Source organism: Arvicanthis niloticus, chromosome 1, assembly GCF_011762505.2.
Source record: "Arvicanthis niloticus isolate mArvNil1 chromosome 1, mArvNil1.pat.X, whole genome shotgun sequence".
NCBI classification, from domain to species: domain Eukaryota; kingdom Metazoa; phylum Chordata; class Mammalia; order Rodentia; family Muridae; genus Arvicanthis; species Arvicanthis niloticus.
Window position 1 is genome coordinate 157,598,874 of NC_047658.1, and position 288,358 is coordinate 157,887,231.

Genomic DNA, 288,358 nt, shown 5'->3' on the forward strand with positions numbered 1-288,358 from the left:
AAATCAACTCATTGCAGACTGCTTTAAAGCCTAGCCAGGGTGAGAAGCAAAACGAAGCTGGAAGTTCCATCCCAGAAGAGTATTTTCCTGGGTTCTGAAGGTAAAATCTTACCAGAATATATGTAGTATTAAATTTCTCCATTAGTCTATTCTATTCTATCTAAGATACCTCACCAGTCAATGGGGTGACAGTCCATTTGCTTACTGGGTTTAGAGAAATTAAAGTGTCAGTCTTCATTTCTCCTGATGGTTATACTGGCCTGTTCTAATTTTATCTGAAGTATTATTTGAATTTAAAATTATTCTAGTGACTTCAGGGTACTAAATCTTAGCTTGATTACTCTGATATGAGACCCAGCATGTTAGAGGACTATCCGTCAACAGAAATGAAGGATGACCCAGCAGAAACTGGGTGAAAGCGCCCTTGAGGATGATGGCAAGCAGCTGCTTAAGATGGTTCACTCAGCCAAGTGATTCCCCTAAGCAGTACTCTGAGGTCATCCACAGAGGTGCGTTGGTTATCCTTCTGATCATCTTAAAAAGCTGAATTACTCATCAAGTTGGACATTTATGGAATCATGACCTCATGCATATACCTACGTATGAAATTCACAAAAAAAGTAACACCAGTAACATCTCCACTCTTCTGTTTCATTTAGATTAAACCGGCAGGGAGTGGTATTGTAAGGAGAGCTATCTTGGCCCAGGTCTAGAATATATAATGTCTTTCATTGTCCATTTGCATATTATTTAGCATTCGCACATTGCTTTCCAGTGCTTCCGACCTCCTGAATAATTGGGCTCTTTTGTGATGTTCTTATTCTGTTATCTTCTCTCCACTTCAATGCTAGTGAAAATGCTGTGTATTTTCTGTGCTCAGAAAACAAACTAGATAAAACACACCTACTCTCCATTCATCAGCACAAGGCAAAAGGTTCACTCAGTAAACATTTAAGCCACCAGTGTACAATTATGATCTGAATCAGTACATTAGCAAAATTGGTGAATTAGTGAGAGATTCAAATCATCAGTGAACATCCTCTATGTTGGGGGCCGACTTTTAGCAGAAAGCGGCTATCAGCTTTGCAGCCATCTTGAGCCATATACCCTGACATGAGACTTGGATTACAATAGCCTACAACAGCTGAGCACACTCCCATAATCTTGGTTTAGATACCTTGGGTGTGTGAGATTAAAGGTGTGTAACTTAAGAGTGTGTCTTAGAAGTGTAGAGATAAGATTTAGAGACAAGACCTAAGGGCATGATTAAAGGTGTGACCAAAAGGCATGGCTTAGAAGTGAGACATATAAAAGGCAGAGGCAGACAATGAGAGAATCAGACACTTAGAGGAAATATACTCTTTAGGGAGACTCTTTAGAGAGTACAGCTAGACTTGGGACTTGGACTATGAAGAGAGACTGAAGAATAAATGGAATTGAGGTCTCCATTCCTCGAGTCGGTCCTCACTCTCTCTTGCTGAACCCTGACCCATGAACCGGAGCGGCAGCTTGGGCAGGGATACAGTGGCCGCCAAGCGTGGAGTGGAGAGGGCCGCAACACCTATATGTACTGATGTTGACATCCAAAGGGGGACATATAGCATTTCAGTGTGTTGACAAACCTTCTGGGTGGCTACATGCATAAAGCACTGAACCTTGGAGAAGGATTCTGTATAGCTAGTCCTTAAATGAACTACTATTTTAAAAAGATAGGTTTTTAGGCTTCTAAAATCTCTCTGGTTACATAGCTCATATTTGTAATTCTGTGTTCCAATACTTGAAGATCTTGTCATACAGATCTTTCAGTTGCTTGGTTAGAGTTACACCAAGATATTTTATATTATTTGTGGCTATAGTGAATGATGTTGTTTCCCTAATTTCTTTCTCAACCTGTGTATCATTTGTATAAAGGAAGGCTACTGATTTGTTTGAGTTAATTTTACGTTCTGCTACTTTGCTGAAGTTATTCATCAGTTGTAGGTTTTTCTGGTGGAATTTTGGGGGTCGCTTATGTATACTATAATATCATGTGCAAATAGTGATACTTTGACTTCTTCCTTTCCAATTTGTATCTACTTGATCTCCATTTGCTGTCTAATTGCACTAGATGCGTCATTCCCACTTAGAAGGGGGAACAAAATAATCCTGAAGGCCAGAAGGAGGGTGGGACCTGGGTGGGAAAGGGAAGTGGGAGGAAAAAGGGTGTGAGGATCAGATAGGAAGGAAACAGGAGAGAAGCCCAGAGAGCCAGGAGAATGAACAGAGATATGCAGTTTCTAGGGGTTAGTGATGGGAAGAATGCTCTAGAAACTCCTAGAGACCTAGGATGTGAAAGACTCACAGGACTCAGTGGGGGTGACTTTAGCCAAAATGCCCAAGAGTGGGGATAGAGAACCTGAAGAGACCACTCCCAGCAGATAGATAGGGTCCTAAGTAGAGGGATGGGGTTACCAACCCACTGTCAAAATTTCTGACCCAGAATTATTCCTGTGTATATAAAAAACAACAACAACAAAAACAAACAAAACAAACAAACAAAAAAAAATGCAGGAACAAAAATTGAGCAGACTGACGAAAAGGCTGTTCAGTGACAAGCCCAACTTGGGATCTATCTTATGGGAGGCACCAAAGCCTGACACTATTACTGATGTTATGCTGTTCTCACAGAAAAGAGCCTATCATGGCTGTCCTCTGAGAGACCCTACCAGCAACTGAGACAGATGCAGAAACTTATAGCCAGCCATAAGAGTGATGTCAGAGACTTCTTTGGATGAGTTAAAAGAAGTATTGAAGGAGCTGAAGGGGTTATTACCCCTATAGGAATTGCAACAGTCTGGACTAACCTGGACTCCTGGGAGCTCCCAGGTACTAAGCCACCCACAAAAGAACATACATGAGCTAGTTGCTGGCACATATATAGCAGAAGACTGTCTTGTCTGGCCTCAGTGGGAACAGATGTGCCTAATCCTGTAGAGACTTGATGCCCCAGGGAGTCACCTTGGCAATAATCTGGGTTGTTTGGGGGTTCCCATGGTAACCTTTTGTTAAAGAACTTGCTCAGATCAAACCCATTTTGATACTGAATGTTTCATTTGGTGATGAAAAATGTAATTTAGGGCTCCGACTACCCTTTTGTTTGGCAATTTTATTCAGATAGCCTTTTTATTTGTGTAAACTATAGGAAGCTTCAAAGGTTATTACCTCCTGAGGTTTCCTCATGGTCTTTTAAATGTTCCTTAGTTTTAGCTGTCCCCTCTAGTATTCCCTCCCCTATTACTCTCCCCCACCCCTTTCCTGTTTGACTCCCCATATTCCAGCCTCACTTCATCCATAAAAAGTTTTCTATTCTATTTCCACTTTCTAGTGAGATCCATCCCTACACCTCAGTCCATACTCTCTACCTAGCGTTTGTGTTTATACAGACTGTAGCTGTAGTTGCCTTACTCAAGATGATTTCATTCAAGTGCCATTTATTTTTTTCCAAATTTCAGAATTTAATTTTTAGCAGCTAAATAATACTCCATTGTGTAAATGTACCACATTTCATTTATCCATGTTTTTGTTGACACACATCTAAGATTTTTTTTCTAATTCCTGGCTATTATGAATAAAGCATCTATTATGGATAAAAAAGTGTCTCTGTAGCAGGATAAAGCATCCTTTGTGTATCTGCCCAAGAGTGGTGTATCTGGATCTTAAGGTAAATCAATTCTGATCTTCCTGAGGTAATGCCACACTGGTTTCCACAGTACGTGTTTGAGTTTACATTCCCATTAAGAGTGGATCAATGTTGCCCTTACTTCACATCCTTGCCATCATAACCTGTCATTTATTTTATTGATCTTGGATATTCTGGTTGGTGTAAGATAAAATTTCAAAGTAGATTCATCTGCATTTACCCAATGACTATGGAGTTTGAACATTTCTTTAAGTGATTCTCAGCCAGTTGTATTTGATCTTTTGAAAATTCTGTTTAGACTTGTATCCCATTTTTAATCCAGTTGTTTGTTTTCTTAATGCCCATGTCTTATTTTTTTAGAAATTTTGGATATTAGTCCTCTATAAGGTGTGTAGCTACTAAAAGCCTTCTCATGCTGTAGGTTGTCTCCTGATCCACGTGGTGTGTCTATTGCCATACAGACGATTTTCAGTTTTATAAGACCACGTTTATTACTTACTGTTCTTTGTGCCTATGCTATCAATTTTCTTTCCAAAATGATTTCTGTGCCAGTGAATTCAAGACTATTCCTCACGTTCTCTTCTATCAGACTAAGTGTTTCTGCTCTTATATTGTGGACTTCAACCCAACTGAAGATGAATTTTGTGCAGAGTGATAAGTATGGATGCATTGGCATTCATCCACACTCAACCATCTAATTTCAGAATCAAAACTGGCTGAAGACTTTGTTTTTATTCCAATGTGTATTTTTGTCTTCTTTATAGAAAATTAGGTATATATATATAATTTTTTTCTGGGTCTTCTACTTCATTGATCCATGTATTATTTAAATGAATCCATAACCCCTACTGAAAGAGAAGTAGTCATTAAATGTCTTCCAAACAAAAGATGTCTAAGGCCAGATAGTTTTAACACACAATTGTACTAGACTTTCAAAGAAGAGCTAATAGCAATATGCCTTCACAAAATAAAACCGAAAGGACATTGACTAATTTTATGAAGCCACAGGTATCATGATAATCAAATCGTATAGATACTCAACAATGAAAGAGAATTATAAATCAATTTCCCTTTTGAGGATAGCTGTAAAATTTCTCAATATAGTATGTGTAAACCAAATCCAAGAACACATCAAAATGATAACCCATATGATGGTTTGTATTTGCTCAGCTCAGGAAGTGGCACTATTAGAAGATATGGCCCTGTTGGAGTAGGTGTGTCACTTTGGGTGTGGGCTTAAGACCTTCACCCTAGCTTCCTGGATGTCAGTCTTCCACTAGCAGCCTTCAGATGAAGATGTAGAACTCTCAGGTTCTCCTGCACCATGCCTGCCTGTTTTCTTCTGTGTTCCTTCCTTGATGATACTAGACTGAACCTCTGAACATTTAAGCCAGCCCCAATTAAATGTTGTCTTTTATAAGACTTGCTTTGGTCATAGTGTCTATTCACAGCAGTAAAACCATAATTAAGACACCCACCATGATCAAGTAGGTTTCATCCCAGAGATAGATTCAATATACCTAAATCTTATGTAATATTAGGTATATACTTTAATATACTTAAAATGCTATGCAACCTATAAACCGGCTAAAAGATAAAACCACATGTTCTTCTAATTAGATGAAGAAAAGGAGTTTGATAAAATTCAACACCTCTTCATGATAGGTCCTGGAGAGATTAGGTAGACAAGGGGCATACTCAACATAGTAAAAACAGTTTAGAGTAAGCCTGTGGCCAACATCAAGTTAAAGGTTTAAAAACTCAAAGGAATTCTACTAAAAATATAAATAGAAAAAAGGTTTCCTACTGTGTCTGTACCTATTCAAGATAGTACCAGAAGTTTTAACTAGAGCAATATTATGACTGAAGGAGATCAAAAGGTTACAGATTGGAAAGAGAGAAATCAAAATATCTATCTTTAGATTGTTCAGAAAAGACCCTAAAACTTCTACCATTAAACTCCTACAGCTGATTACCACTTTAAACACAGTAACAGGACAAAACATTAACATGCAAAAATTGGCAGCCATCCTATCTACAAGTGACAAATGGACTGAGAAAGCCATCAGGGAAACACCTTTCACAATAGCCTCAACTGATTTAAAATATCTCGGTGTAACTCTAGCCAAGCAAGTAAAAAACTTGGAGGACAAAAACTTTAAGGCATTAAAGAAATACATTAAATAAATCAAAAGATGGAAAGATATCTCATGATCATAGATCAGAAGAATTGATATAATAAAAATGGCCATCCAACTGAAAGTAATATGATTCCCTGCAATTCCTAGCAATGTTCCACCACAGTTCTTCACAGAACTTGAAAACATGATCTTTCATTTCACAGAAAAACATGAAAAACACAGGATTGCTAAAGTAATTCTGAATAAGAAAATATTTGATGAAGGTATCACAATAACTTGGTTGAATACTGTACTACAGATCTAGTATAATAAAAACAGCATGTATGGAAATCTTTGTTTTGCATACTTGCTATGAATCTAAAATTAAGTATTTAAAAAAAGAAAGATGAGTTTAAAAATTAATAGTACCTTAATGTGCTCAGTAAAATTGTGGGCCACTTTGAAGTACATTGACAATAATAATAACAACAACATCTATTTTTAGTTTTGATCTCTCTCTTTTTTTTGGTTGTGACAGGAAGTCATTTGACAAATTTTCCAAATATTTAACACCCAAGTGTCCATTTCATTTTTCTCAATTTAATGAATGTCATTTGTTCAATGTTAATTAGAATAAGAACATAAAATTCTCACAGAGTCTATGTCTTAGTGGAATAATTTAATATATACATATCTTAACAGGAGTATTTGAAGAGAAATTCTCCTAGACAGAGTGTCAGCTCATACAACATGATATAGTATTGGTTGGGAAGCTTATGGTTTTTAAAGTACTGTAATCCAATCTGTGTAAGTCATGTGTATAAGGTAACTCAATAAATTCAAAGGACTTGATAGTTTTTTGACTTGTTGATATACTAGTCTCAGGTCTCCTTGCTGGGAAAATGGTTTATTATGACATCAATCAACATTGCTGTATGTCACAACTAGAACTGAATGTGTTTTTTCTCCACAGAAAAAATAGAAATGCAAAGCCATGCTAGAGACACTGGATCTGAACTTTGGGTGCAAACCTTATGGAATCTAAGCATTGTTCCTTCCTACATTCTTTTTACCTTCTATATGTAGTTGTTCTCTTACTGGAGTTATTTCCAATCCAGTAAGCTACTGCACTTGCTTTATAAGAAAAGGAATTCTGTGAAGTTAGTACATGTGAGTAACTTGTTATAAATATACTTGTGTACTCTCATTAATGGTCCTTCTCTTTCAAGTAAACACAAAACTTTTAGAAATAAGCAATTTATATACAAAAATAAGCCTCATTAGTTTTCATTAAGAACAAAAACAAAGCAATAGTTCCAGGCACTCACAGCTTTAATCAACTGTGCGCCCACTCACAAGTGCCACGGTTGGTGTCCTTTATCAATACTTAAGCAGTTTTCAAAATAACTGTTGCAGGACTGAAGAAAAAAAATAGCAGGAAAGAGACCATTGGAATGATTTGCTTCAGAAAGAGTTTTAAAAGACCAACTAATTGGGTTTCTTGTTTTGTACAACTTATTCATATTACTCTACCATAGTCCAATTTTTGGCCCAAATATAATATTTTAAGTGACTATTACTTACATAGCAGCTGTGCACTGCGAATAGGGTCTAATGGAGTGTGTGCTTAGTGACCATCCAGGAAGGAACTTTGCTTGTCAAAATTGATCAAGTGATGATCATATTAAAGTACTATACCTGCTATAGCTGATGTTGGTAATGTGCATAACAGCCACGTCATGTTTAGAAGTAAGGATTTCATAGCATTCATTCCTATCTACCTATTGTTACATTCTGTCTTAATTTGCTGTTGACTGCTGTGATAAAAAGCTATGAGTATAAGAAACTTTCAGAGAAAAGGCTTTATTTCAGTTTATACATTCTAACCATAGTTCATTCTATCACGAAGGGAAGTCAGGGCAGGAGCTCAAGCCAGGAACCTGAAGGCATGAACTGAAGCAAAAGCTATGGAGGAGAGCTAGCTACTGCCCTTTTCTATATGGCTTTCTCAGCCTGCTTTCTTATAGTACCCAGGACCATGTGTCCATGAGTGTCCCATCCCAGTGGACTAGACCTGCATACATCAATCTTTACTTAAGAAAATACTCCACAGTTTTGACTGCCTAGTGACCAGTCTTATGAGATGTCCTCTTCCCAGATGTGTGTCTAGGTTTGTGTGAAATCCACCAAAACCAAAACCACATTTCTTACTGTCTTTGTCTTCCATGTGGTTCCCTGAGACTTGACATAAACGACTCTCTTACAGTGAGCACTCACACTTATTTATACTCAGTACATTAAGTAGTTCTGAGTCTCCGAATCAATCATCAATCACTATAAAATAAAGCTTCTTGACCATGGTTGAAAGCAACACAAATCTCCCTCTGGACCTCAAGCCCCTAGTTGTATTCTTAAGATAAGTATTTGATATTCCCAATATAGCCTAAGATTAAAGGACAATTAATGGGCACTTATTTATAACTAATTTCTAAAACTTTATTAAGAATTTGTGGTATACATATTTATGGTTATGGGTCAACACCTTCTAAGGGAGGAGAAATCTTGAAAGTGTAGATAGTTTTAACCTTCAGTTTCTGGAAGATATGAGAATGTCACCTCATACATTCACATTAGACTTGCAGAGGCAAGCATATGAATACCGATTTTGGCTTCATACCCAATGTTTCATTGGGTAGTTTTATAACCATGCTCAAGTGTGGTTTTGGGTAGAATCATTGAATCACAAAACAAAATGTAAAAACAAATAAAAATATATGAAGTTGGGGTGTGGACTTGTGGGAGGAATAGGCGGGTTTGTTTATTTTCAGTGAATGTAATGGTATTTACATCTGTAGGTGTGAAAACTTTTAGTGTACATTATGTTGGTGAGATTCAGCTCTGTATTTATTTCTGGATTGTGTGATTCAGCACTGGTTTCCCACTAAATATTTTTTCACATTTTATCTATTTTATTATATATAGATTTTGAGTACTTTGCTCAGGTTAACTTGAAGTGGTAATGAGACATTTTTTTTAACTATTTTGTTATATATTAATTATTTAAAAGTCAAAGTGACATATTATTTGCTACCATAAACCTTGAAGAAAGACAAGTGCTACTTATAAAACTAAATTATTCCCATTCATTTAAAAGTATCGTTATCTTATTTAATAATTTAAATTCATTTCTTAAATACTATACCTTAGTTCACTGTTTAATGGAAAATAGATATGAAATGTTTTATCAAAATAATAACTGAAACCTATCAAGTAAAATCTGAGGCCCTGGATGTATTTCCTACAAGGTAATCACTATGTAAAAATTGTAATTAGCTCACTTGATAGCTTAGAATATATAAAGTTGGCATCAAGCATAAGGATTCTACTGAGTGTTTCATAATACCTCAAGTGAGTCCTTATCACATTCTCTTGACACTTTCTCTCTCAGGCCCTAAAGAAATTCCTTATCTAAGTTTCTACTTACCTGTCTTCCTTGGCATTTTCCTTCTCTTAGTTTTAAGTTCTGAGTCTCTCTTCTTATTACTCTCTAATAACGTTTGAAACAGAAAATGACTTCTTAATTACTCTATGTCTAGTTAATACAGTGAGAGTCAGAATTCAGGAACTGTTTTTAAGGTATTTGGATGTGTGGGAATCTGTTAAGTTGTGATTGAAGTGAGGTCCAACCACTGAGCAGATTTAATGTATTGACTTATTTAGGAGCCAATGTTTCTTTCTGCAGGAATGCTCTTTCATTTATGTTGCAGTAGGTTGCTTGAATGCAGCGATGGGCTGTCAAATACTTTGGGGTCTTACATCATGAACCATTTTCTGCTGAACTTGCTGCTTGGTAAATGTTAGACAAAGGAAATATATGTGATCGTGAAGAGAACTCTATTATCTGTCTAAATCATATCTAAGTTGATACATTATTTATTGTCTGCATTTTTACCAAAGAAATGAAAATACCCTTGTGTGTGTGTGTGTGTGTGTGTGACTTAAATAGTGCTAAATAATTCTTTCTGTGTCTTTCAAAGGAAGAAGTTGATAGTCAAGTAACTCAGACAATTATTCTGCCTTTATTGTTCTCCTGAAGTTGATTGCACCATGGCTTCTTCATCTCAGCATATTCACTTTATAGGATATTTTACTGACCTCTGGGCAAGATGTTAGATACGTTGAAAACCTGCAGTGTTTTAGACATAAGAGTTACTCAAACACACTTTGAGTTATAAAAAATTAGCTAAAAAATACAATGATAAAGTAAATTAGTCCAATTCATTCATTTTACTAAGGAGAGAAAATGGAATAAGAAAAAATAGCCCTATCTGTCTAACAATTTGTCTTTATTGGTTTGACTAGATGGAGACAGCAAATGTACCTCTCAATGGTCCATTGTCTAGAGTGAAAACTGTAAATCTGAGGCATGTATAGAACAGCTAGATATGTGACATGAAGCCTTCAAAGAAAAGGTGAAAGCACAGCAGAGATCTTGAAGGAAGAATCTCACTGCATTTGATCCTATCACTTGTTTCCTATAGTCTGTTCATTTATTAGGGTCCAGGCTCACGCATAGGGTATATGGTAACTATGAGAAATCTATTCTCAACATAAGCCAAGATTAATGAGACCTACTAAAAGAGGCTCAGGTGACTTTCTTTGCCGAAATAGTGGTCAAAAGCCTGAGTTTTGCAACTGAGCAGAATAAATATCAAATAATGACTGCAAAATCTCATAGCAGAGGTACTAACATGTACCTTTTAACTTCTATAAATGCATATTTATGTTAAAATAAAGGGTTCTATCAGATGTGTGCTAACACAGCATGTGTCTGCATGGTTGCAAAATGGAAAGTCACTAAGCAATATTTGAGAAATGGCAATCCTTGTTATAAACATAAATTATAAAATCAGTAAACTAATAATTGTCAAGATACAGTATTTATCACGCTGCATCTATATTCTAAGTTCCATCATCTTAAGTATACACCTTCCAACAATAATTTTATGGCAGGCTTTAAAAGTCATTCACTGTTTATGCATAGTGAACGGGAAACTCATCTAATAGTTTTCAGTTGTTTTATGTCCTACGTACTTGAATAGAAAAGTCATGAGAGACAGCTGTTTATTCAGTTTAAATTCCAATAACAATTCCTTTAAGGAACTGAGTACTTAACTGATCTTGCACTTTTTTAATATATTGAAAGAAAAAACATGATAGCATCGTGTATATGCAGTATAATTCAAGACTTATGCCCCATTCTTCACACTTATTATCTCATGTAACCCTCCCAGTATCCTTAGTAACAGATAAATGTATGCAGAAATGGAATAATAGAGAAGTTAAAGCACATGAAAGCCTCGCTTAATATGGCCTATATTTGATTGGTGGTTTTCTGATGAGTAGAGATTTGATTTCCTGTTTGTCAGGTTACTGAGGCTTGATGACTTTTTGCACACAAGAAAATTGATGGCACGTTAAAAGTCATTAACAAGGATGTTAAGTAGCTGTCATGTCAAAATTGTAGTAACACCAAAATAACAAGAACACATTCATGAATAATTCAGGTGCATTTGATGTGTGAAGCTCCATGAGCAAAACTTATATGAAAAACAAATCAAGTTTATTGATAGTTATGCAATTATGAAGCCACATATTTTTAACATAGAAAATATGTTTTATATTTTTTATTCCATATTTTTATTTTATCTGAATAAATTTCTTTATTCTCTCATTTAATCCCCACTCTCCTCTCCTACCAATTTACTCTTTCCAACATGGGACTTCTCATCCATCTATAATTATCTACTCTATTTCCCTTTCCTAATAAGATCTTTATATTTTAGGACAATGGTTCTCAACCTTCCTGATATGTGATCCTTCAATACAGTTTCTTGTGTTGTGGTAACACCCAACCATAACATTTTTATCATTGCTACTTTACAACTGTAATTTTGCTGTTAAGAATATTAATGTAAATATCTGTGGTTTTCTATGGTCTTAAGTGCCCCCTGTGAAAGGTCCATGACCCACAGATTTAGAACTACGGTGACTCCATTAGTCTATACACAACCTCCATGTTTCTCTGGACTGTAGATTGGTTTGAGGGGTTGTATAGAAGCCTAAAAAAATAGACTTCCTAAAATATATACATATATAAAGATGAACTAAATGAAATCACCCGGAGACAGAATCTTAGTTGGCTATTTCTTGTCATCAAACAAAGCTGCCAGTATTAGGATTGGGTTAAGTCTAACTGAATTGTTGGCTCAAGGCGTTACAATAGGAATCCCCAAATAACCAAGGTTATTTATACAACAAGAAGTTGCTTTCCAAAACCTGACAGCAAGACCCCATTTTAAGAGGTAATGCCTACACATCTCATTGAACATGGAGAAGTCAAGCTGGTGCTTACATAGAGCACTCACTCCTGCATCCCAGCATCATTGGTACAAGAAAGTATTCTTCACGCTATCACGGGAGAAATATAAACAACAAGCCATCCACAAACCATTTGATCTACAATGATGTTATGCCTGCAAGACATGCTTGTAGAAAAATAGTGCAAAGCTTGTAGGAGTAATGAACCAATAACTGATTTCCATTTAGCTCCACCCCATGAAATGGTGCCAATAGTCAATACTGCTTCAGTGACAAAGAACAAGAAACTAGATAGCTCAGGAATCTAGGATAAAACCAAATAGTACTAGGGTCAAAACCCCAAACCAACAAAAATCATAGTGATAAAATGACTCGTAATGAGATACTCTGCTGGATTCATACATTAGTGTCTTGCTCAGTCATCAGATAAGCTTCCTCCTGTAGCAGAATACATAAAGAGAACCCAGAGAACTCCAAGAAAGAGAAGGCATAAATGAGTGTAAAAGCTTTAGGGTATGGAGAACCCCAAGAAAAGAAAGCACTCTAAATCAACTTGGGAAAGCTCATATAAAATCACAGAGACTAAAGCAGCATGCTCCAGGATTGTGCATGTTTACACTAGGTCTGTTGTTTATGTTTTATGTCTTCCAGTTTAGTGTTTTTTATGGGATTCCAGTGTGTGACTGAATGAGTGGGTCTCTAATTCTTGTGACTGCTCTTGGATGGTTTTCTTTCTGTTGGTTTGTTTTGACCAACTTCGATTTGATAGTTTTGTTTTTAATCTTATTTTATTATATTATATTTTATTATTGTTCCTTAGAAGCTTGTTCTTTTCTAATGAGAATCAGAAAGGGGGTGGGTTAGATGGAAGGTGAGGTAGGGAAGGACTGAGAGAAATAGAGGAACGAGAAAATGTAATTAAGTTATATTATGTGAGGAACAAAGTTGGCTTTCAATAAAATAAAAAATGAAAATAATTTTTCATACAATACATTCTGAATGCAATTTTCCTTTTTCTTATAGACCCAGTTACTCCACATGTCCCTGCTATCCAGATCCACACCATTTCTTTCCCTTATTAGGAAACAAACAGAAATCAAAGGAAAACTAGTACAATAAAATAATATAAATTAAAACAACCAAATAAGAACCATTTTACATATAGAGAAAAAGGGAACTTTATGCTCAATATCATAAAGCAAAACCATCAGAATTCCTCATTTATAGTCACAGTTTCCTTACCATAGTTTAGTAATTATTCTATCAACAATTATGTATAACAATCTAAAGACAAGGAGAAGATATGAATTAAAAATTTGTTTCTTTAAAGACATTTTGTGTGTGGTTTTTATTTTTTAAACTTTTAGTCAAATTTATTTTTCATTTACCAATTTATAAGTGAAAGAATAGTTCACTGATATACTAGGAATATTCTAAAATTTTATGCAGATGTCACTATTTTGTCATTAAGACTTTTTTCTTCAAAAAAAAAACTTAACTTTTATTATCATTTGGGTCTACTTCTACTTGTATTTTTTTAACTTTTACTTTTCTTTCTTAAATTATACTCTTTCACCTTTTAAAATTATTTTATTTAAGTTAATTTTAAAAACATGTTATATGAGTAAAGGAATGTATTTGTTAGGGCATGTGGAGAGCGTTTCCAGGACAGCTTGCAGGAGTTAGTCTTCTCACTGTGGTTCTAAGATTAAATTCAGGTTATCAGGCTCCTTTGACAAGTGCTCTGTGTTGTTTCTTTGAGATAACCTTTCTAATGTTGCCATTGCTGACACTGAACTTTATATGCAGCTATGAATGACTGGCAACTCTCTACTTTCCTGCCCCCATAATCTAAGCGCTGAGATTGTCTCTTTCTTATCCAGCTTCTTCCTGTCTCTTTAAACAACATCCCTAGGCACTGTCTTAGAATCTGTATTTGCTAATGACTCACACTCTTACGTCACTAGCCAATACATTTTCCTGGTGAATTGTTTCAATGTATTTGTTTACACATTTCAAAGTAAATATAGAAGGATGACGTCAAACTCATCGTTAAACTTGATGAGTGATTAGCTCATCCCGAATGAACTCAGATGACATCATCTCAAGTTTCTTTCAAATAAACATCAAATTTTCTGTTTCTTTAGAATTTTTCATTTAATCTAATAGTCATTGTCATCTGTCATCATCTCTCACTTTGTCTATATAAATGACCTCTGAAGTATCCTTCTAACTGATGCTACAGATTTACAAGTGGGGTTTCTATTGGACAAAGCCAGTAACTTTTCTGACCAAAATATATTGTTGTTTTATATTTATATATTTTATAATATTTCTTTTTTAAAAAACAATTATTTATTTTATGTATATGAGTACACTTTAGCTGTTTTCAGATGCACCAGAAGAAGGCATCAGATCCCATTGCAGATGGTTGTGAACCACCATGTGGTTGCTGGGAATTAAATTCAGGACCTCTGAAAAGCAGTCAGTGCTCTTATCCACTGAGCCATCTCTCCAGACCTTTACAGTGTTTCTTAACACAAATCAGGCAGCATTTCATTTTTCATATTTTTTTCTAAATATATTTTATTTTTTTAAATGTGCTGGAAAGTGAAAAATCCTAGATATAAAGATCCTGTCTTAATTTCTTATCCTCCTGCTTTGAAAGCAAACTGATTGAAGTATCTCAGAGAAAAGACATTCATTTAGCACATAGCACCTTGTTATATTCCATTGGAACAGAAAGTCTTGGTGGCAGAGCTTGAGGGAGGCTATTGCATCTATATTCAATATGATGAATGAGGAGAGAACATTCAATAAATATGTGGATGTTCATGATGAGTTCATTGTTTCCACTCTTATATAGATCAGTTAATATAATCAGGGTAATCACCCCAGACATTCTCAGATGCCCAGTTCACAGGTGATAACAGATTTGTCAAACTTATGATTCTCAGACTGCCAACCCCATGAACAATTTCACTCACATTGTGTAGAAGTGTACACCAAAGAAGAGACCAGCTCCCTCTGCAATGTCTTCTAGGATCTTTAGCCAGCTAGTGTTCTCTCAGACATATCCTTTGACTTAAGTAATTTTAAATTAATTTTGTGTGTTCTTAAAGATAACTCTTATGTCTTCTTTCTTCTCTTATTAAGCACACAATGTCACAATGGTTGTGACATTTAGTTACTCTGCATAGAGGAACACATCGGACTATTGAGACAAGTTTATCTTTTTATTTATATAGATAAAAATACAAAGTTCACTAGTTTCTTTTATAATTTTTCATTCTTAAAACCACAATTTAATGCCATTGACATTTTTCTCCACTAATATTGAGTTCTAGTCAGAGCTATATTTCTATCTTAGAGGAGCTATAGATTAATTTTTCTACTTATGGAAACTGTACCCAATTTCAGTCCTTTCCTTATTCCCAGACTCTTTTCTTATATGGCAAAGAGAAATATGTGGTCTCTGATCTGGTAGGTGGGTAAAACTCTTTAAAGGATAAAAGATTTAAAAAAATAAAGTCCAGAAGATTGAGTAGCAGATAGAATAGAATATTTAAAAGTAATCTAAATTACTTTATCCAAGAATGCACAGTCCGAAGTTCCTTATATAAGGACTTCCCTGTAGATGAAATAATGTTTGACAAATGAATGAATATTTGCTCTTTCTTTTAAAGTTACTAATTAAAATTTTCAAGTCCTACATGGCTTAAGTCACAGATCCCTGGCTAGGTCCAGTGAGGGAATGAAAGGACAGATAAATATACAGAAAAACTAAGGTCTGATGGCCTGTGCTCACTCTGATAATGTAACACTTTCTGTGCAACATTGTGTTATTATCTATAGAACAGTGTGCTTATTATCTATAGAACAGGGTAGAAGAGTTAGCTAGTCTCAGCAGTCTCAGGCTTTAAACATCTTGGAGGAGGAAATTGCAGTTGCCAGTTTTTGTCCATACTGCCAGCATTGCATTGGGGCAAAAGGAGCCTTAACCATTGCTATGATCCTCTCCCAGGTGGAAGGCTGTCCATATTTGCCTGTGACATGGCTGTGTCCATATCAAACAACATTCACTCACTATTTCAGGACTTCATTCAATCTTCACACATCAACTTGGGTCTTTCTCAGCCCCCACAGAAGGCAATGTATGTTCAAGTTTGTTTTAGAAATAAGTATATAGAAGAGATAGTAGATCAATATAGAAGGTAACCACACATTGAAATTAGTCTTTGTAATATTTTCTAAGAGTGGGTCTCAGTAAATGCTTGGGAAATATGAGAAGAAAATAATTGAGAATGGAAACAGTTTGCCATTCTGGAATTGCAGCTGACTTAGTACTTGGTCTTAAGAACTGAACAATTCATTTATCTTCTTAGTTTCTTTTTCAAATGTCAAATAAACTTTATAATAATATACAGTGAACTGAGTTTTTCTGAGGTTTAAATTCCTCTAAAAACTGTAGGTTCTGTTTTATGCTGCTACTATGTAATGAAATAATAGCATTCTAGCAAACATTCAGGGTATTCTAAATCTGCATTTGATTTTTGATAATATCAAAAGTGAAAGGCCATGATACTATTGTGGTAGGAACATAATAGAACAAACATGTCAATAATGTAATTACCAATGTAAATACCTTAGATGTTTTGAGTGCAGGGGTTGTACTGTGCATTAAAATCATGATCATCATAATTCTGGCTATGTATTAACACCAAACAATATCAGAAAAATAAAATTAATATTTGTATTGCTAAACAAATTAGCTAGGTAAGGTTTGCTAGTATTTTCTTATTTGAATTTTGTTTGTTTATTTTATCATTATTTTGGTTAACAGAGTAGCAGCATAATTATAGCAGGAAGTGATATATAATTAGGAAGCTTATTTTTATGATGGTGGGAGTACTTAGTATTTCTTTTGAGGAAACTGCTCTTTCATCATGAAATAGTAAAATGAGGAATTGGTAACCAATTCTTAAATGTCAAGTTTGGGTTTAGGTCAGGAGACCAGATTGCTGATTCCTAGTTACAGAATTTCCTAAGTACCTTAGCATTTTTTTTGTTTCAACTCTTAATCAATAGGACATCAGACAAGCAGGGAGTCCTGGTATTGATTTAATATAGCTGGTTTCAGCAAAAACAGTAGATCCCAGTTCAGAGCAAAACTGAGCTAAAAGGAAAAAACATATCCTTTTATGACCTTTTTTAAATTTTTGTGTGCCTGAAGCTAGGGAATTCCTGCCAGTGTGTCCACCATGAGTGTCCAATTGAGTTTCAAATAACTCGAGTGATTGGCCTTTTACTTTTGCTCCTGGGAACTTGTTCTGTCATGAATTAGAACTGAGTTTTAAGCAATTCTTCTTGATACATTCTCCCTAGACTCCATTCATGAGAAAAATCTCTTCTGTAAAATTTTGTGTCCATAAAGAAATCATTTAGGACCAGGGAGAGTACTGTGGCATAAAAAAAACAAAACACTTGAAGTGAGGCAGGTTCAACAGTGGATTCAACAGTGTGTAGGCGTTGGTGTTACCACAGTGACTGCCATGAGAGGAACGTAGTAGGCAAAGAAGATGGGTTAAAACAACAACAACAACAAAATATCCATAAGAACACAGCTGCTGAAACAAGGTCTAAACAAAAGTTGGCATCCAAAAACAGACTGGACATATCTCAAGGAGCTTCAGCCCAAGATGAATGAATAAAGGTGAGAAAGGGAGGTTTAAGCTTTCCCAGAGAAGGTCCAGAGAGTTAGTTATACAATACCACGTAGTCTTAGGAACATACCTCAGACAGCATCCAGCAGACTCTGTAGGCTGTGTTTACGTGCTTATCTATCTGCATACCTAAATATCAGTGATGGCAAAGGAAGAAGAATGGACTTTTGGATTTGGAAGTGATCGGAGAGAAAAAAAGAAGTCAATTATGTAATTATATTTTATTCATTCTTAAAACAAAAAACAAAACTAGGTAGAAAGACAAAGGACTCTGCTGATAAACCTTCAGAAATAGTACTTTATGAAACCAGCTGGAAAAAATGTGGCCAATTCTCAAACATTATGAGCAGAAATTAAATTTATGATGCAAATTTCTGTAACATTTGAGGCTTTTTAAATCTATGATTGTTTATGTTGAGTCAATTAAAAGATCTATTTCTATCTGGTTTAAAGGGAATAATGTGTTATTTAATATTGGCTGGAATTGCATTTGGGTATGGATAAGCAACTTTCCTTCCAAACAGAATGAAAGTATTTCTCTTCCAGAGTTAGTCACTTGTTCCAACATCATTTCTGACGATTTTTTTTTTTTTGGTCTCTTGTGCTGGGTATTTAAAGTTGTGAATCTTGTAAAGTAAAAAGGCACAAGTAGAAATGCAGGACAGAAACAGTAAACCTAGGGTTTCTTCCACTCAGGCAGTTGCCATAGTCCTAGACAGAGCTTGGGTTTTGACATTGTAAAGGGAATGTGTCAGATCAATTTATAGTGTGCTCCTAGGAAAGTTATTCATAAAGGAGAGATGGTAACAACTTATCTATGCAAGCCAGAATAACCATGTTGAAATTAAAATTAAAATTTTCATATATATATATATATATATATATATATATATATGTGTGTGTGTGTGTGTGTGTGTGTGTGTGTGTATCCCCAGTGGCTACAGAAAGACCGTTGCTGCTATTAATACATAAGATACTACTATTATTGTGATCTTTATGCAAATATTAAATGACTATATATATATATATATATATATATATATATATATATTGAATTTCTGAAAATATAAGCTGCATTGTCAAATTTGGAAAGATATCGCAGGTTACTGTATTGAGTTGTCATTGTACAGAAATTAATAGACACATTTGTCTAGAATGTCTAGAAATTTTTAACCTAATTTTGTTTCCATTTGTACAGGGGTAATCCACCACATTAAATATGTAGAGTCCTATCTACATGGGTTTGATTACAGAAACTAACGAAATATTCTCTAAGTTAATGAAGTAGATACATCACACAGATGACATACAGATCACCTAGATGTGTGAATAGATGATAGAAACATAATAGATGGGTAAGTGGATGATCAATAGATGATAAATATGTAGGAATGTAGATTGTATGAGGTGGGGAGTGAGTATAACTCACATTAATGACATGCATGGCCAAACACAGACAGGACTCAGACACATGGGAGTTACAAGGCTTTTTCTGGGTCAAGACTGGTAGCAGGATAGGCCATTCCCCTAGTCCAAGTATGAATGTTACCTGTGTGTAGAACATATAAGTCTGATGTTATCCTCCCTTTCAGTGACAGAAGCCTCAAAATGGTCCTTTCCCAGAGAACTGTCACCAAGATTAGCTAACACATCTTTAAAATAAAGATGCCTCTATATTTATCTTTATACAACGAATATGTTGAATGTTCATGGCTGCTGCTGCTTCTCTATTAAAGTGCTAGGCTCACTCAACCCTTGATTTTCTGTCCCTCTCTCTCTCATTTCTTTATTCCCCATCACCCCAGTCCAACTAATCCAAAAGCTGTGCTGGTTGGAGTGGATGGATAGATAGATTAAATAGACTAGAACACTGATTGATGACTCGGAGAGCCACGTTATTTGGAGGAATAAAACTCTTTTCAGTGTAATTTCCAGAAATTATATCATCTGCTCCTGTATACTTCTCTCGTGTTACCACTTCTGACTTGCCCTTTTAATCTCCTAATCCATTAGGCAGAATGAACTTTATGAACTATGCTGTGTGTCCTCGGGACTCATAGACCTCGGCATACAACTATATGGTGGATGTGTTGAGTCCCCCTCTGTCCTACTTCCTAACCCCTCACTTTGGGTAGCCTTGCTCCATTGTCATAGCACCCAGGAAACGTTTTTGTTGTTGTTGTTGTTTTTGTTGTTCTAACTGGGTCATGTAATTTGTTATGTTTTTATAAAAATCCAGCATTTTCCCTCTAAGATAGGCATAATGAAATATAAATAGATACTAGAACAGCATCAAGGGTATAAATATCCCCCTTAAATTGAAATGAACGTTCTGGGAGAAGCCCTGTCTCTTTTATTCATTATCTCCTTGTGCCTTCACAGGGCTTTTTGCATTATGGATGCCTTGTACACAAGTACTAAATAAATCACTAAGCTTTTTGCAGGTTACAATAAAAATAGCATTTATAATAAAATTGATATATCTTAGAAAAAGAAACAAACCTTTTTTTTTCTACATGTAAACTTGTCTTCTGGCTGTTCAGGTTATAAAAGCAGTGCTTCATAGGACATGAACACACTCCTTTCCACACATCCCTCTATAGAGATTTTACGTATCTTCTACATGCTTCCAAATTACATTCTCTGCTCTCTCCACCTCTTATGATCTTTGAAGCTTCAACTGTAAATGTATTGGGAATGGACAAGGCTTTGTATTTCTTAGCAGTCAGAGTAGTATTCAATAATGATTGCAGCATAGCTTCAGAATAACAACTGCAACATACATTTAAGAGGCCCTTAGAATGCTTTTATCTTGGGTAGTGAGGAAAAAACTGTGATATTTAAATCCAAGTTAACAACAGCATTACAAGAAGGAAGAAAATCTCAGATATTTTGTAGAAATAAAAAAAAACAAGAAGTATGTTACATTTAAATGCTTTTTGGTTGATATTTATGAGACAAGAACAATGGTAACTAGAAATTCTAGCACTACCTGTAGAAATAAACACTAGTACAACTTCAGAATCATTGTTTAGGTTAATAAATTAGAATGCAGTAACTCAGAAACTGGGTGGTGGGTAAGTAATTTCCTAGAATAAGACCAAAATGACTTAGAATTCACATAGGTAGAATAAGAAAGATAAAATTTATCATGCTAATGTTTCTTTAGAAAACAGGCTCTGTAGTGTATACTTTGTTACTCAGGAACTGAGTTCCAAGAAGAGCCTGATCACAACCATGCTAGATATCCTAAGTTGGAATTTTGTAATACATATACCGCAGGCAGAAATGCTGAGTCCAATAGACAAAGTAGAAAGCATTTCTAAACAGGGATCACAAAAGCTGAAGTATAAATGGCCCAAGAAGGCTTCCCCCAACTGACAATAGTTTCCTTTCACCTGGATACCTCCTGAATACATGGCATTCATATGCTTTAGTGAAATATAATAACTACACAAACTACTACCCAACTTGATGGGATTGGGAAATAGCAAAATCCACTGTACCATCAACAGAATCATGGTAACAGGGATACCAACGCCATAGCCCAAAGTCTTTTGTCACTGCTTGATTTGATTTAATTTTGTTTGCAGTAGGAATGCCCAAACTGAGATAGATCCTCTTGATCAGCATGACAGAGCAACATTTCATACTGTGTGTCATAAGTCCTATGACCTTTTGATGCTTCAGATAATTATTTTTGGAATATCGTCTCCCTTGTGTACTCATTATGGTCTCAGAGATGTTATGGCTTTACTATTTTGTTGGACAACACAACTTTTTTTCTATAGAAAGTTTGTGGTCTCTATATTCTTATTACTGATACCAATTATGGTAAGTTGATACTGATAATAGTAACTCTTCAGAACTGGCTCTAGATATTGAATTTATTATGTATTCTTTAGAAAGAGTGACTGATGGTGATACCTTTTGGTGAAATATTATAACAAACATAATGTACTACTTTTGGAACTACTTTTCTCTTATGCTTGTCAAAGATTGTTCACTTTGGTTAATTATGTCTGTAAATCATGGCATTGATATATGATAATGGTACCAGCCACTTTCAGACTGTTTAGAATATATGAAGTAATATAAAATCAACTGCTTGTCAATGATTGTTTACTTTGATTAGTTTTGTTTCTGAATCATGGCATTGATACCTGATAACTGTACCAGCCATTTCCAGACTGTCTAGAATATATAAAGTAATATAAAATCATAAATCTTGACTGACTTTTTAGTATAGAATATACAGTCTGTCTCAAGTCACAATGGATAACCTTTCATTTGCACAGATTGCGTTTATTTTATTGCTTTGTTCAAAGCAAGATATAGCTAAGTCTAGATTCATAGTGAAAACAGAATAAACAAGAGCTAGAAAAACCAAGAAATTCGGAGCCATTATTGTAGTAGTTTATCAAAGATTCTACTTGTAATAGCCATGACTCTACAAAATTTACCTAAAAAAAAATCACAAAATTCACAATATCTTTGCTTCAATTTGTTTATACAAAATGAAAATGTTAGCTTAAATTAACCTATGTTTGAACGCCATCTCTCTTCAAATTATATATATGATTCTAAGTGTTTAAAATCAGGAAAATAGAACATTGCCAGTTTATAAATTTGTGTAAAAATGTATAAAGAGAAACACTAAGTAGAATGTTACTTTGTAGTGTCCTCCATTTTACTGATAAATGTTAGATTTCACTCAGGAAACATTCATGTGTAATAGTATTTTATAACTGATGTAAAAGATAGTACAGCAGTCACCATTTTAACAGAATTATTTGTTGGTAGCTGGGGTTTGTGCAAAATATCCCAATAGCATCCTCACATGGTCCTTATAATATAAAAAAAATAAACTCAATTATCTTCACTTTTCAGATAAGAAATCAAGCCTTAGAGTCAGAGTCAGATTGAAAGCCTATTGAGTTCAGGTTTTTTATTCAAATTCAAGTCTTTTTCTTTGAAAGTCATTGTTCCTTCACTATATCTAACACAAATTAAACCAAAAACTTGAATGCCCTGTAAACCTAACTCACAAGATCAGTGAGGAATGTAAGTAAGTAGAATGATGAAAGGAACAGGGAACACTCTACCTATGATTTGTACATTTCATATTTTATGACATTTAAACTCTGAATCAGTATACCATCATCCTAGACAGAACTGCCCATTTAATGGTCACTTGGGTCTAAGTATCAAACTTCCTGCATCTGCTGCTTCAAAAGAGATTAAAACTTATTTTCTATAATTCAGAGGTAGAAGATGGAAATTTTGTAAAGAGCGAAGTTTCAGTCATAGGCATAAAGGGCATATTCTAAATTCTCTCTGCTGGAACTGCATAAACAATAATGAGTGTATCTTTCCATACCAGGTAAACACAAAGTAGACCTGATTCTCTGGAACAGGAAGTAGTGAAGTGTCGTTACCTAGCACTAGTTCAGTGCTCTCATCAATAATCTTGAGGTCAGAGTCTAGAACTTAACCCAAGAAAAAAGCACTCAGTGACCACTTACCTAATATTCATATACTCTCTGTATGTCACACACTTGAAGTTGAAGTATGAGATTATTTCTACAGCAATAGATTTGATGTGCCTTAACAAAGCAGATACCCATGGGTCTTCCTAATTTGGTATTTGGTAAAGAACTTGGATTCCTCATTACAGTGGTGTTGCTCAGAGGCTTCCCCCGCCCCCATGTAGTTTTGCAATTGAAGGAGCTCTGAGGTATGGATTTTGTTGCCTGGTTTGTACAGCTGTTCTATAAAACGCAAATCAAAACTTGTCCTAGGGAATGGCCTACTGTTCAATATCAGTTGGCCATATTCCATTCAAAGTTGTAATGGGTTATCTGAGTTACTTTAAAATTTTACAGGTGTGGTCAATGCATAGATGTTTTTTGTAGGGACCATCAAAACCATCTGATACACTGTATCTTGATTTGCTTTCTTTTGGGACATTATTGCTGGGATATTATCATAACAAAGGCAAGATTTTGTCTGCCTTCATCTAAAAGAACATGTTTTTAGTGACCCAGGCTAGGTCAAAAACAGTATGAACACTCAATCTTTTAGTGTTAGTTTTAGTATCAGTAACAGAATTACTTTCTGTATCCTTTTTATGGCAACATGGTTATCAAAATATACATTCTCATTCCCTACTTGAGTTCAGAACTAGCCATATGACTGAATTTCAGTAATGAAATACTGACAATCATGACAAGAGTAGAGAATCGATTTGTTTTGTTGTTTATTTTTATTTTAATATGTATTCTTTTCTTGTGTTCTCATGTTTTCTTATGAGATTAATATACTTCAAGTATTATAATTTCAGGATGTGAGGAAACCAAATATCCCTGGAGTAAATATTATAAGAAGTGATTATAAACTGATGTCATCAAACTGTAGTAAAGTAAGAATACATTGAGTAGAAACACACACACACATGCACCCACACATGCATGCACATACACACACACACACACACACACACATGCAACAACATGAATGCACACACACACATGTACCCACACACACACGCACACACACACACACACACACACACACACACACACACACACACTGATGTGAATTTAACTTTTGCTGTTGTAATATGTGTAATATGTTGTCATAGTAATTGACTCACAGAGAACTCAGTACTGAAGGTACAGTGCTGCCAGGGCAAAATAAAATTCATGATTTGACATTGAGAACTAAAAATCAAAGGTATATAAGGTGCTATCATATGGTATAAGAAAGTCAATACATATGCAAAAATGAGAAAGAACAAAGTATACATTTGTAAGTATAAAGACTTGTATATGGAAATTTCAAAGTAGAATGTTGAAAAGAAATATAGGGAGCTTAGGACATAGAGTATTATTGCCTTTTTTCTCATCTAATTACTTTGCTAAAAATACTGCAATACTATGAATGTTTTATATGTAGACGTGAGGTGAAAGGCTTTCAGGCACCTCAACTTCCCTCACATAGCTTTATGTTATTCAATTGTTCTCTTACTGATCCTTACTTATGAGTTTGCCATGTTACAATGTACTTTAGCAAATCATCTTCTGCATCTCTCAGAAGGTGATGATCTTGTATTGAGCTTCCATTTGGTTAGTATTGACGAAACACACTTGGTGGTTTTCTTATGGTAAATCACCATTGTATCTAGAGACAAATCCCATCAGGTCATGGCAAAGGTTCTTTTAAGTTGATGGCTAATTTAAATGCTCCTCTTAAGGTATTGGCTATTTTCCTGTTTTGTGTTTCAGTACTTGTTTCCTTTGAGAAGTATAAAGATAATTTTGATAATATAAAGATTTATCTTTTTGGTTACTAAGAGGCTTACATAGAATATCTTATACAAAGCATCATTGCACATAGGTAACAACTAGACCTTGAATGCAGTCAACACTTTACTTTTATTACTCACACATTATACATTTTGGATGTTAAGATACAAAATTTAATAGGTATACCCCTTGTAGATTGATTTTAGCCATAGTGTTATTACAAGTTTGATATTTAAACTTTCATATTGACAATAAAATTTCCTGGTACCTCATTATACCATGACTAGAATATTCTGAATGTGACTACCTTTTAGGCTCTATTTGAATTTCTATCTTTAATGTGTTTCATATGGTTAATTCAGAGGTTTTTATTGACTATCTTTAATGTATTTTATATTATTAATTCAGGGATTTTTAAAATTGAAAACATTTTTTTTAAAATACTAATCACAGTTTTCTCTCCATGAGCTTCTTTCTATTTCCCCTTTCAACTGTGTCTTCTTTTTCTTTCTTTGCAAAACAAACAGACAAATAAACTAAGCAGAATAAACCAAGATTTAAATATCAAAAAGAAAAGGCATACACACAAACACACACACATAGACACACACATGAGAGAGAGAACCCATAAAAGCTCAACATCCAAACAAAATGTATAAGCTAAAGATAAGTACAGCAAGAAACGAAAATCACCAAACCAAGCATTATAAGACAAAAAGTCCCCCCAAATACCATTGAGTTAATCTTGCGATGGGCATTTTACTGGGAATGGGCTTGCCTGTAGGAGTGGTTTATATACACAGTGGGACTCTACTGGAAAAAACATACTTTCCTTTGTAAACAGTTGTCAATTTTAGATAACTTCTTGGTATTGATAGGAGATCATACTTCTATTCAGTGACGAGACCTCATCTCTCTTGGACCATGTGTAAGCTCTGTGTATGCTGTAACCATCTCTGTAAGTTGATTTGAATGTCAGCATTATGGTGCCTGGAAAGGATTATTTTGTTTGTGTTGTAACTTCTGGCTCTTATAGTCTTTTCATCCAATATTCCACAGAACCAACTGAGACATGAATGGATGGATTTCATGGAGCCAGTCCATTTAAGACTTACTGTTTCAAGGTTTCTCATTCTCTGCACATTTTCCACTTGCATGTACATATGTGTTTCCAGTTACTGCAGCTGTAAGTTTCTCCAATGATGGCTGTACAAGACATTGATCCATGGGTATAAAAGAATACCAATGGGAGTCATTATATTACCAAAGTTCTGTAGCTGAACAATAGTATTTTGTTTTCTTCTAAGTCCATAGCTTTTCTGATCCCAGATTTTTGGCCACTCAAGTACTGTTATATATGAACTCTGTCTCATGGTATAGACCTTAAATCTAATCCTATCATCATTGTTTAATCCCATAACTGTTGTGCCATTATTGTTCCAGTGCACCATATAGACAGGTCAGCATTTTAGACTGAAGTGTTTATCAATGGATTGGTATTTTCCTTTCTTCTCTGGTAGCACTAAGAGTATCCGTTTATATAGTTTACAGTATTCAGTAGGAGTAAAGGCTCTGGGTAAACACCAGCTCAACTTCTTTATGGTCAATGTAGGTATTTTCTTTAGTAATAGGATTTATCATCAGTCTGTGGAGAGCAACCAAGAACTTGCCAATAGCAAGTTATTTTACGGTTTCTATGGGAATCCTTTTAGCCAACAACTCAATTATATTCAACTTGCATTAACTCATTTCTAGCTCTAGAGATTTTACTAGGTGTCAAGAGATATCCAGTTGGTGCTCTGTCTCCCAGTTGTTTGGTTATTCCATTTAGATTTCTTTCATTAATGTATATGACACTTCTGCTACAGTAGGTTTCTATATGAACCCCCATATGTTTTAGTCACTCCTCCTAGTAGTTTCTTTCTTATCCCTCTCTTCTTTCCCACCCTGTGTAATCTGATGTTCCAGTTCCTTGTCACTCCTGTTTCACCATAAATATATATTCTACTTGCATTTATTGAGAAATTTTTCTTCTTCCTTGTCCCTTATTCTATATATAATTTTCAATATATGTATTGGAGCAAGTCTATTAAAGACTTAAAATCTCATATCCACATGTGACTGAATAAAAGGTGTATTTGTATTTTGAGGTCTTGGTTACCTCACTAAGGATAATTTTGACTTTTCTAATTTGATCCATTTTCCTACAAATGTTATGATTCCATTTTTGACAACTGAGTAATATTCCGTTATGTAAATGTAACACATTTTGATTATCCAATCATTTGTTGATAAATACATCGAGGCTGTTTTCAATGATTGGTTATTATGAATAGAGAAACAATGAACACAAATCAGCAAATGTCTCTGTAGTATGGTTTAGTGTCCTTTGTCCAAGATTTACATAGCTGGATCGTGAGGTAGATTTAGTCTCTGCTTTGTACAGAGACATCACATTGTTCTCCATAGTGGCTGTACAAATTTATACTCTCACAAGCAATGGGTGAGTATTCACCTTTCTCACCTTTTCCTCAACGCAAACTATCATTTAATTTATTAATAATTAATTTAAATTAATTGGCCAGAATTCACAGGATATTTTGTGTGTTTGTTTAAAGAATTTCTTTTAGGTATTACTATAAGACAACCTTAACTGTGATATGTTTCCATAGTTTCAACTTTTTAATGAAAGATTTACATCTCTTTTCTGAACAACGGGTCTGCTGAGTAACATGCTGTTGGCTGACAGTTGTCTTTCTTTTCTTCTTGGTTTATTTTGTTTATTTATATTTCAATTGTTGTCTTTCTTAAATTCCTTAAATATTCCATCTTATCCTCTTCTGAATTGTAATGTTTCTACTGAGAAAATGTTTGGTAGTTTGACTGACTTTTCTTTTCATATAATGCTTGTTGCCTTTTATTGTACTCAGAAGCAATTAGCTTTGAGCTTGGTACTATTGTATTTTATGGATCTTGGTGCTTTGGAGTTAAATTTTATATAAAAACTACTGTATTTTTTAAAATTTTGTATTGACATCTATTCTAGATCTCTGGACAATATTTAGTTCTTTAAATATGTTATTTACCACCTATTTCTCCTTTCTCTTCAGCTTCAAATATATGGATGTTTATTCTTGTGAAGATTTCCCATAATTAAAAAATGTTTCATTTTTAATTCATTTATGGTTTGAATTTTGCTTTTTGGATGAATCATTCAAACATTCTGCCTTCCAACTCACTGGGTTTCTCTTCTGCTTGATCGAGTAAGATGTCAAAGCTTTCTACAGATTAATTATTACATAGACTTCATCTCTATGATATCCAGTTGGATCCCTTTTAGTCTGTCAACTTCCTGTCAAAACTTTTAGATTTGTCAAATTTTATTCAAATTTCTTCCTTTATTATTTTATAGTTGACTTTTTCTGAATATTGTTCATAATTCATTGTTAGATATTCATCGATCTTCATTTTATAGATTCTATTATTAGAGCTCTATAAATTTCTTTATCGTGTGTTTATACTAACCAAATTTTTCATAATTTTCAAATCCTGTGCTCTTCTCTACACATTGAGGAAGTCAGCAAGTCTCTTTTAGACTATACATTTTGGGTGTCTAGTGGCAGGGACAAATCTTCAGTATTTAATTTAAGCTGTATTTCTGGAAGATTAAAGTTAGGACAATTAAAGAGAGACATGGTGTGTTTGCAGCAGGATGTGAGTGCCCGAGAGAGAGAGAGAGAGAGAGAGAGAGAGAGAGAGAGAGAGAGAGAGAGAGCCTGCATGTGTGCATGTGTGTGTATGTATGTGTGCGTGTAGACACACATTTGATATCGACTACTAATATTTCCTGATGTTAGGTGTAGCTGGTGACTAGACTCTATGGCATATTGGGAATATTATCTAGGTTCTGGTATCAGGTTTGTCTTTTGGTTTGCAGTGCTGTCACTTTTAGAGTACTCATGTAAAATATTCATCAGTTGTTAAATACTATTTTGTAATTATTAGTTAGATTATAAGTTATTCATTTCATTGCTCTACAAACATAGACAAAAGTAACTTTAAAAAGACTAAAGGTTCATTTTTAGTTACAGTTCAGGTTTATAATTCATTATGGCTGGGGAGAAATAGTGGCAAGAACTTGAGGCTGTTGGTCATATTGCCTTTGCAGAAGGGAAGCAGAAAATGTTCATTTTATTTTCTGGTTTTTATACACACCAAGACCCTAGGTCATAGAACAATGACACCCACAATTAGTGTGGGTCTTCTTTCCTCGAGTAAACTTGCTTTAAATTGTCCTTCATAAGCTTGCCTCATGAATGACCTCTTCTTGATAGTGCCTTCCAGGCATGCTGAGAGCCTCTTGTCTTAGGTGATTCTAGATCCTGTGACTATATAAGCCATTATGGCTGAGCTCTGACATTTCATGGAGTTAAAGCTTATGACATACAGAAGCGGAATCTTTATTACTTAGAAATTTATGATTGAAGTTTGCCTCGGTGTCAAGGTGGAGGTATAAAGTGAGGTCTCAGCTGCATTAGCTGTTTGCTTTCTTTGTGGATTTCATATTCACTTCCCAGCCCCAACTCTTCAAAAATGTACTCCCTCATTGAGCACTCACTAAAATTTTTGTCCTCATTCTGTCAAATCTCATCTAGGTCAATTAATGCTGTCAACTAGACCCTCCTGAGAGTATGGTCATCTGCTGGAGCATATTCCACAACCTTTAGGGACCACAAGTTCAAGGAAAATTAATCCATCCCTCTTGTAGAGACTATCAATTACAAATAGCTCCCTAGGAGGAGGGAGACTTCATATTCATCTTCACAGCCCCTTCTGCATGCTGGAGTTTTGTTTGGGTTGAATTTGCCCATATCTCGTGAATACTGCCACAAGCACTCTGAATTCCTATGTTTAAATGTCCTGTTATTTTTGGAGAATACTGTGTCTTCGGAATCGTTTATCATTTTTTGGTTCTTAAAGTATTTCAATCTCATCTTCCACAATGATCTCTGAGTCTTGGAAGGGATTTGTGTATATGTGACATAGATGTCCTGTTTAGAGGTGAGCAAGCCTTAGTATCATAGTCTCTGTAACTTGACCAGTTTCAAAGTCTATATTATTTGCCATCTGCTGAATAATGAATTTTCTCTGATGAAGTTTGTGAGATGTAGTAGTCTGCCACTATATAGCAGTAAATCATGCATGTTATCAGAAGAGAAATGCAATTATTAAGTCTTACCTAGCTGTAAAGCTTGTGAGCTACACTTATGGCTAGCCTGAAAAAATATATCCACTAATTTAAGAGTTGCATACATGTTATAGGAGTAACTATACCACTCTCTGATTAAATTGAAGGCCCTCTCCACAACATAGAACCCTACTTGAAATCTTACCAGTGGCAAGAACCTGTGGCTAGACAGATCATAGGTTCTAGAAAACAACATATTACTCTGGTATATGAATATACTATTAAACCACTTTCTAATGCCATATTTTATGACATGTTCCTATCTTCTTTAATTATATTTTGTTCTGTTCTTCAGATCTTGTGTGTGTTTGTAACCCTTAGTAAACCTTATTTCTAAATATCAAGATTTTTCAAATGATATTGTGACCTTTTGAGAGTTGCTGGTTAAAAACATTGTTGAGTGTCTGTGTGTTTGTGTGTCTGTGTGTTTGTGTGTCTGTGTGTAGATTATGCTATGGCTATACTTACATGAATTTTATTTGTTTTCTTATCTACAAAGGTTGCTTGCTTTTACATTATTATATCTTTGTAAGGATGCATTTATTTAGACCTAATTCTCATGTTATATAAGATTACATTTTAATCCCTTTTTGTCTTCTTTTAATGCCTTTTACCTCTTCTGAAAATCTCAAAGGAGGATTTACCTCAGCAGGTATTTTTTTTCTAGTTAGTCCTTATTATGTGTATCTTATGATCATTTATTCCTCTTATTCATCAAAAGTCAAGCTGAGGGCTGGAGAGACGGCTCAGCAGTTAAGAACATTGAATGTTATTCCAGAGGTCATGAGTTCAAATCCCAGCAACCACTTGATGGCTCACAACCATCTGTAATGAGGTCTGATGCCCTCTTCTGGTGTTTCTGAAGACAGCTACAGTGTACCTATATATAACAAATAAATCTTTATTTAAAAAAAGTCAAGCTGAGACAAATATTTCCACTGTGTAATTATTATGGAGCTTTATAACACTTCTGAGGATAGTATACATGGTTCCTACATTGCCTTTGTTGTGTATGTCATATCCACAGTAGATTTTTCTATAATTTCATTGCCGATGTATTTAGAGTAGTCTCAAATTCAGACATGTAAAAATACACAGGATTTCATTTATTTATGTATTACTTATTATTAAAAATAGATTATTTTCTCATATAATAGATTTTGGTTACATTTTCTCTTTCTTCATTTCTCCAAGACCCTTCCTTTAACAGCTACACTCTGAATCCATGACCTTTCTGTCTCTTATTAGAAAACAACAGGTTACTAAATGATAGCAACAAAACATAAAGAATTGTAATAAAGTAAAAATAATTAAGAACACATTGAGGCTGGACAAAGTAACCCACAACAAAGAAAACTTCCCCAACAACAGGTAAAAGAATAAGAGATTCACTTTTTCACAGAATCAGAAATCTCATGAAAATACTTTGCTGAAAGATAGAATATTTATGTCAAAGTCGTGGAGCAGATCTGGTGTCAGCCTGTGCTTGCTCTTTCAGTCTCGGTGAGTTCACATGAGCTTTGCTCACTTGATTTAGAGAGCCTTGTTCTCCTGGTGTCCCCCATTAGATCTGGCTCTTACATTCTTTCTGCCTCCTTTCTGCGGGGTTCCCTAAGCTCTGGGGTGAGGGATTTGATAGAGACATGGAATTTAGAGCTACATGTTCCAAGGATTCACTTTCTGTTTCTCAACATAATGTCTGAGTGTGAGTCTCTACATCTTTCCCCATGTCCTACATGATGAAGCTCCTCTAATAACTGAACAAGGCACTGACCTATGAGTACAGAAGAATATCCTTCGGTGTTATTTTATTGATACCTTATTTTTTGGATCAGTAGAGTTTTGTTTTACTCAAGGTCTCTGGGTTGTCTAGTGTCTGGTTCTTATTCACCCAGCAGTGCAGGGTATGAGTTTTGTCTTGTGGAATGTGCCTTGAAACAAACCAGACATAACTTGGTTACTTCCACAAGCTCTGTGCCATCGTTTGCCTAGCATTTCTTGCAGGTAAGACAAATTGTTCATCGAAAGTTTCGTGGGTAGGTTTATGTTTACATTTCTCTTTTGGTAGTCGCCAGTGTACCTTCTCTCACCAAAGACACTAGAATGTAGGGAGGAAAGGCACCATGTGGGCACCAAATTAGATTATTTCCATGTACAATATGTTGTATGGGTGTTCTCCTCTACAACTGCTAACCCTTCGCACTGAGGTAACCCCACATGAGAATTTTTTAATATAGTCTATCCTATAGATAATAAAATACTTATATTTAATGACTTTTTATCACTATATCTTTGCAGATTTTTTATTATTTTTTGTTAATAGGTCCCTTTTCATGCTTTTAAATGAAGCACTTACAGTAATGAGTTACTCACGCCATTAAAGCAATAAGTACATAATTATTAGAAAAAAATAGACTCTAGGACAACCCAGTTACTGCAATTCTCAGTCCCTCATTGATTATATAATCTTTCCTTGGAGTGTAAGCTGTCTCCCAATTGAGTTTTGCAAAGATGATGAATTAGCACTTTTATGATTATAGTAGCTGTGATTAAAGAATTTGCTAACTGTGAGACTGTCATTACTACTCTCTGTTAGGTTTATATACTTTGATAATCAAGCTTTCATACTAAAGCCATCAACAGTGTAAGGAAATAGGCATCATTTTGAGCTAAGATCCAGTAGTTAATGAAGCCCCCGGTCCAACAGATTTAAAAATACTGAATTCTAAGAATAGTCACAAGCATTATGATGGGATATACTTGTATTTTTTGACTGACCTTAAAGCAGAAGATCCAGTAAAGTCATGTCCAGAGTCCTGAAAAAGAAAAATTAGAGTACACAAAATATTTTTTTTTAACCTGCTAAGTAGTTAGGTGCACTAGCTGCTATACCAGAGGTCTTAAGTTTAATTTTCAACAACTACATTGTGGATTATAACTATCTAACTGTCTATGATGAACTCTCCTGTCATGCAGACATACATGCAAATAGAATACTCATATGATGAGGGAGCGGAGATGGCTCAGTGGTTAAGAGGATTGTTTTATCTACCAGAGGTCCTGAGTTTGATTCCCAGCAACCATATAGTGGCTCACAACTATCTGTAATGGATTCTTGTGCCCTCTTTAGGAATTCAGGCATATATTCAGAGAGAGTACTCCAATGTATAAAATAAAAACAATTAAAATCTTTAAAAATAATAAAATAAATTTAAAAAAATAATATACATTTTCAATAATACAGAACACTTTGTCAAGAGCAAATATCAATGCAAAGAGTAATCAATGAACAGACTGTCAAACACTAATATCATTTGAAATGTTGAGATATCTTATACAGTGGTATCTTTAAACAAATAAAGTAGCTCTTTCCAAGTTTGGATAATTAGAGATGTCAAATATTCATCTCACCTAGGAAGTGTCATTGCTAAAAAGTTGTGTTTGAGAATTAAGTCCCAAATTATAAACTTAATTTTAACTATGAATATAAAAAATTCCAGGTAAATTAAGAATGTAAGTGATGAACTGATTTTTTTTTATTCAAGTAGGTAAAGGGTAGCTAGCAGCATGAAAAGCAAGATGATGCACATAGATCAAGACATGTGTACTTTCTTTTTTGACACAGAAGCAAAATGTACACACTGGCTATTTTCAATTCTTCCCATAAAATGGAAGGAATGGAAGGAATAACAGGAAATCTTTTTCTTTAGTAATAGTCACAAAATTTTTTTCCAACTCATTCAATGTCTTGCACGTTTTTATAGTCATAAAACCTATAGCATACTACTTTCTAAAATATAGTAACTGGTAAATTCAGGCCAAAAAAAAAAAAAAAAGAAGAAGAAAAAAAGAAAAGAAATAAACAGCATTATGAGATAGTAAGAAGTTTAGAAAAAAGGGCATTTGTCTGTACTGACTGAGGTTAATGTAGATTACAAATTGATTAAAATAACTACAAAGGCCGGGCAGTGGTGGCACACGTCTTTAATCCCAGCACTTGGGAGGCAGAGGCAGGTGGATTTCTGAGTTCAAGGCCAGCCTGGTCTACAGAGTGAGTTCCAGGACAGCCAGGGCTACACAGAAAAACCCTGTCTTGAAAAACCAAAATAATAATAATAATAATAATAATAATAATAATAATAATAATAATAATAATAAACAACTACAAAAAAATTATAAAGGAAATCAACCTAGTATTCATGAAGAGAATTCCAATGTCTTTCCACAAGGCAGCCCAATATTCCAACTTAATATTTTAATCTGTTCTCTCCTTAAAGTTTTTACCCATTCATACTTTTTTATTCTAACTCTTAGAGTATGCAAGTTTTTGTCTGTCACAGTAGAAATTCTTAGGTTATAGCATGTTACAGCTCATGATTTATACAGACATCATGTCTCATTCACCATCTGTTGAGCTTCATTAGTACCAATAGCCAATTATTTTATTTGCAGTTAATAAAATTACCATCATTTCAACTCTCAGCAAACTTCTCTTCTTTAGTTTCAGAAGATAACATGCTGATTCTCCTTCAGATGTCACATGTTAACATTCCCATCCTGTGAAAAATTTCAGTGAATTATGCATCCAACATATGATGTCCAAGACCTGTTCAGAAGAGCTCCTTTTCAACTAAAGACATATTTTTTTTTCACTTTCCCAACTTCCAAACTCTAATTTTATATCACTTTCCACAAAGACCTCCATCAAACTGATAACGTGAGGTGTATGTTGTTATTGCCTTTAATAGCACAGGAACTTTTCTCCTGTGGCAACTCTACAAAAAAAAAAAAAAAAAAAAAAAGAAAAAAGAAAAAAAACCTACTTCTGAAAAAAATTCTTTCAGAAAGTTATTGCAAAAGAAATAAAAACAATTATTTATTCAAGTTTTGAGATTTGCTTATCCAGAGGATGAGGAGCAGAATTTACTTGTGGAAGGTGAAGAGTTACTCATGAGAGAAGGTGGGGAATGCAGATCAAAGTTAAATGTTTAGCAGTGTGCCAAAGCCTGCCATAGGCATCAGACCTTAGTCCTTTGCTAGTAGATACACTTTGGATTTAGAGAAATATTATTAAAGCAAAGAAATTACTTTACCACTCAAAAGTATTAGAAAAAATTAAATTAAGTAAAACAAGCCTCATTGTTTGTACTATCAAATATCTCTTTACCTTAGCTGCCACTAGAAACTTTATTTACACTCTTATTCCCTATATAAAATACAATTCATAATAAATAGTGGACACATAGTCAAACTCAAGATGTTATCTAATTGTAGATTAGTTACTATTTTTAAGTAAGGAGAAGAGATTTTCCTGATGCTGTGCTGCTTATGACAAGGTGTGCTTATTAAGGATAGAAACAGAATCATCTGAAAATATTCTCATATGATTTTAAGATAAATCCATTACAAGTGGATATTCACTGCAGATCAGAATTTGCTCCTATCTGTGCTTGAAATCCCAACACACAATGGAATAATTAACATTTTACTAAGAAGTCCAGTGTCTATAGATGCATTGTGCCACCACACAGAATTTTAGATAGATATCAGCCAGAGATCTTTCCAACTGCATTTCCATGTTACCAGTTTTCCTAATAAATATTCTATATTTTGTAGAAGGATTTTTGTTTGCTACATTTCATGCCTATTTAGACAATCCATAAGAAAATGAAGTAGGATTGTGTTTCCATGTCATCTTAATAATTCCATTCCCTTCAAACCAATAAAACTTTGTTGAGCATGAATTATCTTACCTCTTTCCACTGTTATATTAAAATTTTATGTAACTCTTGTAATGTTTAACTTTTTCAACGATTTATTCTGTGACTTCTCAGTAAGATGATTCATTTAATGACAGCTATTATAAAATACTTGTGCATGTTAGATAAGACCAGGATATAAAAATTTAGAGTCAAACATATCTAGCATGCGTATTCATATATTCATACATATGTATATATTCATAATGCTTTCTGTGTATCTAAATAGAATGCTGCAATACGGTGTCTGAGATTGAAAGAATAGCTTAATAGAAACTGTCATCATTAATCCTGTAAAACAACATTGATGCATTTAAATATCTTATTCAAGGTAATAAAAATAAATAATACATAAAAATATCAGAAGGTAGGTATGTTTCCTTACTTACTCTCTCTGATTTGTTTTCTATAGTTTGAATAATGAGGATCAAAGTACTGAATATTGCATTGTAGAATAGAAATATTATAAGGACAGCTCACAAATCCATAAGGGATAAAAAATTAAAGATGGCATATATCAATAAGTAGACTGGAATTTGTGCCATTCCTGACCAAAATACTTTGAAAGTAATATGTGCCTAATTAAAATGAATGCAGTGTTTTCTTTCATTCCAAACCATGAAGCTGAATGGCCTGACCACCCTGCTGCTTTTCAGAATAAAGGCAAGGCCACTCTTCCTGAAATCATGTAGTTTCAGAACGTTTAGTAAAACTATATTAACATGGGTGAAATGTATAATATAATCACTCTTGGAATCACCCAAGAATAGAGATAGGCAATATTTGAATTTTGTTAACTGGCTAATGTTTAATAAGATAGATAGATGTAAGTGAAATGAGATAAAAATAAGCAAAGACTGTAGAAAAATAAAATAAAAAAGGAGGTAAAATTTTATAATAATATAGGAAACATAAAATTTGGGATTACTGAATTTAAAAAGATTGTGTATTCCTGGCCTGTAGTTTAAAAAATAAAGAAATTAAGTAAAATACTTTTCAGTATTTATAGTAAATGTTACACCCAATATTCATCTGATAAATAATGGTAATAAAATGTTTATTAACACTACACTACTATATTATACATAAAATCCTTCCCTAGATTTAACATACTTATTGAGTATATACCTATACTGGAATTATAAATAGTATCAATATATAAATTGCACATTATTTTGGGATGAAAAATATAAATAAAAATGATAAATCTGTCATTACCTGATGTTTCTACCAGGATCATAAACCAAAATTATACAATATAATTTAAAAACAGTTATATGACATAATTACAAAACATAATTTTTCTTTGATATGATATTAACAGACAAAAGTATTTAGTTTCTTTATAACTTTAAAATAAATGGAATCTGTGATTTTTAGAAATGTCTCTAGTGATAGCATTTGAAATATAGTTTGTAACAAATAAGAAGTATACATACAATACAAGTTAACTGAAGAGAACAGAATTTAATGACAATTATATATTCAGTTCTCACATCTGGTTAGACTATGTTCATGAACTTGAACAAATAATGGTAAAACAGTAAGTTCTCTTACAGTGTGATCTAGGGAAGTAAAAACACTTTTATTTGATCAATGATTCTAATAAAATCATAGCATATACACTTTCAATTCAGATTCTATTGTTTAGAATCACAAATACAGATGATATAAAAGTGACAAATTTAAGAGATATCCTTACCGGGACTATAGCAAATTCATGACTTGGAGTTTATTATAAGGGTGTTCTCTATGTTTTATTTAGAAATAGCTGAGTGGAGTTAACAGGCAACAGTCCAGATTACCTTACATGGATAGCTGGTTTTCAAAACATCAGAAATCTTTAGAATTGACATGACAAAAATTTCAGTATTAATGTTCATTTTCATTAGAGACCTGTCTGCTCCTGACAGTTTCCTATATTGAATTCTAAGAAGAAATTGAGCATCCTTGGAGTTACTCCAGTTATGGTGAGACAGCCACTAGGCAAGAATTGCCACTTCCCTTCTACAGACAAATTACTGTCCAGAAAAGGACACAGTTGCAGAATAGTCAACTGATTATATCTGCCTAGACAGAGTAATCAGCCCTTAATAATTCTGCAGCACTAAGGTCTGTCAGATGATCCTGGGCCAGAAGGCAGAAGAACAGATGCTCCAACGTTTTGAAGTAGAGCGAGTGTCCAGGTGGTCAGAGGTCTCTATAAATTGGCTAAGTTTTAGAAACTATGATTTGTGCTTCCCACAATTATAGTTAACTCAGTCATTCTGGATTTCTGATGGGGTTGAAAACATATAGCTATTGACCTTAAAAGAAAAGATTTGAGTGGATGGTCGTCATTCATCCTAAAACCAGGTTCAGAACTAAATGTTTTAGTTAGAATAGATGACAGAGGAGCTGGTTAGTCAACAAAAGGATGGACTGGGTACTAGGACTATCCTGTACCTCACTGGTACAAATTGGCATAATTATGCTCTAATTGTATTTTGAGAGAAAAGTTTCATTTTAACAGGAAGGGTGATGTGTAGGAGGGGCTAAGGTAGGAGGAGTACTGAGAGGAAGAAAAAGAATAAGAAGAGGAGAAGAAGAAAGAGAGGAGAAGCTAGGTGATGAAAGAGAGAAAGAGGGGGGAGACAGGAAGCCAGATGTTCAAGTATCTCCACCAGTCAAAGATAGTTGTTATATCTAGGTTGGTCAGTGGGTTACACCTCTGATTGAACAATTCCAAACTTATAAAGCCTATGATTAACATTATTTTTAAAAAATGTATAAATGCAAAAAGGAAAAGGGGGCATGGGATAGGGGTTTCCTAAGGGGGATGGGGGAGGGGGGGAAATAGGGAAAGGGGATGCCATCTGAAGTGTAAATAAAATATCTAATAAAAAAAAACAAAAAAAATTCCATAGAAAATGAGGAAAATATAATTATATTTAGGTATCCCCCCCCCCAAAAAAAAAGAGTAAGGACATCCTGAGTTTTGCAGGCAAATGGATGGAACTAGAAAATATCCTGAGTGAGGTAACTCAGACCCAAAAGCATGTGCATGGTATATACTCACTAATAAGTGGATATTAGCCAAAACAAAAAAGTGCCATATACTCAAGATACAGCCCACAAAACTCAAAAATGCCAACTAGCTAAAGTGCCAAAGTGAGGGTACTTCAGTTCCACTTGGGAGGGGGAAGAAAGCAACCACAATGGAGGAGAGAGCAACCTAGGAGGAAAAGCTGATGGAGGGACAGAGAGGGGAACATGATCTGGGTGAGTGAAAAGAACTGAAATCCCTGAGGGCCAGCAGAAAAAAATGGAAACAGGCAACTACCCTAGGTAGGAGGTTTGGGGAACCCTTCAGAATGCACCAGAGACCTGGGAGGTGAGAGACTCTCAGGATTCAAAGAGAGAAACCTTATATGAAATGCCCTACAGTGGAGAGAGAGAACTTGTAGAGCCCACCTCCAGCAGAAAGACAGGGTATCAAGTGAAGGAGGGGATGCTATTTCACGGTCAAAACTCTGTCCCATACTTGCTCCTGTCTAAAAGAACTGCAGGGTTGGAAATAGATGGAGAGGGGCCCGAAGAAAAGAAGGTCCAGCCACAGGCCCAAGGTGGGATCCAGGTCAAGGGGAGGCCCCAAGACCTGATACTATTACTGAGTCTATGGAGCACTCACAAAAAGGCAACTGACTTTGACTGCTGGCAACCAATGGACAGAACCTGCTGATCCCTGTGGTTGAATTAGGGAAAAGCTGGAAGAAGTTGAGGAGGAGGGCAATCCTGTAGCAGAAGCAGCAATCTCAATTAACCTGGACCCCTGAGATCTTTCAGACACTGGACCATTAACCAGGCAGCAAACACCAGCTGATATGAGGCCCTCAACACATATACAGCAGAAGACTGTAGAGTCTGGATTTAGTCAGAGAAGATGTACCTAACCCTCAAGATAGTGGAGGCCCCAGAGAGTTTAGGGGTCTGGTGGGGTGGGAGTAGGGGATGGGGACATCCTCGTCGAGACAGGGGATGAGGAGAGGTATGGGATGTAGAACAGTTGGTGGGTAGACTCGGATGAGTACAAAATTTGGAGTTATAAATAAATAAATAGTTAAAAAAAAGAGATATCCTTACCTATAGAAGAATGGTTAGGAATGGAACCTTGTAGCTATATAAAGCTATAATTTATGACGTCCCAACTGAGAAAAGAGCTCAATATTGCTAGGAACATTACATAACTCATTAGAAGATACATTTGAATTCTATCTGCTAATTCACATACTCTCTCACACACTCTATTGCATTCACATACATACAGCCAGATCAACAGAGAGAAAGAGAAAACAGACTAACAACAAGCAAACGAACAAAAACAGCAAAATCTTTTAACGAGGAATAAAACTGTAGAAATATAAATGTAAATGACTCACAAAATGTGAAAATACATGAGTAAATCATATATAAAAATGATCATAATCTATAGTCTATCCTCTACAAGAATTCCAAAATCAAACAAAAACTCTTAATGAAAATGGCAACAACACCATGCACTGGTCTCCTGCAGTTCTAATGTCTCCTATGACATTAGAAGACATAAGAGCTGGATACTGCTTTGTTCACACTGTGTGTGGTATGATCCCTACTGAGTCCGCCTTCTACTCACAGAAATGAGTGCTTATGTTCATCAAAATACCTGCACCAGAATTTCACAGAAGCATTTTTAATACCCTTGAAATAGACATTTCTCAAGATTTTATTAGCGACAAAGTAGATAAATATACTGTAATAATTTTGCCAATTAAAAAACAAACATCAGTCTGAATCTCTGAATTCTTGATCTTAGGATTTAACCAACAAAACTATTTCTAGAAAAGCCTCTGTGATGGTAAACATACATAGTTTTTCTTTTCATTACACTCTAAATAATGCAGAATAGTTACTATTTCTTCACGTTTGCAATGTGCATTACCAGTGCTTAATATATAGACATAGATGTTGTTTGTAAATAGCTTGCCATTTTCCAAAACTTATTCATCATTTTTGGTATATTGAAGGGTTTTTGTCCCTCACTGGTGTGAAAAGACTGATTTATAACTTTTAAAGGGGGGATTATTTATGACATGAAACAGTAAAGCTGAAATTTGTAAGTGAGAGTGAGAGATAAAGTTCAAAAATGGGGATCAATGTATGTTTTTAATGATCAAGATATTAGTACCTCCTGAAATGTTCAGGATGTACAGGTTATGTGAAAGATATATAGTTTTTGTGCAAGATGTATGGGTTATGTGCAGGATATATGGGCTTTAGAGTAGCGTATCCTGATGTACAGGTATGTGCAGGATGTATGTGCTTCTGACCAGTGCATCCAAATATATGCAAGATGTACATGTTATGTGTAAAATATATGAAGAATGAAAGGGCTTTCTGAACCAAATGATGGTATTCCAGGTTATGCATGCACTTCTGTTATCAAATAATTTTTAGTTTGTGAATCTGTGATATGTTTCCTCTTCCATGGGTATTTTATAACATCACGAGCTTTACAAAGCAGATGCCTAATGCTTGAGGAGTCTATCTTCACATTCCAGTGCTGTGGTTCAGGCCATGCCATTCTTCTCCTGCTTAGCACCTGTTAGCTTTTGTTCTATGGGCCACCTCCTGATCTCCCTAGGAGATACAGTGTGTCCTTTGTTTTTTCTTTTAAGCATTGAGTTTTCAATGGCTCTTCTCTTTCTTTTTTATTAGTTAGTTTATTTATTCACTTTAAATCCCTATATCAGACCAATCTTTCCTCCCAGTCCCCACCTCACATGGCTTCTCTCTCTATTCTCCCTTACTCTTCTATAAGAAGATGAAGCATTCCCAAGGGTATCACCCTGCCCTGGCACATAACTGCCAGGACTAGGGACATCCTCTCCCACTGAGGCAAAACATACTGCCAAGTAAGGGGAACAGGATTTACAGACAGGCAACAGATTCAGGGACAGCCCTTGCTGCAGTTGTTAGAAGACCTTTTCTTAAATGTTCTGTTACTTTCCTGCCTACATTTTAGTAAATCCCAGAAATGATCTTGTAATACTGTACTTCAAACACTATGTTTTCACGTACTCTGTAATTTTTTTCATCAATTTCTATGCAGAAACCATTTGAAATTTACTCAGATTATACAAATGTTTATAAAGAAATAAGTAAGAGAAAACGATTTCAGCAGACTCATCAATTTAAATTATGAACACGAATCTTTGAGAGTAGACCCTGTCAGCCACCAGTAGAGGTAGAAACGTAACACTTTGATACTGTTCTGTAATGTGGACCAAGACTCACAGTTTTTGCCAGTCCCTTAAAGAAAGCCATGCATATTTACAAAAGATAATGAGATGGTTGTCAGGGAGTCACTTTCCTCCAATTCTCCCTGCCCTGCATGTCCTTTGGGTCAGTGTCTTCTGAAGAATTGAATCTGTGTTTTCCTAATTGTGTCAGTTTTTTTTTTCCATACACATTGAGAGATTTATCCAACTTGAAATTTTCTCTGCTTGCTCACTTCACCTCAGCCAGAATATTTATTAATAATACAATGTGTGATCTCCAAACACACTGGCTCACACTGCTCTGATGGTGTGTTATTTCAAGTCTTTAGGAGATACCAATACTGTGAGTTTTGCCTCCATAGCCATTTTAATTTTCTTCTTGTACCTAGAAGGGAATTTATAACCATACATAGAATAACACAGTCATCACTCACATGCATTAATTACAGCAAGTTAAACTCTTTGTCTCTCCTCTGAGATGGTAGAGATATGTAGCATCATTTTAAAAGTAGCACTCATAACTTCTTTCTTTCAGAATTTTGGTTACAAGTGTAAATGTATGACAAACATATATAGCCTTTATTCTAGGGGTGTGGGTGCTCTTTATGAGGTGGGAGACTAGTGCCTTTCTGCCAGCAAATGATTAAATTTAAAGTCATAATGTTCAGAAGACTTTATCATCATGTACTACTTACATCTCTAATTTAGTCCTTAAAAGAAACCTTTAGGTTCTGGCCAGAAAGCAAAGGCACCTTGCAGCCTTTTCAGTTCACCTTTGTCACTTATATTGCTTCTGCCTTCTGTATCTGCAGACTGACTTTTTGCTTAGCTTAAAAATTAGTCACTACCTACCAGAACACCTGGTTACTCTCTCAGGTACCTCCTTCTCAACACCTCAACCTCCTTCAGGTTTCTTTCTTTCTTTCTTTCTTTCTTTCTTTCTTTCTTTCTTTCTTTCTTTCTTTCTTTCTTGCCTTCTCTTTTCTTTCTTTCTTTCTTTCTTTCTTTCTTTCTTTCTTTCTTTCCTTCCTTCCTTCTCTAACTTTCTTTCTCTAACTTTTTCTTTAACTTTCCCTTTCTCTAATTTCCCTTTATTTAACTTTGTCTGTGTCTCTGCCTCTCTTTGTCTCTCTCTATCTCTCTCTCTGTCTCTCTCCTTTTCCCATTTTCCCATTTATGTCTTTATTCTTTTTCTTTTCTTTTTTCCTCTCATTTTTCCTGTTTGTGGTTGTGGCATGGGTGACTGACCACATAGCTCACCAACACCTACAAATACACTTTCACATCTATATCTCCTGCCTTTCTTAATAGCTAGCCTTAGTTGTCGGCTTGACACAGTGGGGAAGGAAGGACCTCACTGAAGAATATCCTCTAACAGTTTGCACTGTAGACATGTCTAAGGACATTTCTATGAATGCTACTTAACATAAGAGGATCTGTCCCATCTATAGGTAATGGGATATGGTCTGTATAAGATAGGAAGCTGTAAGTTTAGTTGGTGCTATGTCAATAAGCAGTGTCCTTTAATGCTCTTTGCTTTAGTTCCAGCCTCAATTTTTATGCCCTTTGAATTTTTGCCTGGGGTTTGCTCTATGATGACCTGTAAACTGAAAACTGAAATAAACCTTATGTTCCCCAAGGTGCTTTAGGTAATAATGTTTGCTTCATGCCTATATGGTATATGCCCTAAGTTTTATGTGTTCAATAGTATCCCATTCCTAGTGCTGGACCTACTGATGGTTGTAAGCCACCAACTAAGAGCTGGTAATCATATCCAGATAATTTGGAAGAGAAGGTGGTGCTTTGCAGAACTGTCTTTCCACCTCTTTCTGCATTTTCTTTAATTTTGAATTTATGTTATTCTTACTTCAATCATCTATTCAGGATACACTAAGGGAAGGGAACATACAGTGAAGTCATTAAATGGTGGACATTTATCAATATGCCAATCTCTGTGTCCAGATTCACAGGTAAGAAGCTGTATAGGTTACTTTTATTGCTATGGCTATCAAGTATCTTGAGAAAATCAAATAACAGAAATATATTGGTTTAGAGTTCTTGTGTAAAAAGGAAGCTAGGGAGTCATAGTCCAATGGTCATGCAGTTAACATTTTACAATACAAGCAGAATTATGAATGTATCTAGTATTGATGGTAACATGATTGTAGTAGAATTTTAATCCAGTAATATGGCTGTTCTTGCAAGGAATCACGTCTAAAGACCTTCTAGGTCCGTGTGATCCAGCTGAAATGCAGACACACCACACACTATTAATCTCTCTGGCTGGAATACAAGCAGACTCTTAGTATACAGCTTTCTTAGTATACACCTCTAATTCCAATCAGTGAAGGTAAATTTAGTTTGTAGAAGGAAGGCACCATGTTTCAAAGTAAGTCTAATTGAGGGCCACACAAAGTGATGAATCGGAGAAAGTTTGAACAGAATAATCAGACATAGGATATACCCAACCCTCATGAGAACAGGCAGAAAAGAGAGATGATTTAAGAGAGGATCACATAAAGAAAGTTGAGCTGAATCTGTGCATATCAAACAGAGCAACTGAGTTCAGTTGAGTTTGTGAGTTCTGTTAAATGTATGTAGTTCATGTAGTGTAGGTCAGCAGAGGGAGTTGAAGCCAGGTAATATGAAAAAGCCAGAATATTACACATATTAAAAAATCAATATGAGGCCAAGCAAAGCAATTCAGTCAGAAAATGAAAGATGCCAGTTTGAACCAGTCATCTTGGCGAGGAGTTTTAAACAAGAAAAGTTGAGTTGAAGGTTAGTTGAGTTCAGAAAGAACTAGAAAGGGAGAGCTTATACAACAATAAGCCTCCAAAGGGATGTTTTCTGCTAAGGAAACACATGTCACATTTACATATGATATTATGGATGTAAATAACTCAAATTTACACTTAGTACTTAAGGAGCTTTATTTCATTTTGTTTATATTGCCAGTGAAGAAAATTATTCTCTGAATTAAAAGATACCCTTTCTTTTAACTGTATATTGGTCACTATTTTGTTTCAAGATTCACTTTTTTTTTTTCTATAACTTTTTCAAAATGACTCTTGTAGCATTTTGAATTCATAATAATAATTATTTAGATAAAGTTACTTGTAGTTCTCTGGGTCACTATAGGATGGTTACTTAGCTAGAAGCTCTTACTAAGTATTCCTAGAAGATTTTTAATTACTATGTTACATAAAGGAATGGTTGCATGTTCAGAGGTTATTTTGAAAAATATCTTAAGTTGCGTTTATGGTAAAAGTCTCTACTACCTTTAAGAGACTTTCAGAAGTAGATAACAGGAGAGAGGTTTCTAGTTTTCCTCAGCAGAGTTAAGCCAAGCATTAGGAAGGGCAAGTATCACCTAGGCCAAGCATCACCGAGCCTGACATTTTTTATTTATTTATTTATTTATTTATTTATTTATCGATCAATGTAGGAAGAAAGTAAATAATTGGCAGAAGTGATCTCTTGTGAATCACAGAAGAAGGATGGTTCTTTTATCAGGCGCATATTCATTGCAGTCATAGATTACAAAGCAGGTGACCTTTGAATCACTTTGTGAATGGAATGTGATGGTTAATGTATGCATCTCTCTCTCTCTCTCTCTCTCTCTCTCTCTCTCTCTCTCTCTTTCTTTCCAAGTAATCATTACAAGTTATACTGTAACTCATCTCCTTTCTCTTTCGCACGTACACAATTGAAGCAACTTTTAAACCAAAGATACAATCTCAAGGATAATTTCCTTTAAGTAGCTTAGACTTGTGAGTGAATGAATCATAACTCTGTAGAATCCAGTTTTTCCTGATAAGTTTTACCTGCTAGACATTCAATATATCACAGGATGAAATAAAAATCAACAACTTTCTTCACTTTGAGGTTAGACAGCTATGAAGATATTGGGACTCCCTACCTTTGAGGAATGTCTGTCTCCATGCAGCTTTAGAATCTATAAATTCATTTCCTTCGGGAGGGAATACAGTGAGGTAAGTGGTTTTCAAGAGTCCTCAGAAAACTATACCCCCTTTCTACTTAGTATTCTAAGCTTTCCATAGCAAAGTTTCACATATTTTGTAACTTAACGTTCCAAAATTATCCCATGGTTCCAAAGGCTGAAAAAACAAAACTGATATTAAGATGTTGGTCAAACTGGTTTTTCCTGACTATTCATTGGAATAATCAGCTCCATGCTTCTTCTCTAGTTTTCACAGGCCATGGACTATTACTTTGCTTATAGAAACATCCTTCTTGACTACATACAAAAGTTTCCCTTTGTGTTTGTCTGTGTTTAGTTTTTCCCTTTACAAAGATTCCAGACATATGCAATATAGGACACATCACATACCACTATAACTTCATCTTGACTGTGTTTAGCAAAAGCAATGCATTTTATGTATAATACCATTTTTTTTGCTGCTTGGAGCTGCATCTTAAAAGGATAGTTAAAGAAATAAAAATTGTCATTCTTGTTAGTTGTCATTTTATAACACACAAACACACACACACACACTTATGAGACAATTCACAATGGTATTGACGAAATCCAGGTTTGGAAAAAATGAGAATTTCTGCTTGTTTAATGGCACAAAATTTCCCATGACCATTGCTGGAATAATAATGCCCGTTTTTATGTGGTTTTAAAACACAAGGGAAACAATGCTGAAAAACATTGTAAACCTATTTATGTGATGGCTATCTCTATTTGTATGACTATGCAATACCAACACAAGCTTTAAAAACTAATATCCTAACCCAAAAGTTTATGTTCACAATGTAAGCCACATACTTTTGAATGTGTTGATAGCATATCATAATATTATTAATATTATATAACTTATAAAGCTAATGAACATTTATTTAAAGCTTCTGGTACTCATGCACCATGCTAAATAATCCACTGTATATGTTAAGCCTCACTGGCTTAATAGACTTCATTATTCTCATTTTATAAATGATATATTTAAGGATTATATAAATTATAAGCTCATACAAATCCACAGTTAATGAAGAAAATAATAAAATCCATGAATGCTTAAAAATTGGGAACAGTAATTGTGTCTATACTACTTTTGGTTGCCACACTGATGGTTGATCTTAAATTCTGTTGGACCATGAACCATCTCTACAAACAACTCTCTGTATCTGTATTTCAGGTGACTTTGTACTGACAGGTTTAGGGGTTGTGCCTCTAATGCTGGTTGCGTGTAAAATGAAGAAAGTTGGATTCACTACCCAGTGCTCTGAAAGCTGAATGACTTGTGATGATGCTAATCTTGGGGAAACAGTTAAGTGGGTCCTCATGTTCTGGTTCTTCCTCTTTTAATGTACTAGTAAAAAATTTAGTTAGTAATTAGGCAATCATATGAAAACATCAAATATAACACACACGCATACACATACACACACACACACACAAACAAATATGCACGAGTGGGGAAAAAAGAGACAGAAAGACACAGAAGCAGAGATAGGCATGCACACACAAACACATACATAGGCATACATACATGCACACTCTAATGTTTTGAGAAATGTCATGTGCAGTATGTCAGACTTGAGTCTATGATGTGCCTTGGATTTCCATCTTGCCAGCACACATTTCTTAAAGAAGAATCATTGTATATTAACAAGACAAATATCATGCATTATTATAAGATTTAGTGGACTTCTAGACTCTACTTCTGAACTGTCTGGGTTCAAATTAGTCTTGGTCTACATTTCTCTAAATAGCCCACATTCTAGGTAGCGTACTTTCTGATATTGGCCGAATTCCTGTTCTGTGTCTCTAAGGACTAAATAAATGTATTCTCCTTCTCAGTAGTATTTTTCCAGTTTCTACATCAGATTACCACTGCACTATGTGCATTTTTGGATATAGAGCTCAAGAGCTACATGTACTGTGTCAATTGAAAATCAGGGCACTAGATCTTTCATCTGCTTTGAGTCTGTAAAGAGAAAATACAAATCTAGCTTTTCTTATATTATACCTAATTAATGAGTAACTCACATGAGCTGTGGGATGGTCTATCAGTTAAATTCCTGGCACAAAAAAAAAATCTTTTCTTCTTTGTTTTATGTTAGTATAAATATTAATGGGGCTCCTTGTAGTATCTCCCTACATATTGTTATACTCCAACCCATTGTGTCTCGCCCACACTGTCTTTGCCTGGAGCACATAGGTTTTTAAAATTTGACAGCATGTTTCAAGAAAGACAGCTAAGCTACTATGTGCCTTGCCAGTTTCCCACTTTACAATTAACTTCATGTTACATGAGGACATCTATTAATTAAAACATTGCATGTTTAACCCTAAAACTTAAATTCATAGGAGACTAGTGGGAGATGGTTGCTTCAGCAAACTTTTCTCCATTTTTTTTTCCATTAAACTGGGTTTATGTTGAGCAGATGGCTGAAAAATTATTCAGGATCTCACTGTATGAATTGTCTTGGATTTCCACCTGCTAATAGGTGCAATTCATCAACAAGTCAGCTCTCAAATGAAGATGCGCTACTCCCAAAAGATGCACTCATGGTACAAACAATAATTTCCTTCTTTCATAGGTAATTGAGAGTTTAAAATACAATCTACATATCCATGGACAGGTGTGACCAATATGAATCACAAAAAAAATTACTCATATCTGAAGAGTCTGTGATGCCTGACCCAGAGTGTGGAGCCATATAGGACAGCTTTCTGTTAGAGTTGTAATGGTAGTCACAGTTACAAGTATCAGCCCTTCCATTCATCCACATACTACAAAATTAAAAAAATCATAGAGGGGTGTTACTTTCATTTTCCATAAGCTCATATTACATTTAAGTTTATAATGGACAAAAACAACCTAACAATAAAATAGAAATTAAGAAATGATCCAGTTGTAATTGACCTATGGCACATATCATAACTTCAGACACTGGTAGAAAATAAAATGATTATTAAAAAGATAGATAATGTAAAAATTTGTATAAAACCTAATACATTTCTGATATCACCATAGTTCTGACACTCAACTGATACCAATATGCCTCCAGAAGCCATTTGTATGTCTCTTCCACTTTGGGGGAAATAGAAAAATTACCAATTAAAAAAGAATTTCATAAATATTGGCAGGTTTGTTCATGGAAAAATTTGGTGTTGGCAAGATGAATAATCTTAGTAAAAATGTTACCTTTGTCATTATCTTTGTTAGATGTTAACATACCTCTGTTGTAGAATAATTTTTTATATCATCTGAAATGACTTAAAACTTCTGAATAGAATCCCTTCATCAAAAATTACAGTCTTAATGAAATAAAGTTAGATATGGGAACATGACAAAGAGTTAGAGTTAGAGTGCTCTGGTTAACAGGTTGCAAACTTCTAAAGATACAAAATACCCAAGATTTCCATGGATTGTAGCAACATAGCATCATTTAAGTAAGAATGGAGAATGGACATTTATCTTAACAAGGGAGGTTGTATAGCTTAGACTTCTAGGGACAATAATCCAACAACCAGAGCAGCCTTCCTGGTCTGCTGCCTTCTAGGAAATGAAATTCTGACCAGGCAAAATGTGGTGCTCATGGAATACTCACGTCTTTAAGTACCAGCTGCTGATACAATCCTAAAACAGACCTTGTTTATAAACTTTTGACTGTCTAGATCCTTGGATGAATTTTACTAAGCATTGGAACAAGACATAACTGCCAAGTCTTAGAAAGAACATCAAAAAGAATTTGATATTAGATGTTCAGGTGTTTGGCATATCTATTACTGATTGGGAGGTTTTCCTCCATTTTTTTTTTCCTTCAAGAATTGAGAATCCATAGCAACCAGTCAGTCATATAAGCTTTTCCTGAACTTGGAAGCAGAAAACCAGAACTTCTGCTCGGACAATGAACCTAACTAGAGACAAAAACACACACATGACAACTAGAACAACAAAACCTATTCTTCCTGTAAAGTATTTCAGGGCAAGTTTTTAATTTGTTTTGATTGAGAGATAATCATACTTTTTAATATTACTTGCTTGTATATGCTCTGTAGTACACCTGACATTTACAGACAAGTAATAAAGACAATTTTCCTTGAAACCAGTGCACATTTTTTTAAATATGGCAGGTAGACACTAAGGAGTGAATTCTGCATGAAATGGGTAGTGATCCCCATCCTCCATTTTTATTAGAGGAGAAAATGGTTCCTATTTTGTCTTAACTGAACAACAGGATTTTCATCCAGATAAAATAGATTATCTTGTTTGAGAGGTATGTTTTAGTCTAGAAGAGAAATGGAATTGTAAGAAAGCATGAAATCAGGTGCTTTGTTAACCACATTTAAAAAGTTGGCACACAGCTTTATAGGAGACTGAAGTACTGCACCGTGGGAAACTTCAGATGTAGCTGTGCAAATTTAGTCTAGATCCCAGTTTAATTAAAAAGAGAAGGCTGATATAAAATCCCCTAAAATATTCTAGTGTCCTTGGAAGTCTGTGGGCCCATGAAACTGTACGTTGGCACAGGGTAGCATATTATAATAAAAGTACTTATGTAGAAAGATTAGAAATCTTAAGGTCTTATTCATATTACAAATGTCTATCAGGTCTTTTAGTGTGAGTAGCAGTATTTCTGAGAAAATAAAATGGCTTAATAATGACGAATATCTCTCAACAAGTAAAAGCAATCATATATATTGCTTTCTCAGCTTATCTCCGGCTTATCTACGGAACCCTCCCCTTCTACCTTAGGGTTTTCCCAGCCTTACAATTACAAAGACCTCTGGACATACATGGAGAGAACTTGAAAGTTTATAAGATTTCTTCAATTTTTTTTCATGTGAATTTAAAACACAGTGTGACTGAAATTATGAGTCTCTAATTTTGCAGTTGGGTATGCGAATATTTGTTATTAATTACTTATATACATATATGCATATATAATGTCACAATTAAATATAAATATGTTATACCATTGTTAAGTCTATATGGATTTAAAATAGCATCTTGTGGTATTCCCTCATTTAGGAGCAAGAGAATTACTTTCCATTGCTCTGATTTGATTTCTTTTATTGATCTGGCTATCTTTGGTTCATCATTTTTTCTGTTTAGAGTTTCATTTCTCCATTAGTAAAATAGCCAAGATTGCACGAAAATCTGTCATGCAAGTTCACATCCTGTGCTTAAACACTGGACAGTTATTCCTTTATTATCTGTTTAACAAAAATCAGGTACTGGGTTCTGGAAGCCTTTCTTTGTGTTCCTTAGACTCTTAGCCAAATCAAAGGAGGTAATGACAAGGGACCTCTGCCTGAAGATTCATGGTGGGGCTCTGGGACCTGAGCCCAGCTAGGAGAGACACTGCCTCCTGCCTTCTTGAAATACTGTATCATATAAATACAAATCAAGCCAAGCTAATGATACCACTGTTCATTTAGTCTAACCTTTGAAACCCTTTCCCTCTCCTGAGGAGTCACTACCTAAATGGAGGTAAAGGAGAATGGAAGAGGCCCGGCCTGTTTCCTCTGCAGCTTCAAAGTAAGACTGCAAAGACACCAAAAAGACAAAAGAACAACTTGCCCAGTCCATCATGACTGGCTTTAACCACAGTATGGAAAGAACTATGCTGAACTTACCCCTGCAGGCTCCTTGCTAGCATTCAGTAAATGCTGTATTCTACACACTGCCTTCAAGTGCTTTCACCTGTTTTTTGCTAATCTCTCCCACCCTGAGAAACTCTCTACCCTATACCTGCTGAGGTAGCATAGCTGAGTTTTCCCCCAGGACAGCTGCATTGCATGCGACCTCTTATAAATCACATTTTTGCATTAAATCCTAAATCTTCTGAGGCATAACTTGATAGAAAATTAATCAGCATTAATTTCCTGAGCTTATCACAAGCTTATCTATAGAATATTTTCTTTCTAACTTGTGGTTTTCCAAGCCTCACAACTACAAAGACCTCTGGACACACATGGGAGAACTTGAAAGTATATAATTTTTCAAGATTTAGACTTTTCATATGAATTAAAACACAGTATGACTGAAATTATGACTCTCTAATTTTGCAGTTGTGTATGTAAGTCCTTGTTATAAATTACTGCTTCCTGGACCTATCTTTCCCTGCATTAAGAAAATCAAACTAAATAATAATAATCTCAGAATTTATTTGCTTTCATTCCTTCTAAGGTAATGTGGGCATTTATGTGTCTGTCTCTATGTCTCTATGTGTTTCTATAGAATTTTCTTATGTTCTAAGTTATTTTAACAAAAAGACAGGGTAGGACATGAACTCCTGCAGAGTTATGTTATGTCATAAGATACTCCAAATCATGTCATCCCTTTCTACTTCTTTAAATAGAATATATATTCAATAATGCATGTCTTGGAATATCTATGAGAAGATTAAAAGTAAAATATGTAAAGCTGAATTCAACAGTAAGTAGCTAAGGCTAGGAGTGGTTACTCATCCAATATTCAAGAGACTGGGTGTTGAGAATTGCTGTGAAATAAAATTCTAGCCTTGGCTAAACATTAAATTCTATTTCTAACCAGTCTAGCACAAAACTCCCTCACAAAATGACAACAGAAATACAAAAAAAAAAATGCTAAATAGTTTTTAGCAACAGATAACTTGAGACAGAATTTAGATTTTTAGCAATAAATGTATGTAAAATCAACCATTTAAGAATTTAGTTTTTTAGGAAATTTTCCCCTGTGCTGATGTATTTAACGTTCTTTCCCACTTTTTCTTCTATTAGGTTCAGCTTATCTGGTTTTATGTGGCAGTCCTTGATCCACTTGGACTTGAGTTTTGTACAAGGAGATAAAAATGTATCAATTTCCATTATGGTAATGCAGACCACCAGTTAGACCAAGTCAATTTATTGAATATGCTGTCTTTTTTTTTTTCTTACTGGATGGTTTAGGCTTCTTTGTCACATATCAGGTGACCATATGTGTGTGGGTTTAATTCTGGGTCTTCAACTCTATTCCATTGATCGGTCTGTCCTTGTATGAATACCATGCTGTTTTTAATCAGTATTGCTCTATTGTACAGCTTGAGGTCAGGGTTGATGATTCCCTTAGAAGTTCTTTTACTGTTGAGAATAGTTTTCACAATCCTGGATTTTTTTGTTGTTCTAGATAAATATGAGAATTGTTCTATCTCTGTGAAGAATTGAGTTGGAATTTTGATAGGTATTGCATTGAATCTGCAGATAGTTTTTGGTAGGGTGGCCATTTTTACCATGTTAATACTGCCAATCCATGAGCATGCAAGATCTTTTCGTCTTCTGAGGTCTTCTTCAATTTCTTTTTTCAGAGACTTGAAGTTGTTGTCATACAAATGTTTCACTTGCTTGGTTAGAGTCACACCAAGATATTTTATATTATTTGTGACTGTGGTGAAGGATGTCATTTCCCTAATTTCTTTATCAGCCCATTTATTCCTTTGAGTAGAGTAAGGATACTTATTTGTTAAAGATAATTTTATATCCAATCCCTTTGTGGGGCCACCCACCCAATCTAAAAAATATTAACCCAGAATTGTTCATCTCTTGATGAAATGCATGGAAAATAAGTGGAGCAGAGACTGAAGAAAAGGACATCCAAAGACTGGCTCACCTAGGTATCCATCCCATCTGCAGACACAAAATCCAGACACTATTGCTGATGCCAAGAAGCACTTGCTAAGAGGAGCCTGGTATGGCTGTCTCCTGAGAGGCTCTGCCAGAGCCTGACCAATACAAATGTGGATGCTTGTAGCCAATCATTGTTCTGAGTAGTGTGACCACAATGGAGGAGTTAGGGGATCGACTGAAGGAGCTGAAGGGGATTACAACCCAATGGAAAGAACAATATTAACCAACCAGACACCCCCAAACTCCCACGGGACTTAAACCACCAATCAAAGAGTACACATGGAGGGACCCATGGCTTCAAACAAAGTCCACAGATTAGAAGCCAACATCTGTGAAGAGTTCTGGAATGTCGTATGGAGTGTTGCTGTTGTTTTACTTTTTTCTAGAATTTCATTAGACATCTTCTGTTATGCTATTAAATCTGATGGCATCTGGGATCTATGCAGTGAGAGGAGAAATATTTCTTCTCCCAAATACCTGTTGCCCCATTCATTACACCTAATCTGTTACTATAGACCCAGTTTTACCCACTCTGTCATTTCCCCATTTGCAGCCATGTGGTGGGAGGTATTTGTGTATATATATTTCTTTCCAACTGTATCTTCAGGTCAGGCAGCATCCTCTATCATTTAAATAGCCAAATATAATTTATAGCAGTGTTTCTCAATGGTCTTACTTCTGGGACCCTATAATACAGTTCCATTTATTATAGTAACCACCAACCATAAAATTATCTTTGTTGCTACTTGATGCTTATAGTTTTGCCACTTCCATAAATCATAATGTCAATATCCTATATGCAGATGGTCTTAGGCAACCCCTATGAAAGTATCTTATCCCTTAGCAGAAGACCCATCACTCTGAAGCAAATTCATTGATTTACTGAGGACAGGAGGAAATGTACATGAACAGAATAGAACATGGTTTCACATTTTAACTAAGTACTTACAATATTATGCTTTTTCTTCCATCTCTATCTTTTTTTTTTTTAATATAGGATTTCAAACTGTACTAAAACATGTTTTAACTTCCCATCTAGCCCAGGCTGGCCTCAAACTCATAGCAACCTCCCTACTTTAACCTCCCAAGTTTGTAGGGATGAGCCATAATAGCTAGCATTTTAGATGCATCATATATAACCTCACATTCATGTATGTCCCATGTTTTAAACACATATGGATCACTTACATACAGTACTGGGGTACTGGATAATTTTATGTCAACATGACACACTATAGAGTCATCTGAGAGGACAGAACCCAATTGAGAAAATGCTTCCATGAGACAGGGATGCTGGCAAAACTTTACAAATTCCCGACAGTAGGGAGGCAATGTGTAGAATCCACCTCCAGAAAGAAGACAGGGCATCAAATGAGGGAGGGTGGCTGCCATCCCACAGTCAAAACACTGACCCATAATTGTTTCTGTTTGAAAGAACTACAGGGATGGAAATGGAGAAGAGCCTGAGGAAAAAAAGGTCCAGCGACAGGCCCAAAGTGGGATCCAGCTCAAGGGGAGATCCCAAGGCCTATTACTGAGGCTATGGAATGCTCACCAAAAGAGACCTATCATGACTGCCCTCCAAAAGACCCAACAAGAAGCTGAAAGAGTCAGATGCAGATATTTGCACCCAACCAATGGACAGAAGCTGCTGATCCCTGTGGTTGACCTAGGGAAAGGCTGAAAGAATCTTAGGAGGTGACCCTGTAGGAGGACCAGCGGTCTCAATTAATCTGGACCCCAACACATATCCAAACACTGGACCACCAAAAAAGGGCAGCATACACCAGATGATATGAGGCCCCCAACACATATACAGCCAAGGATTGCTGGGACTGTGTTCAATCAGAGAAGATGAACCTAATTCTCAAGAGATTGGAGGCCTCAGTGAGTTTAGAGGTTAGGTGGGGAGTTGGGCAGCCTTGTGGAGACAGAGGTGTAGGTTGGAGGTATGGGATGTATGGAATGTGGAACAGTCAGAGGGTGGATTGGGGAGGGGAATAAAATCTGGAGTGAAATAAATAAACAAACAAACAAATAAATAAATAAAAATAGCATTTTTAAAATAAGTGATCGATGAGGAAGGAAGGTATTTTCTGTGAATAGTTCCATCCCTGGGCTGGTTGTCCTGCGTTCTATAAAAAATCAGGCTGAATAAGTCATGCAGAGCAAGCCAGTAAGGAGTACCCATGCATGGCCTCTGCAGCAGCTCCAGCCTCCAGGTTCCTGCCCTGCATGAGTTCCTGTCCTGATTTCCTTCAGTGATGACTACAGTGTAGAGATATAAGCCACATAATGCTTTCATGCCCAAGTTGCTTTTGGATATAGTGTTTTATCACAGCAATAGAAACTCAAACTAAAGACATATACATGTAATGTCCACTATTATTATTTTTTTTTGGTCGTAAATACTTTTGTTACTCTTTTCTCTTACTCACTCAGACATTTGAGTTTATATATTTTCATGGGTTTGCAGTACTGCACTGTAAACATAATCTTTACTAGTGCCACCCTGTTCTTCAGTTTTTCTCTCCACAGGTTCCATTAACTGCCATCAATTGTGGGTTAAACCATTAAAGAAAATGTGAGAGTAAGGAACTCCATGCTTTAAATCTGCTGTGTTCCTTGTAATGTGAGGAAGTTTTGCAAGACGGATGCTTCATTTGTTTCGTTTTCTGTTGAAGTGATAGATCATCAAGGCAACATGTAGATAAATTTCTTTGTGTTTCTGGATCCAGGCAAATAAATCCATCAGTGCAGGTAGGCTGGCATGGCAGCAAGCATAAGAAGCTCAGGAGTCACATCTATAATTCAAGTGCAAATCAGACAGAGGGAGCTAAAGAGAGTAAGAGTTTCTGAACTCCCTGTAGGAGGACCAGCAGTCTCAATTAACATTAACGTCAACCCCGAGATCTCACAGATCCTGGAACACTACCAGGTATCATATACCAGCTGATATGAGGCCCCCAACACATATACAGCAGAGGACTGCTGTGACTGGGTTTAGTCAGTGAAGATACACATAACCCTCAAGAGATTGGAGGCCCCAGGGAGTGGGGTGATCTGGTAGGATGGGGATGGGAGGTGGAGACAACCTTGTGAACACAGGGGGACAGGAAGAAGGTATGGGATGTGGAACAGTTGGAGATGGACCAGTAGGGAATAAACTCTGGAGTTTAAATAAATAAATAAATAAATAAATAAATAAATAAATAGCCTATGTCAAGTGACTTACTTCCTTCATCAGAGCCACAGCTCCTAGCCCTCCAAATAGTACCTACCATTACCTATAGGCCAAGTGCAAAAATGTTGAAGACTCTAGGGGACATTATACAATAAATCTACAGGATATCACACTTATCTGAATGTATCTCTTAAAGCTAGGCTACTCACTCATTAGTCAGTTGGCTATCATTGATATTATGTTCTGAAATGTCATGGTATTAAAGTACATTTGTCTAGTCAACCCATATTTTGCCAAATAACATCCTTAAAGCACAACCATACTGAGCCTGGCAAAGTTTATGTAGTCTATTGTAATTACATTATCCTTTCTAATTTCTTTTTTTTTAATTTCTAGGAACTTATAATTTATTATGATTTTAATTATTAATTATTTTAAGTCAAATGAAAATTCAGAAATATATCATCCAATCTCTTACATCAATTTTTGTATACCAATAGCAAACTTAGTTTATTATATTTATTTTACAAATAAGTAGCATATATATGCTATCTGTGAAATATGAGCCAATAAATATAGTTTTTCACATATGTGATTTTTTTATTATTATTGTTCTTTAATCTTTTTTTTTTTACAGTCCAGTTGTTATCACCCTCCCATTCCACTCTTCCACAATTTCTACAAGGACACATGTTCCACTATTCATAGCAGCCTTATTTGTGATAGCCAAAAGCTAGAAACAACCCAGATGTCCCACAAAGAATGGATACAGAAAATGTGGTTCACTTACACAATAGAATACTTACTATTCAGCTATTAATAATGAGCACATCAGGAGTTTTGCAGGTAGATGGATGGAACTTGACAATATCAACCTGAATGAGGTAACTCGGACCCAAAATGGCATGAAAGGTATGTATTCACTAGTAAGTAGATATAGCCAAAAAAAAAAAAAAAAAAAAAGTATAGAATACCCAGGATACAATTCGCAGAACTCAAGATGGTTAACTAAGTGAAAGGTTCAAGGGAGGATGCCTCAACCCAACTTGGGAAGGAGAAGAAAGGAGTCACTTTGGGGGGGGGGCGTGTCAGAGAGAGGGAGATGTCTGAGTGAGAAAAAGGACATGAAGGAGAGGAGGGGAACATGATCAGGTATTGGGGGTGGGGGGACTAAAGCCCTGAATGGTCAGCAGAAAGAATGAAAACAAGCAGCCTCAGGAGATGGGAGTTGAGGAGTACCTCTAGAATGTACCAGAGACCTGGAGGTAAGAAATGCTCAGGACTCAGAGAGAGGGACCTAAAATGAAATGCCCTACAGTGGGGAGAAGGAACTTGTAGAGTCTACCTCCAGTATAAGGAGAGGTCATCAAGTGGAGGGATGGGGTTGACATCCAACATTCAAAAAGTTCCTGTCTAAAAGAACTGCAGAGACAAAATTAAAGAAGTGACAGAGGGAAAGGACAGCCCTAGTGACAGCCCCAAATTGGGATCCTGCTCAAGGAGAGGCTCCAAGGCCTGACACTATTACTGATGCTATAGTGTGCTTACAGACAGGAGCCTAGCATGGTGCCATCTGAGAGGTCCAACAAATGGCTGAATCCGATGCAGATACTTACCCCCAGCCAATAGAAAGAAACTGAGGACCCTTGTGGTTGAATTAGGGAAAAGCTGGAAGAAGCTGAGGAGGAGGGAGACCCCATAGGAAGAGCAGGAGTCTCAACTAACCTGGACTCCAGAAATCTCTCAGACACTGAACCACCAACCAGGCAGCATAGACTAGCTGATATGAAGCCCCAGACACTTATACAGTAGAGGACTGCCTGGTCTGGCCCCATTGAGAGAAGATGTACCTAACACTTGAGAGACTTGAGACCCTAGGTAGTGGGGAGGTGTGGTGGGATAGGGGGTAGGGACATCCTCTTGAAGACAGGGTGGGTGAGGAATGGAATGAAGAACCTTTCTAATATCTTACTGTGCCTATGTTACCTACTCAACTTGGTCATGTCTGACTATATTGGAGGAAACACAATTCTGAATTTGTTACTGTGCATGGTTTCATATGATCAAAATAGAAGTGCTAGGGGGAGTTGTCTTGAGACTACAGTCTCTATGCTGGTGAAGAGTATATTCTTCTAAAATGGATATCTAGATTTTTGTCCTGTAGTTGTTGTTTGCAATTTTCAAAATGGTGCTATACAATAACAAGATTTCTCTTGAAAGCTGCTTTAATGGTAAGATTATGCATTATTGGACCAGTGTGTGTGTGTGTGTGTGTGTGTGTGTGTGTGTGTGTGTGTGTGTTTATTAAAGCTTTTGTTTTCCACACAAAATTCAAAATTTAAAAAATGGTCATTCAATTTATATTGCATCAATTCTTACTTTATGATAATTTAGCTTTCTATAACTTAGCCTTTTGGGAGATACACAAGAGGGTTTCTACCCAAGATTTGTGTCTCACACAGAAGAAAGACTTCATGGTATTTAAATCAACAGGATCTCAGTCACTATGGACACAACAGATTCCAATCATAGTTCACACCTTGACATCACTGGGGTAGTTTGTCAATTGTTTAAAATTGTTTTTTTTTTTTCCTATGCCTCACAGTATTGATCTAATCTCTACATGCATAAGTCCGTCTAACAAAGGTGATCATAAATGAAATAGGAATTTACCTAAACACGGTTTGTGATAGCAGACAGATCATATGCCTATTCATTAATCACTGCCCTGCCTGTGTCTTAATAGCATTAATATCTGTCAGATCATGCTGTGGGTTCATGGTGCAATAAAGTAACAATGTGGCTGGCAAGGTTCCAAGATGTTCATAACAGCAGATTTTAATTTGCTGGCTCTATATGCAGTTTATTAAATTCTAAAGTAGTACAGAGTAAAGTTTAACAAAAATAAAACTGCAGCAATCAAGACATGTTTCCAAGAAAACCTTCCATTAGCTGATCTCTTAATTAAACACTTGCTTCCCAAAATAGCTCACACTGGGTAGATTTGTGATTTTTCCTGTCATGTATTTCTCTGTAAAGAGTTATTTTTCCCTTAAACATTCCCTTGAAAATAGCAATTCAGATAGGACAGTTATGTAAAATTTGATTTATTTTGCATTCTGTCCACTTTCCTACTTCTTACTTCTTTCAGTATAAATACTGTCTTCTTGTTTAAACAGATGAGGTTTTTTAGATGTAACTGTTTGTGGCTGTTGTTTCTTGAAGAAAATATTTCCATTGAGGTGAAACATTTATATACAAAAGTGGGTAATTTAATTGTATAGCTCAAGGAATATTATCAACTGATAAACTTTTTGACTTGAGCATATATTAATAAAGGGAATACTGGCCTACACCTTTGGAACAGTCCTGGTTTCCTTGTGAGGCTCTTCCTAACTCCTAATTACCATCTGTAACAGTGAAATAGTAAAATTGCCTGAGTTTTAAATAAACACAATGTGATGAATATGTGTTTTGAATATAGGATTAACAAACCTCAGTATCAGCTATAATACCATATTCAAAGTCACAGATAAATTCTAAATTTAGCAGCATAAGTGTTTTGTGATATGTAACAGCAAGAAAGCAATAGAGAATTTATACTACAGTGAGGAAAGACAGAAAATCATAAAGAGTTTCTTCATCTCTGCAAAAACTACAGGGACACAGCTCATTTAAGATAATTCATAAAATGCTCCAAAGTCTGTTCTAAGAATGAAACTTCCAGAGAAAGGCTTTGCGATAAATCGTTATTCATTTTATTCCATCTGTGTTCCTATGACAGTGCTGTGCTGTACCCTACAGTTAATAGAAGACAGGCTTTGGGAAAAAAGAACCATGCCCTCCAAATATCTAGAATAGGTGGTCTGATCACTGACTGCTGCTTCTGACCATAAACTAAAAGAAAAGAGCAGATGACTGCTGTTTTATGTGTCGCCTTTGTTGTAACCCGTTCTTCTAGATAAAATAACTTTTAAAGGATTGAAAGCATTGGGGCCTTGTACTTCTCTTCATTTTTACTCTTTTACCCCATGGAAATGAGGTTTGATATCAAGGATTAAAGAATAACCTCACATATGAGTGAAATTCAAAAGTCACTATAAAAGAGGAAAGCCCTGGCTTGGAGAGAGCTTGAAAGAATTTAAGTTTCAACATCAAGTTAATGCTTGACAAAAGTCCTTGTCTATGTAGAGGAAGGGCTCTGGAAGTCTTAGACCCACCAGAATAGCAGTTGGCAGATGCTAGGTTATAGGTAGACAGTTTTCTTCAGATGTGTGCACCAACAAGTTGTCCATGTTCTAGTAGACAATCCAACCAACCTTCAATATAAAGACAGCCAGACAGCACTAAATGGAGTCACTGTGTATCAACTGAGAACCTTTTTATATACTAAAGAGGGGAAGACTTCCTCACAGCTTTATAAGAGCCCAGTTTCCTTGTAGCATCTTCCTTCCTTCCTTCCTTCCTTCCTTCCTTCCTTCCTTCCTCCCTCCCTCCCTCCCTCCCTCCCTCCCTCCCTTCCTTCCTCTCTTTCTTCCTTCCTTCCTCTATTTTTCTTTCTTTCCTTCCTTCCTTTTTCCATTCTTTTTATTTTTCTTCTATCTATAAGTTTCATATAAGAGACAGATACAGACAGAGACAAAGAGATAGAAGTATGTATATATGTATCTATATAGATAATATATAGATATATTAGATATTAGATATATTAGATAGAGATAGATGATAGATAGATATATGATAGATAGATATAGATAGATGATAGAGATAGATAGATAGATAGATAGATAGATAGATAGATAGATGATAGATGAGAGAGAGAGAGGGAGAGAGAGAGATAATAGAAAGACACATGATAGTGAGAGAATAGGAATTTGGAAAAAATGAGACAGAAATTAAGGAAGAAATTTAAAAATTGAAAGGAAGGGGATAGAGAATGGGATTGATTTAAGCAAACATATAATATGTAAGTATAAGTATTTTTATTTATTCAATTTTTACACTCCGGACTTTATCATTCCCCTCTCCACTAATTTTTCCGCATCCCATACCTCCTTCTGCATCTTCAAAGGATGTCGTCACCCCCCACCCACCCAACTAACCCCCTCCCCACTCACTGGGGCATCAAGTTTCTTGAGGGTTCTGTGCATCTTCTCTGAGTCCAGACCCAGCAGTCCTCTGCTGTATATATGTTTGGGGGCTTCATATCTGTTGTGGATAGCCAAAGTGCTGTTTGAATTTTGATGCTAATTCCGCTTCCCCAGGAGGGGCTGCCTGTGACAAGGAGTGAATCATGTACTCAGATGACTTCTTGTGAACCTTCCCCTGATGAGTAAAGATTTCCAGGAACTAATCAATGGGTGAGTAAGCAGGACTTCCAGGTCTTTGGAGAAAGGGATGGTGGAGGAGGAGACTAGGTTTTTGGATGGGAGAGACAGATGGAGCTCAAAATGTAGTTTCAGGTGGCAGATCCATTGGGATCCCCTACCAGAGGATTTCACTTAGAATGGCTTACAAATTAGGATGCTAGTTGCTGCACTCAGTGAATGTGATACCTGTTAATTCTGAACTAAGTTTGTGTGTTGTTTTCCTTCACACAGCAACCCAACTGGGTTCCAGAGAGAAAGCTATGGGAGCAAAGCATGGGTTTGCTATAAGTGCACCCCAAAAGGCCATAGGAATTTGGAAGCATGCTGCTGGAGTGGCAGCTACCTGTCATGGGAAATTAACTAGTTTGGTGGAGAGATTTCAGAGCTCTGGTGAGAGAGTCCCCAAAGATGAGAACAGCCCAGCCTGCCTGCCAATACCTGGCCTGCTCATTGGTGCCCTACCTGCTTAGTGTAGATAGCTTCTTTTTTTTTTTTTTTTATATATATATATTGCATACTACACATATTAGATGGTAAATGCGGCCTGGTTGGTGGCTCAGTATCTGAGAGATCTCGGGGGTCCAGATTAGTTGAGATTGCTGGTCTTCCCATGGGGCCTCCTCCTCATCTTCTTCCACCTTATCCCTAATGCGTCCACCAGGCTCACCAGCTTCTTTCCATTGGTTGCACATTGCACATAAATATCTGCATCTGACTCTTATTTTTTTTAATTTAATCTTTTTTTTTTAACTTCAGATTTTTATCCACCTGCTGGTCTACCCTCTGACTATTCCACATCCTATATCTCCTTTTCCAGCCTCCCAGTCTCCATGAGGATATCCACATCCCCCACCCCCACCCCACCAAACCTCCCCACTCCCTGGGGCCTTCAGTCTCTTGAGAGAGGTGCATCTTCTCTGACTGAACCCAGACCCTGCAGTTCTCTGCTGTCTATGTGTTGGAGGCCTCATAACAGGTGGTGTACACTTCCTAGTTGGTGGCACAGTGTCTGAGAGATCTCAGGGATCCAGGTTAATTGAGACTGCTGGTCCTTGTACAGGGTTGCCCTCCTCCACTATTTACGGAAGATGGTTTCCTTTTTCCATTGTATATTTTTGGCTTCTTTGTCAAAGATCAAGTGTTTGTAAGTGTGTGGTCTTATTTCTGGGTCTTCAATCCTATTGCATTGATCAATGTGTCTGTTTCTGTACCAATACCATGCAGTTTTTACCACTATTGCTCTGTAGTATAGCTTGAGGTCAGGGATGGGATTCCCTCAGCAGTTTTTTTATTGTTAAGAATTGTTTTCACTATTCTGGTTTTTTTGTATCTCTAGATGAATTTAAGATTTGATTTTTCCATGTCTTATGAAGCCACAATTACTTTGATAGCTAAACCACACAAAGACTCAATTAAAGAAAGAGGATGTCAGGACAATTTTGCTTATAAACATTGATGCAAAAATATTCAATAAAAATTTCAAAAACTGAATCAAAAAATACATCAAAGCCATCATTTACCACAATCAAGTCGGCTTCATCCTAGGGATGCAAGGTTGGCTCAATGTATAAAAATTCATTAATGTAATTCACTGTATAAACAAACTCAACCACAAAAATCACAGAACCATCTTCTTAGATGCTGAAAAAGCATTTGACAAAATACAACACTTCTTCATGTTATAAGTATTGGAGACACCAGGAATTCATGGCCCATACCTAAACATAATAAAAACAATATACAGCAAACCAACAGCCAATATCAAATTAAATGGAGAGATACTTGAAGCAATCCCACTAAAATCAGGAACAAGACAAGGATGCACACTCTTCCCATATTTATTCAATATAGCACTCAAAGTGCTAGCTAGAGCAATAAGACAAAAAAAGAGATCAAGGAGATACAAATTAACAAAAAAGAAGTCAACATATCACTATTTGCAGATTATATGACAGTATACATATGCTACCCCAAAAATTCTACCAGAGAAATTCTACAGCTGATAAACAACTTTAGCAAGATGGCTGGACATAAAATTAACTTAAATAAATCAGTAGCTTTCCTTTATACAAATGATAAACAGGCTGAGAAAGAAATGAGGAAAACAATACTCTTTATAGTAGTCACAAATACTATAAAATATCTTGGGGTAACTCTAACCAAACAAGTGAAATATCTGTATGACAATAACTTCAAATCTCTCAAGAAAGAAATTGAAGATTTCAGAAAATGAAGAGATCTCCCATGCTCATTAATTGGCAAAATTAACACAATAAAATGGCCATTCTAGCAAATGCAATCTACAGAGTCAATGTAATCCCCATCAAAATTCCAACACAGTTCTTTAAAACCATGGAAAGAACAATTGTCAAATTCATCTGGAAAAGTATGCATAAGTATTAAAGGAAACTTTAAAAGTTTTGAAGAAAAGATAAATAACAAACCTAAAGAAGAACTAAATTTGCAGCTTCCACCTAATCAGATGTAAATGCCCACATGTTTTATTCTTTATAAAATATCAACTTTACAAACCAGAAAATGTGCACCATTCAAAACGAAAATAGCTTCTGGACTCTACAAAAATAAGTTCTGAAAAATCTATTAGACAAGAGCTTTAAACCACATATATAACATAACATCAAAAAGGAAAGCATGAAGAAGTTTTCATAATGTATGAACAGAAGAGAAATATAAATAAATACAAAAAAACCCTAAAACTGCAAAATAAAAATTAACTCTCTGGGTGACAAATAAAATAATTAAATCAAAACTAGCTAGTTAGAGTCAAAATCAAACTTTTACAGAGTAGAAGATGTTTACACTGTAGTATATAACCAAGTGTATAACCAAAAATACAATTATATACAGTTTTTATTTTAGTTCTAGAAGAATAAGAGGAAAAAAAGAAAAAACTTGAAGGGAGAAGAAGGGGAACAATGGCAGAAAAAATATTCAAAGAAATCATGATACATTTTTCAAATGAATTGAAAAATATAAATTTAAGCATGTTGAAATCTCACATAATTCCAATAGGATTAACACAATGGGACATACAATGAAATAGATTACAGTAAAATCAAAAGTAAAAATCACTATCAAAAGAGAAATTGATAGAAACACCACAGCTAAGGAATGCTCAGTAAAACTATATGTGAGTTTGTCATGAAAGAAATCTAGGGAAAAAGAACTCAAGGGGTGAAGAACCTTGTAGGAGGACCAGCAGTCTTGTGGAGACAGGGAGTGGGAAGGAGGTATTTGATGTGGAACAGTAGGAGGGTGGAAGGAGGTGTGAGGAATAAAATCTAGTGTGTAAAAAAAAAATAAATTAATTAATTAGAAAAAAAAGTAAAATGAGTCAGCCCGGATCCCAAATCTGGTAAACAACAACAAAATTCCTTCAAAGGACAAGGGCTGGGAGAAAGCTTATTCCATAACATTCTTTCTGTAGAAGCAACATGATCTCACATTTTCAGTGTTCCTGTAAAAGCAGGCCATAGTTGAGCCTACTGTAACTCAGCAATTAGGATGGTGGGGTTGGGTAGCTCCTGGACCTGCAAGTCTACCTGAAGGTTTGAAGTCCATGTCAACAAGAGGCCCTACCTTAAAAACTAAGACAAAGTTAAAAGAGAATGACATCTGATTTTTACATCTACATTCAGGACCCCACAAACATATACATGGCAAACTCATCCCTCACACAAACATACATACAAATGCAAACGTACACTGAAAGATAGTAAAATATATTTAAACATTTAAATTTTAAAAGTAAATTTAAGGACAAATTGAGATTGCCTTGAATGAATAAAGGCTAGGTGGATACGTTGTCACTAAGCCCATCTTGTAAGATATGTGTAAGGAAGTTTTTCTTATTGACATGTAAGAGTACTGACAAATAACACAAAGCAACATGAAGAAACAAAAGCCTAAAAATATGAATAAATGGACAATTATAAACGACGTTTTTATAAAAATGTTGATTTATGTGATTTGAGGTGAAAATGTATCTTTATAAGTGAAAAGTGTTGCTACTATAATATTGTTTTTAATTCTCTTATTATTTTATGCATAATTGAAGATCAGTGTATTGAGACTATCAGTTAAACTTATGGGGTATGCATTCAATGGCAGTGATTTCTAAATTCTGTCATTTATAAGTTGGCAATTGAGCCATAAAAGGAATAAATTCTTTGCATGTTATTAAGAATAAAATCAACATGTAATACAAGAATATATATTTCAATAAATGAGAGTAGTATATTAAGGAGTTGTTCACTCCTTCATTAGTTGTAAAAATTACAATACTGAAGTAACCCGTGGGTCAATCAGGAGACACATGAATAAGTAAAGGGTGACTTATCTGTATGTGGGGCAGCACTTGATCATGAGCTTCAGTTATATTAATACCAATGCATGCTTCCTTATGCATAGGGAATCAGGTTTAAAATTACATTCTGGATCCCAACACTCAGTAAGCTGAGGCAGAAAGAACATAGTAAATCCAAGGTCATTCTGTTCTATTCACTGATTATGAGCCTAGAAAATCATGGTCACATAGGACAACTCTGTCTTTACAGACAAGAAAGAAAGAAACAGAAAGTTTAAAAAAGGAAGGAAGGAAGGAAGCAAGGAAGGAAGGAAACCAAATATTATACACTAGACTTCTCTGTCCAAATCTTTATTTTTACAAAGCCCTGGGGGAATTAGAGTGCACTTAAATAAAGTAATTTGTCTTCTAGACAATCTTAGGCAAGTAATTTTTAATAACGTAATTGTGGAATTAGAACTACATTTTTCACTACTCAGTAATTATTTTGCTTCAAACATATAAAATGGCTTTTTAAAGAGAGGAATTTTAAAAAATTATTACGAGTCCCACTTTGAAAAAAAGAATGAAGGTTTTAAATTTTATTAGCGAAGAATAAAGCAACTAATTAGAATTAGTTTTATGAGTCTATATGATCACTTTCAGTAGGGGCCTATAATGAATTTGGAAACAATGTCTGATCTGGGTGCCCTCTCAGGACACATTTATGCATGGTGACTGGAATAAAGTAAAGCTAGCATCACCTCTCATGTCACCACCTCGGCCCGTCATCAAACACTCCACTCTCTTCACTCTGCTGCCACTGCTGCCAATGCACACATTTAGATTATCTGGACCATGCGTTCACCTGACCTTCCACACTCATTCCTTCCAACGGTTTTCTACAGTGCAACAAAGAGTTCATTTCACAAACGGGACCATTGTGGACAATGATTTCTTCTGTTTCAGCCCTTCCATGGGTTCTCTTGTTCTTGCGACACAAATGACAGTGCTATCACAATTTTTAAATTCTGCCAGTGAATACTCATGTGAGCCCTGGGATGGCAGAGACAGCTAAATACTTCATGATCACTAGACAGGCACACAGCATAGCAGGATCTATGAGCTCCGGGGCCAAGTGAGACAGCCTATGTTGGTAGGTGAACCTCTTTATTAGAGCGGCGTTCCAGTTTGACCTCTGGCCTCTGTATGTACCCACTCCTCTATATAAGAAATGTGTTAGGTCCTAGTTCTGAAGACTTGAACACCTGAAACTTGTGGCATGTCCAGGACTCTGAAGTTTAAACCCGTAAATGGGACATAGCATTCAGTGACTTTTTATCATGAATTTATAAAACTAATTACAGGATTTTCAAAAATCTCTACACTAGACAAATATCATGTACCTTCAAATGTCATGTATATATTTCTATCACACTGTAAATGTAGTCAATATCTCAGGATGTTTTCCTCATTCATGAAAAATTCTAGAAGCTCTGAATTCAGTGTCTGAGATTTCTAGAGATTCAGTTAAGAAATGTATGTGTCATTATCTTGAGAATTTGTCATTTTTACTATTTGACAACTGTATTTTATGAATTGGCTTTCTTTGTAATCCTATATAATTTAGTTCATGAATTTAAAACAGTATTTTGGGGAAAAAAGTCTGCCTGTGAGTCCCTTGCTACACTAGAGTCTCATATTGCAGGGAACCTTTAATTCCCCAGGAGCACTTTCTTTCTAAGCCATCTTTTTTAAAATGTTATTATATGTATGGATATATGTGTGCATGCTTGCTTATGTATGTCTGTTTTACATATGTGTATGGATAATATGTGTGTGTGTTTGTGTGTATGTATGTGTGTGTATGATTTACATGTATATGAGATTTAGGTGTATGAGTGTGTATGTGTGTGTGTGATTCACGTGTGTGTGTGTGTGTGTGTGTGTGTGTGTGTGTAAATCACATATGTGGGTGTCTAATCCATGGCTCACATGTGGAGCTCAGAGTACAGCTTTGTGGAGTGTCTTCTCTCCTTGCCCTTTGATCTGGCTTCAAGGAGTCATACTCAAGTTGCCTTTACCTGCTACACCACACAGATGATCCTAATCATCTAGAAAATATTACATATCTTCACTTCTAGGAAGTTTACAAAGGGTTTTCCTTGGCCCCTTGAGTTGCTTATTTGTTACTTATTCTGTTAATCTCAGTGAAATGACTTCTCTAAAGGAGGCTGTGGCTTGCTTCCATCATTTCCTTCCTTATGTGCTTTTTATTTGCATCAGGTATTCTCTTGGGTAGTATATAGGATGGCAATGATGGCATTTTTGAAACTTTATATTTCTCCTTAAGTCAATTGTTCATTTATTTCTTTTGCTAGCCAATATACTTCCAACATCTAAAACATATAGGAAGAAAGAAACTTCCAAAACATCACTCAAATTATTTCCAGTAGCACATTTATTCACCTAAACAATGTGCTCCAGAGGTATTTTTCAGTAACTCAAGTGTGTCCTGATGATACAAAGTTCAGGCAGTTACAACTTTTAGGTGAACAGTAGCTATACCATCAGACTAAACTCCAAAATTACTGACAGACTGTTAACTCATCAGCCAGGAAAGTTCATGGATACATATTTACTTTCAGTAGCCAACCAGCAAAGCTCCTGACCACTTCAGTTTGCTCCTATAAACGCCATATTGACACTCTAACAGAAGTCAGAGTCTCTATAATTTTATTGGCATAATAATAAAGACCATACCCATCACACCAGGACAGAAAGAGCCATGGACAAATTAGAGAAGGAAAGAGACAATACTCTGATTTGTGTAAATCTCATCTTCATGTAAACATATGTTTACCATCAACACAGAGAAAAGGTAAAGAACAAAAGAAATACATGGCAGCTTTCTAAGCCATAAAATGCATTTCTCTAAGTAGTTTATAGGGCCTTTAGGCAATTTATTTAATTTTAGAATAAAGCTATAGAGTGGAATGCACTCATGATTTATTTTGTCCTGGAACTCAGGCATCACACACAATTATGGAAAAACGATTTCATGTGACAATCCCTGAGTAAGATAAATTTAACTAGGATTATTTCTACATTTAACACTAAATTCCTGTTTCTTCACTCTCAAATCCAAGTTAAATACTGTCTCAATAAAAACTAATTAACAATTTATGAGCGAACAGCTCCCATGATAGCCTTTGAACCTGGATTGGCTCCCTGCTAATACTTTGTTTGCTGTTAAAAGTGCTCTACAGAAAGGCTGCGGAATGTTTAGGAGTTGACTCTTTGCTGGCTTCATGGTTTGTGGTTTAATGCTACGAGAGCAATCCTTGTCTCAGGATCTTGTAGTTGTAAACTGAACCATGCCTTCCCTGGCATAATGGAATGAGAGCTGATAAAGTCTGTGATCCAAAAGCAGTCTCTTCTTGCTTATTATGCTCCTCTGTCTAGCACTTCAGTCATAGTGAAGCAAAGATAACAAACAATCATAATGATATCTCTTGTTTCCCAACATTTTTCACATGAGGTAGAGTCAAGGGCTAGCCTTTCTTAAGGAAAGAGGTAAGCATCTGTATGTCTGGCTTGCTATAGGTACTTGCTTTGATGAAGATGAACTTACCATGAGATATTTCATCATTCATGATCTCTTCACCTGTAAGTAAAGAGATCAGATAAAATGATTTACGAGGAATTTCAGCTGACTTTACTATTCAATTGTTACCAGATTTTAAAAGAGGGGTTGGGTTTGATCAGACCACATTGCATACATGTGTGAAACAGTTTAAAAAAAATAAATCAGATGAAAAGATAGAGTTTTCTTTAGTATAACTGAGTTAAACCCACTGATGAGACTATCAAAAATAATGAAAGCTTGCCATGTGCTCCATAGAAAACAATCAATAATGTACAGCTGCCCCTAGAGCTGTAAAAAATAGTGTCTTCAGTGCTTAACCTTACACTGGATATAAAGTCAAAATTGGACATGTATTAACACTGTGAGGGAATTTCTCAGAATACAGCTGTGACTGAGAGAACTTGAATGAAGTGCAGAAGTTAAATGCTGAAAGGCCATGGCAGTTTTTGACCCTCTTCATAGTCATTAACTGCCCACTTCTGTTTTATAAATCTGTTAGGTAAATCTTCTGGAATGTACAAATAGAGCCAAGCTTATCCCAACCAAAAACTAAGAGTGCCGTATGAAAGCCTCTGAGGCCTATAATAGAGGTGTGCCTTTTTGGTGTAACCTGCATACATTATCTTTCTATCAATGTATTGGCAAAAAAATGTGTTTTTCTATAATTTTTTTTGTTCTGTATATAAAGTCTGTGAATTGCTGCTGTGTTGAAACTATAGAATGCCATGCTGCTTTGAAATTTTAGGTAACCAAAATCCATGTTCCTGGGCTATGGTGAAACATATTTGGCTTCAAAATATAACAGCCCTTTAAGAGCTGGACTGCATTTCTTGTTTCAGTAATAGGATGTAAGAAGTTACATAATGTCACTGAACTTCTGTTTTCCTATCTATGACATGGGATAATCACAAAATCTCCATGTAATTAAGTTATATGAAACAATGAAATTTATATGATAAAGATTAGAATATTTATTATATTATTCAATTTAAGTGCTTGTTAAATATACTCGCTATGATGCTTTTACTGATAACAATTTGCAATAATTGGCTTTTTATACTAATAAATGCAGTCAAAGGAAATGTCTCTCTGAAGTAAACTGCTACATTTTCTTAAAATAGTTCTGATAGACTTATTGATATTCTGACCCTTGAATCCCATGCAACCTCCTTACTATGCAATCTTCATTGTTTTCTCTGAATCTGAAGGCATTACACACAAAATTCAGCCTGGGAGAACTATCTGGTTAAGGAAAAAAAAAAAGGCATCTCATGCATCTATTAGATTTGTTCGTTTTAAATATAAAAAGTTCCTAAATTATTAACTGCCCTTAAAGTGATATTTGATGGCAAAAGTAATATGTGTATGAAGTATTAAGTGACTTTTATGAAGAAAAGCCAAGTAATTTGACAGAGCATAATAATTACCCTGTCAAAGAATACAAGTTTCCATTTTCTCCAGGAAATATATATTACATGGTTTCTGTTTCACAAGCTGTCATCAAGATGGTCAGATTTATTTCTCTTTTAATTGAACTATGACAGCCATTTATGGAAAATGTATATTCAGTAATTCCTTTCCTATAACTGTGCAGAACCCCAATTGAGATACTCATGTTCAGTTGCACACAATTATGATGTTGGCTTTCCTCCCAATGGAGCAGCGGTTTCTTAGGGTTAAAGAAGTGTATTTTGCAGATGATACAGAAAGTTCATACTAGACCTTCAAAATGTATCTACATCTGTGATAGGCAACAGTGATTTCTCCTAGTATGTTGGAAAGTATGGCTGCCATGGTAACTATTGTAGCAATAAAAAATAGTCCCGTCTTAATCAAATGATGGTTTATCATTGACTCCATCTGTTGTCTTTGAAATGTTCTTCTCAGTAGGTTCAATCCAGAAAGTGGAGGAATCAAGCTGCTTCCATCTTGCAATAATTAATTTTTGTTTTTATAGAACTTTCAAGTACACATAATAAAATAGGGAAAGGAGTAAAAGATACTTTATAGGATAGCTTTTTGAGTAGACCCTAAAGTAGTAATACTGCATCTTCAAATACTATGCAGATTCATGAAAAGGCTGAAAAATTTAATGTATATTTTGTTCATCATAGAAAGTACAAGATTTTGTTAAAATCCTCTGTCATTAACCATTAAACTCATATTAGTTACTGTCATTTTCCCTTATTTATGTAGTGAAAGTATATTTGTCAGTTCTAGTAACCAATGCCTCATAACATGGAACTCATAACAAATAACAAACTTGGATCAGTATCCAGTGGTCAGCTTCCTTTCTTCTGAATTCCTACCTGGATATTCAGTCCCTGTAATTCAAGATCAGCTGAGAGCTTGTTTACACCACTAAACTTTATATCAATCCTCTTCAAGTGAACACAATAGCTTATCTTCACTGTTTTGTTTGATGACTTATTTTCACTGCAGAAGCCATTAAGTGTTTACTGTTTCATGTTCAGCAATTTTTGTACAAATCTCCCCAGTGGTGCATCAGTTAACAGGCTGTCAAAACCTCCATAATAATTCCAATTTATCATTGAGCTATAAAAATTTTCTACAGGCAAAGTTTGGCCACATTATCGGAACTTTGCAGCCATTTTATTAATGCACAATTTTCTTATAAAACCTGACGAGAGGGGTTCAGGCGAAGAAATATGGAGATGAGAAAGAGAAGGAAAACAAACCAAATCCAAAGCTTTCCACAAAAGTACCAAGTGTTCAAAGCCAAGATAGGAAGAGCAAACACACATGGAAGTCAAGTGGTAGGAAGAACACAAATGGAGGGCCCAGAAAGAATGAACAAAGATAAAGAAAATAATTGAACAAATGCCAAAATAAATAAATAAAATAAATAAATAAATAAAGGAAGGAAGGAAGAATGCTTCCAGAAAAGAGACTCTCACCACTGGGCTCTTATTGAATATTTTTCTTCTTCTCTACTGAATAATTCTATCTTGATGTAGATATGATTTTTTTCCCAGTATGAACTCATGGTTAGAGACTTAGTTTCTAATGCATCAGTATCCAGAAGAAAGCACTGAGAGGATGATTTATTTATGATCATTTGACTTCATCAAGGGATTAGTCTCATGACAGATTCATAATATTATAGTGTTATTGAAAGGTGGCAGGAAGTAGAAGGCAGCATCAACTTCATTATGGGGCATACTCTGGAAAACTAAGCCACATTCCCAACTCATTCTTGACTCTGATTTCCTTTTTCATTATTTATGCTGTTATGATCCATCTCCCCAGAAACCCAGAAACAGTGGAGCTAATACAATATGGCTATTATACTATAGCCCCTGAGAGTATAAGCCAAAATGAGTTCTTCCTTAAGCTTTTTTTCTTACATATGTTTTAAAGTAAGTATCCTAATAAAAGAGTATAGAATTACTGAGTGAACAACCATTTCTTGAACATCTTATACCTTTAGAAAGTATTTTATGTCAGTAAGTGGATCCTTCCTTTTCACCTAGGCATAGGTATGCCTAGTTGTAGGGTGCCATAGGCACTCAGCAGAAAGTTCCTTGGCATCCAATTATTGTTTTTAAATTAGATATTTTATTTATTTACATTTCAGGTGTTATCCTCTTTGCCCATTTTCCCAATCCAGAAACGCCTTATCCCATCCCCATCCTGTTACTTCTGTGAAGGTGGGTAAGGAATGCATTCTTCACAGAATGACATAAGACAGGCTCAGTCTTGTTTATGAAATTAAAAAAAGGGGTGGAGGGAGATGTGGAGAGGTTTTAGAGCTGTTTGGCAGAAAACTGACATTGGCCAAGGACAAGGAAATGGGCTTCAGGCAAGAATCTGACATTAGGCTAGAACAAAGAAGTAATTTCAGGCAGGAATCTAAATCTTAGGCTTGAACAAAAAAGTAGGCTTTAGGCATGAAAATGATTTTGGGCTAGGACAGGGAAGTAGGCTCAGATATTTTAGTCATCCTGATAAGCCCTTAGAACAGTGACCATAGGCCTTCATTTATTGCCTTGCTTGTTCTTTGATTATTTGTGTTTATTGCTTTGCTTGTTCCTTGGCTATTTGCATCTATTGTATTGCTAGTTCATCAACCTAAAACTGACCTTAATACTTGTGTGTAATTAAAATGGTATAAAAGCAAAATGGAGGAGGAGGGATGGGATAGGGGGTTTATGGGATGGAAATGGGAGAAGGGGATAACATCTGAAATGTAAATAAATAAAATAGCCAATAAAAAAATATTTTATATAAGCTGCCATCAGTCGTTGATATTGTATATAAATTCTAGCTAGTGGCAGATGCAAGTCTCAGAGACATAGACTTTAAAACAGGGACAAATACACACTGGTGTATTGGTCAAAGTGTAGTTCATCTGAGGCTTGGAGGTCAAGCAGGAGCTGAGGAGTGTATATACAATCTGAGTACACTGTACACATGACAGAATGGAAGACACACTGAAACATACCCCCTCTGAAGATCTGTAGTTCATGACCTCGTCTTTGTTGTCATAAGAGGAAACAAAATACAATGTAAGAACATTAAGACAAAAAGTGAAGCCCAAGAAATGCGTCAACAAAAAGATAAAGGCAAAAGAGACCACCAGCTTGCCAGATCTACAGAAAAGCTCTGTTCTCAGAAGAGTGTAGCACTCCCTGTAAACTGAACGTTCTTTCCTCATTACAAGTTGGATATGAGTAGATGATACAGACTGACCCCTGGACTGATGTTCTGACTTCCTATCCCGAGAAGAGTAACTAGCATATTGCGAAACTTGTCTCAACTAGGTAAAAGTTAAAACTGAAATAGAGACATACATAAAATTGTCAAAAGCATAAAATGGCAAAGTTATATTGTCTTGTGTCTATTTCTCTAACATTTTGTGAGGACATCCCTGCAGGTGTCATGACAGGCAGGAAATTCAGTTCAGTTTGACTCACTTAACTGGATCAAACTTCTAGAGAGTCTGACACCAGGAGGTTGATTGACAGCTTATTTAAACACAATAGAATTTGGGGAGGAGTTTCCAGGCAACAGTCTTTCCCATTCTAGGTTTCTAGGCAACAATCACTCCATTCGAGGTGTACAATAAAACTCAGGGTGTGACTGCATATGAACTCCATTGCAAAATAAATGTGACCATGAAGGTGATTCTGTGTGTAAGCTACCTGTATTAGCACCAGAATCTAAAGAAGGATACAGACTTGTTTCAATCATACAGATAGCACAGAGGTCATTTGAGCTATTGGCTAACTTTGGTCTTAGTTTGGGGAGTTTAAGGAAACTTTTGATTATACAGACAGTGCACATTTCATTTAGAATATGAGAAACCTCCAATCCTGGTTGTGGAAACTTGAAAAGCTTCCAATAGATAAGCAGATCATCAGGTTATCAACTGCCTCTAATTCCTAGCCTTCTTGGTGAAAGAACAGGCATTTCCTCCTTTGCAGAGACATCCCTGAGTAATTAGAATTCCTCTTTTTTTTTTTTTTTTTTGAAGATCTGTTGGTTCAAGAACACCTTCATGTTCCCAACAATTGTGTTATTTTATGTTCTTAAACGTCACAATATAATTTCCCAGTAAGAACAGAAATAAAATAGCAAAAGGGAAATTGATTGCTACATGGTAGTTTTGACATATTTAATATGTTTATTATTAATACTGAAATTCAGTTTAACTTCAATTGCTAAGCTTCATAAATTCAATTTAATTTCAAACACCAATCTTCATATGAGTTGAACCTAGCTATGCCACACATGAGACAGGAAGCCTGAAATGTTAATATAATCTAATATTGGTTTGTTTTTGTGGTCAGTCTCATTCCTGTTTGCTTTATCATTCTCTATGCATTCTATGTAAGTGTTGCAGCCATGAAGGGAGAGGCTGCCACTACCGAAGTGATACAGTTCTGCAAAAGCTGCTGCAGGGAAGGGTCCCCCTGTGCATATATAACAATTCTGCTCTGCCAAGGGATGGTTTCCCCAGCGAAAGTGTTACAGATCTGCTCTGAGATATATCCTGGCAATCTGGAGCCAAGTACTACCACAAAATCGTGCTGCTCAGCAAACCCCAAAAAAGGGATTTATTGAGAGAGAAAAAGTGGGGAGGGTAGCTGCCTCTGCTCCGACAAGAAGCAGGAGGAAACTAAGCAGAAGGCAGGGGTTTATATGTGGTGTTTTACTAGGTGAAACTTTTCAAGGTAGAGCTCTCCAAGGTGAGGATTGATGGGATTTCAATTCCTGAGTTTGTGCGAGCTCAAGGAGTGTGAGATTTCTTATTCGGGGATTGGTGGGTTTTCCTCTTCAGGTATTGGTGGGTTTCTGAAACAAGCTGGGGGATTGGTGTGTTTCTAAGGCAAGCTCATGGATTGGTGGGATTCTGCTTATTTATCCTGCTGTTGCCTGTGTGTCTGTCTTCTGGCTTCCAAAAAAGCATGGCTTTCTGTCTTTTTCTTATTTTCTAGAGAGTTGCCAAGATTTGCAGCTTGCCTGCCCTGTCATTTTTCTCTTAAAGTCTAATAAAGTTCTCTGTGAACTTCCATTCAAGTCAGTTCTAAAATTCTTTTACTAATAGAGGTAAGAACCAAAAGGGCATGTCTGGCTTCCGGTCGTGCGCATGTGTGTATAGGTGTTCATCCGTATTCATCCTACCCATTCATGTTTAACTGACAATTCAGTTTTCCCAGCACTGTTGTCTGCTTTCTCTTAGGAAGATACAATTCAAGCTTCCATTGCCTGATGCCTCTTAAAATATCTCAAACATATTTTTACTTAAAAAGCTAACATACACATACATTACAAGAAAAAAGAAAATACATTTGTAAGTAGAAATAATTGACAAGAAATACATATAAATGACAAGAGAAAGGGAGTGGAGGTTGTACATGACAGGTTAGCATGATGGCAATCATCAGTTGCTTCCAGACTGATTACCACACACAGGGTAGAAACTTACTGACAAAATGAGATACAGATTTTAAGCCTACCTGTGACCTGCTGCTTTCAATCTGAGGGAAGAGAATAGTTTTATATATTTATTAAACTGATAAATGAAACAAAAATGAGCAGCAGTTTATTTGGCTGCATATAAATTTCTACCTTCTTAACAATGGTCAAATTTGCGCCATGCTTTTCTCTAGACATGAACAGCAAAGCCAATTCTGCAGGTCTATATATTGTTTATAATATTCTACTGAAATTGAAAGAAAAAAATGGTAAAACTGGATATATTTGACTCAGTCCTATGAGAGTTTCAGAAAGATAAATTTGGTTTAACATACATTCAATAACTTAACTAAATGGATCTTTGTTTTGGCTATGATATAGAATTAGACATTCTGTAACTTTCTTTTATTTAATTTTAACAAAATCAGCATGCTTCTTGTGTGCATGAAAATACATTAATGAAGAAGAGTAAAATTTAAAGATGTCTGTATACATTTTTATATTTAGTACACTTCACAAAGTTTTAAGCAACGTATGAAAAACAGATGCATAACATAAAAACAAAAATGAAGAAATAAAGTCAAAATTCACAGTGCAAAGACAGTGAATGTAAAGTTTTTTGAACTGTTTCTAATAGCTTAGAAAATAAAATAGAAAATGAACAACCATTCATTTTTTTTACCTCAAACATAAATTTGATTCTGCCATATTTTCAAGGAAACTAAGCAGCATTATGCTATATTCAGTAAAGAACAGGGACCACCTAAGACCCCAAAGCACTCTCATATTTTAATAACATGGTAGTAAATGAATTAAATGGACAGGTCTAATGTGTGGAGAAATTGTCCAGGGCTGAGTGGACCACCCAGGTGATGGTGCAGACTGGCTCTGAGAGCCACTGGAGGAAAAGTGCAAAGGCATGCGCATTTCCCCATAAATATGTAGATCTAAGTATGCATGCTTAAGACTGTTTGGACAATATCTCTTCCTGACATGGTTACAATCCACACAGATTTCTATTCCTTCACTCTGTCTTTGTTTTAGCCTTCCTGCCTTGAGTTAATATCTGACATATAACATGGCCTGTATGTGGACAGAAGATGCTGAATAAAAATGAGTTATAAATCTCAGTAGACTTTACTGCTTATCTTCTTCAGCTTATTCTACCTGAACAAGACAAGGTGACAGGGAAGAATGCTCTTGGAGGCCTGTTAACATTCATGGTTTTCAGTAGACTAACAGTCTTTGAGAATTACTAAATTTTTTTTTTCATATCACATCATTAAAGGCTGAGAAAAGAAGATGGAAGATCAAACCAAGAGAGTAATACAGTATGAGAACTGGGAACCGAGCCTGTCGGATTTTTAGATTCTTCCCAGTCTACGTTCTCTGGTCAGACGTGTAGCTCAGGTCACAGATGTAGGACCATGAAAGGACAGAATGTTTCTGGTCGAGCACCAGTTAGAAATCTCCAGAGATCCCAGGTGACACTAAGGGATGGCTCGTATTTCTCCATGCTCCCAGACTCCAGGCCCCGACACAAGGCCACAGACCTCCACCCATCCATGCCTTTCAGTCACATAGGACAATGCCTGCTAGCCCCTCTAAGGGTAGAGGGCATGGCTACATGCTGAGGAGCTTCAAAACAGATCTCCATATTAATGAGGTACCTAAAGGCCAAAGGGACTACTTTCCACCATGACAATAAATAGTTTAAGACCATGGACTATTTTTCTTCCTTGGGACCCACTGTGAGGACAGTGGAGCAGGTCTTCATCTAAGGACTTACTGCTGTTCCCAGTCACGGAGACCACCAACCCAGACACCCAAGCCAAGCAAGCTGCTGCAGCGCCCAAGCCAAGAACGCTCATTCTTGCAGGACCCAGACAGAGCTCATCCCACCCCCCTTCCTCTTTGGCTGCAGGTCAATCTAGCCTATATGCCCCCACTTCATTCTTGGCTCTTCTTCCCTAGTGGTGTCTGGACTGGGCCAAACAGCCTGAAAAACAGCGGGATTCCTGCTGCCTTTTGGCTCAGGGATCCCTCCAAGCCAAAACTCTGGCTCCATGCAGGACCTCAGACTGTGCTCCCCACCCCATAGAGGAGTCCCACAGCTTCACATAGCCTGATGTCTAGCTGTAGAGTGAAAAATTATAAAGGCCATTTTATGAAATATGTGTAGATTTTTCGACTTAGACCTTGGGCAGAAAAGTGCAGATTCCATAACAAGGAACTGAATGTAAGATTTTCACCACCACAGGACACATTCCAGGTGAATGTGAATCAAGCCTCAAACAATAGGCCCACCTATGGGTGGGAGAGGCCCAAGGCAGGAAGGCATTCCTGACTACAGATAAAGATGCTGCCACCTAGGTGGGGCTACAGCCAGAAGATAGTTAATCTGAAATAGTTGGTAAATGGCAGGATAGGACAAAATAGCATGGTAAAAAACACATTTTTGAGAAGAATGAGTGTGCAGAGTGATTTTCACATGACTCTAGACCATTTGGACTAGATTCTCTGAAATGTTCCACTGTTCTTGGTTACCCCTCCCTTGGTCTTCCCAGTGCTATGTTCAAAATTTGTAAAACAACCAATCATGTGTAACCACGCGAAAATGCAACCATTCATGTGTAAGCGCACAAAAATGCCTTCCTTCCCCCACCCCATGCTATAAAAGACACTTTAACCCACCACTCTGGGCCAAAACCTTGCTCTTGGAGCTAAAGAGCTTGTCGTTTTGACCACCGGCTAACTTCCCTAATAAAGCCTCTGCTGATTGCATCCAGGTATGGTTTCTTGTGATCTTTGGGTGGTCGTGATCTCCTGAGACTTGAGGAAAGGTCTCCCGAGTATGGGGGTCTTCATAGCATGGAGTGAACACAGTCAAATTCCCACACTTCTGTTCCGAGGAGAGGCCCTAGCCACATGGCAAGACAGAGGCAGGAACCACACATCAACCCAACAACAAGACCCAACACCCAGAGATCAGAAAAAAATTCAATTCTTGGTCTTCCATACATTGCTATTTCCATAGCACCAAAAACAGGTCTGTAAAAAATGTGCTCCTAAAACCCATTCTTCTATGGGTTCATCCTGGATTACAGCTAGGAGGGAATATTCAGCAATTGCTTGGCCTGTTGCAGCAAAATGATAGAGGCAATTTAATCATCATTGGAGATGGAGGATAAAATCTGATGTGCAGTGAGTTCCAGAACAGGCACCTTCATCAACTTCCTCAGTTTACAGGAGAGGAAACTTGTAGAAAGTTTTAACATTCTGGTTTTGAGTCACACATTTCTTTCATGGTTATATGAATAGAATTCACGGCTGTCGTTATTATTTGTCTAAACCCAGCCAACATTTGCTCTCAGTGTCTGCTGAACTTGGATTTAAAATCTATGTCTAGCAAGATAAGCCATTTTTGAAACCTTGATTACATATTTATAAACTTTCGTTAAGGAAACTTTAAAAAACAATTTCCAGCACATAGAGACGATTCTTGTACTCAGTGTGGAATCTCTATGCTCAAATTAGGTCATCTGCCAAAATTCTTGTCACACTGAATATCTATACTATATGATGATTAATAAAAAAACTAATATCAATATTTTTTACCAATTATAGTTATTGATGCTTGTCTTTGTCCACTTTTACTGCTATTAAATAGTACTGCAGACTTTAACAAAATATACTTCATATATCCCTATCCCTAAGGAATCTGAAGCTCAAGATCAACATACTGAGGTCAGTCACCTCAGAAATGTTTCTGCATGCTCCCAAGATGACTTTTTTTATATATATAAATCTAAAAGGGGTAGAGAGCAATATGATCACATGGTACAAGGTCTAAAGGCTAAAGAAGGGTTACATTCCTTTTTCTAAGGGACTTACTCATATTCATCAAAATACAAGCCCTCAATACGTACTAAGTAAACATTCTGCATTTGAATATTTTATTAGCAATAGTAAAATTTGGAGTATACACAAGACCTGTGCTATAAATTAATGTATAGTTCAACTTTAGTGTAGTTAAATTCCATTCTTTGCCAGGAGCCCACAAGGACAAACTTAAAGCTTGAAGGTGATCTTCATGAGATGGTTCTGCCATGGACTGTTAAAGTTAATGACCGAACTGCTTCTTTAAGCAAGGATGAGAATTATTCCATTTTAGGAATGATTCCTTCTATTTACATGTTTATCCTGTTATTATTAAATACATATATAACAATCACTAGGTATTAGCTCACCCTTTTGGGTTGATCTCTGCAGAACAATGAAGATGTACTGTCTTGTAGTGATGCTATAAAGACAAAATAGATGACTTTATGTCTTCCAGAATTATATGGATCAGACATGACAGAGGTAGGCCTCCAGAACACTAGATTTCAGAGAATCAAAATAATTATCTTGATACTAAAACTTGTTTTGAGATTTGTATATTGCAGAATACACAGCTTTGGAGAATGAATCTTATCACCTGCATGTTCACTGATGCCCTGGACTTCAGCTGGATGCAGTTAAGACAGACTTCAGATGCTTATCAATTTACCCTCCCCTCATTCCTCTTCTAAAAGTCAACGCCCATGTTCAGCTTGAAGAAGTTAATGAAGAGTCGGCGCCCCAATTCCCTGGACTTGGGGACTGAGGTGGTTAATATTAGGCTGTCTTTATCTGTATAATTGTTACTAAGCTGATGCAAAATTCAAGGATTTCATTGGTATAAATTTGTGGGTACAAGGCTTAGACCTTTCACTTCTCCAACAGGGGAAGTTGTGTGTTGCCTTAAAGAGTGTTGCTTTTATATCAACTGTTTAGATATTAAGTCTTTTGTCTCTCGGGTTCATGCTGTTCAAACTGATGGCTTTGGTACGGCAACAGATAACAAATGAAACCCATACAGGTCCGCTATTACAGGCTGGAAGTAGGGGACTCTGAACCTCTGTCATCAAGACTGATGAGGATTAACCCCTAACTTGCGTGCTAAGCCGGTTAGCCAATGACGGGTAAGAGAGCATATCGAGACCCTTGCCCCTAAAATAAGGGAGGCCTCACCATCTTAAGTGAGGCTGGGGTCCTTTGTTCCAACCTAGGACAGGCACGGTTTCCGTAAGTTTTCCCAGCCTTCCCTTTTGAAAAAAAAAAATTAAAAAGGGGGACCTGTTGGGAGCCGACTTTAGCAGAAAGCGGCTAGATCAACTTTGCAGCCATTTGGAACCATATACCCTGATGAAAGACTTGGTTGTCAAAAGCCTATAACAGCTGAAGCACACTCTGATAAATATATTGTTTATCCCACATAGCTTGTTTTGCTGTTTAGTGACCTCAGCTGTATGGTGCACGTGGTAAAATGTTTTCACCTGTGTTCTCCTGCTTGTGTATATAAATACCTCAGCATTCCCTTCAATAGGGGAGACATGAGAAAATAGAAGAGACTGAATCACACCCTGTCTTGTCTCCATTCTTCGCGTCTCTTGCCCTAAGAGCCCCACTCTCTCTCTTGACCAGAGCACTTAGCCCCAAAAGTGTTGAGGCAGAATGTGGGCCTCAACACATATTAGCTCCTGCATGCTGCCTGATTGGTGGCTCTGGGTCTGAGAGACATTGGGGGTCCAGGTTAGTTGAGATTGCTGGTCTTTCTACAGGGTTGCCCACCTCCTCAGCTTCTTCCAGCTTTTTCTTAATTCAACCACAAGTATCAGCAGCTTATGTCCAGTGGTTGAGTATAAATATATGCATCTGACTCTTTCAGCTGCTTGTTGGGTCTTTCAGAGGACAGTCATGATAGGTCTTTTTGTGAGCATACCATAGCCTCAGCAATAGTGTCAGGCCTTGGAGCTTCCCTTGAGCTGGATCTCACTATGGGCCTGTCACTTGACCTCCTTTTCCTCAGACTCTTCTCCATTTTTGTCCCAGTTTTTAAAGACAGAAACAATTCTGGGTTATAGATTTTGATGGTGGGATAGCAACTCCATCCCTCTACTTCTGCAGGGGCAGATTGCCAGCTAGTCTGCTCCCTTGAAGACACCACAGCCTGAAGGCATCCCAGGAGTTCTACTCCACATAGGGCAACTGGTAAGAGAACCTCCCAAAGGCCTACAGCTCCCACTGTGAGCCCAGTGGACTCAGATCCCATCATACCCCAAACTCCCCACCCTGGAATACCACCCCTTTTCTGGTCAGTACCTTCTATCAAGACAGATGACTTCTTACTTCTTAATAATGATGTTATAAGAATTCTTAAACTTGGATTGGTAATTATTAAGCTCTTTTATAATAGGAATGTTATTAAGTCCTCTCTGATAATCAAAACCTCAATGAGAACTCTCAATGTCTTCATGTGCTTTAATTACTTCTGAGGTAGCAAGCAGTCACCTACAACTTAGAGCACATTCCAAGAGACTGTAAAACAATTAACCACAGGTCATAAAAGGGGAACTGAGGATTTTTTAGAGGTGCAAGGATAGAAAATAAAATATTGACTGGGTTGATATATACAAAGCTTCAGTGATAATTTAGTTATGGTCTTTAATTTTCCATGAACCTCTAGAGTTAGTGACAGATGATGAATGTTTAGCCAAATAATTACTCTTTTTTATATATTTTATTTTTATTAATCATTTTATTTGTTTACATTTCAAATGATATCCCCTTTCCTGATTTTCCCCAACACCCCTCTAGCATCCCCCTTCACTGGGGCATCAAGCCTCCACAGGACCAAGTACCTCCCCTCTCACTGATGTCAGATAAGGCCATCCTCTGCTACATATGTATCTGGAGCCATGGATCCCTCCATGTATACTCTTTGGTTGGTGGTTCTTAATGGATGTTGAAGTAAACATTTCTGTTGTACATCTTATTCAATTTGTGATTTGAATTTATGTTTGAATGTCTAATGAACTTTTGTAAAGAAATAAAAAGGATGCTTGAATAAACTAGGTGATCTATTGTTCTAGAAAAGTTACAAAAGACTAGGCAACATTACATTAAAAAGCATAACATTGGAAGGTATAGCATTGGGAACATAGCATTGGGAGTAAGGCACTGGGAGCAAGAGCATTGTTACATCAGAGAAGGAGAGACCAAGATTTGAACGAGAATGCAGAGTAGAATAACTTAGAAACTATAAAGCAGCTTAAAAAATTAAGAGAGCAATATGCAGAATGCAGAGGGAAAGAAGAAAAAAAAAGCTGCAGAGAGAACAGATAGAACAGACAGGCTTCTACTTACCATGGGACAGAACAGGCCCTTTCTTAATTGCAAGGCAGGCATAGTCTTACTAAAGAAAATAAAGCTGTCTTCTAACAGGCTTGGTTTTAATTCGTTTAGCAATGAAAGAGTAGAAGCTTTTTCTTTCTCTATGCAATAAGGAATGGAGCTCATTTTTCATCCAGAATGAGTGGTTTTTTTGCAGTAGCACTTGGTCTGTGCTCCATATACATATGTAAGTATGAATGTATGTGTGAGTATATAATTATGAGATAACTACCTAAACTGGACCCAACTGGTTTGAATGAAGATATATGAATATATAAGCATGAATCTGCATATGAATTTATGTGAATTTATTTGTTTGTATAAAAGTATTTTGTTCAGTGAGCATGACTCTCTTCTCCTGGTTCACTAGAAGTTTATTACTCCAAATTTTCACCTAGCCTGATAAGTGAGAGGACCCTGGACAATAGAGAAATGGCTCTAGCAATTAATCCATTCCTTAACCCTACTGTTTTAAGATGAGGTGCTAAACTCCAGAGACTGCAGTTTGTGGGCTCAAAGGAAATCATGCAGGTCAGCTACAGCAGCAAAGTGACTTAGACTTATGATAGGTAAACATTTTATTATTAAACAGCAACCCTAAATATCTTGCAAGACCAAATCTTGCCACCACTGATGCTCTTCCACTAAGGATGCCACAAGAGGAACCAAGAAAAAGGAATAGCTAGGGTTTCTTTTAATTTTATTTTGTTTTACTGGACATTTTATTTATTTACATTTTAGATATCATTGCCTTTAGATATTTTCCCATTTTCTCACCATAGAACCCCCTATCCTATCCTCCCTCCTCCTTTTGCAATTATGTCATTTTAATTACATGCATGTATAAAGGTCAGTTCTAGGTTGGGGATCTAGCAATACAATAGATGCAAATAGCCAAGGAACAAGCAAGGTCTGAAATTACTTCTCTGTTCTAGCCTAAGGTTTAGAATTCTACCTGAAATTACTTCTTTGTTCTAGCCTAATGTCAGATTCCTGCCTGAGGCCTACTTCCTTGTCCTTGGCCAATGTCATATTCCTGCCAAGCAGCCCATTTCCTTGTCCTTGGCCCATGTTGGATTCTTGTCAAGCAGCCCCAAAGACTCTCCACCTCGCCCACATTTTTATTTCATTGACAAGACTGAGCCGGTCTTAGGTCATTCTGACAAGAATGTCTTCCTTACTCATCATGGAATATGCATTATCCAAAGCAATGCACTTCTGTCTTAGGTTGGAAAGGCTCTGTGTAGAATCTTACCTGTCCTTGGCTTGCCAGCCTGTTAATTTAATAACTCTTTCAGGGGGTCCATTTTCAGGTTCAAGCCATACACTTTGGCTGCCAACATGCTGATGTTGTTAAAGACAAGCACATTGTAAATCCCTTACTTTGCTTGCATTTTGTTCTATAGTCACATGGAACTTATCTTTCATCCTGACTCCTATTTATGAACCTCATTATTTCACTTTTTTTAATCTATCTGTGAATATACCATCAGCTTCCAAGCATCTCCATTTCTTTACACTTGTATAGTTTTTTTCTTTTTTTGGAATTATATATGAAATAACTATTAGGAAAAACTGAAAAATGGTAGTCATGTAAACTTTTATCTTTACATATTAGCATAGAAAAGCATATATATATATATGTATATATATATGTATATATGAGACAGAGAAAAAGAGACATAAACAGACAGACACACAGAGAAAGAGAGAGAGAAAGAGAGAGAGAGAGAGAGAGAGAGAGAGAGAGAGAGACTCAAGCAGCTAGTCCTTATTAAAGCCACAATATTGAGTTAATTTTAATAAAGCAGTTTCATTTAGTGAGAATAATCATGGATAATAGTTACTACCAACAAACTCTATATAAAATAATTAAGAAACTTTTGGTAGCTTAACAAAATACATATGTTTTAATATTTTTGTCTAAGTAGCCCCATCAGCAATAGCTTCACAAGTGTAAAATGTATGATTTGTAGAACAAGGTTCAGTACTTTTGACATTTTTCTATTTTCTTTTTACAAGTTGTTGCAATTGTATCTTTCGTAAGAGCCAATCAAATGCACACTTTGTGTCAATCTTAGGGATTGCGTTTTTAGAATTCATGAGGATTCTATTTTGAGGGATTATATAATATAGCATAAAGGAGATTTTGTTTGTTAGGTATCTTGTTATTATAAGATAATAATAAAATATGCATGAGGCCTAAATTTACTTAAACATATAAGTAGAAGCCTGAGAGGATAAGTTTTCATTTTTCAAGTAAATTGTACTGTAGTTCGTTATAGCAGTCATGAGAATAGGAATAGGCATTTCTTTTAACAGCATTCAGCCCATGCCACCAGATTTTTTTATAGATATAATCCATGAATCCCCCAGTTGTAATTTCTAATTCATATTATTAACCAAATTAATCAGGTTTACAAATTATATCCAAGGAAACTTGCATATTACCTATGAAGGTATATTATGTGGCCTTGATACTACTTTCTTAGCTTCTAACACTTCACAAAAGAATTCTTCTTTTCTCCTGAAAATGTTAAGCTAAAAACTTTGGGATAATTATATCATTTACAGGAGGCTACAGTCTCACCTGCTTGTTTCGCAGGTCTCTTATTCACCATACTATTCTTTCTTTATCCAAACAATAAAAAAATAAGTCTACTTATGTATTTGTCATATATTTCCCATATTTCCTGACTGTTCTTATCTCTAGCTTTCATAACTATACTTACCGATGTTCACACATTCTATGTGCTACTAATAGTTTTTGCTTTTTTAGAAAACTCATATATCTCAAACTCATTCAATTATATTTTATTCTGAATATATACCAAGTGATATATGTGTATATATTTGTCCTCAATATAGACAATCATGATATCAGGAGTAAAAGGTTTATGACTATGTATAAATGAACATGAGCACAAAAACCAATATAGTAAAATAGCAACAAAATTAAACTTTTAGCAGGTAAAAAATAGTACTTCTATGGATGTCGATGATACATGATTAAGAAAATCTTCCTACATTTGATGAACTTACGCACAGCTAAAAAGTGTAATACATTCCATGCAGGATAAAATCAAACAGATCTAAGCCTAGAAAGATTATAAAGTGTCATTGCCTCAATTCACACAGACAGTAGACAAGCTGATGAATCTAACACGATGAAAAAATATCTTTCCAGACAAGAATTCTCTATGAAGTACAACTCTATCAAAGTGAAATGGAAGCACTCTTAGGTAGAAAAGTGGTTTGATCTACAGCTAAGACATTCTATGCAACAAAAACTAAATATAGTCCTTTAGGTGTATGGAAAACTATAATACAGAGACATACTGAGAGCACAGATAATTATAGCCACCTGGGATATATAAACCAAAGTGCATTCACTTTTTGAACCAATCCTACTACATTTAACATCTTACCAACCAAGCCATCTCTTGGACACTTCAACATGGGTCACCATTGATAAATGTCACTCCGGCTCCAACTTGAAAGTCTTACAATTATGAAAATGCATAATGACTTTCTATTCAGTTTCTTTTTCTGGGATAATTTATTCCCAGCTGACAGGTTTATCTGTCCTAGAATACCAGTTGTTCATACATATTATTCTTTAATTTTGACTTACTTTTTAAGGTTGTGAATTGCTTTCTCTATGTAGATTTTACATTGAGAACAAATGTATTCATGTTTATTTATTATTATAACCTGTGCCTCAGATCTACTTTTTAAAATATGTATGAATTTTCTATCCTTTCAGTCATATGTAATCAAGTTCAAGATCATATCTTTTGTGATGTAAATACAAATTTGTGTATTAGGAAAGAGCTAATAACATTTAATACAACTTGTCAGACTAATTTTTTATAAGTCATAATTAGGTGACATGAAATATTCCAAGTTCATGCAAATAATTTGTTCTTGCTTATGAATACAAGGACACTTTGTAAGAATATTCCTGCATGCTTTCCATACAGACAAATCATGACAGTAGGATGCAGACTTTCTCTTCATCAACATTTCATTTTCTTTCTCTTTCATTAAATAAATATTAAATAAAAAGATTTCACCTAAAACTATCTGAGAACAATTGAGAGATCTCACACATTTTTTTTTTTTGGCTCCATGTAAAACAAAAGCCCATCACTCTCATTTATGTCTCATCTCTGCAGTACCTTTGGCTTTGGTGTGGAAGATCTCTCCCTGTAGCCCGTGGAGTTCCTGTAGGCAGGTATATTTGCAGGACACCTGATTAGAGTGTTATATAATTTAATTAACAATTGGGTGTGTAGGACAAACAAGACAATGCAGAACTATACTAAAGATGCACAATAAATTTGGCATGACATGGCTACTCCTATCCATTCTCAATTATTTTAGCTTATGTGATTCAGGAGTAGAGATGTGCAAGGAGGTTTGGAGAGGTCTGAAGCCAAATAACCCATTTTAAATATCATTTCACCATCTGATAGCTGAGAAGCTTTCAGGAAATCTCTTATACTACCAAGGCACAAGTTTCCACTTTAAAAAAGTATGATAGCATGTTTAGACAAATTAAAGGAACATACAACAAACTATCTAATAAAGGCTCATTACTGATATTTCCTGTAGGCTGAGAGCTGATTCCCAGGACTCTAGAATGCTAGCATGCATATTCCACTATTGTACAACTCCTTCACACCCACCAGCTTTCATGTGTCACTCTGTCTCTGGTCTCTGATGCTTTGAAATTGAAAAGCTTCATGCAGTGCATAGATTCTGAAAGTGTTCATATCCATGACCTTAATGAGTAACTGAACATTTTCAACATTGTATGCTAACCAAATCTACCCTCTAAGATTTTTATCTGGGGAAGGCAAAGATTTTCCTGTGTGGGCAGCAACTCACTGAGTCATGTATTTAACACTACCCTAGATAGACTAGATGGCTTATGTCCAATTAGCCATGACTGTAGAAAGAATTTAAAAAGAGGATAATCAAATTTCATGCTTCACTAGGTAAATCAATGACCATGGAAGTACAGCTGATCTCTGTTTCAAATGCCTCTAAGAGTCTCATACAATTCATTGCTTTTCTAAGTGGATGGCTAGGCCTTTGTCAAGTCAATAATGCACAGAAACTGTCTGGGTGTCCAAACCCAACAGCACAAGTCAGTGACTATGACAAGTTAGATTTCACATTCTCAGTATTAGTGCTTTTCCCCCATGCAAGCACATTACATTGCATCTTGTATCGTGCCTTTTTCAGTTCATGGGCCATATGACATCTGTAATTCAGTCACATACAAGAGAGATGCTTTGACACATTTTTCTATTATTTTCTATTATTTTATTGTCACCGAGTTTATACAAGACTATAATTCTTCAAGGGTGGTCTCTGTCTCACTGCTCCAAATTTTCTAACGTCAACATCATCATCATCAAAAACAATACCAGCAAGCAGCAGCAAGAACAAGAAACAAAGAACTGTGAGAATTCCTTAATATTATGACTGAAAATAATTAATAAGGCTCATATAACAGCCTGAAATCTTTTTGGGACCTAAGTAAAATTTTGAAATCTTTTTAGTAACCAATTTTAACAAATAGAAGATATCAAGATGACTTCAATATTCCAGAGCCAAACCTTTAGAACTGAGCACTTTACTTAATATTTCCATGTAATAAAACTACAAGAAAATCATGGATGATACATATGATAACTGTCATATGAATTTAGTGATGAGGGTTACGGCAGCCAGAATAACCACAAAAGAGAACTGTGAGGGAAAAGAGTAGAAATGGAGCTTACTAAATATAAACAATAGATTCTCATCCCAATAAGCTTTGAGGCAATTTCAGAAGAATAAATAACTATGGTGCCTTCTATTTTTAAAAAATTTTTAAGAAGATAGGTTACTATCAATGAATATAATTTGGACTCTGCCATTTGTTATTTTACATTGAAGAGATTTTTCCTTTGGTTTCAAGATTCTTATATTTTTTATTAGATATTTTCTTTATTTACATTTTAAATTGTATCCCCTTTCCCAGTCCCTCCCACTTCCTCCTATCTCATCCCCCTCCCTCTGCTTCTATGAAGGAGTTAATAGCCTCATCATGAAAATCTCCACTATGCTGCCACTTACTGAACTACTGCAACATTCTCTCACATGTCTGATTCTTCCTCTCTTATATCCATTTACACAAAAAGTTTAATTTTATTCAAGGATATTGGACATATATATCCTTGTACTTGATAATTCTTATTAAAATATATCTTTTTAAAAAATTCTATGAAAGAAATAGACATTACAAACAGATTTTTTTTGAGAAAGGACAGACCAACAACAGAACGTTGCATATAGAAAGGGACAATATAAACTGCTGGTAGAGATGTTAATAATATGTTGCTTATAGTGATAGGGAAAAATACAAATGAATAGAAACAGACTACAGATTGTTTCTTGTTTCCAGAAATAGCTACAAGAAGAATAACTTTGTCTGCATTGTGTTATACCGTGTCTATGGAAACCTTTGCATCAGTTAAAAGTTTATTTGGCTTGAAGATGGATGATATACTTTATCTAGAATATCTTCCTGTTCTGACTGGTCATGTCTATTTTAGAATTACATTTTTGGTTATTATGAGATAAATGTAGTTAATGTCCTTGAGCTAGAGAACTTTTCACTAAGGGTGGGGCAATATGATCAAAAAATGTCAAAAAAGAATAACTCAAAGGGACAGGTTGATGGATATGCCTCTCTACAGGACCCCATGATGTCCTACTTAGTAACTGGAGAATCAACTCTATGAAACTTTGTCAGAGATAATTATGTTGTTGAAATAGAGACTATTGAAATAAAAACTGACTATTTTAAATAAATTTAAGGCATATAATCAAACTGGTTTTCGAGATTATTCATTACTTTTGATAGTTATGCATAGTTTTCAAACTCAACAAAATAGCCATGTGTGTTTTATTTTTTTTCTATCTTATTTTCTGTCAGTATTACTGCGTCATTGCAGCATGTAAGACATACTATGACAATGATACCCAGGGCAGAATTTACCCTTCTGTCTGTTTTCCCAGTGTTTTCTCACCCTTTACTCTGGTACACACTTCCATGGTCACATAAACTTGTTTGACTGTAATTCTCTCTTCTACATTCTTTAAGAATTCTTGGGATTGCCTTTAGTCCACCAGCTAATTTATCTAAAACATTCAGTGTAATCATAATCACAAAGTCCCTTTATTGCTAGTAGTCACATAAAGGATAGAGTAGAGTGAGGAAGACACAACGTACATGCCAACATAGAAGGGAGAAAGCTCTGGAAATCTCAACCTGAGACAAACTCTACTAAGGCAACTAAGGAAAGCCGAGACCATAGGAAGAGGAAATGAATTAGCTCTCCAATGTAAGATTGTCAGCTCTGAACACAGAACCACACAAAAAACATTCTAAAATCTAAACAGGATACACACACACAATTTGAATGAGTAAAAGATGGGGTGGCATGTGTGAAGGGTTGGATGTAGGAAAGGAAAGAGAGAATGCTATAATTCTATCACAGCCTAAAAGAAAATAAGAGGAATGTAATATAATGAGGCAACAGATATTCAGAAATGAAAACAAATGCTTTTGGTGAGATGTATCATCTCTAAACCATGTTAAATTATCACATGAAAACCATCAGGATATGTGTCTCATACTTGGTGTGTTACTTTTACATGTCTGCATACACATAAAAACATATGTGGATTATATGGAATATATACATATATGCATAATTTAGAAGATTCTTGAGTGAAAAAGTGTATTTGCATGTTTGTATGCTTCATTGCCTTCATCCTTTCAGATAACCTTTATCAAGCACCTATTTAATGGCATGCATTTTGAGAATATGAGAAAATATTCTGACCTACTTTAAGAGACAAGTGATTGTAAAAACACAGAAAAGAGATTGTAGTGGACTGTGCTTGCATAGAAATCCATAAAAGAGAGAATTTACAACTTCTTATAAATGCTTATAAGAGTATCAAATTCACGTGTATCCATACCATATCCATATAAATGTATGTGGTATGTATATGCATATTACAGGTGTACAGATTTATAAACATGCGTTCTATCACATTTGCTTTCTCTCTGTTTCTGTTTATTGTACACACATATACACATGGAAAATCTCTCCCTTACACTAGCAAGTGTAAATTTGGGCTCCCAATCTCTTTATTGTGTCTGTGTGTGTGTGTGTGTGTGTGTGTGTGTGTGTGTCTGTGTGTGTCTGTGTGTGTGTGTGAAAGAGAGAGAGAGAGAGAGAGAGAGAGAGAGAGAGAGAGAGAGAGAGGGAATAAACCATCATTCTTATTTTTAGTTTATTACAATACTTTATCCATCAAAAATATTATGTGTGTTTGTCAAAAAAGTAAAAAAAAAAAAAAAATAGAAGCAGATTAATCCCAATATTTAAGTCTTTTTAAATGTAGCAATGGAATTACACTCATCTCAGCAACTTACACATTCAAAGATGACTGAGTTCAATATTTGAATTATGAATCAGACAACTCTATTAAGTCAGAGATAATTTAAGTCTTAAAATTAATTATTAATTTCCCTAAAGCAATTTTCTACCCTTCTTCTTTAGCATCAAAATCATCTTACATTAGAGTCAGGAAAACCAATTAGGTATTTGAAAAATATATCAGTATTTTTCTACACTGAAAGTGACCTACACCAGACCCTGGTGCTGTGTTTCATAAGTCCATTACTGGGTACTGCCATAGCTCTAGAGACAAAGATTAACCCTTTCCACAAATTTCTCCGAATTTCTTTGTCTTATGGTTTGTTAATATGACCCTTTAATTTAAACAATAAATAACTTATTAAGCAGAAATTAAATTAAAGTCAAACTCTACTGCAGACATTAATTATTTGCAGTAGGGTGGAGTGTTGTTCTGATAGGGTGCTTTCCTCTAGGAATGCCTGTAGGTTACTAGTCACTGAGAATTATATGGACCTTATAAGCTTAACTCTACTTTTGTGTTGTTCACAGCTAATTGAAACTATAGGTATACTACTGTAAAACAACTTATGATGTAGTAATTCATTGTGATTTATAGACTGAGAGTTTTTAAGATCTTCTTGACACCCTATGAAACAAATATTTAGGGAGAAATTAGCCAGTCATTTATGTAGTATATGTGCTGTCCAACTTGAACAGAAATGTACAGTAGAGTTTTGTAGAATGCTATAGAATACTCTGAATAGCTAACAAAAACTGAAGACTTATTACAAGGTGCAAGCTCAAAACTACATGTAGATTTTACAAAGGTCTGTCCAGTATAGTATGGAGATGGTTTCAGAATAGAGTTGAACCGCAGCTTCACCTGTTACAAGGAGTGTACCTATAAATTCATAATTTGATGGTTTGAATCTCAATTTTCTTATAAGATATATGGCTATTAATTGTTGTTCCTAATATATCAGACTCTGATAAAGATTAAAGAGATAGAATAATATTAAAGAGATAGAATATATATATATATATCTTTTGCATAATGAATGGTCTATAAATCTATGAATTGTGCTGGTAATAGAACCTAGCTAATATCTGGATATATTTCTACAGGATGGAGAAAATCGAAGATCAACATTCATATGTAAAATAGCAAGTGATAACAGGTATCCATTTTATTTCACTCTTCTCCTGCCTCATTGTGCCCATCTTCTCCCATTCTTCTCTTCCTCCTCTTCTGCCTCTTTCCCTGGTTCTCCTCTATCTGTCCTGTTTCCATTTCCATTCCCTCATCTCTTTTCCCCCTTTTACTAAACCATGTAGTAAAGCCAATAAAGTCAAGTAAGTTTTGTTTTGCCCTATGACAAGCACATTTGAAGTCATAGTTTCCATGATGATTGGACATTTTGTGAGGATATTATAGAATCATTATTCAAAGTGATAAACATTTTGGAAAAGACCTTGGAAATATCTTCAATAAATTACTGTTACACTCACTATGCAGTTTATGTTATGTCCAAACCTAAATGCAATCATGTAGCCTGCTCAAGAGTCACTGGATACTTGATAACAGTTTGTCTTCAATGAAGCCATGCACACCTAAGTGTTTTATCATTTCTGTCATAGATTCTATCACTTGTCTGAACAACTATGTTAGACTATCTTCATTACAGTTTCAATTTTATTATTGTTTAATAAGAGTATGTCTTCTTTCAACTTTATTTTATATTCCTAAGGATGTTGAAGCTCTGGATGGTAATAATTGAGGCTTTTATCAATTTTTTACCCAATCAACAACTGCTCTTTTCTAGAAGAGTTCCTGAACAAGACATCCAACTTGAACAATCTGATCTCAGTTACAGTTTTGAATCCCTGTGGATATGATAGTAGGAAGCTTATTTACTAAAAAAATCATTTTTATTATGTGTTCTGCAGAATTGGAAATGTAATGAGAAAGACAGAGGATTGCCATGGCTCCAAACTCCATCTCACATATGTTCCATTCATTGTGTCAACTGTGACTACACATTAGAGACTACAGAAACTGTATCTGAAAAGGAAAGGTTTTATACTCAGTATGAACTTAAGTGAGATATTGGGTAAGATACCTTTTCCATCTGGAATTTGACATAAGAACCTGGGTAATGGTTCAGTAAATTAATACATTATTAGACATAATATTTTATTTATTCATTGGGAATTTTGTAAAATACATTTGGATCATATTCAGCTCATACTTTTTTTTAACATCACCAAATCAACTTTCTACTTCCTTACTTCTTTCCAAATGTGTGCACACCATATTGTTTTTATCTTCCTTGACCAAAGTCAACTTCTGCTGTTTGGATTATGATGTTTATATACTCATTGGTATGACATCAGTCAATGAACTATCATTATCTTACAAGAACCCACATCCTTAAAGAAAATTCATTTTTCCCCAGAAGCCATTAATATTAAATATCTCCACACACAAGGGGTAGAAGTTTGGAAGCTTCTCCCCAAATCTGTGTTCAAACTTTAAATAACTTGATCATGTACATATCTTTTTGCAATGGAGCTTAGCTGATGTAAGTTCATGAAGGTTGCTGCTGTCTTCTCTAGGGGTTACTTTTTCACACTGGAATTCTCTGACCTCTGGATCTTCCAATCTTTCTGTCTTATCTTGTCTCTAAGCTGGGTGGGGGGATAGAATTTATGATACTGACATTCTATTTGTGACTGATCACTCCAAAAACATTTGTTTTCTGTGCTTTGATAAACTGTGTTGTTTACTTTTGTTAACTTTTATCCATTTTATAAAGAAACTTGTCTGGTGAGTTTTGAGAGTGTTTCTAAACTATTGATAGAAAAATGCAAATTTAAATTTCAGCTGACCATATGCTGATTTAACACATTAATAGTAGTAGGTTCATCTCTGGGTCCTCCATGCCCTAATTATAAGTTCATAGCCAATTTACAGTATCATATATTTGTTTCCTACTGAGGAATGGGCCTTAAAGCCTATCATAAATTGGTTAGTTTTCCTGATAACATTTAGACCACATGGCACTTTTAGACATAACTTGTCATGACTGTCATTACTGTAGCTCACATGATTCAAAGCTAAGACAGATAATTGATCATTCTTTACTCTGAGTTCTGCACTTCACCCTCTGTACTCTGAAAACTAACAGTTATGGTGGAAGCTTCATGGTCAATACCAACTTCATTCTCCATCACTTGTAATCAAAGAGCATAGTTATCTCAACAATATGATCAAGTTTCAGTGGTTAACTTAAATCAATAGAAGTGCTATTAAAAACAGCAGACTTATTTATAGAAAGGTCATACTCTGATATTATAATTATATAATTATATATTATAACAATATTTTATGGCTACAGCTATGCTTGTTAGAGAAAAAAAGCATAGATTCATTGTTTCTTTACCTACAATAAATAGAAATGAAAAGGTTGTGGTTCTTACACATATAATCCCTAAATTATAGAGAAACGTGTATAAATTTATAATCCTAAAATTACAGAGATACATGCAACATAGAGTTAAGAGAAATTACTATTTTATTAATTTATTCATGCATATATTATAATCCAATTATAGTTTGTCCTCCGTTCCTTTGCTTCCTACCTACTACACCCTTTTCCACTTCTTCCCTTCTCATTCTCCTTATATCCCTCTTCCATATCCCTTCAAAAAATGGGAAAGCCTTCCAGAAATATCAACCCAACATGGCATATCAACTTGGAATAAGATTAGACACATTCCCTCAAATTAAGGTTGGATGAAACAAGCCAGAAGAAAGACAAGGGTCATAAAACCAGGCAAAAGAATGAGGAATAGCCCCTGCTCCCTTTTTTAGGAGTCCTACAAAAACACAAAGCTACACAACTGTCACACATATATAAGGTCTACATTAGGCTCATGCATGCCCCCTGCTTGTTGATTCAGCCCTCAGTGAGCCCCTATGTGTGGGGAGCCGACAGAAGGTGGCTATCATCCTTGCAGCCATCTTGAGCGATATACCCTGACAAGAGACTTGATTACAACAGCCTACAACAGCTGAGCACACTCTGATAACATCTTGTTTTAGATACCCAGGATCTTCCCTTGGGTGTGTGAGACTTAAAGGTGTGATTTAGAGATAAGTCCCAAGGGTGTGACTTAAGGGATTGGCTTAGAAGTGAGACATATAAAAGGAAGAGGCAGACAGAAGAAATTATTAGGTATTAGGCACTTGGCACTTGGAGGAAGAACTTGGAATTAGACTTTAGACACTTGGATTAGGCATTAGGCACTTGGAGTAGGCACTGGAGACTCGAGACAGGCAATTAGGTATTAGACACTTGTACTCGAGACAGGCACTTGGTAGAGAACTTGGAACTGGGAAAGAGACTAGCAACTTGGAACAGAGATTAGGACTTGAGATTTATTACAGAGGAACTAGGAATTAGGATCTGAGACTTGATACTAGGAACTAGGGACATCCAGAGAAGGAGACTGAAGAATAAATGGGATTGAATCACACTCTGTCTGGTCTCCATTCTTTGCATCCGTCCTCACTTTCTCTCTTTCTGAACCCTGACCCATGAACCAGAGCAGCTTGGGGCAGTATGGGCTCTAACAACTTAGCCCCCAAGGCTTTTGGCAGTGCAGGTTCCAACATTGACAGAGTGGTCTGTGACAGTGACATTTTGGCCCCCAAGCGTGGGGCAGCTCAGGCTGCAACACCTATGGCTCCAGTTTTGTTGATTCAGTAGATTTTCTTGTGATGTTCTGGATACCTCTATGTCTTACAATCCTTCCTCCCCTCTTTAGGAGAATCTTCTGAACTCTACCTGCTGATTGGCTGTGGGTCTCTGCATCTGTTTTCATCAGTTTTTCAATCATTCCTTATGACAATTGGTTAAGGCAACAATACAATAACAGAAAATCATTAGGCATCATTTTATTGACTTTGTTTCTTTTTTGTTTTCTTTTTTGTTTGTTTGTTTTTTATCAGTAATAATTGGTTTTATCCTAGGTCTCTGGGCAATCCCACATTTTGTCTCTGTTCTTCCAGGAGGTGTCAAGAGTAGAATTCCTTGAGGCATGGGCCTCAACCTTGACCAGTCATTGGTTAACCACTTCCACATTTTCTGTGCCAATTTTACCTCAGGTCATAATGCTGGTAGGAGAAATTTTAGTTCTAAGGTTTTGTTTCTGGATTGGTGTCCCAAACCCTCTACTGGAAGTTGTGCCTTGTTATAGAACATGTCTTGTTCAGGCTCTGTATCTCCCATTACTACAAGTCTTAGCTATCATTACTCTAATAGATTATAGAAAGTTTCCATTGAACTAGGTTTCTACCTTGCCTGTGAATTAGTTGCCTTATTACAACTGTCTATCCCAATATTCTCTCCCTCCATCCTTTTTCTACTTTATCCCTTTTGTTCCTGTCTCCAACTGTAATATCTGTTCTATATTTCCACTTTCTAAGAGATCCATTTATGACCTCTCAAGCCTTCCTTGTCATTTAGCCTCTCTAGATCTGTGCATTGTAACACAGATATCATTTCCTTTGCAATTAATATCCTCTTAGTGAGTATATATCATATTTGCTTTTCTAGGTATGGCTTACATCAGTCACAATGATATTTTCTAGTTTCATCCATTTGCTTGCAAATTTTCCAATGTCATTCTCTTTTATCAGCTAAGTAATAGTCCAATATGCAAATGTACATATTTCTTTATTAATTTTTTGGTTGAGTGGCATCTAGGTTATTTCCAGTTTCTGATTATTATGAATAAAGCTACTATGAGCATAGTTTAACAAGTGTCTTTGTGGTAGAAGGTAATATCTTTTGGGTATATGGCCAGAAGTGGTACAGCTGGATCTTGAGGTAGTTTAATTCTCATTTTTTAAGAAAATTAATATTGATTTCTAAATTGGCTGTACAATATTCATCATCCACCAGTAATGAAGGAGTGTCCCCTTGCTCCACAACCTTACTAACGTGAGCTGTCACTTGTGTTTTGTTTTTTGACATTCTTACAGGTATAAAATGGAATCACAGACTTGTTTTGATTTGTATTCCCCCCTATGGCTAAGAATGTTGAACATTTTTTAAGAGATTCTCAATCATTTAAGATTTCTCTGTTAAGAATTCTGTTAGGATTTGTACCTCATTATTTAATTGGGTAATTGGATTTATTGATGTCTAGACTTTTGACTTCTTTATATATTTTGGAAATTAGCTGTTGGATATAAAGTTGGTAAAAATCATTTATTATTTTGTAGGCTTCCTTTTTGTCCTATTTCAGGTATGTTTTGACTTGAATAAGCTTTTCAAATCCATGAGCTCTAATTTATGAATTTTTTATCTTAGTTGCTGAGCTATTGGTATTCTGTTTGGGAAGTTGTCTCCTGTACAAATGCATTCAACAGGATTCCCCAATTTCTCTTCTATCAGGTTTAGTATGTCTAGCTTTATGTAGAGTTCTTTGGTCCATGTGGACTTGACTTTTAAGCAGGGTCATAGATATGGTTCTACTTGCATTCTTCTACATGCCAACATCAAGTTAGAACAATACTATTTGGGGAAGATACTTTCTTTTTACCATAATTTTTCCTTTTTTTCATAAAATCCAGGTTCCAATGGGTGTGTGGGATTGTCTACTTCCAGAATTGTATAGATAGCACAAACTGGAGTTTATTTGTTTTTAAATCAACCAAAAGCATGCATAAAGTTGGGAAGCATAAAGATGTGGTGATCAATATGGGTAGAGTTAGAGAGGTGGGGTCAAATGCAATCAAAATGTATTACACAAAATTCTCAAAGAACAAGAACATACATTGGTAGGAAAATAGAGAGAAGGAGAAATATATTTTAAAGTTATTGAATGTAAAAACTGCAAAGCTGATTATTCATATTCTTGACTGTAGACTTCCTAATTAGTTCTCCTTAACACGTTACTGGAAAAATTCAGAGTAAATCTCTTTCCCCTTTACTTAATCTTTGAGCAATCTGTTTAACATGGTTTATTCTAATGGATCAGGATAATACAGCACGAGAAAAACTGAAACTACAAGACAGTGGTGTGGTGTGAAGATCCTGCTTAATTTAGCCTGATCTTTTCTGGGCAAAGTCTATTATGCTGTGAGAAGGAGGGTCGTATTCTTTCACCCAGCTTTGTTAAGCTTCACATTCCTTCTTTCCAGAAAATAGACACTAATGCCTCTTTCCTTAGAGAATTTAGTTTAGAAATGATTTTGTTGTTAACACAAACTTCTGGTAAAAATTACCTATTACTTTATATGTTTGAAAGAATTGTTCTTCCATAATTTTTAATTATATTTGGACATAATAGAACATTTATAAATGTATATACTTTTGATTATTTCTTTCTGGTATAATTTTTAAAAAGATGGTATGATCCATGTGATGGGTATAGGGAATCCAAGATTATTTATATAAAAAGTAGAAATAATTTATTTTCAAGTGATCTATGCCATAGAAGAGGATAAGGCAGGTGTGACAATCACAAGGACTAGATCCAGGATGATAACTGGTCTATAGTGATTGCTAATGCTTGGTGGTGTTTATTTTGTTTTGATTTTTTTGTTTAGTTTTTATAGTTCAACTTCAATAAAACATACACCATTAGTGGAGTTTTCAACACGATAAAATTTTTTTCCTGAGAAAAATGCATGTTTTAGGGCATGTACCTCGGTGTTGGGAATATTATATACAAGGAATTTAAATGGCATTGATTTGAAATAAACTATGAGGCTAGGGAACACACTAAAATTAATTAGGCTTAATGCAATTTAAATTTATCCCAGTAGACCCCATACTGTCAAGTAGAAATGGACAACCAAATTTTAATAGCATTTAATAGCATCTTGACATGTAATTTTGCAATTCCTTTGGCAAGTGTCTGTAGATAATTGTCTATACCCATCAAGGATATACGAAGGTATAATCATATGTTACATGGATGCAGAATTACCCAATAGGTCTTTTTATCTATCTATCTATCTATCTATCTATCTATCTATCTATCTATCTACCTATCTACCAGTAAAGTGAAGCCCCCAAATTGCACAGGTTCTGTACAGGTACTGATGTTGTCTTAATATAAAGATGGTAAGACAATTCTGCATATGCATCAGGGTATTTTGTTCCACTCAGTGTAATGTTTCTATCATATATTACTGTATCACCTATTAACTGAGCTATTCTTGGTTACTTGCTTTGTTCTTTTCATCCATGAGTTTCCCTAGTAAGAGAAGCACAATGTCGGAATTGTGATGGCCTCAGTAGTCCCTTTTGATTATTTTAAATGCAGATAAACACAGAAAAATTTATTATGCACATGTGGTTTTAATAATACTTTTTATTAATTTTTAGAGGATTTTCTAATCTTTTTTAACCTCTTCAACTCCTCTAATTCATCACATCAACATTCTACATTCTCCTATCTCTTCTCACTAAATAAATTCCTTCTCATAGGTAAAAAATAAAATTTTCTTTCTTCACTGAATCCAATTTGTGATGTCCAACCAGTGCCTGGAGTGTGGCCTCCCCGGGCAGGTGGTCGTATTATTAAATAAAACTGACTCTTGCTCTCTCAGCAGATTTCATAAGTGGTAGTTTCCCAGCCACTGATGGGGATTTATTTCCATTTTCTCTTCTCTAGCCTGAGATTTTGTCTGATTTAAGGTTGCTTAAGTTTTCTGTATGAGGTCTCAGTAACTATAAATTCATATGTACAATTATCTGTTGTGTCTGGGAATTTTCTAATTTGTCTGATTTTTTTTTTTAAATTCCATGATTTTTTAAATTAATTAGAAAAGGTGCTAGTGAAAAAATTTCATAATGGTGAATGAACTCCAAGAGATTTCTCCAGTATAAAGAACTAGTACAGATGCAGGCTCTTGTTTGGATTTATGATTTCCTTATTCTTGTATTGGCATGAGGATTTAAACTTCAGATTTTGTTTAACACTGTGAATAGGTTTGAGATTAAGTCTCATTTGACTACAGTCTCATAGCTGTCCTGTTTGGCTGACCTCTAGGACCTTTCATACATTACATTCTATATCATTTACAAAACTGGGATGTTAAAATGACCCTTCATGTCATAAAATCATTCTTGCTGACCCACAGAGCAATGTAACTTTCTAAATAAATTGATGATGCATAAATTTGGATATAGGTGTTTTTACACTCTCTATTCCATAAAGATTCCTGAGCTGTAGACAGAGAGGTTTAATATGTATGTGCCACTTAGGGCTGAGACTTCAAGAGCCTCCTATTTTTCGTATTGATCACTTGAAGATGTCTGTGTCATCATCTACATCAAGTAGAGGATTCCTTCAAGAGAATTTAATCTATGGTTGTAACAAATAATTCCTTAGGTCTCATTTAGTCCTATGTCTATTTAGTAGAATGATGATATCATTTCTATCTTGGGGTATATGAGCTATTTAACCACAGGCTCTTGACCTCTTTAGTGGTTCCTGGTATGAATTTTTTCATGGAGGTGGCATTATATATAGTAATAAAACATGATCAGTAAGCGTAATAATATCTGTTTTCCTGAGGGAAAATATAAACTAAATACAAAGATTAAAAGGAGCATGGAGGGCTGACCTTAACACACTGTCTATATATATATATATATATATATATATATAGGCAGGACCAGGTATGGGAAGAGACAAGAGAGAAGTCCAGGGGTTCAGGAGAATGAACAGAAATAATATATATATATATATATATATATATATATATATATATATATATTCACTGATAAGTGGATATTAGCCCAAAAGCTCAGAATACCCACAATATAACTCACAGATCATATGAAGCTTAAAAGAAAGAAAGGCCAAAGTGTGATGCTTCAGACCCTCTGGGGGGGAGGGCAAAATAATCATGGGAGGAAGAGGGAGGGAGGCCCCTGGATGGGAGATGAGATGGGAAGAAAAAATGGAGGCAGGACCAGGTATGGGAAGAGACAAGAGAGAAGTCCAGGGGTTCACGAGAATGAACAGAAATAAATAGCAGTAGGAGTAGGGAACCCCAGGACCCAGTGGGGATGATATTATCTGAAATAATACCAAGAGCGAGAGATAGAACCTAAAGCGACAAGCTTCTGTGGATAGACATGGCCCCCAGTGTAGAGACGGTGCCACACACCCATCTCCAAATTTATAACCCAGAATTGATCCTTTCTAAAGGAAATGTGTGGAAAAAATGGAGCAGTGGCTGAAGGAAAGAACATCCAGAGAACGCCCTACTGTGTGGTCCATTGCATCTGCAGACACCAAACCCTGACACGATTGCTGGGGGAAGGACTGAAGGAGCTTAAGGGGATTGTAACCCCATAGGAAGAACAATATTAATTAACCGGGCCTCTCAGAACTCTCAGGAACTAAACTACCAACCAATTTTTAAACTGTACATGTCTGAGTATCAATTAATTTTCCTCATGCAAATTATTTTTATACTAAAGAAATCTCAGTACAATAAATAAATGATACACGGCACAAGGTTTATGGCAAGGTAGTCTCAGCTTGTCGCACTGATACCAGTAAAAATAGTGATTCTTGTTTAGGGAGACATGGCCTAAAGAATTACACCGAACATTTCCAGGAATGGTATATGTGGACCAGTCTTTGGCTCCTGCTCCATATGATGTGTTATCTGGCATCAGTGGGGAGGGAGGTACTTGGTCTTGTGAAAATTGATGCTCCAGTGAAGGGGGTTGCTAGAAGGGTAAGGCAGGATTGGATGAGTGGGTAATCACCCTCTTAGAGGCAAAGAGGAGAAGTATGTGATGGGGGTTCATGGATGTGAGATTGGGAAGCAGGATAACATTTGAAAAGTGAACAAATAAAATGATTAATAAATTTAAAAAAAGAAATATAATTACTTTCTATTATTTCTCCAAAATTAGTTCAAATAGAGTCAGTAATTAACTGCATAATCTTAGCTTACTCTCCTGACAGTAGTGTATGCAGCCTAATTTCTTCTTATAACCCTGTCTCATTCCAAATATCCAATGGTCACAGAAAGGATTAAGAATTGTGTAAGATTTTCTGTGTAATAATGCTCACAGGGATGGTTAGAAATGGGCTAGGGCACTAACTATACAGTGCACTACTAATTTCTACCTAGAATATTGTTTTATGTGAGTATGCAAGATTATGTAGCCGAGACAGTTCTACATTTTTTCAATTATGGGTAAAATATAAATTATTAAATAGACATTTTATTTGCCCTTGTTAAAAAAGCATTAAGATATCCCATTTCTGGAACTGAATAGAAAATCATTTTTACAGGTCTCATCAAAATTTTGTTAATCAACGTTGTTGTATGCCGTCTTATACAACTTAGAGTTAATTTTGAAACTGTACATGTCTGAGTATTGATTAATTTTCCTCATGCAAAGTATTATTTATACCGAGGAAATCTCAGTACAATAAATAAATAGTACAAGCACAAGGTCTGTGGCAAGGTAATCTCAGCTTGTCACTCTGAGACCAGTAACAAAAGTGATCCCTGTTTTAGGAGACATGGCCTAAAGACCAGACATTTCCAGGAATGATATCTTTCTGTCTACATTTTTTGATACTGGATTCTGCCCCAGTGGGGGCTGATGAATCAACAAGTTCCTTTGGGTTTTATCAATAAGAGAAAGCAATCCTTGTGCCTGACATTTTAAGAATTATCCTCCTTGATCCACAGTCTAACTGTTTATTACAGATCCAGATTGAATCTTTGAGCAGTAAATCATGCCACTCATGCTTGGGGTACTGTTGCTGTCTAGATGAGAATGTCAATGGGATAAAAATTAATAGTGCAGCATGTTAATAAAATAGGGAAATTGCATCACAACGTTAAAATGTGATAATAGCTTGACCCATATTTTTTCTATTTTCTGCAAAAGAGATATTTTCCATGAGTTTGTAAGAATAACAGTGACAGTAATGAAACTGAAAATATGACAGATGTTAATAAATTAAGGTACTCCACAATGGCTTATAAAATTGTGCCTCTTTGTTGCTTGTGAACTATTGATGAGCTAGCAGTGTTTTAGACCTCCTTAATTTATGATGAAACCGTTTTATTTCTTTCAGCAACACTGGCTGTAATTTCCTTATCTATCACTAGAACGGTTTAATGCCTTCATTAATCCACACATCATAAAGCAGAGAGTGATTCTGATTCCTACTCAGATCATTTATTGTTCCTGTTCCAGAAAAGGAAAGGCTGCTTTCTGCTTTGTTCAAAGCTAGAGTTAGAGTTGGGCTCTTTATGATCTGTCAAATTTACACAGAGAGAATGAATACATGTGGAAGTCCTCTGCTGCTGTGATTTTGATATAATTGTAGATAAAGGCACCACCAGTTTCTAGAAAAAAAAAAAAACAAACAAACAAAAAAAAAAAACAAAAAAAAAACAACAGTAGAATGGTGGATCTGTGACAATAGACAAAAGCAATAATGAATTTAATACAGAATTGGTTTTTATCATTCAAATCAAGCAGAACACCTTGGAAATTCTTTCAACTTTTGCACCTTTTTCTGTGTAGAATCTATTTTCTAAGCAAGTAGTGTGTGTGTTTGAAACAGCTACTTAAGACAAGGCTAAAGATTCTGAGTTGCTTCTTCCAAAAGAACTTTGGTCCTTATGTATCTACTGAAGTTGTTCAGGACACACTGTAATTAGTATTGTTGAAAACTAGGTAGTAAACCGTTATAATATAATAATAAATGATTCAGTCTCCTAGTGATATGGGGTACAATCAGTGATATCGGAATTTTCTAAAATGATTGTAGCATAGAGAAAAGTTTGCACTATTAAGAAATGAGAGCTCAAAGATGAACTGGTGGACTCTTCCTGCTTTAAAAATAGACTGATAATTTATGTCTATGAGGTATTTGGGGGGGGAAATGATGGATTCTAGCTGTATTGTATAGTGATATAGAGCCCAACACCAAGAATGCAGGCATAACAATTTAAGAATGAGGAAGCAGGAGATGTATTCAAAGGAGAAACTAGTAACTAAAGATTCAAATAGAAAATACATATTAATCCTATCTGTCATCTATATCCATACAAGATGTCATTAATCTGCCAAAAATCTATCTCATAGAGAATTTTGAGAAAACCTCAAAGCTAATAACAACACAAATGTTCAGAACATATTTCCAAATAATAAATAAACTTAGACATATCCTATGATATAACACCCAATTTTTTCATATATACCAATAAAATGTATTAGTTTTGTGGAGCGCATTAATGATGGCTTTAAAATAATATTACCACAGTAACCCCGCAGTAGAGCAACTTGGTTAATTCAGGTTGAGCTCTCTAATAGTTTTAAGGATTTAAACCATCAATTTATTTTGATTGGTTTATTTAAAAATTATAATCTCTAAATTGAAAATTAAGTTTGGACATAGTATACTATGGCAAGAGTCTCATCTCAGAGTGCAAGGTGGAAATGAAAATTGACGATTTGAGAATCATTACTTTTCATTAAGATGTAAACCAACATATTGTAAAACAATCATGAAAATAGGAGAAAAAGATTAAAAAGTTTTAGTTTTTCTTTGTTTTCTCTAATTTCATAATATATAGAATGGAATATGATCAAACGTACCCTCAGTTTTCTATTTCTCATCATGCCACATACTCACAGAATAGCCTCTGCCAATCTTATATATATGGTATACATATGTGTATGTATATCTTCATATGTATGTATGTATATCAGTGTGTGTGTGTGTGTGTGTGTGTGTGTGTGTGTGTAGGAGAATATTATTCAGCTCTAAAGAAAAATAAAATGTGGTACATTTACACAATGGAATACTACTCAGCTATTAAAAACAATGACTTCACACTTGCAGAATAGTCGATTGATTATATCTGCCTAGACAGAGTAATCAGCCCTTAATAATTCTGCAGCACTAAGGTCTGTCAGATGATCCTGGGCCAGAAGGCAGAAGAACAGATGCTCCAACGTTTTGAAGTAGAGCGAGTGTCCAGGTGTTCAGAGGTCTCTATAAATTGGCTAAGTTTTAGAAACTATGATTTGTGCTTCCCACAATTATAGTCAACTCAGTCATTCTGGATTTCTGACGGGATTGAAAACATATAGCTATTGACCTTAAGAGAAAAGATTTGAGTGGATGGTCGTCAGCTGACATTCATTCTAAAGCCAGGTTCAGAACTAAATGTTTTAGTTAGAATAGATGACAGAGGAGCTGGTTAGTCAACAAAAGGATGGACTGAGTATTAGGACTATCCTGTACCTCACTGGTACAAATTGGCATAATTATGCTCTAATTGAATTTTGAGAGAAAAGTTTCATTTTAACAGGAAGGGTGATGTGTAGGAGGAGGGAAGGTAGGAGGAGTACTGAGAGGAAGAAAAGGAGTAAGAAGAGGAGAAGAGGAAGGAGAGGAGAAGCTAGGTGATGAAAGAGAAAGAGGGGGGAGACAGGGAGGCAGATATTCATGTATCTCCACCAGTCAAAGATAGTTGTTATATCTAGGTTGGGTAGTGGGTTACACCTCTGATTGAACAATACCAAACTTATAAAGCCTATGATTAATATTATTTTAAAAAAATGTATAAATGCAAAAAAGAAAAGGAGGCATGGGATAGGGGTTTCCTAAGGGGGGTGGGGGTAATGGGGATAGGGGATGCCATCTGAAGTGTAAATAAAATATCAAAAAAAAAAAAAAAAAAAAAAAAAAAAAAAAAAAAGAGCCAGAGGGGATGGAGGAAGTCAGGAGAAAGTTCCTCTAAATAAACTAAGAAAAGGTAATAAGAACACAGAGAGCAGCAAGCACAAACCTGCACAGATCTGCAGCAGGTCCTCAGTGTACACACCAGGGATGGATTTTAGTGTTTTTATGGGATTCCTGAAGGTGTAAAAGAGTGGGTCTCTACTTCTTGTACCTCATCTTGGGCTCTTTTCCTACAGTTGGTTTGCATTGTTCACCATTGATGTGATGGTGATTGTTTTATCTTAATATAATTTATTTTGGTTAAAAAAAGAATAAGGTAGAAAAAATAATGTTTAATTTTGCCTGTCAATATGGAATAATAAATTATTATTTTTAATATGTTTTGATAAAAAAATTTGCAGGAAATAGATGGAATGTGAGAATATGATCCTGAGTGAGGTAACCAGTCAAAAAAGAACATACATGGTATGCACTCACTGACAAGTGCATATTAGCCTAAAAGTTTGGAATACTCAATATACAATTCACAGACCATACAAAGCTCAAGAGGAAGACCAAACTGTGGATGTTTCAATGCTTTTTAGAAGAAGGAATAAAATACTCACAGGAGGAAATATAGAGACAAAGTTTGGAGCATAGACTAAAGGAAAGGCCATCCAGAGACTGCCCCTCCTGGGGATCCATCCCATATACAATTACCAAACTCAGACACTATTGTGGATGCCAAGGAATGAATGCTGACAGGAGCCTGATATGGCTGTCTCCTGAGAGGCTCTGCCAGAGCCTGACAAATACAGAGGTGGATGCTTGCAGCCATATTGGACTAAGCATGGAATTCCCAATGGAGGAGTTAGAGAAAGGACTGAAGGAGCTGAAGGGGTTTGTAACCCATAGGAAGAAGAAGAATATCAACCAACCAGAACCCCCAGAGCTCACGGGGACTAAACCACCATCCAAAGAGTACATATTTAGGGGCCTATGGTTTCTGCTGTGTATGTGGCAGAGGATGGCCTTGTTGTTCATCAGTTTTATATATATATATATATATATATATATATATATATATATATATATATGAAAACTTCGCTGTAATGATGATGTAGAGATTATTTTACAATTATCCCCTAAAGAACATATCATTTTCATAATTTTTATGTTGTATTAATACTTACAAGTAGGTAAAATATATGAAAGATGAATATACAATGTGGGCAATTACTATGCTCTTTTAAAGAAAGGACTAAAGTAGATTTCCATGAAGCTACTTTTCTGGGGATACTGGAAGGCAATTTTATTTAATCATTTCTAAGAATATTTTTAATAAGCTTCTATTTTTGTATGAAGCTTACATGGTTCTGAATTCCATTTCTCTCCAAAACTTGAAAAATGAAATAATTAAAATTATTTCAGCCAACAAATTTGACAGCAAATTTTAATAATAAAATTCATGTACATTTTCTACAATCATTTTAACAAAGAACATAAATATAATTCTAATACATTTTTAAATGGAAATGTGGAAACATTTAAGCAGGAGAATAAAAGAAAAGTAGACATTTACTTTCCAAAATATTTTAGAGCTTATCTTACACAACCATCAGAATCTGTGGATTGTTTATCTTTAACATATATGCATATGTGTTCTTTAAATTCGACCTCTGATTCAAACTCGTTTTCATATGAATCACCATATATAATATTTTACAACATTTTCAGTATATTTACTTATCATTTCTATCAAAGTTAACTCACTCATATCATGTTTGTCTTTCTGGACTTGGGTTACCTTATTAAGTGTAATTTTTTCCAGTTCCATTAATTTACCTACAAATTTCATGATTTTATTTATTTATTTATTTATTTATTTATTTTTTGTTTTTCGAGACAGGGTATCTCTGTATAGCCCTGGCTGTCCTGGAATTCACTCTGCAGACCAGGATGGCCTCAAACTCAGAAATCTGCCTGCCTCTGCCTCCCAAGTGCTGGGATTAAAGGTGTGTGCCACCACTGCCCGGCTTGATTTAGGGTTTTTTTTTTTTTAAATTTATTTATTTTTTATATTTCATTTACATTTCAGATGCCATCCCCTTTCCCCATTTCCCCTCCCTAGAAAATCCCTATCCCATGCCCCCTTTTCCTTTTTGCTTTTATACATTTTTTAAAAAGTTAAACAAAGGCTTTATAAGTTTGGCAATGCTCAATCAGAAGTGTAACACAATACCCAACCTAGATATATAAACTATGTTTGACTGGTAGAGACATGTGAACATCTGCCTCCATGGCCCCCCCTTCTCTCTCTTTCTCTCTCTCATCACCTAGTTTCACCCTTCCTGTTAAAATAAAACTTTTCTCTCAAAATGTAATTAGAGCGTAATTATTCCTAATTGTACCAGTGAGGTACATGATAGTCCTAATACCCAGTCCATCATTTTGTTGACTAACCAGAACCTCTGTTATCTCTCCTAACTAAAACACTTGGTTTTGAACCTGGCTTTTTTTCTTTGCTTTAGAATGAATGTCAGCTGAAAACCATCCACTCAGATCTTTTCTCTCAAAGTAAATAGCCAGGATTGGCTATGATATTATAGGTCTTCAGCCCCGTCAGAAATCCAGAATGACTGAGTTAACTGAAATTATGGGAAGCACTAAGCATAGCTTCTAAAACTTAGCCAATTTATAGAGACCGCTGAACACCTGGAAAGCCCCTATACTACCGAACGTTGGAGCATCAAATCTTCAGGCTTCTGGCCCAGAATCATCTGACAGACCTTAGTGATACAGAATTATTAAGGGCTGATTACTCTGTCTAGGCAGATATAATCAGTCGGCTATTCTTCAAGTGTGTCCTTTTCTGGACAGTAATTTGTCTGTAGATGGAGAGAGGCAAGATTTGGTTTATTTTTTTATGCAGCTATGTGACACTCTCATACTTATGAGGTGCTGCATTTTTCTTACTTACTCTGCTGTTGAATGGACATCTCCATTCCACAGCATCCGTGAGCACAGCGGCATTGAACATGGATGTGCAAGAGTCTCTTAAGTAGGACATAAAGTCTGTTTGGTGTCTGCCCAGGAATGGTATAATTGCCTCATATGACAGTTATACTTCTGGATTTCACAGAAGCTTCTATATTATTTCCAGTTTTCAGGCTCATCAACATTATATTTGACTTCCTTGTTCTGTACATGCAAGCCAGGTTGTGTTACAATTGTATTTCTGATGCTGGTCATTTACACTGCTGTGAGTAGAGTCTTAAAGTAAACACTTTCAATTTGCAATTCTATGAGGATTATGAGTATTGAGGCACTTTTAGAAATGTTTTCTCTCCACTTACATATCTTCTTTGAGAACTCTCTGTCCTGTTCCAAAGTCCAATTTTAAATGTGATAAACAATATGAAAATTGTTCATTTTTATGTGTCATAAAAGTCAGTATCATACAACACCCTGGTGAGAATCCAAAGATGAAGTTTAGGACTTTCCAACAATTCCCTTTACTTCAAGGAAGTAAATATTCAATATGTAAGTTTGAATTTCAGGCAAGAGATAAGCATTGGAGGAAAGAGAACAGCAAGCAAGCACTATGAAAAGAAAAAAATATTTAAATACTACAAATTGTTAAGTTTCAGAAGTTTGGAAAATAGGAAATAATTGATTGTATTAAATCCATCAACCCATGATGGAAACAGTATTTGAAAGCAAGCATCCAAAGGTATCTGATTTGCTGTGGTTATCAGGGAATCTTAGGTTTCATATATAACATCGTGTTCTGTAATAACAGTTACCTTAGAGTGACTTTAGATTTCATCCTGGCCATTCTCTTTCTTGTGTGGTTATTTAATCACACTGAAATAGCAACAGTTTACCAATTACATGCTAGATATACTCCTTTCCCAAGCTTTCAACTTTCTTGTTTTTTTTTTTTTTTTTTTGATTAACATTGTTCTCTAAGAGAAACATGCATTTTGAAGAAGTGTGATCCTCATTTGACTGGTATAATAATTCTTCCTGTATTCTATTAAAGGCTCAGCCCACCTACGTGTCTACTTCTGCCCATCAGGAGATGTCGTGTTTCTAATATTCACATTTTAATATTAATTAATGCATCACATGCGGTGTATAGTGAAAAGTAAGGGTTAGGAATTTTGTTTTTGTTTTTTTTACTTCATATTGGCATCTAGTTGCACTAGCACCCTTTGGAAACCAAAACCTTCCCCTACAGGTAAGGTACATGTTTATTGCCTCTGAATAAACAGAGCTTTTTGAAACTTCATGTTGTTGCTTTTGCTCTCTTTCCACCTATCTTGCTTTGATTGGTTTGGGAAGTTTAGCCTTGCTCCAAACTATCCACCTCCACATTCCAGTGAATTTTTCTGTGTGCTGGTAATCTCAAGTAAGTTTGCTATCTCCAGGCATAACATAAATATTTTACAATCGCTGTTTTTGCTTTTGTTGACATACATTAACACATAGGTATGTTTTGAACCTCACAGCATGTGTTATTTTATTATTTACCTTATATCTATTTTAGCATGTTATGTAGTATTCATTTGTTTAATACAAACACAAGCATACATGCTTGTGCCTGTAATTCTCTTTGTTACCTACCTTCCTTTTTGTCAGTTCATTTCTGAGGGGGCGGCTGTGCCCTTTGCTCTGCAGAATCTCTGTTGCTATTTCCAGGACCTCAGGTCTGTTGGAGACTTTCCTCTCAGCTTTGACTTTCTCAAAGCACCTTCATGCTGTTCTGATTTCTGAAGAATATTTTGAACAGAAGCAGAATTCTAGGTTGACCCTGGTTCCCTCATCTAGTTACTTCAAAGGCATAAACAAATAATTTTCAGAGAAGAATTCAGTGAAAAATCAGTGAAGCCTTGCCTTCATTGTTTCCTGTCCCCAGAGTTGCTTCAAAGTATTAGTGTTTGCCTACTGTTATTGCTATTCAAACAGCAATTTGTGATATGTACTTTCTTTGTCTTTTATTATGTCTTCATTTAATCGAAATAATTTAGCCCCTTGAAACATTTTCTGTTAGCTTTAATAATCAGCCATCACATAATCAAATATTGACATGAATTTCATGCTCAGTTTTGAATAACTAGTATTGTCTTTTAGAAAAATAATCTATTCCATTTTTCTATGATTTAGTTGTATACACTCCTGCTGAAAATATGCTACGAAGCCTGCAGTTTTTGTATTATAATACCATTTTTAGTAAAGTCTATTACTTTACAGTTTCCATCTTGGTAGTAGGCTAGTCTACTTTAAATGTGTGTGTAAATGTATTCTAGTCTGCATGTGCATGTGTGCAGTGTGCATCTGTGGGTGTGTTCATATACACATAACATGTGGGTACATGTGAAGTTGATATTGGGTATATCCTTGGATCATTTTCTGACTTATATTGATTTAGATTCTCTTTCTGAACCAAGAAATTAATGATTTGACAGTCTATCTGGCAAACATAGTCAAAGAATCCTTGTTTCTGCTTCTGAAACAATAGCATTAATAAGCAGGTCATTATACCCACCTAGAATTTATGTGGGTGCTGCCAATTTAATTCTGGTAGTCACACTTTATCCACTGAGACATCTTCCTAGACTCTTACTTTCATACACACACACACACACACACACACACACACAGAGAGAGAGAGAGAGAGAGACAGAGACAGAGACAGAGACAGAGACAGAGACAGAGAGAAAGAGAGAGAAAGGAAAGAAAAAAAGAATTAATGTATGTGTGCTTATACAAATTACAAATTGAATAATGTAAATGAACATATTTGTATAAAATAGAATACTTGCTGTATATTTACATGCATGTTCTTCAAACATATGAATTATTTTTAATAACATTATCACCACTAGTATTGATATTTTTCAGTTTCTATTACCTGATTTCTGTCTGATCTGGGTATATATGTTTTTTTTTGTTGTTTTGTTTTTTTTATTAGATATTTTATTTACACTTCAGATGGCATCCCCTATCCCCATTCCCCCCCCACCCCCCTTAGGAAACCCCTATCCCATGCCCCCTTTTCCTTTTTGCATTTATACATTTTTTTAAAATAATGTTAATCATAGGCTTTATAAGTTTGGAAGTGTTCAATCAGAGGTGTAACCCACTGACCAACCTAGATATAACAACTATCTTTGACTGGTGGAGATACATGAATATCTGCCTCCCTGTCTCCCCCCTCTTTCTCTCTTTCATCACCTAGCTTCTCCTTTCCTTCTTCTTCTCTTCTGGGTATATATTTTTTATTTCATGGTCTATCTGGTAATTTCTAACAAGTCAGGGTATTAAATATGTCACTCAATACCTAGCTTTTCTTGTATTCTTTTAAGGATATCACATACTATTTTCCCTTGAAGATTCTTAATCTTGATTAAAATAGGTGAAGAATAGTCATTTCTTAGAAATATTTTGGATGTAGAATGCAAAGCAAAAGATTTTCAGGTTTTCTCATGAATATTCTAGGTGTTGAAACAGATCTCATTCTGATTTATCAGAAACCAGAAACCAAAGTTTCTGATAATTATTAATATAAACTTCATCATCCTGTAACTGTTGAGTGGCTGCTTTTTCTGTGTTTCTGCCTCCTGCCAGAGAGCAGACATATTGCACAGGGAAAGAGAAACACAAGGACATTAGCCTGTCTTTCTTCCTTGCCACCGGGGTGCTGGGCCACTGACCCACCACTCAGGAAAGGTGAACACAGTCTAAGATTGGGGTCCCAGCCACTGTTTCTCCAAGTGAGAAAGAGTGGAAGATGGAAAGGATGCTGTGATTCTTAAACTCCTGTGTACCCAGTTGCCACTGGAGACCTGGAGGAGTTGGGGACAGGAGTCTTCAGGTGGTGGTCGTCGTGGGAATCCAGCTTATGTCTGAATGAGTGCCAGGAGTTCTAACTGGCTAGACGAAAGGTCTTCTACCAGAAGGAGACTCAACACAGCTCTGTTTGATAAAACCCCTCCATACTCCCCACTCTGGTAGTCCTTGATGAAGGAGACAGTCCTTGCTTGTCCAAACTGTTTTATTCATCACTTTTTGTTTATTCAACTTAAGAGTTTCATGGCAGTGAACATTCAACATTTGAAAATATGTTGGACAGTTTTTATATATCTTTATTCTGATCAGTATCTAGTTGTGTTTGTCATATAGAGAATCAAACATCTATTGTACAATGTAAAAAATAGACTAAACTTTAAAAACAATAATTTTATATCTCATTATTGGAAACTCACTCTGTGACAGCGAAAAGTCTTTTATGTTAGTTGATGATTCATATTCTTGAGCCAGACTATCTTCCAAACCACATTTTATTGTTCCTTGTTCATCAGAACTACTGAGTGGGTTGGTTGGTTAACCTCTCAGAGCTTCAGTTCCCTTAGTTTTAAATATATGTCATCGTGACACTTTCTTCTCTGAGCTAATATGCAAACTAGGTTAGTGAATAAGTCAGAAATGCATTCAGTAGCTTGAGACATTAAGTGCAAAGTATTCATGAACCATTAAAATTCATCAAATTTGTCCTAACTTTTTACATATCCTTTCTCAATCCTCCCATCAAATCAACCATACCTTCTCACAATCTCACAAACCCAAGTCTTTCCTTCTCTCTTCCATGTATAACACTCCTGCCTTATTTCAGTGTAATATTTAGATTCTTAGAAGCTTTCTAATCTCACAGATGATTTAATTTTCAACAAGAATTGCCCAAGTGAGAGATTGGCCTCCTGGCTGGAACTGATATTATTCTTGCTCAGAATTGTATTTTAGAAAATTATTTAGTTGGTTTGTTGTTGGTTTTGTTATTTGTGGTGGTGGTCTGCTTCTGCTTCTGCTTCTGCTTCTTCTGCTACTTCTGATTCTTCTTCTTCTTCTTCTTCTTCTTCTTCTTCTTCTTCTTCTTCTTCTTCTTCTTCTTCTTCTTCTTCTTCTTCTTCTTCTTCTTTGTTTTTGTCTTCATCTGCTTCTGCTTCTTCTGCTTCTTCTTCTGCTTTTTCTTCTGCTTCTTCTTTTCTTCTTCTTGTTTTATGTTTCTTTATTGTCTTTAGGTAATACATGTCAGTGAATCTAGTGCTTAATATACTTTGCATTCAGAAAATAAATACCTTCCTTTTTCTTTGGCATACCACGCAGTCTTTCTAGTAAATTTATTTGAATAATATTTATCATGGAATCACAGTTCAACCAGTTCAATTAAATTTCAGAAGACTTGTTGTATTCCAGTTTGTTACTTACAAATTAGAACTCGCTGTCTTTCATTATAGTCTACAGATACAAGTTACCTATTTATGAGTAAATTTACTTTATGTCTAAAATGTTAACTATTTATGTGCTGTATTTCCAGTAAGAGGCCTCTTCAAGTTTTTTGCTCTATAAATAAATCTGTTGAGTGATAAAATCTTTTGATTGTTTTTCATGGAAATGAAGTCAAAATAATTTTTTACCCAACTCTGCTCCTTTGAAACACCACAAAATTACAATATGATTTAACATTAAAATTATAAATAGGATATTTAATATTCTAAAATATTTTATTGGATTATTAAATGATATTACTTTGTACATTATAGTACTTTAGTTCACTAGTTAGGAGATGGTCACTTTAAAGTTATGTTTAGGAATTCATTTAGATTAATTGTAGTTAGCAGCTATAATACAGTATCATGGCTAAAATTCCCAAGGGATGCAAATGTGGGATATGTGTTCATCAATGTTGATGGTATTTCTATGTTATAGAGCAAAATTTAAGGTTGTGGTTGTGATGGCTTATATATGTTTGGCCCAAGGAATGGAGCTATTAGGAGGTATAGCCTTGTTGAAATAGGTGTGTCACTGTGGGCATGAGCTTGTTCTAGCTGCCTGGAAGTCAGTATTTTGATAGCAGCCTTCAGATGAAGATGTAGAAGTCTCAGCTCTTCCTGCATTATGCCTGCCTGGATGCTACCATGGTCTCACCTTGATGATAATGGACTGAACTTTTGAACCTACAAGCCAATCACAATTAAATGTTATTCTCATAAGAGTAGCCTTGATCATGGTGTCTGTTCATAGCAGTAAAACCCTAACTAAGACATGGTTCTATGTGAAACAAACTCTGCTTTAACTTCCTTTTTATTGGATAAATTTTTACTATAGTCACAATTAATCAGTAAGAGCTTAGTTTTGTGATAAGATATTTGTTTATTATTCAAAAATCTATTTACCTTCTCTTTAGGACTATTTTCTGTCATTAAAGATTGTCTCATCTTTTGATGAGAATATTTGCTGAAGATGCATTTTATCCATTAGAAAATTGTTAAGGGTCACCCTCTGTCAATTAAACAAAGAGAATGAGCAAAAGAATAAACAAACAAAAAGATCAACATAAACGTGAATCCAATGGAGACATAAAAGGAAGATAACGAAAGCCCGAGACAAGGGAGTTATAAGAAGAAAAATCAAGTCACAACATAGCATATTTGACCTCCCCAGGAGTAAGAGATAAAATAGAGAACATAATTTGACAAGTAGCAGTATGTACAGAGAGGATACTGTAAATAACTCCCAGGCCCTCACTTTTGTGAGTTTTGGTTTTATGAGCTTTAAAATTTCTCAGAATTGGGAGTTGACCCCCTCCTTGTTTTTCCTCAGGGTGGTAGATGGAAACCTCCAACACACAGAGGGAAACTACACCCTAGAAAAAGCAAGAAAATAATCTTCTTTCAATAAACCCAGAAGAAGCTAGCCACACAAACATAAAAATAACATCAAAAATAACAGGAAGCAACAACCACTATTCTTTAATATCTCTTAACATCAATGGAACCAATTCCTCAATAAAAAGACATAGGCTAACCTAGTGGATACATAATCAGAATCCAGCATCTTTTTTCATATTTTTTTATTGGATATTATGTTTACATTTCAGATTTTATCCCCTCACACCATTCCCCTCACCACCCAGGAACCCCCTATTCCATCCCCCCCTCCTGCTTCCACAAGGGTGTGCCCCCACCTACCCCCCACTCTCCCCTCCCTACCCTCGAATTCCTCCCCACTCGGTGTTCAGCTTTCATGGGATCAAGGATCTCCTCTCCCACCCATGCCTGACAAGGCAGTCCTCCCCTAAGTATACAGCTGACGTCATGGGTGCCTCCCTTTGTGCTCCCAGGCTGGTGATTTAAACCCTGGGGAGCTCTGGTTGGCTGGCACTGTTGCTCTTCTCTTGGGGCCACCAACCCTTTCAGCTCCTTCAGTCCTCTAACTTCTTCATTGGGAACCCTTGATCAGATCAATGGGTTGCTGCGAGCATCCGCCTCTGGATATGTCAGACTCCGACAGACCTTCAAGGAGACAGCTGCATCAGGCTCCTGTCAGCATGCATTTCCTGACATCCATATCAGCGTCTATCTTTGGTGACTGCACATGGGACAGATATCAAGGTAGAGTGGTCTCCCAATGGCCCCTCCTTGTGGAACAGAACCCAGCATTTTGCTACATACAGGAAATGCACTTCAGTGTCAAAGACAGACACAACCTCAGAGTAAAAGGCTGGAAAACAATTTTCCAAGAAAATGGTCCAAGAAATAAGCTGAAGTAGCCATTCTAATATTGAATAAAATCAATTTTCCACCAAATGTTATCAAAAAGGATAAGGAAGGACACTTCATACTTATCAAAGGAAAAATCTACCAAGAAGAACTCTCATTTTTGAACATCTATGCTCCGAATGCAAGGACACCCACATTCATTAAAGAAACTTTACTAAAGCTCAAAGCATACATTGCACCTTACACAATAGTAGTGGGAGACTTCAACACCCCAGTCTCATCAATGGACAGATCATGGAAACAGAAACTAAACAGAAACAGAGTGAAACTAACAGAAGCTATGAGCCAAATAGATTTAACATATCTGTAGAACATTTCATTCTAAAACAAAATAATATACCTTCCTCTAAGCACTTCTTGGTACCTTCTCCAAAATAGACCATATAATTGGTCACAAAACAGATCTCAACAATTAGAGGAAGATTGACATTATCTCATGCATCCTATCAGATCACCACTGAATAAGGCTTATCGCAACAAAAACAACAGAAAGCCCAAATACACATGGGAGCTGAACAATGCTCTACTCAATGATAACTTGGTCAAGGAAGAAATAAAGAAATTAAAAACATTTTAGAATTTAATGAAAATGTAGGCACAACATACCCAAATTTATGGAATACTATGAAAGCAGTGCTAAGAGGAAAACTCAGCTCTGAGTGCCTTCAAAAAGAAACTGGAGAGAGCATACACTACTAGCCTAACAACACACCTGAAAGCTCTAGAATAAAAAGAAGCAAACACATCCAAGAGGAGTAAATGACAGAAAATTATCAAACTCAGGGCTGAAATCAACAAAGTAGAAACAGAAAGATCTATACAAAGAATCAACAAAACCAAGAGCTGGTTCTTTGAGAAAATCAAGAAGATAGATAAACCATTAGCCAGGTCAACTAGAGGGCACAGTGATAGTGTCTAAATTAACAAAATCAGAAATGAAAAGTCAGATAAAACAATAGAAACTGAGAAAATTCAAAAAAATCATCAGATCCTGCTACAAAAGCCTATATTCAACAACACTGGAAAATATGGATGATATGGACAATTTTCTAGACAGATACCAAATACCAAAGTTAAATCAGGAGCAGATAACCCATCTAAACAGTCCTATAACCACTAAAGAAATGGAAGCAGTCATTAAAAGTATCCTAACCAAAATAGCCCAGGTCCAGATGGGTTTAGAGCAGAATTCTATCAGACCTTCAAAAAAGAGCTAATACCAATACTCTTCAAACTATTACACAAAATAAAAACAAAAGGAACACTACCCCATTCATTCTATTAAGCCAGTTATGCTCTGTATTCTCCTTGTCACACTTTATTTTCATAGAGGACTTCATAAGAGATTTTTTTCTACTTATATCATGTTTAATGTTTCAAATAGATTTTAAAAACTGGTTGGTTGCATATTAACTATTATAAATTATTTTGATGGCTTAAAAATTTCAATACTGACTTGTATATTTTAAAATAAATTTTATTAGCTGAATAAAAATCAAAGAGAACTTTAGACCTATTTCTCTTATGAACATTGATGCAAAAATACTCAAGAAAATATTCTCAAACTGAATTCAGGATGTAGGGACGGTTCAATATACAAAATTCTATCAATGCAATCCACCATATAAATAATCTGAAAGAAAAAATTACATGATGATCTCATTAGATGCTGAAAAACCTTTGACCTAATCGAATACTTTTTCCTGTTAAAAGTATTAGAAAGACCAGTAATATAAGGAACATACCTAAACATAATCAAAGCAATATACAACAAACACATGGTGAGTATCAATCTAAATGGAGAAAAACTTATAGCAATTCCACTAAAATCAGGCAGAAGACATGGCTGCCTACTCTCTCCATGTATCTATTCAATATAATATTGAAATTTCTAACAACTTCTGTTCATTTAATAATTAGACTATATTTAGTTTTATTGAATACAGCACAAGAATAAGTAATGAATGTCAGGGTATTACATTGAAAACAAATGTAAATGTTAGGGTTAATGTGAGAATGTTAGAACAGGAAAGTAATGTTGGAACACTGAGGAAGGAAAATAAGAGGGCTTGCAGATGGGTATGAGATTTCCAAGATAACTCTAGAAGAAGGAACAACATCAGAAATATATTCAGCATACAGGTCAGGAAGGCACCACCAGCTCCCATGGAGGAAACTCTCTTGTTGAGGATTAAAAACAAGCCATCACTGCTCTTTTTACTAGTATTACATTTAAATTTTGAGGTATTATAGATTTATATGTATTCTTGATCTAAGGCAACTAACTATAATAGGCTAAATGTAAGTAAGTCGTCACCAATGAAGATTTTGCCTATTCTAAAAAGGACACCATCCCAGATAGCTTTCAGGATGGACAGTAAGAAGAGAAGTGAAAAACCAGTATCCACAATCCTGATGCTAGAGTCAACACATTGCCACCCATGCTATGCTCTCTTCCTTTCTCTCTGGAGATTGCAGGCTGTACTTACTTTCTGCCTTTACTTTCTCACATAGTGAAGTAACCCTTTACTCTGTACTTCCTTTATTTGTGCCAAGGGATCAAGTCACCTTTTTGAGTTCAAAACTTAAGATTACTGGGATTGAGATCAGAGATACTTTGGGATGAGACATAATTTTCTTCTCCTTCAACAAGTACTGGTCTCCAATTTCTATAATTTCTTCTAAGTTCTCAAAAATACTATAAAGATAGAATATTAAATAATACAGTTGGACAGACAACAATAACAAATATAAATTTGCAATATTATATGTTAATCAGAACTAAATACATAAGCAAGTTTACAAGTCAAAATTTGAGGGGGACATCCTCTTAGAAACAGGGGAGGAGGTATGAAATGAGAAACATTCAGAGGGTAGACCAGGAGGGTGAGAACGACTAGACTGTAAAAAAAAAAAAAAAAAAAAAGAAAGAATAATGAATAATTAAAAAATACTGACATGCCTCTTCCCCCTGCTTTTCTACTTTAACCTAATCCTCTCTCAGTTTTATTTCCCTCTCTATTCCTTTCCTCGGGAATCTATCAACCAAAAGAGTATCCACAAATGGTACCCAACATAATGAACTGAAATAAACTAATGCAAGAAACTAAGAGCAGTGCATCAGGATTAAGTAAACAGAACACCAGTCAACAGATATAATATAAACAGTCCCAATAATTTTGGGCTTGAAAATTGGAAGTACCTAGGAGTAATTTTTTAAAAAGTGAAATAGCAATCTGTAGACTGGAACACACTGTTCAAAAGTGTCAAGGAGAGAAATATTGATTGAAATATGAGAGGTCGAGCATAGTTCACAGAAATCTATGTTTTATAGTGAATAATACATAGAAAAGCACACCATGACAAACTATTATTTCTTAAATATGGGCTGAATGTTTTAAAGACAACTTGGCTAGGGTAGAATTTATTTATCCCTGTGTTTATATTATCTCTACATATGTTTGTGTAAAGAAGAAACAGCTATCCTTCTTATAAGGAGATTGAGATGAACGTGAGGGTTTGGAATCTCAGAACAGTTAGCTTATCCACTGTAGTCTGGATGTAGTCAGCTTATTTTTAGACTACTCAACCAGAAGACAGAAGTTCTCTAGTACTTATACTCTGGTAGAGCTACTGAATGTTTCACATAGCAGCACAGTATCCTTCAGAAGCTCAGCCATTCATTTTAACAGTGGATACTGGTTGGATTTGAAGACTTCACTATAGTTCTGACTTAGTCAACTAAACTAGTGCTTCAGTTCTGTATTTGTTCTTGACTTTCATCTCCCCAAACTCAGTTATGGGTCTAGAACCTAAAATGAATTGCTTAATCCAAGAAGACTCTATTTTGCCTCCATGACCAAATATTCTTGAGATCTTGAAACTGGTATGAAAGTGGTTCTACTGAAGGAGAAGCTTAAGGGAGAGATTAAAATAGGCTTACCAGTCCAAAGAAATTTAGTAGGGTGGATCACACTGCTCAAAGGGGAAGCAGTGCACTTCTAGTTGATAACCAAGAATTAATTGTGAAATGCATAGGACAACTCAAGAAAATATGCAAAGAGCAGATAAAGTCCTGAGTGAATGCTTATTATTGAAGTGGGCAAAACTAATTCAAGGAACAATGTGTCAGACCCATGGGAAATTAGCAACCCATTCTAGTAAGGTTTAGTTAGAGGGATGGTAAACCCTTCCTCTGGTATAAGTGCAATGTTTACCATGTAAGTCTGAGTGATTTTGAACTCTTGACCAGTGTGTGTCAAAAAAGCAATCACAGCTTCATCCTTCCCAGTGTTCAGATGTTGAGACCTTTTGCCTGCAGATACCTTCTACCTAGACTAGCTAACTCCACCTTCTTGTTCTGTACCTAGGAAACATTCTGGGCTTCTGGGCTGTGCTAGTTGTTGCTGCTTCATCCAAGTTTGGCCAGCTTGCCTGTGCCTGACTCTACCTTTTAGTTAAGTGTGCCTGTACTTTTAGCATTTCCACACTGCTCAGTCAGGTCAAGTTCCTGTTGTAATAGATATTGTTAAAATTGATTCTTAAAGTCTCAGAGGCTGAAGTGAATAACAAACCTGTATGTGATAAGGTGATCACACTGGTAAGTTGCTTTTGGGAAAGACACAATGCTTTTCTCTCATGAAATACACATTTACTTTCAATGTGAACTTGCCTTCCTGACAGTAATAACTCTGCTAAACCATCAACAGAATATGAACATAATCATGTAACCAGAGTCATACATACTATATATTGATTGTGGCCAGGAAACTCATTTTATAAAAGGCAGAGTATGGCTTCAGATTAAAACTCATTAGATTTATTGAACTAATGACTTCCCCCATTTCTGCAAATAGTAGGCATCACAAAATACAGGGGCTGGGTCAATTTAAGATGGACTGTGATGTGAGACATTAATATTTTGAGATTCTAAATCATGCTTTCTAGAATGTATTATGTTTATTTTTATCTAATGACATATAAATGTTTCTCCTGGTCCATTATTTATGATCTCAGGGATCCAGAGATATAAAAAGTAGCCATTACTTTATTTCTATAGTTGGTTAACTGAGGAAGAATTTGTAGAAACGTGGAAACAATAGAATTAGAAAATTTTATTCACAGTGAAAGAGATTCTTCTACAAGTAGAAAACAAACTATTTCTATAACATTATCTTTAAATTCTGTCATGTCAGCCCTGGGCTTTTGATGCCAACAACAAGTAGGAGAGGAAAAGATAACTTCACAGTTTAGGCATGATTGATCTTGATTTCAAGATGTCAAAAAAATGTCAATCATAAGATGAAGGCTGTCAGTAGTACAGTTATCTCAGGAATGACTGACAATTGAATCATGACCAGGTGAGCACTATTGAAATGCAAAACACATAGATATTAAAATAAAAAAAACTGAATTCAAGGCACCAGCATTTGACCAATTATAAAAATGAAACTTTTAAATGAAATTAATATTTCATTTTGACAATACTGTTTTGCATAGGTATTCTTAGTGTAAGGATAAAAATAGTTTGTCTTGGATTCAGATTAAAACACTGTCTCCAGCTGTCCAGCTGGTAAAATTATGGAGAAGTAATTGGCTTATAAGAGCATTAATATTATCAAAGAACCATTCTATTAATAAGTTCATAGCAGAAACTGGCTGTTATGTAGGGGTCAAAGAAGAAAGTCACAAGAACAAGACTTTGAATGGTTTATTTTCCTTGGCCCCTTTTCTATCTTTATTTCATGGCTAACATGAAGTGAGATGGTTTCCCTGGCTATCTGTGTCTTGTAACAGGCTGGAAGCTAATGGAGTCTGCAAGCTGTAGACTGATTGAGACTTTTGAAACTGTGAGCCTAAATTATTTCCTTCTTCAAATGTTTTTCAGGAATGTTGTTATAGTGAGAATAAAGAATAACACAAACATTTTTTAATTAGGGTTAAAAATTCTCTCTATCAAAAAATGGCAAAAATTATTTATTTCATTTATAAATCTACTGGGTGAATTATAATTTAGCTGAATACTGTGTCAAGAATGATGGAAGAAAGCCGGGCGGTGGTGGCGCACGCCTTTAATCCCAGCACTTGGGAGGCAGAGGCAGGTGGATTTCTGAGTTCGAGGCCAGCCTGGTCTACAGAGTGAGTTCCAGGACAGCCAAGGGCTACACAGAGAAACCCTGTCTCAAACAAACAAACAAACAAAAAAGATGGAAGAAACTTAACGTTTTCATTTATTTATAATAATTTTTTAAATGGAATCTTTGGAAGAATTATAAAGTGAGGGATGACTAAAATGGAACTTCTTTTTACTAACATTTTTATTCTTTGGGAATTTAGTACCATGCACCCTGATTATACCCACTTCCCACTTATCCCAGGTCTACCTTCCCACCCTATGCCTACACCCCAAAAGAAAAACACCAAGTCCAATTTGTGTTGCTCATATACTACTCATTAGAACATGGTCAAATACCCAGGGGTCAGTCCCCTAAAGAAAACTCAGACCTTCACCCTTCTATCCCCACTAGAAGGTGTTAACTGTGAAAAGCTACACTTCATCATCTTTATCACAGTTTCAAAGGACTCTCTTCAATAGCTTCCTGTGAGCACTGTTCATTTTGGGGAGGGGTATTTTTGGTGGGTTGAGATGACTTAGGAGGTGGGGAAGGATGACAGAGGGTATGGGGTGACTGACAGGGCCAATGGCAAAGCTCTACATTAGCCATTAGCAACAGGGCCAAACAGGTCTTGCTGAATCACTCCAATACAGAAGTGATTGAAATAGGTCTCAAAACTTGAGCCAGACTTAGGGTCTCCCACAAGGCCACAGAAACTTGAGCCAAGCTCGGATTTGTCCACAAGGCCCAAACCAGGGCCAAAATGGGGCTCAACATTGCTGTGCCTTAATTTTAATTAAATTATAGAAATATCATCCTGAGTGAGGTAACCAGGACCCAACTGATAAGTGGATATTAGCTCCACATCTCAGAATACCCATGATACTAATTCACAGACCATATGAAACTTAACAAGAATGAAAGCCAGCATGTGGATGTTTCAATTCCACTCAGAATGGGGAACAAAATAATTGAGGGGGGCAGAGGAAGGGAGGGAACTTGGTGGAAGAGAGGAAGGTGTAAGAAAAAGAGCAAGCAGAATTAGGTATGGGAAGAGAAAGAAGAAAACTCTAGAGGGCCAGGAGAATGAATGGAAATAAGTAGCAGTAGGAGTGTGGAATGGGGAGAACCACTAGAACATCCCAAATGCCAGGGATGTGAGAAGCTCCCAGGACCCAATGGGGATGACATTAGCTGAAATACCCAACAGTAGGGAGTTAGAACCTGAAGAGACAGTGAAGGGATAGTGCCACCCATCTTAAAATTTTTAGCCTACAATTGTTCCTGTTTAATGTAAATGTAGGGACAAAAAAATGGAGTACAGGCTGTCAAAAAGGCCATCCAGAGACTGGCCCACCTTGGGATCCATCCTATCTTCAGATACCAAACCCAACCTTATTGCTGATGCTAAGACATGCTTGCAGACAGGAGCCTGGTATGACTGTTCTCTTTAAGGTTCTGTCGGCAACTGACTAAGACAGATGCAGTTACTCTTGAACAGAGCCCTGAAACCCCAATGGAAGAGTTAGGGGAAAGACTGAAGGAGCTGAAGGGGATTGCATCCCCATAGGAAGAACAACAGTATCAACTGGACACCCAGAGCTCCCAGGGACTAAACCACAAACCAAAGTGTACATATGGGTCAGACCATGGCCCCAGATATCTATGTAGCAGAGAACTGCCTTATCTGCTACCAATGGGAGGAGAGATTCTTGGTTCTTGTTGCTCCAGTGAAAGATGATGTGGGAAGGGTGAAGTGGAATTGGTTGTGTGAGTGGTAGAGCACCCTCTTAGAGGCAATGGGGATGGGATTGGGCATTTTCAGAGGGGAAACTAGGAATGAGGACATCATTTAAAACAATTATAAACAAAATAAATAAACAATCAAACTGAGGTTGACTATGGTCTTAGAAAGCTGTGTAACAAATGATATTATTTTCTAAGTTCAGATACAGAGGTCATTACGTGATAGGTTGCCTATCCAATGCACTTTCTTGACAGCTGATGGAGCTGAACACCAGTTTTCCTAGCCAATCATACATAGCAGAAACTATGTGCGGAACACTTCAAAATCTCTCCCTGTGATGATCTGTGTTAGTATCTTAGATAAGAGAGTTATGAACTTTATCTTTGGTCCTTATTTTCTTTTCTGTGAAACTTCTGAGACATGTACTTCTGAAAAGCACCATACACAGATTACTCCATAGTTAGCATTGGGATTAAAATACTGAACATTTCTAACTAAGAAAGGCTTATATGTTTCTTATGGCAATTTTGTAGACAATGAGAAAGGAATATTTCTGCTTGTTTTAAAAAATATAAAAAAAATAAATGGATTGTTTGAGCTTCAAGTAACTAAGGTTCAACTGTATTTTAATTTGGTTAATTTTCAAAACTACCATAAGGCACATTGAAAATCCTCAATTCTAGCTAATGTCATATAGAAATCAAGTTAAAACCAAAGATTTCACAGGAATATTCTTAAAGTCACAAAAGAGATAGAAATTCAGTCTGTAAACCATTTAGAATTTAATCCTATTCTGTGCAATGGCTCTGTTCTACCTGGTTTGAGACAAAAGACAACAATGCCTGAATAGTTACTATGTTGCGGCCTGCTCTGCTCTGCCTGGCTTGGCCTTTCAAAGGCTGGGATTAAAGTCATACACCACCACTGCCTGGCTTCAAACTGCCTCTCTGGTCTTCGGGTCAGGGTCTAGAGAGAGAGAGTGGGGAAGAGAAGCAAGGAGTGGAGACAAGACAGATGTTCTGCTCAAGTCTCAAGTCCTTTTTATTGAAGGGAAATCTGGGGTATTTATACACTTTTGCCACGCCCCTTGTAGGTGCATGGATATGATGTAAGCCTTGGAGGCGTGGCTAGCATGTGGATAGCTGCTTTCTAGCTGCTTTCTGCTAAAAGTCGGCTCCCAACACTATTCCACTTAACATTAAGATAGTTCAAGTATATAGAGTCTGCTTTAAAAAAAAAATCCAGATTAAAGTAGCAAAAGTCAGTGCTAGTGGATAATATATAAATATATACCTTTCTCTACAGTGTGGGGAGTGAACATAAGTCCCAAAATACTAGGAAATCACTCTCCCACTTAGCTGCCTTCCCAGCTCACAAAGATATACATTTTGTTACAGAAACTAGACCCAAGGGAAGCCATGAAATAGTACTATGAATATGCATTCACCATTTACATTCATTTTGATGCTGACACAATTAATCCCAGTTGTTTCAGTCACCTGGTGGGTAGCCTCACCTTGTAACAAATCCACTGTTGAAGAATTGTAAATAAGGAATTAACAATTCTCTCTTGAGGAACAGAGGGCCATATGCCCTATGACACAAGCTCAAAAACACTTGTATTTGGTTTATGTTAACTTGCAGAATATCTGAGGCATTAAAATGCATAATACATGTGTTTAAAAGGAAAGTAATTATTGAGACGTGACAGCTGCAGTAGGCAAGCCCAAAGTTATGTATGCTCATAATTTGATGAGTTTCATGCTGAATAATGCTGCTAATAACTTGATGTGACATTAATTAACATCTTAACATGGGAATTTCAAAGTTACAATTAAATTTTCCAAATAAATTTCATAAGAAAATATTATTTAAAATCATAACCTGCATGATTTATCAATAGAAGGTCTGTGTAAGTATTAATTAAAATACCTCCTTTCATAAAGCCAAGCTTTACAGAAAACCAATGAATGATGTTTTACACAGGTAGCAAATAGAGACCCTGTGACTTAGTATGGCCCTTTCCTGACCTATCCCTAGTGTGGTCATGTCTGTTAGATCAGTGTAATCTTCCTATTGGATCCATTTCCTTGTGAAAATTAATTTCTTCCTAATACCATTTCTTAATCAAGTACTATGCTAACTGCTTCAGGATATGTGTCTTAAGATGTTGGTGAAAGTTGTTGACATGTGGCTCTCATTTTAATGGAAAATTATGGTGTTCAAGCTGTGGTGGCTCTCCTTATTCTCAAGGGAACAGGAACCGCTAGAGTCAAAATTGAAAACTTTTTAATAAAACAATAATATCTTTTTCTGTTACTTCTTGCTAGTTCTTTTAATTACTGTGCTCTTTTCTTAGTCATAAGAGCTTCTCTCTTTCATCTTCTAGAATCATGGAGAGAAAAGAACTCAGAAGACCTATTATATGATTGGCTCTAGAAAACAGTTTCTACTTAGGCATTCAGCAAGCACTCCATTCATTTAATTTTCTTTCTACTGACGACATGGAAAGGAGTAAAAATAAACAGGTGATTTGTATTTTTCTTTTACTCAAGGAAATAATCCAAATACTGCTTCAACACATATATAATGATATATCTTGTAATGTCACATCATGATGCTGAGGAAAAGGTTGCCTTATGAGAGCCCATGCTGAGGAATCTCCTTTCCCAGGTACCACCCTAGTACCTAGTATAAGTATAGTATAAAATGAAGTTAATTTGGGTCATTGGAAGTGGTTGATAAGGGAGTGGAGGCAGAGAAAGAAAAAGGACAGAGAAGTACAGAAAGATTGAAGAGAGAAAGAACACGTGGAAAGAAAGAGATGAAGACTGAGTGGGGGAGAGAGAGAGAAACAGACAGAGAGAGAGAGTGAGAGAGAGAGAGAGAGAGAGAGAGAGACATAGACATAGAAACAGACACACAGAAAGACAGAAGGTCAGAGACACAGAGAGACAGAGACAGAAGAGAAAGAGACAGACAGAGAATGAAGCCCAGTTTTTTATAGTGAGCCAGGCTTCTACATGGCTGTTTCTAGGTAACTGTGGGGGTGGAGCCTAGAAGAGATACTAATAGTCAATGTAAACACTTAAAATATTGTGTGCTTTAAAATTACAATACACTAAGAATTATCTATATTCAAAATGCTCAGTAGTCATTCATGACTTATGAATATCATGTTGGCTAGAGAAGCTTTGAACGTGTCATGTTTTTCTGAGAGCTGTCTTGTTTGGGAGGGCATGTGACATTTTACTAAAAATAGACACTTGAGAGGGCACATGGTGTTAGAAAGAACATAAATCGAACCTCACAAATAGTGAAAGAACTCTAATTTGCTTCTCAGTTGTTTTTGCTGGTTGTGCTTCTTTGTCTTCATTTGTCTTTGCTAGTCTTCATTTTGTAGAGAGAAATGTGCCAAAGAACTCATGGTATTCCTGCTGATTCTTGCCACTTTTGCTTACTAGCGATGATGATGATGATATAATAATAATAGTTTTAAAACATGGTTTATGCATTTTATTCTTTAATTGTGCTCTTAAATGGGCCTTTCTCTACGAAATATATAGAGATGTTATTGGTTAGAAAAATCATACTATAGGTTGAGAAATTCATTCTTATTTTCTACTTACATGAACCCAATGGTTGCAATCTGAATGCTACTCTACACAGAAAATCACGTCCCAAGTGATTAAACCCCTATTATCAAATATAGGTATTTAATTACTTTTTCCAGGAAAATTTTCAAATTAGCACAACTTCTAGGACTTTGGAGAATTTACAGAGGTGATGTAGTTCCCTCTTTTCTTAAATATTTAGGAAAGTTATATTATCAGTTAAAGGGTTTTGGTTTTCTTTGGGGTATGTGATAATTCTTCGTTATTCAAATTTTGGTAAAGAACTCATCTGAACTCTGATGCACAATTATATTTTCTAACTATTCACTTTCTTACTCATTTATCTTGGGGTCTCTCAATATTAATTGTGTGTAACTCTTAGAATTATATCTAAATTCAAGTGTGTGTGTGTGTGTGTGTGTGTGTGTGTGTGTCTGTGTGTGTGTGTGTGTTTGTGTTTTAGATAAAAAGTTCTCAGGTGCCAGGGTATTGAACATCTACAAATACCAGTCTACACTAAAGTGTTGCTAAACAATGCCTTTATAGGTGTTATTTAGTAGATCATATTCAATCTGTAGATTTGTATTAGACTCATTTTTTTTAACATTTTAATTTGTCAAGCACAAAACATAGCTATTTGAGAACTTTAAAATACCTAAGAAAATGATTTCCTGAATCTTGCTCTCATCTGTCATGTTTTGAAAACTAAGAATCTTTGAATTAAAAAAATAAAAACTTATTTTTATCATAAGCTTCCTTTTTTATTGGATATTATATATACATTTCAGATTTTATCCCCTAACCCCCCTTCTCTCCACCACCCAGGAGGCTCCTATCCCATCCCCCTCCTCATTATCATAAGCTTCTTATGCAAATGAAATTTACTCCAACATTTCATTCTTTGATGGCATGCTGACAACAGAGGTAATGCTTACCAATATTTCTTTTTTCAAAAATATAACCATTATTGTAAAAAGAGCTGGATTAATAAATTATGCAAAGAAAATGGATATTTTCTTGTTGTTTATTATCTGATCAGAGCAAACCTGCTTTATGTTAGAATCAGATTTAATATTATTGCCTATGATTTAGGGTTTTTTTATTGTTCCAAAAAATTGTAATTTCATTTTATTAAACTTATTGAGAAGCCACCACAGAAATAAGATGGATCTGGATCTTTCTAAAGACTCTGTTTCTCTATGATTTCTTTGTATTTTTTGAAATACTGATAATAAAATTTTAGTGTCTTATGAAATTCAATTTATGATGATTTTACAGAGCTTTAGGCTTCTAAAATCCCATTAACTTTTTAGAATATCTTCTATAAGATCTTAGAAAATAAATATTCTAAAATGGAACTCAGGAAAGAGACAAAACAGCATTCTGTTTTTCTATTAATTGCCCTTGGGGAAGAGACACCAATCTTTATTGCAATGGTTTTACCTTAAGGATGACACCAATGCTAATTAGTAGAAAGGAATTCTTTTAATAAAGGATTCATATTTAAAAAACACTTTCAATATATTCTCACTAGATAAGTCATCTTTAAAAACAATAAGTTTTAAGGACAACTAAAATACTGATGATGTTTATCCTCAGACCAATGTACTTCTGGACTTTATTAATTCTTTCCTGAACAATGTAAATCAACTCTGCAAATGGAGGTTGAAACCCTGGCATTCCTAACCAAAGATTACCTAATGAAAGGTAAAGTATGTCCTCTTATATGCGACTATTTCTGTCAATTTTGTTTAATATACCTTTAATCTCTCTTAAAATTTCATTTTGAATGAGATAAAATTATTTCTAACTGCAATGATGATTTCCATCAGCTTTCACTATAAGATAAACTATTTTCCTTAAATATTATACATCGAGCATACCCCAGGCCCAAACTGGCTATCAAAATAAAGACTGATGGACCATATGATCTTATCAAGACCAGCAGACACTGTGATCCACAGCTATGACAAAGTGTTCCTAGTTAATAGTTAAATAATTGTTCTTTAGGCAAAATTTTGTAGCCTCAATTTTAAAACTGTTTTTCACAAAATGTATTCAGTCCCATTCTTATGACATCTTTATTGTAAGAAATTTGTCACAACATGCACTGCAGTTTCAACAGTTGCTCTACTGCCAGACTCAAGATTGGTATTTCTGGTAATTAGCAAACAACTTACAGGTTGTCATTAAAAAAATAAAGATAATATACAGACTTCTGCCCTCACTGATATCGTCTCCAGTAGTTCATTCTTCCTTGAAAGATGCACTTACTTTATGGCAAGAATTTCCCTTGTGTACTTGAACTCTCTCCAGGGTGCATCTGAGTATGGTTAGCAGTATGGAGTGGTAAGTGATCATACTATAATTAGAATTATAGTATTCTATAATTAGAAATATAATTAGAAATATAATTCTATAATTAGAAAATCTGGATTATCCCTACCTTATCCCTACCATCCAATTTGATGATGATCTTCACACATTGCTAAGATATTTTGAATTTCTTTCTCTGAACTCTAAAATCAGCATAACATTAGCCATTCTAAAAGACTACCAGGAGTAGTAAGAACAATATAGTTGTAGCCAAGTCATAGATCAGGACATCAGTGAAAGACTTCTATTGGGATTCAATGAATAGGATAGTTGTAAATCTTGTGTCCATATCTGGCCCTGTGAGTGGGTGTAACAAAACTTATATAAACTTATTAAATAACTGCTAAAACATGTCAAATTTAATGCTTTAGCATACGTTTGTGAGTATGAAAAGTTTAGCACTTGCAATGTCAGAAGGAATGTTGTGCATGCCAAAATTTGCAAGATTATTGGAATCATACCACTCTTAACATATCCTGTCAAATAAGTACTGAGAATCAATGTATATTGAAAACCACTTTTACATTCTGTGTTAAAAAACATATGTTACCTATTTTAATTCATTTTAAGGAATGAACAAATAAATTCAGGGCCTAAGTTTTATCTTTTTCAAGAAATTACTAAGAATGTGAGAATATCAATTAAAATTCATATGAGGATATAATTTTAAATGGATATATGACATTTACAATGGTCATTTTATTTTATTTTTTTAGAAGCCTGATATAGCTGTCTCCTTAGATGTCTGCCAGAGCCTGAAATATACAGAGGTTGAAGCTCACAGCTAACCTTTGAGCTAATCATGGGGTTTACACTGATCATTTTAAATCAGTGGTATTTGGGGTCTGATGAAAAAAATATAATAGATAACCTCAAAAACAGAAATGTTAGTCATCTAGAGAATCAATGAACAAACCATACAAAATACAAATATGATGCAAATCAACTCAAAGGAAGGCCATTTTTAATAGACAAGGAGGAGAAATCAATCATTCTCTGACTCAATCAACCAATCAAACCAGCCAACCACCACCACCACCAACGACAACAAAGCAAACCATAAAATAAGTATAATAAGTAAAATAAGTATAATAAGTAAAATAAGTATATATAAATCATAAAATAAGTATAGACTAGATAGTAAAGGATATTCCTGGGAGCCTTCACAGTTAGATGCCCCCTTTTGTAGTTTCTAACTATATAAAGCTGTTTTATCTTAGTTGTTACACTATAACAAAATGCCTGAGCATGAAAAATTTAAAATGAACATTAATGTGTTCAGTATCCACATCTCCTGAGGGTATTCCTGATGATGGGTGTCATGTGATGTCAGGAAATGCACAAACAGTAACTGGGGCCAAGCTTATTTTAGAGATAGTCACTTTTACAAGAACCCACTGTAATGATAACTAACATTAGTTCATTCATGAAAATGAAACTTTCAAGACTTAAGAAACTCTCACTTGATCTGTGCCATTGTTGGTTAAGTTTCTAAAACACAAAACACTGCTGAGACACATTCAGTACAAAGCAGGATCCCAGGGTAATCCAAAGAAAGATTCCCATAATTCTGGTTGTTGAAGTAGGGGCAATAAGGGAAAATAATTCTTGGAAAATATGCTCAGAGGATTCTCCATAACTAAGACTCACTCCTTTTTACATTGATATTATATCCTACAAACTTTCCTGAAAAGTGTTTATTAGATCTCAGTGTTCACTAGTAGATTTATAAGAGTTTTTAAGTATAGAATCACATCATCTGCAACAGAGATAGTTGAATTTATTCCTTTGTATTTTTATGTATTTTGTCTGATTGTTATAGCTAAGACATGAGAATTTTACTGAACAATAAAGGGCACTGTCAGCATCTTTTCATCGTTCATGGTTTTTAATGAAATTATCTCAGTTTACCTCTGCTTAGGGGATGTTCTCAATAGATTTACTCGATATAAATTATGCTATTTTGAGGTATGCTCTATTTTTAATATCAGAGAGACTTTTATCATAAATTCATGTTAAACCTTGTCAAATGAATTTTCTGCATTCTTTGAGGTATTAATGTGATTTCTACTATGAAATCTGATTATAGGCATATGATCCTTATTGATTTAAGTCTGCATGTATGGTATGTTATATATATATATATATATATATATATATATATATATATATCCAATCTTGCACATCCTAGATGGTCATCCATAAGATGGTCTTCTCAATATGTTCCTGAATTTTTTGAGAAAGTTTGAATCTACATTCAGCAATGAAACTCCTTTTCCCTCTCCTTTCATATTTTGTATGTTATTCTCATTTATATACCAAGATAATACCAACATCTTAGAATAAATTAGGTAATACTTCATCCTTTTCTATTTGATCAATGAATTGAGATGTTAACATTGGATATTCCTTGAAAGTTTAATAGATTTTATTGTGGATATATTTGTTTCTGTGATTTGTTTGTGTGAAGACTTTTGATTGCAGCTCCACTCTCATTGCTTAGAATGGGTTTGTTTAAGTTATGAGTACCTTCTGGTTTTGATTTTGGTAGATGATATGGATTTAGAATTCTATGCTTTCCTGCTGTTCTGTATTATAGACATATGCCACACATTGTGCATGATGTTTAGTTGGGGGTTGGGATTAGGACCTTAAATTTTCATGATTATGTGCAAAGGACTTTATCTTTACCCGTTGAGACACTTTTTTTTTTTACCCTCACTAGTTATTTTATGGATATTGTATCTCATAGTTGGATGGTTAGTACACATAACACAAATGTATTATTAAAGGTGAGAAAAGCTGACAATGAGATCAAGATAGCATTTGCCTAGGCCATGTACCATCTATGCACCTTGAGCAACTTACTTAAATTGTATTATTTTGTATAAATCATGATTGTAGCTAATAATGTACATCACCTAACACAGGGAATGTATGATACTTGGTAAACCTGAGTGACTGTAAATATATTAGGTATTGATGCTGGTGTCAGTGTCAGCTGGTATGTCTAGACATGCCCTCTAGACACTTTTCCATCCAAATTTAATTAACCTCAATGTTTAACCTCGAAAGCAAAGAAGCTCTCAAGTCTTCAGCGTCAGCAGCTTGAATTTATAACACTTCCTAATGAATAAAATAACTGGTCCACAAATAGATGATTGGCATTATGAATCTACAATAAAACAGAAGAGGGGTTGCCAGACTCTCACAGTTTCAGTATCATTTGTTCTGAAATGTTTTGTGATGTGAGGGAAAAGGTGTGGCCATACACAACTTGTCCTTTCATGATCAAGTAAAATAATTAATTGTAAGTTCAAATACAACAATGCAAAGAAAGATCACAGTCTGAGGCCTATAGGGGTTGGGCTTCTTCATGTGAAATAACCACAGTGAAATGAAATGTTATAGCATCACACATTTCATGTGATTACTATAAATGTAAAAATAAATTATTCAAATATTAAAAGAAACAAGACAAACATTACAATAGATTATGTGCACAACTGTCTACAGGCTACCAATTCAGGCATTTTCAGTCCAGCCCTCTCTAGACTTTCCACGATAGGTCTTAAATTTATTGTCCTAGATGCTTACTTAATTTTACCAACATACCCCAAATAAGTGAAGTCTCTCACAAGCAGTGAGCAGGGTTGTACAGCTAATTAGAAGAGATTTAAGCTTCTCACAAAACCCATTCAATTAATGCCAACTGAGCTGATGAAGCAGGAAGTACAGCTTGCTGGTAGAAACATCGGATAGATCCAGAGTTTAAAGTCGTTGTATTCTGATGCAGTCTTTAGTCTCAAAAAATCCGAAGTCCCTATTCAGACAAGTTAAAGTCTCAGAATCACAAGATTAAGTTGGGGATCTGGGGTTTACATTCAATCCTCCTAATTCTAAATCTGCAAATACTTCTTATATGTTAACAGACTTTCCATGAGCGTGGGGAAGCTCAGGAATTGGAAGTTTTTAAAATATAATATTCACATATATCAATTCAGATTTATGGATGACTGTAGGAAAGTTAATCCTTATGAGTCTTGACAAACATATATATATATATATGTAATATATATTATGTATAATATATATTATTACACACAATGTCATGTTATGAAGTTTTTATAAAATGTAATCAGCTAGCATGTGTACACAAGTTACCGCAATGATTCATATAAAGTAAGTGTTCAACAATTAACTGTTGTCACTCTTTTCCTGGAAGATTTCTTTTTAAAACTAAACGCACACTAAAATACAAGCTGAGGTTGCCCTCTAGGAACAACACCACAGCAAAGGAAAGCCTCTTCATTTCTTCCAAGTGTTACATTACACTGGGGCTTGAAAAGACTATGTCTGAAATTCTGAAGATTATTTTCTACTTTCTAAAGAAAGGAGTGAAACAGTTTTAGTGAATTCATTAATAGACCTCCCTTCCAGATTTAAAAACTATACTGGCCACCAGCAGTCACACTTGGAGTCAGGAATGGGTATTTTGTTGGACTACAAACACCCATTGTTCACGAGTAATGAGTGTGAAAGGTAAATGAAAGTTTTCTCTTGTTCTCTAGAGGGACACCATCAAGAAGCCTGCCAGGTTCTGGGAGTTGGTCACTCCAAAGCATGTAATTCTTAACGTAAAATTTATATTACACAAAAGATACCCAGAAAGACTATTTAGAGGCAAAATTTGTCTCCTCCTCTTCCTCTTCCCCCTCATCCCTCCTACTCCTCGTCACTTAACTTCTTTTCCCCCCAGCAGGGGCAATTGAAGTACTCTGAAACAACCAAAAATAAGGGATTTTTTTTTTTGCAAGAGTTCCAGGAAGAAATATTTTCACTTACATGTGCTAACATTTTCATACATTAATTTTTTCCTTGGGGGAGATGTGAGGGGCTACTAGATATTAATAAAATAGCTCACAGGAAGCCTTTTCCTTGCTTGTGAATCCTGGTGCAAAGAAAGAACAGGTCTGGAAAAAGCCACCGACAATTTTGCATAAGTCTTGAAAGCTAGATATTGCCAAAACCAACTTCTGTATCCCCACAGGCCTTTCCTGCACAAAGAACAATATTGCCTTGAATGAGAAAACTTAGAGGAAGATTGTTTGAAATATTCTTTCATGTGGGAAGTTCAGGAAGATTTACAAGCACCTACCTGACCTTCTTCAAGGAACATTTTGATTTAATCTCCTTCATTTTCTTCTTTTACTACAAGCTTCTTTGAAATTTCCTCAGAAAGGGTGGAGTATAATTCATGAATAAAATTTGGTCATTGTACAGATGACGGGCAAGCTCTGAGTCGTTTTAGAAGAAAGCAATCTAATGTATTCTTCCCAAGGGTGAGTCAGTCAAATGTCCCCCGCCTCTGGATATTAAAAACACCATTCAATACAGCAGCAACTCTCAACAGCAGTTTCTCTCCATATTCCTTGATTTGCATTCTAGTCCAGTCTGGGTTCCAGGCAGTATCTGTCTTTTGCACTATCCACACTATTCTTATTTTCTCATCTGATTGTATCAAACATATGTTCACATCTGTTCCTATACATAGGATATTCTTTCTTTTTAGAATGGCCTAAACTTTTATTTTAAAAATCAAAATAATCTCAGTTTCGCCAAAGAAATTTCTTGATACGGTTCACGTTAAATATTATGAGCCTGTCCTTCAACAAAATAGAAAAACAGATTACACATTCACACACACACACATAAATCCACACAAATACCCACACACCTACTTCACATGCACATACTTCACAAACACACACACACACACATGCATACACATATATAAATGCACACACATATGCACACATATACACACATACTTCACATGGACACACTTCAAAAATGCATACAATATACATACACAAACATTAATGAACACACATTTCACATAGATACTATGGTAACTAAAAGACAACGTTACTTTTAAATGTGCAACAAGATGGAACAAAAGGTAAATAAAATATTTCCTATCGTGGCACTGTAGATACAGGCTATCAATAATAGAGCAGCAAAGTCTATAGTTAAGTTACAGCTTTAGTCCGTACCTTGGCTTACAGTCCATCCTCATCTCCATACAATAAAAATGTGTTATTGGAAATTTGACTACGCATTATTTGTTTCTTGCCCTGTAAAAATAATTGTGAATAGCTCTAGGATTTTTCCTAATAGCCATTTGTGATAATAAATCCAACTCTTCCAGCTAAACAGGTCAAGGAAATAGCCAGTGAATGCCACATGCAGAATTTTGATATTAATAATAAAAGGGATGGGCGTGGAGAAATGGACTATGAGGACACACAGAGAGGGTTATAAATATTCTTTTCTCAGTTACTGTCACAAAGAAATGTAGTCACAAACAGTTTCTGGGCATTCTAGTTCCAGGTATTAGGAATATTAAGAACATAACTGGGTAACCAAAATAGAACAAGAATATGAAGGAAAAGCTGGTTTCTGCATAATATCCTGAAGTCTGCCCATCCCAACAAGAAAGGCTCAAGGAGGCCCTTGCCTCTGTCCTCACAACTGAGCTCTGAGTATCATGAATGATCTGCCTGAAGTTAATACATACCCCTGGTCTTGAAGCACACCATATCACCTTCCTTAGCCAGTTTATATTAAAAACACTATGCTGAATGTATGGACTTTCCTTTAGAGATCAAGAGTAGGATAATTAGTAGGACATATGTTCCCAATAGATCTCAATTGAAAACTCTGGACAGCAAGGATCAGGTCGATTACATTGTACTGTGATGGTTTATCCAGATATCAAACCTCTTATTAGGCAAAGAAAATTGTTGCAACCGGCTCCGCTCTACCTGGCTTGAGACAAAAGACTTAACAATGCCTGAATAGTTACTATGTTGCAGCCTGCTCCACTCTGCCTGGCTTGGCCTTTCAAGGGCTGGGATTAAAGGTTTATGCCACCACTGCCTGTAAACTGCCACTCCAGTCTTCAGGTCAGGGTCTAGAGAGAGAGAGAGAGAGGGGATAAGGGGAAGAAACGCAAGGAATGGAGACAAGACAGAGGTTCTGATCAAGTTTCTTTTATTGAAGGGAAATCTGGGGTATTTATAAACTTTTGCCACGCCCCTTGTAGGCATGGCTAGCATGTGGATAGCTGTTTTCTAGCCGCTTTCTGCTAAAAGTTGGCTCCCAAAAGAAAATATTTTCTTTTCTGTAATTATATGCATCATGAGCAGGGAGACTGCATAAAGCTTCTTCTGAATCTCTTGCTGTTCACCTCTCTTTACACAAGGCTAGTTGGCCCAAAAGCTTCCAGAGGATTCTGTTGTCTCACTTCCCAAATGACCGTAACAGCACCAGGGTGGCAAAGTACATTACAGTGTTCGGCTGTTTGTGGGTTTTGGAGAGCCCAATTTCAGTACTCAAGCTTGTGTGACAAGTGTTTTGACCACTACACTCTGTTTCTGGTCTTTATTTTCTTTTCATTTTCTAACCTGATGTGATTCCTCTGGGCTACAGAGTAACCATGAGCAGAGGAGTTCTGGATCATTAGGCTCATTCTAGGGAACTGCAGATGCTGACTGTGTTTTCCAGGACCCTGACACAGACAAAAGCAACCATGCCTTCAAAAGTCATATGCTTTATGAATTCTGTTACTATAATTAACATGACATTTTTCTTTAAAATTACTTATGTTTCCAATAATCTTCAGGGGATATCAGTTAACCATGTTAATCTATATTTTTTTATTATTTTTTTTCAACGAGATTTTGATTGCTTTCAATAGGGATAGTGGCAGGTAGACCCTTTGCAACTTAATATAATTAGCCACAAAGAAGCAACTTTATTTGACAGTTAAATTACTATTTGATAATGTGCTGCTTAGAACTTTATTCTATTACACATAATTCAGGATTGTGAAGACTCAGAATTTTATTTTGATTTACAAGTATTTTATTTTTAATTGAAATAGAAGTACCTCACCTACCCCCTCCATTTTCTTCTCCAGGCCAGATAACCTTCTTAAAGCCCCATACACACTAAAGGACCCCACTTTTAGGTTGTAGTGCTGTTGACAGACATTATTGACATTCTTTTATTTATCTTGAGATTATAGTATAATTACACCATTTCCCCCTTCTCAGCCTTTCCATATCCAACTCCCTGTTCTCCTTAAAATTCATTGACAGTCTTCATGATGCTCTCTTTGTCATCCTAATTTATTCCTTTGATTTAAGTCCTGAATCACATATAGTTTCAGTTTTCCAGCTCTGGTTCCTGCCCTCTGTGTTGGCATCTGTCCTGTAGCTGTGTTCCCTAACTAAACTGAAAGTGAAAATATGTCATTTCTAAAATCGCATGAATATGTGTAATCCAAGGAAGTAGAATCTAATCATTGGAGTGCTTTCTTTCCCTGGAAAGGTACTTGAGATTGGAAAATGAAGATTGTTTGAACTCAACCTGGACTTTTTGGAAACTTGTGCTTTACTTTGAAGTTCTGTGACAAAAGAACCTTAAAACATCTAAGATTACATAATTATACTTCACAATTTTCCCTCATTCTTGAAATAGTTTGTAGCAAATGCTATTTAATCTTTATTCTCAGTCTCTCAGGCAAGCCTCAGACGATAAGCTTATTTTAAAATCTCAGTTTCCTAAACCTCACCAGACACAATATTTCTTCACTAATTAATGTGAGCAGTAACTTGGCTTTAAAAGTTTTATTTTCAGTAAACTTCCATTCTATTAGCCTATTTCCCATTGCTAAAAATACATTGTCATAGCCATAGGAGTCCTGAATAACAGAGACATATTTGGGATATAATTCTGGTCTAAAGTCAATGTCTAAAACTGGTGATAGGCCTGTTGGCAGCGGAACACTGACTCAATGAAGAGCATCTTGGGGCAAGAGAAAAAGAACATACATGTGTACTCTGGTCTTCCTCTCTCAAAAGTATCAGTATTTATTTCTTCTGGCTCCCTGTGGTCTTATCTAATATTAATCATTCCCGCAAAGATCAACAATATAAAGTTTTCACCCACTTAAGACTTCAAGGAGGGCTTAAATTTGGACATGAATTTCAAGGTAGACAAATATCATTAAAATGTGAACATCATTAAGTATTTGGTAGAGACATGGAAGTAACTTCATAGGCCTATAAACACCTGAGAGTCAAAGGCTGAAAACCTGAAAAAGATCTAGGTATGGCAAACATGATCCCAGAAGACTTGTAAAAATAAACATATTTTGAATCAAGTTTATCCTCAGCAGATAGAGGAAGTAGACAGAAGTAGGCAGGTGAACATAGTTTGAGATTAGACTCCATGCACGAAGACCTTGACAATGGGTACTTATTTAAATGTTAAAATTTTATACCCTAGTTACTCTGCTTCTGAAGACCTGCTTCTATCCCCTAATGAAAATTTAGAAGTCCCATCCAGAGGATACCTTGGTGCCAATGAGATCTGTGAACAGGAGTAACTTTCCTAACTTCCATCAGGCTTAGATTCGTCACTTGTAAAATGAGATTCATGTTATCTACTTCATAGTGCAGTTCTGGAGAATTAATTTTATGAGATTACAACGGTGAAGCTCATACAAAGAAAGGACAGGGGACTTAGGAAGCATCAGTGACTGGCAACTCTACTTCTATTACCTTAAAAAAAATTGGTTATGTGGCTCCCCTGGTAACACAAACAGACTTGTACAAGATCATCGCCTTTATTTGAGGCATAAATCTTTTCACCAGTTGGCCCCAAACTACTTCTCTGGCTTCATTTCCTTATATTGTAATTTCCCACAGGCTTGTGGGCTTCAGGCAAGCTGTAATTTTCACCTTTCTCAGAGCATGTAATATTACCTTTTTATGACTCCCTTTCTTTCTGAACTTACTATTCCTTTGATGTGTAATGTCTGTGCCTTTTTGTTCACCCAGGAGATGCCAACTCATCCTGCAGGGTTCTGAAAATGGAATCTATCTGGTAATGCTGCACTTCATATTGTTGGAGATAATTAACTGCCACACTTACATCTACCCCATAAATATTTGCTTATACATTATGATTACTTACTGGCAAGGTTAAGTGATTTGTGTTGTGTCATGCTGTGGGTACTTTCTCTGTGTGATTTCAACACACTACAGCATGTTCAAGACAGGAGAATTTTATTCTATTTCTAATTGTTCTGATAAGCAGTGATAACATTATTAATAACAGTTTATGCCTTCATGTAGTTGTTATTCAACCATGATCATTGGAGAGCTTCCATGTGATATTATTCCTATATTTGCCTTAAAAATAATAACTGGAAAGTATTAAAAAAATCACAGAAAATGATATTATTTGAGATTGTCTCTTCTGGTACACTCCTGCATAGGAAGATGTACATTGGGGCACATATTTTATGGTAAAACATCTTGGAGACTCATGTGGAAATGATTAACAATTGAAAAAGTATAAAGTGGATTTGTTTGAATAATTTAAGGATTCTTGTTTAATTATTGTATTTTAATAGAAATTTAAGGTTTTTATTTAATTATTTTATATTGATAAAAAATTTAAAGATGTTTTGAATTATTGTATATTGATAGAAATTTAGGGCTGTTTTGCTAATCTGTTGTTTGACTATATTGTACGTATGCCATTTATTTAAAATAAGACGATTCCTACAATTATTTCTACTCAGTGTAGTTTGTTATTGTTAGAGAAAAGAAAAATTTTTAAGCAGAAAGGGAGATATAAATTGAAAGCTACTGGTTTCTTTGGAAAGAAAGCTATGTCAAATGATGTTTTGGTGGGGCACAGAGGTGAAAAACATTTTCCTAAAGCAGATGTGTGAAAGACTGTTTTCCTGAAGCAGACATACATGAAAGGATATTTTTCTATATCAGACATCTAGAAGAACTCATTATGAAAAAATATAAATATGACCCCACTGACAGTGGGAATTGGAGCACTGGTTCACTTTGCTTCACCTAGCTATTCTTTAGTGATGGCAGGCATATATTGGTTCACCTTACATTGGGTTGTTGAGCTCTGCTTGTGGTAACATCCCCATTGAGAGAAACTGGCCAATGAACTTCTTGTGAAGTTCCTTCGGGTTCTTGCCACTTCCACAGACTCAAGCCAGTTGTTGAGTTTCATTGTTCTTTCTGGCTTAAACTGCAGCTGCTGATTCCTGGGTGGTGTCTTTCAAGTGGACTGGTCTGAAGCTGCTGATTTCTGTTTGATGTTTGCTAGTGGACTTGACAGAGAACAACAACATTTGGACTTGCCCCCAAAGAAGTATTTCTAAACAGGTCTACTTCACACCGCCTCCGTGTCCTAATAACTTTTTTTTTTTTTTTACTACTTCTAGAGGGTGATGGTTGAACCCTTATTAAAGAAAGTTGAGAAAAATTTATGCCTACAAGTGTATGTAATGGTATGCACCTATGCGTTTGAAGTTAAGAGGTGAAGCTTTGGTGTCATTATTAAGGAACTGTGCTTCTTATTTTGTGGATAATGTCTGAGACTCTGGTTTCTAAGGTTGGCTTGCCAGTGGAATACCAGGTATCTACTCTGTTTATGTCTTCTTCAGTCAGTATCCTGCAAGCAGGTACTAGCATTTCCATGGTTTTGATGTGGCTTCATGAAATCTAAATCAGGTTCTCATGACTGTGGAGCAATCACTTAATTTACTGAGCCTTCTAACCAGACCCTAGTTCAATTATATTTGATTGTTTTTATTTGAGAAGCTCTGCTTTGCTTTCTGCTTATTGTATTTATTTTCCTGCCTTTTTTTTGTGAAAGCACTAAAGATATAAATGCTTTTAATATATGCCTATACAATTATAGAAAGAATCATACATCATAAAAGTAGTTCAAGAACTACATATCATGGGGTTCATGACAAGAAGATAACATTCAACATAATTTGTTACACATATTCTACTGTAAACTAGGATGTCCTTCACATGAACACTGTCTAATCATTTTGGTAAGAAGAAGATTATACACTATTCATAAAAAGAGAAAGATAGAGGACAAAGAGCATGCACCTTGTTATAGAGCCAGTATAGGATAATCTACACTGTGGTGTATTGAATTTTAAAACACTCAAAGCAGTAAAAGAAATCATGTTTTCTTTGTTTGGATTAAGATGATTAACATCAGAAACCCATCTCTGAAACAGAATGGTTATATTTGTGTTTCAATTTCTACCCTCATAAAACAATAGCACCTGTGACCAGCATTCAATAATTCAGTCAAACAACATTGATTAAATACCTATTATTTACCATTTTGTGCACACATTTTCCAGCAGCCTTACTTCTATTAGGCATTTAATCCCCATAACAACATTGTTGATGCATTAACATTTTATAAATGAAAAGAGATGATGCTTGGAAACAATAAGCAGTTTGCGCAAGATTATGCACTGAATGAATGACCTTAAATCACCTGTTGCTCTGTAATTTTCCAGGGTAAATTTGGCAGGCATAAACTTTAAAGTTACCTTGCTAGAGAACCAGCTCTTCCAGAAAGCCTTCTGTATTGTTGGCTTTTCTCTGTGCCAACTACTAGCATCCTCACCCATCTCACAGCCCCTTTCTCATTGCTAACCAATGATTCATTTACTTCTATTAACCATAGCATGCTGAATGGTAGCACAATCTCACTCTACATGCACTTGCCCTATTCAATCTACCCAGTTCAGGTTTGTTGAAGTATAGATGAATGGGTGAATGAATGCTGTATGATGTATCTTCTCCTCATTAGAGTCCATTACCATAAAATTTATGGTAAGTACAGCAGACAAATCCAGCTAGGTAATATTTATTGTTAATCCAGAATCTGCCTTCCTGTGTTTCACTCTTAATGGAAGCTTGGTTATATTTGGGCTATAATGGCCAACCTCAGAAAAAAATGAAAAAAAAAATCTAGTCACATTCTCCTATGGATAAAAATATCAACTGGATATTGTTATAACCAAAATTTACAATTTGTAATCAGCTGTGTTTTTCTAGATATGCCTTTATATTTTTGGTGACAGCAAGTGCCCGTTTGTTATTTTTCTTCATTTTGTCTATGATGTGACCATAAACAAGGTGAAAGTAATCAATCAATCTTTCAAAGTTGAAACTAAAACTTGCATCCTTAACGTGGTGTTTAACTAAAGACATGCAAGTAGGAGTTGCTTGATGCCTCGAGCATGCACACCAGATTGCAGCCACTTATAGTAACCTAACTATATGAGTAGAGAAATGTTCTTCAGCCATTAATATTTTTTACACATAACCATATATAAAATCTTAGATAGTAATGCATGTCTCATCAAAAGAATCTCTCCATAATCCTTAAAAGGAGAGAAGAACTTTACAATTAAAAACTGTTTTTACTGGCTCTTCAACTAAACCCTTGGGGACTCCGAAAGTGTTAGTCAGAAAGGCATTAGAAACTTTTTCCATCATTTTGTTGAAAATTACTGTCATTTCTAAAATGTAAGATTTTACTCATGTCTGTAACAAAATGTCTAAGTTTCACCAAGATTTTTATCTTTAATAATATGACACTGTGATTACTCAAGCTCATAGCTGCCTGCTTTTAAGTGAGCATTGGTAGCAAAAAGGATGATTATAAAGGAAGCAAAAAGCTGTCGGCTTCGACTCAAATTTTATTCGTGGTAACAAATAACTTGACTTTTCTTAACTTCAAGTACAACCTGTTCAGCTTAGAGATAATATTCAACAGTTCATCCTACCCAATATTATTGTAAGAATATAGTTAGCCAGTTTCTAAACTCCACAACTGTAGGCAAATACGAAATGCGACTTCTACTAAATCGAAATGGTTTTGTATTTTCTATGTGATTGTTACTCTTGTCTACTCGTTACAGAAAGTGCTCCTTAGGAGGCAAAACCAACAGAGGATATTATGTACAAATATAGAGATGATGAGAACAGAGTACATACTTCAGGAAGCTTAGCAATCTAATCGAGAAAACAGAAAGGAAATGATCTGACAATTGGAATATAATTGAGACTGTGGGAATTGCTATGGGAAACAGGAAGTGCAACATATGAAGGAATACAGAATTCATTTGATCTAGTTATGTTGGACTGAGTTTAGTCAGTGTATGAATCTGTTTGTCCCATCAATATAAATTTTATAATTCCTATAATCAAAAGGTGAATCAGTTCTAGATTCTATAATTACAACACATGTGTGGAAACAATAACCACTTTTCTTCATCTTATCATTACACATTTTGCATAGTCAGATTTAAGTAATTAGTGTACAGGAAAGAGACTACATACTGTCACCAACAATTCATTAATTTAGAGAAAGCAGCATCTCTCTGCCCACCTACTATCGCTGTCATTACTCATGAGAAAAACACACTGAGCACAAATTAGATATATTTTTTCTTGCCAGCAAAGTGAGGGTTCTTTATGGAATAATATTTTGAATATATAAAAGCTGAGACTATTTTCAAGATTTGCTTCTTGGGGTAGGCTTCTGTTTTCTCTGTTTATTACAAAGGAGTGGATAAGAATACTTCGTGCCAGAAAAATGCTAATACCACATGAAGTAGAAATCTTAAAAATGCTTCTTTATGAACATTAGAGTTATTAGTAGCACCCAAATTTCTTTTTTGAAATTTTATGAATAGCTCTTACAAAGGACTAACATTTCCATTCTCAGAATACTTAGTCACAACCTCAAATTTAATAATTTTTAAAATATGGTTTATATGTGCTCAGTCATTCAGTTGGCAATACATGCCTTATAGGAAAAAAGATAAATCTCAATAAGAATTTGTTTCAGTATCTCAGACTATCAGCTATAAGTTAAATGATCCAAATTACAACATTCACTGTCCCACAATAACATGGTTACAGTCTCTTTGACATTCCAATGCACCTGACAATATTTTACAACTTCCCTGGGTAAAATAAAAGGGTTGTCAGTGGTACCCTCTGTTCTTTGGGCAGTGTAGCCTTCTAGTTTTGCTTCTAATTCTGTGTGGCAGATATACAGACTTAAAACCTCATTACATAAAGTTTCTCCACATCTCTCAACAGAGGAAAAAACAATGTGTAAAAGAAAGTGATATTGTTCTATTAACATATATTACTAACAAGAAAAAAACAATAACTATTTGAAAATAGATCCAAGATGGTAAAAAACAGTCAATTTGAAGAATATATAATTCATCTGATGCAAAGAGAAGATAAATTGTATAAAATTGGAAAGCGCTTCAAAGAAGCAATATCTGTTTTTACATGTCAAGTAGTGCAGTGTTTACAAATTAATGGTCAGAAGAAAGACAACTGTGAATTAGAAAGAAAAAACCCTTGAAGGCTAATGACTTAAAATTTATAGTATTGGTTGAAATTGTTATTAATTTATAGTTCCATAAGTCTCAACAGACAATAAAATGCAAAATATTCATCCACTGAGAAACAGGCTATAGTTGGCAATATAGAAAACGAAGTATTAAGCAACTATCATTTTAAAAGAAAATCTTAATTAATAATTATATATTTATTTATAATTCTGAAGAAAAACATAATGCATATAGGTCAGAAAAAAAACTAATAGGCTTCTGTGATAGATGCATGTCTGTTCTTGGCCTGAAAAGAGTAAACCTGAGAATATGAGGAAGAAAAGAGTTCGAGGAGACTGGGGAGAATATTTACTCTACCACCACTCTCACTTCAGTGGTAACAGTACTAGTTAAGAAGCCTCCAGCATATCCCAAAGTTTCACTAACATTCTTCCTTTGTTCCTTGTTCCAGAGAGTGTCTGAGAAGATGATTTCTTTCCTACACATAGGCCAATGAATCAGCATTGCTTGCCTATACTATCCCAATAAAATTTTTGGCATGCAAAAAAAAGAAAAAAAAACCCGCTAGAAGAAAATAGAATATATGGTGCTTTAGAGTCACAGAGAACTCTAAAATACTAGAATTTTTTCAAATGATGGACGTGGTTCACATGCTTATATTTTTTTCTACTGAAGTCTTCAGTTTACAAATGCATTACCATTTAAAATAATCATGATCATGATAATAGTGTATTGTAAGTCTTCTAATGCATAGACAAATTCATTAAGTGAACAAATAGATAAATATAAAAAGCATAGAATAACAGATATAATCCACCAGATAATGACTTTGTGTGATGTCTGAATAAATAAATCTGCATTAACTTGCTGTTGATTGTAATAAATATCAGTAAAGGATCTGAGACAATAATTTAACTTTACACTGTATTGTTACACAGCTACCAATAAAGTTGACTGATAAAAATATTATAGTAGAACCACTTACTGGATTTTAAAGAAGGCTAAAATGAAAAAAATAGAAGAAAACGAAGGAGGGACAAGATATGTAAAAAACACAAAGCTATGTTAAATATATATTTAATAATTAAAGTAACCCCATTACATTTGAAAGTACTAACATGTTCAGATACAGAGATTTCTATGTGGGTAAAATTCATATGACTCACTTGACATCCTGTAGTCAAGAGAAACAACCTTTAGATTTGAGGGCAATACGCTTAAGTTGGAAGTTATGAATATGTAAATAATGTTTTGGAATGTAACCTTCATTAAGAGTAGATATACTGAAGTTAAAAGGACTATGAAAAGAAATAAAACATGGAAAAGGAAGGATAGGAAAGTTCACATGAGTACAATGAGATCAGAGAAAAGAGTGATACAGAGGACATTACCAGAAAAAACAAAACACAGTTCCAAATCATTAAATAATCTACATATGAAAATACATGTTTTATAATTGTATTATACATAAATAACATAATTTCACAATAAATTAAACTACAGAGTAAATGGATAACAGAAAAATTGGTGAAGTTAGATATTCCAACAGGACCATCTCAGTTTAGGAAGTGGTAAACAGAAATAAAATTATGTACAAACCTGAGGAACATCACTAAACACCTTTCTAATGACAGATAATTTCAAGTATAGATCAAATAATTTACTAAAAAAGGCATTATAAGAGAATATAAATAACTGTATTTATTCTGGTCTGCAATCAGATATTCTGTCATGATAATTGAGTTACCAAATTAAAGATCAGTAAGTAAAAGAAACTTAAAAAGCCTGAACAATATCACTAATAGACGTTTGCCAGGGGTACCTTGGTCAATTCCCATTGAAAGATTGATGTAAAATGCTCATTTTAGAACAACAACAACAAAAAGGAACCCAAAATAATGTCTTAAGATTTGTGACATTGGCCTAGGACAAAAAAGTAGGCTTTAGGCAGGAATCTGACATTAGGCTAGAACAAAGAAGTAATTTTAGTCAGGAATCTAAATTTCAGGCTAGAACAGGAAGTAGGCTTCAGATATGAAAATGACTTTGGGATAGGACAGGGAAGTTGACTCAGATATTTTGTTCATTCTGATGAGTCCTTAGAAACAATGATCATGGGAGTGTTCATGGAATTTTGATTATTGTCGTGCTCGTTCCTTGACTATTTGCATCTATTACTTTGCTAGTTCCTCAACCTAGAACCTACCTGAATACTTAAATGCAATTCAAATGGTATAAAAGCAAAAAGGAGGAGGGGGTAAGGGGTAGGGGTTCTAGGTAGGGGAAATGTGGAAAGGGAATGACATCTGAAATGTAAATAAATAAAATATCAAAAAAAAAGATTTTACCTAGATAACCTAAGGAGCAAACTAAGGATAACTAAACATAAAGAAATACAATACATTTTGACAAAATATAGAAAATAGAAAAACAGAAGGTACCATATTAAATATCTGCAACAAAAGAAGAAAATGGATCATAGATGGAGAGCAGCAGTTCTTAACCTTCCGAATGCTGTGACCCTTTAATAAGAAACACTAAAAAACTAAAAAGAATTTCCAAGAATAATTATGAAACTATCTCTGAAATATTATTGAAGAAATAGATGAGAAAATAGAGTAAACTGTTTTACACCAAGTGTTTGGATAATTTCTAAAATTCAGTAATTAGACAATGCATACCCACTATAAAATAGTCAGAATTTGATACGTGCTTAAAACAAATGAAAAGGTAAAAGGTCAAGAGGGAACATAGAAAGGTCCTTTGCACTGAATTTTATGATAGAAATTTTGGTTAAAGGGATTTCATATGTAATCCCTTCATTGCCTATCATTACATCCTAAATCTATTACATCTCTTCACAATAATTCATTCTCAAAGAAATGATGCAAAATCCCTTGTGTATTCATCCTAACTTTCTTTATTTAAACCTTTTTTTAAAACCTGAGTTCTGTTTGTTTATTCACAAGTTCAACAAAATATACACAAACCTTTTGCATATTTAGTCTTTAGGTGAACTGAAAATTAAAATAAATTTGCATTCCCTACATACTCACTCTAAATTTTATCTTTAAAGAGATTAAAAATACTAATAAGAATATAACTACCAGAATGCCCACTGTGGTTGTTTTATGGATCACACAGAAATAGATAATGAGCTTCCTACATCATTAAATGAACTAAATGAACAAAACAAAAAAAGATTGAAAGCTACAAGAGAGAAATAGCTATTGAATAAAAAAGGATCATATAGAGGGGAGGGTGGTAAAAAGAAGGAAAGAGAGAAGAATTTACTAACAATGCAACGTCCAGCTGGTCACCAGCCATCAGAGTTATGCAGGTGAATTAGAGAGGGCCAGAGACAAGGAATTTGATTTTACATTTTCCATTTTGATTTCTTTGCTTTTGCTCGTTTAGTGTAATGCATGTGTTGGTATGGGTGTGGGAGTGATGCATGCATGCCTTGGCTCATGTGCACTTCAGAAGGAACTTGCAGAATTTGGTTCTGCACTTCTATCATTTGAATCCATGGAATCAAAATCAGGTTCTTCAGATGGGCACCTGCAGTTTTAACTGCTGATGCAGCCCATTGACCCAGTATATGTTTTTGAAATAGCATACCAACCTACCCTTGGCATGGAAATGCCATTGGATAAATATATTGCTGATATTTTGCTAAGAATTAAAGTCATTTCTTATTTCCCAGGATTTAAGATTGTGTGAATGGTGCCAGAATTGAGTAATCATCCAGCACCTATGATCATGCTAATTTCAGACAGACTTTGAAAAGCAAGTGATAAACATTGCTATTTATATATGGAAGGATAATTTTTATTTTTATTTTACTTTTTGAGGGTATAATTACATCATTTCTCCTTCCCTTTCCTTCTCCCAAAGCCTGTCTATCTCTCATTGCTCTTTCTTTCCTTTTTTTTTTTTTTTTTTTTTTTTTTGGTTAAAACACACACACACACACACGTATATGTGTGTATGCTTATGTTCAATTTGTAATACATACATTATTGAAGAACATGGAATTCCCAATATGTCTCTATTATTGACAGATAATCAGAAAAAAAAAGGTTACTCCTCAAGTTAAAGAAAACATATATTGTTCTGTGTTTTGTCTGGATCTTGTTGCCTATAGCCTCCGCCCTTGCAGGTGAATCTTCAACGACACATAGTTGGCTCATTCATTGGTTTCCATTGACAAACTAGAGAGAGCAGATGTTTTTCTTTTATTGTTTTCTCTTATAATATGTGCCTCATTTATTTATTTAATTCAAAATCTAAACTACTGATATGTGTTTATAGTGATTTTCTAATTTTTGTATTAATATACAAAACTATATAACTACATAACTATCAAACTATTATAACTATTAAAAGACAGCAAGTATTCCATTCTTTGTAACCTCCACTGCTTTTGTTGATCAAAAGTTGAGAAGAGAAGGCATTTTAAAAATACTCTCTACTCACTGACAAACATTTCACTATGGCAGGCTTTCTAATGCACTAATAATACAAGCCACAACACATACTGGTGAGCTTCTGTCTTCATTAACACTTTCAATTTTATCTTGTTTATGGTATTGAGGTTCAGTTTTATTAGCATTTGACAGACATTTATTACTAAAATAGTACATGTCATAAAATGAGGAGCAATGATAATATCTGTTATCTTGTTGCAATTCATAATGAGTTGAAAATATAGACAGGTACATCAGAGATAATATCTCCATTCTAGTGTTATTTGGAGATAAATGATGAAATAGACAATATCCTTTAAAATTAATTAAGCATGATTTTACAAAATTTCCCCCATGGCTAGTTATAATTATTTCACATTGTGGCAACATATGGCACTACAATAAAAGCTAGCAATAATTATTTTCCATATTTCAAAGATTTTATTTTAAACTTCTCTGTTCAAGAATTTCTTCTAAGCAATCCAGCAGTAAAGTTTGGAGAAAATTATGTAAAATTGAACTCATGACAGTGTATAGAACATTTTCAAATTGCTAGCTACTGTGATCCACATTAGCTTAATATTTGAAAGTACCTTTTTGGCCCCTCACACCTCCTGCACAGTTCTATAAACAATCCAAAAACAATTAGTGGGAAAGATGAAATGTGATTTTTTTCACTTCAAGTTAGAAATACTGCTTAAACACTTCCTTTGTATTTTTTCTTAGTGCTGGAAATCCTTTTGAATTAGTACTGATTGCAGTTACCTGACATAGAATTTGAGATTCAGAGTTCTTTGCACAAGCTACAAAGTTTATAAACAATAAAGTTAGTCTCAAAATCTACCATGCTTCTTCCCCTTAGTATTCTTTGGATATTCATCTCACATCTGAAGATATAACCTCTAACTCTATAACTTGTAGGCTTAGATTGTTCAAAACTCTTTTAATAGGGTTTTTAATGCTTTAACTTCCCTTCTAGCCCACTATCCACTAGAGATTGTGGAAAGGGATGGGTAATAGAGAAAGGAGGGTGTGGATGGATTTAGAAATATTTCTTTGGAGCAAATCCAATTTGCATTGTCAGAATATCAGCAGTTCAGTTCACACGAATCAGCAGTGGCAGCTGGGTCCACTCTTAAACACCATTCACAAATCAGCAATAACAGTTCAATCCAGAAGAAACCTCAAAGTCTGCCAATCAGCCCTAACCTGAAAAAGTGGCAAGAAGCTGCTGGAAGTGGCCAAAAGTCTCTTGGTACGTTTTTCTATAAGACATCATGACTAATGCTGACCAGCAGGGAATAACAGGATGCACCAGTACCATTCTGCATCTTCCACTGTCTGTTGGGCTATATTTATATCCTTTCCAAACATCATGTTTCTTTCAAGCATCTTCTCTAGAAAAACATCACATGCCCTTTGTCCAGACTACACAAAGAAAACACCAAGTGTACGTTCTTAGTAAAACATCCTTCCACATAGCAGGTTCAGCAAAAACATTCTCTCATAAGACAGTTTCCTGAAAAGCATCACATGACACAACTGAGTCTGCAAAAAAATAAAAATATTTCCACTTCAGTACTTCACTTATCTATGTATGACATGTGTTGGTATAATGAATGCTGTCCAACTTTATTTTGTTTTTTTTTAAATTAAATATTTTATTTATTTACATTTTAGATATCATTCCTTTTCCCCTCCCTAGAACACTCTATCCCATTCCCCCTCCTCCTTTTTGCTTTTATATCATTTGAATTACATGCATGTGTTAAGGTCAGTTCTAGGTCGAGAGTCTAGCAATACAATAGATGCAAATTAGTCAAGAAACAAGCAAGACAATAAACACAACTTTATTTTGTACACTCATGGAGCCACTCATGAATATATGCCCTTCTAGACATACATATTTTCATCTAAATGTAATACAAAAAGCAGATATGTCCTATGTCTTAAATACCTCAAATTAGTTTGTAGAATTTCTTGAACACTACTATTTGTTAAAAATACAGATGAAATAAGAAACCGATGTTAGAGGAGAAATTAGAATCTAGACAAATACTAGATAGGAGCATTTAAGTTATTCTTTTACACTATGATTTCAAAAAAATTAAAAACCATTAACTGATACTAGAAAATAGATAAACAAAACACTAGCAAATTGTCATATGCTTACACTGTCTAAAGTATAATTTAAATATGACAAACGAATAAATATAATTCTTCAGTAAGTAATAAAACATTAATTTAATAAAAAACATTTCTGGACAAGTATTTCTATCTTGGGAAAGATAGTCTCTGTTTCAGTGAACCGTCAGCATACACTGTTTTCATATGGCTTATGAAAAATAAATGTTTGAGTCATTAAATATTGATATTATAAAAATGAAATGTAGGAGGATAACTCAATTTTTAGTTTCTATAAATTCTGATGAATCACTGATAATCTACACCTGCTGTGGGAAACACAAAAGTATATGATTTTCAGTTTGACAGAGACTGAAACCTGATTAGTGGCATTAAAGTCTATGCAGCTCTTGGAGAAATTTTACTGGTGGCACAAGGGAGGAGAAGCCTATAGCAAATAAAGCACATCCTTGGTTCAGAGACTAGAGATGCTAGGCTTAAGCACTGGGTCATAAGGTAGATATCACCACACCAAACTAATATCTAAACAAGCAGGATTTAGTCCAAAAAAGGATAACATTAAATATTATAAACCAAAAGTATCCAAAAATATAGAAATGTGTGACAGAGTAGGGGTGTGGTACATGCTGTTAATCCTACAATTTAAAGAGGCAGAACAGGTAGATCTCTATGAGTTTCAGGGCAACGTGGTCTACAGAGTGAATTCCAGATAAGAGAAGAGTGCATACTAAAACCATGCTTATAGGTAGATAATAGATGGCTGATAGATAGATAGATAGATAGATAGATGAGAGACATGGATTGTAGATTGATTATATACATAATAGTACAAAATATGATATCATTGAAAGAAGGATTACATAAAACAACATATTTGCACATACTTTTTAATGTTCAGCCCACATGATAAATTTCAGTTAAATTCAGTCACTTTTAGCCAGGTAAGTGGGTAGGTTAGCCACAGATTTTCCATCCCTCCTTTCCATCAAATCTAATCCCCATGTCTAATGCCTAGCACTGCAACAGACCACCTGCTGCCGACTACCTTCCTTCCCACCCTCTCTCTTCAGTAGAGCACAGAGATCATCATCTTCTAACTACCATCTCTCATCATTGCAATATTCCAGCTCCCAACTCCAGTAGGTATTCTAAGGAAGAGTCTGCCACTTCGGCCAGGAAGCAGGAAGTTTTACTGCAGACCTTCACCTTTCCTTCCACTTCTACAATTTAAATATCTTGTTTCATCCCACGCTATGTAACAGACCATGCGCTACAGTTTCTCTTCATTCTTTGTCCCAATTTTCAAGAGTATGCATATCCTGGTGGAACACCCTACTCTCCTCCCTCCTATAAACATCTACAATATCTCCTCCACCTCATCCTCATTCCTAAGAATCAGCTTTCAATACCTAGAAACACATTTACAAGGAGGCCCCAGTGACAACACCTATGAGGATCTCAAATTTTCCTACTAGAAAACAAAGCCACTACTCTCCTCTAAGAATAACAGACAGAAACAAAAATACTCACACACACAAAAGACCATACCAGATATCAAGACCAGGAATTACAATATACCTCAATATCCAGCTATAGCACTGTCTAGCCTATACCCAAAGGATACTTTATCTTATCACAGAGACACTTGATCAACCACTCTCATTGCTGCTGATCTTTTCATAATATCCAGAAACTAGAAATAACCTAGATGTCATTCCACAAAACTTGGTGGGAGCTTCTTGGCCTGGAAAGGGTAGTGGCAGGGAAGACAGAATGGGAATATGGTGGTAGCATTAAAGTTTGAGGGTCTTCGTATGGTCTAGCTTTCAAACTGTACTGAAATGCTGATAATAACTTCTGAAATATTAAAAAAAAAAAAACTTTCGTGCACTTTCTGAGAACCTTTTAAAAGGCTGCTGGTTCAGGAGATTCACACCTGTAGCCTAACAGGAGGATTAAGTAATATGGTTTTTGTTCTATCTCAGCAGGAACTATGACACTCTAACTTTTAACCTGCTAGACAGATGTCACAGGAAGAAAAATAAACACTTTGAAAAGTGATTATAGTGTTTATTACTAATTTGTCGAAAGTTTCCTATGAAAGCTATCTAAGGGGATAAGAGGAAAGATCCTAAGCAGAGAAAGAGAAAAACTGTTCTAAGCAGGGAAAGGGGAAAAAAAATCTCTCCTAGCTTTTTCTCTTTGTCTAAGAAGTGTTCTGTCCAAAGAATTTCTCCTTAGCTCAGTTCCCTCTCTGCTCAGTTTTTCTCATCTCAGTTCTTCTCAGCTCAATTCTGACTCTTCTCTTTGTCCTCAGCACTTAAACATATTTCAGAATGCATGATCACATGTTAAAAAGTTCACCACAAGTTCACAAAAATTAAATCATAAATTGAAATAGAAGTTTACAACAGAAAATGTTTACATGCATTTCCATTACCAGTAATTATCTGGCTAAACACCCATCACCTGTCACGGCTCCACAGGTTCACAGAAGATTGGCAACTATAACTAAGTTATTAGTAAAGTTTTGTATAGATAAACCCTGTCAATATTCTATCTTCTGTCCTACCACCCATAAAAAATCGTTAGTTCCTTGTTTATGACATTGGGTTAATTGTTTACAACTTCTTGAAATGTGCTCTAAAGAGAAAGTTTTGATGATCAGAAAAGACCTAATAGCAGTCCCACTATAAAAGAGCTTAGTAATCACTGATATAATTTTAGGAATTTGTATAGGATTATCATTAAGACTTAAGTCATCTATTTGTCCATATAGCATCACTAAAATATTACACATCTTCATAAATCTGCAGAGATCTGCACAAAAAAAGAGGTGGGCTAATACGTAGTGATTGTTATGTGTGTTTAATAATGGCAGGAAAAGCATATTAATATCAGGAATCTTTCTTAAAATGAATTCTCCTGGGCCTTGCTTATGAGAAAGAATCTGTTGCAGATTATGTCATAACTGGAAGCAGACCATTTCAGGAAGGTCACGTGATAGTTATTAGCTTGTCCTATTATGGCTCCTGACAAGGACACACGTTACAATTGCACAACAGAGCACTACTCAGCCAATAAAATAAATTAAATTATACAGCTCGCAGGTAAATAGAGGGAACTAGAAAAAATTATCCAAAGTGAAGTAAGCCAGAAAGGCAATTATGCTGAATGTGCTCATATGCAGCTATTAGATGTTGAGTCAATGATAACCATCCTGCAAACTCTAGAACTTTAGAGGTTAGGTACAGGGTCAGGTACTAGGATCGACAGATAATTCTACCTAGGAAAGGAAATAGAACACATAGTTAAGGATAGATGGAGGGAAGCCTTAATAGGAGTAGAGAGGGACGGGGGAGGAGAAAGATGTTAAAAGGAAAGAGTGCTAAAATGAAGGATCATGTGAGGGGTTCGGCAGAAACCCAATACATTAGAAGCTTCCTAAAATAACATACATATATGAAGGTAATCTAAATGAAAGCACCAAATAATGCAGGAGATGGATTATCAACTAGACATCACTCATCTCCAAATGAAGCTTCTAGTAGCAGGAATGAGTTACAATGAATTGAGTTATTGGGCAAAAAGATTTCATGGAAACAATCAGAGAACCTAGACTGCTGCCAGGGCTAAAAGTTGTTCTTTACAGACTGACAGCAAAGTCCTTCTGTGAAGAGAATACATACAAAACTCATTGAATATGAACTGAGACTCTGGTAATATTATGCATGTATATAAAATAATAAAACATGATGTGTAGAGGAATTTTAATCCAGCAAAATTTCTGCTCTAGGAAAGGATCACATCAGAAGTTATGATCTGGCTAGAATGCAGATATACACTTTCAATCCTCTGGTTGGGATACAGCCATTCCTTTAGTACACATCTTTAATCCCAGACAATGACATCTAATTGAGAGGCAGACAAAGTTGAAAAATCAGAGAAAGATTTGACAGAATGAATCAGAGACTGGATAAGACCAACCCTCACGAGGATAGGGAAAAGGGGGTACTTAAAGCACAGTAAGGGATACAGTTTCAATTGAATTTAATTCAGAGGTGTTCAGCTCAGTTTGGAGCATAGTAGTTGAATTCAGAGAAGTTCAGTTCATGAAGTTCAGAGGCAGGCTATCCAAACAGAGCAATTCAGTCAGAATGAAAGAAGCCAACTTAAACCAGTCAGCTTGGAGAGGAGTTTGAGCCAGAACAGTTGGGTTGAACCAGCGAGCCAGAGTTCAGAAAGAGATACATAGAAAGAGCTTATTTAGCAATAAATCTAAGAGGCTGAAACATTCCAGGCCTAGGTTAGCAGACCGGGCTGAAGGCTCAAGGCTTCAATGTCTGAACTTGCAGATTATATTATATGGAGGCTAGAGACTTCCAGACCTCGGTCTATGGATACTTAGATAGAAACAGTGTGGGGTTACGTAGCCCAAGCCATGTATTTGTAGCTTGGGTACACCTCTCATCTCGTTCCTTAACCTAAGGAAATAAAAGCAGCATTTATGTTTACAATAATGAAATCCTCAATTTGCTGGTGGAGGAATTCTCAGAACTGGCAAAACTAAAGCCCAGTGAGTTATGCTGGAACAGTGCTAGCCTCTGGGTACATGGGAATGAACAGTAAATAGGTACAATAAAACTTTGTGAGATGAGAGAAATATTCATTTTGTGGAATGTGATTTCTATGCATGGGTACACATTTCAACATTTATAAAATCACATATATATATATATATATATATATATATATATATATATATGACTTAAAAGGACAGAAACACATATAATTAGCTGACTCAGCTCATCTGCCAACTCATTCTCGTGTCTTCACTTTCAAAAGTGAAGGCTGAATAGCATATGTAGTAAAAAGAAGAAGCTGTTTGGGGCAATCATTATTACACCATTTCCTCCCTTAGCCTGATCTTCTGGATCGTGCATCACAATTAGCTCACATATGCATTAGAGAAACATGTAGTATTTAGATAACATTAAGAATCTATGCTTACTCTTCTGTTTTAATTTCTGTTACTGTAATAAAATATTCTGACTAAAAACTGCTTATGGCAGAAAGCTTTTTATTTTGTTTACAGTTCCAGATTACAGCCCATCATTATAGGAAATTTAATGCAGGATATAGAAGTATGTAGATCCACAGTCAAGATCAGGAAGATAATAAATGCATATTTGCCTATTTGTGTTCAGCCCCCTCCCTACACTTATGCGGTTCAGGACTGAACATGATGCTGCCATTCTTAGCAACACTTTCCACCCCAATGAATGAAGATAACACACTACAAACACATCCATAGGACCAACTAATGTATGGTTGAGATGTTCTTTCAAGAAGATTTGAGGGTACAAATAGTTGGCAAAGCAACCATTGCACTGCCTCCATGTTAACCTAAATCCGATGGATTTATGTACTAGGTCTTTTGATACACTGTCATAAGAGTTCAAAAGAAATATCTCATTCATCTGTGTTTCTACAGGGAAGGTATGTTCCCACAGAAAATGAGAATTTGGAGGTTTAAGTCAAGTAAAAATGGGAAAACTCAACATGAAGTTGATTTTGTAAACTAAAGGAATCCACAATTACTTACGCGTTATAAATCCAGTGTCCTATTATTGCCATAGGAAAGAGAGCAGTATTCACAATGACAGAAAAAAAATTGTTTCAGACTTTCTTGAAAATTTCAGCAAAAATTCTCTCATATTAAGAATATATTCAAAGATACATTATTGCACAGAATAAAATATGTTAAACATAGCAGGCTCCTTGAAGATTTGCATTGGTGTGCAACTTACTGAAAGTAGTAGATTACTTTTCAGAAAATAATGAGTCATTTCTCTGTTTTACACTGAAGGAAGAGCTTCTTTGCTGCTTATGTCAGCTATTGATTCACAGCTTGAAGAGCTGAGAGGCTAATGGGTAGTAACACTGAGTAACAACCACAATAAATACTCATCCATATTTTGGTGTTTATTGCTTCTGATCTCTAAACCCTTTTTCTGTTTTATACCATAGTTGCTCACACCTCAAATTTAATTGGCATTCTATAGAACGAAATCTTTATATTTGAAAAATTTACCTATTGTTCGAGGTCTCATGTCTTCACATTAAAAGAAACAAATTCCTTCACTCCTTAATTTACTTCATAAGTAATTTTGAGTATCTCTTATGTCCTACAGCCTATTGTAACAACTCACTACATTATCTGGCCCTAAAAAGCCTCTAACACTTTGCCATTCAAATACCTCCAATTGCTATTGCAAACATAAAAAAAAAAAAATAATGTAATGTATGCATTTACATGAAATAGCATGTGATCCCAAAGATCAGTGCTGTAATGGGTTGACTGTTAAACTGTCATCTCATCTTTAAGGACACCACCACTTTAGCAAATAAAGAAAAGATTATTATTCAGTATGTATAAATAATTTGAATTTATTAGTTATATTAAACAGGAAAATCTTAGCATTACAATAGTATACAACATAACCATTCTAGGCAAACACCTAAATTTCTTTATTCTTATTTTTATTCTTATTCTTATACTTCTTCCTATTATTATTTTATTCGCTTTGCATCCCATTCACTGTCCTCTCCCAGTCACCTCTTCCCACAAGCCTTTCCCCAAACTAGCCTCCTCTTCTCCTCAGAGAGGGTGGTGACCACCCTGGTTATCCCTCCCATCCTGACACATCAAGTCTCTTTGAGACTAGTTGTATCTTGTCCCACTGAGACCAAACAAGGCACCCCAGCTAGAAGAATGTATCCCATGTACAGGCAACAGCTTTTGGGATAACCCCACTCCAGTTTTTTGGGACCCACATGAAGGTCAACTTGAATATCTGCTGCTATGTGCAGAGATGCCTAGCCCCAGCCCATGTACGCTTTTGGCTACTGGTTCAGTCTCTGAGAGCCCCATGAGTTGAGGTTAGTCTCCCTGTGGCATTCCTATCCCTACTGGGGCCCTCAATTCTTAGCCCAACGTTTCCATAAAAGTCTCCACTCTCCATCCACATTTGGCTATTGGTGTCTGCATTTGTCTGAGTCAGCTGCTGGGTCAAGCATCTCGGTGAACAGCCATACTAGACTCCTGTCAGAAAGCATAACAGATTATCATTATTAGTGTCAGGGACTAGTACTTGCCCAAGTGATGGATCTCAAGTCTGGTCTGTTTTGGTTGGCCATTCCCTCAGTCTCTGCTCCAGCCTCTGTTCCTGCTTTTCTTGTAGACAGGATAAATTTTGGGTCAAAATTTTTGTGGATGAGTCAATGTCCCTATAGCTATTTTGGGGTTAATGCCTGGCTACAGAAGATTCCTACCTGGAATTCCTACCAGGTAGGAATCTTCTGATTCCATATCTCCAATGCTGAGAGTCACAGGTAAGGACAGCCCCATTAAATTCTAGGCAGGGGCCATATGAGAGAACATAAAATATAAGAAATATTTGAAACACATATCATCTTTTATGTTCAAATTTTAAAGTAAATCCAAACTTTAATTTTAATGATTTTATCTTATTTCTTTATTTGATGTTACATGTCTCTGTTTCAATGTATATTGGAAACTTAAACCAACACTGAAGATATTTTAAATCTGAGACAAAGTGCTCTTTCTCAATTATATATAATAATTCTACCAAAATTCAATAACGCATTTTTAAAATTCCATCTCAGTATATGTGACAATAGCAACTTAGGCCTGGGTTGACATAGATCTTTTCCCCTAACGTGTACCTCCCATGAGGATTTTCTTTTTGTAAATAATTCTTAGAGCACTATCTCCTTTTATATTTGCTAGTTAACAAAACATGTTGTTTTATATATTGCTGTGTCACAAAATTCTGAATGCAAATGGCACAATGCAAATCAAAATGATCTTGTAAGTCCACAGAAATTTAAAAACTTAAAATGAGGAAGTGTACATATATTATGGCATTTTATCGCCTGAAGAACATAATTCATTCTATGCATTCAGTTACCTGCTATCTCCTAATTCTTAGGGTAGCAATTTTGAGGAAAAGATTTATACTTGAGGACAATGGTGACAACAACTAACAGCTGGGAAGTTACTCTATATTTTTCTGTATGTAAACACTTGGAGTGTTTATTCGGTTTGTTGTAAATTTAAGCACAAGATATTTTCTCTCTGTTATTTTAGTAGGTTAATAATTTCAAGAGGAAAATTACTGAAAGAGAACATAGAGTCAGACCCCAGACAAAAGACAGAACTAGCGACTAAAAAATTCAAAGTGGGCTCCATAAAAGACACAGAAATTCAGTAAAAGAAAAATATGAACATAAATCTCACCTAGCTTTACTGTGGGGAAATCAACTGATATATCCCCATTTTAAATGAATTCAGTCATGAATCAATAAAAATATAAGCTACTTTTAAGATACACATAATGAAAACATAGATTGGTTTTCAAGAAGAGAGTGATCTTTTTTGGCCTGATTCAACAGTCTTTCTGACTTGTGCACATAGCAGTCTCTTATACAAATAATGATATAGCAGTCTCTTATACAACTAATGATCAATTAGGGGAGATTGTTTTTTGAGGTATATGCTCATGATATTCTTATGTATATCACAGCAAATTGTTTTCTAAAAGGACAATATTCATTCATATTAAATATCAAAACATTTTAATAACATGCATAGTTCACTCAGACATCTTTAGACTGAAATGAAGAGAACACACTGAAAAATATTTCTTTTCCTAGCTTGTTATTTACTCACAAGAGGTTCACATATCATAATTTATATGACTTATACAAACATATGTATAAAGATTAATATTTCATCATACTTTATAATGCCTTTAAATTGTATTATCTCAAGAAGTCTTAAACACCATTTGTGTGCTTTTCAACTATAACCTCTTACCTAACAAGCCTATTTTATGTTAAACTATTCTTTCCTATTTTCAAGGTAGAAGAGTTTAGTAGTTTGCTAATAAATTAAGATATATTCAAACATTAAGTATCTTAAATGACTTTGTTTCTTAAGGAAGGTTCAACTATGTTTCAAATAGGAAACTCTTAATGAAAAAGAGTCTGTATCTCTAATTGTATACAAAACTGGAAGAAATAGATTATGTAAAAGCAAACTGACTTATTTGATGTGGTTCTGTCTTGAAAGTAAACAAGGAAATAAGTACACTCCTAACAGAGACGTGAACAATTTGTACAAAGTTTCCATGTCTTTTAGAACCGAGGTGGAAATGTTGACATTCACAAGATCATTCTGAGATTTGTTTTTGTTGCTTTGAAATTGCTCCCAGACACAAAAATCTAAAAAACAAACATAACCAAGTTCGTTGCATATATATCTCTGTCATACAAAACTCATTTTTGTTTTACCCTACTTGGGGCTTATATTTCATTGTTATTAAACATGTCAGTAATGTTTTGCCTACAAGGAACACAGACTTTTCTCCAAAATCTTTAATCTTTTTCAAAACTTGCTGTTGAATATCTTACAGGGTACAGTTTATTTTTCTTCTAGCTTTTTAAATTTACAAAATTAGAGGTATCAGTTGGCATGGTGCTAAATGATTTTTTTCACATACAGACTTACTAAGTATCTGTAGCAAAACATCAAAATTCAAAATAAATTGCTCAATAACAGTGGTAGTTTGATTGAGAATGGCCTTCATGGGCTCATAGTTTTAAATACTTGGTTCCCAGGTGGACGAACTGTGTGGGAAAGATTAGGCAGTGTATACTTATTGAGAGACATACGTCAGTTGGGACAGGGTAACTTGGAAATACAGAAGTGTTTGCACAAAAGTATATATGACATTGAACTATAATTATCTAAGTGTTGACCATGCTGGTTTATTTTGTTGTTGATTTTTAAATATGAAAGACACTTGGACTTTGAAATATGAAAGAGATTTAGCTCTTTAAGTGGGCTTACCTGACCACTCAGGCAGGAACTTAGAAAACAGGAGTACTGAGAGCCATGTGGCCATGGAGGACACATTTACCTCTGTCAGGATGTACATTCTCATACAGTGGCCTGGAGATTCAGCTGAACTCCAGCCCAGCCCAGTCAATTGTATGATAATGATTAAGAACTCTCACCCCACACTGGGAACTCTTCTCAGTGTTAATCTTGTCTCTCCCAAGAAAGGTATTCATTTCCAAATCAACATCCATCTTCATGCTGAAGTAATCAATAGGTCAAAGGAAGTGATCAGATGACAAAATTATTGACACCCTTAAGATTTTTCATTGTTTTTCCTCTTCATGGGTCTATTTTTAATTAGCTCATAAAAACAAAATTTATAGATGAACACAAATGGCTATGAAACACATAGTGGATTCTACTGTACAACTCTGCTCTCATCATAATATTAATGAGAATAGAGGGAGATAGAATAGGTATTGAAGAAATATAAGTATAGTCTGAGATGATGCGAAATGCCAGCAGCAGCACACTGGCATGGCTTATTTTATATCTTCTCTTCCTTTTGTGTATAATGCATAATGCATGTTTATATTTACATATGCAAATGTTTATTAGTACAAGTGCAGCTGTGCAGCTGTGCAGCTGTGCCATGGCATGCATATCAACGTCAAAGGTAACCTTTCACTGCCATTCCTTATCTTCCTCCTGATAGAGACAGGGTCTCTTGTTGTTGGTCTGTTTGCCAGGCAGCAGCTAGAATAATAACTGGTATATAGAGGACCATTAGGAAATAGTTATCAGTACAAAATTACTAATAGATCAAGAGCATTAACTTCTTCTAATAATTAAGTTATTTAGGAAAATATTGATCCTAGTGCATAGAATGAATAAAGAACATTAGACAACAAAGGAGGGAGAATTGTCACTTGTTCCCATTTCAGGCCCTCTGAATTTTTACTAACTTAGGGAAAACAGTGCAGTTAATGTTTTTAGAACCCAAATAACTGCTTTGCCTTGCAAAATGGAGATATTCTGGATTCCTCTTTCAGATCCAACGTCTCTAAAAATATTAATAGATACTAAGAAAACACAGAAGGACAAATCTATTGCAAGAGATACTGTGAAGTGAGTTTTCTGTATCTGAAATGATGCTCAGTTTCATACAAGAGGGTTCTATTTAGCAGGCACCAGTTAACATGCCATGATAATGAGATAAAAACCCCACAAGGGTAAATTAATACAGTTAATGGTGTTTAAACACTATCTTATCTAAACCTACCTAGACGGATGGATAAAGGCACTGATGAGATGACTTAGTGTACACTGCTTTCTGATAAATGACTGCCTTTGGTTTCCAACTTAGATTCTATTGCTTTTAGGAAGTTTTTACTTTCTCAGTTACATATTCTTTGTTATACATTAGCTAGTTCATTAACATGATTGAGGTAATAAATAAAAAAGATTATCTTTTTATTTTCAAGATTATTATGAGAAGATAAATGTAATTTTTCATAATATTTTCAAGATTATTTGCTTAATAATATAGTTTTTCTAATTTGATATTTTAGAGTTACAAAAAATTTAAAATTATAAATATGTAATCAACTTTCTACACACAGTTCTGAACTTTCTTTAATATTAACATCTTATATAACCAGAGCCCAATTATCAGTACTAAGGAGATGACAGTCCTGACAAACTGTTGATTAAATTGGAAATGTGGAGAGTTTTGGTTTCTCCTCAATTGTTCTTCATTTTGTTTTTCAGGATATTATTATTATTATTATTATTATTATTATTATTATTATTAATTGATTGATTTTTTTCTTACAATATAACATGATCTTTCTCTCCTTCTACTTTTTCCTGCCCCTCCCCATTTACTGTTTCATTGGGTTCTACTCTCATTAGAACAGAATATATTTCCAAGGAATCACTACAAAACATATCAGAAGGAAATACAATAAAACAAAATAAAACAAAGGAAAATCATACTGAATTGGACAAGACAAACAACACTTAATAAAGAACCTCAAGAGAAGACACAAAGTCAAGAGATCCATACTCATCCATACATTCATATAATATATCAAAGACTGTGTTAATTGATGATTGTTTTATGTATCAGTACTACGTGTTCATATGAAATTTTCTCAGTTGTTTCAGAAGACTTTGTTCTCCTGGTATCCTCCATACCCTCTGGCTCTTACACTTTATCCTGTGTCCTCTTTGATGGGTTCTCTGAGCTCTGAGGGAAGGAATGTGAGTGATACATCCCAATTACATATCTGCATTCCATTTTCTCTCTGTCTCTCTGTCTCTGTCTCTTTCTCCATTTCTCTTTCTCTCTGTTTAATCTAGCTGTGTGTCTCTACATTTTTTTCATCTGTTTTAGGATGAAATTTTTATGCTAGTCTGATGATGGATAAATAAGACACCAATCTATGAGTATAGCAGAATATCATTGAGGGTCATTTTATTGTTACTTTTTTCCAGTAATATTTGATTTTACTTTAAGTCTCTGGGATATCTAGTCTCTGGTTTCTGGTCATAAAAACAGTGTTAGTTATGGTTTCCATCTCATGGAGTGGTTCCAAGTCAAATCAGACATTGGTTGGTTACTCCCATAAGCTCTGTGCCACCATTCCCTTGCACATATTGCAAGCAGGACAGATTATAAGGTGGAAGGTTTTGTGGTTGGGTTTGTGTTTACTTTTCTCTTTTGTTTTTCCTCAATAACAAAGACTTTAGGAGGTTCAAGCACAACCTCTCCATTTTCCATGAGTTTTATGTGTGTTTTGTCTCTGAAATGGAGCCTTGTGTTCCTTTTGTGGAGGGTAACAAATTGTTTTGAAAACACTCTGGCTTGATTGGGGATTTGTTTGATTTGTTTGTAAGGGTTCATGGAACCCTTACAGCCAACAACTCAATTGGATGAGCCCCAGTGCTGGCACTGGAAGGTTTGTTTGGTGACAAGAGATGACCAATTTGGGTTCCATTACCCTTATTATTTGAAGACTTCATTTTCATCACCTGGATAGGACTAGGTTTCCTCATAATCCCTCAAATGACCTTCAGTTCTAGATATCTCTTCCCTCATTCATTTCTTAAATCCCATCTCCCCTCTCCTTCCTCACATAAACCTAGCATTCTAATTCATAAAAGTCATAAAAATCTATTCTATTTCCCCTTCCCAGTAAGGTTTATGTGATTGTCCTAGTCCATTCTTCTATGACTAACCTATCTGGATTTTTTTTATCATGGTTATCATTTACAAATATACCTAAGACAAGTTGGTGCAGCTATTTTAATATTTACCAAAATAGATTTCAACCAAAACTATTCAGAAGAGACAGGGAAGAAAATTACATACTGGTCAAATGAAAAATCCACCCGAATTACACTTCAATTCTCAGCACCTAGGCTCTAAACATAAGGACAATAAAGCCTTGTCAATTAAAAAAAAAGAAAACTAGTACTACAGATTAAATCACATATTGAAACTTGTACACTGATAGTAGGGGACTTCTATATACAATTCTCACTAATAGGTCATCAAGACCAAACTAAACAGAGTTACTGAAGGCAACAGACATTATAAACCAAATGTACCTAAGAGATATTTACCGAACAATTCACCTAAACACAGAAGAATATAACTTATTTTCTGAACCTTAGGGAAATTTCTCTAAAACTAACCACATACTAAGACAAAAAAAATGTGTAAACAGATACAAGAAGTTTGAAATAAATTTCTGCATTTTATTAGACAACCAACCGTGAGTTAAAAAAATGGATATCAACAATAGAAAGTACAGAAAGCTTATAAATGCAGGGAAATTGAACAACTCTCCAATGAATTAAAAAAAAAATGGCCAAAATGGAAATAAAGAAATAAATTTCTATATTCTATATAAGGAAATACTTTCCATAATTAAATGAAAATCAATATACAACACACCTAAACGTATAGATCACAATTAATGTGATCTATAAGGATCAAGAGGATAGCTCATAGCACTAAGTACCTATATAAAAATATCGAAGAGATCTTATACTATCAACAGCATACATAAAAGCTTTAGAAAAAAAAAATCAGAAGAAGAAGAAGTCAAATCCAAAAGGAATGGATAGAAACAAATACTCAAACCCAGGGCTGGAATCAATAAAATAGAAAATATAAATAAAGAAAAAGAATCAATGAAACAAAAAGCTAGTAATTTGAGAAAATCAATAAGATTAACAGACACTTATCAAAATAAATGAAAGGACAGAGAGAGAATGCTTAAAGTAACAAATTCAGAAATGAAAAGATACCAAAGAAATTACGATAATTAAGAAAAAACTGGCCAGGCAGTGGTGGTGCACACCTTTAATCCCAACATTAGGAGGCAGAGGCAGGCAGATTTCTGAGTTCGAGGCCAGCCTGGTCTACAGAGTGAATTTAGGACAAGATAGAAATGTGGAACAAAGAAGGTGAACAAAAATCATTAGGGTGACCTTAGAAGTGACTCACAATATTGGGGATATGGAACCTGAAGACGACACCTCTTATAGTCAGGTAGGAAGACCAGGGGAGCAACAGACACACCAACCCACCCACTAAACTTTTTACCCAAAATTTTTACTGTGTGCGAGAAATGCAGGGGCAATGGATGCAGCAGAAACTGGTGGAATGGCCAAAAAATAATCAGCCTAAATTGAGACCCATCTCGTGTGCAAGCATCAATCCTCAACACTATTAATGACATTCTGTTATGCTTGCAGACAGGAGTCTAACATGTTTGTCCTCTAAGAGGCTCCACCCATCAGCTGATGCAGACAGATACAGACACCCACAGAAGATGGAACTTGACACTCTTATGGAAGATTTTAGGGGTAGAATTCCCAGTTCTGAGAGAGATAGGAACTCCACAGGAGGATCAACAGAGTTAACTTACCTGGACCCTTGGGACTTTCAGAACTGAACCACCAACTAAAGAACATGCCTAGGCTTAACCTAGGCCTCCCTGCTGCTATGTAGCAGATGTGCAGCTTGGTCTTCCTGTGGGTCCCAAACAACTGTACAGGGGACTATCACAAAAGGTTTCACCTGTGTGTGGGATATGTTCTTCTAGCTAGGCTGCCTTATCTGGCTCCAGTGGCAAAGGATGTGCCTAGCCTTGCAGAGAGTACAAGAATAGGATGATACACAGGCAGGCTCCCACTCACTCAGAAAGGAAGGGAAGGAGGGAATGAGGGGAGGATTGTTGGAGGGGGATGAGTGTAAAGCAGATAGTGAGTAGGATATAAAATGAAAAAGTAAAAAATTAAAAAATACAGATTTTTTGTAATTAAGCAAATTGATGTCTTAATATTGTCAAGTACCTATTTTAATTCTTTTATAGATAGAAAGCTGGTTTATAATTAGAAAAAAGAAAATTGGGATAAATAAGAATACAATTATCATGAAGATTTAGCTTCTAATGTCTTACTTATCCATAGAATAATAATGCAAATAAATAATGTAACATAATAAATAAAAAGCTTTCCTCAAATTTTTTTATATCTAACTGTCGTCCAATGAGATAAAATATTTTACTGTCTTTTAAATGACTGTTTTTGACAGTTCTAGGCCACTGCAAGCCATTCTCCATTTCTCAGTTTGGTCTTATTGCACCATGACTGAAATGCATGGAAGGAATTCCCATCATACCCTCTCTGTTGCCTGTGAGCAACTAAATGATGCACAAGTGTCACCACTCTTTCAGGGTCTATTGTATCCAAGCCTCTAATGCTTGTACTCTAATTTAATATATGTCAATGGAAAGTATAAAATGGTTATACAGAGATACACCTATCTTTGCAATACCACCCTGAAGCCTTTTAAAGATTTACCTCTGTTTTGATCTGAGTTATTAAGAAAAAAACGTTACCAAAAAGCCAGTGTAGTTCAGAAGCAAGTAACAATACATTAGTATGATTGGAAGAAAAAGAAACACTAACGGGAATTTTTACACTCAACCACAGACATTGGCCTTTGAAGCTTTGATGGCAGGCAGCATTATGTGACTGAGGAGTTTATACATCAGCAGTGTAGACGACTTACACCAACTAAACTCACCCATGCCTTGTTGATAATTGCAATGCTAAATGTGAAGGAGAGAAGGATAACAATTCTAAACTTCTATTAACAAGTAATCTTTTCAGTGGTATCACTGTCTGACAGCCATAAAGGATGTGAAGACAATAGCTCTTGAACATGAAATTACTGTGTACGATTGTACCTACACATGTGGGCACTCCTGAGTATGTATCATTTATCACCCTACCATACCCTAAAAAAGACTATCATGTAGTGTGATGGCCTCATGATATCTGGATTGCAATTTCTGTTCTAAGATCTCTTTGTGATCATTGAAAAAATGGAAAACTTTATCTGTAGTGTAATTTATAGCAGTGTGCTGGGTTCCACTTAACAGGATCCTCACACTCACACCTAAAAGACCTGGATTGAATATAGGCCAAATATCAGTGAAACCTTTACTGTAGCCTGACCTAATACAGCATGCTAATATGGAAGGCAAAGACGCCTGGAAAATCACAGGATTGGCTTGACCTGAGACATGAGAATTAGGACTTAGAGGTTACAAGTTCTACACAAATTCAGTGTCAAAGCTGCATGCATCTATAGTCTCCAAAATAGATGTTTTGGTCACAGATTGGGGTGCAATCAAAGACTGCATTGTAGAAAAAGCAGAATGATGGTCGGAGCTTGTGCTTTATACAGAAGGAAAGCAATAACATATTTCTAAAATACCAGAACACTGAAAAAAACAATATAGATCCACCTCATATTTGGCAAGGACATACTGAGCCCATTAGGCAGTCGTATTTTTGTAAGTCCAACCGAAACATGTTCTTCAGAGAAGTCATCTTTAATTGAATTTACTAGTGCCTCTAGAAATGTAAAATAGTTTTCTGTTTTAACTTCTGCACTTTACTGTTATACTTGAGGATTCAGTTAGGTAGTTTTTCCATGTTTAATTTTAAAGTTAATTTAAAGAAGTTCATGAAAGATATGAAAGCCATCCCCTATTTCAACAGGCTGATACCTTTCATTCTTAATTTGTGGAGTTATTAAATATTTAATAACTCAGACACGACTCAAGGTATTAGCTATGAAATACCTTGGAGATTAGAGATGCCCAGTTTAATGATTAACTTGATCTTGAACATCTCTGCTTTACCCCAAGTAATTGAAGATGGTTTGAATTTTTCAATGATGAAATGAAAAAGAATCAGAAAGCAGTTGGTACCGATGTGGTGCAGTTAGCAAACAAATGTAAGAGTGTTTAACAGTCCAAGAAATGTATACCCTCAAAGACAATAATTTTCCTTCTTTCATACCAGGACAGAAGGACTGTATTCAACAACATCATCTTGCATTTAATCAGCATCTTCATGTGTATTCTACATATTCCTTTGTCACAATAGTTTGGTTTTTACCAAGACTTTTTCCTACAATAATATGACAATAAATGACAAAAGCAAATTATTTGGGTTTATTCCTAACGGTAATAAAGTGAAAAGGGCCACAAAGGCTTGATTAAATACGGTATCTGGATTCTGAGAAACCTGAAAGCAGCCTCCACCCCCAGGCTTTCTCCACACCTTTGTGAGCAATCTCTCTCTGTCTTCATTGCATTCTTGATACTGATACTGAGTTGTCTTTCTAACTATACTCTAGAGTTTTAGGATGCAAGTGAGAAAGCAACAACCATCAGCCAGTGGGATTTACTGAAGCTTCAGCCACTCTGGACCACTTCACTTCACTGCTTCTATTTTGAGTAAACCATAAATAAGACCCCCAGTGATATGTAGACAGATTCTATATAGTTTCATTTCTGAAAGATAGAAACTGCGGTAAGCTCAGCTCAAACATATATCTGGTCTCAAACTTTCTCACTAGACAGCTATATGCAAAAATATAGTATTGTTTTCTGGTATTCTAATATTACAAGTGAAATTTTGCCAGCACACAAAAAAATAAACCTAGAAAATTACCTTTATGTTTATCCTTCAACATTTTCCTTTTTATTCTATCAGTGTAGTATAGATGAAAACAAAAGCCGTAGGTTGTAATTCTGCTTCCCTGCCTTCAAGAATGTTTCAATAGTTACACTTCTGCATAATATACTAAGATGGATAGCATTGCCTCTTGACAGTTACCGATTCAGTCTCCCCAGTTCCAGGGATGCTTGTTTTTTCCTATAATGTTTCTGTGTTACCTAAAGTTCATTTCTCTGCTTATATTCTTATAAAAGTCTCATTTTTCAAAATCTATCTGCCAATATAATGTTTTCAAGGTAACAACATTTTTCCAGAGGACTTATTTGGTTAGTGTATGAGAGGCTATCCCAACTCCTACACAGACTCATTTTCAGTTACTTGCTGCTCTCCTAGTCACCAAGAAGAGAGAGCACTCAGGGAAAAAAGCCAGAAACCGGGAATACTAATAGACAAACTGAGTTATTGGCACCACAAGGTCCGAGGGACTTCCATAAGTCTTACTTCCCTAGTCATCACATTAAATTTACAGGAAGCCAGTTCAGAGAGGAAAAGATCCACTTTCAACACGAGTATAAATCTAACTCAGGTGCAAAGATGATTTACCTAAAACATTAGGCACATTTCAGTAACATCTACTTGTAGTAAATCTCAATGAAATGAAAAGAAGTCATCGATTAGACAACCATTGCAGAATCTCAGGCCTTGGCTGAAACAGAGATTGATCACAGTACATAGTTTGATGAGTTAAAAGAGTGACAAAGATTTTTATATTTAAGATAGCAAATCAGCACAAAGTATTTTTCAGTTGACCTCTGGAGAGGCCAATCTGATAACAAGAGTAAATTTGTGGTGCTAAGTGCTAAGTGTTCCTCTCTTGGTCTCTGATTACCTAGTAGGATGAACTGAGCCTTGAGGAAACTAAGGAGATCATATAAGTTGTCATTACCAAAAAATCAGAGCTTTCAATGAGGAAGCAGTTAATATCACCTTTAACCTCTGTGTAAGTAGGGAATAGGTCACGTGCATGGGCATTTCCAAATACATACATACATACTACAGCTGTGAGTGTTCCACATTACGGCTTCATTTACTTCAGTAATACAATTTGTATATACTAATTAGCATTTTCCACATTAACACTATTTGTGTCCCAGCCTTCAAGTACTGTTTTAAAAAAGGTGAAATGAGACAGGAACCCACTTAAATGTTTTATATTTAGATGGTTCAAATACGAAGACCAAAGTTTATTAATGTCTCACCTTCCTTATAAGGATACGACCTTTCTCTTACCCAAACTTCTATGTTATGTGGATGTTTATGGGGTTCTTCACTAAAAGACTTTCTTTGTGAGCATTCAAAGAAAGTTTGTGTAGGTACAAAATAGGATGTGACATGGTGAAAACCAAAGTCAACTTTAATTTTTTATTGGTTATGTTATTTATTTACATTTCAAATGTTGCCCCCTTCCCAGTTTCCCTTCTTCAAGTCCTCCATCCCATTCTGTTGAGTATAATTTTGAAAACATGCTTCCTCCTTTGCCCTGGACCCTGGCCCTCACTTGTAGCTTAGGTCTGAGATCGGCTGCAGCAGCCCCACTCGTGAATTGTCCATTCCTCCCAGATAAGTTCCACCAACAGCCAGCTACTGACTTTCCTAGGAGCTTCTCTTGCTCCCCCAGCCCCTCCCAGCTTAGCTCGGGATTGATTGAAACCAACCCGGGAAAGCCTCCAGCTACGGATCCAGCTTCTGTCTTTCTCTGACCACCTTTTATCCTAGGAAGAGAAAACATTGACAGCTTTATTATCTTAGAACTTGCCAGATAAAACAATTGCCGAGCACAGAATCTTATGCCCTAAACTTATCATCTAACCTATATCAGTTAGTCTATATCAGTCAGCCTCTGCCATTGGCAGAGGTCTCTTCTTCTAGCTACCCGAAGATCTTACATGGCTGTTCAAGCTTCTCTTTCCAAAGACTGGCTGAAAGAGCCTTTTTCCTTCACATCTATTCTTTCACCTGGGACCCACCTTTACCCTTCATCCAGCAATTGCCTTCTGTGTTCATTATTGACAAAATCAAGAACTAATTAATGCAGCTCCCCCCTACACTATCTCCCTTCACTTTTGCCTCTATGAGGGTGCTCTCCTACACTCTAACCCACTCCTGTCTCAGTGTTCTAAAATCCCCCTACACTGGAGCATCAAGCCTCCACAGGACCAAGGGCCCCCATTTTCATTGATGCCAAATAAGGCAATCCTCTGTTACATATGTAACTGTTGCCATGGGTCCCTCCATGTATACTGTTTGGTTGGTGATTTAGTCCCTGGGAGCTCTGGGTGGTCCAGGTAGTAGAAATTGTTGTTCTTCCTCTGGGTTGCAATCCCCTTCAGCCCCTTCAATCCATCCCCTAACTCTTCAATTGGGGTCCCAGGGATCAGTCCAATGCTTAGCTGTGATTATTTGCATCTGTCTTAGTCACCTACTTACTGAACCTCTCCCGGGACAGTCATACCAGCCTCTTGACTGAAAGCAATTCTTGACATCAGCAATAGTGTCAGGGTTTCGTGTCTGCAGATGAGATGGATCCCTAGGTGGGATGGTCAACTTTAAATGACAGTAAAGATTACAATTTCTGCTCTATTCCTGCCTAACACTGAACACTTAGCTTTGACTAGGGACTGGAATCTAGACAATAACTAACACACACTGTTGGGGGCCAACTTTTAGCAGAAAGCGGCTATCAGCTTTGCAGCCTTCTTGAGCCATATACCCTGACATGAGACTTGGATTACAATAGCCTACAACAACTGAGCACACTCTGATAATCTTGGTTTAGATACCTTGAGATTAAAGGTGCATGAGATTAAAGGTGTGTGAGATTAAAGGTGTGTGATTTAAGAGTATGACTTAGAAGTATAGAGATCAGAGTTAGAGACAAGACCTAAGGGCATGATTAAAGGTGTAACTTAGAGGCGTGGCTTAGAAGTAAGACATATAAAAGGCAGAGACAGAACAGATCAGAATGAGACACATCAGACATTAGGTAGAAGACACTTGGCTCCAGACAGAATCAGACACAGCAGACAGAGGAGACAGAGAAGGAGACACTTAGAGGAAGAGAGACTGAAGAATAAACGGGATTGAATCACACCCTGTCTGGTCTCCATTCTTCGAGTCTGCCCTCACCCTTGCTCTTGCTGAACCCCGACCCGCAGACCGGAGCGGCAGCTTGGGCCGGGATACAGTGACCTCCCAAATGTGGGTCGCCCGGGCCTCAACATTTTGCCTGGGCTGCAATGTTTTTTGGCCGCCCCAACGTGGGGCTAGTGTGGACCCCAACAACACACATACACACACATACACACATACACACATACACACATACACACACACATACACCCCCCCCCCCACACACACACATACATGCACGCACAGGCACAGGGTGCAAGGGATGGGAGGGCCTTACCATCAACTTAGCCACCGGGAGACTCATTTTCTAATTCATATAAGGTACTAAATGGAACTATTTAGACTAGACCAACACCTAGAATTTTTGATAAATTTATTATTATTATTAAATTGCAAAATATCCCAGAACTATTGCTCAATAAAAGTAATGTTGATAATAAACAAAAATTAGCTTCCTTACTCAGAAAAGGAATTGTCTAAAAGAACAACAGACTCAGAGCAGTTTTGAAGCTGGAGCTCAGATTTAAGAATCTTCACAGTGGTGGCTTCTTTATGTTAGCTTCAATTTTCCTGAATAATGAATGTTTCACCAATCGTATTGTGCAGAGTTCTTTATAGGAGCTGAACTGATATAATGTTCAGAGTTCTCTAAAACTACAGAACTACCAAAACATGATGTTGAAACCCAGAGTGGTAGTGGTATTCAGAATTACAATGTCTCCCCAAAAAGCTGCTTTTGTATTGATGGATTGATACCTAAGCAATAGGACAAACAAACTTGCTAACAAAAAAGAAGGTAAGTGAGTAAAGTATTAAGCTCCCTTTTCCTTTATCTGTGCTGCCCCCAGAAGGTGCAACTCACATTTAGGGTGTGTCTTCCTTCTTTGAATGATCAGCTCAAGAAAATTCATTATGGGGTTGCCCACCAACTTGAGTTCAAGTTGATTCCATATCAGGTCATGGTGACAAACAAGATTACTCATCACACAAGCTATCTCTATCTTCCTTGATTGAATGATGGCGACCCTAAAACGAACCATCAAGGTTACTCTTTCCATAGACGCATCCATTTAAATCCATTATGAATAAACTAGCTTAAGTTGGTTCAGATTCAAGACTATGAACAGTACCTATGGCTAGGCTTTGTCCCCAAGCTTAAATGATAATGAATTATTAAAGTCAAACCAAGTTATTCTATCTATTCGAGTTTACTCGTGGAGTAACATTTTAGAGAACCAGGACCCTGATATGTCGCAAAATAGGTAAATGGGGAGTGCGAATGGGTTGTTCCAGAAACAGAGAGGTCTGGTCTTCAGCACAGCATTCCAGAGGTGACTGTTGTTAACTTGGGCTGTGAAAGTGATTAGATCTGAGTTTGCTACTTTGGAATAATTAAACTGACAATCATTTTAATTAGAGAATACACAGATTTTGTGGAGATTTTAAAAGCTAAGTAACTGGAATCTGATTAACAAATTGACTGGTAAGATCTCCTATCTCTTATAGAAAGCACCTTGCTTTGTGACTACTTCATGATTTTTCAATAGCATATTTATTGTTAGGGTGTAAACAATGTTTCCAGACTACTGGAAAATAGCTTTTTTACTCTAAAGTAACAAGAATGATCTTTTTTTATTTCATTGTATTAATTATATTTAACCTTGTCTCAAAAATGATTTGTTTTCTGTGGTTCATAGTTCACAGTTCAAAGGTAACTTTTCATTTAAAGCATACAAGAAATGAATAAAGCATAATTGCCTACCTCCAATAAATATAACATGTCATAACTTTTTTGAGATCTAAAGTGAATGAGTGGTCAACAGAATCCAGGGCACAGAAGACTCAGGTTCTCTCTAATACAGTTACTGTACTGTGGGCCTAGCCTCCCATCACTGTTCTAAAATGTTTGAGAAATCACCTTAGCAGAGGAAAGACCTTTCTTGGTTTGTTCAGGACAAGAGATGTTAACTGATAGGCAAAAACTCTTTTGTTCCTGGGAATATCAAAGAGAAAAAGGCATTCCAGAGAAAAGCTGTACCTCATGGTGTCTTGAAGAAGGAAGGTGAGCAGAGAGAATCCTGGTGTTGACAAACTCTTCAGAGGCAGATACCCAAATACTGTCTTCCACTGCATTCACTCTCCAAATATTCTTACTACATCCCAATATTCTCATCTGAAAAAATGACCTTTAATGTGGAAGTGGTTGACAGATGGTTTAGAATCTAAATCATAAGACCGAGTCACCACTAACTTGTGCTAGACATTGAGAAATCAAGATCACAATATATGCCCCATTCGCTGGAGATGATATTCCAGAGGCTAACAATAGTGTTAACAAATAGGTTACTTTATGCCCCACTTCTCTCTCTTCCTCTCTCTTGACATGACACCGAATATCCTGTTAAGCAAGGTCCCCACAATTGCTGTACATACTTTAAATGGCTAGATATTTAAGTTCCTACCTTTAGGCATGAACTACTTCTGTTCCATAATTGCTTTATTAGGTGCTTTTTTATGAAAGCAATGCTATTCCTTGATTTATACTTGTGTCCTTTTATCATAAGATACCATGAGCCATGAAAACCTAAATAATGAATCATTCAAATGTCTACTATTTATAATTTACTTTATCTGTATTCTGTTGGAGCAGCAAACAGCAGACAATCTTTCTTACACTACCCAATATATTTAAGGGCAATGTATATGAGGCACAGGCTCAAGTAAAGTGAATTTCTCATGATATTGGCACAATTAATAGTATACAAGTCAGCACGTTTCTGGATATATGTATATGCACACAGAAATTGTGTGTAAAAGTATTGCTCCACAGTTTTAGCATTAGCAAGCATAATTCAACATATAATTCAATTTTTATGATGTATACACCATTCTTTATATTTATTTAAATACAAATATCAATTTTCTTTTTTAAATGAAGGGCGGTAATTAGGTATAATTGATCTGTTGAGGTTGCATTTAGCCCCCTCTTTTTTTTCCATCTGTACTCATGCTGGAGACAAAGTATGTTTAGAGAGGAAATTGGATTCATTGTTTGCATAAACCGATATATTTAGCTGGAGACTGTGCAGCTCTAATTAACTCCTCTAACAATGCAACCAAAATGAGGTCATCAAATTATTTTAGGAAGCAATTAGGGTGAATTTGATAAAATTTTCCTCCTTGTAAACTTATTTAAAATTAAGGAAATGTATCTAAAGGCTAGTGCAGACTCCGATGATGAGAAGTCATGGGGAGAATGGGAAAAATGATTACTGTGCTGTATGTGAAAAAACACAATATGGAATTCCTCATTTATTATTAGGAGATAATGCATTTTTATTTTTCAATTTATCTTTTCACTATGAATTAGGAAAATCTTCTATATAGTAAAGGTTTATAATTTAATGAATTGGTATACATGTCCATTGTAATTTTCAATATCAAATTATCCCATTCATCATCTTCCATGTTCCTATTTTTATTACTTTTCCTATTTTTATTTCTTAATTGTAGTCCATTGAATATTTGCTAGTCTGTACACATACCTATATGTGAGTTATGTGTTGTTAGCCTTTACACCATCTATGAATGTGCAGGTCATTTGCATATTTTGACCTTTTGAAATGAGTCTATAGGGAAAATAGTAGAGATACCTCTTCAATAAACTATTACATTTTGATTACACATATCAATAGTAGATGACTAGAGATGTGGTGATTCTATTTTCATGACTTTTGAGAAGTCTCGGTATTAATTATATGACACTGTAAAGTATTGTTTCTTATCATTGGCCTTAATTCTCATGGTCTTGCTCATGAGTACTTAACTATGGCTTATGACTATTAAATAGAAAATTCTAGAAAAACTCATAAGTTTAACTCTTGGCTTACTTGTATAGTATACGTTTTCTATACAAAGCATATCCGCAACCACCACCACCTCCATTTTTTTTCAGAATAACTACACCATACATTCACTACCTATACACTTAGTGGCTTCCTCAGTTGTAGAGTAGATGTTATGAAATAGCAGTGCGTTCAAATAATGCATATTTAATTTGTTAATTTACTTTTTGAGAAATTTATATATAAACACTATATTAGTCTTACTTTTTAAACCATGACTACAATGTGCAAAAGCAGTGATGGTAGTCATTTGGATGAGCCAAAGAGAATCAATGAAGCAATTCTACTAAGAATTATGTCATACCAATATTATTCCATATACAGTAAATATATGACAACAGTTATTTAAAGAGAGACACAAAGGGAGAAAGGGAAAAGTAAGAAAGGTAATAAAGAAACTAAAGGATGTTAACATAACTTCTCTTTAGTGTGTTGATAACTATTTATTTTTGAAATTTTGTTGCTACTGATCTGATAGTATACAGAATTTGTAAATGAAACTTTATGACAAGTGTGTAAGAATAAAGAAAAATATATGGAAATTCAGTAATTAATCCAGGTCTCCCTTTGGATCTTGGAGTCCATCTCTATAGGGAAGGGGAGACTCCTTTACCAATTGACCTCTCAGCAGCAAAAAAAAAACAAAGATTCCTATTTCCCTACTTAGTTGCCAGATTATTACAATTTCTCATGTAGACAGTGGCCATCCTTAGCCAGCATAAAGTGATTTCTTCATTTTCTTTAATTTGATGATCATTACATTTCTGCAATGCTCTGTTATTAACACATTTCAAGTATCCACTGGCAGTATATAGGTTGATCAAAAAAGGCTACTCATGTCCTTTTCTAATTTATTATTCATTCATTTTGTGTATTACAGGAAACAAAATAAAACATGGCTGCTCACTTTTGCTGCTTCCATTCAACTTAGTAGTAGAACTCATATCTGGATAGATCACAGAGAAAATTTAAAAAAACTGGTAAGACAGCTAGTGAGAAAGAAGCCAACATCCAAAAGATCTAAGTTCTAATTTCTTAGACCCACATGGTATAAGAAACAACTGACTCCTAAATTGTCTTCTACCCCTGCTTCCTCCCTAAGCAAAGTGTGTTATGTGAGTACCCTCTCCTAGTTGAAAAATGTACAAAAATATATAGATAACAAAGAAAAAATGTAAAAACTATCCACATCAGCCTAGTGGTGGTGGCTCATACCTTTAATCCTAGCACACTGAAGACAGAAGCAGGCAAATCTTTGTGAGTTAGAAGCCAACCTGGTCTACAGAACTATTTCTAGGAAAGTCAAGGCCACAAAAGGAAGTCCAGTCTCCAAGAGCAAAATAAACAAACAATAAAAAAAAAAACCAAAAATACAAAAGCAAACAAAGCAAAGAATAAATTAAATAACCTCAATAGACATTATGGTATTATATATATATGTATATGAATATGTATATGTGTCTGTGAATTCTAGATGTTTATTAGAAAGTCAATTAATCACACTATTATTTTAGAAATCACAGTCAACAAACAAAAATTATCCATTGTGTTTATTCACATTAGCCATGCACTATCTGAAATAGTACCATGTACAACAACATCACAAAATTTGAATACTAAAAAAGACATTTACCAAATGACCTAAAAGAGCTACTTTAAAAAAAATGATATGTCATTAAAGCATATATTTGACAGAATACAAGTAACCAAGACGATACTCTGTATGTATTTCTAGCAGGAGTTAGTGTTAAAATGTCTCCACAAACATTTAAATATGCAGATTCAATGTCATCCACATAAGTCCTAATAGTAATGGTAATAGGAGATTCTGTTTAAATTCTTTAAATACCATTTTTATCATTATGAATTAGTCAAAAAGGAAATTTAGGTTTGTGGATAAGAATGTTGTATAACATCATGGCCAATAGTTGATTAAAGAGAATATGAAGCAGATATATATGTATGCATGATATACATTTTATTTGTTAGTAATTAAATCTTGATAATACTCATGTGCCCTTATTCAATTTGAGAATCATAATGCTAACATTAAGAAACATAAATAGTAGGAAAGGCTAATTATTAAGAAGTAAATCATCTCATTTTATGATCATTATTTAGCACTAAGGTGACAGAGTCATCAGTCAACTGAACAGAGGTAGTAGAAGACCGTTAGGACAATGGGGATATGGACCTGTTTAGACATAGTTTTGGGGGGCAATTCTAATCTTTGTTTTCAGGGGTCCACAACATCAAAGACAAATCGGTACAGCAGTCCAGTCCAATCAGCAAACACCAAACATGAATCAGTAGCAGCAGCTCTATCCTGAAAAATCCACAAGGCTGCTCTAAATTGTCACTAGGAATAGCTTGAGAAGTTCTGACATGTCTCTCTCTATGAATTCAGAACAAGCACAGATGGATGAAGACCATCAAAGCCTTACAAAGCAAACCAATCCAAAAGGGTACCTCATTGTCTGTGGAGTTATATTTATCTTCTTTCTGAACATCATGCACACTCTCAAGGGTCTGTTTCAGGGAAACATTCTCTCACATGTTTGCTGCAGCAAAGCTCCCTCACATCAGACAGCTTCCAGAAAAGTATACCATGACACAACTGAGCCTCCAAAGAATCCAGAAATGTTCAATTAGCAAATTGAACACAGATGTATACTTAAAATGCAAACAAAAAATTCACAAGAAAAATATAAACTTTATTTTTCAAAGCCAACATTTTCAATTTTTTCATTTTTATTACTGATATCATTATTTTTAAGATTAGCACTTTCCTTTATTATATTAACCAGATATTTTCATAGTAATATCAAGAACTTTAACACATGAATGTAAGCTAAACATGGAAGATTAAGCCGGGCGGTGGTGGCGCACGCCTTTAATCCCAGCACTTGGGAGGCAGAGGCAGGTGGATTTCTAAGTTCGAGGCCAGCCTGGTCTACAGAGTGAGTTCCAGGACAGCCAGGACTACACAGAGAGAAACCCTGTCTCGAAAAACCAAAAACAAACAAACAAACAAAAAAAAAAAAAACATGGAAGATTAAATAATCATTGCTAAATAACACAGTTAATATTGTTAAATTTACAAAAGTTTCCATGACAATGTAGACAATAATTTGTTTTTATATTATTGGACAGTTATCCTGATTATTTATGATGTAAAGAACTTTAGTTGTTCACTACACTTTAACTACAGCTATGTATTTTATTCTGTATACCAATTTGCAGCTAGCTTACATTGATTTCTAGTAATTTACTATTTACTCTAGAATAAAATAAAATCACATTTTTTTAGTTTTTGTTTTGTTTTGTTTTGTTTTGTTTTGTTTTAACAGTACCTGTGGTGGTTTGAATAAGGTGCCTCCTAGGCTCAAATGTTTGTATACTGAGTTTTTAGTTGGTGACACTGTTTGGAGATATTGGGGGACCTTTAGGAGATGGATTCTTCGTGAAGAAATTTCACAGTGTGCAGTGTTTTGAGAGTTCTTATTCAGTGACCTCTACATCAGTGGTTTTCAATGTTCCTAATTCCGTGAACTTTTAATACAGTTTCTCATGTTGTGGTGACCCGCTGACCACAAAATTATTCTGTTGCTACTTTATAACTGTACTTTTGCTATTCTCATAAATCATAGTGTAAACGGTGCAAAAAGGATATCTGATATGCACCCACCAATGTAGTCAAAACACACAAGTTATAAACCACTGCTAAACATTGTTTCTCTCTTTCTCTTCCTTTGCTATTTGTGTTTGGAGATATGCACCATTTTTTTGCTATAGCTACATGCTTAAAAACTCCCCTCATCATTAAAACTCTCTCTCTATAATCACAAACCAAGCAAACTCTTTCTTCCATAATTTTTATTTGGTCATAGTACTTCACCAAAGTAAGAAAAAGCAAATTAGGACAATAAACTTGAAATATACATTTTGTTCCTATCCATATGTTAAAAATCTTTACTTGGTATCATTTACTTTGTGTGTGTGTGTGTGTGTGTGTGTGTGTGTGTGTGTATAAGGGAGTGAGCATGAAACTGTAAGTGCCCATGCTTGTTAGTAAAGTGTATTAGATCCCTTGTAACTAGTGTTACAGGTGGTTCATTTGCTGTGAACCAAACCCAGTTCCTCTATAAGAGCAGCAGGTATTCTTAAACACTGCATCAACTCTCCAGCCTCTTCCTTGTGAATTTGTATCTGGATGTAGTTCTTCAATATTTTCAAACATCGTACATTTTTTTCTTTTCTAACTTTCTCAAGAATCTTCACTGATGGTGTTCTATGGGTAAGAAAATAAAAGGACAGTGAAGCTAATTGAATTGTTTCAAGAAAAGATTCTCAAAGCGCGGGTGTGTGGGCAGCCACCCAAGTCTCCGGGCTAAATTCTTTTTTCTGAGTTGACTCTTCTGGCCATAGAAGTCAAGTACTGTTCTAAAAGATAAACTGTGCCTGGTCAGTTAATGCCCGAGAAAGACCTTATTCAATACTGTCAAAGGATGGAAGAGACTTTGTATTCAACTAAGCTGGTACAAGGTTGGAAAGGGTTTCTTTATTCTTTTATTTATAACCATTTTAATTATGCATTTATATGGGGCACAGCTAAGGAAGTAAGTGAATCAGTGGAAAAATACCTGTGATCTTGAAATGGGAGATTGGTCAAAGTAATTAGGTCATCTCTGTTGACTAATTGACATATATCAGCTTGGGCTCTGCTCCCTAGAGACTGGGGAAATGAGATGCTCTTTTCCCTCCATGATTATATTTCAAAAGAATGCCTCCTAGGTTCTTCAGAAACAGAGTCAGTCTCAGGTGATAGAAGATTTACATCTCAAAAGAGCAGGAAAAGAATTTACAATTTTAAGTTTCTATAAGTAAATGTTCCAAGAAAAGAGGTTAGGAAGAATTCTGTCTAATTCTTAAGCCAAGGGAGACTTTAAGGCTGTCTTGGTCAGTAAAGGGATCAAATGTATTTGCACTGTGAGTGTTACTTTCAGAATGGATTGATGGTGATCTGTGGGTATTTCAGGGTTTTTTTTTTTGTTGTTTTTTTTTTGTTTGTTTGTTTTTACAAGTGACAGAAATTCAATTCTAATTAGCTTCTTATCTTCAGAGTTCAGGCCCAGTGGGATACAGGCTGTGGGTGCACCTGGACCCACCTTACTGTAAGGAGTTTCCTTACTGACTTTTCATCTATCTACAGTCACATAATTACCTTTGAACTTTGACTGCAGGCTGACTGGCTCCTCATTGTATGCTTACCCAGTTCTCTCTGGATAGTTTTTCTTCTTCTACACGGTGACTGATATAAAAGCAGAAAGGGAAGAGCTAGACAATGAAATCTATGTGGTTCAGATTTCTCTGACTAGTCCAACAGTTCCCATCTCCCTCTTCCTTTCAGATGTCTAGACCTTCACTCTAGAAGAAAGACAACCCATTTCTACCTGAGAATAGATTGTCAAATGCTTTTTATTTTGTCTGTTTTGAGGTTTTATTGTTTTTGGTTTTTGGTTTTATTAGTTTTGTTGTTGTTGTTTGAGACAGGGTTTCTCTACATAGCCCTGCCTATCTTAGAATTTACTCAGTACATCAGACTGGCCTCAAACCCACAGAGTTCTGTAGCTGGAATGTATGCTATGGTGTGCGCCACCATCACCTGGGAGATTGCCTAAAACTTTTAAATATTGTGTCTAGCAATAGAATGTCCAAGAATCCATTAGTAGTTCACTCCATAAGGCTGAATGTCTCTATTGGTCTTCAGTATATGCTGGAATCCTGAAGAATTAGGCTCTGAATCTAGGGAAGAAAATGATATGCCAGCAAGATTGAGGGAAAGCAGAAAAAGACAAGAGGATTCCTTCTTCTATGACCTTTATATAGTCTTTCATCAGAAGATTTGGTCCAGATTAAAAGTGGATCTTCCTACTTCAAATGATCCAGATTAAGTGAGTCTTTCTCTTCAATAATCCCTCACAGGTGGGTCCTTGGGTTTACATTAATTAAAATGTAGTCCAATTGACAATGAAGAATAGCCATTAAACAGTCTATTAAATATTCAAAGCTGTTACTTTAAAGAATTCGGATAGATTTATTTATCAAATTTTACCAAAATCATCAAACAAATTAGACAATACTTTACTACTTGAGGTAGATATAACATTTTATGTCTGAATAAAACTGAGGAATATGATCTCAGAAAGGCTATTTCTATCTGGATATTTCTGAACTTAAAATATTATCAATTTATTTTGTAAGGTGCACTGATAAAATGCAACCCAAAAAATTTGAGATAACATATTATTATAAACATATTGAATCATAACATAAAATAACTGTATTTTAAAATTAAGTGCAATGACAACAAAAACGAAACAAAAGCCTTTTGGCTTATCAAAATTCTAAATGTAGTAAAGTGAAGTTTTAACATAATATTTGTAATATATGTGTTTTAAAGTTACCTAAAATACTTATATTCTTTCATAAAATAGAAAAAGACCTTTTATTACAATTATTATAATTTACAAGTACATGGAATATGTTTCTCAGAGGTTGCCATTAGAGGAAGCACCAGAAGTATTCTTTGCCTATATATGTATGTTTGTATTATCACATCAAAAAACTCAGAGACTCAGAGCCAAACAGTGGATGGAGTTTGGGAAAATTTATGGAAGAGTTGGGAAAAGGATTGAGGGCCCTGAAAGGGATAGGAATCCCATAGGAAGGCCAGGAGTGTCAATTAACTTGGAGCCTTGAGGCTCTAAGAGACTGAACCACCAACCAAAGACCTTCTTCCTCCCAACCCTCACACACATGGGAAATGTGTAGCTGTGTCTTCATGTGAATCCTGAACAACTAGATCAGGTGCTATGCCAAAAGCTGTTGTGTTTCCTTAGGATATGTTTTTCTAGCTGGGGTTCCTTGTCTGGACTCAATGGGAGAGGGTGCACCACAGAGACTTGATGTTCCAGGGAAGGGAGATACTCAGGGTTGTGGGGCAACAGCTCAGAGGAGAATGGTAGGGACTGTGGGAGTTGGGATGAAGGGAGATAAAGTGATTGAGATGTAAAGTGAATAATTAAAGAAAAAATTAATAGTGTAGGATTCTATGGGCTGTTTGTTGTTTTGGTTTTTTTTTTTTCTTTGTTTGTTTTATTAATTGTTTTTTTTTTATTTTGGGGTTTTTTGTTTGGTTGATTTTTTTTTTTTTTTTTGGTCATCCAACTACATTCTTTTGGTGGAAATTACTTTATATTGCTATGTTAATGACTACTTAATCTATCTGTATCTTTTGGCTCTATTTCTTGAAGGAAGACACAAACTCGGGAGTAACCTTCACCCAGTAACACTATTACTACTACTAAAATCTCTAGATAACAACATTCACATATTCTTATATATAAGTATCCATTTAGATTTGAAGAACCTGAGTCCTTAATGCCAGGAAAATATAACATATTACAACTTAGAAATATCTCTCAGAGAAATTTTCCAGCCTGTCTTGAAAAGCAGATAAAATTGATTAGATGTATCATTGATTAACTGTTTGCTACTTTCATGATCAGATTTATTTTGTCCCAGACCTTTCTCCAGTTACCTTGTCATGGTTCAGGATGATGTCACTTACCTCAGCAAAGCAGAATTGTATTAGAATTTTTATAACAGCTATACCAAGTTTAAAACATCAATTTTCATAACAATAGGAAAGGTAACTACAATTTATAGAGTTGTGTTAGCACAGTTGATGATTAATAGACTTGCTTTATAAACAAACTAAATTTTAAAAAGAATTGCAATAGAAAATAAATTGTAGGTAAGTAGGGTAGCCATATATTGACTGAACATGTGGGCTTCAGAAACTGAAAGAAGTGTTTACCATACTGTTGTTGTTACTGCTGTCATTGTTTTATGTAAAGAATCATTCTGGTTAGCCACTTTTTTTTTTTTAGCCATTTTCAAAATTTCCACTTATCGTCTGATTTAAATGTGAAGAGTACAGCCTGTTCTTTCACTGGGCTCCTGACACATCTCCTTCCTTATTCAAATTTCTTAACATGCTGATACTTCAGGTTCATTCGGTGAGAAGCCAGATATTACTGAAGGACTGAAAAGCAACACTCTTGACAAAGAGCTAAAGAGTATCTAAAGATTTGGGAGACTTTATTAAGAATAGGTTGGATTAAAGGAAGAACCAAGCATTGGTTTTGGATAGCCACATTAGTATTCTTGATCAGTATTTGTGTGGGGAGGAAGCTGAGGTAGATGAAGAAGAGGGAAGGTAACCAGCACCCATTCTCCACTCCTGAACTTTATAGTGCAAACCAGACTCAAATGAAAAGTGTTACTCTATCCATTTCCCATGTGTATTATATTTTGCTACAAGACTGAAATGATTATTTGGGCTTTGATGTGTGATGTGCTCATGTAGAAATAATTTCTTATTTGTCCCTGTTCAAATGGGATAAAAAAACAGTTAAGTTTCAAAAGGATATTGGGGAAAATGTGATATTACATAAAGTATAATGTCTCTTCATGAAGAATATGTTGTCATCTAGAAAGAGAGGGTCCCATTACAATTTTGTGGCTATTATTTAAGTGTTCCAAAATTTATTTTTTATAGTAACATATGGTTATAAGAACATTATGTATTAATAGTAGGAAGTTTTATTTTTTTAAAGAAATGTGCACATTTCCTGAGTGACTGATAAAGAATTAATATATGTCCTAAAACATAGAACATATAGATGTATTATGTGTCAAATGTCTCTTCCATAAATATTTAATCTTTTTTTGAACTGAAGTTTATTCTGTCCTATTAATTTTAAATATATAGGCATCAGAAGCATTAAGTGGATACTCAAAATGTTAGGAATCCTCTTTTTCCTATTCTAAAATTTATCTTGGGTCCTTTTATAAGATTATTTTCTTATTATTTCTATGTCTGACTCATAAACTAAGATTTGACATACACATAGTTTATTTAGGTCTCCAGCTCACATCTATATAATACATAAATCTACAACCTTTTGAGGATCCTGGAGTTACTCCAAATTCCTCCATTTGGATTGAAAGACTCTTCATAGTAAGGATGGTTAGGGGTGGAACAACTGGCTGTTTCTTTGACAGGAGGAGGACCGGAGGACCGAGGGCATGTTTACTATTGTTTGGCTGATATTGTCTGTGTGATGGTGAATATTTAATCAACTATCAGGTAGTTCACTGTCTTAATTTGTATAGAAATCATGAATAGACAAATTGAACACCCCTGCATCTTGGCAACACCAGGTCTTGGTTCCAGCAACTCTCAGCTATTGTTGTATCTCAAAACTCAACCCCCAGTGCCAGCAACTCATGCTCAGCTGGTGTACTTACCAGTTCTCCTTGATGCTGTTGGCAACATATTAGAAGTTGTAGAAAGTTATCTCCAGGCAACTGTCTGCATCTCTTCCACTAGCTAAAACCAGCAGCTTCCAATAGATCTACTAACAGGTTTGTTAATTTGTTTTTGGTGTGTGTGTGTGTGTGTGTGTGTGTGTGTGTGTGTATGCATGTGTGTGTGTGTGTGTGTGTGTGTGTGTGTGTGTGTGTGAGAGAGAGAGAGAGAGAGAGAGAGAGAGAGAGAGAGAGAGAGAGAGAGAGAGCCCTTACCATACTTGGAGCACTTTCATAATTCTTTAGGTGTTAGGTATGCTCAGGGTTAACATCACTTGATGTTAATTTTACTATTATCTGCCCTTAGCCATCTCCATGAACAATAGCCATTCCTACTAGGTGATAATCCATATGAAAGAGGCTATATTAATAGAATCTGTGCCATATCCCAAATTGGGACACACTATTGCAAGCTCTTGCCTGTCTGGATGGAAAACAGGGGAAAAAAAATTGGCTATAGCCAAAGAAGCATGGAGCCACACATGTGAAAGTGTTATTCTCCATTAAGCATAGATTTTCTACATATCCACACCAATCTTTCATTGATTCCTGGACTAGTTAGCTCTGACCTTCGCTGGTGAGGAAAATGACCTGGTTACTAGGTTGATAAAATCTGCAGAGTTCAAGACTTCTGGTATGCCTATGAGGTGTTTATCTGAGAGTTTTCCACAACTGTTTGTAGCTGAAACAAGGTCTCTTGAAGACATTATGAACCATCTTACATAAACAAGAATGAAGAAACATCTCCAAATGTGAGAAATGTCTTTCTTAGGGTTGCCATCGCACAGTCAAAACTCTGACCCATAAGTTTTCCTATTTAAAAAAACTACAGGGATGTAAATGGAGAGGAGCCTGCAGAAAAGAAGGTCCAGTGACAGGCCCAAAGTGGAATCCAGCTAAAGGGGAGGCCCCAAGGCCTGACACTATCCCTAGGCTGTGGAGCACTCACAAAAGGAACTTATTATGACTGCCTTCTGGAAGACCCAACAAGCAGCTGAAATACTCAGATCCAGATATTTGCACCTAACGAATGGACAGAAGCTGCTGACCACTGTGATTGAATTAGGGAAAAGCTGAAAGAAGCTGATGAGGATGGTGACCCTGTAGGAGGACCAGTAGTCTCAATTAACCTGAACCCCTGAGATCTCTCAAACACTGGGCCACTAACCAGGCAGCATACACCAGCTGATATGAGGCCCCCAACATATATACAGCAGAGGACTACCGGGTCTGGGTTCAGTCAGAGAAGATGCATCTAGCCCTCAAGAGACTGGAGAACCCAGGGAGTTTAGAGGACTGGTGGGTGGGGGTAGGTGGGTGATGGGAACATTTTCATGGAGACAGGGGGCAGGGAGGATGTATGGGATGTGAAATGGTTGGAGAGTGGATCGCAAGGGGTATAAAATTTGGACATAAAATAAATAAATAAAAGATTAAAAAGAGAGAGAGAAACAGTAGTTTTCTGAATGGCTGCATAAGCAATGAGACTGGGGGAATCAGTACCTATACTTCTGTAGCAAAATCTTCTAGTGGATAATAGAACTTATGAACTGAGTTTCTGAACTTCTCATCCAGTGGTGCCAAAGTAACAGCTTCTTTATTGACAGCTTCTTTCACAGGAGTGGTGAGACTCAAAAAGTCTGAGGATATCAGGAGGAGCAACAGCACTGATCAGAATGCGATCACATTTGAGAACGATGGGTGTTGTAGTAATTATTTAAAAACGGCCACTGGTCATGCCGACTATGTAAGCTGCAGCAGCTGTGCCTAGCTCGGCTGCCATGTTCAGTGGTCAGAGGCTATGTGCGTGCCACAGCTAAAAACAGCCAGCCAGAAACACCAGCCCTGCCACCCATGAGATGCCAGCTTGGGAGATGGCTCTGCCAATCTTCCACGATGTCTTCACAAGGCTGGGCATTGACCAGACCATTCCACCATCCATCTAGGCCCAGTAGGAAAATGAGACTCTAATCCTTAAAGATTAATCAAAGGCTTTATATGTTTGGTAATGATCAATAACAATATGCCCATACAAAAAGAGTTGTTTACCAATTAGCTAACCTAAATAAAAATTGTTACCTGTGACTGTTCTCCATACCTGGGTGGCTCTCCATCACCCCTACATCTCTGGTCTTCCTAACTCCTCCTTTTCCTTTTCCTTTTCCTTTTCCTTTTCCTTTTCCTTTTCCTTTTCCTTTTCCTTTTCCTTTTCCTCTTCCTCTCATTACTCGTCCCACCATAGCTACTCCTACAGATGGGGAGCATAGCAGAAAAACTGAACTTACCTAGAATTTTTTCTTAGTAGGTGACTGTCTTTTAGCTGTATTTTTTTCTGCTTCTCACTAAACATTGACAGCTTTGGCTTTTTAAAAGTGAAAATTAACACTAGAAAGAGCAACAAGCAGAGAGAAGAGTTTGCTTTAATGAAACATAGTGACAAGGCACGTCCCTTGTGAATTCCCCGTAAAAGGAAAAAAAAAATCTCATTTTTGTCAAGGAAAGAAACTTAAATTCAACCTAAAGTTAGCTCCTTTCCTTACCTCTTGCTCTTTGTCCAATACTTTTTACAAGAAAGGGGGTCAATGAGTGCTTCTCCCTTCTTAATGACCCATACTTATTTCCAGATGTTCTATGGGAGTCTTTTGGGCCACCACAGACACTATGAATATGCCATGAAGCTATTTGGTGTTCCTCACTGTCAAAACTTCTCTCACCTCCTTCTTCTCACCTCCAGCTAGAACTGACCCTCATGTAGTTTTTTATAAATTCATAGTGGTTGCACTATTAATTTTCTTCCAGAGCTTTGCCAGATATTCCCAGAGTCTTTATGCCAAAAATCTCGACTATTATGTCTACTACAAATATCTGCTTACTTGTTCAATCTTGTGAACAGTGAGTTCTTTTAAGACAGAAATAATGCAGTGCTTTTGACATTTGTTCAGAATATTTACAAAGAATATACGTGGGTGTGAATAAATTAATTGTTCTTTATTCAGGTGTGTTTTGAATATGTGTATAGATAGGTAGATGATAGATAGGTACATAGATTATAGATAGGCATTTTATGCTGAAAAAAGTAACAAATATATTATGAAAACTGAAGGCAGAAATAATATTAAGTATCAATACTAAAGCAAAACAAAATAAAACGAAACAAACAAACAAAAAACAAGTGGAAATTTGGAGTGGAGAAGGAAATAATCCATTCTTCTAAATATAGCTCACAGCACATGGATGTGAAAGCCAATTATTTACTCTCTGACAAAAAGAATTCGGCAGCAGTCTCTGCTGCAGCTCTTCACCTGGAACACCCCAGGGACTCTTCTATCCTGTGAAAAATGATCTGTGACAAGTGCAACCACTATATGTTCAATTGTTTCTTTCCCTGAGTTTCAAATCTGAGTCTTCTTGCTTTTTGAACCCCAGAGGGACTTTTTGATACCACTGTTAATGAACCAATAACATTTGCTTAGCCTCTTTGGAGATGTACACGAGTGGAAAGTGTATTCTATCTTCTACCTGTACATGCTTAAGAACGGAGAAATCCCCACCCCCAATACCTGATCATGTTTCCCTTTTCCCCCTCCCTGTCTCCTCTCCCACCCAGATCCCTCCTTCTCTCTGCCCCCCCCCATGATTACTTTTTTTTTCTTCCCTTAGGGTCAGCAGAAAGAATAAATATAGGCAACCTCAGGAAGTAAGAAGTAGGGGGACACTCTAGAATGTACCAGAGACTTGAGAGGTGAGAGACTCTGAGGACTCAAAGAGAAAGACCTTAAATGAAATTCTCTACAGAGGGCATAGGTAACTTATAAAGTCTGCCTCCAGTAGAATGACAGAGCATCAAGTAGAGGAATGGGGTTGCCATCCTACAGTCCAAAACTGACCCAGAATTGTTGCTGTTTAAAATAACTGCAGGGACAAAAATGGAGAAGCCCCTGAGGGAAAGGAGGTCCAGTGACAGGCCCAAATTGGGATCCAGTTCAAGGGGGGGCTCCAAGGCCTGACATTTTTAATGAAGCTATGGTGTGCTTACAGACAGGAGACTAGCATGGCTGCCCTTGGAGAGACCCAACAAGCAGCTGAAAGTCAGATGCAGATACTTACACCCAATTAATGGACAGAAACTGGTGACCCCTGTGGTGGAATTAGGGAAAAACTGCAAGAAGTTAAGGAGGAGAGCAACTCCACAGGACTACCAGTAGTCTCAACTAAGACCACTGGGATCTCTCGGACACCAAGCCACCAACATACACCAGTTGATGTGAGGCCCCGGACACATATACAACAGAGGATTGTCTGGTCTTGCCTCAGTGAGAGAAGATGCATCTAACCCTCCAGAGAAGTGAGGAACCAGTTAGTGGGGAGGTCTGGTAGATTGAGTATGGTGGAATAGAGACATCATCTTGGAGACAGCAAAGAAGGTATGAGATAAGGAACAGTCAGAGTGTGGCCTGGCAGGGGTAACAACTGGACTGTAAAACAGAAAGATTAAAATATAATTAATAATAATAATAATAATGATAACTGAGGATAACTGAGGAATCTGCTCAGGGGATGGTTAATAAATACAAACGCTATAACTCTGGGAATAGAGTTAAATTATTTTCTTAACACATTAACTTTGGGTGGTCTGAAGACATGGAAAGTACAGAAGGGTTCATGATATTAGCATCTGTCATGCTGCTTCTGACACAATGATAATGCTGAAAATCTCTCAACATACTATCCTCTATTGAGATCAACAAAGACACAATCCAAGAATCTTCTGAAAGTTGGAGTTGGTCAATCAATAATGAACAAACCACAACAAGAATCAAAGGGCAATCTATGGGCTTTCAATGGAAAAGGGTAAACCTCATTAAAAGCCATTTGTTGCAATATAGGAAAAAGAAAATCAAGTGAGCATATAAAGATACCATGTTTCATGCAAAAATTGATTTTATTGCTTTAAAAAGAAAATACGATACTAATTACCATACTAATGGATGCTTTCATCTGTTAAAAAAAATAGCTTAAGTAATACAAGGGTAATTCTCCACGAATGTAAAATTTTACAATAAAAGTCATGATAGCTGTGTGTGGGGGAGACCTTTCAGTTATATAAAACCATAAGCACCTTGTAACATTAGTCTGTCTGTATCATGGTCTAGTAAAGTCACAGTTTTGTCTTAACCACTAAACCACTGACTATCAGCAATAAGTGCTTTACATTTACTGTACTTTCACTATTTTGCTGTCTCTATATTACATACATAATATGAATTATTTTCAATTGGAAAAGGTGGGACTTTCTCAGCGATTCATTTTTCTTTTATTGAAAGTAGATATTTCCATATAACATGCCCAGGTTGAGATGTTCATTCATTCTACTACTTCCAGTTCCTCCATCCCTGGTCTCCCATCTACATCTACCTTTTATTGCCTCTAATTAAAAACAGGCTTCCAAGACATAGTAATGAAATGAAATAAGTTTTTTTTTTTAAAAAAAGCAAACAATTAGGAATAGAAAAGGCAAAGAAACAGAAGGAAAGAACCTCAAGAACTGGAAGAATAAATAGAGGCAGTTAGAGACCCACTCACTAAAAGTTGACTAATTCCATAAAAACACAAAACAGAAGCCATAATGGATACTCAGAGGATGGTTGAGATGAGAGAGAGGAGAGAAAGAGGGAGAGAGAGAGACAGAGAAAGAGAGAGAGAGAAAGAGAGAGAAGAGAGAAGGAGGAGGAGGAGGGAGGAAGGGGGAGAGGGAAGAGGGAAAATAAGAATGATAAAATTAAAAGAAAAAAGATAAGAAAGGGGAAAAGAGGAAAAGTCCAGAGATGACATAATAAGATGAGAGACCACCAGAGAATCTGCTGATTTCTCTTTCTGTTGGCCACCTAACAATGGGCACGCAGATATCCTTATGAATAGTTTACTTTCCTAGTGAGACTTCCTTGGAGAAAATTTAATTTTCACTTTTAAGTGGTTGTCAATTGGACATCACTTTTGTGTTAGTGATGGTAACATGTGCCCACTTCTTTCAGTTGCAGGACCCCATCGGATGCAGATGCATGAGGAACCTGTACATGCTGCCTCAGTCTCTGGAGTTCATATGTATATCCATCATGTTGATTTACAGAGCCTTGTTTCCTTGGTGTTCTCTATACTCCCTGGATCTTATACTTTTTCTCCCTTCTCTTCTGCAGGGTGCTCTGATCCTTGAGGGGAGGAAATTGCTGGAGACATCCCATTTAGAATGAATGCTCAATGTCTGTCATTCTCTGCATAATGCCTGGCTGTAGGTCTCTGCATTTGTTTCTATCTGCTGTTGTTGGAAGCTCATCTGATGATGGCTGAGCAAGGCAGTGTTTGCTGGGCATAACAGAATGTCATTTTATTTGTTTTGCTATGGTTCTTCAGTGGAACAGCAGTACTTGGTTATACCTTAGGTAACTGGGCTGTATAGCCTCATGTTTTTGGTCATCTAAGCTTTCAAGTGTGACTTACCTCTCTTGGAATAAGCCGTAAGTCAAACTAGTTATTAATTAGATATTCTCCTAAGCTTTTGTGCCACTATTACTCTAGCATATCTTACAGGCAGGACACCATTGTAGATCAAAGTTTTTGTAACTGGGTTAGTATTTACATTTCTCTTTTGGTAGCACACAGAGTCCATTTGGTACCAAGAAAAATATCCTGTAACGAGTTGCTCTGTGTGGGCACCAGCTCAACTTCTCCATGTTCAATGAGTTGTAAAGCTTGTCTTATTGTCAGTTTTGGAAGAACAACCTACAGCTTTGGCAATAGCCTCAGCTGTTTGGATATTTACATGGGACGTCTTTGGCCAATGGCTTAATTAGGTGTAACCCATTTGTGGTACTGGAATCTTCACTTGGTGACAAAATATGTCCTTCTGGGGCTTAGTGTCCCTCACCAATTGGTAAGTTCATTTAGATTACTATCATATATGCATATATTTTAGGAGGCTGTTACTCTGCTTGGCTGCCATAAAACTCCTCAAATGACCTTTGACTTTGGCTGTCTCCCACTATTCCCTCCCCTTGCCTCTTCTTTCCTTCATCCACACTTGATCCTTCCATTCCAGTTCCTCTCAATTCATTCATAAATATCTATTTTATTTCTGTATTCCTAGGGAGATCTACGTGTTTCCCCTATTACTTTAGTCTATACCTAATCTCTGTGGTTCTCCAAATTGTTGGTTGATTGTCATCAACTTAACAGATAATGTCCACATATAGCCAGATACATAATGTATTTGTCTTTCTGGGTCAAGATAATTTTTTGTACTTCCATCCATTCCATGAAAAATTTATCATTTCACTTTTTAATTGCTGAGCAACATTTTATTGTTTATATGTATCGATTTGCTTATCTGCACATGAATTGAGGGCTATATCTTTTGCAGCCTAAGATATGATATAAGGGAAAGGTGACAGTAAAGTTACAATTTAACTTTGAGTCTGTTGATATTTAGCATTCTTAGACTAGTCCTGTGTGTGATATACTCAAAGATAGTATATTTCTGCTGGACCCTTCTTTGCTTATGTGTCAGAGGGTAGGCAGACTCAATTTAATGATGACCTTGATGACCTATTCTCTTCAGGTGCAGAAACTATCTTTAGATAAAATATATAATTCTGTACTATTGTTAGTGTGCCCTTGCTGCAGAAGTCTAGTGACCCTCACTGTGAGAACCCATTAGAGCTTGTCAGTAACTGCAAATTGTATTTTGTCAAACCCTTTGCATACAGGACCATGGATCCTTTTTGGTCCCACACAGCAAATGTCAAGACTGTTTTTATTATGGCTAAGTTTGCATTGCAGACTTTTGTATATTGAACTCACTTTTTAAAAATTAGTTTATCTATCTACATTCCAAATGTTACCCCACTTCCTGGTCTCTCCTCCTGAGTCTTTTACCCCACCCCACACCCCCTTCACTTCTGATAGGGTGTTCTCACACCCACCCACCCACTCCCACCTCACCACCACTAGCATCCTTCTTCCCTGGGGTACCAAGTTCCTAAGGATTAAGTGCATCCTTTCCCACTGTAGCCAGACAAGGCAGTCCTCTGCTCCACATGAAGCAGGGGGGACAGACCAGCCCATGTAGGCTATTTGACTGGATGCTTAGTCCCTGGGAGCTCTGAGGGGTCCAGGTTAGTTGATACTGTTGTTCTTTCTATATTGTCACAATTCTCTTCAGCTCCTTCGGCCTAAAGCCAGAAATCCTTAAGGTCTTCTAGAATATTGGCAGTGTAATTTTTGAAAGAATAGCATTTACTCATTTCAAAACCTGAAGACTTTTACCAAGTGTTTTTCCTTCTTCATTGTGTAAGGAAGTAAGAGGTAAAATCTTGTGTTCATTAATTTGGAAGGAATATTTTAGCAGATATTCCTAGATATAGAGAACTGAGTTTATATAATGTACTTGTGGTCTGCCCATAATGGTTTCTAATTTATTTTATTTATTCTGCTATATTGGAGAATTACTGAGATACATATGTGACCATCTACACCACTCATAGATAATATAATATACATCAATACATTCAGTCATGTAATGGTCAGTATTGTCAGTTTATGTCCTTTTGCACTGTATTATGACAGGGAACAAGAAGGGTAACATACCCTTAAGGATGATTGCGAATCAAACCTGTTATTAACTTTACATTAATGATAAGAGTTGATGAGCTCAGTGACTGCATCTGGTCTGCACTCCATGTCTTCCAGCTGCTCTATTGGCCCAGTACCCCTCTGATCATAGTGGGAAAAGAAATCAAAATGCTTGTCATTGAAAATGGCTCTCATGTGTAAATCTGACTTTATCAGTGAAAGAGTCCCCAAGGCCATGTTCCTCATTATTGTAAGGCACTGTCACACAATAACATCATAGTAGATACAGTATGGCAAAGGACTTCTGTGTGAATGATGATGTCTAGAGTAATATATATCCACTGAAGTAGCCCATAGGATTTGGTATTGTCCCCAACTAGAATGTCATGGAGCAGCTCTTACACTACCCCTGCTCTAAAGAACTGTATTTGGTCAAAGAGATATGCCAGGTGTTACTTTCCAAGGTCCCTTATGCCCCAAGGATAACACAGAAAATGCAGATCATGCTTGAGACTTTTAGCATCACAACCATGTACGTGGCCACTAGGGTGGAATTGGCCATGTCCACCTCTGAGCAAGCACTGGAATTGTCATGGACTGTTACTTCCTTACACAACAAAGAAGGAAAAACACTTGGTAAAAGTCTTCAGGTTTTGAAATGAGTAAATTCTATTTTTTAAAAATTACACTGCCAATATTCTAGAAGACCTTAAGGATTTCTGGCTTTAGACTGAAAAAGCTGACTAGAATTGTGACAATATAGGAAGAATGACAGTATCAACTGAAACCCCTCAGAGCTCCCAGGGACTATGCATTCAACCAAAGAGCATACATGGGCTGCTCCGTGGCCCCTGCTACATGTGGAGCAGAGAATATTCAATGTGGACAGATCATATTCAATACCCATCTACAAGGGTTATATTTGTACCTATGACATTTTATGTCTGGACCTCACTGCCCAGGACTTGAAAGGCTGTCACATGAAGAGCTTGACTAAACTATGCTTCACCTTCATCATGATAGTTGAACATAAGTTTGTAGATGAAATCAAGAACAAAGATCAGCTATGTTGGTCTGTTGTGAGCATCAACTTCTTCATACTCCTCCTATTTATTCTATAAGAGTGAGCTCTGACCTTTTCAATATAAAGGTTAAGAGTCCATGTGCACACTTCTAGCCTGTCTTACAGTGGTATCCACAAGGCAATATTAAACTCCTTCCTAAAGTGTGTTGTAGAACATGCACACCAAGAGCAACAACTACCTGTTGTTACCACCATGTATGCAGCTGCTACTGAAAGTATGCAGGAGATGACAATCTTAATGCCCAGCACTGTGATAATCATGACCGTTATCTCTCATAGCACAGTCTGGATCAGCAGATGCATCTTAGACTCACTGCCCATCTTCCATCAGATGTGGTTCTGCAAGCATGAGTATGTATGATAAGTCATGTCTCTCAGTCATCCATACTAATGATTGTATATGGACTGAAGAGTTAGGCAGGTTGACAGACATCTGCTTCATGAGCTTACTCTGAAGTACTTTGCCCTGAAACCCAGTGCTACCCTTATGAGCCCATAGTAAGCCTCTGGAAAGAAACTTGTCCTTGAGGTTTATATCTGATGTCAGCACCAGACCATTTTTGTTGATATTTGATCTTGCATTTAAATGAACTTTTCCATTTTCATATCTTTATTTAACACTAGATGCATGTAGGTCAGTCGCTTAGCTGAAGGGAGATCACTACTAACGTTTGACTTTGCACTGACTTTATTCATCCTTTTAATTTTGTATTTTTATATTTTATTATTTAAAAATGATGGTTTATTTTTTTTTTTATTGTTCAGTGAGAATGTCAGGCCCAACAATATGTCAACATGTAAAGAAAATAAAGTGCTGTAGTGAAAAAAAGTATAGAGTTTGTGAGTTTTCTTCCTGATTGGTGTGGGAAAAGACTCAATCTAAAGATTGACATCACGTATGCACACTTCTATTAAGGTACACAGCAAGGATGACCACCACAAATGGAACTGAGACTTTAGATAGTGGACCATACAGACAACATGTGATCTATATGTTAACTAGCCTAGGGGACACCAAGAGATATAACGGGAGTCACAATAACCAAGCCTTTTAAATCCTTAAGGATGAATCTCTTAGACCAGTTTGTTTTTATTCCCTGTCTTGTGTCATGTTGAGATATAGGGTCATTTTAAAAGAATTTCTAAGATTTTCCACCACCATAGTCATTATTCAAAATACAAGTCATAAATGTGGAACTTGGGAGGATTGCATTGACCTTCTATGTTTGAAAATGCATGGATACTCACTGTGGATTCCCAGGGTAAATGTCAATACAAAATTAAATGGGGAATTATGACTGTTGGGGTAAGAAGCAGCTGCTCCAAGTCTATTATAATTCAATATTATTTTATAGTTGTATAAAATATTAAATATATTGCTACAATCTCCTTTTTCCAAAAATCACCAAATCCTAGTAACCATTATATTATCTGCCACTCAATATTCATCAAACTTTCTCTTAGCTTTGTCCTATGCCCTAATACAGTTATATCACTCCTACTATCTCAGGATTACATCACCATCTTTCTACCAAAAAGGACAGTTTGCATTTTCATATGATGCTACTACCCAGCTCTTCAACCTGTTCATCATCTCCTTGGCAACAGTCTCCAAGTCCTCCTAAAGAACATATGGTAACTTTATGGCCTTACTATCTTAGGGAAATATATTTTTCTAAAGCTTTGATCTATTCTTGTGCAATCTGCCATAGCCACCCCCAAAATTTGCTTCATTTTATACAGGCCATCCCTTGTTATGGGCACCCACTTAGCAGCATGCTAGTACCACTTATCCAAGTACATTACAGCAAGTAAAATGAAACATTCTCACTAAATCATTAAAATATTCATTATCTAAATTTAGTTTCTACACTCAGCCATGCACAGACTCTCAGAACTTAGCCTCAAACTTCTCTGGGTAGATAATATCTCAGGCACTGTATTAGTTACACTTCTACTCCCATAATAAAACACTGTGACCAAGGAAACTTTATAAAAGAGTTTAGCAAGGTACATGATTCCAGAGAGTTCGTTTCCCTGATAGCAGAGAAACATTATGGTAGAAGAATCAGCTGAGTGCTGAGGTTTAAAATCAAAAGCTGAAGGCAGAGAAAACTCATTGGAAACACAGATGACTTTTGGAACTTTAAACACAATACTGTAAACAACTTCTTTTGTAAGGCCACACCTTATAAGCTTTCTGAAACAGGTTTACCAACTGGAGACCAACTATTCAACTGCCAGAGACTTATGGGTAAAATTTCATTTAAACAATTATAGTCACCAAGGAGAAAAAATTTAAGCTGGACTGGCTGAAGTAGATCCTAGAAAGAGGGATGGAGTATTAAACTATCTATAGAGAATGTGGACTTTAGGTTTGAACAGACAAAAAATGTGAAAAACACGGCTATTATTTATAAAAAAAAAAAGACAATTTTAAAAATCAAGAGTATTCATAAAGTTAGTGAATTTCAGAGACAGTAAAATTTTGTCACAATCTATCACCAGCCCATACTTGTTTTGTTTTATTTTATTTCTTTCTATTTCTTTTTTAATCTGTATTGCTATCCTGACACATTGACTAGTTAAAAATTAAAAATTACTTTTGACTTAGGATACTGTGAAGATTTTTTGTGTGTATTTGGATTTTTGTTTCTGGCTACAGAAAATGATGCCCTGTTTTAAAAGGGGCATTCCGTCATTCACACCATCCTCTGATTGGCTCTCAGCTTTTTATTTTTCATTTTTTTCAATAACCAAAACCAATTGTTTTTAGATAGCTACATTGAGAAAACTAACTTAAAATTTTCTTTAGAAGTCTGTGCTCAGTTTTCTCCTAAACTACCTGTAAAGACATAGTACTCTTCCTAGGGCAAACTGAATATGTTCCAGATGTAAAAGCAGAGAGTTAGAATTAGTATTATTATGTAATTTCATATAGTAGATGGCAAATGTTTTTGTATAATTCTAAGGATTCTTACTTCCAAAAGAATGGTGAAAGTTTTGAATTATCAAAAAAGGAAGACCTTTTTTTTTTTTTTTTTTTTTTTTTTTTATCAATTCTGGATTTTTAAAGTCATCTGATACCATATCCTTATTCTGAATGTTATATGGTCTATGCTACCCAAAATGTCACACTTTTTTCTTATAAAGTATACACTTTTGCCAGAAATATATTTGTACTTCATTGGTATAATTATTGATTAGCTTATATATGTAATTATGTATAATAATACACATATATAATTAAATATATAACTATATATTTATTGATATATTTCATTGATATATTTATATCAATCTCTGCCAATTATCCTTACTCATAAAAAATTACTATTTAACCTTATATAAGGCTCACAATCATGTAATTCTTGTAATAATGACAGTATCTCTGTTTTCTATCTAATCTTTATACTATATCAGTCATCAGCAATGGGGCTGGGTACACCTGCTTTTACAAAGCTGATGAATCTCAGTTATTTTGACTTTTTGGTCACCCTGATCTGAGATTAGAAGTACCATTTTATAAAGCACAGGATGATGTGTTGGTGGGACTCCTATCATGTGCCAGACCCGAACCTGGGAACAGCAGGAGACGGAGAAGACATAGCACACTCAGCGTTGAGTATTGTCATCTAAGGCTGATAGAAGAGACAGACATAAATGTGCAACATTCAGCACATGAGAGTCATGGGGGAAGAGTGCTGTGACAAGACTGAGACAAAAGGCCAGAAAGGTTCTTCATAAGGTAACTATAAGTATATATCAAAAGCTCTGTCACACCATGAATTGAACAACTCTCGGTCTCTATGAATCTGACATATTTTGATAAAACAAATGACTTCATCCTTGGGCAGCAAAGTAGATAGGCTCCAAGTGTCTTTAAAATGTTTTCTTATATATGTTTTAAATATTGTTTTTCATAATGAAAATACCTTTAACTTAATAGTTAGAAAACTGAAGTGTATCACGTTGAGTGCAATTGATAGACTTTATGAACCAAATCTTGGACTGAAGAGACAGTTCAGCAGTTTTGATCATGTATTACTCTGTGAATAACTTGAGTTCAGTTTCAAACACCCACATTAGCCAGTTCAAGGTTATCTAATGTCTTTTTCTGGCCTCTGCATGCACCTGCATTCCTGTGCATATATATACATACACAGACACACATGCAGATACAAGTCAATAATAAAGAAGAAACCTTAAGAAGAATCAAGTCTACCGAATCATAGCAAGCACAATATTTTTTGAAATATAACAACGAATTTAGTCTTAACCATTTATGCAAATGAACAGTGGCAAGAAAATAAAGAGCAAGAAAAACCAGATAGAACGAAAATACTTTGCACACTTTTTATGTTTGTCTTAATTACTTTTACACACACACAGACACACAGACACACGCACACAGGGGGGAGGGTGGAGAACATTTCACAAGAGTAGCAATCAATGAACTATGAGAGTAATGTTTTAAAATTCATTCTACCCTATAAATTGATAGTTTTATCAATAAAAATGGTTAATGCTAGATCATTAAGGGTCAGAAGAAAAATAAAAGTGAAATTCTTAATTTTCAAACAAGAAAATTAGTGTAAAATAATCAAATAAATCCTCCATAGTCCTTCTGTAGTAATACTATAGGACCTGGCCAGTAGAATGTCTCAAAGACCTTACGTTTACACTTAAATCTCATCTAAAGAAGTATTGCCATATCTTCTTCTGAGTAAGACTCAAGCATCCTCCCTTCAGCCTCCTTGTTATTTGGATTCTTTGGGTCTGTGGATTATAGAGCAGTTGTCCTGTATTTTATAACTAATATCCACTTATAAGTGAGTATATACCATGCATGTCCTTTTGGGTCTGGGTTACCTAACTCAGGATGATATTTTCAAGTTCTATACATTTGTCTTTGATTTGTCATTCATGATGTCCTTGTTTTTAATAGTTGAGCAGTATTCCATTGAGTAAATGAACCACGTTTTCTTTATCCATTCTGTAGTTGAGGGCCATCTGGGTTGTTTCCAGGTTCTGGCTATCATTAATAAGGTTGCTATGTACATACTGGAGCACATATCCTAGTGGTGGAGCATCTATTGGATATAAGTAGGTCTTGAAGTAGAACTATTCCAAGTTTTCTGAGGAAACATCAGATTGATTTTCAGAGTGGTTGCACGAGTGTCCAATCCCACCAGCAATGGAGGAGTGTTCTCCTTTCTCAGCATCTTTGCCAGTATGTGACGTCACTTGATCTTAGCCATTCTGATGGGTGTAAGGTGGAATCTCAGGGTTGTTTTTATTTGCATTTCCCTGATAATTAAGGACTTTGAGCATTTCTTTAAGTGTTTCTAGGTAATTAGTGAGTTCTTTGTTGAGAATTCTCTGTATAGCTCTGTATGTCATTTTGTTTTTAAAATTGGGCTATATAGGTTGTTAGTGTCTGATTTCTTAAGTTCTTTATATATTTTGGATATTAACTCTCTGTCAGATATAGGGTTGGTGAAGATCTTTTTGCATTCTGCAAGCTGTCATTTTAAGAGTGGGTGAATTGGGTGGGATAGGCAATGGGGAGTGGAATCGAGGCATGGGTACCAGGTAGGAAAAAGCGGGGGAGAGAGAATAGAATTTGATATTGGATGGGAGGTGGGGCATCTTTAGTATGTGACAGAGACCTATGATATGGGGAGGCTCCAGGGAGTCTATGAGTTGACGCTAGGTGAATTCCTATCAGTAGGGTCTATGTACCCTGAAAGTGGCCACCTTCTATAACCGTCTACGACTCCAAGTGTGTGGAGCCATGAAAGGGTGTCTTGGTTCTTGGCTGGGCATGGCCTCAAACCCCGACCCCAAGGAAGTAATGGCAGGTGTTCGGCCACGTCCCCCAGAACCCAGGGTCCTGACACACGGTCTAGATCTCCACTGACCCACGCTTCTCAGTCATGTAGGACAATGCAGCCCCTCTCAGAGAGGTTTGCATCGCCATCCACAGGTAGAGGGCGTGACTACAGGCCTCGAGAGATTTCCATATTAATGAGTTACCTAAAGGCCAGAGGGTGTAGCTAATTAAGTGACCCACCTTCCTTCTCCCTCCCTATTTAAGCCAAGTCTGCCCTGAGTTTCAGGGGGTACACATCCAGATTCAACTACCATCCGCCATGTCAATAAAGCTTTTGGAATCCCAGACTTCCTCGTGTCACTGGGGCCTGTCATGGAAAGCTCTGCATTGCACAGGCAGAGGCCTGCATCTTCAAGCAAGCAGCCATTTCAAGCCAAGGAGTATCACAAGCTAGCACTTCCCACGGGGTGCAGTGCCAGAGCTCTCTCCTCCCCACTTGTTTCTCTTGGTGCAAGCTAGCAGGCCACTTCTCACAGCACCCCACTCCTGTGTTCCTTGTCTGTTCCTCTGCCGCCCTCTCCCAGCAGCATCTGGGGGCCCCTAATGGAGCCGTGCGCTGCTACCCACTGAACCAAACTGAGTGAGGGACTCACCACGCCTGTAGACCCCGCTAGCGCCAGCCCAGTGCCAAGTGCAAACCAAATCAGTCAGCTTCTGCCATGCTGAGCTGCGGTTCCAGCCACTCTGAGCCGTGGGAGACACTCAGGGACCTACAATGCAACAGAGAACTCACACCCACACGCTCCCACGCTCCCATGGGACTGTGCATGGGCCTTTCAGCTTTTGCCGTACACAAGTGGACAGAGAATAATATCAATCCAGCCATAAAATCCTTTGACCCCAAATGTCTCCTGCATACATAGTTGTACTGGGACAATAATGAAACAGAGACTGAGGGAATGGCCAACAAATGACTGGAACAATTTAAAACCCATCCCATAGACAAGGACCAATCCCCAACACTGTGAACAATACTTTGTTATGCTTGCAGACAGGGCTCTACCATAACTGTCCTCTGAGAGGTCCACCCAGCAGCTCAAGGAAACTGGTGTAGATACCCACAGCCAAACATTAGACAGAGATTAAGAGTCTTGAGAAAAATACAGGGGAAAGACTGAGGGACCCAAAGGGGATAAGGATTCCACCAGAAGACCAAGAAACTCAAATAACCTGGACCCTTGGTGTCTCCCGTAGACTAAACCATCTACTAAAGAACAGCATGGGCTGGACTTAGGCACTCTTTACATATACAGCAGATGTACAGCGTTGACTTTATGTAGATTCCAACCACTGGAGCAGGGGCTGTCTCTGAATCTGTTGTCTGCCTGTGGATCCCATTACCTTAACTGAGCCATCTTGTCTTGTCTAGTCCTGCAATGACTTCTTGTGCCAGGGAGTGGTGATGCCCAGGGGGGATTAGGGAGGAGGAAGGGGGGTGGGCCTTGTGAGGAAAGACCAGAGGAGGCTGAGGCTATGGACCATGATATAAAGTGAATAAATAAATGAATTAAATACAAAGAACAGAGTACCTTACGTTAAGTAATAGATTAAGATACTAATCTATCTGTAAAATACAATACATACTTGGTAGGGATCAGGCTAAGAACTCTGCTACTCAATATCTTCTACTGTATATAAGAAAAAACTCAATTACGTAGCAATTCTTTCCCCTTCTTGTACTTGTGAGTTATTTATTCAGTATTCAAATACATGTTTGTGTCTAATTATCCACTCTTTCAACCGATGAACTAGAAGGAAAAATAGATGTTTCAGTAGTTTGTATGGTTCAGTAGCTGGGTTGTTTCTATTTTTCACCTACTTTATTGAGTAGCAAGTACACCCCCTCATAAAATCCTCCACATGTGAAGGCCTAGAACATGGAAATATATTGGGTTTCTTGGCTTGCTAATAATTCATGTATGAACAATGAGGAATCGCTAAAAGTCTGGTTGAATTTCACTTCCTCATCAGGTTTTCAATAAAGCCAACTGTTTTTTGCCCAGGTCATATTGCTTAATTAGAACTGAAAAGAATCTTTAGATGTCCACAATGAAATTGAATAGCTATATATAAATGACCCAAAAGGGCTTAATGATGTTATACCAAACAGACAGGAACAGAACATACTCTAGTAATGTGACTGAAAGTAGAATATCAGGTTGATGACCTTGTATTTTACAATTTAATGGAGCACACACAGCATCAGACTGGAAATAAATGAGTGATACAATATAAATGCATATCTTAGTCTTTTATAAATAAATTATTTTAACATTAATTGCAATTAAATAGCTGTTTTTAATGGGATGCAATTTCACAATACCTTGTTCATTGCCTGGCTCATTCCTAAATGTAATACAAATAAAAGCCATTAACTTAGATAATATGGACATGAATTTGCTTTTATATGCAGCCACTGCCTCCTAATGTGAACAGCAATGACTGAGTGTACTACATACAAATGAAAGAATAAGTTTTGTTGTTTGTTCTTGCTGTCCATTAAGCAAGTCGAAAATGTAATGTAGGACTGATAGGAAAGGAAACTCAAGAATAGCATTCTGACTTGGTTTTCACTTTATAATGGTAACTTTGGCCATGGTTTTAAGGAAGATAGTCCATCACCCAGGTTCTCATTCTGTCTGTGCCTTATTAGGTGTCTACTAACAGGAAATGCCACCCGTGAGTGGTTAGCTCTATTTGCTACACACCACTCCCAGGTTTAACTGAGACAGATGTTCCTTACCCAGGCTCCCATGTGTCCTGCACATATTCAGCCCTCTTGTAACAGTTTACAGCACATCTGTTCCTTCTTCTTTGTGAGTGTCTGAGTCCATGCAAATTACATCATTTATGTTCCCATACCTGGAACATTCTGAGTTTCATAAAACTGAGTAAGAAAAATAAAAATACAGAAGATATTAATTCACCTATTTATATCAATTATGTAATACTTTTATGTATTATTCCATTAATATGCTAGAATTCTTAACAACAGAAATAATATCATTAACAGAATTTATGATTACACATCTTTACAGAATAATTCCAGTCATGGTGACTCACTCCCAGCATTTAGGAACCTGATCACCTCATGTGCTAGGCCAGCCTGCACTGCATAGTAAGGTCCCAGAAAACCTATGGTGCAAAGTGAGAATCTGAGGTAATAATAACACTAGTAGTAATAACAATGATAATATTAGCAAAAGTTTAGTAAATAAAGAATGTAATTTAAAAACATGTAAAAAGTAATTACTTGCAAGGTATTGCGCTGAGTTAAATTACTCTGTACTAGAACCTAAGAGACAACATCCACCAAATTCACTGATTTTACTGTAACTGAGGCAGAGAATAGAAAAATTAAATCCATCTCTCTACAGTCAAATAATGGACCAATGTCAAGTACAGGCCAATCAAAAGCATATACATATTATTGCCTCTCAAAAGAATGAATGCTGTGAATGCAAATTCAAGAATGAAAGAGATCACAAAATGGTTTATAGGAAGACGAGTTCTGTATTTAAAGACTGGGGAGATTTTAGAGACCAAGAACAGAAGCAAGGAGCAGAATGAGAAAGGTGAACACAGTTGTACATATACACATAACTGAGTAAGAAGCCAGAACTTCATAAACCAAGGTTTAAATGGATGAAAACCCTGGAAAGAAAGTGTAGAGAGATTTACCACTAAGTTCTTAATACCTGAGAATCCTAGATAGATAATAATTTATACCAGATTTTCCCACAGTTCAGCTTCAAAGAACAGACACTTGTTCTTCAAGGAAGGAAAAGACAGGTTGCCACTTCTCCAGTATCATCATTTCTGGAATTCTTCTGAAGGGCTACAACAGAATTTGGGGGAGGTTTTCATTTGTTTACAAAAAAAAAAAAAAAAAAAAAAAAAAAAAAACCATTCTGTCTATATGGGCACAGGCTTCATTGAGCAGATGGCACTTTGTGCTAATAACATAAAACATACCCTAGACAAAATACCTTTACACACTCACTTGAAACAATGATTACAATCCAGCCTGTCTTGTTTCTCCAGGCCCTTGAATAGTTAGTTGTATTTTTAAACAACTTAGAGCATATACTTCGTGACAATGCAAGGTTTGCTTGTTTTTAAGTTTTATTTGATTATGTGCCCCCAAAATGGCTTATACATGTATATATTCAACCAGATAATAGCTTGTTATTCTGTGCTTGAGAAAATGAGAAAAGAAGTGCCATTCATATTTACTAAAACATTATATGTTATATAGTGACTCTTGAGTCAGTATTAATATTTATAGCAATACAGTTTATGAAACTTTTAAAAAATCAACTTCATCAAGAAAGAAAGGAAGGAAGGAAGAAAAAAGAAAAAATGAAGTAACAAAGACCCAAACAAAAAAAAAACAAAATAAAGGTAGAAAATAGAAACAGAGAAAAGCAACTTCATAAAGCTATTCAGAAAGATGTTCACTATATTCAAATAACATTGGAAGTAATAAGGTGGTCATTGCATTTCTGTGATTAATAATAATATAGCTATTAAAATATTTTGTGCTTAATTTGACAGGGTTCATATTCATATTAAATTAATATTTTAATATGTTTTGAATTGTATACATAATTTAATAATTATCATCAACTCTAAAGATTTATTTTTACTTTTAATTGTACATGTGAGTATGTGCACATGGTTTCAAGTGACTTGAAGAGGCCAGAAGACAAGGTAATATTCCCAGGAGCTAAACTTATAAACCATGAGCTACCTGATCTGGGTGTTAGGAGCAGAACTCAGGATCTCAGGAAGAAGAGTGCAAGCTCTCTTTTTTTTTTTTTTTTGACAAAAATAACAATATATTTAGTGTACCTTAAATTAATTTTTTAAATGTATTCACATCAGGAGTTCAGTGATAAATGTCATTTCAAGAAATTCCATTTATAAAGTAGATCACTTTTGGAGACTTCCAAATCTTTTTATCCAGTTTGAGATAAAAAAACTTATAGACATCATAGAATCATTGAAACAATCTGTTGACTAGCCATTCTACATCACTGCCTGAAGCATTTACCAGGTACTCATATTATAAGTGCAAGTGGATCTTGAATTATGGAATGGAATGACCTGAGGAATGCACTTTCTAGGCTTTATTTTCAGATAGTCTCTATTAAAATTTAAAGCAATTTAAAATCATGTGATCAAGAATGAATATCTTCATAGTAAAGTAAATGCAATGTGTGTGGGAGCTTGTTATAATATCAACATCTGTATTATGCCATATAAACAATTTAGGCAAGGCAATATTAATTGTAGCTCCTTAAAAATCATAAAAAAATATTTAAATGACTTTGCCTATGTTGAGATAATTAAATTTTACCCTCAAATTGTCATAGTGCATGCCCTTAACTAGAGCGCCATCTCTTCAACACCTATTTTTAAAGCATAAATTCAAATTAAATCAATTTTGAGGATTCATCTTATCCTCATTAAAATATATAAGATGAAATAGCAAAGGATAAGAAATTCTGGTGAGGATGTATGGATGGGATATGAACTGGTACAGACATTCTGGAGATCTAATCATTATAGTCATGAAATAAAGAACCTCAATGTTCATCAGCTGATAAAGAAAATAGGATGTGATGCATATACACAATGGAACTTTATTTAGATAAAAGAAAACTGATATTGCAAGGCAAATGGGTAGAGCTGCAAAATGTTATACCAACAAATTAACACATACTACAAGAAACAGATAGTCCATGCTTACTGTCCAAAGTAAGTCTTCAACTCTTTAGAATCATGTGCTCCATTTGGAGACCAGAAACCATGGGAAATGAGATTAAGAGATTAAGACCTTAAGTAGGAAAAGTGGCAGGTAATATAAAAGAAGAGAAGATAATAATGGGGGGTTTATTGGGGTTAGGTAAGACAGAGTTGGTTAGAGAAAAATGTAAGACGAAAGATAACTAACAATACAGATGTTTGGGAAAGCCATATGGAAACCTACTGTTTATAACTTTCCTAAAAATAAGTATGACTAAAAAAAAAATAGAGTTTAATTACTTACAGTGTCAGAAGTAACGACTCTCCAAGTAGCCATGTTATTAAACTAAAGACCAGAACCAGTCTTGGGAAATCCCGCTTTGAGTCCTTGATTATAAGGATCACATACTTCTGTCAAACAGTACAGCCTGTTGTCATTGCTCTTGGATGCCTGCCAAAACTTGATTAAAAAGCCAACTTCTGAAGACAACACACACTGGTTCTTGTAGGTGTCCTCCTGTCTACCTAACTTTCATAGAATTAGAAGGTGGTTTATAGGCTGCTGGTGGTAAAAAAAAAAACCCATCAACAGTCTTACCCAATTGTGAACACAGTGGTCTTCAATAATTACCAACTGAGCAAAACATATCCACTGAAGCTACAGTGGCACAAACGTTATGAGGGTGAGGAATAGCTCTCTAATTAGACTTCAGGCCCACTCTGCAGAAGAGCAGTTCATGCTTTGGAACTTTGAGCCTCATTAATTACCGGTGGCTTGAAGGACGACAGTTTCTAGAAGAGAACCTACTCCTATTGACTTGCTAAATGGACACTGTCTGCAACTGCCATCTAAATACTTATCTTTATGTTCATAGACTTGTTCAGTTCTCCCAAATACCCTCATGAGAGACACTTCTTTTTGCAGTTAATAGAGAGACTCACAACGAATCAAAATATACAGAATACATGGCTGTGGATTTTTCAGCCTGAAATGGGATATCTATAATACAGCCTCTCCCCTACATTGCTTAGGCAACTTCTTGGAGGGCAGGGTAGAGAGACCCTAAAAGCCAAGAACAGGAAAGCCCACTAGAAAAATGCATGAGGAACCATTTTCATCTGAGAGGCTATTGTTCATTAAAGGTTGAGGCAGGGAAGGGATCCTTGCCTCCAAAGGTGTAGTAACTGTCTATCTATGCACATATGAACATACAGAACGCGCCAATTGTACTCAGTAGGTTCAAAATGTAAAATGAGCAATAAAGAAAACATAAAGTTATGTGGAGTAGGACGTAGATATAATATAAATATGATATGATAAATGACAAAGTAATACATTTTAATAATAATGAAGGAAGAGGTCAAGGTTGTGGGAAGAAGAAAAAACATGGAAGGAGTTGGGAAGGGAAAAGATGGAAATAGTTTAGATGCAATACTTATTGTTGCTATACTGCCCCACCCCCTAAATATATAAGAACCTAAAATTGAAATAATATTCAAAAATATGAAAAACTAAAAAAGTGTAAGTTTAGAGGATTTGGTATCTTTTCTAAACGTTCTTCTCTTATGCATCATATCCTGAAAATTTTTTCCTGTCACACCACTCTTCCCAGTCCCCTCCCCGCAACCTTCTTCCTCCCTGAGATCCACTCCTCCTCCATTTGCCTTCAGAAAACAAAACAAAATAAAACAACAACAACAAAAACAGTCCTTCTAAGGATATCAACTAAAGACGACATACCAAATTACAATAAATTCAGGTACATACACTGATATCAAGGCTGGAAAAGGAAACCCAGTAGGAGAAAAAAAAGTCCCAAAGAGAAGACAGACAAAAGGCTGTCCTAGTGACAGCCCTGCTCCTACTAGGAATCATACAAAACACAAAAGCAAAAACAAAAAAACAAAAAACAAAAAAACACCAAGCTACACACATACACACACACACAGGCACGCACACATGCACACATGCACGCAAACACGTACACACGCACATAACACACATACACATACACATATACATATGTATATATGGCTCCTCTTGCTCCTACAATTTTTCCTCCCCCTGAGTCCCACCTAATGTTTGGCAGTAGGTCTCCTCACCTGTTCCCATCAGTGTCTGAATGAAGCCTCTCTGATAATGATTGGGCTCAGTCAGTTCTATGAGTATAGCAGAGTATCACTAGAAATCAGTCCATTGACTTTTCCTTTTTTGGTTCTTTCTTAGGTCTCTAGACTTTCCAGTGTTTCTTGGCTATGGACCAGTTCTTGTTGAACATGAAACATATCAAAGAGGTTTAATTATGTATGTAGTAGTACTTTTGTACTGCAAATGTCTACATTTCCAGAATTTTTAATGTTATATACTATACATTATAAATTGTGCCAGTATTACTTCTTTGTATACATACCATGACTACAATAGACTCTGTACTGAACACAGCAGTTTCCAAATATATACTTTTTTCTACTTTGAAAAAACTCTGTATCAATTAACAAGCAAAACCAAGTGATTCTGTAAGTCAGAACTACTGTCAATAAAAATGAGTTAACAAGTTATGGAGACAAATTATTCAGCTGGCCAACAGGAAGAGATAACTTTTATAGAAACCATAAACAGATCTACACAGCTTTCTCAAAGAGCCTCGCTGCTCCCCAGGGTGACATAGTGAGATGAGGCTCTCCTGAGTGGTCATGAGTGAAGCCTGCATTCATTGACATTGATTGATAAATTAAGGGATACCCAAAACAGAAAAAAAAAAATCTTCCTGGTGAAAGAATAAATGGGTTTGCCTATGTGAGAAGTAATTAAGTGTCCACTTAACAAATGCTAACAAAAGTTGAAGAGATATAAAAGCATTAAAAAAAGCAGGATTTAACAGATGTACAAAGAATTGGTAAAGAACTTAACAAAAATTTCCTTGTGCTGTGTGTGTGTGTGTGTGTGTGTGTGTGTGTGTGTGTGTGTGTGTGTGTGTGTGTGTGAGTCTCTGTGTGTGTAAGTCTGTGTAGGTGTGATTCTGTGAATGTGTGTGTCATTGTGTCATGTGTGTGTGTGTGTGAGTGTGTGTGTGCATGCATGAATAAGAGAGAAAAAGAGAAAGAGAGAAAAAGAGAAAGAGAGAGAAGGAAAGAGAGAAAAGTTTACATACTGACACTACAGAATAAGTAACTAAGCAAACAAACATTTCAAAATATCCCATACACAAACAAAATTTCTCAGGATAAGATTCAGTATTACCAACCAAATTGAATTGAAGCAGGCAAATAGATTTATGAAAAAGAGGTGTACTGTTTGACTATTTTTTTTTCAAGAAAATTGAAGTGACTCTGACATATGAAAGCTTCTAATGTATGTCTAAAAATCCACCTTCAAGTTTCTCATCTGTGACCTCTACTTTCATAAACTATATGCCACTTTTATCTACTGTCATCATTCTTTAAATTATGATAATACTCGTATTCTATTCACCATTTAATTATATGTTTATAAGAAAACACCTTTGTCTTTATTAGGTCTTTTGAAAGTCACTTGAACATATTCTATGTAATGGCTGACTTCTGAATCCTTATAATGAGATGGGATTTGTTTCCTTCAAGTATAAGTTAATATACTAACTCCTGATACCTCAGAAAGTAATCCTCTTTGAAAACAGTACCTTGGTAAACAACATCAGATTAATATGACATTATTAGGATATACCAGTATAAATAGAATTTGAAGTTAAGGTTAATGTTCACAGACACAGGGAGGAAACCATGTGACCATGGAGACAAAAGCTGAAATAGCAACTTTGCCTGCCAATGAGAACCAAGAATTAACTCCTCAAAAGCTATGAGATTATCCAGCTACTTTCCAGTTAGGTTTAAACCTGGTTTCAGAAACAGAACAGGCTTGGTACTGTTACTGGGCTAAATCCCCACAGCTGGCTGAATCCAGGGCGCTGGAGGACTATTTTATAAAGTTATTCTGCTAAAGGAAGATAGCAACGAATGGCCCATTAGTTCTTATCTGTATACCAATAGGTTAAAGCATCTATGAACCCTCACCAGGAAAAGTGCTTTTTTGTATTAGATGATGATATACAAAAAACAGCCTATGTGTGGAAAATAAGAGACCATGGAGTGGTCAACTCTCAATATATTATAGCCTCTGTTCCAAAGGTCTTCATGACTTGCAGAAAGATAAAAAGATCCAGAGGTGATAAGGAGTGCATGCCTGACATGGTAGCACACTTGCATTCATGAACCTTCAGAAGACATGCACAAGATCAAGCCAGCAAAGACCCAGCATGGATTAAAGAGAAGCTCATGAAATACAACTTCTATCTAAACTGTTATTGGCAATGACGGCTACTAGGGGAAAATAGTCCATTTTCTTCAGTGTTTGCACAGGAAAGCTTCCTTATATATTCTGGTAGATGGACCCATACTCATGTGCACTTAGGCAGCATTAAATCAACTCAGTAGGTTTTAGAGAGACAGAGAGAGAAAAAGACATAAAGATAGACTTGGGATAGAATTGGAAAGGAATATCAAAGTATACTATATATTTATGACTATTAAAAAAATACCATTTTAAGAGAAAAGGCCCAGGACAGTTATGGGACAATTTCGTCCTCACTTACCTCAACACAATTCCATCCACCTACATAATGATGTTTTTCTCCTAATGCTATATAAACCCATCTAGTTACTGACACATTATTCAGTCCACGCTTGAAACCTGATACACTCCTTAGATAGTCTAAAAATAAACTTATTTAAAATAGTCCTCCAAGCTGAAGTCATTGGAAACATACAGTACAAATCAGCAGATGATACTTTTGAGAGTCACCAAAGCTTATATGATATGCCCCCTCCCCCCCCCCACACACACACACTCAGGAGCCTGCCTGTAAGGTCCATCCAGGTGGCTGGGATAGATGCACTTGATTTAATGCCCAGTCTCCTCTCTCCTATAGCACTGTAAATATTTAAAGAAGGCAAATAGTTCTTACTATTTAATTTTTTATACACAACAATACATACTAATTTTGTCAGAGGTTATACGTTTCAGTTTTCTTATTTATTTATTTATTTATTTATACTTTTTCAAGGACCCACAGTCCATGGGAGCTATCCAGTTTTCTCTTAAACAAAGATTTTTACAGCATCTGTTTCCTTGCTTGTTAAAACCTGTGATCTTGGTGGCTGGCTGATTTGAGTAATGGAGGCATTTGGCTTTAGGAAGGATCTGTAGAGTTAGTGCTTGAAAATATATCTCAATTTGTCAGTCTCATTCCAACCCCTTCCTCATCCTTGGCCATAGGAAATGAGCTTGCCCCTAAGTGAATGATGAAATCAATAGCTATTTCAGGCATCACTGTTTTAGTTAACAAGATATTTCATTAAATTAAGGTGGTAGATGGAGATGTTTTCAGTTCCAATGAATTATAAATGACCCCTTTGAAGACAACAAGATGTAATTTTGAAGCCACAGGTCAGCTAGCCAAAACTGCTTTGTCTGCAGCCATAGACGTTCTGATGTAGCAGACAACCAAATATGGTTTCCTCAATCCAGGCTGTAATCTAATTCAATTAACAATGCACTATGGTGAGCCTAATTGATGAAGGCAGCACTCTGCAGGAGGTAGAGCCTGTCCTTGGGACTACTGCAAAAGAATCTCAACTCCATTTCATCATCCAGGGAAAATTCAAAGAAGGGCATGAATTATATAAAGCCAACTAAAACCATATGTCTTAGGTGAATGCATTTATATCAACACCACTGATTCAAATAAATTATTTGGAAATACTTCCAGTTTGGAAGGTCATTCTGTAGCTAGTCCTGATATGAGCATGTACATTACTTAAATCTCACCATTATCTGGAGAAATTGCAAGTTATAAACATCTCTCTTGTGGATTTTCGGTGTCGATGAATCTATCCAAATTGCAAAGTGATAACCTGGAGCCCAATGACTCCTTAGTATGAATTCCAGAAATTAAGTCCAGATGTGTCTGAATCAAAACTTACAATCTCACTTACTGGCTAGTAGGTCTTTCATCAGAACAGTTGAATGTGAATAGGGGATATTACCCAAGGGTATCCTTTCTTTCATTAGCAGTGACAAACTTGACATGAGTATAAGCAAAAATTAGCATCTAGCTTCAGTGACATAAACACTATAAAATTTTCTTGTGGGTGTATTTTAAATCCATATATATATATATATATATATATATATATATATATATATATGAACAATATTGTATGCAGAAACACATTCAAAAGTATTTGCACTGCATTATGGTTTTGGTTCATCTCTGCTAACTTTTAACTATGAAAATGAGTTTGACCATCTGCAAAATAAAGACAATATTAATAGTTAAATGACTTGGGCCTGTGAGATGACTGAGCAGGAAAAGGTGCTTGCCATCGAACTTGACAACCTGAGTTCAATCCTAGAAGCCACACGGCAGCATGAAATAACCTGTGCCTGTGTGTTGTCCCCTGGTCACCACACAAAAGCCATGCATGTACTAATGCACAATTAACACTTGTGAGCATAAACACAAATAAATTACATTAAAATAATAATTTGAAATACCTTTAAAAATTATGACTTTTGAAATGACCTTGAATATTTTAGGTCATTTTCAGGTTGAAAAAACTTTGCTCAAGGTAATTGTTTGTATGGTAAAACTTGGGAACATTTAATTGGCTTAGATTTATTTGAGAGTTTATCTTACAATACACAATAGACTTGAGGTGAAGGAAAACACGTTACATATTTTATTTAAAGAAAAAATATCAACATAATATAAAATGTTGTCAATAGGGCGAATTGCATCGCCTTGTGTATAATGGCAGATAGTTTGCACTTAGGGCTTATATTTAACATAATGGCTGGCAATATGTCACCCTATGACTGAAACAGGAACGCATAAGCAGATTGACACAAAAATGTAGTCCATGCTTGTCATCCAAATGGTTGGCTAGCAAATGAGGAATAGTTGATGTATCTACATTGCGGAGTACATAATTCAAAATGGCATTAAAAGCCTTGGCTGATTTCATGCACACCAGAGTAAAGTTTCCTAATAAGTTTATGTGTCTGAGCCTGTTAAGCACTCCTGCTGAAACCTTTCTCTTCACTTCCCTCAGAGCACAGTTAATCCTCAGGCTTGGCAGATGCTCTGTCCCCAGGTTCTTTTGGATGTTAAATCTTTCAGGGAGAGACATTAAATTTGACTCACTGTGCAATCAATGGAAGACTGAAGCTCTGAGTTGAAGTGGTACCAAAGGTGACATACTAACCTCTTCGTGGAATTTTGCACTAGAAAATGTTTAGCCACAGGGCCTTACATATGAATTAAAAATGACTGAGAAATTTTATGTGCCTGCTTTAACTTAAGAAGCTCACCTGCTACAACAGCAAAATGACACAAACCTCATCACAAATTGAGAACACCTCTGGGACACCATGCTACTTTACCTCACTTCGTAATAGGAGCGGAAACAACACAGCATCACAATCAGCTCACCCCACTTACAGAGCAAGTGGACAACTGCACTAAAAGGTTCAAACTTTGTCTTTGGACATCAGCGAATATTGGGTTTAATGCCATCATCCGGGGGACCTTGTCCAGCCTTCATATAAGGGAATTTGCTAGGCTTATTGTAACTAGGAATGTCACTGGTCTGTGAAGAGACACCGTGACCATGACAACTCTTATAAAGAAAAACATTTATTTGTGTCTGTCTTACAGCTCAGAGGTTTGTTCTATTATTATCATGATGGGACATATAGTGGAATGCGGGCAGACATGGCACTGGAGGGGCCGAGAGTTCTACAGCTTGATCCATAGGCAGCAGGAGACTGTGTCACACTGGATGTAGCTTAGATAGGAAACCTCTACTTCTACCTCCATAGTGATACACTTTCTCCAACAAGACCACACTTGCTCCAAAAAGGTCACACCTCCTAAGAGTGCCACTCCCTGTGTGCCAAGCATTCAAACGCATGAGTCTATGGACCTATACTTATTCAAACCTCCACAGCCATGTGTGGTTGATATCTCTGGGAGGCCTGCCCTTTTCTGAAAGGAAAAGGATGAGGAGTGGATTTGGAGAGAAGGAAGGGTTGGCTGACAGAGTAGATAGAGGGAAAAGTGCAATATGTGACAGGAGAACAAAGAAAAAGAAAACACAGAAAAATAAAACAACAAAATCAAACCAAACAAAACCTAAAACCTTCATCTTCTAAAATATAGGATGGGAACTTGTTCCTTCTTAGAGTTGGTAGCTTCTCCCTGGATATTTGAAGACTGAATAAGTCCAGTTAGCTTTCCTCTTAACAACCCCTGTTATAGGACTAAAGACCTATGAACTCTTGGGCTGAATACATTGGAATAAGGTAAACCGAATAATCAAAGGTGTGTTTTCATTCAACTGATTTTACCAAAGCGTAATTAATTACACATAAAAACCAAATGAAGGCAGCATAGATTTTGCATTTGTGAAATTGTATTTGATTGTAAGATCCTAGAATAGTAACTGGCACAAAATAGATAGTCTAGAACAGCACCACCCCCCTTTAGCCTCATATAAGATACTCTTGGCTTCCTTCCTAGCAGGTTGCCACTGAGTGCAGTGATATATATGGTGGGAAATATGTTCATGGCAAGCAGGAGCTAGAGGGTGGATGAGGGACTGGCTTTCCTCCCCAGAAGATTAAGGTCAAGAAGTACCTAGATTCCCTGTTCAACAGTAGAATAACTTTCAACAAATACAGGAGGGAAATATGATTTTATTGGTGTGCTGAGGGAAAGCCTACTTATGTTTCTGTTCATTGAATTTACCACTTGCAACTAGCTGATCCTGACTCAAACATTTTATGTAGTTTTGTGTTTTTCACATAGATACAGTGCAATGGTTGGTCCTGGCATGCTGTTCTACCCTCATTATTAAGTCTGTTGTACATAGCACACAAATAACATTCTGACACACAGTAAGTAGGATTTTCTGTTGTTAGCATGTTTTCTTGTTTAAGTGAGATAGGAGCAAAAAGGTAAAGATTAAATGCTTGTAAAAATACATGCAAAAATGATAACTGGTAAAGAATTGAAATTAAAATTTAATTTTACTGGGCCATGGGACACTCCATTTATGTGGTTAAAATATTATTTATAGGTGTCTTTATAAAAATACTTATCAATAAGATTGACATAACTTGTACATAAAATAAAGTATATAGACTTCACATGGGTGTATTTTATTAATTACATTATGCTCTGAATAGAATGAAAGCTTAAGAAAGTAAGAGCTATGTCTCTGCCTACTACTGCTTTCAAGTGGGGGAACCGATCTCCTGACTTTGTACTTAAATATCTGTATACACTGTATTTCTCTATACAAAATATCTTCTTTCTTGTTTTCCAGACCACTGAGCTGAGACTAGAGTCATGCCATAGTTCTCCTGTGTCCAGGGTTTTCATTCATGCTATCACAGGAGTTAATGTCATCATTTTCTCTGATAAACACTGAATAAAGCATACATTCTTTGCAGTACATTTCTTTAAGTTATCATTTTCTATTTTCTCTACTTAGACTTCTATTAAAACTCCAAACCTTCCCAAGGTTATGTTGCATAATCTTTTGATCTTTATAAGTAGTGTAGGAAAGTGCTTTGAAGACTGAGGAACACCCAGTATGTTCACCAATGAAAGAGTAGAAGAAGGGGAACACACCTTTTAGAATTTTCTGTGACAATTTTCTTAAGTTTTGCTGAATTTACCAATTTTAAAATGTGTCTACTACTTAAAGATAAATAAAATAAGTACAGTAATTCATAACTTATTTTTTACAATGTAAAAGTGATTGTAGCTCATTGGATGATGATAGAAAAACACAAACTAAATATGATAGAAACATCAATATTTTAAAAAGGATTTTGCATCAATTTGTAGAGAAAAGACACATAAGACATAAAACACATCCAGCACCCACACCAGATTCTACTATCATTATTTCTCTAGAGAAAGCATTATATAGCCAAGAATTAGTCAAAATACATTGGATCTTGGAAGGAAAATATATTTTGCAGTTTCAAAATCACTAAACAACTGGGAAGACAGCCACAAAATTGAAGAAATAATATGTCCAGAAACAGACTTCCAAGTGAACAGTATATCCAAGCAGAAGTTCTCTTGACTGTCCAAAGAAAAACCCATGGGGAGCAAAACCCTACAGAAATAGAGGATGATGTTTTTGGGGAATTTAGGGAGTCTATAGCCTTGTGCACCAATGACCTTATCAGAAAATCAAGTCCACCACTCACACACAAAAGAGGAAGCTCCAACCATACACAGCAGGCAGCTGATGGTTTCACGGGCATTGGTTTGGCTCATACTTGTCAAAATATACAGTTTCACTCTTGCTGAAGGGACACCTGCAAAGGTTGCTTATATTAAAAGGAAGTAGGCAGGAAAGCAGCCTTCCTATGTCATGTGTTTTGCTGAGCAGTGTTCATTACATTTCTGTACATGATGTTCAGCATCACACTTAGCATCATGTGACAGTGCTGTGAAGTGTCTGGGATACATGGCAGTTAAGATTATCGGTGCTGGATACTGCTGGGTTGTTGCAGGAGCAACCACGTCACTTACAAGGCCCTTGAAATACACTGCCTTCTTATGCCATCGGAAAGAATAGTCCTTTTAAATAGAATTCATGGCCACCATAAAGCTTGTTATCAGAGATAGCCACTATTTTAGTTGCAACTGGTAATGTTACTATTACTTCTTGTTCTCTTAGGTTTGTTTATATGTGGAAACTCCATGAAATAGAGTCAATAATGAAATAAAATAGTGTCTAATCCGTTCTACTCCCTGCTCTCGAATCCTAAAGTCCTACCTCTGCCTCTGTCTCCCTGTCCAGCCATTGGCCACCTCCAACATTATTTACCATCAATGCCAACTGGGAGCAGGGACCATCAGTGTCTTGTTTTGGGGAGCCAAATTAACACAAGTAGCATTAGATCAATCCACAACCGGAGACACAGCTTTCCTTCCACTGCTCATGCTGACCGCCTTCTCTGATTCTCCAAGCCTGTTTGAGTTTTACATGGAAGCTCCTTTCAGTTTTGTACTTTTTAAAGTCCTAACCTATGAGTGACAACAAGAAAGCTGTTTAGTAGCATTAAGGTGCTTTTTCATACTCTAAAATAAAGTAAAATAAAATAAAACAAAAATTAAACAAAGTTAAAGGCATGGCCAAGAATCCACATTCCCAGAGTTAAAAGAGAGGCACAATAGTATTTAGTAAACAACAAAGCTCCTTGAATGATCAGTTTTTGCATTGTTCTTCTAGCAACAAAGAAATAGATCAACCGCAGCCAAAAGGGTAGAGAATGAAAATATGGAAGTTTGTTCAGCTATAAAAAACACAAAAGAAATTTGCAGGAAAATGGATGGAGCTGGAAAACATATAAACCAAAGAAACCCAGGCACAGAAAGACAAATATGTGCATTTCCTAGCCTGGAACTATTATGCACGCACATCCGGGGGAACAAATAAGAGTAAGGCCATGGAGGAGGGCCAGAAGTCTCAAAAAATAGTAAAGTTTTCAGGGATTTTTAACTACTGTTAAATCCAATATGCTGTTGCTCTAATAAGGTCATTTTATACAAAGAAAGAAATGGTGTATTTTTTGTAGAAAACAGAACCTCTTTTGTTGTCAGACTGGAGTTGAATAAAACATTAATTCCAAAGTGGTTTTGAAAACAAGTGAAAAACATTCAGTCACTAATTTTCTTTTACTTGTTAAGCTAATTCCTTCAAAAATGATATCATGTTTTAAGCTAAAGCCTTATTATGTATCATTCGCTATACAAAAATATGAAACTTCACACTGGAAATTTTTAAACGTTGAACCATCTTTCCAGTTCCACATCCCAAAAATTTAAAAGAAACATATATTTTTCAAAGACTTGTGCAATGTCTTAAGCTCTTATTAAGTAAATATAGACATAACCTTAATCAGGAACTTTTGGAACATTTACCTTGTGAACATATACAGAGTCTGTACTTATTTATAACTGACATTTCATTGACAAATAATATCAAGCTCATTGTTCCCAAAGGCTTCGTGCTATTTCCAACCAAGAAAAGAAGTCCAACAAATGTGATCTCATACTAAATATACCAAGAACTCTGTCATTGCTCATTCCACAAAATTGGATGCTTATCAGTCCCAATAACGAATAGAAAGAACAGAGAACCTCTGTTCTTCAATACATATTAGAAATAGTGAGAAGCTGTTTGGGAGAAAATGATGACCCCAGAGGAATCCTTCTAATGTCAGTAAAGAGATTGTCAGCAATAGCAACAGGATTGAGCACTTACCAGCTAGAATGCTGGCCACATAAACACAACCATCAATAGCCTTCCTTTTCCCACATCCATGTGTCTGGAGTGTGACCAGAATGTAATACTCAGCTTTAGGGTGGGACCCCCCAAATTAATAATATATAATCAATGTGGTTCTCTATAGTCTACAAGCTATCAATTTTCTGTATAAATTCTCTCAATGAGACTCTCTTCCCTGATAATTGTAGGTTGTTTCCAGTTGACAGTTCAAACTAGACCCTATAAAGTGATACTAATGTGATTTCAATATAAAAATTTCTCTAAGTCGTCAAACCAATCATATCTCACATTTAACAGTGCTCTAACACTTGGAAAGAATTTTTGTGGAATTCATAGAAGAGATTCTTACTTCCTACAGAGGAACTGACACTGCAAGTGCTGTGACTAGTGTTTCTGTTATTAAGGACACTAATGCTGTTCATCACAGAAGATTCCCAAACAGGAGATGAGACCTGAGTTTTCTCATCCAACCCATTTCCTCCTTCATCTTCTCATCATCACATAAGTGGCCTAGTACACTATAACTTTGCTCTAATTAAGTGCTATTACCCATCTGAGTAGACCATATTTGGAACTGACATTACAAAGAAAAGTAAAGTAAGGAGAAAGCTTATTTTCCTTTGACAAGATGCTTGTTATCAGTTTCCTTCTCATAACTTGTACCTTTGTCAAAGTACAATGGAGGAGCACCTTAAACGCCACATAAATCCTTTCAAATATCTGTAGGATGATCTGCGTGAATCTTATCATTTCCTAATAGCCAATGTTAAACATTTTCCTAAGCCAAAATATGCATTTTTTAGGAGTTCTTGACAGTGATAAGCAGAAATAGTATTAATTAAGTTGGCTCCAGCGTATGTGGATGTACGTGAGGCTCCATTCTCTTCCACACTTTTGTGCTGTGCAATTAACTGGAATCTAAATAATTCAGAGCCTAACTTTATGTTTTCTTCTCATTAGTTGTTTTCATATTTGGTGCATGACTGTACAGTAAACATAAGCTTATAGACCAGGAAAAATGTTTATATGAATCAGATGACCACATAGTAAAAGACTCAGTTACCTCCTTTGCTTTTGATTTTTTCAGATTCCATCCTAATTTTCTTAGATAACCACTTAATGGTATATTCAATGGCCTATCATACAAGTGACAGTGCCATAGAAATAATTTAATTCTTGAGTTACATTTTTTGGATATATGATGTTTTTATTTACAACTTTATTGGCAAAGTATGGGAGAATGTCAAACAGCTTTAATATAGGGCATTGTAGCTGACCCTGTTGGGTTGAACCAGTCCCATTCTCAGTTTCCATATCATTGTTCAAAGATGTACAAAATTAAATCTAAATATACAGTTTTCTTTATCAAGAACAGTGCTCACTTTTGGGGCATTATCTAAAACATGTAACTACATAGGAAAGGAAACCACTCCTTAAAAATTGCATCAAACAGAAAGTATTTTAGGTGTGAACTAATTATTCCTGGAAATTACAAATGCCCAAAAGCCAGAAAAGGAGATTTCCTACATGGGTGGACAGTTGCAACAACAATCATCTTCTGTAACGACCATTTTTCATTTAGCACCAACAACTCTGAACTTACTGTGAGATGTAGTCAAAGTCAGAAGAGAAGATGTTGGAATAGTATTTCTTTTGTGGAGGACAGAAACCCTCCTGCTTTACCATGGAAAAGTAAACATCCTGTTGATTCTAGGTGGCAAAACAATTAACATCTTCGATTTCTTTTCATGTTGATCATGTTGAGCTGACCTAATTTTCTTCCTTGATCTGTTTGTTGTCATTCTTCTAAATCAAGTGTTTTAATTCTTCTAGTTCATCAAGATCTTCGCCACAGAGCAGATTTTCATCAACAGGAACAGCATCGATGGCTCCATTTTCCTATCCTCTCCCTCTGCTGTCCTTGCCCAAATCACTGCTTCCACCATTTTCCACCCAAACTCCAGATGCTTCACTTAATTTTTCTCATCTTTATCTGAAGCATATGTGTTGAATCTTTAAAGACTGGACCCAATGATACTGTTGGTTTTTTTTTTTCTACATCTCTTGGGATGTACAGGCACATATATGTCATTTATACCATAGAATCATTAACCTCATCACCACCTGTCACATGAATGTAACAGGTATCGTCTACATCCTCATCCTCATTGTTGATCAGCTCAAGATGAAATTCGAATGCTGAGCACCTGTGCTTTCCCTGCTTTGAAGTTGGCTTTCTGTCTCTCCAGATCTTGATCAAGTTTACTAATTTTTTTCTTGTCTTTTCCTTTTCTTCCATGCAGGAGAAGATTCTCAAGTGACTTTAGTAGTAACATTTGAACCTCAGATGAGAACACTCTCTTTCAATTAGATCTTCTAATGAGATCTTGTATTATTTCTCTTCTTTCTTTTTGTCTCTCTTTAGCATGAATCCAGGAGGAAGTACATGGACATACATGCGATTGTCCCCACCTTCACGATACACCCAAACCCAGCCATAATTGTTATTTTCAATATCTTCATAGAAATGTGTGCACACTGTTTAAATTTTGGGTTTTCTCTTTACTGCCTCACTGAGCTTCTTGTTTACTTCTCCTTCTAGCTTGTTCTAATCCCAATTATCCCAAGTATCTTTCTCAAATTCTTCATCTTCTTCATCTCTTGCATTAGTCTATACACTTTATTTTTCACACATTGTTCCTGTTTGAAGAATACACATACCACAAATTTGACATCTGCACCCTTACTTATTTTTTGTGCAGCAGCTACAGGTTTGAAGAACCCATTTAGTTCTGGTAGTACTTTCTTCCTGTAATCTTTCTTCAACCTCTTTTCAGCTTCTCTTTGCACTACCTGTCATAGATTCTTTTGACCAAATTTCACTTGATGGGTTGAATAAAATTTGAATATCACTTCTCTTTGCCTCTCTTTTAAAAAAAAAATATTGCCCACCATGCTCATGTGTCCTTATATTTTTTAAAGAAATGTATCCTATGAAGCTTATATAGTATTTATGTAAAGACTTCCATTAAGTCTTTTTTGTTATTTTATTTAGCTAGTTTGCTCTTCTAGCTAATAAATTACTAATACTTTATTCAACTAGCCCTCCTTTAAAGGACACTTGATGAGATGGTAAATCTTAGGGTTCACTTGATTAGATCTGGAATCAACCAAAATGAATACATCTGTTGCAGGAATATTGCAGGGTATTTCTTTGAAGAAAAATATTTAGAAAACCACAATTTCAAAAATATTTGGTTGTATATGGAAAACATGTATTTACTAAAATAATATTCTAATTACTTAACACAATAAATGATAATTATAATGTATAGACTTAGTTCCAAGTGCCAACACTGTGCCATTTCACAGTACCTACACATTGAATAATGTTTGGTTGTTTCAAATGCATAACTGAGGTGAGAACAATGTCTCTTCTAAGACTTGTGATGAAAATGGCACATGAGAAGGCTTAATCTGTGGACTGTGTAGATGCCAAGTATGATAACTAATCTCAGTTGCCAAATTGACTAGATTTGATTATAACTAAGAGAAAAGCTTCATGGCACATGTTGTGCTTTATTTTTTTCTTTTATTGAAAATGGATTCTACCTCACATAATGTCTGGATTACTGATGCCCCTTTACTTTTCCAAGCTCCACCTACCTCCCTTCCTTTCCAGGTCCAGTCTTTTGTGTCTCTCATTAAGAAAACAAACAGGCTTCAAAGTGATAATAATAAAATAAAACAAAACACAGTAAGATAAAACAAAAACCACCGCATCAAAACAGGACAAAACAAACAGGAGGAAAAGAGTCTAAGAAAAGGCATAAAAATACAGATGCAGAGATACACCCATTTACACACTCAGAAATTCCATAAAATCACTACATAATACATAGTTTGACATTACTACACACACACACACACACACACACACACACACACACACACACACAAAACAAAACAGAACAAAACACAAAACCCTACAGAGCCAAGAATGAGAAGCATCAAGTGAAGTGGTTGATCAGAGTAGACTGGTTGATACTTTTCTTAAAAATTTAAACCAAAATACTGCCGGGCAGTGGTGGCACATCCTTTAATCTCAGCACTTGGGAGGCAGAGGCAGGAGGATTTCTGCATTTGAGCCAGCCTGGTCTACACAGTGAGATAAATAAATAAACAAACAAACAAACAAACCAATATACTAGATGGCACAGTTATAAATAACTCTGATTTTGACTACTGAAAACAAAGCAAGTATTTATACAGAAAATGTATTATAATTTGATCTCTAACACTAAGAACAGACTAAACCTAGCTGTCCATCAGAAACAAGTTGTATTCTATCCTACCAGTGGAGAGAACAAGATGTAAATAACTAGTGATGAGAAGTAACTGTAGTGTAGTCCACAACACAGGCATATTTCAAAGTAAGTATGCAAAATTAAAGAATCCAGACAAAGAGAACACATGCTATTTTAAGAAAGTTTATAAAAATATTTTACAGTATCAGCAATTCAATCAAAGATTTCTGGAGGGTCTGAGAAAGTGAAAGTAAACATGTTAAATGGTAACATTAATGCATTGGGGTAAAATGGGTATATGTGTCACATTGCTGATAGCAGCAGTTTCTTTCATCTGTATATATAACAGAGTATACCTAAATACATACGGAAAGTATTCTCAGTATATTGCATAACACTTATTTTTAAATAAGACAAATTGAAAGTCATTTTTTTTAAAAACACAAATGATTAAAAGAATTCATCAAATTAAAACTATACTTTTGCATACAAAGTGCAAAACAGTGCATCTTTAAATTTTGTGTAGTAAAAGTCATTAAAAGAATTCACATTTGGAATTCTGCTCAATAATGAAATTTTGTAGAAAAAAAAAAGCACCAAAGGTGAGGTGAGATTTACAGATTTATTGCCTATTGTTCCCAACTCAATCTAAAAACGAAGACTCACTGAGAACCAAATGAAAATTCAGAATCCTTTGCAAATTTAATAACTATATTTGGCTTCACTTGGAAGCAAATTGGAATATCATCTACCACATCCCTGATCCAGTGGGAATAAACCTTGCTCATATTATGTGTATATATATATATTATTAAGTATATAATATATAATATATTTATATAGTATATAGTATATATAACATTAATTATATATAAAATATATATATATATATATATATATATATATATATATATATATATCCTAGTGATTCACCCTACAACATCTAGTTTTTTAACAAATATCCGATCAATTGTATGTGGCTAATTTAGTTGAGTTACATATATATTCTGATGCTTATAGAGAACTAATCCAGATACATGCTAGGTTCCCAGGAATGAAGTATTCTGAAAGTTACTTGAAATCATTATTGTTCTGTGTAATACATTCAGTTGTTACAGGACACTAACTTCTGGCTGATGATGAAAAGAGAAATCCATCTTTTAAAGTTGAGGGTAAGTATAAGAGCAAAGTAGAACACTTCAAGCCTTGTCAGGTAGAACAGGGTTCAGAAACTCAGTCTACAATCTCAGGTTTTGAACAGAAATCAAAGGGAGAAATGGCCAATTCGTTGGATAGAATCAATACGGTAAAAAGCTAAGTTTGAAAAAAGCTGGCATTTCATAGGTACATCTATCCCAGACACAGAAAAGACACAGCTAATACAACTAATAACCCATGGCCACCAAAGACCCCATGAAATAGGAGCCCCTTTAAAAGTTGGTTTTGACAAAACGACTTAGGAGAATCTACATTGCCTTCCAATGTAGAATTGAAACTGGTGTGGGTCCAGTATATGGTCTGTGACTTAATTCTCCACCTAACTTAATGCAAAAACCACTTCTATGATTAGTATTACAAGAGAAACTTGGAAAGAAACAGCAAGCCCACATTGCCAGACTAAGACATGAAAGCTTATGGATTCAATAAAGAAATGCAAAATTATTGTATCTGCATATTTAGCCACTAAGTTATAGTGACTCCTCTAACTTTTTGAGACATCTTTGGCTAGAGAGAGGAAAGTATGGTAAATCACTAGCCTAAGAATTAGTCCACTCTGAACGTTATTTTTATAAGTGACTCTGTATTTATGAAAGACAGAATTATTAGTTTTTTGTAGGTAGCAAGTGCTAGTTGTCTCTTTGTACTAGAGTTTAATAATCATTGATAGTTAAGGAGAAAAGTTTCCTAAAGTAATGTGTTAAGTTTGAACTGAGAGAAAACCCAAATCTCTGTCATATTACACGAAATTACTATTCTTAATTACTATTCTTTGCCTTTTATTAAAAAATAAGGAAGTAAGGAATAGATAGAAAAATAGACAAGTTGGAAGAATTGAAAATTTTCAACCATTTTACAATCAGGAGTGACTAATACAATTACATTAAATTAAATTTAGTGTGTCGACTTTAAAATACACCACAAGTCTCTGTGAAAATCAGTATAGTGGTGTTTGTTATGTTGTAATGAATACATTTTATGTAACATACTATTTCAAGGTACAAAAATGTTTGTTTAATTTTATTATGGATTATTTCATTACATTTTAAACAAATCAAAGTTTGATAAATTATTGAGTGTATGCTACATATCACTTAAATCCAGCACCCCCTACATGGAGAGTAAATTTGATTCAACTAAATGTATTATTGACAAATGGCTCATGTCTTTAGGATTTATCATGACAATTTGGAGTGGCCCTACAACAGCATGGTATCAGGACTGGATTACATTCAATACTTCTGCTACATACTGAGGGGGCAATAGAAAACATAATTCATTTCTACAAGGAAGGCAAGAAAAAATTGGATTTGCTAAAAATTGACAGTATGTGGCTCAAGCAGTGGAGGCTAGAGCAAAAGCAATAAAGAAACATAAAATCCATTCAAATCTACAATCAGGAAAAGTACCTTTGATGGCCAAAGAAAGAAGATGCATCACTGGAGCTAAGTGAGCTTATTAAGCCATAGCACAATGTGCTTTCTTACATGATAAACTTTAAGAGGCCACAGTTGATTTTGAATTACTGTTCATGACCACAGTTATACCCAGGCTTTAAATGTGTCCTCAGATAGGAACCTAAATCCCTAAAAGTTTACTGTTATTCAGCTCAGCAGTTTTATCAAGGAACACTTACAATATTTAGAAGGAATTTTTTCAGAAAATTCCTATATATGTGTCAGAAATAATATAATATATATATATAATATAATATATAATATATATATATATAATATATAATATGTCAGAAATATTACCCTATGCGTGGACCGTTCCTAACCAAACTTTCTGTTGGTGAGGCAAAGTATAATTCAATTTAAATGTACATACTCTCAAGCAATAATGTTTGTCTATTGTTTACCTCTCTCTATGACAGAACATGAAAGTCTAAAAGTCAAATCGTCCTACGTACACATGCTCTCTATGATTGATATTATTTATTTTAACAGCTGTGCCAAGTACCAGGCATGAAGGAGATGCAGTGCTGAAATATTAAAAATATGGTAGTTAAACTGAGACCTGCATAGTTACATCAATTGATACACCAATATGGATGAAAAATATCAAGGAAGTCCCCACCTCTATATGAAGAGTTATCAACAATTAAAGGCTGCTAAGAAAGGAAAAATTTGTCTTCTCCAAGGATAAATCTCTTGATAATTATCCAATCTCAAAGTATATGTATGATTATAAACACTATATATATATGATTGTATATATAATCAATACTGAATGGATTCAGTAGCTTGTGATGTAACAATAATAATTAAAGAAGAGATCGTGCAGCTGAGAAGGGTGAAGGGAAATACAAGAGGAGTGGAATGGAGACTATGGCATAGAAAAGATACATACACTTATATATCATATACATATAGATACATACACATACACATATATTCACACACATATATAAACATACACATATATATACATCATATACATGTACACATATACATACTCATTTGTGTAAGACATTCTCAAAATATAATAAATGTATAAGAAAAAAAGAAACTTAAATTTGAAATTAAATCTTAGCATGTTTTATTTTCTTAGTCTAAGTCAACATATACAAGTTATAGTTATATATATTTTTGTGAAGGTATCTGTATGCAAGTACAAGTTCACATATACACACATACATATGTGTGCTCATGTTTATGGATGCCTGAATCTGACTTCAGGTATTTGTTGATTACTTTTCACTTTATTTATTAACCATGGTCTCTGTCTGATTTCAGAGCTCACTAGTTGGCTAAGTCTGGCTAGTAAGTTTTTTCTGGTGAGACTCTTCTCAACTCTGGATGAGTGGAAATAATAGTAGTACTTACTAATCATGCCTTCCCTGGTTTCACATAAGTGATAGAAATACAAACGTCATTTCTCATGCTCATTGCACAAGCATTTTATCGACTAAGTCATTTCTTCAGTCCTAGGAGCCTAATACATTCAATTAGATTAACATAAAATGAATATCAATGAATTGTTCATTTAAGAAATTTAACTTTAAAAACAGAGTTCCCCTAATTTTGCCATTTCTGAAATAAGTAAATAAGTTTTATTATAAATAACTAACCAAAAGTCTATATTTTAAAATGAGCAATATTCAGTATTTGGATATAGATTGCATTTATAAATAAGATTGTTTTCTGATTAGTTTTAATAATCTACACATAGATAAACATCAATGTTTCCAGATTTCCCAAAGGAAAAGAATATGGACTCAGAAAAATGGATTGTACTCTGTAATCCATGGGATGGTTAATCTTTGGTAGACCAACTTTTCCAGACTTACCTAATAAAAGCGCCAAGAAGTTGCAAAGCATGTGAAATGTTTGATAGGACCTCATTTGAGATGACAAATGCATGACAGCCTAGCATAGCATCAGTGCCCTGTTCAGATGTCAGCATGGTTTGGGTTAACACAGAAGAGTTAAGTCATACCATGAAAACCCTTTCTTATTCTCAGTAATTACATTCCTTGAACAATACCTTTTTCTCCTTTTTGCCTCCGGTGCTCTTCAGCTACTGTCCAATGACAGATGAATGGTCGATAGTATCATCTATGTAAATAAATTGATTCATGCATTCTAACTTATATAATATCAATTATTCTGACACTAGATTTCAGATAGAAAAAGAATCCAATAAGTTAAGTCACCAATAAACATAGAGAGAGAATAAACATGATTTACTATTTACTTTCTGATTCACTGGTTGAGATACTTTGTGGTTTATGAATATAAATGGTCGCTGGTGGTGGTGCACGCCTTTAATCCCAGCACTTGGGAGGCAGAGGCAGGCGGATTTCTGAGTTCGAGGCCAGCCTGGTCTACAGAGTGAGTTCCAGGACAGCCAGGACTACACAGAGAAACTCTGTCTCGAAAAACCAAAAAAAAAAAAAAAAAAAAAAAAAAGAATATAAATGGTCATTTTCATTTTAGTTAACATTGTGTCATTAGTTCAGTACAAGCTATTAGTAAAGATAGATTTTTGCATTAAAAGTTAAATTTTTCTTATACTTTTTTAATACCAAGGGACAAAGGTTCCTCTGTTTGGTTATTCTGCTTTGTTCTTTTAACAGTAAATGTCTGACTTTTTGGGCATAGAGTCACTTATTAAAATTTCTCAGATTTATGTGTGAGCTCTGTGTGATGGCTCTTCTGTTATTCCAGCCTAGTAAAGTGGAGATAAGGTAGACTCAGAGCAAAATGACTAATAAAATTATCCATATCGGCAAGGTCTATCTTTGACTATACCTCAAATAATATAATGTAAGCATGATTGCAGATGATTCTTCCATGATGACCCTGAGTCTTCACATGCTAATATCTGAGTGATATCCACAGACACATGTGTGTCCACATACATGTGAGTAGACATAAGCACCTATGTAGATAAAAACATAAAAATGAATAGAAGAAAAATTTATATGATATAATTTCTTGTGCCTTGAAGTTATTTTTAATGTGTGTGTGTGTGAGTTTGTGTGTGTGTGTGTGTAGGTAACCATATGATTTTGTCTATAATATATTTCAAAGCTCAAAGTACTTGGGGAAAAATTATATAAATTTAGAAGTAATCACAATAACTTATAGAAAATTCGAATGAGGAAATATGGAAACATTCTTAAAGTTTAGATTTAACTTATATGTATTTGGTGAAAAGTTATTGTATGCAAAATTGTTAGCATGAGGTTTGAACAAGAGAAAATGCTACAGAATTAGTAAGAACTGATAAGTCAATGAGAGAATATCACAAATATATGTACAGAAAAAATGTAAAAAAGTTAAAAAATGGAAATTTTACTGAGTGGACTCACACTCTGCAAATCAATCTGGCAGTTTCTCAGAAAAGTGGGAATAATTCTGTCTCAAGTTCCAGCAATACCACTCCTGGGCATATACCCAAAATATGTTCCATCATAGCACCAGGACTATTGCTGAACTATTTTCATACCAGCTTTATTCATAATAATCAGCAACTGGACACAACCCAGGTGTCCCTCAACTGAAGAATGGATAAAGAAATTGTGGTGTATCTACACAGTGGAATACTACAAAGGTATTAAAGACAAGGACACCATGAATGGCAAATGAAAAACAAATGAACGTAACTTGAGAATATCATCTTGAGTGTGGTAACCCAGACCCAAAAGGACATGCATTGTAGGTACTCACTTATAAGTAGCCATTAGCCATAAAGTACAGGTAACCATGTTATAATCCACAGAACTAAAAAGTTAAATAAAAAGAAGGGTGTGTGGGAGGACGGTGGAATATTTCTCAGTGGGGGAAATAAAATAGATAACAGAGAGAGATGGAGGAAAGAAACTGGGTGGGAGAGAGGGTTGGAGGAAAGTTGGGCAGGGGCATCAGGTGTAGGGAGAACAAAGTCGAGAAAGAGTGGTAATCAGAGGTAGGACAGTAGGGGGGTATATCTCTCAGGTGTACCAGAAACCTGGGACTTCGGAGGCTCCATTGTATCTGTGGGTGACTCCTAACAATGGGGGATACAGGTCTTGAAGTGAAAACTTCCTGTTGTCAAGTAGGAGGTAGGATATTTTGTGAAGATTAGAAAGGGCTGATATGGGCATGTAAAGTTAATTAATTAATTAATTAATAATGGAAAAAGAAACAATACCAATATCTCCAAGTATGCCCCATAAAATAATCAATAATAATAATTAATAAATATAAATAAACCATAACAAACCCTGGACGGGCCGTGGAAAAATGTTGTTTAAAAAATCTGGCTCCTTTCCAGATGACCCAAGTTTAATTTCCAGAATCTATATAGTGGCACCTCTTTCAGCAGTTTCCACAGATGGTACACAGTCACATGGGCAGGCAGAAACTTCATACATATAAAATAAATAAATGTTAAAAATGGATGAACTAGGTATGTATAACCAAATATTTGCAAAATATTGAAAGTTGTATTTTTTCAAAAATCAAATAGACTGTAGAGAATTGAAGATGCAGAGTTACCTGTTTTATAAAATTTAATAATGTTAAAATGTAAGCTTTCCTAAATTTGAAATAAAGAATTTGATACAGTAATCATTGATACCCCAAATATTTGTTTAAAAAGAAGTAGTTTCTAAACAATTATATAGAAACAAAGAATCTAGTATAGCCAGTAAGACCATGCCAAGGTCATTGGCATGGATGTGGTTGGCAAATCAGGAATAAATAAATTGTTAAATAGTATAAGTAGTTAGTTCATGTGGTATCTGAATATTTAACTCCTGTTCTTCCATGGTTGTCATTGGTAAGAATCTGGTGAGTAAACAAATTGAGCAAGGAACTGGATGCAAAGACAGCAATGACAAACAGTTGTATAACAGGTTAACACTAGACACTAGTGCAGTTCTCTGTAGCTCTTGTGGAGCCGTGATGAACAGGGATGGGTGCATGTTCTTTTCTTTCTCACTGTTTAAGACAATATCCTCTTCGGTTAATAAGATTCAGTGTTGTAAAGCTATAAAGCTCTGTGAATAAAAGGTGGGACCAATTACAAAAAGTACTCATCCCCTCAGTGAGTCCTAAAACTGCATCTCCATGCATTATTAGCAGCTAATGGTGCATTTCACATTCTCCAATTTTGCTGTGCTAATGGCTTCCTTCAGGGACAATTCAGGCAATTAGATAGAAGCACAATACAAAATAATCTCCCTCTTACACATCATTTGAATCAGGGGAAAACCCCACTGTCATTCGAAGATAGGAGAGGATAGAATTATCACAGAGAATCTTTAATTATATATCTACATGAACACATACACATATGGACACTTAAGTATGCATGCTTAGTATTTTTCTTATGTGTGTCAGGTGTTATATTTCTGAAGATAATTTAACTCAGTTCTTTTCATTATTATTTACATCACACACACAGTAAAAAGCACTGGGATGCTGAGTTATTGCTTGATTTTTTCAGAATGTTCAATAAAGGTAAATACCAGGATAAGGTGTTTGAATGTAGGAGTGAAAGGCAGATTCAAATCCAAGCATTGGCTCTTAACTGAATGCTTTTCAACATTTCCTATATTTGACAACACCACTATGGATTTTGGTACAACTCGAGTTTAAGAACATGACACAGAAAGAAAAACAAAACAAAACACAACAGTCCCGGTGTTCAAAATGTGTTATTGGCCATAGTAAAAAAATGAGAGTAAAGTCATTTTAAAGTAGACCTTTTTAAAACATATACAGAAAAATGCAATGAATAATTAACAAGAAATAATAACGAGTTATCATATTTCCTCATTTCTGCAGCTTTTTGTCTTGCCTATCATTTGAAGTGCTCTGTGAGCGCTACTACATATTATTTCAAAATAATTTATATCAGCCACTTGTTCACATTAACTATGTTGTCACATTTAGCATTGGGGAGCTAAAGAAGTTGCTTTTGTGCTCATCTGATGTTCTGGATCTGATGAGATTTTTATGTCATGACCAGAAAACAACACTGTGAAACTTGACATGGGTACTCTAAACAGTGGTTTTAAAGTTAACAGGATTGTCAGAAACATAAAATTGGGTAGGTCTAGTTGAATGCTTTCTAATGCCAATGATTTATATTATTGTATATAGTATTATCCTCACACACACAAACATACATACAAATACAGAAACACACATACATACCACACACACACACACAGAGAGTGTGAAGTTTCCAAGTAGAGAAGAAAATAGCAAACTGCATAATTACAGATATTGTTTAGTATTTTATTTGGGTGCTAAATGACTATAAAACACCATAGCAATTTGAAATTCAATGTGATTTAGGTTAGGGTTTACCTCACACAGCTCTTGAGATTTAAGAATCAATTTTGCCATGCAGAGTGATCCCCTGGGGGAAAAATGATGATATTTTAAAGTAAGATCAGTGTAATCAACTTGAAACTAATCCGCGGTATAAACAGTCATCCACGCACTCGTAGGCACCGATAATTGAGACACTGCTACTGGCATGTGTATTCTATAACGTGCTTAATTACCAAGGCAGAAACCTGGGCTTGGATGACTTTTTAATAGAAGTAGAACATTTTTCTAAAATAGAAATTTTTTATTCAAAATGCTCATTAGTCATTCAATATAGATTTCCCAGAGTAAAAAAAAATGTCATCCAAGAGAGATCAGGAAAGAGATAAAGAACCTACATTTTCAATAAAAGCCATCATTAGAATCTGCTGCTTTATTCTAATATTTCTCTTGGTCACCAGAACATGCTGGTGCCAGCTAAGTGTAATCTTTAGCAGAATGAGAATAGTGGTTGTTATAGCTAAACATATGAGAAATCATCTAAATTCGATGTGTGCATTCTTCTGTTTGCCAGCAACTCAAAGGTAACAACCAAACTTGGGGGAAAATTAATGACATAGATAATTTATGCCGTTGCTTCCAAATCTCTAGGTCTTTTCAATTTGATATGATGACCTGGGTCAAAACGATCTAGCGCTGATTAAAAGGCCTGTAGCTTTAGTTTGGGTTATTTTACTTTGAAGACACACACTGACCAAAACAACTCTTATAAAGGAAAACATTGAATTGGGGCTGGCTTACACTTTCAGTGGTTCAGTACATCATCATGATGATCATCGTGGGGGAAGCATGGCCTCATCTAGTCAGACGTAGTGTTGGAGAAGGAACTAAGAGTTCTACATATTGATCTGAAGACAGCAGGAGACTGTTTTTCACAGGAAGCCAGGAAAAAAAATTCACAGTGTAGGGAACTTGAGTATAGAAAATCTCAAAGCCTTCTCCCACAGTGATGCATTTCTCCAACAAAGCCACATCTTCTAAGAGCACCCCTTGCTCTGAGCCAAACATTTGAATACACGAGAGTCTATGGGTGCCAAACCTATTCAAAGTATATCACTGATTTTGAAATAAACAAAACACAAAAAGTATCTCCGTCATTGTATATAAAGAGTAGAAGCGTGGATTTCTGTCAAGAAGGATATAGCAAGAAGAGAAGCAAAACATCAAAAAGGAGTTAGGAAGTGGGGAAGCTGTGTACAAGGAAGAGATGGCTGTAGCCCTAGCGGCTTTGAAAGTACTGCCCACTGACTTTGTGAAATCTGCTATTGAACTTTCAGATGACATTCTTGGAAGACACTGCATTTCAGGATGGCATTCTACTTTATTTTAGTTTTGATATTGTTAAAGTAGTTGTATACTGAAAAGAAAAAATATAATTCTATCTTATTAAAGTTCTCTGAGTATTTCCAAAATGTCTTTGAATATTTTATTATGAAACTGAGTAAACATATTAGGAAAAGATTTTCTTCAAAAAGAGAGGTCCCATTTATAATTTTGAATGCAATACATATCTGTTTTGGAAATAATATTTATTAATTTTCCTTATTTTTGAGAAATTTATGCATATATACAATGAATTATGACCATACCTATCTCCATTTTTACCCTTCAACAACTACATATCCTTCTAACATCGTTATTTACTAAATTAACGTCTTGAAAAAAATAATCCACTAAGTCCAGTTAGAGATATCCATCATTGGTGAGTGGGTGCCTCTAATTGTACATAGCAAATTTCTTAGTGGCCAAATTCTCAATAAAAATAATAATAAAAAATTCCTCCTCCAGAAACTACACTTGTTTAGTACTGCAAAGAAGGTTAACTTCATTATTCTGTGAAATGAGGAGTTGCTGGAAATATTTAGCTTTTTATATTAATAATAATTAGATTTTAACAGAAATAGATTTTGAAATGGATCCATGGTTTTTACTTTTAAATGTCCATATTCATGATGATTACAAAACCAGTCTTTGTAAAGTTGGTGTAATCATTTGTGATACTGTTTTATTGTTGCTGTTTATTTGTTTATTATATTTTCCAATTGAATGAAGGTTAAGAACTAACAGCCCAATAGTCTACATTAATGTAGACAACTCACTACAGTAAAATCTGGTTTGGGTGGGACTGCTTTAAATTTATTATTTATGAAGGCACAAAGACTTCAGTGCCTTTCCTTTCTTCCTTCCTTCCCTTTTTCTTTTTTTCTTTTGATCATATCCATTTTACAATTTAATTTATTTTTACTTAGTTGCTTTACATTCCACTCACTGTGCCCTACCAGTCAGCCACTTCCTACAATCCTGCCCCCTTCCCTTCTCTTTTGGTGATGTGGTGTCCCCCATATATATTCCCCCAAACCTGGCATTTAAAGTCTCTATTATACTAGGTGCTTCCTCTTTCACTGAGGTCAGACAAAGGCAGACCAGCTAGAAGAAAATATCCCACTACAGGCTTTTGGGATAGCCTCTGCTCCAGTTGTTCAGAATCCATATAAAAATCAAGCTGCACATCTGATACATATGAGTGGGAAGACCTAGGTCCAGCTTGTGTATGTTCATTTGTTGGTGGTTCAGTCTCTGAGAGTACCAAAGGCCCAGTTGACTCTGTTGGTTTGCCTATGGAATTCCTATCCTCTTCTGGACCCATAATCCTTCCTCCTATTCTTCTATAAGAATTCCCAAACTCCATCTACTGCCTGGCTGTGGGTATCTGTCTGAGTCAGCTGCTGGGTGGAGCCTCTCAGAGGACAACATCCTCCTGTCTGCAAGCATAACAGAGAATCAGTAATAGTCTTAGGGATTGGTGCTTAGGGATTAGATGGGATCAGTTTCAATTTGGACCAGTTATTGGTTGGCCATTCCCTCAGCCTCTGCTCCCCAGCCCATGCCTCCATTACTTATATTATATTACAGGATAAATTTTAAGTTGAAAGTTTTGCTGTTGGGTTAGAGTCTCTATATCTCCACTAGGGTTCCTGTCTGAATGCAGGAAGTAGCCTCATCAGTTTCCATATACTTAGTGTAGTGAGTCACAGGTAAGGTCACCTCCATTGATTTTTGGGTGATTCCTTTGTCCCAGACCATGCCTCATTCTAGAGATGCCCCCCATCTCTTCAGTCCCTCAGTTAAAGATTTCCATTCATTTTCATGGCAATTTAGCCATTTATCCTGCCCTTTCATATACCTGATTCTGAAACCCCTACTCTCCTCTCCATTCCTCCCCCTCCCAATTCTAATTCTCCATCTACCTCTTATGACTAGTTTATTCCCCTTTCTAAGTGAGATTCAAGCTTCCTTCATTGGGTTTTCCTTTTTGTCTAGCGTCTTTGAGTTTATGGAATGTAGGATGGTGCTTGTATTTTATGACCAATAGCCACTTAATAAGTGAGTTCAGGTCATACACATCATTTTAAGACTGAGTTACCTCACTCACAATAATATTCTCAAGTTTGATCCATTTGCCTGCCAATCTTAGGTATGGCCTATTTATGCTCTTAAGCAATGGCCACTCTTTTTCCCATTAAAGAATCAGAACCCACTCAGGTAACAGGAAATATCAAAGGGATGTTTGAAGGCAAGCAAATGCTTTTCTGCTTCACGTCAGATGGGAAAACATACATCATTCTATACAGGATGTGGCAAATTATATACAGCCTAAGGAAACTGGAAAGAATCTCATCTCTGGACAACATCATTTTTCTTCTTCAGGAGATAAAAATATGTTTTTGGAACCTCATCATAGCTTCTACACATCAATACTCTCAGAGCTAGGGTTCAGTCACAAATCAAATTGCAATTACACAATGAGGTTGTTTCAATGAGAATAGACTTAGTAAAAAAGGAATAGAAGGTTTGGCCTTGTTGGAGGAAGTGTGTAAGGTGGGCTTTGATGCTCAAAAGCCCTTACCATGCCAAGTCTTTCTCTGTCTCTCTCCCTCTTTCCCTTCCTGTCTTTGTCTCTGTCTCTGTCTGTCTCTCTCTCTTTCTCTCTCTCAACATATAAATATATTTCTCTCTCAACATATATATTGATCTCAGTATGTAGATATAGATAATATATAGATATAGATATTGATGTAGATGTAGATATATATTGATCTCAGTATGTAGCTCTCAGGTACTACTTCAGTGTCTTCCTACATGCCAGTCAACTCTCTGCCATAATAATAATCTACAAAACCTCTGACACTGTAAGTTAAACCCAAATTCAATGTTTTGTTTTGTTTTCTTTTAAGGGTTGCCTTAGACCTGATGTTTCTTCATAACAGTAGACAACAACTAAGACACCCATGCATAATAAAATCATGGGAAATTTCAAAATTCAATAGAATACAATAGAAAAATTGGTCTTCTCTCAAGGTTATTTAAAAGATATTATTGAGATATGCTCTGTGACTATTTCTTATGCTACTAATTACTGTTTGTTCTCAGTACTGAACACATATAAAAAGCAAGAAGTCTCCATTGTAGTAGTATCACAAGGCATAGCTAAAAGCCAGGTGAAAGAGATGTAAACAAAACCTTAAGCAATAAAGAAATTCTAGACTAAGCATTCTAACATATTCCAGAATATGCATACCTTTCAGTCTTATAGTTATTTTAGACTATTCTGATTATAAATTATTTCAGACAAATAGAGTCATTTGAATTAGTCCTATAGTTCAGTGAGGTGAATAATTACATGGCCATTGAAGTCACAATTAATGGCTGTTATTAATAACTTATTGGAAACAACTGAGGAACGTAATTTTTATAAAACAAGGATAATGAATATAGCCAGAGATCTGGTAGGTGGTAAGATATATTATAAGTAACTGTGATGCCAGTGAATACCCCATTTGAATCAAAACTCCTTGAGAGAAGGGGCAGTTTTTACTCTTCATTGTTTCCCAAACATAGCACCAAACTTCACATGAAGAATTCACCAGTAAATGTCTATATTAGTGACCGCCAATTGAATTGATAATACTCTACATGCAGTTCTATAACTTCACTGTAGTGATCATCTTTAGCAAATAGCAGTGTAATAAATATCTCCACTCAAACTATGTCTTCATTTCTTCTGAATATATTCACTGGTAAAAATGATCCACCTTCCTTCAACTTAATGAAGTGATATCGTATTGGATGTCTAGTGTTAGAAACAAATACAGCCAATATCCTCCATGCATTTTTGATGGCAGTCCTATAAAACCATTGCTTACTATTATATTCTTGGAATCATTTTCAAAAATTGTGAACATGTTATCTTAGAGAGAGAATTCTACATGGTTGAAAAAACAAATTCCTTCAGTTAAGATCTGAGAATCCTGGATCTAAACATCAGAAGGTCACTGAAGATATTCTGTGAAATGGCTTTGGTGGAGTTGGGTCTGGATGCTGGAAGATATTTATTTTATGTAAAGGAACATTAAAAAAAAAAAAAAAACTCTGACAGACTGAACTACTTAAAATTCAGAAAAAAAAGGTTTATCCCTGTTTGTGATTCTTTTGTCTAAGCTTTTCTCATGGGACATTAAAATATTAAACCAAATATTTCTAAATATTAACATAAAAAAGTTGGAAGGTTATTGATCTGCTTACATGCCTGGACCCAAGAGAACATGTCAGATGCAGATTTTGTAATATAGAACAATGATAACACATTTTTAAAAATACATAGCAAATGAGCGAGCCAATAAAAGCTTGTTCAAAAGTTTAGAAGTTGTTTAAAGTTGTGTAAGGCTTACCAAAATGTTTCCTATCTCAAGGCTCCTCATATGCTCCCCTCCTCCTCTAAAGTCTAGAAGATATGAAATAGCCCTCCTCCCTCCCTTGCCCTCCTCCCAAACACTGATAGGATTTTGCTTAATACAAATATATTACGCAGTTCCCTTACTTACTGTCAATTTGCAAGAAACAGTCAAAAGAACAGAAAACATTGAAATTAGGTTAAAGTTAGTTGTTGGCCATTTATGCCTGAAATTAACATATGGTTGAATGTTGATAATGCATAAAGGATAGAACATGGGTATAAATGGACATATGCAAGTTATGACTAGATATAGACGTTATTACTGAGTCACAAAAGAGTGCAGCTATCCTTAAAAAATGGCCAAGTATGGCCAAGAAAAATTAAGAACCCAGAGAATGTAAGTGGTAGATATCCCTTATTAAAACTGAGTTAGAGAATGTTCAAAAAATTATATTAGCAATTAACATCAATGGTTTATTACCAGTATTCAAAGAACTTCATTCTTCTGATTCCAGAAAGAAGGAAAGTAAGAGTGGAAAGGATACGTTGCTGTCGAAGCTTGGGTATTGTCCAATCAAAATGGATGTCAGATGTTCCTGGATCTTCTGAGCCTGGAACACTTAGAAGCCTAGAAAGTATTGGAATGGTCTTTACTGGCCAGTGGATGTGGCATAGTTTTAAGTATGCACAAATCCGTAAGTTTTGCTATTTGACAAATGACATGGGTATTTTGTTATAATTGTATGTATGTGTACAATATTTATTAATATAGTTTTGAAATCTGACTAGATACATGTTCCAATATGGCCAGATCAATATGTAACCAAATCCAACCTCTAACAGTCAATCCTCCAGCCTCAGATTATCAAATGTTGAAAATAAACTTATAAGTCAACTATTGTCTGCTTTTCAAATTCTATGAATTCACTTTAGTGTTTTCAACACAAGACCATCCAGAATGATGATTTCTAATTGGACATCGATGCTGTGAGATCCTCAAGCATATGTTGAGCAACACAGAAATAATAAACTGAAACTATACTTGAAAGTTTACAGGCAATAAGAAAACATTTTGATGACTTTTCTTTTTAAAAAGATTTTCATGTTGTTTCTTATTGGAAAAATGATGATTGAAGATTGATGACAAATTTGATAGAACACAAAAATGAGGTGGTTAAATAAACAGCCTTTATGGAGGGGTTATAAGAATAAGGTAAGTAGTAGAAATAACAACTTGATATTTAGCATATACTTACATAATATACATATTTTTGGGTTTATTAACTAGAATATTAGCTAGAACTAAGTTATAGAAAGGAGACAGATTAAACGTAGAAATGTTCAATTTCATCACAGATTGTTACAAAAACCAAATGAGATTATTCAGGGTAACAGGATATATTAAAACAGAAATATATCAATTAATACATGGCAGAGTAATTAAATATATGTGAGAGAACCTTAAGAGCAAAAATGAAAGACAAATGACAAGACAAGAAGGAAAGAGAAACAGGCCTGTAGTGACATGGAAGCCAAGGATGAAGTGCTATGTGGAAAAATGACTGAATCAAGCATTGCACAGCACTGGAGAAGCCTTTCCAGATGATCATGCAAACCACAGCACACAGAGGGTGAAAGTGGATGTTATAAATCACCAGGAATAAAGGGGATGTATAGTCAAACTATTAAAAGATCAAGTTAGGTGGTGTAATAATTAACAAATTATGTTCATCAAAGTGGAAGTTTTAGTAATCATGAAAAGGGTAATTTCAGAAACTTGGTAGTAAGGAATGTTCATGGACACATAAAAAGATAAGAAAGATAATCTTGAAGTACAGATAATTCTAAACACATGAAGGAGAGGAGAACATGCTGACATACAGGCTGTTGGTACAAACACAGGAGTATGTTCATTTAATTATGTATTGGTGTATTTATGTGTATGTATTGTTCCACACCAGGCACCAGAGAAATGCAAATGAAGTCCGCATTGACATTCCACCTCACTCCATTCTCTCCTTACTGAAACAACTAAGCTACTGTTTCTGCCTTCTAAATCAGCACAAGCAGCAATCACACCGTGAGATAGTCTGCGCCCAGGAGAAAAGGTATAAAAATGAAAAACCTCCATGGGCTTCCCAAGGCTGAGAATCTGTATTTCACGTGTGTATGTTTTAGTGCTGTGAACCTGCACAGTGTCATTTGGAATATCTTGTCCTTTTCCTCTGGAACAAGAATTTAGCACCTTGGGGATGTTAAAGTTCTCAATGTCTTTTGAATGTAAGAGGCTATTGATCTGACATGAGCTCCTATCCCAAGGACATTTCTAGCCTGACTAGGAAATATCCATTAGTATCTATTCTCAAGAGTATTTGGTATGCAAAAGAAACAGAATACATAAGAGTGTGAATATAAACATTATAGAATGTGAGATTTTGTATTTAATATCAACTATGTATAGGTTGATATATCTTAGGACATAGATATATGACCTATTTCCAAGGTGAGCTTTGAAACCTGTTTCATGACAGTATTTGTTGGAATAAAAAAATTTATGCATACAAGATACATAGAGCAATGCATAGAATGTGGTTGAGGTGGAATAGAGTAAATTAACTTTAGTTTTCAAGCAACAAATTTGAAAATTCCTTTTTTTAAAATTTGTATTAGTTATTTTATTTATTTACATTTCAAATGTTGTCCTCCTTTCTGGTTTCCCCTCCACAACCCCCCTATCCCTTCACCCTTTCCCCTGACTCTATGAGTGTGCTCCACCACCCACCCACCCACTCCAAACTCACTGCTCTAGCATCCTTCTAAGCTGGGGCATTGAGCCCCCACATTACCTAGGGCCTTCCCTCCCATTGATGCCAGATAAGGCCATCCTCTGCTACATATGTAGCTGGAGACATGGGTTCCTCCATGTGTACTCTTTGGTTGGTGGTTCAGTCCCAGGGAGTTCTGAGGGGTTCAGTTAGTTGATATTATTTCTTCCTATGGGATTGCAATCCTCTTCAGCTCCTTCAATCTTTCCCCTAACTCTTCCATTGGGGTCTTAGTGCTCAATCTGATGGTTGGCTGCAATCATCTGCATCTCTATTGGTCAGGCTCTCTCAGAGCCTCTCAGGGGACAGCTATACCAGGCTCCTGTTGGCAAGCACTTCTTGTCATTAGCAATAGTGTCTGTGTTTGGTATCTGCAGATACGATGGATCCCTAGGTAGGGTGGTCTCTGGATGGCCTTTTCTTCAGTCTCTGCTCCACTTTTTGTTCCTGCATTTCCTTTAGACAGGAACCCATCTTACCAAAAGCAATCTTCAGATTCAATGTAATTCCCATCAAAATTTCAATTCAATTCTTCTTAGAGATAGAAAGAACAATTCTCAAATTCATCTGGAATAACAAAAACCCCAGGATAACAAATACTATTATCAACAATAAGAGAGCTTCAGGGACAATCATCATCTGTGACCTCAAGCTGTACTATAGAGAAGTAGTGATAAAAAACTGCATGGTGTTGGTACAGAGGCAGGCAGGTAGATCAATGGAATTGAAATTTAAGACCTAGAAAGAAACCCACACATCTATGGTCACCTGATCTTTGACAAAGTATCCAAAACCATCCAGTGGAAAATAGAGCATTTTCAACAAATGGTGCTGGTTCAAGTGGCAATTGGCATGTAGAAGAATGCAAATTGATCCATTCCTATCTCCTTGTACAAAGTTCAAGTCCAAGTGGATCAAGGACCTCCATATAAAGCTGGAAATTTATTTCTTAATGTGATTTACTATAATAATGAGAAACGAGATCATTATATCCAGTTATGGATTGTTATTTTATTGTTTTTATTACACCTTCCCCTCCACATTGTCTCTCTAATTCACAATCTCTGAAATCATCAATGTGTATGACTTTTCATTTTGAGTTGCTCCTTTGTGGGTGTATTCCACATGTGAGCAGGTGTCAGTAGAGGTAGTCAGATTTCCTGAATCTGGGTTTACAGGATTTTGTGAAATACCAACATAGATGATCAGATCCAAATACTTCAGGTTGTCTGGAAGCGTACCACGCTTTTTCGTGCTAACGCATCTCTACAGGCCCCGGATATTGATTTTTAACTTGTTTGTGACATTTATGCAAATTTACAATCATGATTTTTTTCCTAAATTTGAGAAGGAGGGATTTTGCAGAAACAAAATCCTTTGTACTCTGCAAACAAGCTTATTTATTTTAATTTCAAAATGTGGCTTTACGTATAAAAAACAATACTTGGAAAACATAGAGTTAAAGCAATAAAATAACAAAATATTAAATGTTAAATGAAAATACAGAAGGAGAAGGAGTTAGGAGAAAGAATGAGTAAGAGGAGTCTGTATAAAATTTAAAGAGAAATTAAAAACAAAATAATTTATAATGATATAGTGTTGTTTTCTGACAAATAGTGCTGATCCTGCACAGTAAAAGAGAAATAATATGAATGAAATTGTGGAGGGCAAGATGTTCTTGTACATACAGATAAACACCAAAGAAGCTAGGGAAAGTTAAACATACAGGCTTGTCTCTTCAAAGGAAGATGTTTACCTGTATTCCACCCAGAACACTGGGAAAGCATGTAATTTCCACCCTAATAATCTTTTATCATCCATAGGGCAAAGCTTCCCTTGAATCCCTAAGAATATAATATTTGTTTACTTCAAATTTTTCCTGTAAATCTGTACCATTTCTTCTTAGTTAATAAAACACTTTCCTATGAAAGATGACATGTGTTCTTTACAACAGCATAAGTAAACTCTGTGTTATCTGTAGGGATAAGCCAATTCTAATTCCAACAGCATTAAGTTTCCATCAGTCATTCTCCCTAGATTTCTATCTTGTTCATTATTTGAGTTAACAAAAACCATCTTTATAGAGGAGGGTATAAGCTGTTCGTAAAGAGTTTCAATGGAAACATGGCTTAAGTGTTGTGGTACACATGGGAATGAGTTAATTGTCACAAGAAAAGAAGACAGCATAAAATACTCTGGAGCTGGAGTTACAAGCTGCCTGGATGGTATAGAGTCAAATCCAGGTCCTTTTCAAAAACAGCAGGTGTTCTTAATCACTGAAATGTCTTTTCACCCTTAAAGATATTTAATTCTTTAAACACAATTACAAAATAAGCTATCTAATATTTTTGATGTTGGGGAAGAGAAATTTAACTAAGGTTAAAAAAATTATAAAAAAAAATGTAGTAGTCATTGAGTTGTGTTCATGCTCCAAATAATACTGCAACTTTTAAGATTGTTATGATCCTTGAGTAAGTGACCTTTGGTGCTGATTACATTGAAAAATAATTATTCAATAATTAAATTCAACAAACAAAAAATTATTGAAGAATAGTTATAATCTTGAAACATCTCCAACATGAATTATGATTCTATTATGTCTATAGTATACAATGTGGATGGAGCTAAAGTTAGAGACAAGACATGGAGAAGTACAAGACAAATAGGTGTGTAACAGAAGTAACACTAAATGGAATGCTATACAGATCTTGTTCTTAATGTGGAGGGATAAAGATATCTCTTTGTTATAAGATAAATCTATTCAGAACCTAAATAAAATGCAGAGTACATGACATCTCACAGCAGATAAAATGATCACTCACCTTTGGATTACAAACATTCCTAAGAAAACTCTATAAACTGAATCAGCATAGGACTAAAGCTGCACAGAAGAGCAGGGAGAGCATACCTAGGGACCATGAACATAATGATCAAAATCTAAACTGGAGAAGATGAGCAAATAACTTGGAGATGGAAAGGAAAAAGGTCAGGTCACCAGAGACATCAGCATCCTGCAAACAAACTCCTCTCCATTTGATGACTCATGTAACATTCATCATTTACTGCTTTGTTTTGCTAGAATAAAACTGACCCAGAATTTAAGTTGATATACTTACTGAAATCTAGTGTTTATCCTATAGATTTGTTTGTTATTAGAAGGTATCATGTTCATAATATTAAAAAATGGTACTTTCAGAGTGATTATTACAGGATGAACTTACTTTTCTTTTTCAAGCTATTTACAGTTGACAGATTCTTGGGGAATGGGAGTCAGTCTTCTTTTAGGATGAATTTTATTTTAAACAGGTAAAATCTTAACTGTGTGGATAGATTCATAGAAACCATAAAACATTATATTTTGAAAAGACTTACCTGTGAGTCAGGGAAAAGATGGCAAGATATGGGGATATGTTACATCCTTCACTTCCCTGTTGATATGAAATAGAGTTACATAGTTGCATATTTTTGTTTACATCATTTAAAATACTATCTTACGGCATCAAATTTTATCCTCTGATATTTCTTTGATGATAAATCCAAAGTTGACTATACAAACACTCAAATGAACTATGTGAACAACATGGATTTAGGCAAACTCTGACTACAATCTATGAAAGGGAATTATTATTGAAACCTACTAATGTAAATTGCAATACAAAATAGTACAAATTTTAAGATTTGTAAGAAAACAGAAACAAGACCTGACACTATTACTGAGGCTATTGAACACTCAGAAAAAGGGACTTATGGCTGCCTTCCAAAAGATCCAACAAGCAGCTGAAAGATCAGACACAGATGTTTGCACCCAACCAATGAACAGAAGCTGCTGACCCCTGTGGTTGAATTAGGAGAAAGCTTGAAGAAGCTGATAAGGATGACCCTGTAGGCGGATCGGCAGTCTCAATTAACTTGGAACCCCAAGATCTCTCAGACACTGAAACATGAACTAGTTAGCATATACCAGCTGATATGAGGCCCCCAACACATATACAGCAGAGGACTGCTGGGTCTGGGTTCAGTCAGGGAAGATGCACCTAACCCTCAAGAGACTGGAGGCCCCAGGGAGTTTAGAGGTCTGGTGAGGTGGGGGTAGAGGGTGAGGACATCCTCTTGGAGACAGAAGGGCAGGGAGAAGATATAGGATGTGGAACAGTTGGAGGGTAGACTGGAAGGAGAAAAAAATCTGGAGTTTTAAATAAATAAATAAATAAATAAAATTTTAAAAATGAAAGCAGAAACATTGCCACATATTTAATGCGTAGAATTTATTTAGTTAACACATCTAACCAAGAAATGACATGCAATATCACATTTTTAAATATTATATTTTTAGCTGGGCAGTGGTGGTGCACACCTTTAATCCCAACACTTGGGAGGCAGAGGCAGGAGGATTTCTGAGTTCAAGGCCAGCCTGGTCTACTGGTGAGTTCCAGGACAGTCAGGGCTACACAGAGAAACACTATCTCAAAAAATACAACTATACATATATAAAATTAAATTGTATATTTTCAATCAATAGATTTTTATTTGCCTTTTGAAATGTTAGGGGCCGACTTTTAGCAGAAAGCGGCTATCAGCTTTGCAGCCATCTTGAGCCATATACCCTGACATGAGACTTGGATTACAATAGCCTACAACAGCTGAGCACACTCTGATAATCTTGGTTTAGATACCTTGAGATTAAAGGTGCATGAGATTAAAGGTGTGACTTAAGAGTATGACTTAGAAATATAGAGATCAGAGTTAGAGACAAGACCTAAGGACATGATTAAAGGTGTAACTTAGAGGCGTGGCTTAGAAGTAAGACATATAAAAGGCAGAGACAGAACAGATATATTCTATTCTATATTCTATAGAGAGAGAATCAGCCACATCAGACATTAGGTAGAAGACACTTGGCTCCAGACAGAATCAGACACAGCAGACAGAGGAGACAGAGAAGGAGACACTTAGAGGAAGAGAGACTGAAGAATAAACGGGATTGAATCACACCCTGTCTGGTCTGCATTCTTCGAGTCTGCCCTCACCCTCGCTCTTGCTGAACCCGACCTACAGACCAGAGTGGCAGCTTGGGCCGGGATACAGTGGCCGCCCAAACATGGGTAGGCCTGGGCCTCAACATTTTGCCTTGACTGCAACGGTTTTTTGGCCGCCCCAACGTGGGGCTATTGTGGATCCCAACATTATTTTGGTGCCCGAACAGGGACAGCCCAGGCCTCAGCATTCAGCTCAGGCCCCAACATTTTTTGGTTCTCAACATTGAAATGTCTGTTTCAAGTGCCTACTCTATTCTTACAAAGGAATATGAGTTCATATAGTCACACTGACATCTCCGTAGCTGTGTTCAGGCACATCAACAACTCAACAGAGAATAACATATACTCCAGCTCCTGTCTCTCTGCTTCTCTATCCTAACCCCATGCTGTTTCTCAGGCAGCTCTTCAAAAGCACTTCAGATTCACGATACACTTTTGAATTTCAAACCTGAGCCTTTGAATGGTTGATTAATGAACTGAACATGCCAAAGTTCTGACTTTAGATCACACTGCAATGATTACCAGAACAATTTACATAAAAAATGCAAGATAGATTCATGAAATTTGCACATACATTGATTTTTAAATACTATATTTTCAAGGAACTATAAGCAAGCTATGACATTCAGTTTGGAATAAATAAATGGCATCTTGTCAATTTATACAAATTCCTTTAATGTATTTTTTATAGACATAAATTATTATTAATATAATTTGGTCATGGGGTTAATATGTGATATATACATGTATATATACACATAATCTGTATATATATATATATGCATATGTATATACATGCATATATGTATATATGTATACATTATATACATGCATATGTGTATATTGCATATATTGTTAGAAGAATAAAATGAGATTATTAAAAAAATAGAAAGTTTTCATCAGAATTAATCTTTACTTCAGCCCCTTTCACTTTGTGCTTTTAAATAGTTTACACAGGTTTTATTGATACTGCCGAGTTAACATGGTTCCTGAGCATTTCAGAAGTGGTCCCACAATGACAAGGTTATAACCTGAATAATGTTCTTTATTTCTGGAATCTTATAAATTAATTGGAAAGAGAAGTTAAGTGGAATGCACATAGAGACCATGACAGGGCTGACAAGAGGAGCATCTCCTGTGTGACATAGCTAAAGGAATAAAAATGTACTTAGCTTCTAGAAGCAATGGCTCAGTTCAGATCATAGCCACTCAGAGATATTGTTGTTAAAAGATTATTCCAAATCACTAGGGAAGTCAAGAGAAAAGGAGATAAAGAATCTAATATATGTATCAATAGGTATATTCTAAATGTGGATACACAATCACTGAATATTTTGCAGAAAAGCTACTTCCTATAGTGTGAGAGGAATTTTTAAGTAACTTGTCATAATGTCAGAGTATGTTCATGTGTGTGTGTGTGTGTGTGTGAGAGAGAGAGAGAGAGAGAGAGAGAGAGAGAGAGAGAGAGAGAGAGAGAGAGAGAGAGAGAGAGAGAGGTGTGTTTAAACAATAGCCCTAAGACTTTAACTCCTTTTATTATAGTATGATGTTTAGTCCCTCACTGAACATTACTTGGTTATGTAATAAAACTTACTTGGTAAGAATTAAGCAGTAGCTCTGAATCTTCCTCTGCTTTCAGATCTCTTTAGTGTGTGAAGGCAGCCATATTACCCTCTAATTGTACAAAAGACATAATTCTGTAGAACTGCAATATTATTGATGCTTTGGAGCATCTTCCAGGTGAACTAATGACATCTAGAGAGGAGGTATATCTAGGAACAGCAAGCCAAATGTCACAGCTCAGCTTAGACAAATGTGTCAATGTTCAGGACTAAGAAATGAATCATGATTACTTAAAGGTGCACTGTTTCACAGTTGTTTGTTTTGCAAAGATAAAAATGATGAATTCACTTTAAGAGAAGTGGACCATACACTGAAAATGTTATGCACAGACAGTGATGGAGTATTAACTATGATAATCATCTTGAATGGAGTGGTGAGACAATCCAATGGCTGTTAAAGAGCCAGTGCCTCAACTGGAATTCGATGGATGATGGAGAAGCCACACAGCAAGGAACGGTATACACAATGTGACTCTGCTGGTCTCTGTCAGCAGAACAATGGCCAACCTTGGTTAAAGCAAATATGAAGTAGGATCTTTTGGATAGGATATATAAAGTTGTTAGAAAGAGAGAAGAAATGATTCCTTCAGAGGACATTGAAGTAACAGAATAACTATGAGGATCCAGGTGTCAGAAATCAAGAATACCCTCTCTTTAGCACACCACATATGTGGTTAGAGAAGACACACAGATGCAATAAGCTCTTCCATCAAACTGCCTGGATTTTTTTTTTTTGGAATAAATACAAAAATTTTTTCATAAATCTTGAGCATGCCAATAAATTCAACCTCAATTCACCAAAATATTTATGGACTAAATACAGAGAAATATACATGTGCATGTGTACATATGTATACACATACACACCTACACAATACCACCAATACCTAAAAGTGTAGTGTCCTTTTAAATGCTAAAATTTACCAATACATACTTCAAATTTCATATTAATACCTACACATAATCAAAATATCCATTCCATGTCATATCTAGCATTAAAATTTCTTAATGTGACTGAGATTTCCTAAAACTGAAATAATTTCTTTCTTAGCAAATTACTTAATAAAGTCTCATAACTGAAAAGTACAAACACAGTCAAACACATACAAACACATACAAACAAGAGTTAGCAGGTGACAGCAAAATTCATCCAGCACAAGCATACATGTGTGACACAAATTTAAGGTATTTCACAAAGAAAGAAAGAGTGATCATTGTTGAGGCAGACAAAAAGAATATAAGCCATATAGAAATGGAGATTTTACAATAGAAGTAAGACTGTTGCAGAAAATGACTACAATGAGGTTAGAATTAGTTCACCTAAATGTACACTAAAGATACCAGAGCTTTTGTTAAATTGGGTTTTCATTAGCTTAGACTGCAGTTGTCTGTCCAATAACACAGCAAATGTCACAATTAGTTTTCCACTAACCATTAAACAGATTAATGATCTAATAACTTGTTCCTGATAGCAAGGGGTTTTGATTTTAATTAGTGAGTTGCATGTTGGAGATTCTATTGTTAAAGTCTAACTTTGAGTAAAATCTTATTTTTTATATCTGGAATAAAATATTGTCTTGCAATGTTCATTAACCTATGTTAAAACACATAATAGTAAAATATATTAGTTCTTTTTATTTTTGCATATTCATTCTATTTGTATAATGAGTATCTACAATATTTGTAAATTTTGACCCTAAAACATCAGAATACTCAGTGAATATTAGAAAGTATATAATTATCTAATTTTTAAGAGGAATCATTATATAGGTTCCTAGATAAAAATTCAATGTTATTTTTAATTTGATATAATTTTTTAAGATTCTCAGCATCCTCAATTTGTATGTATCATCACAAATAAAGTCAGTAGATGCCCATGAAAGATAATTATTACCACTTAGTTGGGAAGCTGGTGTTTGTTTAGTTCATGAATGTTGTTATTATGAGGAACATCTTATTTTATTACATCATATGATACTCATCTATAAAATATACATAAATGCAAAAAAATTAAGTAAGCATAAAAATATTTCTCCACTATGAAAGTAGATATTATCCAATGATTTCTTTTAAATTATTATTGAACAGCACATATTTAATTCATGCAATTTTGGTCACTTTTTATTATTTTTTAATCTTTTTAAACAGTACAGTTGTTATTTATCTCCTGGTCAGCCCTCCTACAGTTCTTCATCCAATTCCTCCTCATCCTGTCTCCAAGAGAATGTCCCTATGCTCCACCCCCCCCAGCCCCTGACTCCACCAGAACTCCCAGCTCCCTGGGGGTCTCAAGTTTCTCAAGGGTTATCTGCATCTTCTCTAACTGAGGTCATACCAAGCAATCATCTGCTGTATATTTGTTGAGGGCCTCATATCAACTGGTATATACTGCCTGGTTGGTGGTTCAATGTCTGAGAGATCTTGGGGTCCAGATTAGTTGAGACTACTGGTCTTCATCTAGGGTTGCCCTCCTCCTCAGCTTCTTCCAGTCTTTTCCTAATTCAACCATAGGGATTCCCCAGTTTCTGTCCATTGGTTGGGTGTAAGTATCTGCATCTGACTCTTTTCAGCTGCTTGTTGGACTTTTTGTAGAGCCTCCATGCTAGGCTTCTGTCTGTAAGCACACCATACCATCGGTAATGTCAGGCCTTGGAGCCTCCCCTTGACCTGGATCCCAATTTTGGCCTGTCACTGGGCCTCCTTTCCCTCAGGCTTTTCTTCATTTATGTGACTACAGCTCTTTCAGACAGGAATAATTCTGGGTAAGAATTTTTGACTATAGGATGGCAACACCATCCTTCCACTTGATGTCCTGTCTTTCTACTACAGGTAGACTCTACAAGTTCCCTCTCCCCATTGTTGGGCATTTAATCTAATGTCCCTCCCTCTGAATTGTATGAGTCTCTCATCTCCCAGGTCTCTGGGACATTTTAGAGTGCCTTACCTCCTCCTACCTCTCAAGGGTGCCTGTTTCTATTTAGTCTGCTGGCCCACACGTCTTCAATCCTGTTTCCCTCCCCCAGTGTCTGATCATGTTCCCCTTTCCCCCTCCCTATCCCCACCTCTACCCAGGTACCTCCCTCTCTGTGCCCCCATGATTTCATTCTTGTCCTTCCCATATGAGATTGAGGCATCTGCATTTGGGCCCTTCAGCTTGTTAACGTTCTGTGGAATGTATCCTGGGTAATCTGTACTTTTTTGGCTAATATCCACTTTAATGAGAACACATCAAGTATGTTTCTTGGAGTCTGTGTTACCTCACTCAGGATCATATGTTCTACATCCATCCATTTGCTTGCAAAACTCATGATGTGCATGTTCTTACTATCTAAATAGTGTTCCATTGTGTAAATGCACCACATTTTCTGTATCCATTCTTCCATTGTGAGACATTCAGGTTGTTTCCAGTTTCTGGCTATTACAAATAAGGCCACTATGAGCACAGTGGAACATGTGCCCCTGTAGTATGGTGGGGCATCTTTTGGGTATATGCTCACGTTTGGTATAGCTGTGTCTTCAGGTAGACCTAGTTCCAATTTTTTGAAAAACCTCCAGATTGATTTGCAGAGTGGTTTTACCAGTTTGCAATCTTACCAGCAACAGAGGAGTGTTCCTCTCTCCACATCCTCGCCAACATATGTTGTCATCTGAGTTTTTGATCTTAGCCATTCTGATTGGTGTATGGTGGAATCTCAGTTTTGATTTGCATTTCCCTGATCACTAAAGACTATGAACATTTCTTTAAGTACTTCTTTGCCATTGGAGATTCCTCTATTGTAAATTCTCTGTTTAGTTCTATACCCCATTTTTTTTTTTACTTTATTCTTAAATGTTTTTTCCAATGGAGAGGAACTTTTTAGAAATTATCTCTTTTATTTTGGAGATTACTATAATTACTATAATTACATCATTTTCTACAACCACTCTTCTTTTCAAACACTCTCCTATACCCTTTATATTCTCTTTCAAATTCATGGCTTCATTTTTCATTAATTATTGCTATATACATACATTTATATACATTTTTTCATAAATATAACCTGTCTATTCTGTAAAATGTTACTCATATGTATGTTTTCATAGTTGACCATATGGTATTTGATGCTGGTGTTATTCCTTGGAGAAGACTGGTTCTTCCATTTTCACTATTCTTTAGTTACCTATATTTTTTTGTTGAGGGTTGAGGCCTTGTTGTCTTTCCCATGTTCACGTTGCAGTGTCTAGTGTTGTTTTTTTATTGAACTTTTGTAGGAAATTACTGTAGTGAGATTTTTATGGGTGTGTCTTCTGACACTGTTAGGAAACAGTCTGTTCCAACAAGCTTCCTGATCCTTAGGATCATTCCGTCTTCCACAATGTTCTTTAACTCTTAAATGCAGGGTTATAGCTATATTTTAGACATATTACAGATATATCTTTTGGGAGTTGACTACAGGACTCTGCAAAGTAGTTGGGCGTGGTTTGTCTCCATCTGTTGCAAAGATTAGTTTCTTTAAAGATACATGAAGATGTCACTTATCTCTTCATAAAGTAACAAATATTCATATTATAATTAGAGAGCATGTTGTTTTATTAAAGTGGTTGTTATAGGTGCTTCTTAAAGTTCCATAGTCTCTATTAGCTTTGGGTTTCTGGCTACATTTATACCAAGATAACCATAAGGAATTCTAAGTCTGTGTAGATATTTTCTCAACTGGGCTGACAATTCAACTTCCAAAAACCAAAGACTACTAAATGAATATCCCAACACTATAAATGAGCTCCTCTCTTTTAAGTTGCTAGTTGTGATTATACAAGAGACTCCTAAAATATTCCATGCTATTAGGAGTGTTTGGTTTACAACCAGAAATAAAAGGTTAGTGCTTATTTCTGAAGACATAGTGCACCTCAGTCACAGGGCCCAGAGGCTCCTGAAAAAAATTTTTTACCTGAATAATTTCTTTTTAAGGTCTAGCTTTTATGGTACCAGAAGTCACCATACAAGCTTCCAAAGAAGGGAAAACCAACAGTCCTTCCAAGCTATCATGCATATGGATCTCAACAACAGCAACAACAACAAAATGACACAACATTATAACCCTAAGTGTTTAATAGTTGCACACATCCTTAAGTGCACCTGGACAAAAGGGAAATCATGACAGCCCTAAAGTGATCAGCTTTGTTTGGCCAAGTTGTATTAACATGACATTGTGTCTTGCTACAGGTCCAGAAACAATAAAGACAGCAAAACTCAAAAACAGGTACAACAAAATAGATATCAAAAGTGACCAGAGATGTTTGGAAAAAGTGAATCAAAATAAATATTTCCACTATGGACAACGCAATTAAATAGCTATTAAGAAACATACATGGAATTAGAATATCATTTTATTTCTTAGCCCAGAACTCCCTGAGTCTCCACATGCCTTTTTGTATAAACTCTGACTTGTATGGATCTTTTTTATCCTTCTTCATATTGAGGTGATCTTTCATGACCTAAAGTAGCCATACTACCATTATTATGGCCCATGCTATCCTGTCCTGTAGGTGTAATTGTGATATAGTTGTTTGTTTAATATATTTCTCAGTATTATCTTTGATGAAAATGATCCTTTATCACATCAGCAGAAAGAGGAAAGGCTCTCAAATCATACTTTTCTTCTTACCCATAACCATATTTTGTTATCTTTGATGTTTACAAAATATGTCCTAATAAGGAACACTACACTTTCATTTTTTGAGCCTATCTCCTTCATTGATTATAATGTAAAGCAAAGTAGTTTTCATGTATTTTTGCTCATTGATATGCCTGCAAGATGATAAGCAGTTCTTTCTATGCAATTGATACTTATCATATTTTTGAGTAAGTGAAGAATGCATATGATGATACTTAATAAGCAATGCTTGTGAATATTTACAGAATATTTCATATTGCAAGATTAATAGAGAATATATATCTATTTTTTGGAAATACTATCAAATAATAGCTGAATGCAATACTCTTCTCCGATCAAATTCTGAGGACAGTCTGATGTCTGCAGTTAGTAAAGTTATATATAGAATTTAAAGTGTTTTGCATTAAAAGGTGCATTAAAAGGTCCAGTTCCATGTATGTATTAATATTGCTTTCAGAAGTCAAACAGTTCCATCAATATTGTAACTATGGTGAGTGGCTTTAGCATTATATGATGCAATGCCTTAAGGTAAAGAGCAAAGGTCTTTTAGGGTTAGGCAAATCTGAGGTGAAATCACTTTCCTTTTTACAAAGTAGGTGTTCTTCATTATTTTCAATTTATTGGAGTCTTCACGTATCCAGTTTCAGATGTGGGTATCAAGTGCATCAACTACCCATTGTTAAGGACAAAATAAGATGATGTCTGGAATCAGTAGTGACCTGAGATGGTGTGTGAAAAAATGAGGCGGTGCTCAGTAGTAACAAGTACAACTTAAATTTTCCTAGCACTGATTGCATTCCAAAAACTCTTTCCTTGGCCTTCTTCATGATCACCGGGTAGGGGAGAGTTACCCCTTAATATGTCACATATGAAAAAGTCAAAGTTCTTCCGGGGATGATTGAGCTGCTTCAAATCTCTGGGTTTATAGACAGCCAAAAGGAATTTGAATTTAAGTATTTTTTTACAGCTAGGAATAAAGCACACACAAGTTTTACTCTGCACTTAGACAACACACACAGCCCTGCATTAGCTCCATTTTCAAATTCTGTTTGACAGAAGAAAGCCTTGGACTGCACTGAATTCCAAAGCAGATTACATAAAACAATTCTTTACATTTTTACCTTTTATTTATTCATTTTATGGTGTTGAAAGAGGCTTTTTGCTTTCTCCTTTGTCATCTTCCCCAAGCTATTGACATTTAACACACGCACAGGAGAAAGCAGAGCCAGTGATTTTTTTATATTCAGTTCTTAAAAACTCCAAAATCAAGAAACGTGAAAGTATGCAGGGAGTTGTGTTGGTTACAGTAGCAATCACAGATGTTGTCTAGCATGGAATCTAAGCTGAGGGTGACAAATAGAGGCCTGGGGTGTGTTGGAAGATGAGAATCAAAGAGGAAAAGGAAGCCATGGCCTCTAAAACAGGGTCATTCACTTGATTGTGAGTACAAGGACAACAGTAAATACAATTTGAAAAATAAGTCTAGAAATAATGATATATAGTATGCAGAACAGAACTCTTTTTTCAAAATTTAGCCCCTTATTAGTTTTTCAATTTATAGTGGTCAGCCATGAAACTATATGCACACAGACAACAGTATTGGACTCATCAGGTTCTGTTCATAATTATTCATATGTACATATGTGTGTGTGTGTGTGTGTGTGTGTGTGTGTGTGTGTGTGTATTAATACTCAAATTGAGATTGAGGAGAACGATACGGAAGAGACTTAAGAGAGTACCTGGGGAGGAGAAAGGAAGCAATTATTTAATCCTGTTTCAATTAAAATATTTTTAAAAAATAAAAAAATGATTTTTATATTTAAACACACAAAAATTCATATTTCTTGAAACAACATTCAGCAAAATATTAATATGTCTCACATGGGATTATGTTTAAGGAGAACTGAGTAAAATATAATCAAAGACTGAAGCCAGTCAAAGTATTAGAATTGTGAGGTCAGCAGTGTCAAGTGTATCAACAGGGTTAGATAAAAAGTATAATAATCTCTTATTAGATATTTGTTGCTATGTCACACTATTATGCTTCTCTGTCAGTCATCAGTGCTCACATTCAAAATGTCATTTAATCTTTAGATAGCCCTATGAGTAGTTTCATTTCTTAAATGTAGATAATATAGAATCAAAACTTGAAACAAGGAAGTTTAAGATTATATATACATATTTAATTGAAATTTTCCAAATTAAAAGATACCCAAAACTGTATTATTTCTAGTTTTTATCTTCTAATTACTGTTTTCTTTTTGAATACAGGATTTATATTTTTAAGTTCATTCTTTTATTTTTAAGATTATTCTACAACTAAATCATTCCCCTCTTTTCTTTCCTCACTCAAACTCTCCAAAATGACCATCTTTAATGTCTTTCACATTCAGGGCCTCTTTTTTCATTAGCAGTTGCTGCATGCACAAATGTATGTACATATACACAAATAATTCTAAATACATAAAAACAATCTGATGAGCCTGTATGTATAATGCTCGTAATATGTATATTTTCAGGTCTGTTCATTTGGTATTGGATAATCAATTGGTGCTCTCCTCCCTTGGGAAGTTTATTTTTCCTTCTCTGCATTTCTGATTCCTGGAGGTCATCGTGTAGGGTCAAGGCCTCAAGGGGTTATCATCTTCTACTTTGGTACGTTTTAAAGAAAGTGTCTATAATTTTTGTTGAATATTTTTGTCTGACTCCCTCTTGATAAAGGCATATATTTGAACCTTGAGAGTAATATCTTTCTGTTCTCTCCAGCAATTTTCTGTTATGACCACATAATGGTTCACCATGGCCTATTAAACACCTGTATCATTTTGTGCCAGAAATGGGGATCCATTTTCACAAGCAGCTAAGTTTTATTGTCATTTTATTTCTATCTAAATTTCCCTTTACAATAAAGCAGTCACATATGACATTAATTGTCTTCAGGATATATAAAAATACCTGAGATGTCAAGACATAGACATAGCTACAATTTCCTACGTCTTTCTTAATATTTTCCTCTCAGATATATTAGAATGTCACTTTTGGTTTAGAATTTAACATACAAGAAAAGCATGACAAAGGAAATGTTTGCTTCATATATAGTAAATTCAATATTGTGGATTATGAGAACACAGTGCTAAACAGATATCTGAGAAAGACCTGAATGTTGGGATTAGTTTTAGTAAACTGAGGCAGTTTACCAGGTTACATGTCAATTCATTATGTAGGAACTGTGAAATACTATAGATAATTGTTAATATTTTTGTATTTTCATAGTAAATCACAGATTTATCTTTCCCTGATAATCTGATTATTTTTAGCATTTGATTTTAGATTCTTTAAATATATATATATGTATGTGTGTGTGTTTAAATATATATGTGTATATATATGTATACATACATATATATACATATATGTATATATGTATATATATACATATATATATATAATTATTGAGGACATATATATATATATATATATGTATATATATATATATATATAAAATTATTGAGGACATTCCTTTCTTCCATAGATAAAAGCAATCAGGATTATTTATTTTCTCTATTTAGTAAATTGCCAATTCTGTAGTATTTACAAATTCCAAAAAGTACCATCTTCAATGTCTCCAAATGACTTGTGATGCTCTTTCTATTTGTAAATACACAAATAGGAGGCCATCAAAACAAGGTCATCAGACATGTACTGCCACTATGACATATGAATTTCCTCAGACATGTACTACCACTATGACATATGTAGTTCATCAGACAGACATGTACTATCACTATCATGTATGCATTTCTCAAATTTTCAGTTTTCTAACATTCAATACTACAGTCATTCGAAATGCCCCTATTTTCAGTAAATTATGGGAATTAATTAAGAGCATTATCGTTATTCTTCATTAATGTAGTCCAGAGTTGATATTAAACATGTGTCAGCATATATTAGTAAATGAATAAAAGTATTTGTTGGAAATTAATGTTAACAATGAGAAGCATTTGAAATACATTTTCAATAAAAAATAATATAAAGCATATCTACAACAAATATTTTTATTATAATTTCAATATCCTAAATTATTTTTATTATGGAGCATTCATATTGGAAATGCTTAAAGCATATCACTTTGCTGAAAAGCTTACACAATTGACCCATGACATTTTCAGCAACCCACATGGGCAGGTCAATTCCTTTTAGAGAAATTTGTGAACATCTGTTGGCAATAATTTCTAATGACTTTATTTGATTCTGACACATTATTGCCTAACCCCGTTATCTGAGCCCATCTGTGAGAATGGCAGGGAGCCCTCCAGCAATATGGCAAGCTCTTGGCATCTTGGCAGAGGTAGAAGTAGAGAATGAAGAGAGTAGAGCTGGCCAAAGTCCTGTTAAAGCCAGGCTCTTCCATGGAAGCAGCCTGATCACCTCTCAGATATGTCCTTCTTTACATATCTCAACACTCAGGGACAAACACAGTACCAGAAAAGGCATTTTGGTGCATGTCATAAAATGAAGGCAAATAAATTAGAGTAATAGTACATTTGCTGACATTAGAAAATGAATGGGGCAAATGGCACTTTAAAAAGAAATTGTGATAGAAAATTAGCAGCAATAGCAACCCAGGATTTAAAAAACAAGAACCAAAAAACTACTCACTTGTATGTTTTGAATTTTGAGAGAAAATCTTACCATGAAGCCCAGAATGCCCTGTGTTGAATTGTGTAGCACTTGCTATATAATGTGTTGAATGTACAATGATACTTCTGTCTTAACTTTCCTTGTGTTGGAACTACAAGTCACCACCAGAACAACTAGCCAAGCAAACAAACAAAAACAAAGGTACCCCAAACTTAGAATGTATAACTGAGAAAAGCAAAAATAAGAAAGAAGTGACATGTTTATTTTTATTCCTAAAATCCACATAAAAGGTAGGGCCTTACATTTTGAAAGTAAGTACTAAAAATGTAGAAATATCTTTTTGCTTAAAAATATCAATATCTAAAAAATATCCTGTAACACACTAGCTTGTTATAAGATCCATTGAAGCAAATAATAATTTCTATTTAAGCCCCTGTGGAAAATTAGTAAGAGATTAAACTCAGACTCAAAGAGATGTGTCTCTGAACAATAATCCTCACTGAGGAGGTACATGACTTCAGATAGTGCATTGAGTATGATAAGAACAAAGCCCCAGGGAAGCAGAGCCATTCCTTATCTTCTTGTATCCTTCAAAAAGGTGAATAAGAAAACAAAGAAAAGAGAGAGACAGAAAATTATTTAAATGCAGGGAAGAAGGGGAGAAGGGGAGGAGATAAAATAAAGAAAATGAGAGGGGGAATAAACCATAATAACAATGAGTGAAGAAATAAATGACAGCATCCTTGTGCTTATGCAACATTCCCTTCACTTATTATCTATTCAGAAATACCAGCAAAAACCACAGTGAGTTACCACCTCATACTGAAAGTAAGGTGTTTGCCTATAGTATAGAGAATTTTGGACTTTTGAATAGGACAGACAGAATTGTGAATTTACAGAGTCATTAGGATATATAGTTATAAGTTCCTGAAAATAGAATACCAGAAGATAAACCCACAATGCCTCATGATGGCTCATATGCAGGGTAAACAAGGATAAGACCAATGGATATACCAAAATGGAAGAGAAAAACTCAACAGGAATTCAACCCTACATAAAGAAGAAAGCTGTTAAGACAGCTACTTTTATCAATCATTTAGAAAAAAAAATTACTAATGTGTTGAGTATACAAGAGGATTTAGATAGGTGTTTAGAACAATGGATTGATGCTCTTTATCCTATTCAAATTATTGGAAGGAGGTTCAGAGTTTAAGAGTAAGGAGCAGCCGGGCAGTGGTGGCGCATGCCTTTAATCCATGCACTTGGGAGGCAGAGACAGGCGAATTTCTGAGATTGAGGCCAGCCTGGTCTACAGAGTGAGTTCCAGGACAGCCAGGACTACACAAAGAAACCCTGTCTTGAAACAAACAACAAACAAACAAACAAAAAGAGTAAGGAGCAATCTCAAGTGGCATGACAAATACCAATAGATTTGTGTGACTTCTAAAATTTACAATGATACTCATTATAATTATTAGGAAAGAGTTTAAAGACACTTGAAGTATATTTGGCATACTTCTAACAAATCTATCGATGTTTTAACTTTGCATAGTGAAATTATGAATTTAAAGAATGCTGCTCTGCTGAGCTTTGATGCTGCAGATACTGCTGATAAAATTACCCATGGCCTGAGGTCAGTATTTCCATTTTGGTCAAGCTTCAAGAATGGCATATGTTGCTTGATCATGCTAGCCCTCCTGCCCATTATGTTAAAGCTTGTCTTTAACAACATCAACATGTTGGCAGCCAAGTACATGGCTTGAAACTTAAAATGGTCCCTGAGACAGAGGTAATAATTTAACAGGCTGGAAAAACAAGGATAGGTAAGATTCTTCACAGTACCTTAGCAACCTAAGACCAAAGTGCATTGCTTTTGATATTGCATATTTCAAGACAGGTAAGAAATTCTTGTCAGAATGACCTAAGACAGGCTCAGTCTTGTTTATGAACTAAAAAAGGGGGAGAGGTGGAGAGCATTTGGGGCTTCTTGACAGTAATCTGGCATTGGCCAAGGACAAGGAAATGGGCTGCTTGGTAGGAATCTGACATTGGTCAAAAACAAGGAATTGGGCTTCAGGCAGGAATCTGACTTTAGGCTAGAACAAAGAAGTAATTTCAAGCATGAATCTAAATCTTAGGCTAGAACAAAGAAGTAGGCTTCAGGCATGAAAATGAGTTTGGGCTAGGACAGGGAAGTAGGCTCAGATATTTTGGTCATCCTGATAAGCCCTTAAAAACAGTGATAACATGAATGATCACCTGACTTTGTTTATTGCCTTGCTTGTTCTTGACTATTTGTGTTTATTGTCTTGCTTGTTCCTTGACTATTTGCATCTATTTTATTGCTAGTTCCTCAGCCTAGAACTGACCTTAATACTTGCATGTAATTAAAATGGTATAAAAGCACATTTGGAAAAAAATTAAATACAAAGTAATTCTTCAAAGAGGGCACTTTATAATTTAACATAATTTAAAACATCTTTTGTGCTATGGATCTCATTGACTCAGTTAAAAATAGTTTCTCAATAAAAAAGAAAAAGAAGGAGGAGAAGGAGGAGGAGGAGGAGGAGGAGGAGGAGGAGGAGGAGGAGAAGGAGGAGGAGGAAGCTGAAAGAGGAGAGGCAACCCTTGCCAGGAAAGATGCCAGTTGATTTTCATGCATACCTACAAATAAAATTATAATGGAGTGAGCAGGTTATGTTTAGGAATATGAATGTATACATATTTGGATACATATATACCTATAATAACACTTAGTGAAAAGAGAGCCATGAATCTGAAGGAGAGTAAGAAGTATTGTATGGGAAGATTTGCACAAAGAAAAAAAAAGAAAAGATGCTGTAATTACATCAATTCCTAAAATAAAAATTTAAATTCATACCATTAAAGAAAATAAATAAATATAGCATTGGCACAGAATACTGAGATTTTATTTATATGTATCTGTGTAAAAGAAAGTGGACAAGTGTCTCAGACCCTTACACACCAATGTTGTTAAGATTGTTTTTCTGAGTTAAAATGTGAGCCAGGCCAACTGCCCATCAGTGAATAAAGGACTAGAAATTATGGAAAAATGAGAATTTCAATGGGATCCAACATTTTAAAATGGAACCATTTTGATACTAACAACAACAACATTAAATAGAGATAACATATATTTTATTTCAATTATACTAACGATGAAGAGTAGTCAACATTTTTTGAAGTTTCCAGGAGTTAAAACGAAAGGAGAACACAGAGTCACTGCTTAAAGTCTGAGAGACAGCATAGAAATGAATTTGAGCAACAGCAATTGAAAATTATTGTTAGTGTGCATTAAACCAATAAATTATAAAGTTAAATATGGTTAAAATATCAATTTGTAAAGTATTTATTTTACCACAAACAGAAATAAATAAGAAAATAGAGTTAAGATGAACAACTAGTGAGCAAATGAAATAACTTTTTCTCTAAAATGTATAGTCAATCATTTCTTTTGTCACAGCTCAGATTTTATCAAAGGAGTAAAGAACAGAAATCTTTACTAAATTAACATGAATCTCCAAGAGATGTGTGATGGAGAACTCAGACCATTCCTTAGTTGAATTTTTCTGGTCTTTTTCAAAATTATGTTGAGATATAGAAAACTTTGTGAATATATTGTTTTGGTGTATTTTCTTGGTGCTTTTATAAAAATGTTCTGACAACGGATAAAGAATACATTCTGGCGTATGTCTCAAGTGTATTGTCCACAATCTATCTTGGTGAGAAAATCAAGGCAGCAGGATGATGAAACAGCTGATCACATGACAACCACAATCAAGCAGTAGACAGCAATGACTGCAAATGCTGTGCCCTCTCTTTACCAGCTAATTTAGGGTAGGATTCCACACAAGACAGGGAGCCATTCACATTCCCACCTCAGGTAGTATGTGCAATACACACACACACACACACACACACACCTGTATAATGCAATCATATAAATAAAATTATATAGCATATAATTATATATATGCACATCTCGCATTCAATATGTAAATATATAAAGTAAACTGAAGTTGAAGTATCTGGATATGTCAGGTGATACAGACTTGGCGTTTTGTTGATATAGACTAACATGGTGAGGCTGACTCACCTGTCATTTTGCTGAGGCAAAATCCATAGAAGGACAGGTGATGTTTGGAGAAAATGTAAATAGGATTCAAAGGACAATGACAGAGCACTTGCATAGCTAACTTTACAATACTTTCATGGTTTCAACTCCTCCTAATCACTGATTTTGACTTCATTGAGAAAGACATGGCAAAAAACTTCTCCTGTTGTCCAAGTTGGTCCTGGTCACTCCCTCTGACTCCTGCCCATTCAGCAGAGGCCTGGTGGTTTCTAGTGGATCATGCCACCTCTGCTGATTCATCTTTGCTGTCCTGACACTACTGAACTGGACTGCTGTTATCCTAATCAACAGAGATTTAAATCAGCTCCAAAGAACTACTTCTAAACAGGTCCACATCCCCTTGTCCTATTTAGCATCTTGTCTTTCCAACCTTTAGATGGTGGGCTAAAAAGGGGGTTGAAGCATTTCAGAACACATATTAAAGGTAAGTTTATTTTAAAAAGATCTAAGTCTATAGTAAACGTCTTTCATTAAAGATTGAGGTTGTGTCAATGGTGAATATTCCCAGAGTCTTGGGTGCTTCAACACTTGGTATCAATATTTGGAAGGTAGCGTAGCCTTTCTAGAAGAACTACATCACTGAGGACCAGATTTGAGAGAACATCATAGCTAATTATCCTGTCTGCTTTGTGTGTGCAGTTGCATATATGATGGCTCAGCTTCTTGCTACTATGACCATGCCTGCCACACTATTACAGATACTTATTCTTCAAGTTCAAATAAACTTAAGTTGCCTTTGGTTGTGTTTAATTTTGACATGACAACTCTAAATGTTAATAATAAAAACCTCCACCCTGACAATACAATATTCAGGCAACTGTTTTCATAAAACACAAACATAGTTGGTCATATTACTACTTACCTACCAAAAGGATCGTTTGGAAACACTAAACTTTCTATTTTCAAACCAAACATTATTTTCTTTTATGTAGAGCTCTGTGTCCAAATTTAAACCTCACTACTGTAATTTAAAAACTATTTAACCTACACATAACCAAATAAAGACTACTTGAGACCACTTTAATATAAAGGATTGATCCATTAACTAAAAAAGTACTTATTAAATTGTAAATTGCTTCCAAAATATACAAAGAATATTAGTTTGTATTCACCAATACCATAAGTCTTTGAAAATATAACCAACTATCAATGACAGGAATAATAAAAAAGCATGGCTGAAATTATATTTTAGAAAAATCCCTGAGATCAAAGTCTTATCAAAGAATGTATTTCAGCTGTGAAAATTTCATAAATGACAATCCTAAGTTAAGTAATTTTAGACCAATTTTAAGCTTCTGATACTAAATACTTTACTCCCTGAAACTTCAAGAGTTGCTACTAGGACTAGGAAAAATACTATAGAATTAGAAGAACACAATGCACCCATTGTTCAATAATTGCTCCGAAAAAACGCTGAGGCTGGATAGACCTGAGGAATGAATGGGAACAGCCTTAGAAGAAGAGGGGTCAGAGGAATTGAAAGAACAGGGATGTGAGAGAGAAGAATCAAACATACCACGGTATGTTCCCAACTACAACAAATCCTTGGCTCACACTCACCACCATGCATGAACTTGAAAGACCTGGAAGTGCTTGCATTTCAATCATCAGAAGTTGAACTTTTCTGGGCAAACCTCATTTATGCATCTGTACTATTTTGCTGTAGTATTGGTCTTCATAGTTATGATCAATTTTTTTAATGGTGGACTATTTGAAAGGATTTGTAGTAGAGTTTCCCTACCTTGGAAGAGTACACTGTTCCAGAAATTATTCAATCATAATAGTATTCATAAACAGTGATAAACTTCTGAGTCTTCATTGCAAAATTATAAAGTAACAAAATAATCAACTTCCCTCAAATAGAAGGAAAGTGGTTATCAAAGAACTGAAAAGATGGATACCATGGCTAAATATAGAGCACAAAGCACATCCACAGCTAAGCTGAAATTATGTTAGGATTGATATTCACCTGCTCCACTTAAAAGAAAAGAATGCAGGTTCTAAACCTATTGTTTGGGCCTATAATATGGCGGCACTGGAGGTGAGCATGTGTCAGGTAATGATGAATAAAAGTGTATAAGTCATCCACACTTTGTCGTTTTTAAACTACTGAAATTTGAGTCTTCCCCTTTTTTACAAAATAGAGATAATTGTAGTTTTAATCATATAAATGGCATCATTATGGAATACCCTTGGAAAAATGCTAGAAAAATCACAGAGTTCACTCTGCTTAGTGGGGATACTATCAAACATACTCCTTTTTTATTGGATTTTTTTTATTTACATTTCAAACGTTATCTCCTTTCCCAGTTCCCCCTGAAGCCCCCTATCCCATCCCCTGTCTCCTGATTCTACAAGGGTGTTCCCCTACCCACCCACTCACTCCAGTCTCCCTGCCTCTAATTCCCCTACAATGGGGCATGAAGCCTTCCCAGGACAAAGGGCCTCTCCTCCTCACATTGATGTCTGGCAAGCCCATCCTCTGCTACATATGTGGCTGGAACCATGCGTCCTTCCATGTGTACTCCTTGGTTGGTGGTTTAGTCCCTGGGGGCACTAGTGTGGTCTAGTTGGTTAGATACAGAAAATGTTGTACATTTATACATTACTCAGCTATTAAGAACAATGAATTCATGAAACTCTTAGGCAAATGGATGGAGCTAGAAAATATCATCTTGAGTGAGATAACCCAATCACAAAAGAACACACATGGTATGCATTCAATGATAAGTGGATAATAGCCCAAAGGCTCACAATAACTAAGATACAAATCAGAGACTACATGAAGCTCAAAAAGAAGAAGACCAAAGTGTGGGTGCTTCGGTCCCTCTTAGAAAGGGGAACCAAATATTCATGGGATCAAATACATAGACAAAGTGTAGAGCAGAGACTGAAGGAAAGGCCATCCAAAGACTGCCTCACCTGGGAATCCATCCCATATACAGTCACCAAACCCAGACACTATTGTACATGCCAAGAAGTGCAAGCTGACAGGAGCCTAATATAGCCTAATATTTGAGAGGCTCTGCCAGAGCCTGACAAATACAGAGGGGATGATTGCAGTCAACCATTGAGCTGAGCATGGGATCCCCAATGGGGTCCTTAATGGAGGCATTAGAGAAAGGACTGAAGAAACTGAAGGGATTTGCAACCCCACAGGAAGAACAAGAATATCAAAACTACTAATGACTTAGGTGTGTGTAGCTCTCAACTTTCAGTAGAGAAGCTTTCTGAGACCAACAACTAGTCAGAGTTCATACAAAGAAACAGGAAAACAGAATGATCATCCCTATGTAGAACATATATGTCTCACCCACACAGTTCTAGAGGATGGGATTACTGTGAAGCGGGAGTGGAAGGATTATAATTACCAGTAGTGGCAGATGACTAGGGAAAAGAAAAAAAAAAAAACTTTCCCAGTCACAGAAAGATATTCACACATGTGAATTCACAGGAGTTATTAAAGCATACTCAAGTGCTGTTCAAGTTTCATCAAGACACCCAGGCTATCCAAGGAGCTACTGAAAGAAAGATAGTGGTGCATACCATAAATCATCCATGCTTTAGTGAATGGTACACATCCAAGATACATATGATATTGACATATATGTTTTTAATATATTTATATTACATTTATATTATATATCTTAATATATTTTATTTTATATATATAATTTAATTTATATATAGATGTAAATAGACATATGTACAGATATATTTATAAATTTATTTATATATTCATACATATAAATACTACATAATTGATTGGGTAGGAAAATGATGATGAATCTAGAAAAAGCTGTGGAGGAGAGTAAGATCAACATATATTATAAAAAAATTCTCAGTGAGCTAATAAATATGAGAAAAATAACATTTTCATGAACTACTACAAATACTGTGCTCAGACAATATTACTTGGTTTGCTTTTATTTCACTTGCATATCATTGTAGAGAATAGTAAGAATATGAAAAATAGTTTCTGGCAAGAACATATAACATGGTAAGAACAAACTAATATGCCATTCTTAAATCTCAGATTGTATCTGAATAGCATCTATCAATGAAAGATTAATTTTCTCTCATATGATGTCATTCTTTACAGAAATTTAGAGAAAATATTTAAATGTTTCTTCCTTCATATTGTCTTTGAAAATTGAAATGATCTTCCATAGCTAGCATCTTTTTTATAATTATACACAGAGGAAATGTGTTTAAAATTACACTCTGAAACCTCTTTTGCACTTGCAGAATAGCTTGACAATTATCTTTGTTTCCTGAGAAGCATGATTACTCCCAAGTTGTACTTTGAAAAAAATCATGTAGCCATACAAAGCAGTGAACATCTTCAGTCAATGGATGAAGATAAAAGATTTCTCCTTGGTAAGAAGATTATTAAGTAGTGTTCTTGACTATAAAGGTGGTATGTTTTAACCCCCCCAAAAATGGCTCACAAATGCTATGACTACTTTCCATAATAAACCATAAAAAGAATAAAGATTTTTTTGAAATCTAGAAATTTGTAAAATAAATTAATGGAAAAATATCTTATAGCCAATATTGTCTCTACTTACATAGAAAGAAAGGAGATAAAATGCCAGTTCAAAAAGTTAACAAATCCTAGTTTAAACAGTTGAACATAAACATGATAAATCAGATTTTGAAGCCTTGTTTTTAAAAACATCACTTTTTATTGAAAATAAATAATTGTAAATAATTGAAAAATTCAGAGTTAATAAAACAATTTAAAAAGTACACAACTAATAAACATCAACACATACATTTATCTGCACTTGATTGTACATCGATGTAAATATATATTTTTAAACACCAAAGAACACTGTGGCAATAATGTTACAATTGTAAAGGAAAAAATTACATTTTCCATTTTATTTATATCACATAATCATCTCTTTAGATGCAGAAAAAACATTTGACAAAATACAATATGCCTTCATCTTAAAAGTATTGGAGACATCAGGAATTCAAGGCCCATACCTAAACATAATAAAAGCAATTTGCTGCAAACCAACAACCAAAATCAAATTAAATGGAGAGATACTTGAAGAAATCCCACTAAAATTGGGGAGAAAACAAGGATGCTCACTCTCCACATACCTATTCAGTATAGTACTCAAAGTGCTAGATAGAACAGTAAGACAACAAAAAGAGATCAAGGGGATACAAAGTGGCAAAGAAGACATAAACATATCACTATTTGCAGATGATATGATAGCATACATAAGCTATCCCAGAAATTCTACCAAAGAACTTGCCCATCTGATAAACAACTTGAGCAAAGTGGCCAGATATAACATTAACTCAAATATATCAGTAGCCTTCTTTTATACAAATGATAAACAGTCTGAGAAAGAAATTAGAGAAACATCATATCTCCCTTCACAAAACATAAAAACAATATAAAATATCTTGGGATAACTCTAACCAAACAAGTTAAAGACTAGTATGACAATAACTTCAAGTCCCTCAAGAAAGAAATCGAAGAAGATCTCAGAAGATGGAAAGATCTCCCATGCTCATGGATTGGCAGGATTAATATAATAAAAATGCCCCATGACAGAAGAATGGATACAGAAAATGTGGTTTATTTACATAATGTAATACTACTCAGCTATTAAGAATGATGACACGCTGAGTTTTCAGGCCCATAGAGGGAACTAGAAAATATGATCACTCAGGTGAGGTAACGCAGATCCAAAAGAACATGCATGGTATGTACTCATTAATAAGTAGATATTAGCCAAAAAATCAAAGTTTAGAGTATCCAAGAAACAGTCCACAGAATTCAAAAAGGTCAACAAGCTGAAGGGCCCAAATGAGGATGCCTCAGTCCCACTTGGGAGAGGAAAGCAATCACAAGGGGAAAAGGAGGGAGGGACCTGGGAAAGAAAGTGGACAATGCTGGGGAGGGGAATGTGATCTGGTAGTGGATGGGGGGAAAAGACTGAAGCCCTAAGGGCTGGAAGAAAGAATGGAAACAGGCAACCTTGGGAGGTAAGAGGTTGGGGAGACCCTCTAGAATATACCAGAGACTTGGGAGGTGAGAGACTCTCAGGACTCAAAGGGAGGGACCTTAAATGAAATGTCCTACACTGGGGAGAGGAAAGTTGTAGAGCTCACCTCCAGTAGAAAGATGGGGCATTAAGTGAGGACAAGGGTTGACATCCCACAGTCAACACTCTGACCTACAGTTGCTTCTGCCTGAAACAACTGCAGGGGTGGAAATGGAGAGAAGCCTGAGGAAAAGAAGTCCCAGCGACAGTCCCAAAATGGAATCCAACTCAAGGGGAGGGCTCAATGCCTGACACTATTACTTAGGCTATGGAGCCCTCACAAAAAGGGACCTATCATGACTGCCCTCCAAAAGACCCAACAAGCAGCTCAAAGATTTAGATCCAGATATTTGCACACAACCAATGAACAGAAGCTGCTGACCCATGTTGTTGAAATAGAGAAAGGCTTGAAGAAGCTGAAAAAGAGGGTGACCCTGTAGGAGGACCCACAGTCTTAATTAATCTGGACCCCCTAGATCTCTAAAACACTGGACCACCAACCAGGCAGCATATAGCAGCTGATATGAGGCCCCTAACACATATACAACAGAGGACTGCAGGGTCTGGGTTCAGTCAGGGAAGATGCACCTAACCCTCAATAGACTAGAGGCCCCAGGGAGTTTAGAGGTTTAGTGGGGTGGGGAGTGTGTGGTAGGAACATCTTTGTGGAGACATGGGGGCAGGGAGGAAGTATAGGATATAGAACAGTCAAAGGGTGGACCGGGAAGGGAATAAAATCTGGAGTGTAAAAAAATATATAAATAAACAGAAGGTTAAATTAAAAAAAATTATAGGTATCATACTAAGGACATGTTTTTCAGTTATATTTTCTTAATGTTGGAAAGTATTTTTTAAGCATGTCCATACAGCTTTATGCTTGTGTAATCGTTTCCTAGAGTTTAAATAATAGACATTACACTCTAATGGGAATAGAGCAGTCATACAGTAGTCAGGTGGCTGAATGTTGGCATCAGGCTCATATTCTTATCATGGAAATAGGAAATTCTGAATTATCTGTAAGCCTTTCTTGTGCAACAAAATTCTAGAGATTTATAAGGTGATATGCCACAAAATAACTTGCAATTGATCAGTATGTAACATAATGAAAATAGGTAAAGATGAATTGGCTAAGACATCAAAAGAGGCATCTGATGATCTAGACCAGGTCCCTATCACATCATAACTCAATGAAATGTAATTGATCAAGTCTTGATAATATTTATGTAGGAATAAACAGAAACCAGGATAAAATGACACTAAATTATGTAAATGGGAGTTATCAAAGCTATCAACTAGTACCAAATTTCAAGCTCTTGATCTACGGCCATAATACAGTAAATAACTTAAAGCTCTAGTCATAATTGCAAGTGAGTATGAATATAATAAAATGCAAAACAATCTAAAGTCTTGTAACACAATTATCTACCTAAAATATAAAAAATAGAGACTAGTTAAAACTCAAAAATTGCTGGGTCTTCAATTTTATCACATTTATTGACTTATCTGTCTCTGTAACAATACACTTTTTATCAATAACAGTTTTAACAATAACAGTTTTTATCATTATTGCTCTGTAGTACAGCTTTAGGTCAAGAATGGTGATTCCCCCAGTTCTTTTATTTTTAAGAATTGTTTTTGTTATTCTGGGATTTTGTTTTTTGTTTTGTTTTTCCATATGAAATTGAGAATTACTCTTTCCATATTTTTTAAGAATTGCATTAGAAGTTTGATGAGGATTGAGTTGAATCTGTAGATTGCCTTTGCTAGATTGGCCATGTTTACTATGTTAATCCTACCAATCCATGAGCATGGGAGATCTCTCCATTCTTCTTCCATTTCTTTCTTGAGAGATTTGAAGTTCTTGACATACAGCTCTTTCACTTGTTTGGTTAGAGTCACTACAAGATGTTTTAGATTATTTGTGACTATTTTTAAGGGTGTTGTTTCACATTTTCCTTCTCAGGTGTTAATTTGTATAAAGGAATGCTACTTATTTGTTTGAGTAAATTTTATATTCAGCCACTTTGCTGAAGTCGTTCATCTGTTGTAGAAGTCTTCTGGTAGAACTTTATTGTACCACTTATGTATACTAATATATGGTCCATAAATAGTGATACTGTGACTTCTTTGCCAATTTCTATACCCTTCATCTCCTTTTGTTGTCTTATTGCTCTAGCTACAACTTTGAGTACTGTAATGAATAGATACAGGGAGAGTGGGCTGACTTTTCTTATATCTGATTTTAATGAGACTGCTTCAAATATCTCTCCATTTAATTTGATATTGCCTGTTGATTTGCTGTTATTATTGCTTTTATTATGTTTAGATATTGGCCTTGAATTCCTCATCTCTCTTTTTAACATGATGGGGTGTTATATATTGTGAAATGATTTTTCAGCATCTAATGAGATGATCATGTAATTTTTTTCTTTGAGTTTGTTTGTATGGTAGATTATGTTAATGAATTTTAGTATATTGAACAAACCTTGCATCCCTGGGATGAAGCCTGTTTGATTGTGGTGAATGATGGTTTTGATGTGCTCTTGAATTTAGTTTGTTAGAATTTTATTGAGTATTTTTGTATTGATATTAATAAGCAATATAGAATTGAAGACCCCAAAATAATTCACACACTTATGGATACTTGATCTTTGACAAGGATGCCAAAAATATGCAAATGAAAAAAAAGAAAGCATCTATAATAAATATTGCTGGTGTACCTGACAATCTCTATGTAGAAAAATGAAAATGACTCCATATTTGTCACCTTGCACAAAGCTCAAGTCCAAGTGGATCAAGTACCTCAACATTAAATCAGATACACTGAATATAATAGAAGAGACAGTGACAAAGAGCCTTGATCTCATTGACATGGTAGAAATTTGCTCAACAGGCCTCCAATAGCTCAGGCTCTAAGATCAAGAATTGGTAAATGAGACCTCATGAAGCCGAAAAGATTCTAAAAGGCAAAGAGCATAAGCAGTAAGACAAATCGGCAACTTACAGATTGGGAAAAAATTCTTCACTAGCCCCACATTAAATAAAAGGATAATATCAAAAATATATAAAGAACTCAAGCAGCTAACTTCCAAAAATACCCAATCAAAGGAACATGGTATAGATCTAAACAAAGAATTCACAACAGAGGAATCTTGCATGGCCTAGAACTGCTTAAAGAAATGTTCAAAGTCCTTAGTGATCAGGTAAATGCAAATAAAGAGATTCTACCTTACACCAATCAGAATGGCTAAGATTAAAAACTCAGATGATAGCACATATTGTCAAGGAGAGGAACACTCCTCCATTGCTGGTGATCAATTACCAACTGATACAACTCTGGAAATTCATCTGGAGTTTCCTCCAAAAATTGGAAATAGATCTACATAAAGACCCAGCTATACCTTCTTTGACATATACCCAAAAGAAGCCCAACCATACTACAGGGGCACATACTCTACTGTGTTCATAGTGGCCTTATCTGTCATAGCCAGATGCTGGAAACAACCCAGAAGTTCCATATTAGAATAATGTATACAGAAAATGTGGTTCATTTACACAATGGAATACTATTCAGTTACTAATAGTGAGGACATCATGAGTGTTGCAGGCAAATGGATGAAACTAGAACATATCCTGAGTGAGGAAACTCAGACCCAAAAGGACATGCATGGTGTGTACTCATCAATAAGTTGATATTAGCCAAAAATGTACAGAATTCTTAGGATTCAATGCACAGAACTCAAAACAGTTAACATGAAGAAGGGCCCAAGTGAGGATGCTTCAGTAAGAGAGAAGAAAACGAGAATATGATCAAGTATGGGAGTTTGACACAGGAGAGAAGTCCTGAGGGCTAACAGAATGAATAGAAATATGCTACCTCAGGGGAGGGAATGTGAGGTGACCCTATAGAATATACTAGAGACCTGGGAAGTAAGAGAATCTCAAGACTCAAAGGGAGAGACCTTAGATGAAATATCCAACACTCTGAGGGAACTAGAGGGAACACTAGTAGAGTTCACCTTCAGAAGAAAGACAGGGTATCAAGTGGAGGATTGGGGTTGCCGTCCCACAATTAAAAATTCTGACCCAGAATCATTGCTGTCTAATAGAATTACAACAAAAATAGAGAAAAGACTGAGGAAAATGTGGTCCAGTGACTGTCCCAAATTGGGATCCATCTCAACAGGAGGCTCTAAGGCCTGACACAATTACTGATGCTATGGTGTGCTTATAGGCAGGGACCTAGCATGGTGGTCCTCTTTGAGGCTCAACACATAGCTGACTGACTGAGACTGATGCAAATACTCACAACCAACCGTTGGACTAAGGTCAGGGCCCCATGTAGTTGAATTAGGGAAAGACTGGAGGAAGCTGAGAAGGAGGGAGACCCCATAGGAAGATTGGCAGACTAGCAATCTCAACTAATCTGGACCCCCTGAGGTCTCTCAGACAGTGAGCCACCAACCAGGCTGCATACAGGAGCTAGTCTGAGGCCCATTAGACATACAGAGCAGAGGACTACCTGGTCTGGCCTCAGTGGGAGAAGTGCTTAACCCTTGATAGACTTGAGGCCTCAGGGAGTGAGGAGATCTGTTAAAGAGCATCCTCTTGAAGACGGGGGGGGGGGGGGGGGGGGGGGGGGGGGGGGGGGGGGAGGAGGAATGGGATGAGGGAGGACCTGTGAGGTTGGACTGGGAGGGAGGAGGCAACAACTAGACTGGACTGTTAAAAAAAATAAAATTAATAAAAAAAAGCTCAAAAAGCATAGAAATTGCTGAGATGTTTTTAGGTCTCAGTCTGGGGGCCACATACTCACAAAGTTTTAAGTTAGTATGTCCAAGAAGTATGGTGTTGAGTCTGAGACTCCTAGTAGTGAGGGATATGGAACCTGAAGTTAGTGGCAATCTCCTGTAGCCTGGTAAAACACCCAGTGGATTTTTAAGAACACCAACCCACCCACAAAATGTGTCCTGTCTACAAGATATACAGGGACAAAGATGGAGTAGAAATGAAGGGGATGGACAACCAATGACGAGCTCAACTTGAGATACTTCCCATGAGTAAGAACCAATCCCTGAAGCTATTAATGATACTCTGTTATGCTCACAGAGATGAGCCTAGTGTAACTGTCCACTGAGAGGCTCTATCCATTAGCCAATGGAAATGGATGCAGATACCCACAGCCAAACATTTAGTGGAATACAAGGAGGCCTTTGGAAGAGTTGGGGAAAACATTGAGGGTCCTAAAGAGGATAAGGACTCCACTAGAAGAGCAATAGAGTCAACAAGCCTGGACCCTTGGGGCCTCCCAGAGACTCAACAACCAAAGATTGATCATGGGCTGGACCTAGGCCTTCTGGACACATGTAGCAGATATGCACCTTAGTCCTCATAAGCAACCCCTAACATCTGGAGTAGGACAGTCCCTGAATCTGATGCTGGCCTGTGGATCCTATTCCCTTAACTGAGCTGTTGGTCTCAGTGAGAGAGATTGTACCTAGTCCTGCAAGGACTTGATGTGCTAGGGTAGGGTAATACCCAGGGAGGGCCTCCCCCTTCTAAGAGGAGAAAGGGAGGGGTGATGTGTTGTGTGAGGAGGACTTGAAGGATAAGGGGCCTACAAGTGGGATGTAAGTTGAATAAATAAATTAATAAAAAAATAAATAAAGAAGCAATGACAAAGAGATCTTACAAAGGAAATGTTATTAATTTACTGAAAAATGGTAAAAATCCTTTGAAGAACACTTGGCATAAGTGTGAGGAAAAGCATGAACTACAATACTGACTTCAAAATGACTTCTTATAAACTGATGCAAGATAAAATAATGCAAGTGGATAATTACAAAACTATCTAAAAGAAGAAGCAGTGATTGCATCATGGTACAGATTTATAAGTTCTGAGTACAATGCCATGGTACAGGGGCCTTCACTTGAGTGATGAAGGTAACAAACTTACTTTTTCAGACACTTCCATAAGACATAAAGGAATCTTCTGGAAACACTTTCAAACTCAACTTTCTTTTATTATTATCATTGTTATTCTATTTATTTACATTCCAAATGTTGTCCCCCTGGCCAGTCACACCCCTGCAACCCGCCCACCCCATTCTTTCTCCCTTTGCCTCTAAGTGGGTGCCACCCAAACCCTCCTCACCCATCTAGTGTTGCCCTTCACTAGGGTAATAAGTTTCCTCAAGGCCAAGCACCTCCCTCCCACTGATGCCAGATAAGGCAGTCCTCTGCTACATATGTATTGGTAGCCATGGACCGACACGTGTATGCTCTTTGGTTGGTGGCTTCGTTTCTGGGAGCTCTGAGGTGTCTAGTTAGTTGATATTGCTGCTCTTCCTATGGTGTTGCAATCCCCTTCAGCTCTGTTAATCCTTCCCCTAGCTCTTCCATTGGGATCCCCAGTCTCAGTCTAATGGTTGGCTGTGTGAATCAGATTCATCTGATCCACAAACACCAATCCCTGACAGTATTGCTGATGCCAAGAAGTGCTTGCAGACAGGACCCTGGTATAGCTGTCCTCTGAGAGGGTCTGCCATACCTGACTAAGACAGATGCAAACTCAACTTTCAAAAGCTTGTTCAATTTTGCTTTTTATGTGAGTTTTCTCTCGTTTTATAAAAATTCAAAGAATTCTGCCTAGTGTTAAAATAAGAGATTTCCAAAACAGCTAATAGTATCAGCTAGCCCTTGATAGAAATTTTAAACACCATGGAGTTGAATAAAAGCTGATTTTTCAAAATTATGAATTATCTAAAAAAAAAACAAACATACACAGAAAAGGGTGTAGATTTTAACAATATTTTTAGATTCCATTTTCATTCTCTAAGTTGTTACAGTACATTCATAAAAGTCCAATATCAATGTATTGTTTCCAGGCCCATTTTCAATGGATACAGAGAAACAAATTCATTTTTCTCTAAACACATATCTGCATTATCATTCAACATAGCCACTTTATCTCAGATAATAAATCTAAACTAATACCAAGTCGTCTCATCTCCGAGTCAGGATCAAAGCAGTTGCCAATCTTGTTCCATTCCTCTAGCTATCCCTGATGAATATTTCAAGGGGTGCTCCCTTTCTGATATCTTTCTCTGTAGGAATAGCATCAAACAGAATTGCTTGATGTAAAGTCAGTGCCCACATCCTTTAAGACATTAACTCAAATGACATCAACTAATGTTCTTTGAAGTTAAAAAAGCCTGGATTCGTGTATAGGTTCTTTAACCAAAAGACTCTTGAGACACAATTGTCCCCTGCTTCTTTCATACTGTTTTGTGAATCCCAGCCAATTTTCCGTCCAATCATCTTATATCAGTTTTAATTACCATCAGAGGGAGACTGCCCATTAACATACTATTACATAAGAATACGTGCATTTAACCTGAAGCAGTGTCTAAGATATTCATATAATTTATTGGGGTATAACTAAAGCTTGGTTTGCCTCAATCTTGTGTATTCAGAAATTATACATTTCTCTTATCATTTAACATATTTTATTTACTAGTCAATTCTTTATATTTATGTTAATCTGAGACTTTAAATAAATTCTCATTTAGCTCAGCATTATCCACATGGTGATATTTGCAGGTGTAAAGCAGAGCATAACTGTCCTAATTCTCCTCCCTCAGCAACCTACTTTTCTTTTTTTATGAGTAATTATTTCTTTTTTTTAATTTTATTTTATATTTTATTTACATTTAAGATGCCATCCCCTTTCCACATTTCCCCTCCCTAGAACACCCCTGTCCTATGCCCCCCCTTTCCTTTTTGCTTTTATACGATTTTTTAAAAATGTTAATCAAAGGATTTATAAGTTTGGTAATGCTCAATCAGAAGCATAACCCAATACCCAACCTAGATATAAAAACTATCTTTGACTGGTGGAGACATGTGAACACCTGACTCCATGCCCCCTCTCTCTTTCTCTCTCTCATCACCTAGCTTCTCCTCTTCTTCATCTTCTCTCCTTGTTCCGTCTCTTCCTCTCAGTACTCCTTCCCACTTAGCTCCTCCTACATATCACTCTTCCTGTAAATGTAAACCACATTATTAACCACATTAGTCCCCAAGCTCAGGGAATAGGGGCACTGACTCTTTAACTTCTTCAAGCTGATTAAGGGCATTGCGATTTTAGAAGAGGGGTGGGGGGAAGAGTAAGTTGATAAGCCTCTGACGCTGTGTCTTCACTGAATCCAGATGGAATTCCAGGACATCTGAGGTTTGGGCAGGTCTGCTCAAGTATGCTTGACAAGTAGATAAACCAAGGCTGTGTATTCTGCAATATACAATTCTCAGAACAAGTTTTAGTATCAAGAAAAAAAATTCCACCCCCAGGGGGCTGACTTTTTTTTTAAAGATGTTGGTTCTGATAACTTTTTTTTTTTGCTTGTTAAAATTGGTTGTAGTATTTACGTTTCAGATTTTATCCCCTTACCCTACTTCCTCCCACCACCCAGAAACCTCCTATCCCATCCCCCTCCTCATGCTTCTATGAGGCAGTGACTGCACCTACCCCCCCCTCACTAACCCCTCCCCACCCTCATATCCCCCCCCCCACTCTGTGTTCATTTTTTTTTTATGGGACCAAGAAACTCCTCTCCCACCTATGTCCAACAAGGCCATCTTCCCCTACATATACCTCTGGAGTCTTGGGTCCCTCCCTATGTGTTCCCAGGCTGGTGGTTTAGACTCTGGAGGGCTCTGGTTGTTTGGTATTGTTGCTTTTCACCTGGGGTCACTAACCCTTTCTGCTCCTTCAGTCCTCTCACTAAGTTCTCCATTGGGAAACCCCTGATCATATCAGTGGTTAACTGTGAGCATCGTCCTCTGAGTGTGTTAGTCTTTGGCAGACCTCTAAGGAGACAGCTATATCATGTTCCTCACATTATGCACTTCCAGCCATCCACAACAGTGTTTAGCTTAGGTGGCTGTACATGGGATGAATACCCAGGTGGAATGGTCTCCTGATGGCCCCTCCTTCAGTTTCTGTTCCATGTTTTGTTTCCCTATTTGCTCCCTTGAGCATTTTTGTTTCTCGTTCTAAGTAGAACTGAGGCATCCCCTCTTGGTCTTCCTTCTTCATGAGCTTCATGTGGTCTGCGAGTTGAGTCTTCGCTAATCCAAACTTTTGGGCTAACGTCCGTGGAGATATGTTTGTGTAGCTACCTTCTTTTATGGTTTTTGGAAGATTACTTTCCTGCTTTTTCTAGGTTGTAGTTTCCCTCCTTGTGTTGGAGTTTTCCACCAATTATTCTTTGAAGTGCTGGATTTCTGTTGAAATACTGTGTAAATTTGGATTTGTCATGGAATATTTTGGTTTCTCCATCAATAATAATTGAGAGTTTTGCTGGGTATAGTAGTCTGGGCTGGCATTTGTGTTCTCTTAGGGTCTGTGTGATATCGGTCCAGGATCTTCTGGCTTTTATGGTCTCTGGTGAGAAGTCTGGTGTAATTCTTATAGGTCTGCCTTTTTCCCTTACTGCTTTTAGTATTTTTTCTTTGTTTTGTACATTTGATGTTTTGACTATTATATGGCGGGAAGTATTTCTTTTCTGGTCTAAACTATTTGGAGTTCTGTAGGCTTCTTGTATATTTATGGACATCTCTTTCTTTAGGTTAGGGAAGTTTTCCTCTATAATTTTGTTGAGGATATTTACTGGTCCTTTAAGTTGAGAGTCTTCCTCCTCATCTATACCTATTATCCTTAGGTTTGGCCTTCTCATTGTGTCTTGGATTTCTTGTATATTTTGGGTTAGTAGCTTTTTGTATTTTACATTTTCTTTGACAGTTGTGTCAATGTTTTCCATGGTATCTTCTGCACATGAGATTCTCTCTTCCATCTCTTGTGTTCTGTTGGTGATACTTGTGTCTATGACTCCTGATCTTTTTTTTTTTTTAGGTTTTCTATCTCCAGGGTATTGTCCCTTTGTGATTTCTTTATTGTTTCTACTTCCATTTTTAGATCCTGCATGGTTTTGTTTTATTCCTTCTCCTGTTTGGTTACATTTTCTTGCAATTCCTTAAGGAATTTTTGTGTTTCCTCTTTAAGGGTTTCTATCTGTCTACCAGTGCTCTCCTTAAGTTCTTTGAGAGTGTTATTTATGTCTTTCTTAAAGTTCTCTATCATCATCATGAGAAGTGATTTTAATTCCAAATCCTGCTTTTCTGGTGTGATGGGATGTTCAGGGCTTGCTCTGATGGGGTAGCTGGGTTCTGATGATGCCATGTAACTTTGGTTTCTGTTGCTTACGTTCTTGCGATTGCCTTTTGCCATCTGGTTAACTCTAGTGCTGCCTGTACTTGCTGTCTCTGACTGAAGCCTGCCTTTCCAGTTATCTAGCTTGTGTCTGATCTCCTAGGGATCCAGATGTCTCTGTGATCTTTTCCAGCTGCACTGATTACAGTGGTACCTCTAGGATGCCTCAGGATATGGTGCCTCCAAGGTAGCAGTTCAGCTAGGTGTCTGCTGTTCTGGGTGCAGTGTCTCCTCTAGAATATCTCAGGATATGTTGTCTGATGCTCTGAGTTCAGTTGTTCCTCTGTGGCTCTGGGTTGAGTGGACCTTCCAGTATGTCTCAGTTGGAATCCAGGGTCCTCACAACAGCAGACCTGGCAGAGGTCTGGTCCAGGCCTCAGATCCGAGAACTAGTTTCTAAGACACTGTCCAAGTTAGAGCGCCTGGGATCCCTGCTTCCTCTGGGTTCTTGGAGGTTGGGGGCAGAGCTGCCACCCAAGATCTGCTCAGTGCTCTGGCCCAGACTGGAAGGAACCAGTGTTCCGGGCCGGGAGTGACTTCCTGGGTCCTTGTGGGTCCCGGTTACTCCCTGTTTAGGGCGAGCCCTGCTGTCTGCTTACCTAAGATACTGCCTGAGTTAGAGTGCCTGGGATCCCCGCTTCCTTTGGGTTCTTGGAGGTTGGGGGCAGAGCTGCCACCCAAGATCTGCTCAGTGCTCTGGCCCAGACCGGAAGGCAGCAACCTACTTTTCATATCATCATTGTCTAAATAATCTTGGTAAGTTGTAATAGTGGTAAAGTATATTTGGCAACAGTAAGAATAAAGTCACGAAACAGGACCTGGTTATCCATGACTTCCCTGCCTAGGCATCATGCCTGTGAGTAGGAGATGCAGCCTTGAATGCTTAGAAATTCCAGCATTTCAAAACCTCATCTGAAAGTTACTGGAACAAAAATGCTGTCCAAGCCACTAGCAGAGACCTGCAGAATAAAGGAAATGTTTTCAAACTACTTTGCTCATATCCACCTTTTTTTCTTTAAACTGGTCTAGAAGTCTTTAAACAATGCATGGCTTGATTGAATCACTCATGAACTCTCATTAGTCAGAGTTGTAACTACATTATAGAAAAGCCTTTTTTTTTTTTTTTTAATTTCTTTGTATTTAGTGGATGCTAGAATCTATAATTTGGTCCTAAAATTTCACAGAAGGTTTTTATTGCCTAATAATCTTTGTCTTGGAAATAGCTTCTGAGGATGAAATTCAGTTGCAGTAAGAACAAGAGATAACAGTAGAAGCTTCCCAAAGTATATTCATATATATGGGCAGTCTAACTGGTATCATTGAATGGCCCCAACTGGCCATTTCTTGTCACCAAATGAAACTTACAATATCAGAATTAGGTTATATATAATTGATTTGTTGGCTGAAGGGGTTTCATGTGATTCTCCAAACAACTCAAGTTGTTACCAAAGCTAGAACTTGCTCTTCACAGCCTGATAGCAAGAACCTACTGTTAAAGACTACATGTCAGAACCCACTGAACACGGGAAAAGTCAAGCTAGTACTTATCTAGGTCCTTCACCCTTATAAGCTAGTGCTTCTGGGACAGAAATGTACTGTACATGATACCAACAGAGAAGTGCAAACAACAATCCAGCAACAAACCCTCAGATATGCAGTATTGTCCTGCCTGTCTTTTCCAGTGTCTTAAAATTCTACAGGCAAACACTTAAGTGACATCCTGAACTCTACCACATAACCTGGACCATTGAATCTGTTTTTCAGTCAGTGTTTTCAATGGTCCCTTTATACACACAAACAATGTCACTGGTATCTAGTCAAAACTATACTATTTCCCTAATCAAAATGGAAGGCTGTATATAACTTCCTTGAAAACAATATACAAAGCAATTGGTTCCATTGGTTGACTATACAAAATATTTTCTTTTATGCTGGATATAGTTGAAAAATGTCATAACAATCTCTGAAACTCTTTCATTGTTCTCCAGTAATGCAGGCTTTTGTGATTCAGTTTGCACTGAATCATTTGATCGTTTTATAGTCAATAATTATTTCTTCTGCATTCAAAAATATTTTGTGTTGCAGAAGATAGAAGACTTGCTTCCTTAAGCCAGCCCCTGTGTTTTTGCTATAGTTCAGTTGATGCTATAAGGCAAACATAAAAGTGTAAGCTACATAGTGATATGTGCAAATACTGGTTAGCACTATAGAAGTTTCATTAGACTAAGCAGGCTGTGTAGCCAGCCCTGAAACTTAACAACAGCTTCACAGTGCAGTGCTAATTGTTTCAGTTTTAGAGTTTAGAACCGAGATGCAGACATCTGAGACCAAGCTCACACAGGTTGCAGAGTACACAGTCAAATATGTCTGACTACAGTACTTTCGTCATTTCTAGTCAGGGAATTGATTGATGGCTCACTGTGAATTAGCTTTTCAATATATTAAAAATCTATAAGAACTGAGCTACATCTTAGGTAATTTTAAATACTGTTAATCTTGTTTTTAAAAACACAGTGCTTAAAATAGGTATCCTTAGCAGTATAATCCCCAAAATTTAATTTTTTTTTTTTGACTGAAAAGAATCTTCAGGGGAGGGCAATTTGAAGGAGGTAATGGAATGAAATTGTTTAACTCTAAAATTGGTTTTGTCATCCACAAAACTTAATTTTTATAGCTGTTTCAAAGTCAAAATAAATTTCATTGTGCTTTGTCAGCTTTTGTTTAAAAAAGGCAATGTAAAAGTGCATACTACATATTTCATTTTGCATATATATGTGTATATATAAATATATAAATATATTTGTATATATATGTATATATGTGTGTGTATGTATATATCAGTTTTTTTAATCATTAGAAACTCATGCACGTAGGAGAAAGACTGGGCAAGAAATAAGCTACAAGTGATTTCCTTTGCAATGAAACAACAGCAGCTGAGAATGCTTTCTTAACTCTCTGAGGTCATACAACCTGCTGGCCATAAAGCTCAGTACTCATCACAGAACACAGCTCTCACTTGGATGGTTCACACCTGTGTCACTTTGAGGCAGCATCCTTAAAGAATTGATGTGTCTCATCAATAATTCAAAGAAAAACTTATTTAACAGGACAAAGGGTAGGAAAAAGTTTAATTGACTTGCTTCTTAATGACATTATAAAATCTCTTGCAGCATAGGTAGCTAAACACACACATAATCTTACAAAGTCCTTCAATGTGGACGAAAATTCTACTGTACACTATCATTCAGGGAAATTTTAATGAACACATTACACACCAAGATGTTTAAGTAAAACTAGTTCTTGCAAACTTTGATATATTATGTAACATGTTTTAGGCTCAAACTGGTTGAAAAGAATAGAAAAGTGATATTCAGGCAAAGAAAATTATCAAATTTGCTTGTTATTTCTCACAAAACTATGCATGCTACATGCTGTTCTAAACACACCAATTCAGACAAAACATAACTGGAAATTGGAGGGTAATTCTGCACAGATGGTACAGACAGAGAAGAGCTGAAACAAGAACAGGATGGTGTGGATATTTGTTCCTGAACTGAGATGTAAGGCTTCAATATCTCTCATCTTACATGATATTCTAATATAAGACCTTGTTAGCTCCAAGTTAAGAATCTTCCCTGTCTTTTTGTATCTTGTTTTGTCCTATTCGGCTGCTGTCTCTTGGTGTACTAGTCTTTTCTGAAGATGAAACAGAGGGGGATAGACCTGGGGGAGAGGGAAGGTAGGAGAAGTTGCTGGGAATAGTAGAGGGAGAGAAAGGTATGGTCTGGATTTCTTGGATGAGAAAAATAAATTATTTGCAATTAAAAATGTTTAGCAATCTATTCGGTGAAATATGTTTCATCATCTGAGACCTGTAATCAGCAATCTGCATTGGAAGCTACATTGTGTGATCTCTGGACTTCACTCCACACTGGTTTGGTATGGCAGTTTTTGATTTCTTAAAAGCCTCTAAGAATATCCCAGGTTATCGGTGTATACTGCATGAGAGCAATAAACTCCAAAAATGTAAGCCATATGAGCAAACCTTGAAGATATGCCAGTATGGAAATCTGGAAATAGAGATGGAGCTAGAAAAAGTGTGGCCATGAGTAGATAGAAAGAGACAAATGCTGGGGAAGATAGATGGAGACAAAGGCAGAATGGAGGAACACTGACAACATGCAACAGTTTAGGTTGAGTTCACAAGCTATTTCCCCCAAGAACCAAGAAATAAGACTGAACCAAAGGGAAGAAGTTCAGTGCTGGGGTGGTGTGTTATGTTACAGTGCATAATAATATTAACTGAAAATGTGTTAGGAAATAATCTCCTTTCTAATTGTCACCAAGTTCTTTACGGTCATTTAGGGAACATACTAACATGATTTATTATTATTATTTTAGATATTTTAAAAATTTATTTACTTTATTTCTTTTAAACTTCAAATTTTATTCCGCTCCCAGTCCAGTCTCAGACTGTTCCACATCCCATACCTCCTCCCCATGTCCTGTCTTCATGAGGTCCTCAACCCCACCTCACCAGACCTCTAAACTCCCTGGGCCCTCTAGTCTCTAGAGGGTTAGGTGCATCTTCTCTGACTAAATACAGACCCAGCAGGAAGTTATCTGCTGTATATGTGTTGTGGGCCTCATATCAGCTGGTGTATGCTGCTTGGTTGGTGGTCAGTGTTTGAGAAATCTCAACTGCTGATCCTCCTGCAGAGTCACCCTCCTCCTCAGCTTCTTCCAGCTTTTCCCTAATTCAACCACAGGGGTCAGTAGCTTCTATCCATTGGTTGGGTGCAAATATCTGGATCTGACTCTTTCAGCTTCTTGTTGGGTCTTTTGTGGGTCAGTTATGATAGGTCCCCTTTTGTGAGTGCTCCACAGCCTCAGTAATAGTATCAGGCCTTGGGACCCCCACCCCCTGCCCCTTGAGCTGCATCCCACTTTGGGTCTCTCGCTGGAACTTTTTTTTTTTTTCTCAAGCACTTCTCCATTTCCATCTCTGCAGTTCTTTCAGATAGGAACAATTTCGGGTCAGAGTTTTGACTGTGGGATGGCAAATCCTCCCTCACCTGATGCTCTGTCTTCCTGTTGATCTGATATATTTTTATATTAATCACATAAGAATGCTAGCTTACCCAATCCACAGGACAAAATGCTGGTCAGAATGTCAGTGGACAGCACATGTGAAAGTCCACATAAATTTACTGATATACAAACTATCTTTATTGACATTCTCTCCTCCTCTCTCTCAATACCTGATTCCCTCATCCCATTCCTCTCTTCATCCCTTTTCCCACCAGTTCCCTCCATCTGTCTACCTCCAATGTCTATTTTATTTCCCCATCTGTGTAAGATTTAAGATTACTCCCCTAGACACTCCTCCTGTTTTTGGCTTCTTTAGGTCTGTGGTCTGTGTCATCATCATCCTGTACTTGATGGCTTATATCCACTTGTGAGTACATACCATTTATGTCCTTTTCGATATGGGTAACTTCACTTTGGATGGTATTTTCTGTTTTCATTCATTTGCCTACAAAACGCATAATGTCCTTGTTTTCAAAAGCTGAGCAGTATTCCACTGAATTAATGAACCATATTTTCTTTATCCATGTTTCAGTTGAGGGACAATGAGTTGTTTGCAGATTCTGGCTATTATGAATAAAGCTGCTATATTAACATATATGCTATATAACATATATTAAAATATGCTATGTATAACATAGAATCTCAGAGCTGATTTTATTTGCATTTCCCTGATGACTAAGTGTAGCCGCCCGCGGCCACAAGTAAACTGGGTACACCTGAAAGGGGGGGCTGGGAATGAAAGGGGAAGGAGGGCGAGAAGAGATGAGGCCAAGACAAAGTTCTCTGATCAAGGCCCCAAGCTTTAATGTTCAGCTCTCAATTTAAAGGGGAAGACCCAACCCACAACCCCTCCTGGTTTCAGATGGGTGGGATAATCCATAGTCCGTTCCAGGTCACTGCCAGAGATGTCTCAAGGCAAGCCCAGGGGCAGTTCTGCTTCTGTGTTCCAGGCAGCCAAGGTGGGTAACTCCACCTAGATCTTGTCACTTGACCTTGTTGTGGTAAACAAGGTCTCTCAGGCTTGCTCATGGTGGGGGGGGGAAGGTACAACTAAGGATGTAGAACATTTCTTTAAGTGTTTCTCAGACATTAGAGATTCCTCTGTTGAGAAATCTGTTTAGCTCTGTAATTAAGGTT

The 288,358-nt window shown here is 35.8% G+C and overlaps 1 pseudogene; it reads right to left on the reverse strand.

The window, feature by feature from the left end:
• Positions 1 to 224,562: 224,562 nt before the first annotated feature.
• On the reverse strand, positions 224,563 to 225,719 carry LOC117696982 (zinc finger CCCH domain-containing protein 15 pseudogene; annotated as a pseudogene).
• Between the last annotated feature and the right edge of the window lie 62,639 nt (positions 225,720 to 288,358).